The sequence below is a fragment of the Tachyglossus aculeatus genome, chromosome 5 (assembly GCF_015852505.1).
Source record: "Tachyglossus aculeatus isolate mTacAcu1 chromosome 5, mTacAcu1.pri, whole genome shotgun sequence".
Lineage (NCBI taxonomy): Eukaryota > Metazoa > Chordata > Mammalia > Monotremata > Tachyglossidae > Tachyglossus > Tachyglossus aculeatus.
In genome coordinates this window covers 34,888,386-35,113,343 of record NC_052070.1, presented here as the reverse complement: position 1 = coordinate 35,113,343, position 224,958 = coordinate 34,888,386, and the positions used below count along the sequence as shown (strand labels likewise).

General features: G+C 45.2%; 3 protein-coding genes across 6 annotated transcripts; all 3 read left to right on the top strand.

The window, feature by feature from the left end:
- The first annotated feature begins 14,424 nt into the window (after positions 1-14,424).
- On the top strand, positions 14,425-26,774 carry PPCS (phosphopantothenoylcysteine synthetase). 3 transcript variants are annotated; one of them, XM_038746183.1, is made up of 5 exons: positions 14,425-15,306; positions 15,457-15,546; positions 15,925-16,408; positions 22,156-22,259; positions 26,215-26,774. In XM_038746183.1, exons 1-5 carry the CDS (start codon positions 14,458-14,460, stop codon positions 26,572-26,574), a joined length of 1,887 nt encoding a protein of 628 aa, XP_038602111.1. In that variant the 5' UTR covers positions 14,425-14,457; the 3' UTR covers positions 26,575-26,774. The 3 variants fall into 3 exon arrangements, with proteins under 3 accessions (XP_038602111.1, XP_038602110.1, XP_038602112.1); XM_038746182.1 differs by lacking the exon at positions 15,457-15,546 and having other exon boundaries at positions 14,425-15,276; positions 15,625-16,408; XM_038746184.1 differs by lacking the exon at positions 14,425-15,306 and having other exon boundaries at positions 15,505-15,546; positions 15,715-16,408.
- A 12,633-nt stretch (positions 26,775-39,407) lies between these two features.
- Positions 39,408-185,141, top strand: CCDC30 (coiled-coil domain containing 30). Its single transcript, XM_038746187.1, has 26 exons — positions 39,408-39,812; positions 40,329-40,422; positions 43,419-43,601; positions 44,565-44,685; positions 50,963-51,150; positions 53,313-53,466; positions 64,055-64,126; positions 79,473-79,588; positions 85,775-85,873; positions 89,190-89,269; positions 89,801-89,993; positions 100,374-100,466; positions 106,525-106,650; positions 108,182-108,310; positions 121,374-121,537; positions 130,152-130,389; positions 143,933-144,109; positions 153,438-153,647; positions 156,306-156,454; positions 159,718-159,880; positions 162,868-162,989; positions 169,456-169,597; positions 173,883-174,019; positions 176,976-177,090; positions 183,615-183,685; positions 184,809-185,141. The coding sequence occupies exons 1-26, from the start codon at positions 39,733-39,735 to the stop codon at positions 185,002-185,004; spliced, it is 3,612 nt and encodes a 1,203-aa protein (XP_038602115.1). The 5' UTR covers positions 39,408-39,732; the 3' UTR covers positions 185,005-185,141.
- Positions 185,142-193,573: 8,432 nt separating this feature from the next.
- PPIH (peptidylprolyl isomerase H) lies at positions 193,574-224,747 on the top strand. 2 transcript variants are annotated; one of them, XM_038746185.1, is made up of 10 exons: positions 193,574-193,655; positions 199,251-199,315; positions 204,358-204,381; positions 207,965-208,009; positions 208,686-208,728; positions 215,707-215,799; positions 217,199-217,286; positions 217,565-217,605; positions 220,184-220,273; positions 224,577-224,747. In XM_038746185.1, the coding sequence occupies exons 1-9, from the start codon at positions 193,590-193,592 to the stop codon at positions 220,250-220,252; spliced, it is 534 nt and encodes a 177-aa protein (XP_038602113.1). In that variant the 5' UTR covers positions 193,574-193,589; the 3' UTR covers positions 220,253-220,273; positions 224,577-224,747. The 2 variants fall into 2 exon arrangements, with proteins under 2 accessions (XP_038602113.1, XP_038602114.1); XM_038746186.1 differs by lacking the exon at positions 204,358-204,381 and having other exon boundaries at positions 193,585-193,655.
- The last annotated feature ends 211 nt before the right edge of the window (positions 224,748-224,958 follow it).

Genomic DNA, 224,958 nt, shown 5'->3' with positions numbered 1-224,958 from the left:
CGCTTGGGAAGTACCAGTTGGCAACCTATAGAGAGAGTCCCTACCCAGCAGTGGGTTCACAGTCTAACAGTGGGATCATCAATCATCATCATCCCCTCCTCCCCTTCCCCACAGCATCTGTATATATGTATATATGTTTGTACGGATTTATTACTCTATTTATTGATTTATTTTACTTGTACATATCTATTCTATTTGCCCCCTCCTCCCCCTCTCCCCCTCCTCCCCCTCTCCATACCTCCTTCCCTTCCCCACAGCACCTGTATGGATGTATATGTTTGTACGGATTTATTACTCTATTTATTTATTTTACTTGTACATATCTATTCTATTTGCCCCCTCCTCCCCCTCACCTTACCTCCTTCTCTTCCCCACAGCACCTGTATAGATGTATATATCATCAATCGTATTTATTGAGCGCTTACTGTTTGCAGAGCACTGTACTAAGCGCTTGGGAAGTACAAGCTGGCAACATCTAGAGACAGTCCCTACCCAACAGCGGGCTCACAGTCTAAAAGGGGGAGACAGAGAACAAAACCAAACATACTAAAATAAAATAAATAGAATAGATAGGTACAAGTAAAATAAATAAATAAATAGAGTAATAAATATGTACAAACATATATACATATATACAGGTGCTGTGGGGAAGGGTACTAAGCGCTTGGGAAGTCCAAGTTGGCAACATGTAGAGACAGTCCCTACCCAACAGTGGGCTCACAGTCTAAAAGGGGGAGACAGAGAACAAAACCATACTAAAATAAAATCAATAGAATAGATACGTACAAGTAAAATAAATAAATGAATAGAGTAATAAATCTGTACAAACATATATACATATATACAGGTGCTGTGGGGAAGGGAAGGAGGTACGATGGGGGGATGGATCAATCAATCGTATTTATTGAGCGCTTACTGTGTGCAGAGCACTGGACTAAGCGCTTGGGAAGTCCAAGTTGGCAACCTACAGAGACAGTCCCTACCCAACAGTGGGTTCACAGTCTAACAGTGGGATCATCAATCATCATCATCCCCTCCTCCCCTTCCCCACAGCACCTGTATATATGTATATATGTTTGTACGGATTTATTACTCTATTTATTGATTTATTTTACTTGTACATATCTATTCTATTTGCCCCCTCCTCCCCCTCTCCCCCTCCTCCCCCTCTCCATACCTCCTTCCCTTCCCCACAGCACCTGCATAGATGTATATATATTTGCACGGATTTATTACTCTATTTACTTATTTATTTTACTTGTACATATCTATTCTATTTGCCCCCTCCTCCCCCCGGCCTTACCTCCTTCCCTTCCCCACAGCACCTGTATAGATGTATATATCATCAATCGTATTTATTGAGCGCTTACTATGTGTAAAGCACCGTACTAAGCGCTTGGGAAGTCCAAGTTGGCAACATGTAGAGACGGTCCCTACCCAACAGTGGGCTCACAGTCTAAAAGGGGGAGACAGAGGACAAAACCAAACATACTAATAAAATAAAATCAATAGAATAGATAGGTACAAGTAAAATAAATAAATAAATAAATAAATAAATAGAGTAATAAATATGTACAAACATATATACATATATACAGGTGCTGTGGGGAAGGGAAGGAGGTAAGATGGGGGGATGGATCAATCAATCAATCGTATTTATTGAGCGCTTACTGTGTGCAGAGCACTGTACTAAGCACTTGGGAAGTACAAGTTGGCAACCTATAGAGACAGTCCCTACCCAACAGTGGGCTCACAGTCTAACAGTGGGATCATCGATCATCATCATCCCCTCCTCCTCTTCCCCACAGCACCTGTATATATGTATATATGTTTGTACGGATTTATTACTCTGTTTATTGATACTTGTACACATCTATTCTATTTGCCCCCTCCTCCCCCTCACCTTACCTCCTTCCCTTCCCCACAGCACTTGTATAGATGTATATATGTTTGTACGGATTTATTACTCTATTCATTTATTTATTTTACTTGTACATCTCTATTCTATTTGCCCCCTCCTTCCCCCCAGCCTTACCTCCTCCCCTTCCCCACAGCACCTGTATATATGTATATATGCTTGTACAGATTTATTGCTCTATTTATTTATTTATTTATTTTACTTGTACATATCTATTCTATTTGCCCCCTCGTCCCCCTCTCCATCCCCCCCGCCTTACCTCATTCCCTTCACCACAGCACCTGTATATATGTATAGATGTTTGTACGGATTTATTACTCTATTTATTTATTTTACTTGTACATTTCTATTCTATTTATTTTATTTTAATATGTTTGGTTTGTTCTCTGTCTCCCCCTTCTAGACTGTGAGCCCACTGTTGGGTAGGGACCGTCTCTAGATGTTGCCAACTTGTACTTCCCAAGCGCTTAGTACAGTGCTCTGCACACAGTAAGCGCTCAATAAATACGATTGATGGATTGATTGATTGATTGTACATATCTATTCTATTTGCCCCCTCCTTCCTCTCCCTCTCCTCCCCCTCTCCAACCCCCCTCGCCTTACCTCCATCCCTTCCCCACAGCACCTGTATATATGTATATATGTTTGTACGGATTTATTACTCTATTTATTGATTTATTTTACTTGTACATTTCTAGTCTATTCATTTTATTTTGTTAATATGTTTTGTTTTGCTGTCTGTCTCCCCCTTCTACACTGTGAGCCCACTGTTGGGTAGGTACTGTCTCTATATGTTGCCAACTTCTACTTCCCAAGCGCTTAGTCCAGTGATCTGCACACAGTAAGCACTCAATAAATACGATTGAATGAATGAATGAATAAAGATATAAAATGACTATGGGCAAGTCACTTAACTTCTCTGTGCCCTAGTTCCCTCATCTGTAAAATGGGGGTTAAGACTGTGAGCCCCCCGTGGGACAAATTGATCACCTTGTAACCCAGTGCTTAGAACAGTGCTTTGCACATAGTAAGCGCTTACTAAATGCCATCATTCATTCATTCAGTCGTATTTATTGAGCGCTTACTGTGTGCAAAGCACTGTACTAAGCACTTGGGAAATACAAGTTGGCAACATCTAGAGACGGTCCCTACCCAACAGTGGGCTCACAGTCTAGAAGGGGGAGACAGAGAACAAAACAAAACACGCAAACAGGTGTCAAAACAGTCAGAACAAATAGAATTATAGCTATATTCACATCATGAACAAAATTGATAGAATAGTAAATATGTACAAGTAAAATAAATACAGTAATAAATCTGTACAAATATATACAAGTGCTGTGGGGAGGGGAAGGGGGTTCAGTCCCAGTCTCCCCACTCCTTGAGAAACTCCAGTGGTTTCCCACTGGAAAAGCAGTGGAGAAGCACAGTAGAGAAGCAGCGTGGCTCAGTGGAAAGAGCCCGGGCTTTGGAGTCAGACGTCACGGGTTCGAATCCCGGCTCCGCCACAAGCCTGCCGTGTGACCTTGGGCAAGTCACTCAACTTCTCCGAGCCTCGGTTCCCTCATCTGTAAAAATGGGGATTAATCAATCAATCGTATTTATCGTATTTATTGAGCGCTTACTATGTGCAGAGCACTGTACTAAGCGCTTGGGAAGTACAAATTGGCAACACATAGAGACAGCCCCTACCCAACAGCGGGCTCACAGTCTAAAAGGGGGAGACAGAGAACAGAACCAAACATACCAACAAAATAAAATAAATAGGATAGAAATGTACAAGTAAAATAGATAAAGACTGTGAGCCCCACGTGGGCCAACTTGATCACACTGTATCCCCCCAGCGCTTAGAACAGTGCTTTGCACATAGTAAGCGCTTAACAAATGCCATCATTATTATTATTATTTCCCACCCACCGCAGAATCAGACAGAAACTCGTCATCAGCGGCCTCAAAGCCGTCAATCCCCTCGCCCCTTCCTTCCTCACCGCTCTCGCACTTCCACCCAACCTGCACACTTTGCTCCACTAAATTCATTTCACCTAAAGTCCCTCGAACTCGTCTCTCTCGCCGCCGACCTCTCGCCCACGTCCTGCCTCTGGCCTGGACTGCCCACCCTCCTCATATCTGGCAATCACTCTGCCCACCTTCAAAGTCCTCCTAAAATCACATTTCCTCCATGAGGCCTTCCCCGACTAAGCCCTCATCGCCTCTTGATGATGATGGTATTTGTTAAGCGATAACTATGTGCCAGGCACTGTTCTAAGCGCTGGGGTAATAATAATAATAATAATAATAATGGCATCATCATCATCATTATTATAAAAAAGGGCTTACAGTCTAGAAGGGGGGAGGCAGACATCAGAACAAGTAAACAGGCCTCAGTAGCATCAATGTAAATAGAATTAGAGATATATACACACCAAAACAAGTAAACAGGCATTAATAGAAATATATAAAATTATAAATATGTGCATTGATACACGAGTGCTGTGGGGTGGGGAGTGGGGGTAGAGCAGAGGGAGCGAGTCAGGGCCATGGGGAGGGGTGGGGAAGCTGAGGAAAGAGGGGCTTCACTTCTCTGGGCCTCGGTTAGCTCATCTATTTATTTTATTTTGTTAGTATGTTTTGTTTTGTTCTCTGTCTCCCCCTTTTAGACTGTGAGCCCACTGTTGGGTAGGGACTGCCTCTATATGTTGCCAACTTGGACTACGCAAGCGCTTAGTACAGTGCTCTGCCCACAGTAAGCGCTTAATAAATACGATTGATTGATTGATTGATTGATCTGTCAAATGGGGATTGAGACTTTGAGCCCGACAGGGGACAGGGACTCCGTCCAACTCGATTTGCTTGTATTCCCATCGCTCAGCACAGTACCTGGCACATAGTGCGTAATAAATTCCATAATAATGATAAGGATTATTATTTTCATTTATCAGCGCTTAGTACAGTGCTCTGCACACGGTAAGCGCTCAATAAATACGATTGATGATGATTTACTATCATTAATGCACTGTACTAAGCTCTGTACAGTAGTACAGTACCTGGCACATAGTGCTTAATAAATTCCATAATAATGATAAAAATTATTATTTTCATTTAATATCATTAGTGCACTGTACTAAGCTCTGTACAATATAAAAATGAACAGACACGTTCCCTTCCCACAATGAGCTGACAGTTTAGAGAAGCGGCGTGGCTCAGTGGAAAGAGCCCGGCCTTTGGAGTCAGAGGTCATGGGTTCAAATCCCGGCCCGGCCAATTGTCAGCTGTGTGACTTTGGGCAAGTCACTTCACTTCTCTGGGCCTCAGTTCCCTCATCTGTAAAATGGGGAGTAAGACTGTGAGCCCCCAGGGGACAACTTGATCACCTTGTAACCTTCCCAGCGCTTAGAACAGTGCTTTGCACATAGTAAGCGCTTAATAAATGCCATCATCATTATTATTATTAGAGACGTTGGGCAAGATAAGACCCCTGACTCAAGGGCATATCAGCAGACGTGGAACTCAACACCTGCTACGACTGCACTTAACGGTGTAAAGTAACAGATTTGAGAAGCAGCGTGGCACAGTGGAAAGAGCCTGGGCTTTGGAGTCAGAGGTCATGGGTTCAAATCCAGGCTCCACTAATTGTCAGCTGTGTGACTTTGGGCAAGTCACTTCACTTCTCTGTGCCTCAGTCACCTCATCTGTAAAATGGGGATTAAGACTGTGAGCCCCCCGTGGGACAGCCTGATCACCTTGTAACCTTCCCAGTACTTAGAACAGGGCTTTGCACATAGTAAGCGCTTAATAAATGCCATTATTATTTGCCGAAAACTATAAGCCTAGTCCTCAGAGTCTATTAATTATTATTATTATTATGGTATTTGTTAAGCACTTACTATGTGCCGAGCTATCACCTAAAGCTTTAAAATGAAAAAGTGGCAACAAAGCACTATTTATTCATTCTACCATACTTATTTAGTGCTTATGGAGACACCACTGACTGTAAACTCATTATGGAGCTTTAGACTCCCCCTTCTAGACTGTGAGCCCACTGTTGGGTAGGGACCGTCTCTATATGTTGCCAACTTGGACTTCCCAAGCGCTTAGTACAGTGCTCTGCACACAGTAAGTGCTCAATCAATATGATTGATTGATTGATTGATTGATTATGGACAGGGAACATGTCCCCTAATTCTGTTGTATTCTCCCAAGTGCTTAGTACAGTGTTCCAGACATCATAAGCGCTCAATAAATACCATTGATTACTCTTGCCCATGTCCTGCTTGTGGCCTTGGAACTCCCTCCCTCCTCAAATCAGACAATTACTCTTTCAGACCCTTCAAAGGCTTATTGCCTTTGAACAGTGCTTTGCACGTAGTAAGCGCTTAACAAATACCATTATTATTATTATTATTGAAGGCACATCACCTCTGAGAGGCCTTCCCTGATTAAGCCCTTCTTTCCTCTTCTCATTCATTCATTCATTCATTCATTCATTCAATCAATCAATCGTATTTATTGAGCACTTACTGTGTGCAGAGCACTGTACTAAGCGCTTGGAAAGTACAATTTAGCAACAGGTAGATACAATCCCTACATTCATTCATTCATTCATTCATTCATTCATTCAATCAATCGTATTTTTTGAACACTTACTGTGTGCAGAGCACTGTACTAAGCGCTTGGAAAGTACAATTTAGCAACAGGTAGAGACAATCCCTACCCAACAACGGGCTCACAGTCTAGAAGGGGGGGAGATAGACAAAAAACAAAACAGGCAGGCATCAATAGCATCAAAATAAATAAATAGTATTATAGATATATGCACACCACAGGTGAGGGAGGAGGGGGCGAGGGGATGGAGGGGATGAGAAGCAGCGTGGCTCAGTGGAAAGAGCCCGGGCTTTGGAGTCAGAGGTCACGGATTCAAATCCCGGCTCCGCCAATTGTCCGCTGTGTGACTTTGGGCAAGTCACTTCGCTTCTCTGGGCCTCAGTTCCCTCATCTATAAAATGAGGATTGAGACTGTGAGCCCACCGTGGGACAACCTGATCACCTTGTAACCTCCCCAGCGCTTAGAACAGTGCTTTGCACATAGTAAGCGCTTAATAAATGCCATTATTATTATTATTGTTATGGAGAGCCCTGAAGCCCAGAGTGAGGAGTTTTTGTTTCATAAGGAAGTTAACAGGCAACCACTGGAGATTTTTGAGGAGGGGAGTGACATACCTAGAGCATTTCTGTACAAAGATAATCCGGGTACCAAAGTGAAGTGTGGACTGAAGTGGGGAGAGACAGGAGCATGAGAAGCAGCGTGGCTCAGTGGAAAGAGCATGGGCTCTGGAGTCAGAGGTCATGGGTTCAAATCCCGGCTCCACCAACTGTCAGCTGTGGGACTTTGGGCAAGTCACTTCACTTTTCTGAGACTCAGTTCCCTCATCTGGAAAATGGGGATGAAGACTGTGAGCTCCCCGTGGGACAACGTGATCACCTTCTAACCTCCCCAGCGCTTAGAACAGTGCTTTGCACATAATAAGCGCTTAATAAATGCCATCGTTATTATTATTATTCCCTTCTGCGCCGCCCTAACTTGCTGCCTTTATTCATCCGCCCTCCAGGCCCCACAGCACTTATACCCATATCTGTAATTTATTTATTCCTATTAATGCCTGTCTCCCCCTCTAGACTGTAATCAAGCACACTTTCCCCTTTCAAAGCCCTACCGAAGGCTCACCTCCTCCATGAGGCCTTCCCAGACTAAGCCCCGCTTTTCCTCTGCTTCCCCTCCCCTCCATATCACCCCAACTCGCTCCCTTTTCTCTCCCCACTTCTCCCCGCCCCACAGCACTTGTGTGTATATGTACCTATCTATAATTCTATTAATTTATATTGATGTCTCTCCTCTTCCCCTCCCTATCCCCCCACCCTACCTCCTTCCTCTCCCCACAGCACCTGTATATATATTTGTACAGATTTATTACTCTATTAATTTTACTTGTACATATTTGCTATTCTATTTATTTTATTTTGTTAATATGTTGACGTCTCTCCTCTCCCCCTCCCCATCCCCCCACCTTACCTCCTTCCCCTCCCCACAGCACCTGTATGTTTGTACATATTTAATACTCTATTAATTTTACTTGTACACATTTACTATTCTATTTATTTTATTTTGTTAATATGCTGATGTCTCTCCTCTCCCCTTCCCCATCCCCCCGCCCTACCTCCTTCCCCTCCCTACAGCACCTGTATATACGTTTATACAGATTTATTACTCTATTTATTTTACTTGTACATACTTACTATTCTATTGATTTTATTTTGTTAATATGTTTTGTTTTGTTGTCCATCTCCCCCTCTTAGACTTTGAGCCCGTTGTTGGGTAGGGACTGTCTTCATCTGTTGCCAACTTGTACTTCCCAAGCGCTTAGTACAGTGCTTTGCACACAGTAAGCGCTCAGTAAATACGATTGAATGAATGAATAAATGAATTGTATAGCTGAGCCCCTCCCCTTCCCCATCCCCCCCCGCCTTACCTCCTTCCCCTCCCCACAGCACCTGTATATACGTTTGTACAGATTTAATACTCTATTTATTTATTTTACTTGTACATATTTATTCTATTTATTTTATTTTGTCAATGTTTGTTTTGTCATCTGCCTCCCACTCCTAGACTGTGAGCCCGTTGTTGGGTAGGGACCGTCTCTAGATGTTGCCAACTTGGACTTCCCAAGCGCTTAGTACAGTGCTCTGTACACAGTAAGCACTCAATAAATACGATTGATTGAATGAATGTCTGTTTACTTGTTTTGATGTGTATATATCTCTAATTCTATTTATTTATATTGATGCTATCGATGCCTGTTTACTTGTTTTGATTTCTGTCTCCTCCCTTCTAGACTGTAAGCCCGGTGTGGGCAGGGAGTCTCTCTTTATTTCTGAATTTTAGTTTCCAAGCGCTTAGTACAGTGCTTTGCACACAGTAAGCACTCGATAAATATGATTGATTGAATGAATGAATGAATGCTCTGTACACAATAAACGCTTAATATGACTGACTTGACTGACTGCCTTACCTCCTTCCCCTCCGCACAGCACCTGTATATATGTATATATGTTTGTACATTTTTAATACTCTATGTATTGTACTTGTACATATTCATTCTATTTATTTTATTTTGTTAATATGTTTTGTTTTGTCATCTGTCTCCCCCTTCTAGACTGTAAGCCCGTTGTTGGGTAGGAACCGTCTCTATATGTTGCCAACTTGTACTTCCCAAGCGCTTAGTACAGTGCTCTGCACACAGTAAGCGCTCAATAAATACAACTGAATGAATGAATCTGTTTACTTGTTTTGATGTGTATATATCTCTAATTCTATTTATTTATATTGATGCTATCGATGCCTGTTGACTTGTTTTGATTTCCGTCTCCTCCCTTCTAGACTGTAAGCCCGGTGTGGGCAGGGAGTCTCTCTTTATTCCTGAATTTTACTTTCCAAGTGCTTAGTACAGTGCTTTGCACACAGTAAGCACTCAATAAATATGATTAATTGAATGAATGAATGCTTTGTACAAAATAAACGTTTAATAAATACAACTGACTTGAATGACTTATCCCCTTCCCCTCCCCACAGAACCTGTATATGTTTGTACATATATAATACTCTGTTTTTTTATTTATCTTACTTGTATATATTTATTCTATTTGGTTAACTTGACTGACATCCCCTTCCCCTCCCCACAGCACCTGTATAGATGTTTGTACATATTTAATACTCTGTTTATTTATTTATCTTACTTGTATGTATTTATTCTATTTATTTTATTTGGTTAATATGTTTTATTTTGTTCCCTGTCTCCCCCTTCTAGACTGTGAGCCCACTGTTGGGTAGGGACCGTGTCTATATGTTGCCAACTTGGACTTCCAAAGCGCTTAGTACAGTGCTCTGCACACAGCAAGTGCTCAATAAATACGATTGAATGAATGAATGTCTGTTTGAATGAATGTTGCCTGTTTACTTGTTTTGATTTCTGTCTCCTCCCTTCTATACTGTAAGCCCGGTGTGGGCAGGGAGTCTCTCTTTATTCCTGAATTTTACTTTCCAAGCGCTTAGTACAGTGCTCTGCACGCAGCAAGCTCTCAATAAATATGATTGATTGAATGAATGCTCTGTACACAATAAACGTTTAATAAATATGACTGACTTGACTGACTTATCTCCTTCCCCTCCCCACAGCACCTGTATATATGTTTGCACATATTTAATACTGCTTATTTATTTATCTTACTTGTATGTATTTATTCTATTTATTTTATTTGGTTAATATGTTTTATTTTGTTCCCTGTCTTCCCTTTCTAGACTGTGAGCCCACTGGTGGGTAGGGACCGTCTCTATATGTTGCCAACTTGGACTTTCCAAGCGCTTAGTACTGTGCTCTGCACACAGTAAGTGCTCAATAAATACAATTGAATGAATGAATCTGTTTACTTGTTTTGATGTGTATATATCTCTAATTCTATATTGATGTTATCGATGCCTGTCTACTTGTTTTGATTTCCGTCTCCTCCCTTCTAGACTGTAAGCCCAGTGTGGGCAGGGAGTCTTTATTTCTGAATTTTCATTTCCAAGCACTTAGTACAGTGCTTTGCACACAGTAAGCACTCAATAAATATGGATTGAATGAATGAATGAATGCTGTGTACACAATAAACGCTTAATATGACTGACTTGACTGACTGCCGCACACAATAAACGTTTAATAATTACGACAGACTTGACTGACTTATCTCCTTCCCCTCCCCACAGCACCTGTATATATGATTGTACATATTTAATACTCTGCTTATTTATTTATCTTACTTGTATGTATTTATTCTATTTATTTTATTTGGTTACTATGTTTTGTTTTGTTGTGTGTCTCCCCCCTCTATTCATTCATTCATTCAATTGTATTTATTGAGCGCTTACTGTGTGCAGAGCACTGTACTAAGCACTTGGGAAGTTCAAGTTGGCAACATATAGAGACAGTTCCTACCCAACAACGGGCTCACAGTCTAGAAGGGGGAGACAGATGACAAAACAAATTAGCAAAATAAAATAGAATATGTACAAATAAAATAAACAGCATTAAATATGTACAAACATATACATATATACAGGTGCTGTGGGGAGGTAAGACAGTCAGTCAAGTCAGTCGTATTTATTAAGCATTTATTGTGTACAGAGCATGCATTCATTCAACCAATCATTTATTGAGTGCTTACTGTGTGCAAAGCACTGTACTAAGCGCTTGGAAAGTGAAATTCAGGAATAAAGAGAGACTCCCTGCCCACACCGGGCTTACAGTCTAGAAGGGAGGAGACAGAAATCAAAACAAGTTAACAGGCATTGATAGCATCAATAGAATTAGAGATGTATACACATCAAACCAAGGAAACAGATTCATTCATTTAATTGTATTTATTGAGCGCTTACTGTGTGCAGAGCACTGTACTAAGCGCTTGGGAAGTACAAGTTGGCAACAAAGACTGTGAGCCCACTGTTGGGTAGGGACCGTCTCTATATGTTGCCAACTTAACCTTCCCAAGCGCTTAGTACAGTGCTCGGTACATAGTAATTGCTCAATAAATACGATTGATTGATTAATTGATTGGTTGACTGATTGACTGCTTCGCAATGCAGTGGCCTCCGCCTTCACAAGAGGCGCGCGCATAATCGACTCTGAGGAGAAAGGCTGTTTGGGCCTGCGCAGTTGGGCGAGAGTGACGCGGCAATTCTCCTCGCGGCTCCTCCGAGGCGCGGTTCGCTCTTTGCGCCTGCGCAGTTGGGCTGGGGTGAGCCGCCGTTTCTCCTCGCGGCTCCATCTCCGCGCCTGCGCAGTTGGGCGATGGTGACCGGAGTCTCTGCGGTTCCACGGCCTGACGTCTGCGCATGCGCAGTCGGACGGTGATGAGCGGGTCTCTCTCCTGGGCCTGATTTCTGCGCCTGCGCAGTTGGGCGCTGGTGAGCCACGGTGTCTTTTCGCGGCCCCGCGGCTCGATCTCTGCGCCTGCGCAGTTGAGGGACGGTGACCCCAGGTCTCTCCTCGCAGTTCCGTTTTTGTTAGTACGTTTGGTTTTGTTCTCCGTCTCCCCCTTTTAGACTGTGAGCCCACTGTTGGGTAGGGACTGTCTCTATGTGTTGCCAACTTGTACTTCCCAAGCGCTTAGTACAGTGCACTGCATCATCATCAATCGTATTTATTGAGTGCTTACTGTGTGCAGAGCACTGTACTGAGCACACAGTAAGCGCTCAATAAATACGATTGATGATGATGTCTCCATATGTTGCCAACTTGGACTTCCCAAGCGCTTAGTACAGTGCTCTGCATACAGTAAGCGCTCAATAAATACGATTGATTCGTTCCCCCCGTCCCGCCATCGACCCACGTCATCCCCCGGGCCTGGAATGCCCTCCCTCTGCCCATCCGCCAAGCTAGCTCTCTTCCTCCCTTCAAGGCCCTGCTGAGAGCTCACCTCCTCCAGGAGGCCTTCCCACACTGAGCCCCTTCCTTCCTCTCCCCCTCGTCCCCCTCTCCATCTCCGCCATCTTACCTCCTTCCCTTCCCCACAGCACCTGTATATATTTATATATGTTTGTACATATTTATTACTATATTTATTTTACTTGTACATATCTATTCTATTTATTTTATTTTGTTAGTATGTTTGGTTTTGTTCTCTGTCTCCCCCTTTTAGACCGTGAGCCCACTGTTGGGTAGGGACTGTCTCTATATATTGCCAACTTGTACTTCCCTAGCGCTTAGTACAGTGCTCTGCACACAGTAAGCGCTCAATAAATATGACTGATTGATTGATCTGACGCCTGCGCAGTCGGGCGATGGTGACTGCGCCTGCGCAGTTGGGCGTTGGTGAACCGTCGGCTCCCGGGGCGGCCTGTGTTCTGCGCCTGCGCAGTGGGGCGTTGGTGACGGCGTCTCTCTCGGCGGCGCCCCCTGATTTCCGCGCCTGCGCAGTCGGGCTTTGGTGACTCCGCGTCACTCGGCGGTCAGGCCGCCTGATTTCCGCGCCTGCGCAGTCGGGCGTTGGTGACTCGGCGTGTCTGTGGGCGGGTCCGCGGCGGCGCGGCCTGATTTCCGCGCCTGCGCAGTCGGGCGACGGTGACCCTACGTGGCTCCGCCGCTTGATTTCCGCGCCTGCGCAGTCGGGCGTTGGTGACCCTGCGTCCCCCGGCGGGGTCCGCCGTGTGATTTCCGCGCCTGCGCAGTCGGGCGACGGTGACCCTACGTGGCTCCGCCGCTTGACTCCCGCGCCTGCGCAGTCGGAAGTTGATGACTCGGCGTGTCTCTGTGGGCGGGTCCGCGGCGGCTTGGCCTGATTTCCGCGCCTGCGCAGTCGAGCGTTGGTGACTCGGCGTATCTGTGGGCGGATCCGCGGCGGCTTGGCCTGATTTCCGCGCCTGCGCAGTCGGGCGATGGCGACCCTGCGAGGCTCCGCCGCCTGATTTCCGCGCCTGCGCAGTCGGGCTTTGGTGACCCTGCGTCTCGGCGGTCAGGCCGCCTGATTTCCGCGCCTGCGCAGTCGGAAGTTGATGACTCGGCGTGTCTCCGTGGGCGGGTCCACGGCGGCGCGGCCTGATTTCCGCGCCTGCGCAGTCGGGCGTCGGTGACCCAGTTTGCCTGTGGGCGGGTCCACGGCGGCGCGGCCTGATTTCCGCGCCTGCGCAGTCGGGCCGCGGAGACCCTGCGTGGCTCCTCCGCCTGATTTCGGCGCCTGCGCAGTCGGGCGTTGGTGACCCTGCGTCCCCCGGCGGGGTCCGCCGTGTGATTCCGCGCCTGCGCAGTCGGACGATGGCGACCCTGCGTGGCTCCGCCGCCTGACTTCCGCGCCTGCGCAGTCGGAAGTTGATGACTCGGCGTGTCTCCGTGGGCGGGTCCACGGCGGCGCGGCCTGATTTCCGCGCCTGCGCAGTCGGGCGTCGGTGACCCAGTTTGCCTGTGGGCGGGTCCACGGCGGCGCGGCCTGCTTTCCGCGCCTGCGCAGTCGGGCGTTGGTGACCCCGCGTCGCTCCACCGCCTGATTTCCTCGCCTGCGCAGTCGGGCTTTGGTGACCCTGCGTCAAGGCGGTCAGGCCGCCTGATTTCCGCGCCTGCGCAGTCGGGCGATGGCGACCCCGCGTCTCTCGGCGGGTCCGCCGTGTGATTCCCGCGCCTGCGCAGTCGGGCGTTGGCGACCCTGCGCGGCTTCGCCGCCTGACTCCCGCGCCTGCGCAGTCGGGCGATGGCGACCCGGCGTGGCTCCGCCTCCTGATTTCCGCGCCTGCGCAGTAGGGCGTTGCTGACCCTGCGTCGCTCAGCCGCCTGATTTCCGCGCCTGCGCAGTCGGGCGCTGGTGACTCGGAGTGCCCGCGGGGCGGGTCCGCGGGGTGGTGCGCCTGCGCAGAGCGTTCGGGGCGTCCGTCCGTCAGTCCGTCCGCCCGTCCGCCCGCCCGAGGCCCGATGGAGTCGGAGCTGCCGGAGCCGGCGGGCCTGTCTCAGTGGTCCGTGGTCATGGCGCGGTTCGCCGAGCGGCAGGCGCGGCAGGGCCGGCGCCTGGTGCTCGTCACGTCCGGGGGGACCAAGGTGCCGCTGGAGGCGCGGCCCGTGCGCTTCCTGGACAACTTCAGCAGCGGGCGGCGCGGAGCCGGCTCGGCCGAGGCCTTCCTGGCGGCCGGCTACGCCGTCCTCTTCCTGCACCGCGCACGGTCCGCCTTCCCCTTCGCCCACCGCTTCCCGCCGCAGGCCTGGCTGCCCGCCCTGCGCCTGGCCGAACCCGGGACCGAGGGCGGGGCCGAACCACCGCCTCAAGCCCAGCCTCAGCCCGAGCCTCGGCCCTCGGCCCAACCCCAGCCGTCGCCTCAGGCCTTGGCCCGTTCTCAGGCCTTGGCCCGTTCTGAAGCCTCACCTCAGGCCTTGTCCAGTCCTCAGGCCTCGCCCCATCCTCACGCCTCGCCTCAGGCCTCGGCCCATCCTCAGGCCGTGCCCCATCCTCAGTACTCGCCCCAGGCCTCGTCTAGCCCTCAGGCCTTGTCCCAATCTCAGGCCTCATCCTATCCTCAGGCCTTGTCCCATCCTCACGCCTCGTCCCATCCTCAGGCCTCGTCCCATCCTCAGGCCTCGCCTCAGGCCCTGTCAAGTCCTCAGGCCTCGTCTAGTCCTCAGGCCTTGTCCCGTCCTCAGGCCTCGCCTCAGGCCTTGTCTAGTTCTCAGGCCTCACCTCAGGCCTCGTCCCATCCTCAGGCCTCGCCTCAGGCCTTGTCCCGTCCTCAGGCCTCATCTCAGGCCTCGCCTCAGGCCTCGTCCCATCCTCAGGCCTCGTCCCATCCTCAGGCCTCGCCTCAGGCCTCGTCCCACCCTCAGGCCTCGCCTCAGTCCATGTCCCACCCTCAGGCCTCGCCTCAGGCCTTGTCCCACCCTCAGGCCTCGCCTCAGGCCTTGTCCCACCCTCAGGCCTCGCCTCAGGCCATGTTCCATCCTCAAGCCTCGCCTCAGGCCTCGTCCCATCCTCAGGCCACGCCTCAGGCCATGTCCCACCCTCAGGCCTCGCCTCAGGCCTTGTCCCACCCTCAGGCCTCGCCTCAGGCCTTGTCCCACCCTCAGGCCTCGCCTCAGGCCTTGTCCCACCCTCAGGCCTTGTCCCATCCTCAAGCCTCGCCTCAGGCCTCATCCCATCCTCAGGCCTCGCCTCAGGCCTCGTCCCACCCTCAGGCCTCGCCTCAGGCCATGTCCCACCCTCAGGCCTCGCCTCAGGCCTTGTCCCACCCTCAGGCCTTGCCTCAGGCCTTGTCCCATCCTCAGGCCTCGCCTCAGGCCATGTTCCATCCTCAAGCCTCGCCTCAGGCCTCGTCCCACCCTCAGGCCTCGCCTCAGGCCTCGTCCCACCCTCAGGCCTCGCCTCAGGCCATGTCCCACCCTCAGGCCTCGCCTCAGGCCTTATCCCACCCTCAGGCCTCACCTCAGGCCTTGTCCCACCCTCAGGCCTTGCCTCAGGCCTTGTCCCATCCTCAGGCTTCGCCTCAGGCCTTGTCTAGTCCTCAGGCCTTGTCCCATCCTCAGGCCTCGCCTCAGGCCTCGTCCCATCCTCAGGCCTCGCCTCAGGCCCCATCCCATCCTCAGGCCTCGCCTCAGGCCATGTCCCATCCTCAGGCCTCGCCTCAGGCCTCGTCCCATCCTCAGGCCTCGCCTCAGGCCATGTCCCATCCTCAGGCCTCGCCTCAGGCCTCGTCCCATCCTCAGGCCTCGCCTCAGACCTCGTCCCGCCCTCAGGCCCGGTCAAGGGCCTCGGGCCCGGGCCCCGTGCTGCGGCTGGAGGCGGAGGCGGCGGCCCTGCCGGGCTTCGCGGCGGCCCTGCGGAGCTACCAGGAGGCGGCGGCCAACGGCACCTTCCTGGCGGTGGAGTTCACCACGCTGGCCGACTACCTCTACCTGCTGCAAGCCGCCGCCCGGGCGCTCAGCCCGCTCGGTGCGTTCCCCCCCGGGATGGACGCCACGGGGGGCCGGAGCCGGGAGGACCCGGCCTCTCGGCCCGGGGCAGCCATTTGGTTGCCGATCGACCTTGGGCCAACCAATCAATCAACCAATCAATCGTATTTATTGAGCGCTTACTGTGTGCAGAGCACTAGACTAAGCGCTTGGGAAGTCCAAGTTGGCAACACGTAGAGGCGGTCCCTACCCAACAGTGGGCTCACAGTCTAAAAGGGGGAGACAGAGAACAAAACCAAACAGCGTGGCTCAGTGGGAAAGAGCCCGGGCTTTGGAGTCAGTGGTCATGGGTTCAAATCCCGGCTCCGCCAACTGTCAGCTGGGTGACTTTGGGCAGGTCGCTTCACTTCTCTGGGCCTCAGGTCCCTCATCTGTAAAATGGGGATTGACTGTGAGCCCTGCATGGGACAACCTGATTACCTTGTATCCCCCAGCGCTTAGAACAGTGCTTTGCACATAGCGCTTAACAAATGCCGTCATTATTATTATTATTATTATTATACTAACAAAAATAGAATAGATATGTACAAGTAAAATAAGTAAATAAATAAATAGAGTAATAAATATGTACAAGCATATATACAGGTGCTGTGGGGAAGGGAAGGAGGTAAGATGGGGGGGATGGAGACGGGGACGACGGGGAGAAGCTGCCTGGCATGGGGGAAACAACATGGGCTTGGGAGCCAGAGGACCTGGGTTCCAATCCCCCACTCTGCCACTTGTCTGCTGGGTGAGCTTGGGCAAGCCACTTCACTTCTCTGTGCCTCAGTGACCTCATCTGTAAAAAGGGGGATTAGGACTGTGAGCCCCACGTGGGACAACCTGATTACCCGGTATCTACTCCAGCGTTTAGAGCAGTGCTTGGCACATAGTAAGCACTTAACAGATACCATTATTATTATCACTTAGCTCTGTGAGCCCACTGTTGGGTAGGGACCGTCTCTGTGTGTTGCCAACTTGTGCTTCCCAAGCACTTAGTACAGTGCTCTGCACACAGTAAGCGCTCAGTAAATGCAATTGATTGATTGATTGGGTCTTAGTTTCTTTATTGGTAAAATTCATTCGTATTTGAATGAGAATTGAGCCCCACGTGGGACAGGGACTGTGTCCATCCCAGCGCTTAGAAACAATGTCTGGCACAATAATAATAATAATGATAGCATTTATTAAGCGCTTACTATGTGCAAAGCACTGTTCTAAGCGCTAGGGAGGTTACAAGGTGATCAGGTTGTCCCACGGGGGGCTCACAGTCTTAATCCCCGTTTTACAGATGAGGTAACCAAGGCCCAGAGAAGTGAAGTGACTGGCCCAAAGTCACACAGCTGACAATTGGCAGAGCCGGCATGTAGTAAGCCCTTAACAAACACCATCATCGTTAGTGTTTAATCACCTACTATGACCTGTATATATGTTTGCATGTATTTATTACTCTATTTTGCTTGTACATATTCTATTTATTTTATTTTGTTAATAGGTTTTGTTTTGTTCTCTGTCTCCCCCTTCTAGACTGTGAGCCCACTGTTGGGTAGGGACCGTCTCTATGTGTTGCCAACTTGGACTTCCCAAGCGCTTAGTACGGTGCTCTGCACACAGTAAGCGCTCAATAAATATGATTGAATGAATGAGCCCAGCACTGTTCTAAGATGGGGGTAGGTACAGGGTAATAAGGTTAGACGCAGTTCTTCTCCCAAACGGGGTTCACAGACTTAATCCCCATTTAACAGATGAGGTCACTGAGGCCCAGAGAATAACAAAAATAATAATCATAGTATTAAGGGCTTACTATGTGCCAGGCACTATTCTGAGCGCTGAGACATGGGCCTCACGGTCTTGTTCCCCATTTTGCAGATGAGGTCAGTGAGGCCCAGAGAATAGCATTAATAATAATTGTGGTGTTTAGTAAGCGCTTACTATGGGCCAAGCACTGTTCTAAACCCTGGGTTTGGTGCAAGGTAATCAGGTTGGACTCAGTCCTTCTCCCACTTGGGGCTCCCAGTCTTAATCCACATTTTACAAATAGGCCGAGAAATCATAATAATAATAATTGTGTTTGTTAAGTGCTTACGATGTGCCGGGCACTGTTCTAAGCGTTGGGGTAGACGCAAGCAAGTCAGATTGGACACAGTCCTTGTCCCACGTGGGGCTCACGGTCTTAAATCCCCGTTTCACAGATGGGGTCACCGAGGTCCAGAGAAGTGAAGTCACATAGCAGACAAGTGGCAGAGCCAGGATTAGAACCCATGACCTGACTCCGAGGCCCCTGCCAAGCTAGAAAGGAAGACCCCCCCCACCCAAGCCTTCAGGCTCCCAGGCCATCTTTTAATAAGTTGTATTTAGTGAGCGCTAACTGGGTGCCCAGCACTGGACTGAGCGCTTGGGAGAATGCATTCTCTGTGCATAGTGAGCTTCCATCAATCATTTAGTGAGCGTTTACTATGTGCACAGCACTGTACTAAGCACTTAAGAGTGCAACAGATACCTTCCCTGCACACAGCGAGCTTCCATCAGTCACATTTAGTGAGTGCTCCCGGGGTGCAGACCACAGGAATAACTGGTTTGGCGTAAGCGCTTACTAAATGCCAAGCACTATACTAAGCACAGGGGAAGATACAAGATAATTAGGTCTCCCAAACTCTGCTTCTTTCACCTCATCTGTAAATGGGGATTAAGACCGTTAGCCTCATGTGGGGTATGGGCTGTGTCCAACCTGATGAGGTTGCCCCTACCACAGCGCTTAGTACAGTGCCTGGCACACAGCGCTTAATAAATACCATATTGACAAAAGAAAAGAGCTGGGGTAAGTGGGGTTAAATGACTTGCCCAGGGTCACGCGGCAAACAAGTGAGAAGCAGCGTGGCTCAGTGGAAAGAGCCCGGGCTTTGGAGTCAGAGGTCATGGGTTCAAGTCCCGGCTCCGCCAGTTGTCAGCTGGGTGGCTTCGGGCAAGTCACTTCACTTCTCCGTGCCTCAGTTCCCTCGTCTGTAAAGTGGGGATGAAGACTGTGAGCACCCCCCCCGTGGGACAACCTGATCACCCTGTAACCTCCCCAGCGCTTAGAACAGTGCTTTGCACATAGTAAGCGCTTAATAAATGCCGTCATTATCATAAGTGGCAGAGCCAGGATTAGAGCCCAGGTCCTCGTCTCCCGGCCCATGCTTTATTACGCTATGCTGCTTCCACTACACTAAGGGTTAGTTTGTTGTGGCTGGGAATGTATCTACCAACTCTGTTGTAGTCTCCCAAGCGCTTAGTACAGTGCTCTGCACACAGTAAGCGCTTATTAATACTATTGAATTAATGAATAAATTTGATGGGGAGCCCACCAGGCTTCCAAGAAGAGCTGCTGACCATCCTTCCCTGGAGCAGACTGTAAAGTCACAGGCAATCAATCAATCGTATTTATTGAGCGCTTACGGTGTGCAGAGCACTGTACTAAGCGCTTGGGAAGTACAAGTTGGCAACATATAGAGACAGTCCCTACCCAACAGTGGGCTCACAGTCTAGAAGGGGGAGACAGAGAACAAAACCAAACATACTAACAAAATAAAATAAATAGAATAGATATGTACAAGTAAAATAAATAAATAGAGTAATAAATGTGTCTGCCAGTTCTCTTGTATCAGTCAATCAGTGGTATACGTGAGGACTCACTATGTGTAGAGCACTGTGCTAAACATTCGGGAGAGCCTAGTGGATAGAGCACGGGGTTGGGAGTCAAGGACCTGGGTGCCAATTCTGGATCTGGCACTTGTCTGCTGTGTGACCTGGGGCAAGTCACTTCACTTCTCTGTGCCTCAGTTCCCTCATCTGTAAAGTGGGGAATGAGATTGTGAGCCCCACGTGGGACAACCTGATCACCTTGTAACCTCCCCAGCGCTTAGAACAGTGCTTTGCACATAGTAGGTGCTTAATAAATGCCCTCATTATCATTATTATTATTATTATTCTGTGGGCCTCAGTTACCACATTTGTAAAATGGGATGAAGACTGAGTCCCTTGTGGGTCATGGGTTGTGCCCAATCTGATTCATTCAATTGTGTTTATTGAGCGCCTACTGTGTGCAGAGCACCGTCAGGGAGTGTAACAATATAAATGCCCTCATTATTATTATTATTATGTGGGCCTCAGTTACCGCATTTGTGAAATGGGATGAAGACTGAGTCCCTTGTGGGCCATGGGTTTTGCCCAATCTGATTCATTCAGTCGTGTTTTTTGAGCGCTTACTGTGTGCAGAGCACCGTAAGGGAGTGTAACAATATAAATGCCCTCATTATTATTATTATTATTATGTGGGCCTCAGTTACCGCATTTGTAAAATGGGATGAAGACTGAGTCCCTTGTGGGTCATGGGTTTTGCCCAATCTGATTCATTCAGTCGTGTTTATTGAGCGCCTGCTGTGTGCAGAGCACTGTAAGGGAGTGTAACAATATAAATGCCCTCATTGTTATTATTATTATTATGTGGGCCTCAGTTACCGCATTTGTAAAATGGGATGAAGGCTGAGTCCCTTGTGGGTCATAGATTTTGTCCAACCTGATTCATTCAATCGTGTTTATTGAGCGCCTACTGTGTGCAGAGCACCGTAAGGGAGTGTAACAATATAAATGCCCTCATTATTATTATTATTATTATTATTATTATTATTATTATTATTATTATTATTATTATGTGGGCCTCAGTTACCACATTTGTAAAATGGGATGAAGACTGAGTCCCTTGTGGGTCATGGGTTTTGCCCAATCTGATTCATTCAATCGTGTTTATTGAGCGCCTACTGTGTGCAGAGCACTGTAAGGGAGTGTAACAATATAAATGCCCTCATTATTATTATTATTATGTGGGCCTCAGTTACCGCATTTGTAAAATGGAATGAAGACTGAGTCCCTTGTGGGTCATGGGTTTTGCCCAATCTGATTCATTCAATCGTGTTTATTGAGCACCTACTGTGTGCAGAGCACCGTAAGGGAGTGTAACAATATAAATGCCCTCATTATTATTATTATTATTGTTATTCTGTGGGCCTCAGTTACCACATTTGTAAAATGGGATGAAGACTGAGTCCCTTGTGGGTCATGGGTTTTGCCCAACCTGATTCAGTCGTGTTTATTGAGCGCCTACTGTGTGCAGAGCACCGTAAGGGAGTGTAACAATATAACAATAAACAGTCACATTCCCTAACCGCAGCGGGCTCACAGTCCAGAGTGGGGGAGACAGACAGCAATACAAATAAATAAAATTACAAATATGTACATCATCATCATCAATCGTATTTATTGAGCACTTACTGTGTGCAGAGCACTGGACTATGAGCTTGGGACATCAGTGCTGTGGGGCTGGGAGGGGGGAACAGCAAAGGGAGGGAGTCAGGATAACACAGAAGGGAGTTGGAGATGAGGAAAGCTCATTCATTCAATCGTATTTATTGAGCGCTTACTCTGCGCAGAGCACTGTACTAAGCGCTTGGGAAGTCCAAGTTGGCAACATATAGAGATGGTCCCTACCCAACAGCGGGCTCACAGTCGTCATTAGTTTGTGTCTACGCCTGTGCTTAGAACAGTGACAGGTAATAAATGTTTAATGCCGTTATTATTATCAATAATAACTAGTGGACGCTGAGTACGGTGTTGTGCACATAGTCAGTGCTGAAGGAATCCCCTTGATGGTGGCGAGCAGCGTCTGCCCTGCTCTGGGCTTGTGTGTGACCCCCCCTGTGCTTCTCTTTGCAGGTTCCTCAGCGATGTTTTATCTGGCAGCGGCCGTGTCCGATTTCTACGTCCCTGCGTCTGAAATGCCGCAACACAAGATCCAGTCCTCGGCAGGGCCTCTACAGGTAAAGGCCTCCCTCCGTGCCACATTCTCATTCCTCATTTGGCTTTTGGTTTTTTTTCGGGTACCATTAGGCCCTCACCAGGAGCCAAGCACTGTGTTTTAAGCGCTGGGATAATAATAATGGCATTTGTTAAGTGCTTACTATGTGCAAAGCACCGTTCTAAGCGCTGGAGGGGTTACAGGGTGATCAGGTTGTTCCACAGGGGCTCACAGTCAATCTCCACTTTAATCAATCAATCAATCAATGTTACCTTTACAGATGAGGTTACTGAGCAATTGTCAGCTGTGTGACTTTGGGCAAGTCACTTAACTTCGCTGTGCCTCAGTTACCTCATCTGTCAAATGGGGATGAATCAATCAATCAATTGTATTTATTGAGCGCTTGCTGTGTGCAGAGCACTGTATTAAGCGCTTGGGAAGTACAAGTTGGCAACATATAGAGACGGTCCCAATGCAACAGTGGGCTCACAGTCTAGAAGGGGGAGACAGAGAACAAAACCGAACATACTAACAAAATAAAATAAATAGAATAGATATGTACAAGTAAAATAAATAGAGTAGTAAATATGTACAAACATATATACAGGTGCTGTGGGGAAGGGAAGAAGGTAAGATGGGATGGAGAGGGGGACGAGGAGGAGAGGAAGGAAGGGGCTCAGTGTGGGAAGGCCTCCTGGAGGAGGTGAGCTCTCAGTAGGGCCTGGGAGGGAGGAAGAGAGCGAGCTTGGCGGATGGGCAGAGGGAGGGCATTCCAGGCCAGGGGGAGGACGTGGGCCGGGGGTCGATGGCGGGACGGGCGAGAGCGAGGTACGGTGAGGAGATTAGCGGCAGAGGAGCGGAGGGTGCGGGCTGGGCTGGAGAAGGAGAGAAGGGAGGGGAGGGAGGAGGGGGCGAGGGGATGGATGGACAGCCTGGAAGCCCAGGGTGAGGAGTTTCTGCCTGATGCGCAGATTGATTGGTAGCCACTGGAGATTTTTGAGGAGGGGAGTAACATGCCCAGAGCGTTTCTGGACAAAGATAATCCGGGCAGCAGCATGAAGTATGGATTGGAGAGGAGAGAGACACGAGGATGGGAGATCAGAGAGAAGGCTGACGCAGTAGTCCAGACGGGATAGGATGAGAGCTTGAACGAGCAGGGTAGCGGTTGGGATGAAGAGGGAAGACTGTGAGCCCCACGTGGGACAACCTGATCACCTTGTACGGAGAAGCAGCGTGGCTCAGTGGAAAGAGCCCAGGCTTTGGAGTCAGAGGTCATGGGTTCACACCCCGGCTCTGCCACTTGTCAGCTGTGTAATTTTGGGCGATTCACTTAACTTCTCGGGGCCTCAGTTCCCTCATCTGTAACATGGGGATGAAGACTGTGAGCCCCCCGAGGGACAACCTGATCACCTTGACCTTGTAACCTCCCTGGTGCTTAGAACAGTGCTTTGCACATAGTAAGCGCTTAATAAATGCCATCATTATTAGAGAAGCAGCATAGCTCAGTGGAAAGAGCGCACGGGCTTTGGAGTCAGAGGTCATGGGTTCAAATCCCACCTCTGCCAATTGTCAGCTGTGTGACTCTGGGCAAGTCACTTAACTTCTCTGTGCCTCAGTTCTCTCATCTGTAAAATGGGGATTAAGACTATGAGCCCCACGTGGGACAGACTGATCACCTTGTATACCCCCAACGCTTAGAACAGTGTTTTGCACATAGTAAGCGCTTAATACCATCGCTATTAACCTCCCCAGCGCTTAGAACAGTGCTCTGCACATAGTAAGCACTTAATAAATGCCATTATATATATATAATATATATGTATATATAAATATAATACATATGTGTATATATAACTGAGGCCCAGAGAAGTGATGTGACTTGCCCAAGGTCACACAGCAGACAAATGAGAAGCAGCATGGCTCAGTGGAAAGAGCACGGGTTTTGGAGTCAGAGGTCATGGGTTCAAACCCTGGCTCTGCCAATTGTCAGCTGTGTGACTTTGGGCATGTCACTTCACTTCTCTGTGCCTCAGTTCCCTCATCTGTAAAATGGGGATTAAGACTGAGCCCCCCGTGGGACAACCTGATCACTTTGTAACCTCCCCAGCGCTTAGAACAGTGCTTTGCACATAGTAAGCGCTTAGTAAATGCCATCATTATTATTATTACCATATAACAGACACACACTCTGCCCAAAAGGACACCCAGCAGGCAAGAGGCAGAGCTGGGATTAATACTCTGTTGTTGTTGTTATTATTATTATTATTATTATTATTATTTTATTATTATTATTGACTCGACTCCCGTAATGCACTCTTTCCTTGGTTCCTCCTTTAGCTTGATCTGAAGATGAGTAAGAAGCAAAATGCCTGGCCTGCAAATCAGTGAAAATGAACTGGTGGGGCTGATAAAATGGGAAACCCATATGTAAACTGCAGAGACTTTATTAGGTGAAGATAAACTTGGGATCCCTACTTAGCATCTGCTGATAGTTTTCTGCCCTTTAGAATATTTTTTTGTTGTACTCTCCCAAGTGCTTTGTTCACAGTAAGTGCTCAATAAGTACTAATGACTGAGTGCCTGTTGGGTTTAGTGATAAGCTTTTCTTTTGAGAAGCAGCAGTGGTTTGGTGGCAAGAGCACAGGCTTGAGAGTCAGAGGAACTGGGTTCTAATCCCGGCTCTGCCTCTTGTCCTCCCTGTGACCTTGGGGAAGTCATTTCACTTCTCTGGGCCTTAGTCTCCTCATTTCTAAAATGAGGATTAAGACTGCAAGCCTTCCTGATGAAACCCTCATTTGCTCTTCTCCCACTCCCTTTTGCATCGCACTTGGATTTTCTCCCTTTACTCACCCCTCCCTAAGTCCCACAGACCTTGTCTCCTCTGTGACCTTGGGGAAGTCATTTCGCTTCTCCGGGCCTCAGTTTCCTCATTTCTAAAACGAGGATTAAGACTGCAAGCCTTCCTGACAAAACCCTCATTTCCTTTTCTCCCACTCTCTTTTGCATCACACTTGGATTTGCTCCCTTTACTCACCCCCCCCCAAGCCCCACAGAACTCATCTCCTCTGTGACCTTGGGGAAGTCATTTCGCTTCTCCGGGTGTCAGTTTCCTCATTTCTAAAACGGGGATTAAGACTGCAAGCCTTCCTGACAAAACCCTCATTTCCATTTCTCCCACTCCCTTTTGCGTCGCACTTGGATTTGCTCCCTTTACTCACCCCTCCCTAAGCCCCACAGAACTTGTCTCCTCTGTGACCTTGGGGAAGTCATTTCGCTTCTCTGGGCCTCAGTTTCCTCATTCTAAAACGAGGATTAAGACTGTGAGCCTTCCTGACAAAACCCTCATTTCCATTTCTCCCACTCCCTTTTGCATCGCACTTGGATTTGCTCCCTTTACTCACCCCTCCCTAAGCCCCACAGAACTTATCTCCTCTGTGACCTTGGGGAAGTCATTTCGCTTCTCTGAGCCTCAGTTTCCTCATTTCTAAAACGAGGATTAAGACTGCGAGCCTTCCTGACGAAACCCTCATTTCCTCTTCTCCCCCTCCCTTTTGCATCGCACTTGGATTTGCTCCCTTTACTCACCCCTCCCTAAGCCCCACAGAACTTATATACATGCTGTAATTTTTTCTTGATAATGATGGCATTTATTAAGCGCCTACTATGTGCAGAGCACTGTTCTAAGCTCTTGATATCAATGTCTGTCTTTCCCTCTAGACTGTAAGCTCGTTCTGGGCAGGGAATGTGTCTACCAACCCTGTTATATGGTACTCTCCCAGGTGCTCTGCAAAGAGCGCTCAAAATATACAGTTAATTGAGCCCCAAGTGGGTCAGGGACCGGGTCCAACCCGATTATCTTGCACCCACCCCACCCCACAAATACCACGATTATTATTTTCTTTATTATCTTGCACCCACCCCACAAATACCACGATTATTATTTTCATTATCATTATTATTATTATTTTGTGCTGCAGATAACAATGAAGATGGTGCCGAAAATGCTCTCCCCTCTGATTAAAGACTGGGCGCCCAGGGCGTTCGTCATCTCCTTCAAGCTGGAGACCGACCCCGCGATCGTCATCGATCGCGCGCGGAAGGCCCTGGAGACGTACAGTCACCAAGTGGTGGTGGCCAATGTCCTGGAATCGCGGCGAACCTCCGTCGTCGTGGTCACCAGAGACTCGGAGACGCCGCTGTCGCTCACGGACGAAGAGCTGGAGGACGGGATCGAAATAGAAGAGAAGATCGTGAGCACTCTGCGGGCTCAGCACACCGCTTTTATGAACGAAAGACACGCACGCCAAGAGCCGGCGTGTGCTCTGTCTGAAACTTAACCGACGGTGACTTGGAAAGGGAGGCGGGAGCCAAAACAGGAGTCCTTTGACGTCTCAAGGACGGAGGATCTGCTGTAAGGGGAAAAGTAATCCTGTATATAGAAAAATGTATAGAACGGGCAAGGCGGTGTGAATTTTTTTGGGGGGGGTGGGTCGTCTTAAAACTGTCCAGGACTTATTAAAAATGTAAATGAAAATGATTGCACCACAGGGCCACTTTATCCATGCAATCTTTGTACCAGTAATATATATATGCCTCAATGTCTACTCCCTGGGAGCAGCTGCTGTTTAACTAGGGAGAAGCAGCATGGCTCAGTGGAAAGAGCCCGGGCTTTGGAGTCAGGTGTCACGGGTTCAAATCCCAGCTCCGCCAACTGTCAGCTGTGTGACTTCGGGCAAGTCACTTCACTTCTCTGGGCCTCAGTTCCCTCATCTGTAAACTGGGGATTAAAACTGTGAGCCCCCCGCCTTGGGACAACCTGATCACCTTGTAACCTCCCCAGTGCTTAGAACAGTGCTTTGCGCATAGTAAGCGCTTAACAAATGCCATGATAAAAAAAATACTGGATTCCCACAGCCTCGCTTATCCTGAGTCTCGGTCGTGGCCCAAGATTTTCAAATCCAGGGCTGAAATGATGATGATGGCATTTGTTAAGCGCTTACTATGTGCAAAGCACTGTGAGTCAGTCGGTGGTATTCTCCCCCTTTTAGACTGTGCGCCCACTGTTGGGTAGGGACTGTCTCTATCTGTTGGCAATTTGTACTTCCCAAGTGCTTAGTACAGTGCTCTGCACATAGTAAGCGCTCAATAAATACGATTGATGATGATGATGATGACCCGTTCTCCCTGCCGCTTAGACTGTGAGCCCCATGTGGGACAGGGACTGCGACATATCTGATGAACTTGTATGATGACGAGGGCGTTTATTAAGCGCTTACTATGTGCAAAGCACTGTTCTAAGCGCTGGGGAGGTTACAAAATGATCAGGTTGTCTCACAGGGGGCTCCCAGTCTTAATCCCCATTTTGCAACTGAGGCCCAGAGAAGTGAAGTGACTTGCCCAAAGTCACCCAGCTGACAGTTGGCGGAGCTGGGATTCGAACCCATGACCTCTGACTCCAAAGCCTGTGTTCTTTCCACTGAGCCACGCCGCTTCTCTAACTTGTATCTACCCCAGCGCCTAGAACAGTACTTGACACATAGTAAGCGGTTGACTCGCACGGTAATAATAGTACTGTTTGAGCGCTTCTGTGCGCAGAGCACTGTACTAAGCACTTAGTGCAAAGTGGGGCCTTTCCAGTCTAATAACTGTTTGAAAACTATCTCATCCCTGCCTCTCTTTCAATGCTATTGATTGTAATCGTGGTGGTCTTTGAGTGCGTACTGTGTGCTAAGCATTGAAGCAAGCAGCGGGCTAGACATGGAATAATCAGGCCAGACACAGCCCATGATGGGCTCACTTCATTCATTCATTCATTCATTCAGTTGTATTTATTGAGCGCTTATTGTGTGCCAAGCACGGTACTAAGTGCTTGTGTGTTTCCATGTGGTGTTTTTATTACCAAAACGCCTAACGTTAATTAGTTATTTACGCATTCAGTCATTCAATCGTACTTATTGAGCGCTTACTGTGTGCAGAGCACTGTACTAAGCGCTTGGGAAGGACAAGTTGGCAACATAGAGACGGTTCCTACCCAACAGTGGGCTCACAGTCTAGAAGGGGGAGACAGAGAACAAAACAAAACATATTAACAAAATAAAATAGAGTAAGAAATACGTACAAACATATATATATATGTTCTCTGTCTCCCCCTTTTAGACTGTGAGCCCGCTGTTGGGTAGGGACTGTCTCTATATGTTGCCAACTTGTACTTCCCAAGCGCTTAGTACAGTGCTCTGCACACAGTAAGCGCTCAATAAATACAATTGATGATGATGATATATATATATATATTTACAACACCCCTGCGAGGTAGGGTACAGGTATTATTACCCCCATTTTACAGTTGGGGAAACTAAGGCACAGGGAGGTTAAGTGCCTTTAACAGGGAACAGGTGTCAGAGCCGGTACTTTTCATTCAAATGAGCGCTTACTGTGCGCAGAGCACTGTACTAAGCGCTTGAGAAGTACAAGTCGGCAATATATAGAGACGGCCCCTACCCAACAGCGGGCTCACAGTCTCGAAGACGGGCTCGGAACCCGGACCCCTGACATTCAGGGGTGTGTGACAGACGAGCAGCGTGGCTCAGTGGAAAGAGTACGGGCTTTGGAATCAGGGGTCATGGGTTCAAATCCCGACCCTGCCAATTGTCAGCTGTGTGACTTTGCACAAGTCACTTCACTTCTCAGCGCTTAGAACAGTGCTTTGCACATAGCGCTTAACAAATGCCAATATCATTTCAGGTCACACAGCAGACAAGCAGCGTGGCTCAGTGGAAAGAGCCCGGGCTTTGGAGTCAGAGGTCATCGGTTCAAACCCCGGCTCCACCATTTGTCAGCTACGTGACTTTGGGCAAGTCACTTCACTTCTCTGTGCCTCAGTTACCTCATCTGTAAAATGGGGATGAAGACTGTGAGCCCCACGTGGGACAACCTGATCACCTTGTAACCTCCCCAGCGCTTAGAACAGTGCTTTGCACATAGTAAGTGCTTAATAAATGCCATCATTATTATTATTATTCAGAACCACGGCTCTTCTATCACTCCGCCCCGCAGGTGCCAGCTTGGGTGAAACATCACAGAACGTATTCTCGTCCTTATTTCCAGAAATCATTTGTTCAGAACGTATTTATTTTACTTGTACATATCCATTCTATTTATTTTATTTTGTTAGTATGTTTGGTTTTATTCTCTGTCTCCCCCTTTTAGACTGTGAGCCCACTGCTGGGTAGGGACCGTCTCTATATGTTACCAACTTGTACTTCCCAAGCGCTTAGTACAGTGCTCTGCACACAGTAAGCGCTCAATAAATACGATTGATGATGATCCATCGCCAACGGTCTCCTGGCCTCAGTTGCCTCATCTGCAAAATGAGGATTAAGACTTGTGGGCCCCCTGTGGAATAGGGGCCGTGTCAACCTCCTTGTCCTGTATCTACCCCAGCACTTAGTACAGTAACTGCCACATAGTAAGCGCTTAACAAGGACTATTAATATATTTAATATTAATACCATATATAATTAATATATACACCCCGTCTGTCTCCCCCTTCTAGACTGTGAGCCCGCTGTTGGGTCGGGACTGTCTCTATATGTTGCCAACTTGGACTTCCCAAGCGCTTAGTACAGTGTTCTGCACACAGTAAGCGCTCAATAAATACGATTGATTAGTACAGTACTCTGCACACAGTAAGCGCTCAATAAATACAATTGAATGAATATGGGGGTGCTGTGTATACAAATATATATATATATATATGCATGTTTGTGTTGAATATGGGGGTGCTGTGTATACAAATATATATATATATATATATATGCATGTTTGTGTTGAATATGGGGGTGCTGTGCATACAAATATATATATGCATGTTTGTGTGCGTACACAGTGTCCCATATATAATTTTTTTCATTATGCCCAAAAAGCATGAATAATTGGTACATGGATGAACACACAAGAGGTGTGTTGGGCTTCTCTCCTTCAACAGTTACAGTACTGAAGATGGGCGAGAGGAAGACACCTAAGATATACCTCCCTCCCGTCCCCTCCATCGTACTACAACGCAGGTAACTTCACAAGGTTGTGGGGGGCCATTCGATGTAATAGCTCCAGTCTCTGTCTTAGGGGAGCTAATGGGAGAGGAGGCGCTTTGCACATAGTAAGCGCTTAATAAATGCCATCATTATTATTATCAGCCTTCTCTCTGATCTCCCATCCTCGTGTCTCTCTCCACTTCAATCCATACTTCACGCTGCTGCCCGGATTATCTTTGTCCAGAAACGCTCTGGGCATGTTACTCCCCTCCTCAAAAATCTCCAGTGGCTACCAATCAATCTGCGCATCAGGCAGAAACTCCTCACCCTGGGCTTCCAGGCTGTCCATCCATCCCCTCGCCCCCTCCTACCTCCCCTCCCTTCTCTCCTTCTCCAGCCCAGCCCGCACCCTCCGCTCCTCTGCCGCTGATCTCCTCACCGTTAGGCCTCATTCTTGCCTGTCCCGCCATTGACCGCCGGCCCACATCATCTCCCGGGCCTGGAATGCCCTCCCTCCGCCCATCCTCCAAGCTCGCTCTCTTCCTCCCTTCAAGGCCCTACTGAGAGCTCACCTCCTCCAGGAGGCCTTCCCAGACTGAGCCCCTTCCTTCCTCTCCCCCTCGTCCCCCTCTCCATCCCCCCATCTTGCCTCCTTCCCTTCCCCACACCACCTGTATATATGTACATATGTTTGTACAGATTTATTACTCTATTATTTTACTTGTACATATCCATTCTATTTATTTTATTTTGTTAGTATGTTTGATTTTGTTCTCTGTCTCCCCCTTTTAGACTGTGAGCCCACTGTTGGGTAGGGACCGTCTCTATATGTTGCCAATTTGTACTTCCCAAGCGCTTAGTACAGTGCTCTGCACATAGTAAGCGCTCAGTAAATACGATTGATGATGATGATACACGCAGAAGGGAAAAACAGATGAATGAAAAGCCAAAGAGGAATGTGCCTTGTGAGCATTCAGTGGATGGTAAAAATGTCACTTTAGGGAACTGGCCCCTTTTCTCCTTAAGAACACAACTTCCCTCATTGTTGGTTTTCTCCCTCTCTAACCAGCTCTTGTTTTATGCCGTCAAGTCGTCTCCGACCCGTAGCGACGCCGTGGTCCCGTCTCTCCCAGAACGCTCCACCTCCACCTGCAGTCGTTCTGGTAAGTCGTTCTTTTAGACTGTGAGCCCACTGTTGGGTAGGGACTGTCTCTATATGTTGCCGATTTGCACTTCCCAAGCGCTTAGTACAGTGCTCTGCACATAGTAAGCGCTCAATAAATACGATTGATGATGATGATGGTAAGGGATATGTAGAGTTTCCTTGGTCAAAATCCAGAAGTTTCCCACTGCCTCCTTCCACGCAGTCTGCCCACAACATCCTACTGAGAGCAGATCCAGGTCGAAGAAGGGTGCGTTGCCCATCCCACTGCCCGTTTGGGAAGGGGGGCATCGCAATCCGTGGCGAAATCAATCAATCAATCGTATTTATTGAGCGCTTACTGTGTGCAGAGCACTGTAATAAGCGCTTGGGAAGTACAAGTTGGCAACATATAGAGACAGTCCCTACCCAACAATGGGCTCACAGTCTAAAAGGGGGAGACAGACAACAAAACCAAACATACTAACAAAATAAAATAAATAGAATAGATAAGTACAAGTAAAATAATAGAGTAATAAATATCATCATCATCATCATCAATCGTATTTATTGAGCGCTTACTATGTGCAGAGCACTGTGCTAAGCGCTTGGGAAGTACAAGTTGGCAACATCTAGAGACAGTCCCTACCCAACAGTGGGCTCACAGTCTAAAAGGGGGAGACAGAGAACAAAACCAAACATACTAACAAAATAAAATAAATAGAATACATATGTACAAGTAAAATAATAGAGTAATAAATATCATCATCATCATCAATCGTATTTATTGAGCGCTTACTATGTGCAGAGCACTGTACTAAGCACTTGGGAAGTACAAGTTGGCAACATATAGAGACAGTCCCTACCCAACAGTCTAAAAGGGGTAGACAGAGAACAAAACCAAACATACTAACAAAATAAAATAAATAGAATGGATATGTATAACTAAAATAATAGAGTAATAAATATGTACAAACATATATACATATATACAGGTGCTGTGGGGAAGGGAAGGAGGTAAGATGGGGGGATGGAGAGGGGGACGAGGGGGAGAGGAAGGAAGGGGCTCAGCCTGGGAAGGCCTCCTGGAGGAGGCGAAAGGGGTGGGATGAGGTGCCACCGTCCTTTAAGCGAGCTCCTTGATGCGGATGCAAGCCGGGGCAAACGTGCTTAAAGTCAATCAATGCTATTTACTGAGCAATTACCGTGCACAACACTGTGCTAAGCGCTTGGGAGAGTACAATATAACACGGACCTTGCCCCTGCCCCCATTCTGGAAATCAGTTTGGATTCAGCGAGCTGCAAAAATGGGAATATTGGGATGGGTTTGGGCAGGTCCCTGAATCTTACCAGTCTCTGAAGCTTAGATTCATTGTCAGTCGTGTTTTTTGAGCGCTTACTGTGTCCAGAGCACTGTACTAAGCGCTTGGAAAGTACAATTCGGCAACAAATAGAGTCCATCGCTACCCAACAACGGGCTCATAGTCTAAAAGGGGGAACGTTTGCCATGAGACAGGACAATTTCAATGCTCTTCCCCTTGCAGGGAGTGATGAGGGGGGTGAGGGCAGTGCCATGGGTGTACAAACTTGGATGGAGAGCTCGGCTGGCAAGACCCTGAGGGGCATAAAAGGCACAGAGTAAGTCTTCCCCTTTCACGGGGTGGTGAACGCTTTCTCAGTCCTAATCGAACCTGATTTATTTCTATGCCTGGATTTGCCTGGAGGGATTTTTTTAAACACTGTCAAACACTGCTCTAAGCACTGGTTCATTCATTCATTCAGTCGTATTTATTGAGCGCTTACTGTGTGCAGAGCACTGGACTAAGCGCCTGGGAAGTCCGAGTTGGCAACATCTAGAGACGGTCCCTACCCAACAGCGGGCTCACAGTCTAGAAGGGGGAGACGGACAACAAATCATATTAACAAAATAAAATAAAGAGAATAAATATGTACAGGTAAAATAAATAAATAGTAGTAAATGTGTACAAACATATACATATATACTCTATTTTATTTGTACATATTCTATTTATTTTATTTTGTTAATGTTTTGTTTTGTTCTCTGTCTCCCCCTTCTAATCAATCAATCAATCAATCAATCGTATTTATTGAGCGCTTACTATGTGCAGAGCACTGTACTAAGCGCTTGGGAAGTACAAATTGGCATCACATAGAGACAGTCCCTACCCGATAGTGGGCTCACAGTCTAAAAGGGGGAGACAGAGAACAGAACCAAACATACCAACAAAATAAAATAAGTAGGATAGAAATGTACAAGTAAAATAAATAAATAAATAAATAAACAGAGTAATAAATATGTACAACCATATATACATATATACAGGTGCTGTGGGGAAGGGAAGGAGGTAAGACGGGGATGGAGAGGGGGACGAGGGGGAGAGGAAAGAAGGGGCTCAGTCTGGGAAGGCCTCCTGGAGGAGGTGAGCTCTCAGCAGGGCCTTGAAGGGAGGAAGAGAGCTAGCTTGGCGGATGGGCAGAGGGATTGGGGGCATTCCGGGCCCGGGGGATGACGTGGGCCGGGGGTCGATGGCGGGACGGGCGAGAGCGAGGTACGGTGAGGAGATTAGTGGTGGAGGAGCGGAGGGTGCGGGCTGGGCAGTAGAAGGAGAGAAGGGAGGTGAGGTAGGAGGGGGCGAGGTGATGGACAGCCTTGAAGCCCAGGGTGAGGAGTTTCTGCTTGATGCGCAGATTGATCGGTAGCCATTGGAGGTTTTTGAGGAGGGGAGTAATATGTCCAGACCGTTTCTGGACAAAGATAATCCGGGCAGCAGCATGAAGTATGGATTGAAGTGGAGAGAGACACGAGGATGGGAGATCAGAGAGAAGGCTGGTGCAGTAGTCCAGACGGGATAGGATGAGAGCTTGAATTAGCAGGGTAGCGGTTTGGATGGAGAGGAAAGGGCGGATCTTGGCAATGTTGCGGAGCTGAGACCGGCAGGTTTTGGTGACGGCTTGGATGTGAGGGGTGAATGAGAGAGCGGAGTCGAGGATGACACCAAGGTTGCGGGCTTGTGAGACGGGAAGGATGGTAGTGCCGTCAACAGAGATGGGAAAGTCAGGGAGAGGACAAGGTTTGGGAGGGAAGACAAGGAGCTCAGTCTTCGACATGTTGAGCTTTAGGTGGCGGGCGGACATCCAGATGGAGATGTCCTGAAGGCAGGAGGAGATGCGAGCCTGGAGGGAGGGGGGAGAGAGCAGGGGGCAGAGATGGAGATCTGGGTGTCATCAGCGTAGAGGTGATAGTTGAAGCCGTGGGAGCGAATGAGGTCACCAAGGGAGTGAGTGTAGATTGAGAACAGAAGGGGACCAAGCACTGAACCTTGGGGAACTCCCACAGTAAGAGGATGGGAGGGGGAGGAGGAGCCTGCAAAAGAGACTGAGAAAGAATGACCGGAGAGATAAGAGGAGAATCAGGAGAGGACGGAGTCTGTGAAGCCAAGGTCAGATAACGTGTTGAGGAGAAGGGGGTGGTCCACAGTGTCAAAGGCAGCTGAGAGGTCGAGGAGGATTAGGACAGAGTATGAGCCGTTGGATTTGGCAAGCAGGAGGTCATTGGTGACCTTTGAGAGGGCAGTTTCCGTGGAATGAAGGGGACGGAAGCCAGACTGGAGGGGGTCGAGGAGAGAGTTGTTGTTGAGGAATTCTAGGCAGCGCGTGTAGACAACTCGTTCAAGGAGTTTGGAAAGGAATGGTAGGAGGGATATGGGACGATAACTAGAAGGTGAGGTGGGGTCAAGAGAGGGTTTTTTTAGGATGGGAGAGACATGGGCATGTTTGAAGGCAGAGGGGAAGGAACCAGTGGAGAGTGAGCGGTTGAAGATGGAAGTTAAGGAGGGGAGAAGGGATCCCACTGTTGGGTAGGGACCTTCTCTCTCACTCTCTACATACTCTATTTTATTTGTACATTTCTAGTCTATTTTATTTTGTTAGTGTTTTGTTTTGTTCTCTGTCTCCCCCTTCTAGACTGTGATCCCACTGTTGGGTAGGGACCATCTCTCTCTATATATACTCTATTTTATTTGTACATTTCTAATCTATTTATTTTACTTTGTTAATATGTTTTGTTTTGTTCTCTGTATCCCCCTTCTAGGCTGTGATCCCACTGTTGGGTAGGGACCGTCTCTAAATACATATATGTGTGTATATATATATATATATATATATATATATATATGTATGTATGTATGTATGTGTGTGTGTACACAGGTGCTGTGGGGAGGGGAAGGAGGTAAGACGATGGGGAGGGGGAGGAGGGGCTCAGTCTGGGAAGAGATCCCATCTGGTTCATTCATTCATTCAATTGTATTTATTGAGCGCTTACTGTGTGCAGAGCACTGTACTAAGCGCTTGGGATGAGATCCAAGGTGAGTTGGACACAGTCTCTGTTCCACGTACAGCTCACGGGCTAAATTGGAGTAAGATTTAATAGTAATAATAATAATAATGGCATTTATTAAGTGCTTACAATGGGCAAAGCACAGTTCTAAGCACTGGGGAGGCTACAAGGTGATCAGTTTGTCCCACGGGGGGCTCAGAGTCTTCATCCCCATTTTACAGATGAGGTAACTGAGGTGCAGAGAAGTTAAGTGACTTGCCCAAACTCACACAGCCGCCTTACCTCCTTCCCCTCCTCAAAGCACATGTATACATGTTTGTACGTATTTATTACTCTATTTTATTTGTACATATTTATTCTATTTATTTTATTTTGTTAATATGTTTTGTTTTGTTCTCTGTCTCCCCCTTCTAGACTGTGAGCCCGCTGTTGGGTAGGGACCGTCTCTATATGTTGCCAATTTGTACTTCCCAAGCGCTTAGTACAGTGCTCTGCACACAGTAAGTGCTCAATAAATGCGATTGAATGAATGAATGAATGAAATTGGCAGAGCTGGGCTTTGAACCCATGACCTCTGACCCCCAAGCCCGGGCTCTTTCCACTGAGCCACGCTGATTTGATGGCTTAATGGCAAGAGCATGGGCTTCGGAGTCAGAGGACACGGGTTCTAATCCTGGATCCTCCCCTCGTCTGATGTGTGACCTTGGACAAGTCCCTTCTCTGTGTCTTGGTTACCACATCTGTAAAATGGGGCTTAAGACTGCGAGCCCCATTTGGGACAGGGACTGTCCAACCAAATTACCTTGTATGAGCCCCAGCGCTTAGAACAGTGCTTGACACACCGTAAGTGCTTAACAAATACCACAATGATGATTATTACCCCCAGTTTACAGATGAGGTGGTCTTGTCTTGTGCTCTCGAGTCATTAATACAGTGCCAAGCGCTTAGTACAGTGCTCTGCACACAGTAAGCGCTCTGCACACAGTAAGCGCTCAATAAATACGATTGAATGAATGAATGAATCTCCGACCCATAGCGACTCCGTGAACACATCTCTCCTAGAACGCCCCACCTCCATCCGCGATCGTTCTGGTAGTGGATCCAGAGAATTTTGTTGGTAAAAAATACTGCCATTATTATTATTATTATTATTAATCCCCATTTTACACATGAGGTAACTAAGGCCGGAGAAGTGAAGTGAGTTACCCAAGGTCACACGGCGGATATGTGGGGGGATTAGAACCCAGGTCCTTTTGACTGCCCAGGCCTGGGGGCTCTGTAGTAGGCGAAGGCCCGAAGCTTCGACGGCCCGAAGGCCCGAAGCCCTGAAGTGGGCCCGAAGCGGGTTGTTAATCAATCAATCAATCAATCAATTGTATTTATTGAGTGCTTACTGTGTGCAGAGCACTGTACTAAGCGCTTGGGAAGTACAAGTTGGCAACATATAGAGACAGTCCCTACCCAACAGTGGGCTCACAGTCTAGAAAGGGGAGACAGAGAACAAAACCAAACATTAACAAAATGAAATAAATAGAGTAGATATGTACAAGTATAATAAATAAATAGAGTAATAAATATGCACAAACATATATACATATATACAGGTGCTGTGGGGAAGGGAAGGAGGTAGGACGGGGGGGGGGATGGAGATCACCTTGTAACCTCCCCAGCGCTTAGAACAGTGCTTTGCACATAGTAAGCGCTTAATGTCTCTATGTGTTGCCAACTTGTACTTCCCAAGCGCTTAGTACAGTGCCCTGCACACAGTAAGCGCCCAATAAATACGATTGATGATGATGATGAATAGATGTCATTATTATTATTATTCTTAATCCCCATTTTACACATGAGGTAACTGAAGCCGGAGAAGTGAAGTGAGTTAACCAAGGTCACGCGGCGGCTATGTGGGAGGATTAGAACCCAGGTCCTTTTGACTGCCCAGGCCTGGGCGCTCCGCAGTAGGCGAAGGCCCGAAGCTTCGAAGATCCGAAGGCCCGAAGCGGCCCGAAGTTCCGAAGGCCCGAAGCCCCGAAGCGGGCCCGAAGCTCCGAAGGCCCGAAGTTCCGAAGGCCCGAAGTCCTGAAGCTCCGAAGGCCCGAAGTTCCGAAGGCCCGAAGCTCCGAAGGCACGAAGTTCCGAAGTCCCGAAGCGGGCCCGAAGGGGGCCCGAAGGGAGCCCGAAGGGGGCCCGAAGCGGGTCGTTTCTCTGGCCGTGTCCGGGAGGGGGCGCCGTGGGGCCCGGCCGCCCCCCTCGCGGCCCTCTCCAGTTGTCGGCCGCCGGGCTCCCCCCCCCCGCGGGCCCAACGCAGTGGTCCGCGCCGTTGCCATGGCTCCCCGCCGGCAGCGCCCCCCTCCCCCACGCTGGGGCCGTTGCCATGGTTCCCGCCGGAAGCCCTCCCCCGGCCGGGCGGTTGCTATGACTCCCGCGAGGCGTCGGCGCCAGCCTGCGGACCGGAGGGCCGGAGGGCGCCATCCCGTCCCGTCCCGTCCCATCCCATCCCATCCCATCCCAGCCGCCGCCATCCTCGTCCTCTTTGGGCGGGTGGTCCCGCTCCCAGGACTGCCCCGGCTACGCGGCCCCGCCCCCGCCGGCCCCGCTCCTGCCGCCCCCTCATCACCCTCCGCCTCACCCACGGGGCCCAGAAGCCCCACGCCCCTGCCCTCCCTTCGCCGCCCTCTCCTGCCTGCCTCCCTCTCTCCCTCCCTGCCTTCCTAATTGCCTTCCTTCCTGCCTGCCTGCCTTCTTTCCTCCCTCCCTCCCTACCTGCCTCCCTCCTTTCCTTCTCTTCCTCCTTTTTTCTCTTCTTCCCTCCCTTCCTAACTACCTGCTTTCCTGCCTGCCTGCCTGCCTGCCTTCCTTCTTTCCTTCTCTTCCTCCTTCCCTCCCTTCCTGCCTGCCTTCCTCCCTCCCCTCCTTCTTTCCTTCTCTTCCTCCTTCCTTCCCCCTTCCTTCCTGCCTTCCTCCTTCCCTCCCTTCCTGCCATCCTTCCAGCCTGCCTTCCTTCCTCCCTCCCTTCCTGCCTTCCTCCCTCCCTTCCTGCCTTCCTTCTTTCCTTCTCTTCCTCCTTTCCTTCTCCTCCTCCTTCCTTCCCTCCTTCCTTTCTCCCTTCCTGCCTGCCTTCCTTCCTCCATCCCTTTCTCCCTCCCTACCTGCCTGTCTTCTTTCCTTCCTCCCTCCCTTCCTGCCTTCCTTCTTTCCTTCTCTTCCTCCTTTCCTTCTCCTCCTCCTTCCTTCCCTCCTTCCCTCCTTCTTTTCTCCCTTCCTGCCTGCCTTCCTTCCTCCATCCCTTTCTCCCTCCCTACCTGCCTGTCTTCTTTCCTTCCTCCCCCCTTCCTGCCTTCCTCCCTCCCTTCCTGCTTTCCTTCTTTCCTTCTCTTCCTCCTTTCCTTCTCCTCCTCCCTCCTTCCCTCCTTCCGTCCTTCCGTCCTTCCCTCCTTCCTTCCTTCCTTCCTTCCTTCCTTCCTTCCTTCCTTTCTCCCTTCCTGCCTGCCTTCCTTCCTCCATCCCTTTCTCCCTCCCTACCTGCCTGTCTTCTTTCCTCCTCTTCCTCCTTCCTTCTTTCCTGCCTTCCTTCCTTTCTCCCTTCCTTCCCTCCTACCTTCCTGCCAGCCTTCTTTCCCTTCCTCCCTTTCTTCCCTCCCTGTCCCCTTCCCCGGACTTCCAGCCGTCCCCCTTCAGTCCCCTAAAGCTACACATGAGGAGCCGTGAACCTCGGCCCTCAGGGACTTCAACCTCTGCAGGCCCCTGTGGCAGCTGAATCGCAAAAATTGCACCATCAAATCAATCACTCGGTGGTGCTTACTGAGCGCTTACTGTGTGCCCAGCACCTTACTAAGCGCCGGGGAGAAGGAGAGCTTTCCCTTCCCAGGACTCGGCTGGTCTGAGCCACAGCTTTTTGCCCTTCCCCTCGTCTCTTCTTCTTCCCCCTCATCCTCCCTTCAGCAATTTTATTTCTGTCCCGGCCAGTATGGTTGGTACTTCCAGAGGGCTCTGCGGCCACTCGAGCGGTCAACCCTTACAGCTGGGAGGTAGCCCCCGGCTTCAGAGGTAGGTGGGCTTTCACTCTCCCCCTTTGCAGGTAAAGAAGCCGAGAAAAGGACTTACCTGCACGGGGAGATGTGGAAATACTCCTAAAATCAACCAGTCGATGGTATTTGAGCGCTTGCGCTGTACTAATCGCCTGGGAGAGTACAGTATACAGAGAATCCATGGACAGGTTCACTGTCCAGAACGTGCTGAAGCCATTGAGCAACAGTTCTACTGGAGTAGACATAGAGCTTTCCGCTTTTCCATCACTCATCCATCTAGTGGGGATAAAGTTTTCTGGAAAGAAGAGGCCTTCTCACCACCCGGAGTGTCAGGAATAATCCCGGCCATTCCCTTCTTTCTTCCAGCCCACGATTCTCCATCCACCGCATGCGCTTTTGAACAATCCTTCCACCTCCTCACAGATTTTCCGCACGCCTCAGCCTCCGTCCATCCTTTTCTCCCCTCGTTTCTATCCCTACCCTTCCTCTGCCCCCCTGCAATGCTTCAGGTAGCTAAAGATTTCACATTTGCCAGTCCCGGAATTAACCGGAAGATTTCTTTTACTCTACATTATGACCGGACCGCCGCGGTGAATAACCCAGCCACTGGAATGGAGAAAGCCACGTTGGTAAATACAGACAAATGTTATTAAATTGCCAGATGGGGTTTTAAAATGAAGCCCAAATTGCATTTTCCTGTTACCGCGTCAGGTGTGTTTAGGGTGAAGTTCATTCTGTTTTTCCACCGTTAGCACTCACTGGGCATTCAAGTGTGCGTTTTTAAGAGGATAAAGATTTTGTAAGAGTATAATGGTGACTAGTTTGTGAAAACTCAGTAGATACTGAACGACGGCAAGGTAGGCCAGATTTCCTCATCGAATAATCCGGCCTAGATTAGTGTTTAAAAAGAGGATGCAAGAGTTTAATATCATCATCATCATCATCAATCATATTTATTGAGCGCTTAGTATGTGCAGAGCACTGTACTAAGCGCTTGGGAAGTACAAATTGGCAACATCTAGAGACAGTCCCTACCCAACATTGGGCTCACAGTCTAAAAGGGGGAGACAGAGAACAAAACCAAACATACTAACAAAATAAAATAAATAGAATAGATATGTACAAGTAAAATAAATAAATAAATAGAGTAATAAATCTGTACAAACATATATACATATATCCAGGTGCTGTGGGGAAGGGAAGGAGGTAAGATGGGGGGAATGGAGAGGGGGACGAGGGGGAGAGGAAGGAAGGGGCTCAGTCTGGGAAGGCCTCCTGGAGGAGGTGAGCTCTCATCAGGGCCTTGAGAATCTGGAATCTGTTCATTGAATCTGATAGAGAAGCAGCACGGCTTAGTGGTTAGAGCCCAGGCTTGGGAGTCAGAAGCCCCCAGGGTTCGAATCCCGGCTCCACCACTTGTCTGCTGTGTGACTTTGTGCAAGTCCCTTCACTTCTCTGTGCCTCAGTTACCTCACCTGTAAAATGGGGATGATGACCATGAGGCCCCTGTGGGACATGGACTGTGTCCAACCTCATTAGCTTTGTTCTGATGACTTGACACCTGTCCACATGTTTTGTTGTCTGTCTCCCCCTTCTAATAATAATAATGATGGCATTTTTTAAGCGCTTACTATGTGCAAAGCACTGTTCTAAGCGCTGGGGAGGTTACAAGGTGATCAGGTTGACCCACGGGGGGCTCACAGTTTTAAATCCCCATTTTACAGATGAGGTAACTGAGGCCCAGAGAAGGGAAGTGACTTGCCCAAAGTCACCAAGGTGACAGTTGGCGGAGCCGGGATTTGAACCCATGACCTCTGACTCCAAAGCCCAGGCTCTTTCCACTGAGCCACGCTGCTTCTCCACTAGACTGTGAGCCCGTTGTTGGGTAGGGACCGTCTCTAGATGTTGCCAACTTGTACTTCCCAAGCGCTTAGTACAGTGCTCTGCACACAGTAAGCACTCAATAAATACGATTGATTGATTGTACTTCCCAAGCGCTTAGTACAGTGCTCTGCACACAGTAAGCGCTCAATAAATACGGTTGAATGAATGAATGATCTACCCCAGCGTTCAGAGGAGTGTCCGGCTCATAGTAAGTGCTTGACAAATACCATAAAAATACATATTAAAATGATAGAGAGCATCAGTAACTCCCTCCTAAATGGGCTCGACTCGAGTCCTAAGTCATGTTGACTGAAACCTTTGTCCTCTGGCATTAAAAAATCAAATCTTATTTCTTTAATAATCGAATCGCTTTGGAATTTTTCTAATCTGTTTGCCGCACTTATCAATTAAGGAAATATGAGATACAAATCATCTAGCTGTGAGCCCACTGCTGGGTAGGGACCGTCTCTATGTGTTGCCAACTTGTACTTCCCAAGCGCTTAGTACAGTGCTCTGCACACAGTAAGCGCTCAATAAATACGATTGAATGAATGAATGAATCTAGCCTTTCTAGCTTGTCAGAATGAAATGAATTATTGAAAAGTACCACGAGCCGAACTGCTATTTAGACTTTCTACCTCTGGAACAGGGGGAGGATTGAAGTGAATTTTCTCCCTTTTTCTCTGTTGCTGTTTTGTACAGGACCAGCTATAATTTCTGTGATACTCCCTGAGGAAAAAATGGGGTGCTCTAACAGCCTGTTGTTGGGTAGGGACCGTCTCTATATGTTGCCGACTTGTAATAATAGTAATAATGATGGCATTTATTAAGCACTTACTATGTGCAAAGCACTGTTCTAAGCGCTGGGGAGATTACAGGGTGATCAGGTTGTCCCACGGGGGGCTCACAGTCTTCATCCCCATTTTACAGATGAGGTCACTGAGGCCCAGAGAAGTTGAGTGACTTGCCCAAAGTCACCCAGCTGACAGTTGGCAGAGGCGGGATTTGAACCCATGACCTCTGACTCCAAAGCCCGGGCTCTTTCCACTGAGCCACGCTGCTTGGAGGTAAAAGGAAATGCAAGATGGCAGATGAGGGATGAGAGGTCTAGATGATCGAGGTAGATTTGGGAGTCATCCACATAAATAATAATAATAAATAATAATGATAGCATTTATTAAGCGCGTACTATATGCAAAGCACTGTTCTAAGCGCTGGGGAGGTTACAGGGTGATCACGTTGCCCCACGGGGGGCTCACAGTCTTAATCCCCATTTTGCAGATGAGGTACCTGAGGCGCAGAGAAGTGAAGTGACTTGCCCAAAGTCACACAGCTGACAAGTGGCGGAGCCGGGATTTGAACCCATGACCTCTGACTCCAAAGCCCGGGCTCTTTCCACTGAGCCACGCACATGAAAGTAGTAGTCGAAGCCGTGGAAGTGAATGAGCTGATATTTTCTTATTAGACACCTGTGTCGTGTGGAAGAGGGGGGATGTTCCCTTTGAAGTTATTATAACTGATTAGCACGAGAAAAAAGGCATATTAGTACATTAGGAAATGGTGTTTATTAATGAGGTGTGACTTATACAGTAAGCAATATTTAGGAAAATTATAAAACACTCGTGGAAGGTCTTAATTTAGTGTTACAGCCATAAAGCAATTTTTGTAATTCTGAATCCCTTGAGATTGTCCTAGGATTCCTGCTTATTTCTGTTATTGATTGATTTCATCTTTTATTCAGGAAAAAGTTCAGTTGGAGGATGTACTTCACCATCTCAGGAAAGAAGGAATTGACCCGCATGCTACGGCAGAAGAACAACTTTGTTACGTCTGGTGCTTATTCCAGCACAGTGAAGGCAGGTTAAGATCTGCTTCCCAAGATTTAGAAGATCTTAAAGTAAAACAAGCAGAAGAGATGAAAGAAGTAAGAGCACAGAAATCTCCCTAAGGCATCTTTCATTTCCCTTTTATCTTTTCAATTGCCTTAATTCAGTGGTCTTCATAAAAATGGAGGATTCCAAAGACATATGAAGCACTTAGGCTTTTCAGGTACTCTCATCTTTTCAGTCACTAAATCTCACCATGGTGAATTTCAGTTGAGTTATTTCAGCTGAGGGTGTCCCACATCTACCATGAAGCAACGGAAAATGATTCCTTTTTAAAGTGATTAAAGGTTTCCAGAGGTTTCGCATTGATGGATTCCAGAAAATATTTTTTTAAAGACTTTTTTCCAATGAGTTCGAACACTGCAAGGCCAAGGTAACGACAAGCAGTCAGTCAGTCGTATTTATTGAGCGCTTACTGGGTGCAAAGCAGTGTTCTAAGCTCTTGGGAGACTACAACATAACAGAGTTGGTAAATACGTTCCCTGCCCACAAGGAGCTTAAAGTTTAGAGTGGGAGGCAAGCATTAAAATCAATTATGGATCTGTGGTAAGTACTGGGGTAGATACAAGATAATCAATCAAGTTGATCACCTTGTACTTTTGTTTGCTCTGTAGTATAGCCACAGAATTACACTGTCTTAACCATCATCATCATCATCATCAATCGTATTTATTGAGCGCTTACTATGTGCAGAGCACCGTACTAAGCGCTTGGGAAGTACAGATTGGCAACATATAGAGACAGTCCCTACCCAACAGTGGGCTCACAGTCTAAAAGGGGAAGACAGAGAACAAAACCAAACATACTAACAAATAAAATAAATAGAATAGATATGTACAAGTAAATTAAATAAATAAATAAAGTAATAAATATGTACAAACATATATACATATATACAGGTGAAACAGGTTAACCGAAACCTATTGGGGTGGCCAATTTCTTTTTGTACCAGAAATGTTCCAAAAGCCTGCTTGAGGAGAGAAATTTTCTTTTATTTGTAGGTAGAAAACTATGTGACGCATATTCGTAACCTAACGGAAGAACGAGAAGCTCTCACAACTGATTTTGGAAAGGAAAACGCGCAGCTCAAACTTGAAGTTCAAGGACTGCAGCTCCAACGAGGTAGTTTCCATCTTTTCCTCAGTGATTTTCCGCCAATCAGTGGTATTTATTATATTATTATTATTATTTATTATTGTAATCAATCTTTTCAGCCAATCAGTGGTATTTATTGAGTGCTTACTGTGTGCTGAGCACAGTACTAAGCGCTTGGGAGAGTACGGTATAGCAGAGTTGGTAGACACATTCCCTGCCCACAAGGAGCTTGCAGTTTAGAGGGGGAGACCGACATCAATGCAAATAAATAAATTACGGATATGTACGTAAGTGCTGAGGGGTGGAGGGAAGGGTGAATAAAACATGCACATCCAATTTTATGCTCTTAACACAAAATACTGAGTATAAATACACCGACACGTAGAGGTTATCTAAAGTTTCCTTAATGAAAACCGCTAATGGTTACTGAGATTAGTCTGCAATCCCCTGTGGAATTCTTAACGACAAAAACTTCCTCGTTTAATTATGCATTAATGACAGGGGAACAGTCTGGCTAAATTAATCAATCATATTTAGTGAGCGCTTACTGTGTGCAGAGCACTGTACTAAGCGCTTGGGAAGTCCAAGTTGGCAACATATAGAGACAGTCCCTACCCAACAGTCTAGAAGAAATTAAATTTCTAAGTTTAAAATTGGCTAAAGTCGACTTGGTTCCCATTTCCCAACTGAAGGTTTTATTATTAATATAGTTTGCCGCATTTGAAGTAGAAGCAATGCATTCTACCCATCTGACCTTAGTTTATAATTTAGAAATGTCGATTTAGAACAAGGGGAGGTGTCCAAGTGGAAAGCACCGCGTTCTTTCCATTGACTGAACACAGAATGCCGAGTGGAAACATGGAATCGATTCGCCCTCGGGCTTCGGCTAAGGTTAAAGAGTCGTTGATTTCATTAGTAAGGTCGCAGTGGGCAGGACCTATTTTTGGAATTATTTTTTCAAGTGGAAAATTCCTTTGGTTACCTGAATTTCAGTGGGGCAAATCTAGCCCTCGTTTCTAAACCCGTTTCTGCAGGGAGTGCGCCATGAAAATGGGCCAAGTCAGTCAATCGGTGGTATTTGTTGGGTGATTTCTTTATTCAGAGTATTGTCCTAAATGGTTCTAATCAGAGAATCAATCAATCAGTCGTATTTATTGAGTGCTTACTGTGTGCAGAGCACTGTACTAAGCGCTGGGGAAGTACAAGTTGGCAAGCAGCGTGGCTCAGTGGGAAGAGCCCAGGCTTTGGAGTCAGGGGTCATGGGTTTGAATCCTGGCACTGCCACTTCATAATAATAATGGCATTTATTAAGCACTTACTATGTGCAAAGCACTGTTCTAAGCGCTGGGGAGGTTACAATCAATCAATCGTATTTATTGAGCGCTTACTGTGTGCAGAGCACTGTACTAAGCGCTTGGGAAGTACAAGTTGGCAACATATAGAGACAGTCCCTACCCAACAGTGGGCTTACAGTCTAGAAGGGGGAGACAGAGAACAAAACCAAACATATTAACAAAATAAATACAATAGATAAGTACAAGCAAAATCAATAAATAAATGAGATTGTCCCACATGGGGCTCACAGTCTCAATCCCCGTTTTACAGATGAGGGAACTGAGGCACAGAGAAGTGAAGTGACATGCCCAAAGTCACACAGCTGACAATTGGCAGAGCCAGGGTTTGAACCCATGACCTCTGACTCCAAAACCCGTGCTCTTTCCACTGAGCCACGCTGCTTATTGTACTCCCCCAAGCGCTTCGACTGACTAAAATGGAGATAACATACCGCTCTGTAGACCGTGAACCCCATGTGGGATAGCAAATCAATCAATCAATCAATCAATCGTATTTATTGAGCGCTTACTGTGTGCAGAGCACTGGACTAAGAGCTTGGGAAGTACAAGTTGGCAACATATTCATTCGTTCAGTCGTACTTATTGAGCGCTTACTGTGTGCAGAGCACTGTACTAAGCGCTTGGGAAGTCCAAGCTGGCAACATCTAGAGACGGTCCCTACCCAACAGTGGGCTCACAGTCTAGAAGGGGGAGGCAGAGAACAAAACAAAACATATTAACAAAATAAAATAAATAGAATAAATATATACAAATAAAATAGAGTAATATTTGAAGACTATTTGAATAATATTTGTAATATTCTTATTATTACGCAGTGGGCCCACAGTCTAGACGGGGGAGGCAGAGAACAAAACGAAACGTATTAACAAAATAAAATAAATAGAATAAATATGTACAAATAAAATGAATAAATAAATAGCTAGAGTAATCAATAGCTAGAGTAATAAATAAATAAATAGAGTAAACTTAGCTGTGTGACTTTGGGCAAGTCATTTGGACAAGTCATTCCCTCATCTGTAAAATGGGGATGAAGACTGTGAGCCTGCCTTGGGACAACCTGATCTTCTTGTAACCTCCCCAGCGCTTAGAGCAGTGTTTTGCACATAGTAAGCGCTTAATAAATGCCATCATTATTATTATTATTATTAGTACCCTGGCATCAGTTTATCTGCCAGTTTATGATGGTATTCTCCTGCTGCCTTGGGAAGCTGTAAACTCTTTATGGGCAGGGGATGTGTCTTCTAATTCTGTTATATTTTACTCTCCCAAGCACATAGTAAGCAGCCCTCAGTGAATACCATCGATGATGACGCAGCCTCCTTGGGCCAAATTGGGGTGTCCAGAGGGTGAGGGGAAGCAGGGAGAGACCCCAGTAGTCATTTTTGGGTAACGAGGGAGCGGGCGCCGGCTCCGGCCCCCTGAGGTAAGCGTTGTGATGGGAGGGGGTCATACTAATGATGATACCTGGTAATAATAATGATGGTTATGGTATTTGTTGATAATGATGGTATTTGTTAATGATAATGATGATGGTTATGGTATTTGTTAATAATGATGGTATTTGTTAATAATAACAAATATGTTGCCAATTTGTACTTCCCAAGCGCTTAGTACAGTGCTCTGCACATAGTAAGCGCTCAATAAATGCGATTGATGATGATGATGATGATAGGCATCAGAATGAACAGGGGGTACAATAGCAGGGCCAAAGATGCAGAGTTACAAAGCTCAAAACACAGAGTTTTTCACCAATATCGGGGCCACGGTTGCAAAGTCACAAAGCTCCAACCCCAGGTAACCAAAATAGAATGATAAAACTTGGCTTTTTGTCATTCTCCTCTTGGTTTTAGTGAAAGAGGAACTAGATCCTCTGTAGGCTGGAAGGCCCTCATGAACAGGGCCCGCATCTACCAACTCTATCTCAAGTTTTTCGCATTTTTAGTTATTTTTTATCTATTTTATGGTATTTAAGCGCTTGCTGTGTGTCAAGTACCGTTCTAAGTGTTGGAGCACATACAACATAATCACGCCAGATACAGTCCCTATCCCACATGGAGCACATACAACATAGTCAGATACAGTCCCTGTCCCACATGGGGCTCACTGTCCAAGTAGGATGGAGAACGGCTATTGAGTCCCCATTTTGCAGCTGAGGAAACTGAGGCACAGAGGAGTGAAGTGACTCGCCTTCACACAGCAGAAAAGTGGAGGGGTCAGGATTAGAATCCAGGTCCCCTGGCTCTCAGGCCCGGGCTCTTTCCATTACGCCACGCTGCTTCCCACAGTGTGCAGCTTAGTACAGTGCTCTGCCACAGAAGGGCTCAATAAACCCAATAATTGATTGATTGATCGATCCAATTATGTCATTAAGAAATGGGAAGATTTGGTGGCCCTTTCTTTAAAAGCAAGATTTGGTATTGCCCAATGCTGACCTTATCATCGACTCCTCAACTGTTCGGACATTGTGTAAATGATCAATTTGTCATATAATTTTGGTTTCTTTTCCATAACCTTGCTTTCTTTTATTTAACCTTCTATCGAGAAGCAGCAGGGCCTAGTGGAAGGAGCCCTGCCTGGCCTAGGAGTCGAGGACCTGGGTTTTAATTCTGGCTCTGTCTGCCGAGTTACCTTGAACCGATCACTTAACTTCTCTGGGCCTCAGTCCTCCTCATCTGAAAAATGGGGATTCAGCACTTGTTCTCTGTCCTACTTGGGTAGGGATCCCTTCTTCCAATTCTGTTGTATCATGCTTTCCCAAGCACTTAAGCAGCTTTCCCAAGCAGAGAAGCAGCGTGGCTCAGTGGGAAGAGCACGGACTTTGGAGTCAGAGGTCATGGGTTCGAATCCTGGCCCTGCCACTTGTTAGCTGTGTGACTTTGGGCAAGTCACTTAACTTCTCTGGGCCTCAGCTGCCTTACCTGTAAAATGGAGATGAAGACTGTGAGCCCCCTGTGGGACCTGATCGCCTTGTATACCCCCAGCGCTTAGAACAGTGCCTTGCACATAGGAAGCGCTTAATAAATGCCATTTAAAAAAAAAACAACTTAATACAGGGGTGTGCATTCAGTAGGTGCTCAATAAATACCACCGATAGACTGAAATGGTAATGGCACAACTCCTGTTTCCCCACTCAGACTTTGGTTAAAAAGGCCTTAGAGTGTTTCTCGTATCTCGGGAATCCTGTAATTTGGGGATTGCCACAGCTTTGTCCCCCGTATTCCTCTCCTTTTACCTCTTAATTTGATCTTTTCCTCTCTACTCCTACTGCAGAATTTCTCCAGGTTTTGGTCATCTCACTTGACTACCACCACCTTCTTGTCATTTTCCCATTCCTAGCCTCTGGGCCATCCAGTCAGTTCAGAATTATTTTTATCATCTGTTTTCACCCGATCCATAAACCTTGTCATCGATCTCTGGCTTTAGCTTCAGGCCAGAGGTTCATTCCATTGAAAAGAAACCTCAAGATTTTGCTCAGAGTGCTAAATCCCATTTAATTTTCCATACATTTTCGTATGTTCACGAACCACTAATTCTTCATCACCACCATCATCAGTGGCATTTACTGAGCGCTCACTATGTGCAGGGCACTGAACTAAGTCTGGGGGAGACTACAGTGCAACAGAATTGGCAGGCACAGTCCCTTCCCACAACGTGGTTACAGTCCAAGAGAATGGTATAAAATAAAACTAGTTAGAGTTCCTGGTGGATATTTTCAAACTCAGTATTAATGGCATTGCCTTTAGGACATATAGAGCACATTTTTAGCCCAATTTAGTCATCTCATTGGTTAAGAAAGATAGGAAACCAGCCGGAGATCGCTGTTTATCAGTAGGAAGAAGAACAATATCCGGGCCATGCCCGATTGCATAGCAGTGTTTCAGTAATAATGGATCTGTTAAAAAAAAAAAAATGCCAGACCTTTTCCCAAGCTGCTAAACTACTATCATCTAGTTGCATAATTTTGAGTCCATCTGCATAATGGCTCACAAATTCTATATTTGTGAAATGAGGTAAAATTTATTAGTGCCCTGATTACAGCATGTAAAATAATCAACGGTGTTGATCGAGTGCTTTCAGACTGCTTTTAGCTTTTAGACTGTGAGCCCACTGTTGGGTAGGGACTGTCTCTATATCTTGCCAATTTGTACTTCCCAAGCGCTTAGTACAGTGCTCTGCACATAGTAAGCGCTCAATAAATACGATTGATGATGGTGATGATGAGTGCTTACTCTCCAGACTGTGATCTCATTGTGGGCAGGAATGTGTCAGTTTCTTGTTATATTGTACTCTCCCAAGCGCTTTATTCAGTGCTTTGCTCACAGTAATAATAATAATAATAATGGCATTTGTTAAGCGCTTACTATGTGCAAAGCACTGTTCTAAGCGCTGGGGGGATACAAGGTGATCAGGTTGCCCCAGGTGGGGCTCACAGTCTTCATCCCCATTTTACAGATGAGGTAACTGAGGCATAGAGAAGTTAAGTGGCTTGCCCAAGGTCATCAATCGTATTTATTGAGCGCTTACTATGTGCAGAGCACTGTACTAAGCGCTTGGAAGCGCTTGCAAGGTCACACAGTAAGCGCTCAATAATACTACTACTAATAATAATGCTATTGATTAAGCGCTTACTATGTGCAAAGCACTGTTCCATGCGCTGGAGCACTGTTCTGAGCACTTGAATGAATGAACCTCTACAGAATGCCCGCTCTTTCAGTTCAAATTTTACAAATATTTGCATTTTTAATCTAGCAGAGTGAGAGAAAAAGATTGGGAGGGGAGCGATAGTTTTGTTTTGATTTCTCACCTTTTACTGTGATTTTCTAATGAAGGATCTCACGTACTAACAAGCCCGGTAACAGGCGTCGATCAAGTTATTCTGAAATGTTCGTAGGCCCTTATTTATGTGGCGGTTTGGTCCGGGTCTCTGTTTCTGCTGTTTCCCCCTGCAGAAGCCCAGCGAAAGGAGGTTGAGGAAATGTTGGATCAAGAGGGTTTACCTGAAATAGCTCATAGCAGCCACAGCGAGCAGATCGCGTATTTACTGGTAGAAAGAACTACACTCTTGGAGAAATTGGCAGATCCGAAGTTGGAATCCTCCAGTTACGAGGGCAGTGGCTTCCCGGAAGTTCATCATCAGGTATTTAAAGCTTTCCCCCATTTTCGTTTTTTTTTAATGGTATTTGTTCAGCGCTCGCTTTGTTCCAGGTACTGTACTAAGCGCTGGGGTAGATCCAAACAAATCAGGTTGGGCCCAATCCATGTCCCACTGTTGAGTAGGGACCGTCTCTATATGTTGCCACCTTGTACTTCCCAAGCGCTTAGTCCAGTGCTCTGCACACAGCAAGCGCTCAATAAATACGATTGAATGAATGAATGAATCCTCATTTTCAGATGAGGTAACTTAGGCACAGAAAAGTTAAGTGACTTGCCCAGGGTCACACAAGCAGACAAGTGGAGTACCAGTTATTTCCGTCTTAGCTTTTTGTTGTCTTCACACATTACTGCCCATCTTACACACTTCACTTCTCCCAAACTAATAATAATAATAATGACGATGATGGCATCTGTTAAGTGCTTACTATGTGCAAAGCACTGTTCTAAGCGCCGGGGGAGGATGCAGGGTGATCAGGTTGTCCCAGGTGGGGCTCACAGTCTTCACCCCCATTTTACAGATGAGGGAACTGAGGCTCTGAGAAGTTAAGTGACTTGCCCAAGGTCACACAGCTGACATGTGGCAGAGCTGGGATTCGAACCCATGACCTCTGACTCCAAAGCCCGGGCTCTTCCCACTGAGCCACGCTGCTTCATGCTAGCCTTCTAATTCTTACCTAATAATAATTGTGGTGTTTTGTTAAGCACGTGCTAAGTGCTAAATACTGTACTAAGGCAAGCTAATCAGGTGTGACCCAAGTCCCTGTCCCACGTGGGGCTCACAGTCTAAGTAGGAGGGAGGACTGATACCGAATCCACTCCTCCCTCACCTCCCTTCTGTCCTTCTCCAGCCCATCCCGCACCCTCCACTCCTCTGCCGCCGCTCACCTCCTCACCGGGCCCTGTTCTCGCCCGTCCCGCCATCGACCCCCGGCCCACGTCCTCCCCCGGGCCTGGAATGCCCCCAATCCCTCTGCCCCTCCACCAAGCTAGCTCTCTTCCTCCCTTCGAGGCCCTACTGAGAGCTCACCTCCTCCAGGAGGCCTTCCCACACTGAGCCTCTTCCTTCCTCTCCCCCTCCTCCCCCTCTCCATCCCCCCATCTTACCTCCTTCCCTTCCCCACAGCACCTGTATATATGGATATATGTTTGTACATATTTATTACTCTATTTATTTTACTTGTACATATCTATTCTATTTATTTTGTTTTGTTAGTACGTTTGGTTTTGTTCTCTGTCTCCCCCTTTTAGACTGTGAGCCCACTGTTGGGTAGGGACTGTCTCTATATGTTGCCAACTTGTACTTCCCAAGCGCTTAGTCCAGTGCTCTGCACACAGTAAGCGCTCAATAAATACGATTGATTGATTAAAGGAGTAAAGTGATTTGCCCAAGGTCACAGCAGACAAGTGGCAGAGCCGGGATTAGAACCCATGGCCTTCTGACACCCAGGCTTGTGCTCTATCCACTTTGCCATGCTGCGTCTCATATGCTCGCCCACACTATTTATGTACATATCTTTAAATTATATGTTATAAATTATTCATTTATGGTAATGTCTGTCTCCCCTTCTAGACTGTAAGCTTGCTGTGGACAGGGAATGTGTCTGCCAAGTCTGTTGTATTTTCCCAAACATTTAGTTCACTGCTCTTCACATAGTAAGCGCTTGATAAATAATAATGATAATGGCATTTATTAAGCGCTTACTATGTGCAAAGCACTGTTCTAAGCGCTGGGGAGGTTACAAGGTGATCAGGTTGTCATCATCATCATCATCAATTGTATTTATTGAGCGCTTACTATGTGCAGAGCACTGTACTAAGCGTTTGGGAAGTACAAATTGGCAACATATAGAGACAGTCCCTACCCAACAGTGGGCTCACAGTCTAAAAGGTTGTTCTGCGGGGGGCTCACAGTCTTAATCCCCATTTTAAAGATGAGGGAACTGAGGCACAGAGAAGTGAAGTGACTTGCCCAAAGTCACCCAGCTGACAATTGGCAGAGCCGGGGTTTGAACCCATGACTTCTGACTCCAAAGTTCGGGCTCTTTCCAGTGGGATAACTGGGATAAATCCCATTGATAAATCCCATTGATTATGATAAAAGTACAGTGAAATTTGGTTCTATTATTTGTTGTATTTGCGTTTTAGTGCCATCATGAAGAACTGGAAAAAGAGAAAGCTGTACGAAAATGCGTGGAGCGGGATGTGGAAGAAGCAGCTAGCAGATTGCGGATGGCTCATCAGGAGATTCGCAGATTGACTGACGAACTCGATTCAAAAAGAAAGGAGCAAACGAAACTGGGTAAATTTTGTTCTTAGATCCAAATGTCCTGGGCCAACTTCTGCCTACTGGCATGATATTTTCCTGTTTGAAAAATGAAAATTTTGACGAGTTTTAAAGTTATATCTCATAGTGCTTCAGTTGACAGTGCAGAACGTAATTCAGAAGAGCACCTTGAAGAGATACAAGGTTACACGTACTAACGGCAAACTAGGGGCCGATGTACCCCCCTGGAAGATTGTACGGGGATGCGTTCACACAAACACAGCAGAGCCGTGAAAAATGGCAAAGCACCCAGAGCCAAGAAAAGCAGGAAAGAGGTGTGCTACTGATTTGCCTGGACCGGTTCTTCTGTAGCTTATGGGACACTGATGAAATGCCACCGGTTTCAGTGATTCCATAGTAATTCCATAGTAATGGTAGTAGCGGTAGCATGGAATAGTGAATAGATCACGGGCCTGGGTCGGCCCCAATATCACGGCGTCGCTCAAATCTGCGCTTTCCTCTCCGTCCAAACTGCTGCCACATTAATATGATCTCTCATCCTCTCCTGCCTGGATTACTGCATCAGTCTCTTTGCTGATCTCCCAGCCTCCTGTCTCCCCCCTCAGTCAATCAATCAATCGTATGTATTGAGCGCTTACTATGTGCAGAGCACTGTACTAAGCGCTTGGGAAGTACAAATTGGCAACATATAGAGACAGTCCCTGCCCACAGCGGGCTCACGGTCTAGAAGCGGGGATATGAAAGGAGAGGGCATTGGCGGAGAGATAAATGAGATGGAGGTACAGCGCTGTGCACACGGTAAGCGCTCGATTAAATTCCCCTGGGATTTGAGGGCCCAGGTGCCCCACTCCTTAATCAGAGGACCTGGGTTCTAATCCGGGCTCTGCCACGTGCCCGCTGTGGGACCTTGGGCAAGTGTCCTTGTTTCTCTGGGCCTCGGTTCCCTCCCGTCAAATGGGAATACCCGTTCCCCTTCCTAGTTAGACTGTGTCCAACCTGACGATCTCGTATCTACCCCAACGTCCGGAACAGTGTCTGGCACAGAGTAAGCACTCACCAAATACCATCCCCTCCCCACAGCACCTGTATATATATATATATTTTGCCAACAAAATATATATATTTATGTTTCCAACTTGTACTTCCCAAGCGCTTAGCACAGTGCTGTGCACACAGTAAACGCTCAATAAATACGATTGATGATGATGATATATTTGTACAGATTTATTACCCTATTTATTTTACTTGTACATATTTACTATTTATTTTGCTAATGATGTGCATCTAGCTTTGTTTGTTCGGACGATTTTGACACCTGTCCACGTTTTGTTTTGTTGTCTGTCTCCCCCTTCTAGACTGTGAGCCCGTTCATTCATTCATTCATTCAGTCAGTCATATTTATTGAGCGCTTACTGTGTGCAGAGCACTGTACTAAGCGCTTGGGAAGTACAAGTTGGCAACATATAGAGACGGTCCCTACCCAACGGTGGGCTCACAGTCTAGAAGGAGGAGACAGACAACAAAACAAAACATATTAACAAAGTAAAACAAATAGAATAAACATGTACAAGTAAAATAAATAAATAAATAGAGTAATAAATGCATACAAACATATATACAGGTGCTGTGGGGAGGGAAAGGAGGTAAGGTGGGGGGGATGAGGGAGGAGAGGAAGGAGGGGGCTCAGTCTGGGAAGGCCTCCTGGAGGAGGTGAGCTCAGTAGGCCCGTTGTTGGGTAGGGACCGTCTCTATCTGTTGCCGACTTGTACTTCCCAAGGGCTTAGTCCAGTGCTGTACACACAGTAAGCGCTCAATAAATACGATTGAATGAATGCCCTGATCATTTTTCTACAGAAACATTCAGGGCATGTCAGTCCGCTCCTCAGGGAATTCCAGTGGCTGCCCGTCCACCTCCGTATCAAACAAAAATTCCTCACCGTTTGCTTTAAATCAATCGATCAATCAATCAATCGTGTTTATTGATCAATCAATCAATCGTATTTAAAGCACTCCTACCTCACCTCACTTCTCTTCCTTCTACTACCCAGCCCTCACGCTTAGCTCCTCTAGTGCCAATCTTCTTACTGGGCCTCCGTCTCGCCGCTGACCCCTCGCCCACATCCTGCCTCTAGCCTGGATCGCCCTTCCTCCTCTAATCTGACAGACAATTACTCTCCCCCCGCTTCAATGCCTTACTGAAGGCACATTCATTCATTCAATCGTATTTATTGAGCACTCACTGTGTGCAGAGCACTGTACTAAGCGCTTGGGAAGTCCAAGTTGGCAACATGTAGAGACAGTCCCTACCCAACAGTGGGCTCACCGTCTAGAAGGGGGAGACGGAGAACAAAACCAAACATACTAGCAAAATAAAATAAATAGAATGGATATGTACAAGTAAAATAAATAACTAAATAGAGTAATAAATATGTACAAACATATATACATATATACGGCACATGCTCTATCCAGGGGAATTGTGGAAATGGTATGTCCAATGTCCTATGTTTCTACTGATCCCTGTTTCTCTGATTGCCCTCTCCACTAATTGTAGAGTAGTTGTTTGACAATCCAGTTGTCATTCTTTCTCCTCACATGTCCCCTCCAGCTAATTGTAGAGTAGTTGCTTGACAATCCAGTTGTCATTCCTTCTCCTCACATGCCCCACCGAACAAAGGTTTGCCACAATGAGCATTGCTTCAAAGTGGCGACATGACTATGTCAGGTTCCTCGTAGATCCGAACAGTTAAATTCACTCATTCATCCATTCAATCGTATTTATTGAGCGCTTACTGTGGGCAGAGCACTGTCCTAAGCGCTTGGGAAGCCCAAGTTGGCAACATCTAGAGACGGTCCCCACCCAACAGTGGGCTCACAGTCTAGAAGGGGGAGACAGAGAACAAAACAAAACATATTAACAAAATAAAATAAATAGAATAAATATGTACAAATAGAGTAATAGAGTAAATCAATCGGTGGTATTCATTGAGTGCTTACTGTGTGCAAGACTGTGAGCCCACTATTGGGTAGGGACTGCATATGTTGCCAAATTGTACTTCCCAAGCGCTTAGTACAGTGCTCTGCACACAGTAAGCACTCAACAAATACTATTGATGATGCAGGACGCATAGATCCAGTCTTGCAAGAGGTAGCAACTTCTCTGTGATGAACCGAAATGGGGTAATCCCAAAAAGAGGGAACAGAAAAAGTGTTTCAAGGAAACAAAAACGGCAAAGTGGCGCAGAGGTGGACTTTAACGAGGCAGCAATACGATATACGATACTCAAGTGGGGAAGACTGTGTTGGAAGAAAGACGCTGGGAAAAGTGTGACTCCAAGAAGGAGCAAGGAGACATTTGGGAGGCTTGCGCACGCGGTAACTGATTTCTTTCTTCTTCAAATGCCATCGAGTAGTTTCCTTCCTCTCCCCCTCGCCCCCCTCTCCATCCCCCCATCTCACCTCCTTCCCTTCCCCACAGCACCTGTATATATGTATATATGTTTGTACATATTTATTACTCTATTTTACTTGTACATATCCATTCTATTTATTTTATTTTGTTAGTATGTTTGGTTTTATTCTCTGTCTCCCCCTTTTAGACTGTGAGCCCACTGCTGGGTAGGGACCGTCTCTATATGTTACCAACTTGGACTTCCCAAGCACTTAGTACAGTGCTCTGCACACAGTAAGCGCTCAATAAATACTATTGATGATGATCCATAGCAACTCTACGGACTCACCGCCTTCAAAACGTCCCATCTTCTGTCATCAAATCGTTCTAGTACGTTTTCCAAAGAGTTTTCCTGATAAAAACGCGGAAGTGGTTTACTCTTGCTTTCTTCCGTGCAGTAAAAGCTCGAGTCTCTGCTGTTGTCCGGGATCGACGTTTTGATCACTTGACTCTTTGACTCTTTCCCAGGCCGCTGCTGCCCAGCACAGACCAACTGACTTTGATGCTTTGGCTTAGACCTTTCCATTATGGGTAACCCTATAATAATAATAATAATAATGGCATTTATTAAGTGCTTACTATGTGCAAAGCATCGTTCTAAGCACTGAGGAGATTACAAGGTGATCAGTTTGGCCCACGGGGGGCTCACAGTCTTAATCCCCATTTTCCAGATGAGATAACTGAAGCACAGAGAAGTGAAGTGACTTGCCCACAGTCACCCAGCTGACAATTGGCGGAGCCGGGATTTGAACCCATGACCTCTGACTCCAAAGCCCGGGCCCTTTCCACTGAGCCACGCTGCTTCTTATAAGGCAGAGCTGGTAGCTTCATCAGCGTCCACAAACTCTCCTGCCAAGATAAGACGTGTGTTGCCAACTTGTACTTCCCAAGCGCTTAGTACAGTGCTCTGCACACAGTAAGCGCTCAATAAATACGATTGATTGATTGATTCATAGGAGAGAACTGATTTCCTAGGGAGATTTTTACCACTTTAATGAATGAGCTTGCTTACCCGCCATCCTCCATTAGAGAGGGGAGCCATTCTCCGGGGAAATCTTTGCTGATGCTCAAGTCCCAGCTGCTGGCTTTCTTCTTTCCTCTGGTGCAACTGGGAATAAGCTGCACGGAAAGTCAGAAGCTATCAGCCGGGAGATTCAGAGTGCAGCTAAGCAATCAGATATTCCCATGGTAGGGTGCTTAATTAATTGGGAGCAAAATGAACAGGTGGAGACGGTCCCTTCCCAACAACGGGCTCACAGTCTAGAAGGGGGAGACCGACGACAAAACAATAACATCAAAATAGATAGAGTTATAGATATGTGCACATAATTAAGAAAATTAATCATCATCAATCGTATTTATTGAGCGCTTACTGTGTGCAGAGCGCTTACTGTGTGTAGAATAATAAATATGTACAAATATACACTAGTGCCGTGGGGCGGACCATTCTAATTTGTTTTGTTGTCTGTCTCCCCCTTCTAGACTGTGGGCCCATTGTTGGGTGGGGACTGTCTCTGTTGTCGACTTGTACTTCCCAAGCGCTTAGTACAGTGCTCTGCACACAGTAAGCGCTCAGTAAAGGCGATTGAATCAATAAAGGTGATTGAATGAATGAATCCTCCATTAGAGAGGCGAGCCATTCTCGGGGGGGAATCTTTGCTGATGCTCAAGTCCCAGCTGCTGGCTTTCTTCTTTCCTCTGGTGCAATTGGGAATAAGCTGCACGGAAAGTCAAAAGCTATCGGCCGGGAGATTCAGAGTGCAGCTAAGCAATCAGATATTCCCATGGTAGGGTGCTTAATTAATTGGGAGCAAAATGAACAGGTGGAGACGGTCCCGTCCCAACAGCGGGCTCACAGTCTAGAAGGGGGAGACCGACGACAAAACAATAACATCAAAATAGATAGAGTTATAGATATGTGCACATAAGAAAATTAATCATCCTCAATCGTATTTATTGAGCGCGTACTGTGTGTAGAATAATAAATATGTACAAATATACACTAGTGCCGTGGGGCGGACCATTCTAATTTGTTTTGTTGTCTGTCTCCCCCTTCTAGACTGTGGGCCCACTGTTGGGTGGGGACTGTCTCTGTTGTCGACTTGTACTTCCCAAGCGCTTAGTACAGTGCTCTGCACACAGTAAGCGCTCAATAAAGGCGATTGAATGAATAAAGGTGATTGAATGAATGAATCCTCCATTAGAGAGGCGAGCCACTCTCGGGGGGGAATCTTTGCTGATGCTCAAGTCCCAGCTGCTGGCTTTCTTCTTTCCTCTGGTGTAATTGGGAATAAGCTGCACGGAAAGTCAAAAGCTATCGGCCGGGAGATTCAGAGTGCAGCTAAGCAATCAGATATTCCCATGGTAGGGTGCTTAATTAATTGGGAGCAAAATGAACAGGTGGAGACGGTCCCTTCCCAACAACGGGCTCACAGTCTAGAAGGGGGAGACCGACGACAAAACAATAACGTCAAAATAGATAGAGTTATAGATATGTGCACATAAGAAAATTAATCATCCTCAATCGTATTTATTGAGCGCGTACTGTGTGTAGAATAATAAATATGTACAAATATACACTAGTGCCGTGGGGCGGACCATTCTAATTTGTTTTGTTGTCTGTCTCCCCCTTCTAGACTGTGGGCCCACTGTTGGGTGGGGACTGTCTCTGTTGTCGACTTGTACTTCCCAAGCGCTTAGTACAGTGCTCTGCACACAGTAAGCGCTCAATAAAGGCGATTGAATGAATAAAGGTGATTGAATGAATGAATCCTCCATTAGAGAGGCGAGCCACTCTCGGGGGGGAATCTTTGCTGATGCTCAAGTCCCAGCTGCTGGCTTTCTTCTTTCCTCTGGTGTAATTGGGAATAAGCTGCACGGAAAGTCAAAAGCTATCGGCCGGGAGATTCAGAGTGCAGCTAAGCAATCAGATATTCCCATGGTAGGGTGCTTAATTAATTGGGAGCAAAATGAACAGGTGAAGACGGTCCCTTCCCAACAACGGGCTCACAGTCTAGAAGGGGGAGACCGACGACAAAACAATAACATCAAAATAGATAGAGTTATAGATATGTGCACATAAGAAAATTAATCATCCTCAATCGTATTTATTGAGCGCGTACTGTGTGTAGAATAATAAATATGTACAAATATACACTAGTGCCGTGGGGCGGACCATTCTAATTTGTTTTGTTGTCTGTCTCCCCCTTCTAGACTGTGGGCCCACTGTTGGGTGGGGACTGTCTCTGTTGTCGACTTGTACTTCCCAAGCGCTTAGTACAGTGCTCTGCACACCGTAAGCACTCAATAAAGGCGATTGAATGAATAAAGGTGATTGAATGAATGAATCCTCCATTAGAGAGGCGAGCCATTCTCGGGGGGGAATCTTTGCTGATGCTCAAGTCCCAGCTGCTGGCTTTCTTCTTTCCTCTGGTGCAATTGGGAATAAGCTGCACGGAAAGTCAAAAGCTATCGGCCGGGAGATTCAGAGTGCAGCTAAGCAATCAGATATTCCCTTGATTGTGTGCTTAATTAATTGGGAGCAACATTTGATGAGATTTCACACTAGAGGAATGCCATTCTCCTGGGTGAAGGCCGGTAATTCCCAGCCTTGCGTGCTGTAGCAGAGGAGAGGGAGCTGTTTAGAAAGTGCACACAGCGAAAATCAATTAGGGGAGGAGTCTCTCAGACAGTAATAATAATAATAATAAGGGCATTTATTAAGCGCTGACTATGTGCAAAGCACTGTTCTAAGCGCTGGGGAGGTTACAAAGTCAACAGGTTGTCCCATGGAGGGCTCACAGTCTTCAACCCCATTTTGCAGATGAGGGAACTGAGGCCCAGAGAAGTGAAGTTGACTTGCCCAAAGTCACCCAGCTGACAGGTGGCGGAGCCGGGATTTGAACCCGTGACCTCTGACTCCGAGGCCCCGGGCTCTTTCCACTGAGCCGCGCTGCTTCTCTGTGCTTCTCTAGAGTGGGAGCTTGTTGTGGGCAGGGAATGTGTTTGTATGTGCATTGTGGTATTTTAAAGCATTTCTTGCATTAGATTCAGAAAGTAGTTAATTACTTTTCTGCATGAAAATTTTCATGCATAGAATTTCATAAATTTCATAAATTTTCATTCCATAGAATGGAATTACAATGTAATAATGATGTGAGTTGAGCACTGTTCTGAGCACCTGGATAAATACAAGGTAATCAGATTGGACAGAGGTCGCTGGGTCATTTGGAGGAAGAACAGGTATTTAATCTCCATTGTACAGATGAGGAAACTGAGGCACAGGCCAGAGTTATGATTAGAACCCAGGTCTTCTGAGCGCTGAGACAGATTCAAAAGGACCGTCTCTATATGTTGCCAACTTGTACTTCCCAAGCGCTTAGTACAGCGCTCTGCACACAGTAAGCACTCAATAAATACAATCAATCAATCATATTGAGCGCTTACTATGTGCAGAGCACTGTACTAAGCGCTTGGGAAGTACAAGCTGGCAACATATAGAGACAGTCAATCAATCAATCAATCAATCGTATTTATTGAGCGCTTACTGTGTGCAGAGCACTGTACTAAGCGCTTGGGAAGTACAAGTTGGCAACATATAGAGGCGGTCCCTACCCAACAGTGGGCTCACATTCATTCCAGTCTACAATGGAATGAATGAATGAATGTTTGCTTACCGTTGTATGGTAGTTTCCTAAGCGTTTAGTACAGTACACAGTAAGCACTTACCAGATCATCAATCGTATTTATTGAGTGCTTACTGTGTGCAGAGCACTGTACTAAGTGCTTGGGAAGTACAAGTTGGCAACATATAGAGGCAGTCCCTACCCAACAGTGGGCTTGTGGCTCAGTGGAAAGAGCCTGGGCTTTGGAGTCAGAGGTCAGGGGTTCAAATCCCGGCTCCGCCAGCTGTCAGCTGTGTGACTTTGGGCAAGTCACTTCACTTCTCTGGGCCTTGGTTACCTCATCTGTAAAATGGGGATTAATACTGTGAGCCACCGTGGGACAACCTGATGACCTTGTAACTTCCCCAGCGCTTAGAACGGTGCTTTGCACATAGTAAGCGCTTAATAAATATTATTATTATTATTATTAAAAGGGGGAGACAGAGAACAAAACCAAACATACTAACAAAATAAAATAAATAGAATAGATATGTACAAGTAAAATAAATAAATAAATAGAGTAATAAATATGTACAAACATATATACAGGTGCATGTATAGGCATGTACAGGTACATATATATACATGTATACAGGTATCTGTATACATATAGACAGATATGACTAAATGGATGAATTTGAAAGTCTGGCCAGCTGGAAGGTTAAGAATACTATTTTTCTAGCAGTGACATTTGCCCTCCAAAACCAGCACCAATTAGTCCTTCCATCGGTGGTATTTCTTGAACACAGAGCACTGAACTAAGCGATTGGGAGAGTACAATAAAACAGAGCCGGTAGACAATTGAAGCTCTGGCTCCGATTAATAACGAGAGCATTTGACAAGCTCTTTCCTTTCCTGTATTTCGGACGTTCATTTATTCATTCAGTCGTATTTATTGAGCACTTACTGTGTGCAGAGCACTGGACTAAGCGCTTGGGAAGTCCAAGTTGGCAGCATATAGAGACGGTCCCTACCCGACAGCGGGCTCACAGTCTAGAAGCGGGACATCTCTGTTGAGTTGGTGAGGGTTTTTTTTAATGGCATTTATTAAGCGCTTACTATGTGCAAAGCACTGTTCTAAGCGCCGGTGAGATTACAGGGTGATCAGGTTGTCCCCGTGGGGCTCACAGTCAATCCCCATTTTACAGATGAGGTAACTGAGGCACGGAGAAGTGAAGTGACTTGCCCAAGCTCACGCAGCTGACAATTAGTGGAGGCGGGACACGAACCCAGGACCTCGGACTCCAAAGCCCGGGCTCATTCCACTGAGCCGCGCCGCTTCTCTGTTCAGCCTGATTCGTCCGGGCTTCCACGCAGGGTGGGAATTTCGCTTTGGGGTGAATTGGGAAAGCTCGTCGTGTGCAGGGAACGCGCCCCTAACTCCGAGAAGCAGCATCGCCTCGTGGATCGAGCACGGGCCTGAGAGTCGGAAGGAGCTGAGTTCCAATCCCAGCTTGAATGCCCTCCCTCTGCCCATCCGCCAAGCTAGCTCTCTTCCTCCCTTCAAGGCCCTACTGAGAGCTCACCTCCTCCAGGAGGCCTTCCCACACTGAGCCCCTTCCTTCCTCTCCCCCTCGTCCCCCTCTCCACCCCCCCCATCTTACCTCCTTCCCTTCCCCACAGCACCTGTACATATGTATATATGTTTGTACATATTTATTACTCTATTTTACTTGTACATATCTATTCTATTTATTTTATTTTGTTAGTACGTTTGGTTTTGTTCTCTGTCTCCCCCTTTTAGACTGTGAGCCCACTGTTGGGTAGGGACTGTCTCTAGATGTTGCCAATTTGTACTTCCCAAGCGCTTAGTACAGTGCTCTGCACATAGTAAGCGCTCAATAAATGCGATTGATGATGATGATGATGCCTGCGACCTTGGGCAACTCACTTTACTTCTCTGCGCCTCAGTGACCTCATCTGTAAAATGGGGATGAAGACGGTGAGCCCCCCCGTGGGACAACCTGATCACCTTGTAACCTCCCCGGCTCTCAGAACAGTGCCTGGCACATAGTAAGCGCTTAATAAATACCTGGGGCTCTGGGGGCCTTGTCTGAGACGGGCCGGCTTCGGGCCCCCAGGGCCCGAATAATGACCTAATAATAATGATGATGATGATGATGATGATATGTTGCCAACTTGTACTTCCCAAGCGCTTAGTACAGTGCTCTGCACACAGGAAGCGCTCAATAAATACAATTGATTAATGATTAATGATTAATATATTTATTATGATAATTTTGTGGCATGCAATGTTTGCCGAATCTTATTCTCTCCTTTTTAATGCTAGGACTTATCTATAGTAACGCTAGTCACCTTCAGTATTTAAATATTATGATTTAGCATCTTTTTGGCATTTCACCTCAGATAATTAATGTATCTTCAGAGCATTTTAATTTCAGCGCAGAAAAGAATAAGACTGATAGCAAGAGATACGATTTGGTCGTTCAGTAAATACTTCGGGTACTTTATTTTCTCTTCCTTGTAGAGCTTGCTTTGGAGTCGGCCCAGCAGGAGATTCAGAAATTGGAAGAAAACATGAGTAAATTTAAAGATAGTGGTAAGTTGTTCCAGCTAATTAAAGGATTTTATTGCGACGAATTTAAATTCCAACCTAAATGGGTATGTTTGTTCTGATATTCATGTGACCCTTTCATTTAGGTCATCAGATCCCAACTGCCTTTGAGTTCCCTACCTAAATTCTAGGAAAGGAAAGAGTAATTATCCGGAGATGATTAGCGAGCCCGTGACTGGATTAACAACGTAAAGACAATCTCAGGATATTGCAAATAGACTCACCTTCAGAAAGCCTGTCAATCGATCAGTGGCTAGGTCTCCTGGGCCCAAATTTAATCTGTTATTAAATTTGTTATTAAACAAATATTTATTAAAATGTTCATTTATGGTAACATTTTAATATTTTAATATTAATTAATATTAATTTTAATCTGTTATTAAATCACATTTCCACAGACTCTGCATTCGTCTAATGCTTTAATGATAATGAACACGCCGTTTTGTTTTAAAATTCAGTACATAACTCAGCTTGATAAGACTAGTGTTAAGCTGAGTCCCAAGAGAGGTTGGTCAGTGTGTGACCCACAGGCATCAAGTTTATTGATGGTCTTTTGATTTTCAGTTATAAAATTTTTAAATAGTTTTTAAAATGTTTATTAGCTTTACCATGGCATTTCCTCCAGCACAGTGCCTCAACTTCTTTTCTGCAAGGGAATTGATCCTATCTGAGGAGACGGGCAACATATTCTTTTTTCCTTTGTTTTATACTTTAGTTCTCCTCAACCTTTTTCTTACAACAGGGATTTTCTTTTAAAAGACTATAAAGCGTCGCTCACGTACTCAACTGAGCTACAACTAGGGTATATATGTTTATATTTATATATGTCCTGTATATATGTATATATGTTTGTACATATTTATTACTCTATTTATTTATTTATTTAATATTTATTTATTATCACTTATTTATTTATTTAATATTTATTATTTACTTACTCACTCATTTATTTATTTATTTATTTGTTTTCCTTGTACATATCTATTCGATTTATTTTATTTTGTTAGTATGTTTGGTTTTGTTCCCTGTCTCCCCCTTTTAGACTGTGAGCCCACTGTTGGGTAGGGACTGTCTCTCTATGTTGCCAACTTGTACTTCCCAAGCGCTTAGTACAGTGCTCTGCACACAGTAAGCGCTCAATAAATACGATTGATTGATTGATTGATAGGGTAAGCTCCTTTCCATGCTGCCATGGATGACCAAGGAATCCTGTCTCATTCTTGTTGCCGTGTGTTCCTTGGAGCATGTTTTCATTCCAGTTGTATTAATTAAGCGCTTACTGCGTGCAGAGCACTGTACTAAGCACTTGGGAGAGTACAATGCCACAATAAATAGACAAATTCCCTGCCCACAATGAGCTTACACTTGTAGGGCACAAATTGCATTTGAAAAATATGCTTGAATTACTAACGGAAGAGTTGTATTTTCCAGAAAATTACAGTCCTCTCTTCCTCTAAAAACTCCCTAAAAAATCGTATTTGCTAACAATAATAATAATAATGATGGTATTTGTAAGCGCTTACTCTGTGCCAAGCACCTTCTAAGCGCTGGGGGAGATACAAGGTAATCAGGTTGTCCCACATGGGGCTCACAGCCTCAATTCCCATTTTGCAGATGAGGTAACTGAGGCACAGAGAAGTGAAGCGACTTGCCCAAGGTCACACAGCGGACAAGTGGCAGAGCCTGAATCAGAACCCAAGTCCTTCTCACTCCCAGGCCTGTGCTCTATCCACTCGGCAACAAGAAGCAACGCGGCTTAGTGGAAAGAGCACTGGCTTGGGAGTCAGAGGTCGTGGGTTCTAATCCCGGCTCCGCCACTTGTCAGCTGGGTGACTTTGGGCAAGCCGCTTCACTTCTCTGTGCCTCAGTTGCGTCATCTGTAAAATGGGGATTAAGTCTGTGAGCTCCGTGTGGGACAACCCGATTACCTCGTGTTTACCCCAGTGGTTAGAACAGTGCTTGGCACATAGTAAGCGCTTAACAAATACTATCATTAGAGAAGCAGCGTGGCTTAGTGGAAAGAGCTCGGGCTTGGGAGTCAGAAGTTGTGCGTTCTAATCCCGGCTCCGCCACTTGTCAGCTGTGTGACTTTGGGCAAGTCACTTCACTTGTACCGACAGCGTGGCTCAGTGGAAAGAGCCCGGGCTTTGGAGTCAGAGGTCATGGGTTCGAGTCCCGGCTCCACCACACGTCTGCTGTGTGACCCTGGGCAAGTCACTTAACTTCTCTGAGCCTCAGTTACCTCATCTGTAAAATGGGGATTGACTGTGAGCCCCACGTGGGACAACCTGATCATGTTATATCCCCCCAGCGCTTAGAACAGTGCTTTGTACATAGTAAGCGCTTAACAAATGCCATCATTATGAGAAGCAGCGTGGCTCAGTGGAAAAGAGCCCGGGCTTTGGAGTCAGAGGTCATGGGTTCGAATCTCGGCTCCGCCACATGTCTACTGTGTGACCTTGGGCAAGTCACTTAACTTCTCTGAGCCTCAGTTACCTCATCTGTAAAATGGGGATTAAGACTGTGAGCCCCACGTGGGACAACCTGATCACCTTGTATCCCCCCAAGCGCTTAGAACAGTGCTCTGCACATAGTAAGTGCTTAACAAATGCCATTATTATTATTATTATTATTATTATTATTATTATTATTATTCTCTGGGCCTCAGTTACCTCACCTGTAAAATGAGGATTAAGACTGTGAGCCCCATGTGGGACAAGCTGATTACCTTGTATCTCCCCCAGCGCTTAGAACAGTGCTCCACACATAGTAAGTGCTTAACAAATGCCACTATTATTATTATTCTCTGTGCCTCAGTTTCCTCATCTGTAAAATGAGGATTAAGACTGTGAGCCCCATGTGGGACAACTTGATTACTTTGTATCTACCCCAGCACTTAGAACAGTGCTTGGCACATAGTAAATTCTTAACAAATGCCATTATTATTGTCATTCTCTGTGCCTCAGTTACCTCATCTGTAAAATGAGGATTGACTGTGAGCCCCATGTGAGACAACCTGATCACCTTGTATCTCCCCCAGTGCTTAGAACAGTGCTTCACACATAGTAAGTGCTTAACAAATGCCATTATTATTGTTATTCTCTGTGCCTCAGTGACCTCATCTGTAAAATGAGGATTAAGACTGTGAGCCCCATGTGGGACAACCTGATTATCTTGTATCTACCCCAGCGCTTAGAACAGTGCTTGGCACATAGTAAGTGCTTAACAAATACCGTCATCATCGTCATCATTCTCAGTTAAGCCCTTACTATGTTCCGGGCACTGTTCTAAGCGGGACCGTCTCTATATGTTGCCAGTTTGTACTTCCCAAGCGCTTAGTACAGTGCTCTGCAAACAGTAAGAGCTCAATAAATACGATTGAATGAACATGAGTTAATCAGGTTGGATCCAGTCCGGGTCCCACAGGGGGATCACAGTCTTAATCCCCATTTTACAGATGAGGGAACTGAGGCAAAGAGAATTGAAGTGATTTGCCCAAGGTCACACAGCAGACAAGTGGCAGAGTCGGGATTAGAACCCAGGTCTTCGGACTCCCAGGCCTGAGCTCTAACCACTAGGCCAAGCTGCTTCCCTCTTGTTAATATGTTTGGTTTTGTTGTCTGTCTCCCCCTTCTAAACTGGGAGCCCGCTATTGGGTAGGGACCGTCTCTAGATGTTGCCACCTTGCTCTTCCCAAGCGCTTAGTACAGTGCTCTGCACACAGTAAGCGCTCAAGAAATACGACTGAATGAATGAATGAATGGCATTGGCGGAATTAGAACCCACGACCTCAAGCCCAGGCTCTTCTAGACTGTGAGCCCGCTGTTGGGTAGGGACCATCTCTAGATGCTGCCACCTTGTACTTCCCAAGCGCTTAGTACAGTGCTTTGCACACAGTAAGCGCTCAATAAATACGATTGAGTGAATGAATGAATGAATGGCAGTGGCGGAATTAGAACCCACGACCTCTGACTCTCGAGCCCAGGCTCTTCTAGACTGTGAGCCCGCTGTTGGGTAGGGACCGTCTCTAGATGTTGCTGCCTTGTACTTCCCAAGCGCTTCGTACAGTGCTCTGCACACAGTAAGCGCTCAGTACCATTACTATTATAATTATTAATAATATTACTATTAATTTTAAATAATATTTATTTATTATTACTCTATTTATTTTATTTGTACATATTCATTCTGTTTATTTTAGTTTGTTAATCTGTCTTGTTTTGTTCTCTGTCTCCCCCTTCTAGACTGTGAGCCCGCTGTTGGGTAGGGACCGGCTCTAGATGTTGCCAACTTGGACTTCCCAAGCGCCTAGTCCAGTGCTCTGCACACAGTAAGCGCTCAATAAATACGATTGATTGGATGAATGAATGAATAAATGCGATTGAATGAATGAATTGTACTGGTCATTCATCAGTATCAGATGAGAATCCTCTTGGGGTAGGGAACTGTTGGGGTTACGAATGAAGAACCACACACAGTTCTTGCCATTCGTTCGTGATTTTAAATACAGTAACACAGCAGCATGGCTTCATGGACAGAGCCCGGGCCTGGGAATCAGACGGTCATGGGTTCTAATTCCGGCTCTGCCACCTGTCTGCTGTGTGACCTTGGGCAAGTCACTTAACTTCTCTGGACCACAGTTCCCTTATCTGTAAAATGGGAATTAAAACTGTGAGCCCCATGTGGGGCGGGGACCGTGTCCAACCTGATTCACTTGTTTCTACCCTAGTGGATAAAACAGTGCTTAAAACAGTGCTTGGCACATTCATTCATTCATTCATTCATTCATTCATTCAATCGTATTTATTGAGCGCTTACCGTGTGCAGAGCACTGTACTAAGCGCTTGGGAAGTCCAAGTTGGCAACTTATAGAGACAATCCCTACCCAACAGCGGGCTCACAGTCTGAAAGGGGGAGACAGAGAACAAAACCAAACATACTAACAGAATAAAATAAATAGAATAGATATGTACAAGTAAAATAAATAAATAGAGTAATAAATATGTACAAACATATATACAAATATACAGGCGCTGTGGGGAAGGGAAGGAGGTAAAATGATGGCGATGGAGGGGGGGATGAGGGGGAGAGGAAGGAAGGGGCTCAGTTTGGGAATTCATTCATTCATTCATTCATTCATTCATTCAATCATATTTATTGAGCACTTACTGTGTGCAGAGCACTGGACTAAGCGCTTGGGAAGTCCAAGTTGACAACATATAGAGACGGTCCCTACCCAACGGTGGGCTCACAGTCTAAAAGGGGGAGACAGAGAACAAAACCAAACATACTAACAAAATAAAATAAATAGAATAGATATGTACAAGTAAAATAAATAAATAAATAGAGTAATAAACATGTACAAGCATATACACATATATACAGGTGCTGTGGGGAAGGGGAGGAGGTAAGGCTGGGGGGGAGGAGGGGGGAAGAGGGGGAGAGGAAGGAAGGGGCTCAATCTGGGAAGGAATGAGTTCATTCATTCATTCAATCGTATTTATTGAGCGCTTACCATGTGCAGAGCACTGTACTAAGCGCTTGGGAAGTCCAAGTTGGCAACATCTAGAGACGGTCCCTACCCAACGGTGGGCTCACAGTCTAGAAGGGGGAGACAGAGAACAAAGCATATTAACAAAATAAAATAAATAGAATAAACTTGTACAAATAAAATGAATAAATAAATAAAAAGCAAGCGCCTAACAAATACCATAATTATTATTATTAGTGGTTAATTGCAGGTACAAAGCATATTAACAAAATAAAATAAATAGAATAAACATGTACAAATAAAATGAGTAAATAAATAGAAAATAAGCAAGTGCTTAACAAATACCCTAATTATTATTATTAGTGGTTAACTGCAGGTACGAAGCATATTAACAAACTAAAATAAATAGAATAAACATGTACAAGTAAAGTGGATAAATAAATAGAAAATAAGCCAGCGCTTAACAAATACCCTAATTATTATTATTAGTGGTTAATTGCAGGTACAAAGCATATTAACAAACTAAAATAAATAGAATAAACATGTACACATAAAATGAATAAATAAATAGAAAATAAGCAAGCGCCTAACAAATACCATAATTATTATTATTAGTGGTTAATTCCCCCTCTCCATCCCCCCCATCTTACCTCCTTCCCTTCCTCACAGCACCTGTATATATGTATATATGTTTGTACATATTTATTACTCTATTTATTTTATTTGTACATATCTATTCTATTTATTTCATTTTGTTAGTATGTTTGGTTTTGTTCTCTGTCTCCCCCTTTTAGACTGTGAGCCCACTGTTGGGTAGGGACTGTCTCTAGATGTTGCCAATTTGTACTTCCCAAGCGCTTAGTACAGTGCTCTGCACATAGTAAGCGCTCAATAAATACGATTGATTGATTGATTGATTAATTGTAGGTCCGTAAATCAGTTTGATACACACAGAGATTTCGGTTCATGATCCATTCTCCCAACAGGGAACGCGTTAGAGTCTGGAAAACTTGAAAGTGGGGCTGGGCACGTGGATGCTGCTTAAGCAGCGTGGCCCAGTGGTAAGAGCCCGGCCTTTGGAGTCAGAGGTCGTGGGTTCAAATCCCGGCTCCACCAATCGTCAGCTGGGTGACTTTGGGCAAGTCACTTCACTTCCCTGGGCCTCAGTGACCTCATCTGGAAAATGGGGACGAAGACTGTGAGCCCCCCGGGGGACAAACTTATGACCTTGTCACCTCCCCAGCGCTTAGAACAGTGCTTTGCATATAGTAAGCGCTTAATAAACGCCATTATTATTATTATTATTTTATTCTAGAGTATTTTCCAACCTGTAGCAATGCAGGCTTGGGCAGAGTTTGCATATAGTTCTTATTGCAGTTCATTCATCACCACCACCCCAAACAAGTGCTGGGTTTTAAAGGCACCCAAACAGCTCTGATTATTTGGGGGACGGTTCTCCTGTATTGTCGGGTTTGCATTCTTGCAAAACCCCGTGTTAAGGAAAGTTCATCATTCCTGAGTCCGACGCTGAAGATGTGACTATTTACTACTCTATTTATTTTATTAATGATGTTCACATAGCTAAAATTCTATTTATTCCGTCAGTTTTGACACCCGTCTCCGTGTTTTGTTTTGTTGTCTGTCTGTTTTGTCGTCTGTTTTGTTGTCCGTCTCCCCCTTCTATTCATTCAATCGTATTTATTGAGTGCTTACTGTGCGCAGAGCACTGTACTGAGTGCTTGGGAAGTACTAGTCGGCAACACATAGAGACTGTGAGCCCCCCGTGGGACAAACGTATGACCTTGTCACCTCCCCAGCGCTTAGAACAGTGCTTTGCATATAGTAAGCGCTTAATAAACGCCATTATTATTATTATTATTTTATTCTAGAGTATTTTCCAACCTGTAGCAATGCAGGCTTGGGCAGAGTTTGCATATCGTTCTTATTGCAGTTCATTCATCACCACCACCCCAAACAAGTGCTGGGTTTTAAAGGCACCCAAACAGCTCTGATTATTTGGGGGACGGTTCTCCTGTATTGTCGGGTTTGCATTCTTGCAAAACCCCGCGTCAAGGAAAGTTCATCATCCCTGAGTCCGACACTGAACATGTGACTATTTACTACTCTATTTATTTTATTAATGATGTTCACATAGCTAAAATTCTATTTATTCCGACAGTTTTGACACCCATCTCCGTGTTTTGTTTTGTTGTCTGTCTGTTTTGTTGTCTGTTTTGTTGTCCGTCTCCCCCTTCTATTCATTCAGTCGTATTTATTGAGTGCCTACTGTGCGCAGAGCACTGTACTGAGTGCTTGGGAAGTACTAGTCGGCAACACATAGAGACAGTGAGCCCCCCGTGGGACAAACGTATGACCTTGTCACCTCCCCAGCGCTTAGAACAGTGCTTTGCACATAGTAAGAGCATAATAAATGCTATTATTATTATTATTATTATTTTATTCTAGAGTATTTTCCAACCTGTAGCAATGCAGGCTTGGGCAGAGTTTGCATATAGTTCTTATTGCAGTTCATTCATCACCACCACCCCAAACAAGTGCTGGGTTTTAAAGGCACCCAAACAGCTCTGATTATTTGGGGGACGGTTCTCCTGTATTGTCGGGTTTGCATTCTTGCAAAACCCCGCGTTAAGGAAAGTTCATCATTCCTGAGTCCGACGCTGAACATGTGACTATTTACTACTATATTTATTTTATTAATGATGTGCACATAGCTAAAATTCTATTTATTCCGACAGTTTTGACACCCGTCTCCGTGTTTTGTTTTGTTGTCTGTCTGTTTTGTCGTCTGTTTTGTTGTCCGTCTCCCCCTTCTATTCATTCAGTCGTATTTATTGAGTGCCTACTGTGCGCAGAGCACTGTACTGAGCGCTTGGGAAGTACTAGTCGGCAACACATAGAGACTGTGAGCCCCGCGTGGGACAAACGTATGACCTTGTCACCTCCCCAGCGCTTAGAACAGTGCTTTGCATATAGTAAGCGCTTAATAAACGCCATTATTATTATTATTATTTTATTCTAGAGTATTTTCCAAACTGTAGCAATGCAGGCTTGGGCAGAGTTTGCATATAGTTCTTATTGCAGTTCATTCATCACCACCACCCCAAACAAGTGCTGGGTTTTAAAGGCACCCAAACAGCTCTGATTATTTGGGGGACGGTTCTCCTGTATTGTCGGGTTTGCATTCTTGCAAAACCCCGCGTCAAGGAAAGTTCATCATCCCTGAGTCCGACACTGAACATGTGACTATTTACTACTCTATTTTATTAATGATGTTCACATAGCTAAAATTCTATTTATTCCGACAGTTTTGACACCCATCTCCGTGTTTTGTTGTCTGTTGTCTGTCTGTTTTGTCGTCCGTCTCCCCCTTCTATTCATTCAATCGTATTTATTGAGCACTTACTGTGCGCAGAGCACTGTACTGAGCGCTTGGGAAGTACAGGTTGGCAACATATAGAGACGGTCCCTACCCAACAACAGGCCACGGTCTAGAAGGGGGAGACAGACAACAAAACAAAACATGTGGACAGGTGTCAAGTCGTCAGAACAAACAGAATTAAAGCTAGATGCACGTCATTAACAAAATGAATAGAATAGTAGATATGTACGGGTAAATGAAATAGAGTAATAAATCTGTACAAACATGGAACAGTGCTTTGCACATAGTAAGCGCTTAACAAATACCATCATTATTATATACAATCATATACAGGCGCTTTGGGAAGGAGGTAGGGCCGGGGGATTCATTCATTCATTCAATCGTATTTATTGAGCGCTTACTGTGTGCAGAGCACTGTACTAAGCGCTTGGGAAGGACAAGTTGGCAACAGCGGGCTCACAGTCTACATCGCCCGCCTCCGCAGCCGAGCATCAGAAACTGTCTGTCATGTCAGCGGACCCTCGAACGGGAACACGTCTTGGGTAGGGACCGTCTCTATATGTTGCCGACTTGGATTTCCCAAGCGCTTAGTACAGTGCTCTGCACACAGTAAGTGCTCAATAAATACGATTGAATGAACACACACCAACCATTCCTTCCCATGACGCAGTGTGATATCAATAAGCTCGTTGCAGCCACAGAATGTGTCTGTTTATTGTTGTATCATATTCATTGACTCATTCAATCGTATTTATTGAGCGCTTACTGTGTGCAGAGCTCTGGACTAAGAGCCTGGGCTTTGGAGTCAGAGGTCATGGGTTCAGATCCTGGCTCCGCCAATTGTCAGCAGTGTGACTTTGGGCAAGGCACTTCACTTCTCTGGGCCTCAGTTCCCCCATCTGTAAAATGGGGATGAAGACTGTGAGCCCCCCGTGGGACAACCTGATCACTTTGTAACCTCCCCAGCGCTTAGAACAGTGCTTTGCACGTAGTAAGCGCTTAATAAATGCCATTATTATTATTATTACTACTACTACTAAGCGCTTGGGAAGTACAAGTTGGCAACATACTCTCCCAAGCACTTAGTACAGTGCTCTGTACCTGGTAAGTGCCTAATATGATTGACTGACCGACTGACAGTATTCATTCCTTCATTCAATCGTACTTATTGAGTGCCTACTGTGTGCAGAGCACTGTACTAAGCGCTTGGGAAGTACAATAATAATAATAATAATGGCATTTGTTAAGCGCTTACTAGGTGCAAAGCACTGTTCTAAGCGCTGGGGAGGTGACAAGGCGATCAGGTTGTCCCACAGGGGGGCTCACGGTCTTCATCCCCATTTTCCAGATGAGGGAACTGAGGCCCAGAGAAGTGAAGTGACTTGCCCAAAGTCACACAGCTGGTCAGTGTCGGGATTAGAACCCACCACCTCTGACTCCCAAGCCCGGGCTCTTTCCACTGAGCCACGCTGCTTTCCTAGTAAGCGGGTGCTTATTACCGTGCTTTGCACGTAGTAAGCGTTTAACAAATGCCGTCATTACTATTATTATCATCACTATTAATAAATGCTATCATTAGGATAGAGAAGCAGCGTGGCTCAGCGGAAAGAGCCCAGGCTTGCGAGTCAGAGGTCACGGGTTCAAATCCCGGCTCCGCCAACTGTCAGGTGCGTGACTTTGGGCAAGTCACTTCACTTCTCTGGGCCTCAGTTACCTTTCATTCATTCATTCAATCGTACTTATTGGGCGCCTACTGTGTGCAGAGCACTGGACTAAGCCCTTGGGAAGTACAATAATAATAATAATAATAATGGCATTTGTTAAGCGCTTACTATGTGCAAAGCACTGTTCTAAGCGCTGGGGAGGTGACAGCGCGATCAGGTTGTCCCACGGGGGGCTCACAGCCTTCATCCCCATTTTACAGATGAGGGAACTGAGGCCCACAGAAGTGAAGTGACTTGCCCAAAGTCACACAGCTGGTCAGTGTCGGGATTAGAACCCACGACCTCTGACTCCCAAGCCCGGGCTCTTTCCACTGAGCCACGCTGCTTCTCTACAAGTCCAAGTCGGCAACATCTAGAGACGGTCCCTACCCACCAGCGGGCCCACAGTCTAGAAGGGGGAGACGGACGACAAAACAAAACATATTAACAAAATAAAATAAATAGAATAGTAAAACAAATAGAATAGTAAATATGTACAAGTAGACAACTAGACTCGCGTTGTGAGACAAATCTGCTCTGGGTGACTTTTGTTTTCTAGTTTCTGTCTGAATATTATTTTCATTCATTTGCCTCTGCTTCTGTAATAAAAAAATGCTGAAAATGAGGCTTTTCTTATTTATGCTTTTCTTGGTCTCCCTGTGATAACGAAGTTGGAGATGGACCTTATTGTTTCATCTCTATCACCCACTGCTGGACAATGGAGCAATTTGCAAATGATAATACTAATGATATTGATATTAACAATTAATAATAACATTATAATAACTATCATACTATTATAACGTTGACATTAATTATTAATTTTAATTATAATGTTATGATTATAATAATATAATAATTAGTATAATAATTATCATACTATTATAACGTTGACATGAATTATTAATTTTAATTATGATTATAATGTTGTTATTACGATAATATAATAATTAGTATAATGTTATTATTAATTATTAATCATTATTATTTACATTTAGATGTAATAATGTAAATGATGTAAATTATTATTTACATTAATTAATTACTATGTAATGATTATTGATTATGATTATTATTAATTATTGTATTGTTATGGCACTGACATTAATAGTTGTTATATAAATATATAGTGATGATAGCATTGATATTAATATAATGATAATGTAATTATTAATAATAATGATGGCATTTGTCAAGCGCTTACTATGAACCAAGCACCGTTCTAAGCACTGAGGAGGATACAGATCAATCAGTCGTATTTATTGAGCGCTTACTGTGTGCAGAGCACTGTACTAAGTGCTCGGGAAGTCCAAGTTGGCAACATATAGAGACGGTCCCTACCCAACGGCGGGCTCACAGTCTAGATAAGGTGATCTAAAGTGATCAGGTTGTCCCACGGGGGGGTCTCACAGTCTTAATCCCCATTTTACAGATGAGGGAACTGAGGCCCAGAGAAGTTAAGCGGCGTGCCCAAAATCACACAGCTGACGATTTTTTTTTTAATAATGGTATTTGTTAAGCGCTTACTATGTGCGATGCACTGTTCTAAGCACTGGAGGGGTGTACAAGGTGATCAGGTTGTCCCACGCGGGGCTCACAAGTCTTCATCCCCATTTTACAGATGAGGGAACTGAAATGACTTTCAGAGAAAGTGAAGTGACTTTTACAAAGTCACACAGCTGACATGGCGGTGCCGGGATTTGAACCCGTGACCTCTGACTCCCAAGCCCGGGCTCTTTCCACTGAGAGCACTGTTCTAAGCGCTGGGGAGGTCACAAGGTGATCAGGTTGTCCCACGGGGGGCTCACAGTCTTCATCCCCATTTTACCCACGAGGTAACTGAGGCCCAGAGGATAATAATAATGATGGTATTTGTTAAGTTCTTACCATGTGCCAAGCACTGTTCTAAGCACTGGGGGGATACAAGGTGATCAGGTTGTCCCATGGGGGGCTCACAGTCTTCATCCCCATTTTCCAGATGAGGGAACTGAGGCCCAGAGAAGTGAGGTGACTTGCCCAAAGTCACCCAGCTGACAAGTGGTGGAGCTGGGATTAGAACCCGTGACCTCTGACTTCAAAGCCCGGGCTCTTTTCCACTGAGCCATGCTGCTTCTCGCAAATATCGTGCAGGTTCCTCGGGAGCAGTGATTAGTTGTTGTTTTTTAAAAAGTGCTTATCATGTTCCAGGCACTGTGCTAAGCACTGCGATGGGTACAGGCTAATCAGGTTGGACAGAGTCCCTGTCCTCACATAGGGCTCAAAGCCTTAATAATAATAATAATAATAATAATAATAATAATAATAATAGCATTTGTTAAGCGCTTACTATGTGCAAAGCAGTGTTCTAAACACTGGGGAGGTTAACAAGGTGATCAGGTTGTCCCACGGGGGTTCACAGTCTTCACCCCCATTTCACAGGTGAGGGAAGTGAGGCCCAGAGAAGTGAAGTGACTTGTCCAAAGTCACACAGCTGACAAGTGGCGGAACTGGGATTTGAACCCGTGACCTCTGACTCCAAAGCCCGGGCTCTTTTCCACTGAGCCACGCTGCTTCTCGCCAATATCGTACAGGTTCCTAGGGAGCAGTGATTAGTTGTTGTTTTTGTAAAAAGTGCTTATCATGTTCCATGCACTGTGCTAAGCACTGCGATGGGTACAGGCTAATCAGGTTGGACAGAGTCCCTGTCCTCACATAGGGCTCAAAACCTCAATAATAATAATGATAGCATTTATTAAGCGCTTACTATGTACAAAGCATTGTTCTAAGCACAAGGTGATCAGGTTGTCCCACGGGGGGCTCACAGTCTTCACCCCCATTTTCCAGATGAGGGAACTGAGGCCCAGAGAAGTGAAGTGACTTCTTCACAGCTGACAAGTGGTGGAGCCAGGATTTGAACCCATGACCTCTGACTCCAAAGCCCGGGCTCTTTCCACTGAGCCACGCTGCTTCTCCGATTGCTTCTCAATCTCCATTTTGCGGATGAGGGAGCCAAAGTGAAGTGACTTGCTCAAGGTCACACAGCACGAAAGTGGCGGAGCTGGGATGAAAACCCGGGGCCGCTGACCCCCGGGCCCCTGCTCTATCCACTAGGCTACCCTGCTTCGAAAAAGCATAGTCAGTCGGCCAGCTGGGAGAAGGTGCTGGACTCAATGACCTCCTCCTTAGTGGAAACTTGTACTTCCCAAGCGCTTAGTACAGTGCTCTGCACACAGTAAGCGCTCAATAAATACGATTGATTGATTGATTGGAAAGGGCCCGGGCTTGGGAGTCAGAGGTTATGAGTTCTAATCCCAGCTCCGCTACTCGTCAGCTGTGTGACTTTGGGCTAGTCATTTCACTTCTCTGTGCCTCAGTTCCCTCATCTGTAAAATGGGGATTTAGGCTGCGAGCGCCACGTGGGACAACCCCTTGTGTGTACCCCAGCGCTTAGAGCAGTGATAGTAAGCGCTTAACAAATACCAAAATTGTCATTATTATTATTCCTGGGAAATACCAACATTATTCTTATTATTCCTGGGGACTGAATGGGGCCCAGGGTAGCCTTGGGAATACAGTTCTGGATCAGAGAGGTTTCCCAGGTGGGCTAGCAATCCTGGAAGTTGTCTGAACCCAACAGGAATGGACAAAGGGTCGGACCTCTTAGGGTTGGTCTGGAATTCATTCATTCAATCGTATTAAATTGAGCGCTTACTGTGTGCAGAGTACTGTACTAAGCGCTTGGGAAGTCCAAGTTGGCAACATATAGAGACAGTCCCTACCCAACAGTGGGCTCACAGTCTAGAAGAATCATCATCATCATCATCAATCGTATTTATTGAGCGCTTACTGTGTGCAGAGCACTGGACTAAGCGCTTGGGAAGTCCAAGTTGGCAACATATAGAGACGGTCCCTACCCAACAGCGGGCTCACAGTCTAAAAGGGGGAGACAGAGAACAAAACCAAACATACTAACAAAATAAAATAAATAGAATATATATGTACAAGTAAAATAAATAAATAGAGTAATAAATATGTACAAACATATATACATACATACAGATAGAAGAATGGAATGGAATAGAAGCCCACCCTCAACACCGCCCCAAAATGATCCAGTTTATTATTATTATTATTATGGTATTTGTTAAGCACTTACTATGTGCCAAGCACTGTTCTAAGCACTGGGGTAGTTACAAGGTCATCAGGTTGTCCCACGTGGGGTTCACAGTTTTAATCCCCGTTTTACAATACCCAGTTTTCGTACATATCTATGTGTGTATATAATAATAATAATGGCATTTATTAAGCGCTTACTATGTGCAAAGCACTGTTCTAAGCGCCGGCGAGGTCACAGGGTGATCAGGTTGTCCCACGGGGGGCTCACAGTCTTCATCCCCATTTTACAGATGAGGGAACTGAGGCCCAGAGAAGTGAAGTGACTTGCCCGAAGTCACACAGCTGACAATTGGCGGAGCCGGGATTTGAACCCACGACCTCGGACTCCAAAGCCCGGGCTCTTTCCACGGAGCCACGGTGGGTCCGGCTTGCCCTTCAAAGCCCCCAAATGACTTCCCAAGTTATTTTGTTCTAGGCCGCAGAGTTTCATTTCACTGACCATTCTGGCCAAGCTCAACAAAAGAACAAAGAACAGAAATCATTTAGTTGGATTTTTTTTTTGGCAGGGGGAGGCTAGCATCAACGAAGTGAGTTCTTAGACATTATTTAGTAAATATTTCCTTATCTTTGTCCTTGTTTTAGATTCCGTTGATCTGCAGAAGGCCAAGGAACGTAATCAAAGACTGGACCAGGAGATTCTAGCTTTACAGAGTCGCGTCCAAACCCTTGACTCAGAACGAAAGGAGTTCGTGGAACTCGTAAGATTTTTTATCAAGTACTTTCGCAAATTATAAAATGCTGAAGTCAGTGATGTATCTACAGCATCGCATGATTGATTGATTGATTGATCTGTGCCTCTAGTTTAGGACGGTGGTTATTCGCCGTCGTCGGGATCAGGGTTCCTTCGGCTAGTCAGGCGTTGGGGCAACTGACTTGTTTACTTGTTGACTTGTTACAGTTTACTTGTAAACTGTAAAATATTTCAGGAAAACTTGTTTAATCCATATAGCTCTGTTTCGGTTCACGCCACTAAACAGAAAATTGAATCATTCTAAACCATAATGAGCCCACTGTTGGGTAGGGACTGTCTCTATATGTTGCCAACTTGTACTTCCCAAGTGCTTAGTACAGTGCTCTGCACACAGGAAGCGCTCAATAAATACGACTGAATGAATTGAATGAATGAATGGACTGTGAGCCCACTGTTGGGTAGGGACTGTCTCTATATGTTGCCAATTTGTACTTCCCAAGCGCTTAGTACAGTGCTCTGCACATAGTAAGCGCTCAATAAATACGATTGATGATGATGATGATGATACAGGAAACTTTGGCAATGAAATACAATTGGGAATTGATGTACGTAAATCAAACCATCATCATTTATTGAGGGCCTACTAAATGCTTAAAGGGAGTTCAACAGTTGCCTGGTACGTGCTCCCTGCCCTTAAGGGGAGTCCACTCTAAAGGGGAAATATACAAGAATTATTAATTATTTTAGACTGTGAGCCCACTGTTGGATAGGGACTGTCTCTATATGTTGCGAACTTGTACTTCCCAAGCGCTTAGTGCAGTGCTCTGCACACAGTAAGCGCTCAATAAATACGATTGATTGATTGATTAATTGATTGATTTACTAACGGCGAAAGCTGGAGGAAGTATAAGGATCAAGCCGGAAGTAGAAATTTATCAGGATGAAATAGCTGAATAAAGTTTTTCAAATAAATTCATTCATTCATTCATTCAATCATATTTATTGAGCATGTACTGTGTGCAGAGCACTGTACTAAGCGCTTGGGAAGTACAGGTTGGCAACATAGAAGCAGCATGGCTCAGTGGAACGAGCCTGGGCTTTGGAGTCAGAGGTCATGGGTTCAAATCCCGGCTCCGCCACTTGTCAGCTGTGTGACTTTGGGCACGTCGCTTCACTTCTCTGGGCCTCAGTTCCCTCATCTGTAAAATGGGGATTAAAACTGTGAGCCCCCCGTGGGACAACCTGATCACCTTGTAACCTCCCCAGCGCTTAGAACAGTGCTTTGCACATAGTAAGCGCTTAATAAATGCCACTAATAAAAAAATAAAAAAATAATAAACATATAGAGACGGTCCCTACCCAACAGTGGGCTCACAGTCTAGAAGGGGGAGACAGACAACAAAACAAAACATCTTAATAAAATAAAATAAATAAATAGAATATGTACAAGTAAAATAAATAAATAAATGGAGTAATAAATACGTACAAACATATATACAGGTGCTGTGGGGAGGGGAAGGAGGTAAGGCGGGGGGATGGAGAGGGGGAGGAATAAATCTGTAGGTATATCAAGAATTCGCATAGTATGCACAGGACTGTTGAAGATAGAAGTAAAATGCATAAAATACAGTATCAAGGGGAAAATGCCACTTTTCTAGGAAGTGTGGCCTAGTGGAAAAAGCTTAGTCTTGGGAGTTAGAGGACTGGGGTTCTCATTGCGGCTCTGCCACTTGTCTGCTGTGTGACCTTGGACAAGTCACTTCACTTCTCCGTGCCCCAGTTTCCCCATCTGTAACCTAGGGATTAAATACCCGTTCCCTTCCTACTTAGACTGTGAGTGCCACATGAGACAGAGACTTTGTCCAGTCTTCATATACTAAAACTACTCCAGTGCCGGGAGCCCGTTGTTGGGTGGGGACTGTCTCTATTTGTTGCTGAATTGTACTTTCCAAGCGCTTAGTACAGTGCCCTGCACACAGTAAGTGCTCAAGAAATACAACTGAATGACAGTGTTTGGTAATAATAATAATAATAATAATAATGGCATTTATTAAGCACTTACTATGTGCAAAGCACTGTTCTAAGCACTGACATTGTAAGTGTTTAACAAATACTACCATTATTATTGTTATTATCATTGTTATTGTGATTATTCACTATCAGTAAAAACGGGGAAAATCTGCAGTATAGAATGATTGAACACAGTGAAATTAAAGAAAAACTGAATCAATCAATGATCAATCAAATCAACTAATTGATTGATTGCAGAGGAGTCAAGAGGCCTTCCCCGATTATGCCGTCTTTTCTCCTACTCCCTCTCCCTTCTGTACCCTTTAAGCACTCGCTAGCCACCCACCCCTCAGCCCAGAAGCAGCATGGCCTGGTGGATAGAGTACGGCCCAGGGAGACAGCATGCCCTGGGTTCTAATCCTGCCCCCGCCACTTGTCTGCTGTATGACCTTGAGCAAGTCACTTCACTTCTCTGGGCCTCTCGTACCTCATCTGTAAAATGGGATAAAGACCGTGAGCCCCATGGGGGATAGGGACTGTGTCCAACCCAATTTGCTTGTAAGCACCCCAGCTCTTAGTACAGTGCCGGCACGTAGTAAGCACTTAACAAATATCATCATTCATTCATTCATTGTCGTATTTATTGAGCGCTTACTGTGTGCAGAGCACTGGACTAAGCGCTTGGGAAGTCCAAGTTGGCATCATATAGAGACGGTCCCTACCCAACAAGGGGCTCACAGTCTAGAAGGGGGAGACAGACAACAAAACAAAATATGTGGACAGGTGTCAAGTCATCGAATAAGTAGAAATAAAGCTAGATGCACATCATTAAGTAGAATAGTAAATATGTACAGGTAAAATAAATAGAGTAATAAATCTGTACAAACATATATACAGGTGCTGTGGGGAGGGGAAGGAGGTAGGGAAGGGAGGGAGGAGAGGAAAAGGGGGGCTCAGTCTGGGAAGGCCTCCTGGAGGAGGTGAGCTCTCAGTAGGGCTTTGAAGGGAGGATCAGGTTTATTATCAGGATTATGATCAGTAATACCAACATAATGTACTTGGGAGAATACAATATAATGATATAGGAGACACATTCCCTGCCCACAGTGAGTTTACAGTCTAGAGGGGGAAACAGACTTTAATATAAACAAATATAAACAAATGTACATAAGTGCTGTGGGGCTGGTGGAGGGGGAAGATTAAGGGGAGCAGATCAGGGTGACACAGAAGGAAGTAGAAGAAAAAGAAAAGAGGGTTTAGTCAGGGAAGGCCTCTTGAAGGAGATGTGTCTTCAATAAGAGTTTGAAGCGAGGGAGAGTAATTGTCCGTCGGATACGAAGAGGGAGGGCGTTCCAGGCCGGAGGCAGAACGTGGGTGGGAGGTTCATTCATTCATTCAGTCGTATTTATTGAGCGCTTACTGTGTGCAGAGCACTGGACTAAGCGCTTGGGAAGTACAAGTTGGCAACATATACAGACGGTCCCTACCCAACAATGGGCTCTCAGTCTAGAAGGGGGAGACAGACAACGAAGCAAAACATGTGAACAGGTGACGTCATCAGAATAAATAGAAGTAAAGCTAGATGGACATAATAAAAATAAATAAAATAGTAAATATGTACAAGTAAAATAAATAGAGTAATAAATCTGTACAAACATATATACAGGTGCTGTGGGGAGGGGAAGGAGGTAGGACAGGGGGATGGGGAGGGGGAGAGGACTGTCACTTGTCCGCTGTGTGACCTTGGGAAAGTCACTTCACCTCTCTGGGCCTCAGTTACCTCATCTGAGGGACTGTGAGCCCCATGTGGGACAAGGACTGTGTCCACCCTGATTTGCTTGTATCCACCCACTGCTTAGTACAGTGCCTGGCACATAGCAAGCGCTTAACAAATACCGTTATCATTCTGGTCATTATTATTAATAATTATTATATAGAGGGGGAGGGAGTTCACTCACCCGCTTCTGAGCATTCTGGTGATCTCTGTTTATTTGCTCGGTCATCACGGTCAGCTCAGAGATCTGCTGCTGCGGGTCTGGGACTAGATCGGCCCCGTAAGAATAATAGGTTGGCAGCGAGACGGACGAGATCTAGGTGAATTGAGGAAGTTAGCATGAGAGGAGTGAAGTGTGTGATCTGAGCTGTAGTAGAAGAGTTAGCGAGGTGAGGTAGGATGAGGCAAGGTGATGGACTGCTTTAAAGCCCACGGTAAGGAGTTTTTCTTCGATGCGGTGGTGGATGGGCGATCACTGGAGTTTCTTGAGGAGTGGGGAAACATGGCCTGAACGTTTGGGTAGAAAAATGACCCAGGCAGCAGAGAGAGGTATGGACTGGAGGGAGGAGAGACAGGAGACTGGGTGGTCTGCAAGGAGGCTGGTCCAGTAATTAAGGCGGGATACGATAAGTGCTTGGATTAACGTGGCAGCAGTTTGGATGGAGAGGAAAGGGCCGATTTTAGCGATGCTCTGAAGGCCAAACCGACAGGGCTAGCGATGGATTGAATATGTGGGTTGAATGAGCGAGAGGAGTCTTGTCCTGTCAGGAGCCTTACAAGTCAACTTGTACTTCCCAAGCACTTAGTACAGTGCTCTGCACACGATTGAATGTATATATGTTTGTACATATTTATTACTCTATTTATTTATTTATTTTACTTGTACATATCTGTTCTATTTATTTTATTTTGTTAGTATGTTTGGTTTTGTTCTCTGTCTTCCCCTTTTAGACTGTGAGCCCACGGTTGGGTAGGGACTGTCTCTATATGTTGCCAATTTGTACTTCCCAAGCACTTAGTACAGTGCTCTGCACATAGTAAGCGCTCAATAAATACGATTGATGATGATGATGATGATTGAATGAATGAATGAATGAGTCAAGGAGAATGCCAAGGTTACAGGCTTGTGAGACAGGAAGGATGGTGACGGGATGGGAAAATCAGGGGAAGGAGACGGGGTTTGGGTGGGAAGATCAGGAGTTCTGTTTCAGTCACGTTAAGTTTGAGGTGACGGCGGGACCTCCAAGTAGAGAATGCCTTGAAGGCAGAGGAAATGCGAGGCTGCAGGGAGGAAGAGGGATCATCAGGGCCGGAGATGTAGATTTGGGAATCATCCACATAAAGGTGGTAGTTGAAGTCGTGGGAGTGAATGAGTTCTCCAAGGGAGTGGGGGTAGGTGGAGATTAGAAGGGGACCCAGAACTTGAAGGACTCCCACAATTAGGGGGTGGGAGGCAGAGGAGGAGCCCGCTAAAGAGACTGAGAATGAGCGGCCAGAGAGATAGGAGGAGAACCAGGACCTGAGTTGTACTTCCCAAGTGCTTAGTACAGTGCTCTGCACACAGTAAGCGCTCAATAAATACGCTTGAATGAGTGAACCAGGAGAGGACAGAGGCAGTGAAGACCGAGGTTGGATAATGTTCCCAGAAGAGGGTGGTCGACCACGTCAACGGCAGCTTCGAGGTCGAGGAAGGCTAAGGTGGACTAGAGGCCATTGGATTTGGCAAGAAGGAGATCATTGGTGATCTTTAAGAGGGTGGAGAGAAAACACACGTGAGAATTAGATGTAGCCCCCGATACTGCTTAGAAAGCAGAAAACCTCACTGCCCGTGGTTTTCCGCCAAAAGTCATCTAATCCCACCACCTACACAACACAAGGGTTAGAAGGACATGGTGGATAATCAATCAATCAATCGTATTTATTGAGCCCTTACTATGTGCAGTAGAGAGGCAGATTCAAGGGAGTGAACCCATTCTTTGGGAACGTGATAGACAGAAACGTGACTCCAAAGTGCAGTGTGTAGTTTTCTGCGCTGGACGTGGCTTCTGAAAGCGGTAGAACCTTTGGGTTTTCATGTCAGGCAGCCATGTCGTTGATAAGATGCTCTTATTTGGTACTTGGATGCCTCCAAGGTGGTTTGTTTTCATCGTGTAGTTTAATGAGTGAGAGTAAATATTTAGCACACTAAATTCAGAATATCGTTTTCGCTGTTTTCAGTGGGAACTGGATGACTCGGTACCGTTTTGAAATACTTCTAGTTCTAGTTTTAATTTGTTCCTACTTTTAGATTCTGTGCCTGTTTGGCCGTAGTTTGAATTCATCTGTCATGTATCCTTGCTTGTTTGTGTCGATTTTGGTTTGATTTTGGAGAACTGAGATATCCACGGGGAAGTCGTTTTTCTATTTCAGGTTACGAAACTTAAAGAAGAAATTTCTAAGTACCAGGAGAATGAGAAAGCTGGACTCCTCTTTCCCAGGCAGAATGCAAGTCCTGAACACACAATGCAGGTATTTTTAACAAGAGAACGTACCATTTTTTGAACAATGGGAGACTTATGGTGCGACAGAGCCGGCAAGGGAAACATCTGTTCTAATGGTGTGTACAATCAACCAGTCGTATTTATTTGAGCGCTTACTATGTGCAGAGCACTGTACTAAGCACTTGGGAGAGTACAATATAACAGAGTTGGTAGATATGTCCCCTGCTCTCCAGGAGCTTACAGTCTAAAGGGGTAGATATTAATATAAAGAAGTAAATTATGGCTATAATAATAATAATAATAATGATAATAATGACATTCATTAAGCGCTTACTATGTGCCAAGCACTTTTCTAAGCGCCGGGGTGGTTACAAGGTGATCATGTTGTCCCACGGGGGCTCACAGTGTTAATCCCCAAGTTAAGTGACTTGCCTGAAGTCACACAGCTGACAATTGGCGGAGCTGGGATTTGAACCCATGACCTCTGACTCCAAAGCCCGGGCTCTTTCCACTGATCCACGCTACTTCTGCTGTGGGGCCGAGGGAGGGATGAATAAAGGGTGAAAATCCAAATACACTCCTAGTGGAATGTGGTCTGCTGGCCAGGAATTTCATTCCACAGCCCCTTCTGAGATTCCGTGATTTAAAACATTCCTACTGTAACCGGCAAGATTAAGATTTGAAATGATGCCACAATTTTAAAAATCACCCCGTAACCAGCAAGTTTAGAATTTGAAGTGATTTTCACAAGTCGAAGAAGAGGTTATAAATAATTTGTTGAGTGCTTACTGAGTGCAGAGCACTGTACTAGGTGCTTGGGAGAATACAATACAACAGCGTAAACGGACACACAAAAGTGATAAGATGATAAATTCCTCTAATTAAAGACTAAGGAACTATCGATCAAGTAGTCTAGAAAAAAATGTATTCTTGATTATGATTCAATAATAATAATAATAATGATGATGGCGTTTGTTAAGCGCTTACTATGTGCAAAGCACTGTTCTAAGCGCTGGGGGAATACAGGGTGATCAGGTTGTCCCACGTGGGGCTCCCAGTCTTCATCCCCATTTTACGGATGAGGGAACTGAGGCCCAGAGAAGTGAAGTGACTTGCCCAAGGTCACACAGCTGACAATTGGCAACAGCCTGGGCTAGTAAGAAAAGCACGGGCCCGAGAGTCAGAGGACCTGAGTTCTAATTCCAGCTCCACCATGTACCTGCTGTGTGACCTTGGGCAATCACTTAACTTCTCTGGGCCTCTGTTCCCTCATCTACAAAATAGAGATTCAGTACCTGATTCATACTTAGACTGTGAGCTCCAGATAGGACATTCATTCATTCATTCATTCAATTGTATTTATTGAGCACTTACTGTGTGCAAAGCACTGTACTAAGCGCTTGGGAAGTCCAAGTTGGCAACACATAGAGACGGTCCCTACCCAAAAATGGGCTCACAGTCTAGGAGGGGGAGACAGACAACAAAACAAAACATGTGGACAGGTGTCAAGTCATCACAGTAGATAGAAATAAAGCTAGATGCACATCATTAACAGAATAAATAGAATAGTAGATATGTACAAGTAAAATAGAGTAATAAATCTGTACAAACATATATACAGGTGCTGTGGGGAGGGGAAGGAGGTAGGGCGGGGGGATTCTTTCAATCGTATTTATTGAGCGCTTACTGTGTGCAGAGCACTGTACTAAGCGCTTGGGAAGTCCAAGTCGGCAACACATAGAGACGGTCCCTACCCAGCAGCGGGTTCACAGTCTAGAAGGGGGAGACAGACAACAAAACAAGACGTATTAACAAAATAAAATAAGTAGAATAAATATGCACAAATAAAATGAAGGAATAGAGTAATAAATCTGTACAAACATATATACATATAAACAGGTGCTGTGGGGAGGGGAAGGAGGTAGAAGGGGGGGATGGAGAGGGGAAGGACTGTTCTAACTCCTAACCCTGGTGAGACTTAAGAGTACTGAAAAAGAAAGGCACTGACCTTTTTCGTATGAAGGCGACAACCCTATGGCGATATCTGTATGCGTATCTATAAATAATATATTCTAAATGATCTATTTACATTAATGTGTCTCCCCACCAGACTGTAAGCTCACTGTGGGCAACGAACATCTACCAACTCTTCATGTGGTGTAGCAGGGAAGCAGCATGGCGTAGTGGCTAGAGCACGCGCCTGAGAGTCAGAAGGTTATGGGTTCTAATGCCAGCTCTGCCACGTGTCTTCTGTGTGTCCTTGGGCATGTCACTTCACTTCTCTGGGCCTCAGTTACCTCATCTCCTCCGGGGGGGATGGGGAGGAGGAGAGGACAAAGGGGGCTCAGTCTGGGAAGGCCTCGACTTGCCTACTGTGTGACCTTGGACAAGTCCTTACACTTCTCTGGGCCTCAGTTCCCTCATCTGTAAAATGGGGATGAAGACTGGGAGCCCCACGTGGGACAACCTGATCACCTTGCATCTATCTCAGCGCTTAGAACAGTGCTTGGCACATAGTAAGTGCTTAACAAATACCATTATTATTATTACTGGGACTCTGAGGACCTGGGTTCTAATCATTCATCATTCAATCATACTTATGGAGTGCTTTCTAATCCCACCTCTGCCCTCTGCCACTGTCTGCTGTATGACCTTGGGCAAGTCACTGTATTCATTCATTCAATCGTATGATTATCTTGTATCTACTGCAGCGCTTAGTACAGCGCTTGACACGTGATAAGCACGTAACAAATATTATTAATTGTTGTGAAAATAATAATAAACATCATTAAATCCCAGTGAGACAAAGATAATTGCTAACAAATTATAGAAAAAAAAGTATATTGGGAAAAAAATACAGCACACGGAGTTAGATACACACACATAGGAGAAAGGATGGAGTCCGTTTCCAGGAAGTACCTGAGTTTCTAGCAAGAAGGAAAATAAAAAATCGCAGAGCATTCATTCTCCATACTAGATGGCAGATTAGAATACTCTTTCTCGTGACCTTTTATGAGGGAATTTGGCTCTTTGGAAACGAATCAATGAAGTATTTATAAGTTCAGGTGTAACTTCTGGCAGTCAGGCAGGAATCAGACCTGGAGTTTAGAGCTGAAAGATCATCACTGTCAAATGCTATTCCAGATTTTTGAGAGGGATTAGTATTTAGAGAAATATGCTTGTACTTCCCAAGCGCTTAGTACAGTGCTCTGCACACAGTAAGCGCTCAATAAATACGATTGAATGAATGAGTGAATGCTGAGTCCTTGAAAATACAGAGGACTCTGTTCGTATTGATGACAACTTGTGCTGTCATGATATTACCTTATTATTTTTTTTGGTAGGATAAAAAGAACCAAGAAGGAAAGTGCTTTTCATGTGAAGCAGACCCAAATCAACACAGCCATGAAATCCTTCATAAGAGGTGAGCTCCGTGGCACGAATTACCACTGCAGCCGTAATTAAAAACCAACAGAATTCCCATTGCAACCATGTTAAACCATGTTCTCCCCCTTTTGGACTGTGAGCCCACTGTTGGGTAGGGACTGTCTCTATATGTTGCCAATTTGTACTTCCCAAGCGCTTAGTACAGTGCTCTGCACATAGTAAGCGCTCAATAAATACGATTGATGATGATGTTAAAAAAAAATGAACAGGAGCCATTTTCCCCAAAATCTCACGCCGAAAAGGGTTGTTGTAGTAAGTGCTTAATAAATATCACTATTATTGTTATTATTATTAATAATAATAATAATTCTGCTTAAGGACAAGAAGGAGGTGGGGAATTCCCCTCAATTTGGGCCCCTGGGCTGCTACCCCAGAAGCTTTCAGCCAAGGAGGATGTGCTGAAAAGGATAATGGAGGTACCAGTCTGAAAGAAATAGGCTTTTGTGGTTGGGGAAAGTCTTGTTTGTGATAAGGTTCCCCTGTGTGGTTCCCCCATATTTTGTTTTAGGTGTCAGAAGGCAATCGAAGAACGAGAGTGCCGGAACGCCGAGCTCCTTTATAAGCTCCAAAAGCTTCAACGGGAACATGAAGATCTGGTGGAACGGAATGAAGAGTTAGAGTCCGTTCTGGGAGAGACTCAGTGCCAAACCAAAGAGGAGAGAGAATATTTTGAATGTGAAACTGAAAGACTTCAAAGGAAGGTATGTCCGAAAAACTAGAATACACAGATTATTTTGACTTCATCAATGGCCGTTTTCATACCTGCGCAGACGTCTGCACATATATTTCTTTTTTTAAGCGCTTATTATGTGGCAGACACTGTACTAAGACAGGGGTAGATACAAGGTAATCGGGTTGGACACAGTACCTGTCCCACGTGGGGCTCACAGTCTTAATCCCCATTTTACCGATGAGGTAACTGAGGCCCATTCATTCATTCAATCGTATTTATTGAGTGCTTACTATTTGCAGGGCACTGTACTAAGCGCTTGGGAAGTACAAGTCGGCAACATACAGAGATGGTCCCCACCCAACAACGGGCTCACAGTCTAGAAGGGGGAGACAGAAAACAAAATGAAACATGTGGATAGGTGTCAAAATCATCAGAACAGATAGAATTAAAGCTGCATGCACATCATTAACACAATAAATAGAATAGTAAATATGTACAAGTAAAATAAATAGAGTAATAAATCTGTACAAATATATATACAAGTGCTGTGGGGAGCGGAAGGAGGTAGGGCTGGGGGGATGGGGAGGAGGAGAGGAAAAACGTATTTATTACTCTATTTTATTTGTACATGTTTAATCTAATTATTTTATTTTGTTAATATGTTTCGTTTTGTTCTCTGTCTCCCCCTTCTAGACTGTGAGCCCACTGTTGGGTAGGGACCGTCTCTCTATGTTGCCAACTTGTACTTCCCAAGGGCTTGGTACAATGCTCTGCACAAAGTAAGCGCTCAATAAATACGATTGATTGATTGATTGATTGATTGGGTAGGGACTGTCTCTCTATGTTGCCAACTTGTACTTCCCAAGCGCTTAGTACAGAACTCTGCACACAGTAAGCGCTCAATAAATACGACTGAATGAATGAAAAAGGGGGCTCAGTCTGGCCCAGAGAAGTGAAGTGACCTGCCCAAGGCCACACAGCAGACAAGCGGTGGAGCCTGGATTAGAACCCATCACCTTCTGATTCTCGGGCCCGTGCTCTAGCCCCTGGACCCCGCTGCTCCATTCACGCAGGTCCTTTCGTCCGACAAATCTAAAAATATCGACTGCCATTTTAATGGGAAAATAACTGGTGGGCCTGGGATCATCAATCGTATTTATTGAGCACACTTACTGTGTGCAGAGCACTGTACTAAGCGCTTGGGAAGTACAAATTGGCAACATATAGAGACAGTCCCTACCCAACAGTGGGCTCACAGTCTAAAAGACTGGGATGTTGGTTTCAACTTTTGGCTCAGCCGTCGGCCGGGTCGAATAACTTTGAGCGGGCCTCCCGCCCTCTTTGGGCCTCCCACCAAACCTCTGGACAGGTCGTCAGTGTGAATGAAAATGAAACTAAGGAGATCTCAAAATCCGTAGAATTAGTTACGCGACCCCCCGAGCCCGCCATCGACCCCCGGCCCACGTCATCCCCCAGGCCTGGAATGCCCTCCCTCTGCCCCTCCGCCAAGCTAGCTCTCTTCCTCCCTTCAAGGCCCTACTGAGAGCTCACCTCCTCCAGGAGGCCTTCCCAGACTGAGCCCCTTCCTTCCTCTCCCCCTCGTCCCCCTCTCCATCCCCCCATCTTACCTCCTTTCCTTCCCTTCCCCACAGCACCTGTATATATGTATATATGTTTGTACATATTTATTACTCTATTTATTTATTTTACTTGTACATATCTATTCTATTTATTTTCTTTTGTTAGTATGTTTGGTTTTGTTCTCTGTCTCCCCCTTTTAGACTGTGAGCCCACTGTTGGGTAGGGACTGTCTCTAGATGTTGCCAACTTGTACTTCCGAAGCGCTTAGTACAGTGCTCTGCACACAGTAAGCGCTCAGTAAATACGATTGATGATGATGATGATGATGACAGGGATAACATCTCTATCTAAAAATGTCATCAACCTCCACGGGGCCGGAAAGACGAGAAGCGACGTGGCCTACTTGTGGAAAGAGCACAAACCTGGGAGACAGAGAGCCTTCGTTCTGTTCCCTCCTCTGCCACTTGCCTGTTGTGTGACCTTGGACAAGTCACTGGATTTCCCCTTACCTCAGTTTTCTTGCCTGTGAAATGGAGATAATAATAATAATGGTATTTGTTAAGCGCTTACTATGTGCAAAGCGCTGTACCCACCCTCCCTTCTACTTAGCATGGGATCCCCGGATGTTACGGGGACTTTATCTGACCTTTATCTGACCCCATATGTAGCACAGTGCTTGGCACATAGTAAGCGCTGAACAAACACCACAGATGGTACGATGGCTATTTATTATTTAGCGATGTGGGTTTTTTTTTTCTTTTGGAGTCTCTTAGTGGCATCATAGCCTTCAGCATCAGGTGGCTATTACAGAAATCACTCATTGTGAGTAGGGTGTGTGTGTCTATATTATTCATTCAATGATATTTATTGAGCACTTACTGTGTGCAGAGCACTGTACTAAGTGCTTGGAAAGTACAATACAATAATAAAGACATTCCCTGCCCGCAACGGGTTTACAGTCTTGGGGGTGGCGGGAGACAGACATCAGAACAAGTAAACAGGCATCAGTATAAACAGAATTATAGATCTACACATAAGTGCTGTGGGGAGGGGAAGAGGGGAAAGAGCAAAACGAGTGAATCAAGGTGAAGCAGAAGGGAAGGGGAGCCGAGGAGAAGGGGAACCAAATATCCGGGGGGTAGAAAATCAATCAATCAATCAATGTCGTATTTATTGAGTGCTTACTGTGTGCAGAGCACTGTACTAAGCGCTTGGGAAATCCAAGTTGGCAACATATACAGTCCCTACCCAACAGTGGGCTCACAGTCTAAAAGGGGGAGACAGAGAACAAAACCAAACATACTAACAAAATAAAATAAATAAATAGGAAAGAGAGCAGAGGCACGTGGGAGCCCATAAAGTGGGAGTGGGAGTCTATATTATATGGTACTCTCCCAAGCGCTTAGTAGGGTGCTCTGCAAACATGAAACGGTCAATAAATACCATTGATTGATTGACGTCCACCACTCGGCCCGGGCCAAGATTGTTAGGAGTGTGTGCGGAACACTGAAAACATAAAGTTTTGAGCTGTTATGTACTGCCTCCTGAGCAGTTGGTGTCCATGGTAGGCCTCAAAACTCTCCTTCCCCCCTGCCCCTTGTCTGCTGAAAGGATTCATGCTTCTTTAACCACAGTTTACTGATTATTCTCCTCCCCAGCTATCTATTTGCATTCTTTCCCTTCCTTTTGCCGAGTTTTCTTCCTCTGTCTTGTCTCCCTTCCTAAAAATATCCAGCGATCCTCCTTGGCGATCGCTGAATATAAATATATTGTCTTTTTGTAGCACAGATTATCTTATTTATTTTTTACCCCCCCACATTTTTATCTGGCTGGCCGTCACACCAGGGTAACTGTTGTAATGGGCTTGGAGGGAGGGCTTAGCACAGTAATCAAGTTGCCCGAATGAGAAGAGGGGCATTTCGAAGTAGACTTGGGGAAGAAAAAAGTCAAAAAAAGTCCCCTGGGTAGAATAGGGGAAAATCGGTCCTGCCTAATAAACAGTTTACAGATTATTCTCCTCCACAGCTATCTATTTGCATTCTTTCCCTTCCTTTTGCCGAGTTTTCTTCCTCTGTCTTTTCTCCCTTCCTAAAAATATCCAGCGATCCTCCTTGGCGATCGCTGAATATAAATAGATTGTCTTTTTGTAGCACAGGTTGTCTCATTTATTTTTTTTCCCCCCACATTTTTATCTGTCTGGCCGTCACACCAGGGTAACTGTTGTAGTGGGCTTGGAGGGAGGGTTTAGCACAGTAATCAAGATGCCCGAATGAGAAGAGGAGCATTTTGAACTAGACTTGGGGAAGAAAAACGTCAAAAAAAGTCACGTGGGTAGAATAGGGGAAAATCAGTTCCGCCTAATAAACAGTTTACAGATTATTCTCCTCCACAGCTATCTATTTGCATTCTTTCCCTTCCTTTTCCCGAGTTTTCTTCCTCTGTCTTTTCTCCCTTCCTAAAAATATCCAGCGATCCTCCTTGGCGATCGCTGAATATAAATGTATTGTCTTTTTGTAGCACAGGTTGTCTCATTTATTTTTTTTTCCCCCACATTTTTATCTGTATGGCTGTCACACCAGGGTAACTGTTGTAGTGGGCTTGGAGGGAGGGTTTAGCACAGTAATCAAGATGCCCGAATGAGAAGAGGAGCATTTCGAACAAGGCTTGGGGAAGAAAAAAGTCAAAAAAAGTCACCTGGGTAGAGTAGGGGAAAATCGGTCCTGCCTAATAAACAGTTTACAGATTATTCTCCTCCACAGCTATCTATTTGCATTCTTTCCCTTCCTTTTGCCGAGTTTTCTTCCTCTGTCTTTTCTCCCTTCCTAAAAATATCCAGCGATCCTCCTTGGCGATCGCTGAATATAAATATATTGTCTTTTTGTAGCACAGGTTGTCTCATTTATTGTTTTTCCCCCCATATTGTTATCTGTCCGGCCGTCGCACCAGGGTAACTGTTGTAGTGGGCTTGAAGGGAGGGTTTAGCACAGTAATCAAGTTGCCCGAATGAGAAGAGGAGCATTTCGAACTAGGCTTGGGGAGGAAAAAAGTCAAAAAAAGTCACCTGGGTAGAGTAGGGGAAAATCGGTCCCACCTAATAAACAGCTTTTGTCTATGCACTCTCCTACTAAAATACAGGATTAATGAATAGACCCTCCTCTGTCCCCAGAAACTTTCGAGAATCAGCAAGGCCCAGTGATAATATCAGGAAAACTTAACTTTAATATAGCATTCCAAATTGCTAGCGTCTGATTAACTTTCCCGCACACATTCCTAGGCTGCAATTTAGTTCAGCTCAAACCTCCAAATAAAATCCTGAAAAATTCCTCACGTTCTTCTTTTAATGAGGCCTCATGAGGTCCAGAGTTATTCCTTGGCCGTGTATTATATAATATGCCTTAGCTTCTGCTCATTATAATCCAGTTCTCACAGTAGAACGTTCTTATATCGAATTTTCTCCTGGATTTTCAATCACATTTTATTAAAACTAAAAAGGAGAATGAAAGAGAATGGCAGCTTTTATTCATTCATTCATTCACTCAGTGGTATTTATTTAGCGCTTACTGTGTGCAAAGCATTGTACTAAGCCCTTGGGAGAGTATACTATAACAATAAACAGACACATTCCCTGCCCACAAGCCCAAAAAGGCAAGAGCACGGACCTGGGTTCTAATCCCAGCTTTGCCATTTGCTGTGTGACTTGGGACAAGTCACTTGACTTCTCTGTGCCTCAGTCACCTCATCTGTGAAATGGAGATTAAGAGCCCAATGAGGGACAGGGGCTGTGTCCAACCCAATTATCTTGTATCCAACCCAGCACTTAGTACAGTGCTTAGCCCATAGTGAGCGCTTAACAAATACCACAGTTATTATTATTACTTTAAATAGTGTCGGACTTATCATGCTTTATTGTTCTTATACCTATACTGATGATCCTGTACCATTTCTGCCTCTTCAGGTTAGCAGGCCTTCAAAACAGGATAGCTTGTGGCATCCTAACCTCCTGGAAGTCTAAAACCAGGTAGGGGTTGGGGCTCGGTGGAAAGAGCCCGGGCTTTAGAGTCAGAGGTCATGGGTTCAAATCCTGCCTCCGCCACTTGTCAGCTGTGTGACTCTGGGCAAGTCACGTTACATCTCTGGGCCTCAGTTCCCTCATCTGTAAAATGAGGATTGAGACTGTGAGCCTCCCGTGGGACAACCTGGTCACCTTGTAACCTCCCCAGCGCTTAGAACAGTGCTTTGCACATAGTAAGCGCTTAACAAATGCCATCATTATTATTATTATTACTGCAGTGGCTACTACACTTAGGGAAAGTGACTGTTTGACTGAGTGACTGACAATAAATGACTGACTGACTGAATAAATGACTGAATGAGTAAATGCCTGATTAAATGACTGACTGAATGACTGACAATAAATGACTGAGTGACTGACTGACTGAGTGAATAACTGACACAAAATGACTGGTTTTTTTCCTCAGACTGAGCCCCCTCAATCAATCAATCATATTTATTGAGCGCTTACTGTGTGCAGAGCACTGTACTAAGCGCTTGGGAAGTACAAGTTGGCAACATATAGTGGGTTCCCTCCTTCCTCTCCCCCTCCCCATCCCCTCTGCCCTACCTCCTTCCCCTCCCCACAGCACCTGTATGTATGTTTGCACTGATCTATTATTCTATTTATTTTACTTGATGTATTTACTATTCTATTTATTTTAGTTTGTTAATATGTTTTGTTTTGTTGTCCGTCTCCCCCTTCTAGACCGTGAGCCCGCTGTTGGGTAGGGACCGTCTCTAGGTGTTGCCAACTTGGACTTCCCAAGCGCTTAGTACAGTGCTCTGCACACAGTAAGCGCTCAATAAATTTGATTGAATGAATGAAAGAATGAAAGGTCCCAAGGGATGGAACCTGAGAGGGTGGAAGGAGAAGAGGTGAGGGAGAGTCAATCAGTCCATCAATCGTGTTGAGCGCTAACTGTATGAAGAGCACTGTACGAAGAGTACAACGTAACAGCCGCATTCCCTGCCCACAACGAGCTTACAGTCTAGAAGGGGAGGCGGACATTAAAAGATTACGCGGATAGGGACAGAAGTGCTGTAAATAGGGAGTCAGAGGGTGGTAAATAAAGCCCCATAGCAGCGTGGCTCAGTGGAAAGAGCCCGGGCTTTGGAGTTAGGGGTCATGTGTTCGAATCCCGGCCCTGCCAACTGTCAGCTGTGTGACTTTGGGCAATAATAATAATAATAATGATGGCATTTGTTAAGCACTTACTATGTGCAAAGCACTGTTCTAAGCACTGGGGGGATATAACATGATCAGGTTGTCCCACGTGGGGCTCACAGTCAGTCCCTATTTACAGATGAGGGAACTGAGGCTCAGAGAAGTTAAGTGACTTGCCCAAAGTCACACAGCAGACATGTGGCGGAGCCGGGATTCGAACCCATGACCTCTGACTCCAAAGCCCGGGCTCTTTCCATTGAGGCATGCTGGGCAAGTCACTTCACTTCTCTGGGCCTCAGTTCCCTCATCTGTAAAATGGGGACTAAGACTGTGAGCCCCCCGTGGGACAACCTGATCTCCTTGTAATCTCCCCAGCGCTTAGTACAGTGCTTTGCACATAGCGCTTAATAAATGCCATCATTATTATTATTATTATTCTTATAGCACCTATGTACAGAGAGCCCGTTTTTGGGTAGGGACCTTCTCTATATGTTGCCAATTTGTACTTCCCAAGCGCTTAGTCCAGTGCTCTGCACACAGTAAGCGCTCAATAAATATGATTGAATGAATGAATGAATAAAGGAAGAAAATCAGGGAAATGCAAAGGGAAGTGGGAGAAAAGGAATAGTCAAGGAAGGCCTCTTGGAGGAGGTGGGCCTTCAATGAGGGAGAGTCATTGTCTGGATTTGAAGAGGGAGGGTGGTCCTGGCCAAGAAAAGGGAGGAACAGCTTTAGAAGGTGGGACTCGTATCTTCCAACCGCGTCGTACTTCTCTCAGGTACTTAGTACAGTGCTCGGCACATGGTAGGCGCTCAATAAATACCACTGATTGATTGATTGGTGTCAGTGACACAGAAAGTTTTTGCCTTCTGTCACCATCCTCAGGGGTATTTATCGAGTGCTGCGTGCAGAGTGCTGTACTAAATGCTTGGGAGAATACAATACAGTAGAGCTGGTGGACACCGTGGCCGAGGACTTGTGAAGCCCCCCCGCACCCCCGCTTCCAAATAATAATAATAATAATAATAATAATAATAATAATAATAATAATAATAATAATAATGGCATTTGTTAAGAATGCCATTATACAGAAGCAGCGGGACTCAGTGGAAAGAGCACGGGTTTTGGAGTCAGAGGTCATGGGTTCAAACCCCGGCTCCGCCAATTGTCAGCTGTGTGACTTTGGGCAAGTCACTTAACTTCTCTGGGCCTCAGTTACCTCATCTGTAAAATGGGGATTGAGACTGTGAGACCCACATGGGACAACCTGATCACCTTGTAACCTCCCCAGCGCTTAGAACAGTGCTTTGCACATAGTAAGCGCTTAATAAATGCCATCATTATTATTATTATTATTATTAAGCGCTTACTATGTGCAAAGCACTGTTCTAAGCGCTGAGCACTGTTCTAAGGGCTGAAAAGCTCGCGAATCCCACCTTAGGAGTTAGTGGGTCGGGATGGAATCCCAGGAATCATGACCATACTTTCTGTTGTGAGCTTCGGGCTGTGTGACCTTGGGCAAGTCACTTCAGTTCTCTGCACCTCAGTTGCCTCATCTGTAAAATGGGGATTAAGAGTGGGAGCCCCATAGGGGGGACAGGGTCCTGACTAACTTGTATAATAATAATTATCATTATATTCAATCAGTCAATCAATCGTATTTATTGAGCGCTTACTGTGTGCAGAGCACTGGACTAAGTGCTTGGGAAGTACAAGTTGGCAACATATAGAGACGGTCCCTACCCATAGGTGGGCTCACAGTCTAGAAGGGGGAGACAGAACAAAACCAAACACATTAACAATCCAAAATAAATACAGTAGATAAGGACAAGCAAAATAAATAAATAGAGTAATAAATATTATATTATACATTGTACATTCACGTGTATATATGTATACAGTGGGCTGTATATTTATATGTGTACACCTGTATGCACCTGTATATGTATACAGCCCAACAGTGGGCTCACAGTCTAGAAGGGGGAGACAGAGAACAAAACCAAACATATTAACAAAATAAAATAAATACAATAGATAAGTACAAGTAAAATAAATAGAGTAATAAATATTATATTATCCATTCACCTGTATATATGTATATCACCTGTATATATGTGTATATGTTTGTACGTATTTATTACTCTATGTATTTATTTTATTTTTACATATTTATTCTATTTATTTTATTTTGTTAATATGCTTTGTTTTGTTCTCTGTCTCCCCCTTCTAGACTGTGAGCCCACCGTTGGGTAGGGACCGTCTCGATATGTTGCCAACTTGGACTTCCCAAGCGCTTAGTATAGTGCTCTGCACACAGTAAGCACTCAATAAATATGATTGAATGAATGAATTATATTAATATAGTATAATTAATATTAATGTAATTAATATTAATATAATATAATATATTATATATAATTATATTATTATAGTATAGGAGAAGCAGCGTGGCTCAGTGGAAAGAGCCCAGGCTTTGGAGTCAGAGGTCTTGGGTTCAAATCTCAGCTCCGCCACTTGTCAGCTGTGTGACTTTGGGCAAGTCACTTCACTTCTCTGTGCCCAGTTACCTCATCTGTAAAATGGGAATTAAGACTGTGGGCCCCCAATGGGACAACCTGATCACCTTGTAACCTCCCCAGGGCTTAGAACAGTGCTTTGCACAGAGTAAGCGCTTAACAAATGCCATCATTATTATTATTATAATGATGGTATTTGTTAAGCGCTTACTATGAGCAAAGAACTGTTCTAAGCGCTGGGGAAGATACAAGGTAATCAGGTTGTCCCACAGGGAGCTCACAGTCTTAATCCCCATTTTACAGATGAGGGAACTGAGGTGCAGAGAAGTTAAGTGACTTGCCCAAAGTCACACACTGACAAGTGGCGGAGCCGGCATTTGAACCCATGACCTCTGACTCCAAAGCCTGGGCTCTTTCCACTGAGCAGCACTTAGAGCAGTGCTCAGAACACAGAAAGTACTCAACAAACACTATTATTATTATTATTATCATTTTTCAGCTCTAGATGGAACGAGTGTCTTTGGGAGAATATATCTTGGGATCTCCCTCCACCCATCCTCCAAACTAGCTCTCTTCCTCCCTTCAAAGCCCTACTGAGAGCTCACCTCCTCCAGGAGGCCTTCCCACACTGAGCCCCCTTTTTCCTCTCCCCCTCCCCATTCCCCCCGCCCTACCTCCTTCCCCTCCCCACAGCACCTGTATATATGTTTGTACAGATTTATTACTCTATTTATTTTACTTGTCCATATTGACTATTCCATTTATTTTGTGAATGATGTGCATATAGCTTTAATTCTATTTGTTCTGACGATTATGACACCTGTCCACGCGTTTTGTTTCGTTGCCTGCCTCCCCCTTCTAGACTGTGAGCCCGCTGTTGGGTAGGGACCGTCTCTATATGTTGCCGACTTGTACTTCCCGAGCACTTAGTCCAGTGCTCCGCACACAGTAAGCGCTCAATAAATACGATTGAATGAATGAATGAACCTGGCACCATTTTTTCCAGAATTGAAATAATTTTAACACCTGCTGAATTCCTAATTCAAATGGCAACTATCTGCATATTAATTTGTGATTTTTTGGGGGGGTGAAGGTCTCCAGTTTAGAGGCTGAGTTATCCAAAGTCCAAAAAGGCACATCAGAGAGCAGCCAAGAAACCGTTAAAAAAGTACAAGATTTCCAAGAGGTAAGAAGCATAAAAATCAGTTTCTATTTGATGTTCTCGTAAATGCACACCTGCGCTATTCCATTGTCTTTCAATTGTCTATCATAAATAACTTATTTATTCATATTAATGTCTGTCTCCTCTAACTTGTGATGGGCAGTCAATCATATTTACTGAACGCTTACTGTGTGCAGAGCACTGTACTAAGCGCTTGGGAGAGTATAATATAGCAATAAACAGACACATTCCCTGTCCACAACGAGCTTACTATCTAGAGGGAGAGAATGTGCCTGCTACTTCTTTTGAATTGTACTCTCCCAAGCGCTTAGTACAGTGCTCGGCACATAGTATGTATATATATTTGTACATATTTATTACTCTATTTATTTATTTTACTTGTACATATCTATTCTATTTATTTTATTTTGTTAGTATGTTTGGTTTTGTTCTCTGCCTCCCCCTTTTAGACTGTGAGCCCACTGTTGGGTAGGGACCGTCTCTATATGTTGCCAATTTGTACTTCCCAAGCGCTTAGTACAGTGCTGTGCACACAGTAAGCGCTCAATAAATACGATTGGTGATGATGATAGTAAGTGCTCAATAAAGACCATTGGTTGATTGATTTTCGGAAGAACAAAATATAAGAAGGGAGAAGCAGCGTGGCTCAGTGGAAAAGAGCATGGGCTTTGGAGTCAGAGGTCATGGGTTCAAATCCCGGCTCCGCCACTTGTCACCTGTGTGACTTTGGGCAAGTCACTTCACTTCTCTGGGCCTCAGTTACCTCATCTGTAAAATGGGGATTAAGATTGTGAGCCCCATGTGGGACAACCTGATCACCTTGTGTCCCCCCAGCGCTTAGAACAGTGCTTTGCACATAGTAAGTGCTTAATAAATGCCATTATTATTATTATCATTGTTATTATTATTATTAATATTATTATTATTATTATTATTATCATAAGAACACAACGAGTGCAGGGGAAGGAAGGGAGCAGAACCTAGGGTTTACAAGAAGAGTTAAGAGTCAAATCACGTATCCACTTGCACAACTAGGCAGTTAATGTCTCTGTTTTCACACTTACATATTGGGGTGATGCGACTTCAACGGGCTCATTCTCTGGATTTATTGGTGGTATAATAATAATAATGATGGTATTCGTTAAGCGCTTACTATGTGCCAAGCACTGTCATAGGCCTCTCCAGAGGTGGATACCAGCAACTGGTCATTAAAACGCTGGCACCCATCAAGCCCAGCACTTAGAACAGTGCTTTGGACATAGTAAGCGCTTAACAAATGCCAACATTATTATTATTATTATTATTATTATTATTATTATCTTGAATAATCCTTTTATTTATTTATTATTTCTTTTTATTTTGTTTATTTTTATTATTTATTTATTTATTATTGTCTTGAATAATCCTTTCCAGAATCCTTTCCTTTTCTCAGGGGGCTGTTCCTTCTTTTTGCGAACAGAGCCCTGAGGAAGAACAGCAGGCAACTGCATCCTAAGCGCTTAAACAAATACCATCATCATCATCATCATCCTCTTTCCAGCTTCATCTCCCAGGCTGCCCTGATCTTGGGGGCCGAGAGAGAAGGGGGAAATAATAATAATAACAATAATAACCGTGAGCGTAGTTACCACTATTAAGCATTATTCACAATAATAACAGTAACTGTGACTAGGAATTACTATTATTATTGTTAGAGAAGCAGCGTGGCTCAGTGGAAAGAGCATGGGCTTTGGAGTCAGAGGTCATGGGTTCGAATCCCCACTCCGCCACATGTCTGCTGTGTGACTTTGGGCAAGTCACTTAACTTCTCTGGGCCTCAGTTACCTCATTTGTAAAATGGGGATTAAGACTGCGAGCCCCACGTGGGACAACCTGATCAGCCTGTATCCTCCCCAGCGCTTAGAACAGTGCTTTGCACATAGTAAGTGCTTAATAAATGCCTATTATTATTATTATTATTATTATTATTATTATTATTATGGTCTTTACCAAGTGCTCACTATGTGCCAGGCACTGTACTGAGTGCTGGGGGGGAATACAAGTAAATTGAGTCTGACACCGTCCCTGTTCCATATAGGTCTCCAAGCCTTAAACTCCATTTTACAGATGAGGTACAGACTGAGCCCCCTTTTCCCTCTCCTCCCCACCATCCCTCTTGCCCTACCTCCTTCCCCTCCCCACAGCATCTGTATATAATAATAATAATAATAATGGCATTTATTAAGCGCTTACTATGTGCAAAGCACTGTTCTAAGCACTGGGGAGATAACACTTCACTTCACTTCTTCACTTCTCTGGGCCTCAGTTCCCTCATCTGGAAAATGGGGGTTAAGACTGTGAGCCCCCCATGGGACAACTTGATTACCTTGTATCTACCCCAGCGCTTAGAACAGTGCTTTGCACATAGTAAGCGCTTAATAAATGCCATCATTAATTAATTAATTAATAACAAGGTGATCAGGTTGTCCTACGTGGGGCTCACAGTCTTAATCCCCATTTTACAGATGAGGGAACTGAGGCCCAGAGAAGTGAAGTGACTTGCCAAAAGTCACACAGCTGACAGTTGGCGGAGCCAGGATTTGAACCCATGGCCTCGGACTCCGAAGCCCAGGCTCTTTCCCCTGAGCCACGCTGTATATGTTTGTACAGATTTATTACTCTATTTATTTACTTGAACATATTTACTATTCGATTTATTTTCGCTGCTGCTGAGAAGCGGCGTGGCTCAGTGGAAAGAGCCTGGGCTTTGGAGTCAGAGGTCATGGGTTCGAATCCCAGCTCTGCCACACGTCTGCCTTGTGACCTTGGGCAAGTCACTTAGCTTGTTGGAGCCTCAGTTCCCTCATTTGTAAAATGGGGATGAAGATTGTGAGCCCCACGTGGGACAACCTGATCACCTTGTATCCCCCCAGCGCTTAGAACAGTACTTTGCACATAGTAAGCGCTTAACAAATGTCATTATTATTATTATTATTATTATTTTGTTAATGATGTGCATCTAGCTTTATTTCTGTTTATTCCGATGACACCTGTCCACATGTTTTGTTTCGTTGTCTGTCTCCCCCTCCTAGACTGTGAGCCCGCTGTTGGGTAGGGACCGTCTCTATCTGTTGCCAGCTTGGACTTCCCAAGCGCTTAATACAGTGCTCTGCACACAGTAAGCGCTAAATAAATAGGATTGAATGAATGAATGAATGAATGAATGAAAAGGTAACTGAGGCTAGAGAAGCGGAGTGACCCGCCCAAGGTCACACAGCAGACAAGTGGCAGAGCCGGGATTAGAACCCAGGTCCTTCTAACTCCCAGGCCCGAGCTCTATCCACTAGGCCGCACTGCTTCTCTAGTTCTGGGAACGAAGAAGCGGCTAAATTGTCGGAGGCACCCCCTTTTTTCCTTTATTAATAATAATAAGTAGTTAAGCATTTACTATGTGCCAAGCACTGTTCTAAGCAGTTCTGGGAACGAAGAAGCGGCTAAATTGTCGGAGGCATCCCCTTTCTTCCTCTATTAATAATAATAATAAGTAGTTAAGCACTTCCTATGTGCCAAGCACTGTTCTAAGCACTGCGGTAGATACAAGCTAATCAGGTTGTCCCACTTGGGGCTCACAGTCTCCATCCCCGTTTTACAGATGGGGCAACTGAGGCCCGGCAAAGTGAAGCGACTTGCCCGAGGTCACCCAGCTGACACGTGGCAGAGCCGGGATTCGAACCCACGACCTCCGACTCCCAAGGCCGGGCTCTGTCCACTGAGCCACGCTGCTTCTCGCCTTTAGGCGTCCACTCCCCAGGGACGCTGCTACTAGGGGCCCGATCATTTCCAGAAATACACCCCAAAATGGCCAGTGGCCTGGCTGTCGTTTGCCCCGAGTGACCACTTACCCTCTGGAATCTGCCGCCGGTGGTGGTTAGCGACTTTCCTGAAAGGAGCCTCTGTTTTCAGAAAGCGATTTCTGTCCGATGTAAGAAAAAACATTGATTGATTGATTGATTGATTGCAGTCAGTCAGCAGCTGCTTGGTCTTTTCTTTTATTCTTGGCTACTGAAGAGGAAAATGAAGAGTGAGTCCTGCCAGGAATTTCCTGTTTTTGTGGTGTTACCTTACTGGGATAAAGAGAGTTTTTCCCAAATAGCATGATATGGGGGGGATTTTGGTAGGTTCCCTACACCCCCAAAACACAGTCTTACTTAAAAACCAAGCAAAGAATGAAAGAGTTGGGAAAATATGGTCTCAGGTGCTTGTGCTTTCAGCTATTAATCCCCCTCGTTCCCCTCTCCCCATCTTACCTCCTTCCCTTCCCCACAGCACCTGTATATATGGATATATGTTTGTACATATTTATTACTCTATTGATTTTACTTGTACATATCTATTCTATTTATTTTATTTAGTTAGTATGTTTGGTTTTGTTCTCTGTCTCCCCCTTTTAGACTGTGAGCCCACTGTTGGGTAGGGACCGTCTCTGTGTGTTGCCAACTTGTACTTCCCAAGTGCTTAGTACAGTGCTCTGCACACAGTAAGCGCTCAATAAATACGATTGATTGATTGATTGTGCAAACAGCAGAATGGGCTTCTGAAGCAATTTGTAGGATCTCCGTTTCTGGAGATTTCTAAAAATACGGTAGCTCGGGCATTGGCCAGGATTTTTTTTTTTTAAAGGTATTTGTTATGCGCTAAATTTGGGCCAGCGGCTGTTCGAAGCACTGGGGTAGATACAGGATCATCAGGTTGGACGCAGCCCACATCCCACATGGGGCTCACAGTCGCAGTCCCCATTTTCCAGGTGAGGTAACTGAGGCACGGAGAAGTTAAGTTCATTCATTCAGGCATTCCATCGTATTTATTGAGCGCTTACTGGGTGCAGAGCACTGGACTAAGCAGCGTGGCTCAGTGGAAAAGAGCCCGGGCTTTGGAGTCAGAGGTCATGGGTCCAAATCCCGGCTCCGCCAATTGTCAGCCGTGTGACTTTGGGCAAGTCACTTCACTTCTCTGGGCCTCAGTTCCCTCATCCCTCAGGAGCGGAAAGGACCCATGAGCTGCTGTAGCTCTGGAATAAATTCCAGATGTCATAAATTAAGCGCTTAGTACAGTGCTCTGCACACAGTAAGTGCCCAGTAAATACCACTGACTATGTTGAATCCCCTGCAAGTGCTGTGCTAAGCCCTTGGGAGAGTACAATACAAGATAATGGCTTAATTCAATCATATTTATTGAGCGCTTACTGTGTGCAGAGCACTGTACTAAGCGCTTAATTTATGACATCTGGAATTTATTATATATGTAATATATTTATTATATCTGTAATTTATTTATATTAATGCCAGTCAAGACTACAAGCTCTTTGTGGGCGGGGAATGTATCTGTTTATTATTGTATCGTATTCATTCATTCGTATTTATTGAGCGCTTACTGTGTGCAGAGCGCTGTACTAAGCGCTTGGAAAGTACAATTCGGCGACAGAATTGTACTCTCCCCAGTATTTGTACTCTCCCAAGTACTTAGTACAGTGCTCTGCACACCGTGAGCGCTCAATAAGTACTACTGACTGACTGGCTGTCGTATACGAGACACGTGGAAAGGCCTAGCTTGCTTGTGGACTGACGTTAGCGTTGCCCGATGATGATGATGATGATGATGATGATGATGGCATTTATTAAGTGCTTACTATGTGCAAAGCACTGTTCTAAGCGCCAGGGAGGTTACAAGGTGATCAGGTTGTCCCACGGGGGGCTCACAGTCTTCACCCCCATTTTACAGATGAGGGAACTGAGGCACAGAGAAGTGAAGTCACTGGCCCAAAGTCACACAGCTGACAAGTGGCGGAGTCGGGATTTGAACCCATGACCTCTGACTCCAAAGCCCGGGCTCTTTTCCACTGAGCCACGCTGCTTCTCTAACGCAGCTGTCCGGAGGCTGGGGGATGCCACCTCTCATCCCTCGCGGCCCCGGCAAACTCCGACGTCTATCCCTGGAGTCGTGCGTTTGCTGAAAGGTTTTTCGGTTCGAGTTTGCGGTCCGTACCTAGAATTTACAGCCCGAACTGTTGTTGGTTTTTTTACAGATATTGAAAATTAATCAAGAAAAAATGGAAATTCTTGAAAGCAAGTTATCGGAAGAGAGAGAATGGCGCCAGCAGCTGATATCTGACCTTGATACGGCACAGAAGGGTTTGAAGGCCAAAAATGAGGTAAAGAAACGCGTATGTCACACCTTCATTTAATAATAATAATAATAATTGGCATTTGTTAAGCACTTACTATGTGCAAAGCACTCTTCTAAGCGCTGGATAATGATGGCATTTATTAAGCACTTACTGTGTGCACAGGGTGTCCCACGTGGGGCTCACAGTCTTAATCCCCATTTTACAGATGAGGTAACTGAGGCCCAGAGAAGTTAAGTGACTTACTGTGTGCAGAGCACTGTACTAAGCGCTTAATTTATGACATCTGGAATTTATTATACATGTAATATATTTATTATATCTGTAATTTATTTATATTAATGCCGGTCAAGACTACAGGCTCATTGTGGGCGGGGAATGTGACTTGCCCAAGATCACACAGCAGACCTGTGGTGGAGTCGGGATTTGAACCCATGACCTCTGACTCCAAAGCCCGGGCTCTTTCCACTGAGCCACGCTGCTTCTCTAGGGAATTTAGGGAATTTACCTTCTCAGTTTTCTCCAATTAAGGGTCCAACTCTAAACTCTATTTTGGTATTAATAATGGGCTACATCCTGGCCGGTAAAGAAATTACTTCTTGGGTCTAATAAATCTCTTCTGAAGATGTGCATATGAAGCCACCGGGATCCCATTTAAGAATATGAAACCTCCGTGCCCTGAGAAATTAATTTTCCTTTAATAGCGTTTAACCTGCCCCGGGTCCCAATCGGCAATTTGAAAGTATTCTTTGGAGGCTTCTTGTTTCTTTTCCAACTTGTCAGTTCTGAAAACTCTAAATACTGGCACAGGTAACTGATTTATTTTATGTTTTCAGCCCCGACTCAAAAGAAAAGAGTTGGCAAAATAGAATAGGTTTCGATGTAAAATCCGACTTAGTCAAATCCTTGATAAGAATAAATTCAGCAATCGTATTTATCAATATCCGACTTGTCCTACAGAGAAGGAGCGTGGCTCAATGGAAAGAGCCCGGGCTTTGGAGTCAGAGGTCGTGGGTTCAAATCCTGGCTCCGCCAATTGTCAGCTGTGTGACTTTGGGCAAGTCGCTTCACTTCTCTGTGCCTCAGTTACCTCATCTGTACAATGGGGATTAAGACTGTGAACCCCACGTGGGACAACCTGATCAGCCTGTATCCCCCCCAGTGCTTAGAACAGTGCTTTGCATATAGTAAGCACTTAATCGATCAATCAATCATATTTATTGAGCGCTTACTGTGTGCAGAGCACTGTACTAAGCGCTTGGGAAGTCCAAGTTGGCAACATATAGAGACAGTCCCTACCCAACAGTGGGCTCACCATCATTATTATTATTATTATTATTAGAAGACTATTATTATAGTCTTCTAGACTGTGAGCCCACTGTTGGGTAGGGACCGTCTCTATATGTTGCCAACTTGCAGTTCCCAAGCGCTTAGTACAGTGCTCTGCGCACAGTAAGCGCTCAATAAATATGATTGAATGAATGAATGAATGAATTATTATTATTACAGGGAAAGTAATCTCATTCGCCTCTCCTAAATACCTCCGTTTCTTAATCAGGAATTACAAAACTCAGAGTCAGAGCTCACGTGTCTTTATAATGAAATCCAAAGGGCAGCGGAAGACGGAGATTTTCTTAATGCAACACATGCAGTACTACAAAGAGAGAATTCTTTATTAAAAATAAAGGTGAGACTGAATGAACCGGTACCGGAACATTCTGATTTGACCCGGATTTTCGTAGCTTCATCTTTATCGAGGATAGAATAAATCTTTTTTTTTTTGGTAATTACAGAAGGAGGTATTCGTTGGAAATCAGCATGTTGAACTGCTGAAGTTAGGGAGACACTGGTGAAATTGAGCACTCAAGGAGATCCGGGAAAACTGACAACCATTTATCTGGGAGGGGATAATAATAATAATGTTGGCATTTATTAAGCGCTTACTATGTGCCAAGCACTGTTCTAAGCGCTGGGGTAGATACAAGGTAATCAGGTTGTCCCACGTGGGGCTCACAGTCTTCATCCCCATTTTACAGAGGAGGGAACTGAGGCCCAGAGAAGTGAAGCGACTTGCCCAAAGTCACACAGCTGACAAGTGGCGGAGTCGGGATTGGAACCCGTGACCTCTGACTCCAAAGCCCAGGCTCTTTCCACTGAGCCACGCTGCTTCCCAATTCAGGGATTCAGTCAGCTGGTTAAATGTAGGAGAAAATATTCACCTCTGCGCTAACAGATATTGAATCCCCAGGGGAATGACTGAGGAATTTGGGAAAAGTCACTCCGAAGTCTCTTATTTTTTTCTTGCCGGTGGCAATCCCAACCGACTCCTGACTGTTAGGAGGCAGGGAAATATCCTTCTTTTTTAGGAGAAGCAGTATGGCCTAATGGATAGAGAACGGGCCTTCATCACAAGGTCAAGGTTTCTTATCCCAGCTCCTCCACTTTTCTGCCGTGTGGCCTTGGGCCATTTCATTTCATTTCTTTTTTATTACATTTCATTTCATTTCTCTGTGCCTCAGTTGCCTCACGGGGAATCAGACCGTGAGCCCTACACAAAGACGGGGACTGTGTCCAACCCAATTTCCTTATACCCACTGCAGCGCTTAGTACGGTGCTTGGCACATAGTAAGCACTTAACAAATACCAGTATTATTATTATTATTATTAAGGACCTCATCCTTCTCCAGCTCTCGGATGATCAGGTTATCATTACTGTAGGAAGTAGTGCCTCTGATTTTGATTTTTTAATGTAGTGTCCAGTATTTGTGTTGGTTATGCTTGAATTGAGAAGCAGAGTGGCTCAGTGGAAATAGCCCGGACTTTGGAGTCAGAGGTCAAGGATTCAAATCCCGGCTCCGCCAGTTGTCAGCTGTGTGACTTTGGGCGAGTCACTTCAATCAGTCAATCAATCAGTCGTATTTATTGAGTGCTTACTGTGTGCAGAGAACTGTACTAAGCGCTTGGGAAGTACAAGTTGGCAACATATACTTATGTATATATGTATATATGTATATACATATATGTATATACACATACATATATACATATATATACATATATGCATATACATATATATGTATATATACTTGTGTAATATGTATGTATATATGTATATACATATATATGTATATATGTATATATACTTGTGTATATATGTATACTTATGTTGGCAACATATCTCCCCCTTGCCCCCCTCTCCCCCTCGCCCCCTCCATCCCCCCCTTCTTACCTCCTTCCCTTCTCCGCAGCACCTGTATATATGTATATATGTTTGTACATATTTATTACTCTATTTATTTATTTATTTTACTTGAACATATCTTTTCTATTTATTTTATTTTGTTAGTATGTTTGGTTTTGTTCTCTGTCTTCCCCTTTTAGACTGTGAGCCCACTGTTGGGTAGGGACTATGTCTATATGTTGCCAATTTGTACTTCCCAAGCGCTTAGTACAGTACTCTGCACATAGTAAGCGCTCAATAAATACGATTGATGATGATGATGATGAACATATAGAGACAGTCCCTACCCAACAGTGGGCTCACAGTCTAAAAGTGGGCTCACAGTCTTCACTTGTCTGTGCCTCAGTCGCCTCATCTGTGAAAGGGGGATGAAGACTGTGAGCTCCCCGTGGGGCAACCTGATCACCTTGTAACCTCCCCAGTGCTTAGAACAGAGCTCTGCACATAGTAAGCGCTTAATAAATTCCATTATAATATGTATAATTATATACATATTATATATGTAACATAATATAATATAACATAATATACTGTACTATACTATATTATACTATACTATACTATAATATAACATAATTTAATATAATATAATCTGAAATATTATATTATACTATTATAATACTATATAATAGTATGTATAATGTATGACATATAGATATTATATAATATATTATATTATATACATATATAATACATATGTATAATTTTATACGTATAATATGTATTCTATTATACATGTTATACATTATAATACTATGTATAATATTTTATAATATAATAATAATGACATTTATTATTTTTACTATAAGAAAACTATAACATAGGAATTAGATAAACACTTCAGAGTCTAGGCCTCAGATGGGATACTTCTAGACTTTAGAAGGATGCAGAAGTCACTGGCCAAATCCTTTAGAACTTTTAAAACAAAAACAAACAAAACCCAAACCAAAATCAATCCAAGAGGGCAGAAATTCTGGCACCAAATGTAAAAGTCATTCATTCATTCATTCAATCATATTTATTGAGCGCTTAATAAATGCCATTATAATATGTATAATATTATATTATACATTATAATAATATGTATAATACATATTATACATTATAATGTTATACATTATAACAGTCTTTTAGACTGTGAGCCCACTGTTGGGTAGGGACCGTCTCTATGTGTTGCCAACTTGTACTTCCCAAGTGCTTAGTACAGTGCTCTGCACACAGGAAGCGTTCAATAAATGCGATTGATTGATTGATTGATTGATAATATATTATATTATAATATAATAATGGCATTTATTATTATTATTATTATAAGAAAACTATAACATAGGAATTAGATAAACACTTCAGAGTCTAGGCCTCGGATGGGATACTTCTAGACTTTAGAAGGATGCAGAAGTCACTGGCCAAATCCTTTAGAACTTTTCAAACAAAAACAAACAACAAAACCCGAACCAAAACCAATCCAAGAGGGCAGAAATTCTGGCACCAAATGTAAAAGTCAGATTTGATGGTTCTCAGTGGCAGAGGAGAATTTTCGAGGGGAAGGTGGGAGGGAAGGGAGATGATCCGCGGCTGAAATCGTGGCTCCGAGGCAGCCGCGGTCCTCTCCGTCCTCCCCTGCCAACCGCCGCTCTCTTCTTCTTAGGGACACAGGGTGCTAGGCTTCCCTACCTGCATCTCTCCCCCTCGTCCCCCTCTCCATCCCCCTCATCTTAATCAATCAATCAATCAATCGATCGTATTTATTGAGCGCTTACTGTGTGCAGAGCACTGGACTAAGCGCTTGGGAAGTCCAAGTTGGCAACATCTAGAGACAGTCCCTACCCAACAGTGGGCTCACAGTCTAAAAAGGGGGAGACAGAGAACAAAACCAAAACATACTAACAAAATAAAATAAGTAGAATAGATATGTACAAGTGAAATAAATAAATAGAGTAATAAATCTGTACAAACATATATCCATCTATACAGGTGCTGTGGGGAAGGGAAGGAGGTAAGATGGGGGGGATGGAGAGGGGGACGAGGGGGAGAGGAAGACAGGGGCTCATCTTACCTCCTTCCCTTCCCCACAGCACCTGTATATATGTATATATGTTTGTACATATTTATTACTCCATTTATTTATTTATTTATTTATTTTACTGGCACATATCTATTCTATTGATTTTATTTTGTTAGTATGTTTGGTTTTGTTGTCTGTCTCCCCCTTCTAGACTGAGAGCCCACTGTTGGGTAGGGACCGTCTCTCTATGTTGCCAACTTGGACTTCCCAAGCGCTTAGTCCAGTGCTTCTCACACAGTAAGCGCTCAATAAATACGATTGATGATGATGATGATGATGCATCTAGATCTGGCTTCAGATCAGGCCACATCTGGTCCGTAGGCCTTTGTTTCTCCCCGCCGACCCCGGTCTGGGAAGTAGCGCTTTGAACAGTGCTTTGCACATAGCGCTTAACAAGTACCAAAATTATTATTATTATTACGAGTCCGTCTTAATTGGCGGTTTTCTTGCAAGCAAGACTGATCAAATATACTCAAGAATCTGTGTTTTCCTGTGAGCCCAGTTAAGGAAATGCGCGAGTCTTTGGACAATTCTTGGCACCGAGCTCCATTCCACCACTTACTCATTCGGGCTGTTCTCAATCGATCGATGGTATTTATCGAGCGCTTACTATGTGCAGGGCCCTTGGGAGAGTCCGATACAATAATAATAATAGTAATAATGGCATTTATTAAGCGCTTACTATGTGCAAAGCACTGTTCTGAGCGCTGGGGAGGTTACAAGGTGATCAGGTTGTCCCACGGGGGGCTCACAGTCTTCATCCCCATTTGACAGATGAGGGAACTGAGGCCCAGAGAAGTGAAGTGAGTTGCCCAAAGTCACCCAGCTGACAATTGGTGGAGCGGGGATTCGAACCCATGACCTCTGACTCCAAAGCCCGGGCTCTTTCCACTGAGCCACGCTGCTACAACAGACTTAGCTGTCGAGTTCCCTGCCCGTAACGAGCTGACAGTCTAGAGAGAGACACAGATGTTAATATGAATAAATAGTACATAATATATAATTTGTAATTTGGAGAAGCAGCGGGGCTCAGTGGAAAGAGCGCGGGCTTTGGAGTCAGAGGTCATGGGTTCAAATCCCGGCTCCGCCAACTCTCAGCTGTGTGACTTTGGGCACATCACTTCACTTCTCTGCACCTCAGTGACCTCATCTGGAAAATGGGGATGAAGACTGTGAGCCCCCCCGTGGGACAACCTGATCACCTCGTAACCTCCCCAGCGCTTAGAACAGTGCTTTGCACATAGTAAGCGCTTAATAAATGCTATCATTATTATTATTATTAAGGATACGTGCATCAATCAATCAATCATATTTATTGAGCGCTTACTGTGTGCAGAACACTGTACTAAGCACTTGGGAAGTACAAGTTGGCAACATACAGAGACAGTCCCTACCCAACAGTGGGCTCACAGTCTAAAAGTACATAAGTGCTGTGGGGTCTTTAGAAACTTGAGGATGATTCATTCATTCATTCAGTCATATTTATTGAGCGCTTACTGTGTGCAGAGCACTGTACTAAGCGCTTGGGAAGTACATGATGGCATCTCTCATTGAGAGCCTTAGTCCCGAGGCTTCAAGGCTGAGAACCAGTGTAGGGAAATCGATTAGCCCACTATCGGGTAGGGACTGTCTCTATGTGATGCCAATTTGTACTTCCCAAGCGCTTAGTACAGTGCTCTGCACATAGTAAGCGCTCAATAAATATGATTGATTGATTGATTGATTGATTACATTTTTGTGTAGTATTATTTGCACACCCTAATGTGCTAGTCGGTTCTTCCTGAGGCCAGGGGTGCAACAACAGTAGCAACTGTGGTATTTTAAATCGCTTACTATATGCCTGGCACTGTACTAAGCGCTGGAGTAGAGACAGAGTAATCGGGTTGCACAGTCCCTGCCCCAAATAGGGCTCACGGTCTTAATCCCCATTTTGCGGATGAAGTCACTGAGGCCCGGAGAAGTGAAGTGACTTGCCCAAGGCCACACAGCAGACCAGTGGTGGAGCCGGGATTAGAACCCAGGTCCTTCTGCTCTGCAGTATTCCAGACCTCAGCGTCGTGGTGTTGGTGCACCCTTGGTAGACGTTGCAGACTATATTCCGCTTAGCCTGCCGTTTTTCAGGATTTCTGCTGGACCTCTCCACCTCGCAATAATGATAATAATTGTGGTTTATGTTAAGCGCTTTTTTATAGCATTTATTAAGCGCTTACTATGTGCAAAGCACTGTTCTAAATGCTGGGGAGGCTACAAGGTGATCAGGTTGTCCCACAGGGGGGCTCACAGCCTTCATCCCCATTTTCCAGATGAGGTCACTGAGGCGCAGAGAAGTGAAGTGACTTGCCCAAAGTCACACAGCTAAGTGGCAGAGCCGGGATTTGAACTCATGACCTCTGACTCCAAAGCCCGGGCTCTTTCCACTGAGCCACGCTGCTTCCCTAAGCACTGGGGAGGTTACAGGGTGATCAGGTTGTCCCATGGCGGGGCTTACAGCCTTCATCCCCATTTTCCAGATGAGGTCACTGAGGCGCAGAGAATCAATCAATCACTCAATCGTGTTTATTGAGCACTTACTGTGTGCAGAGCACTGTACTAAGCGCTTGGGAAGTACAAGTTGGCAACATATAGAGACAGTTCCTACCCAACAGTGGGCTCACAGTCAAAAAATTGTTAACTTTTTAAAAGTTAAGAGAAGTGAAGTGACTTGCCCAAAGTCACACAGCTGACAAGCGGCGGAGCCGGGATTTGAACCCATGACCTCCGGCTCCAAAGCCCGGGCTCTTTCCACTGAGCCACGCTGCTTCTCCATATAGTAAGCATATAGCGCTTACTATATGTCAGGCACTGTACTAAGCCCTGGGGTAGATAGTAATAATAGAAATGATAATTGTGGTATTTGTTAAACACTTACTATGTGCTAAGCACTGTTCTAAGCGCTGGGGAGGTTACAAGGTGATCAGGTTGTCCCACGGGGGGCTCACGGTCTTAATCTGATTGTAAGCTTGTGTGGGCAGGGAATATGCCTTCTAACTCTTCTGTCTGTTGGACTCTCCCAAGTGCTTAGTACAGTGCTCTGCAGAAAGTAAGCGCTCAATAAATACCATCAGTTGAATGAATGAATGATTGGTCAGCTCTCTGGAAGATACTTTGATAAGTATTATTCTATTTATTTATTTGTTTTACTTGTCCATATCTATTCTATTTATTTTATTTTGTTAGTATGTTTGGTTTTGTTCTGTGTCTCCCCCTTCTAGACTGTGAGCCCACTGTTGGGTAGGGACCGTCCCTATATGTTGCCAACTTGGACTTCCCAAGCGCTTAGTACAGCGCTCTGCACACAGTAAGCGCTCAATAAATGCGATTGATTGATGGGTTGATTAATCCTCATTTTACAGGTGAGGTAACTGAGGCACAGAGAAGTGACTTGCCCAAGGTCACCCAGCAGACAAGTGGCAGAAGCAGGATTAGAACCCACGCCCTCCCAAGCCCGTGCGCTTGCCACTAAGCCGCGCAGCTTCCCACAGCATGAAATCCAATGGAAGCCATAGGAGCGGGAGAGGATTATGTTGCCAACTTGGACTTCCCAAGCGCTTAGTACAGTGCTCTGCACACAGTAAGCGCTCAATAAATACGATTGATTGATTAATTGATTGATTGATTGAGAGGATGGCAGAGGCAGAGAGGGATTTAATTTTTCCTTAGCCTCGTGACCCAATCATCACGTTGGAGCTGGTTCTGCTTCGGGAATCTAACGGAAGCAGTATGGTCCGGAATCCCGGCTCCGCCGCTTAGCTGCGTGACCTTGGGCAAGTCACTTGAGCGCTTAGTACAGCGCTCTGCACACAGTAAGCGCTCAATAAATACGATTGATTGATTCACTTCTCTGTGCCTCAGTTCCCTCATCTGGAAAATGGGGATGGAGACTGTGAGCCCCCCATGGGGCAACTTGATCACCTTGTATCCCCCTCCAGCGCTTAGGAATTTTCGACTGTGAGCCCACTGTTGGGTAGGGACCGTCTCTATATGTTGCCAACTTGTACTTCCCAAGCGCTTAGTACAGTGCTCTGGACACAGTAAGCGCTCAATAAATACGATTGGTTGATTCACTTCTCTGTGCCTCAGTTCCCTCATCTGGAAAATGGGGATGGAGACTGTGAGCCCCACGTGGGACAACCTGATCACCTTGTATCCCCCTCCAGTGCTTAGGAATTTTAGACTGTGAGCCCATTTTTGGGTAGGGACTGTCTCTATATGTTGCCAATTTGTACTTCCCAAGCGCTTAGTACAGTGCTCTGCACACAGTAAGCGCTCAATAAATACGATTGATTGATTCACTTCTCTGTGCCTCAGTTCCCTCATCTGGAAAATGGGGATGGAGACTGTGAGCCCCCCATGGGGCAGCTTGATCACCTTGTATCCCCCTCCAGCGCTTAGGAATTTTCGACTGTGAGCCCACTGTTGGGTAGGGACCGTCTCTATATGTTGCCAACTTGTACTTCCCAAGCGCTTAGTACAGTGCTCTGGACACAGTAAGCGCTCAATAAATACGATTGGTTGATTCACTTCTCTGTGCCTCAGTTCCCTCATCTGGAAAATGGGGATGGAGACTGTGAGCCCCACGTGGGACAACCTGATCACCTTGTATCCCCCTCCAGCGCTTAGGAATTTTAGACTGTGAGCCCATTTTTGGGTAGGGACTGTCTCTATATGTTGCCAATTTGTACTTCCCAAGCGCTTAGTACAGTGCTCTGCACACAGTAAGCGCTCAATAAATACGATTGATTGATTCACTTCTCTGTGCCTCAGTTCCCTCATCTGGAAAATGGGGATGGAGACTGTGAGCCCCCCATGGGGCAGCTTGATCACCTTGTATCCCCCTCCAGCGCTTAGGAATTTTCGACTGTGAGCCCACTGTTGGGTAGGGACCGTCTCTATATGTTGCCAACTTGTACTTCCCAAGCGCTTAGTACAGCGCTCTGCACACAGTAAGTGCTCAATAAATACGATTGATTGATTCACTTCTCTGTGCCTCAGTTCCCTCATCTGGAAAATGGGGATGGAGACTGTGAGCCTCCCATGGGGCAACTTGATCACCTTGTATCCCCCTCCAGCGCTTAGGAATTTTAGACTGTGAGCCCATTGTTGGGTAGGGACTGTCTCTATATGTTGCACTTAGTACAGTGCTCTGCACACAGTAAGCACTCAATAAATATGATTGATTGATTGATTGGTTAGGACAGTGCTTCGCACATAGTAAGCGCTTAGCAAATACCATCGTTATTATAGAGTACAAGCCTACGAGTCTCAGGACCTGGATTCTAATCCCAGCCCCTCCACCTGTCTGCTCTGTGACCTTCGCTTCTCTGGGCCTCAGTTATCCCATCTGCAAAATATTGATTAAGGCTGTGAGTCCCATGGAGTACATAGACCTATTATTATTATTATTATTATTCTGTTCCTCAGTTACCTCATCTGTAAAATGGGGATTAAAACCGTGAGCCCCCCGTGGGACAATCTGATCACCTTGTAACCTCCCCAGCGCTTAGTACAGCGCTCTGCACACAGTAAGCGCTCAATAAATACGATTGATTGATTCACCTCTCTGTGCCTCAGTTCCCTCATCTGGAAAATGGGGGTGGAGACCGTGAGCCCCCCATGGGACAACCTGATCACCTTGTATCCCCCTCCAGCGCTTAGGGCAGTGCTTCGCACATAGTAAGCGCTTAACAAATACCATCGTTATTATTATTATAGAGAACGAGCCTACGAGTCTCAGGACCTGGATTCTAATCCCAACCTGTCTGATCTGTGACCTTCACTTCTCTGGGCCTCAGTTATCCCATCTGCAAAATATTGATTAATACTGTGAGTCCCATGGAGTACATAGACCTATTATTATTATTATTATTATTCTGTTCCTCAGTTACCTCATCTGTAAAATGGGGATTAAAACCGTGAGCCCCCCATGGGACAATCTGATCACCTTGTAACCTCCCCAGCGCTTAGAACAGTGCTTCGCACATAGTAAGCGCTTAATAAATGCTATTATTATTATCATTATTATTATTAACATTTCTGTGCCTCAGTTCCCTCATCTGTAAAATGGGGATTAAAACCGTGAGCCCCCCGTGGGGCAATCTGATCACCTTGTAACCTCCCCAGCGCTTAGAACAGTGCTTTGCACATAGTAAGCGCTTAGTAAATGCTATCTATTATTATTATCGTTATTATTATTAACTTTTCTGTGCCTCAGTTCCCTCATCTGTAAAATGGGGATTAAAACCGTGAGCCCCCCCGTGGGACAATCTGATCACCTTGTAACCTCCCCAGCGCTTAGAACAGTGCTTCGCACATAGTAAGCGCTTAATAAATGCTATCTATTATTATTATCATTATTATTATTAACTTTTCTGTGCCTCAGTTCCCTCATCTGTAAAATGGGGATTAAAACTGTGAGCCCCCCGTGGGACAATCTGATCACCTTGTAACCTCCCCAGCGCTTAGAACAGTGCTTTGCACATAGTAAGCACTTAATAAATGCTATCTATTATTATTATCATTATTATTATTAACTTTTCTGTGCCTCAGTTCCCTCATCTGTAAAATGGGGATTAAAACCGTGAGCCCCCCGTGGGGACAATCTGATCAGCTTGTAACCTCCCCAGCGCTTAGAACAGTACTTCGCACATAGTAAGCGCTTAATAAATGCTATCTATTATTATTATCATTATTATTATTAACTTTTCTGTGCCTCAGTTCCCTCATCTGTAAAATGGGGATTAAAACTGTGAGCCCCCCGTGGGACAATCTGATCACCTTGTAACCTCCCCAGCGCTTAGAACAGAGCTTTGCACATAGTAAGCACTTAATAAATGCTATCTATTATTATTATCATTATTATTATTAACTTTTCTGTGCCTCAGTTCCCTCATCTGTAAAATGGGGATTAAAACCGTGAGCCCCCCGTGGGGACAATCTGATCAGCTTGTAACCTCCCCAGCGCTTAGAACAGTGCTTCGCACATAGTAAGCGCTTAATAAATGCTATCTATTATTATTATCATTATTATTATTAACTTTTCTGTGCCTCAGTTCCCTCATCTGTAAAATGGGGATTAAAACCGCGAGCCCCCCGTGGGACAACCTGATCACCTTGTAACCTCCCCAGCGCTTAGAACAGTGCTTTGCACATAGTAAGCGCTTAATAAATGCTATCTATTATTATTATCGTTATTATTATTAACTTTTCTGTGCCTCAGTTCCCTCATCTGTAAAATGGGGATTAAAACCGTGAGCCCCCCGTGGGGCAATCTGATCACCTTGTAACCTCCCCAGCGCTTAGAACAGTGCTTCGCACATAGTAAGCGCTTAATAAATGCTATCTATTATTATTATCATTATTATTATTAACTTTTCTGTGCCTCAGTTACCTCATCTGTAAAATGGGGATTAAAACCATGAGCCCCCCGTGGGGACAGTCTGATCACCTTGTAACCTCCCCAGCGCTTAGAACAGTGCTTTGCACATAGTAAGCGCTTAATAAATGCTATCTATTATTATTATCGTTATTATTATTAACTTTTCTGTGCCTCAGTTCCCTCATCTGTAAAATGGGGATTAAAACCGTGAGCCCCCCGTGGGACAATCTGATCACCTTGTAACCTCCCCAGCGCTTAGAACAGTGCTTTGCACATAGTAAGCGCTTAGTAAATGCTATCTATTATTATTATTATTATAGACCATGTCCAGCCTCATTAGCTTGTATCTACCGCAGCGCCTAGTATGGCCTGGCATGTAATAAGCGCTCACCAAATACCGTAAAAAAAAAATAAAAGAAAAAAACCTGCTTGTTAGTCTTTGGAAAAACGTGCTCTACAGAGCAGCCAGCCTTTCATAAAATAGCCACACTTTCAAGAAACATCACCCGGCTATATGGACGGGCATATCCGTTGGATATGAGAAACAGCGTGGCTCAGTGGAAAGAGCCCGGGCTTTGGAGTCAGAGGTCCTGGGTTCGAATCCCGGCTCCGCCACATGTCTGCTGTGTGACCTTGGGCAAGTCACTTCACTCCTCGGAGCCTCAGCTCCCTCATCTGTAAAATGGGGATTAAGACTGTGAGCCCCACGTGGGACAACCTGATCACCTTGTATCCCTCCCCAGCGCTTAGAACAGTGCTTTGTGTATAGTAAGCGCTTAATAAATGCCATCATTATTATTATTATTATTATATGAGAAACAGCGTGGCTCAGTGGAAAGAGCCCGGGCTTTGGAGTCAGAGGTCCTGGGTTCGAATCCTGGCTCCGCCACATGTCTGCTGTGTGACCTTGGGCAAGACACTTCACTTCTCTGAGCCTCAGTTCCCTCATCTGTAAAACGGGGATTGAGAACTGTGAGCCCCCCGAGGGACAACCTGATCACCTTGTAAGCTCCCCAGCGCTTAGAACAGTGCTTTGCACATAGTAAGCGCTTAATAAATGCCATCATTATTAGTATTATTATATGAGAAACAGCGTGGCTCAGTGGAAAGAGCCTGGGCTTTGGAGTCAGAGGTCCTGGGTTCGAATCCCGGCTCCGCCACATGTCTGCTGTGTGACCTTGGGCAAGTCACTTCACTTCTCTGAGCCTCAGTTCCCTCATCTGTAAAACGGGGATGATGACTGTGAGCCCCACGTGGGACAACCTGATCACCTTGTATCCCCCCCCCCCCAGCGCGTAGAACAGTGCTTTGCACATAGTAAGCGCTTAACAAATGCCATTATTATTATTATTATTATATATTGTCAACATCAGGAGATGATGTTCTGTACTGAGAAGCAGCGTGACCTAGTAGAAAGAGCACGGACTCCCCCAGCTGCCTGCTGTGTGACCTTGGGCAACTCACTTAACGTCTCTGTCTCTCCATTACCTCATCTGTTAAATGGGGAGTAAGGCTGCAAGCCCCATGTGGGATAAGGACTGTGCCCAACCTGATTACATATTTTGTACGTATTTGTACATATTTGTTACTTTTGTACATATTTGTTACTCTATTTATTTTACTTGTACATATCTATTCTATTTATTTTATTTTGTTAGTATGTTTGGTTTTGTTCTCTGTCTCCCCTTTCTAGACTGTGAGCCCACTGTTGGGTAGGGACTGTCTCTGTATGTTCCCAAGCGCTTAGTACAGTGCTCTGCACACAGTAAGCGCTCAATAAATACGATTGATGATGATGATGATTATCTTGCCAGTGCTTAGTAGAGTGCCTGGCACATAGTAAGCACTTAACAAATACCAAATAAATCAACAAAAATGTAGGCTGGGGTGTCAGTCTCAATCAGAAGACACCGGAGTTTAAGAGAAGCGTTGTGTGGGACTGGAAAGACGTGCGAATTTTCTCTTTTCTGGGTTTATCGTATAACTTGGCGAAATAGAAACTTCTGACCTTTATACTTCTGACTTTCCAGGTGTCGGAGCTTTCTCGAGATTATGAACAGTTAAGTCCGTTAATTGTGGGGGGAAAAGCTGCAGATGTGTGTTTAATTTCCATCGAAAGCCCACTTAAAGAGCCTGTGACTAAAGCACAGATATTGGAAGAACAAAGCCCGGGCGCAGAGAGAAGGCAGTTCTGGTAAATTCAGTCAATCTCCCACCGTAGTTGATATTTTGTTCGTTGGAGTTTAACGATGGCTGTCTTTTTTAATAATAATAATAATGATGGTATTTGTTAAGTGCTTACTATGTGCAAAGCACTGTTCTAAGCGCTGGGGAAGATACAGGGTTATCAGGTTGTCCCACGGGGGGCTCACAGTTTTAGTCCCCATTTTACAGATGAGGAAACTGAGGCCCAGAGAAGTGAAGTGACTTGCCCAAAGTCACACGGCTGACGAGTGGCAGAGCTGGGATACGAACCCATGACCTCTGACTCCAAAGCCCATGATCTTTCCACTAAGCCACAGCTGCTTCTCTAAACTGTTGTGAATGGAGCGATGTGCGATGTGGAATGATAGAGAAGCAGCTTGGCCTTACTGTGCTAAGCATTTGGGAGAGTATAATATATATATTATAATATATAATATTATTATATATAATATATAATATAATATAATACAAATAATATATAATCATATAATTATAATATATATTATATATAATAATATTATTATATATTATATTATTATGATATATTATAATATTATATTATTGTATATAATAATATATAATATATTATATAATATATATTATATATAATTTAATAATATACCATATATAATAATATATTATATATATAGTACGTATTATATATACACACACATATATAATGTAGTATATATAGTATATATGTGTATATATAATATATATGTACATATAGTACATATATATATATCATATTTATCGTATTTACTAAGCGCTTGGGAAGTACAAATTGGCAACATATAGAGACGGTCCCTACCCAACATTGGGCTCACAGTCTAAAAATATATATATATATATATATATATATATATATATATATACACATATGTTGCCAACTTTTACTTCCCAAGTGCTTAGTACAGTGCTCTGCACACAGTAAGTGCTCAGTAAATACGATTGATTGATTGACTGGTATAATACAACAGTGTGTGAAGACTCAAGGGCCCGAAAGAGAGGCATGTTGAGAATAAAAACCAAATTTTGCTCTTTAAAAAGAAGCAAAAATCATGTTCATTGATATTGAACTTTCTTAGTCCAGTGCTCTGCACACAGTAAGTGCTCAATAAATACGATTGAACGGATGGAGAGAAGCAGCGTGGCTCAGTGGAAAGAGCCCGGGCTTGGGAGTCAGAGGTCGAGGGTTCCAATCCCGGCTCCGCCAATTGTCAGCTGTGTGACTTTGGGCAAATCGCTTAACTTCTCTGGGCCTCAGTGACCTCATCTGGAAAATAGGGATTAAGACTTTGAGTCCCACGTGGGCCAACCTGATCACCTTGTATCCTCCCCAGCGCTTAGAACAGTGCTTTGCACATAGTAAGCGCTTAACAAATGCCGTCATTATTATTATAGATCTCATAATAATTTATAATTGTGGTATTAAGCACTTTGCATGGTATTTGTTAAGCACTTACTATGTGTCAAACACCACCTGTGAGTCAGAGGAAGGTGGTTCTAACTCTGGCTGCGTCACGTCCGCCGGGTGACTTCGGGCAAGTTGCTTACTTCTCATCATCATCATCAATTGTATTTATTGAGCGCTTACTATGTGCAGAGCACTGTACTAAGCGCTTGGGAAGTACAAATTGGCAACATATAGAGACAGTCCCTATCCAACAGTGGGCTCACAGTCTAAAAGGGGGAGAAAGAGAACAAAACCAAACATACTAACAAAATAAAATAAATACTTCTCTGGGCTTCAGTTCCCTTATCTGCGAAATCAGTCATTCAATCGTCTTTATTGAGCGCTTACTGTGTGCAGAGCACTGTACTAAGCGCTTGGGGAGTACAAGTTGGCAACGTATAGAGACGGTCCCTACCCAACAGCGGGCTCACAGTCTAGAAGGGGGAGACGGACAAGACAAAACCTGTGGATGGGTGTCAAGTCGTCAGAACAAAGAAAAATCAGAAAAATCATGATTCATTACCTGTTGTCCCACCTACTTAGACCGTGCCCTTCATGTGGGACCTGATTATCCATCTCCCCCAGTGCTTAGTACAGTGCTTGGCACAAAGTAAGTGGTAAGAGAGAAGCAGCATGGCTCAATCAATCAATCAATCAATCGTATTTATTGAGCGCTTACTGTGTGTAAAGCACTGTACTAAGCGCTTGGGAGCTACAAGTTGGCAACATATAGAGACGGTCCCTACCCAACAGCGGGCTCACAGTCTAGAAGGGGGAGACAGAGAACAAAACCAAACATACTAACAAAATAAAATAAATAGAATAGATATGGACAAGTAAAATAAATAAATAAATAGAGTAATAGTTGAAAAAGCCCGGGCTTTGGAGTCGGTGGTAATGGGTTCGAATCCCAGCTCCGCCACTTGTCAGCTGTGTGACTTTGGGCAAGTCACTTCTCTGGGCCTCAGTTACCTCATCTGTAAAATGGGGATGAAGACTGTGAGCCCCACGTGGGACAACCTGGTCACCTTGTAACCTCCCCAGCGCTTGGAGCAGTGCTTTGCTCATAGTAAGCGCTTAATAAATGCCATTATTATTATTATTATGGGGTAATAGAGGAGCTGGGTGGCCTAGAGAGAGAGAGAGCACGGGCCTGGGTGTCAAAAGAACATTTCCAAGTGCTTAGTACAATGCTCTGCACACAGTTAGCACGCAATAAATATGACTGCTAAACCCAGCTCTGCCAGTTGGTTGCTGTATGACCTTGGGCAAGTCACTTCACTTCTCTGTGCCTCAGTTTCCTCCCTCCTACTTAGACTGTGATCCCCACGCAGGTCAGGGACATCACCCAACCTAATTAACCTGAGCTAAAAGTGGTGTTTGACACATAGTAAGTGCTTAACTACTACCATAAAAAAGTGCTTAATACTGCAATTACATGGCTCAGTGGAAAGAGCCCGAGCTTGGGAGTCAGAGGTCATGGGTTCTAATCCCGGCTCCGCCACATGTGTGCTGTGTGACCTTGGGCAAGTCACTTAACTTCTCTGAACCTCAGTTACCTCATCCTTAAAATGGGGATTAAGACTGTGAGCCCCACGTGGGGTGACCTTCCCAAGCGCTTAGTACAGTGCTCTGCACACACTAAACACTCAGTAAATACGATTGAATGAATGAATGACCTGATCACCTTGTATTCCCCCCAGCGCTTAGAACAGTGCTTTGCACATAGCCCATTTTATAGATGAGGTAACTGAGGCCCGGAGAAGTGAAGTGACTTGTCCAAGGCCACCTGGCAGACAAGTGGCAGCGTGGCTCAGTGGAATTATGTTACTATATTCTAGACTGTAAGCCCGCTGTTGGGTAGGGACCGTCTCTATATGTTGCCAATTTGTACTTCCCAAGCGCTTAGTACAGTGCTCTGCACACAGTAAGCGCTCAATAAATACAATTGAATGAATGAATGAATGAAAGAGCCTTAACAAATACCAAGGTTATTATGATGATTATTCCCTGCCTAAAGAAATATCCAAAAGAAATGAAACAGATGAACAGTCGGATGGGGGGTTTTTATGTATTCTGTGGTTGGAAGAAATGGATCATCATCATCATCAATCGTATTTATTGAGCGCTTACTGTGTGCAGAGCACTGTACTAAGCGCTTGGGAAGTACAAATTGGCAACATATAGAGACAGTCCCTACCCAACAGTGGGCTCACAGTCTAAAAGGGGGAGACAGAGAACAAAACCAAACATACTAATAAAATAAAATAAATAGATTAGATATGTACAAATAAAATAAATAAATAAATAAATAGAGTAATAAATATGTACAAACATATATACATATATACAGATATATGTACAGATATGTACAGGTATGATATATGTATACAGATATACATATATACAAATGGATCTCAGGCTTTGCCAGGAACAGTTTGGACTCCCTCCCCAATTCCCTGCTGTCATGAAATAGCCGAAGCCTCTCCGAATAGCAGCATCTCCATCTCTAAAGTATGATTTAATTGTTACCTAAGAGGAGTGTGAGTGTTGGTTTTGTGGGATACGTCCGAATGGTGGACAAGTGTTCAGCTAACATTTTTTTATGGTGTTTGGTAAGCGCTTTCTATGTGCTAGACACTGTACTGAGCGCTGGGGTAGATCCAGGCTAATAGATTGGACACAGTCCTTGTCCCACGTGGGGCTCATAGCCATAATCCCCATTTTCTGGTGAGGTAATAATATTCCCCCTTCTAGACTGTGAGCCCATTACCTTTTCATTTCGGTTCCTGTTGTGGTCCTCAGGTTTCGAAGGCATGTTTTAAACCCCTCTATTCTTTTGGGGGCCATCGTGATTTTTTTTTCAATTTTATTTCCCCGTGGGATTTAGGGCACACTTCCCGGGGGTGGACAGTTTACATTCGGCAGGGTCCCAGTTCCAGTCCCATTGGGTCCTCACTGTCCAAATCGAAAGAAATTTGATTTAATTCCCGCCTCTTGGGGACAGAATGTTGGATCGGGAATGTTGGGTAGGGACCGTCTCTATATGTTGCCAACTTGGACTTCCCAAGCACTTAGTACAGTGCTCTGCACACAGTAAGCGCTCAATAAATACGATTGATTCATTCATTCATCAATCGTATTTATTGAACGCTTACTATACGGAGCGCTTGGAAAGTGCAATTCGGCAACAGGTAGACACGACCCCTACCCAACAACAGCCTCACAGTCTAGAACGGGGGGAGACAGACACCAAAACAAAACAAGTAGACAGGCATCAATAGCATCTGAATAAATAAATAGAATTATCTAAACATAATAATAGTATTTGTTCAATCAATCAATCAATCGTATTTATTGAGCACTTACTGTGTGCAGAGCACTGTACTAAGCGCTTGGGAAGTACAAGTTGGCAACATAAAGACAGTCCCTACCCAACAGTGGGCTCAAATGCTTACTACACATCAAGCACTGGACTAGCTACAAGGTTGAACACAGTCCCAGGGCTCACAGTCAATCAATCAATCAATCGTATTTATTGAGCGCTTACTGTGTGCAGAGCACTGTACTAAGCGCTTGGGAAGTCCAAGTTGGCAACATATCAAGACGGTCCCTACCCAACGGTGGGCTCACAGTCTAGAAGGGGGAGACAGACAACAAAACAAAACATATTAACAAAATAAAATAAATAGATATGTACAGCAGGAGGGAGAAGAGGTACTTAATCCCCATTTTACTGATGAGGAAACTGAGTCAACGGGCAATTAGGCCCTTTGGGCAATCTCTAGACTTGTCAAAGGGCAGATCTCTAGCCTGTGAGCCCGTTGTTGGATAGGGACTGTCTCTATATGTTGCCGACTTGTACTTCCCAAGCGCTCAGTACAGTGCTCTGCACACAGTAAGCGCTCAATAAGATTGAATTAAGTAAATTGCCTAGAGTCACACAGCAGGCAAGTGGCAGATCCGGGATTAGAACCCAGGTCCTCTGACTCTCAGACCTGTGGTCTTTCCAGTAGGCCCCGTAACTCTCAGTAATAATAATAATAATAATAATAATGGCATTTGTTAAGCGCTTACTATGTGCACAGCACCTGTATATATGTATATATGTTTGTACATATTTATTACTCTGTTTATTTATTTTACTTGTACATATCTATTCTATTTATTTTATTTTGTTAATATGTTTGGTTTCGTTCCCTGTCTCCCCCTTCTAGACAGTGAGCCCACTGTTGGGTAGGGACTGTCTCTGTATGTTGCCAACTTGGACTTCCCAAGCGCTTATTACAGTGCTCTGCACACAGTAAGCGCTCAATAAATACAATTGATTGATTGATTGATTCTAAGCGCTGCGAAAACAGAGCGGTGATGGCTACGGCAGTGGATTTGGTGCCGCACAAAGCCTCTCGAACTACTAGACTCCACTCGGGAGCAGGTTGTTCTGTATCCTTGGGGATTACACATGTGTATACACGTGTGTAGAGAAGCAGCGTGGTTCAGTGGAAAGAGCCCGGGCTTTGGAGTCAGAGGTCATGGGTTCGAGTTCCGACTCCGCCTTGGGCGAGTCACTTAACTTCTCTGTGCCTCTGTTACCTCATCTGTAAAATGGGGATTAAGACTGTGAGCCCCACGTGGGACAACCTGATCACCCTGTATCCTCCCCAGCGCTTAGAACAGGGCTTTGCACATAGTAAGCGCTTAACAAATACCAATTATTATTATTATTATTATTAACTAGACAGGCAACAACAACAGTTCAAATTCAGTCGCCCAAGAAGCTCCCAAATGACTCCGTGACTACATTCGATCGTATTTATTGAGGGCTTCCTGTGTGCAGAGCACTGGACTGAGCATTTGGGAGAGTACGATACAACAATAAACGGATACATTCCCTGCTCAAAACGAGCTTCTAGTCTAGAGGACTATTTAGGTAAGATTAAAAACTAAAAATTAAATCTCCTTCTTGTCCAGATTCCAAAACTTTCCACCTTTTTTTCCCCCCGAACATCCTTCTTACCTCCTTCCCTTCCCCACAGCACCTGTATATATGTATATATATTTGTACATATTTATTACTCTATTGATTTATTTTACTAGTACATATCTATTCTATTTTATTTTGTTAGTATGTTTGGTTTTGTTCTCTGTCTTCCCCTTTTAGACTGTGAGCCCACTTTTGGGTAGGGACTGTCTCTATATGTTGCCAATTTGTACTTCCCAAGTGCTTAGTACAGTGCTCTGCACATAGTAAGCGCTCAATAAATACGATTGATGATGATGATGATCCTAAGCACATAAAGGCAGACAGGGGAATGTAACGCAGGAATAACTAATGCTCGTTGAAATATTTGAAAAGGGCTATGAGCGTAAGACCAATTATTAACGAAATTAACTTGCGGTAGCACAGCCCCTCCCGCCCTCTCCATTCCCAGATTCTTTGCTTCGATTCCAGAAAAAAATTCAGAAATATCCAACCATTTTGCCGCCCTCCATCCCATCTTCCAAATGGCATGAAGTGGAGGGCTTTGTGTCACTCTGGGACTGTTGGAAGAGTGTAGTAATCTCCCTCCAAGTGCAGATGTATGACAAATTCTTTTCCACAGTCATAGTGGAAAAGACGGGTGCGATTTCGTCGAAATTCATTGTAGGAGGGGCGACTGAATTTCAACTGTTGTCGTTGCCTGTCTACTCGTTTTGTTTTGTTGTCTGTCTCCCCCTTCCAGACTGTGAGCCCGTTGTTGGGTAGGGATTGCCGATTTGTACTTTCCAAGCGCTTAGCACAGTGCTCAGTGCTCCATAAATCTGATTTGTTTTCTTATTGAAGCTAAACATCATAATAATAATTTTAAAAAGTGTGGCATTCGTTACGCACTTACTGCGTGCCAAGCACTGGGGCAGATTCATTCAGTCGTGTTTATTGAGCGCTTACTGTGTGCAGAGCACTGTACTAAGCGCTTGGGAAGTACAAGCTCAATCAGCTCATTTGCAGTTCCTGTCCCATTTGGATCTCACAGTCTGCGAGAGGGAGAACAATTAATCAATCAATCAATCGTATTTATTGAGCGCTTACTGTGTGCAGAGCACTGGACTAAGCCCTTGGGAAGTCCAAGTTGGCAACATATAGAGACGGTCCCTACCCAATAGTGGGCTCACAGTCTAGATGGGGAAACTGAGGCCAGTGCAGTTAAGCAACACACAGTCCAGTGGATGGAGCACGGCCTGGGAGTCATTCATTCATTCAATCATATTTTTCGAGCGCTTACCCTGTGCAGAGCACTGTACTAAACGCTTTGAAAGTCCAAGTCGGCAACATATAGAGACGGTCCCTACCCCACAACGGGCTCACAGTCTAGAAGGGGGATACCGACAACAAAACAGAAGGACTTGTCCGCTGTGTGACCTTGGGTGAGTCAGTTGGCTTCTCAGTGCTCCAGTTTCCTCATCTGCGAAATGGGGATTAAGACTGTGAGTCCCACGTGGGACAGGGACCGTGTCCAAACTGATTACTTTCTATCTCCCCCAGTGCTTAGTACAGCACCCGGAACATAGTAAGGGCTTAACAAATACCATGAAAAAGAGAAATCAGTAGTCAGCAGAGCGACAGAACTGGATTTAAAACCAAAGTCTCCCAATTTCCAGGTCTGGTACTCTGAGCCCCCTCCGTCTTACCTCCTTCCCTTCCCCACAGCATCTATATAGATGTATCTATGTTTGTTTGTATTTATCACTCTATTTATTTATTCTACTTGTACACATCTAGTCTATTTATTCTATTTTGTTAATATGTTCTGTTTGGTTCTCCGTCTCCCCCTTCCAGACTGTGAGCCCACCGTTGGGTCGGGACCGTCTCTATATGCTGCCAACTCGGACTTCCCAAGCGCTTAGTACAGTGCTGTGCCCACAGTAAGCGCTCCATAAATCCGATTGATTGATTGATTGATTGATTGATTGATTTCCACTAGGCCAAGTTGCTTGCTGGTGTATCCTGTTGGCAGCCTCTTATTGATTTGCACGTTCTTTTCCTCTCAGCCTCTGACAACCTGTACTTCCCAAGCGCTCTGCACACAGTAAGCGCTCAATAAATACGATTGATGATGATGATGACGAATAGTCTGACTCTGATGGCTTGTGCTTCCTCCGCATTCAGTTCTGAAGTAGCAGGGAGTCCCGAGCGTGTGGCGGCGATGGAAGACCATCGTCGTAGCCAGAAAGAGAGGCAGAGGGAAGAACGTCTCCGAGTGAGCCGGGACGTGCGCATCGAAGGACCGCCGGGGTGTAGCAAATCTGAGGAAGTAGTAAGTCTTAGCGAAGAGAAGAGCCATTTGATTAACACGTTCCTCCGATTCCGCAGCTCTGGCGATAGTACAGATGACAGTAGCAAGCAGGTAGGTCGCACGAGCAGAAAAATGTAACTTTCCCAGCCCCGAGTCCTGTAACAAACCAAGCCAATCAATCAATCAATCAATCAATCGTATTTATTGAGCGCTTACTATGTGCAGAGCACTGGACTAAGCGCTTGGGAAGTACAAATTGGCATCACATAGAGACAGTCCCTACCCAACAGTGGGCTCACAGTCTAAAAGGGGGAGACAGAGAACAGAACCAAACATACCAGCAAAATAAAATAAGTAGGATAGAAATGTACAGGTAAAATAAATAAATAAATAGAGTAATAAATATGTACAACCATATATACATATATACAGGTGCTGTGGGGAAGGGAAGGAGGTAAGACGGGGGGATGGAGAGGGGGACGAGGGGGAGAGGAAAGAAGGGGCTCAGTCATTATCACGGTGGAATGATAGAATAATACTAATAATAATGGCATTTAGTAAGCGCTTACTATGGGCAAAGCCCTGTTCTAAGCGCTGGGGAGGTTACAAGGTGATCAGGTTGCCCCACAGGGGGCTCACGTCATCAATCATCAATCGTATTTATTGAGCACTTACTATGTGCAGAGCACTGCACTAAGCGCTTGGGAAGTACAAATTGGCAACGTACAGAGACAGTCCCTACCCAACAGTGGGCTCGCGGTCTAAAAGGGGGAGACAGAGAACAAAACCAAACGTACTAACAAAATAAAAGAAAATAAAAATATATGCATATATCTTATCCCCATTGGACAGATGAGGAAACTGAGGCCCGGAGACGTTCAGCGCCTTGCCCTGGGTTACAAAGGCAGGCCGACAACACCTCCCATCCTCCCTTTCCCCCCGCCGCCCCAGTGCGCTAGGCCGCACCGTCTCCCTGTTATTGGAACCGAGGCCGGGAGCGGAGGCGTCAGGGCATCTTCTTCCTCGAACTGAAGACGGGAGGGGGCGGCCATACAGTACTCACAGTCTTTTTAGACTGTGAGCCCACTGTTGGGTAGGGACCGCCTCTATATGTTGCCAACTTGGACTTCCCAAGCGCTTAGTACAGTGCTCTGCACACCGTAAGCGCTCAGTAAATACGATTGATGATGATTAATCCCCATTTTACGGTTGAGGGAACTGAGGCCCAGAGAAGTGAAGTGACTGGCCCAAAGTCACACAGCTGACAATTGGCGGAGCCGGGATTTGAACCCGTGAACTCTGACTCCAAAGCCTGGGCTCTTTCCACTGAGACAGAACCTAGGGAGATTTATAATAATAATAATAATAATAATAATAATAATAATAATAACGACAGTGGTATTTAAGCGCTTACTGTATGTCAAGCGCTGTTCTAAATAATCTGGGGGTAAATAAGTAAAGTATAAGGATTGTGCATAAATCCTCACTGTGTGCAGGGTATGTGTCTGCCGACTCTTTTTTATTGTACACTCCCAAGCGCTTAGTAACGTGCTCTGCAAATGCTGCTTCCCTGTTGTATTATACTCTTCCAAGCGCTTAGTACAGTGCTCCAGATTGTGCTCTTGTTGGGTGGGGACCGTCTCTATATGGTGCCAACTTGGACTTCCCAAGCGCTTAGTACAGTGCTCTGCACACAGTAAGCGCTCAATAAATACGATTGATTGATGGATTAGTACAGTGCTGTGCACACAGTAAGCGCTCAATAAATACGATTGAATGAATGAATGAATGAATGAATCCGGGAATGTGTCCGGTGATTGTTGTATTGTACTTTCCCAAGCACTTAGGACAGCCTTCGCACACAGTAAATGCTCGATAAATGTGATTGAATGAAGATTAAGCGCTTGATACAAATTAGTAATAATAATAATAATAGCATTTATTAAGCGCTTACTATGTGCAAAGCACTGTTCTAAGCGCTGGGGAGGTCACAAGGTGATCAGGTTGTCCCACGGGGGGCTCACAGTCTTAATCCCCATTTTACAGTTGAGGGAACTGAGGCCCAGAGAAGTGAGGTGACTGGCCCAAAGTCACACAGCTGACAACTGGCGGAGCTGGGATTTGAACCCATGAACTCTGACTCCAAAGCCCGGGCTCTTTCCACTGAGACAGAACCTAGGGAGATTTATAATAATAATAATAATAATAATAATAATAATAATGATAATAATAATAATGGCGATGGTATTTAAGTGCTTACTTTATGTCAAGCGCTGTTCTAAGTGCTGGGGGTAAATAAGTAAAGTATAAGGATTGGGCATAAATCCTCACTGTGGGCAGGGTATGTGTCTGCCGACGCTTTTGTATTGTACGCTCCCAAGCGCTTAGTAACGTGCTCTGCAAATGCTGCTTCCCTGTTGTATTATACTCTTCCAAGCGCTTAGTACAGTGCTCCAGATTGTGCTCTTGTTGGGTGGGGACCGTCTCTATATGGTGCCAACTTGGACTTCCCAAGCGCTTAGTACAGTGCTCTGCACACAGTAAGTGCTCAATAAATACGATTGATTGATGGATTAGTACAGTGCTGTGCACACAGTAAGCGCTCAATAAATACGATTGAATGAATGAATGAATCCGGGAATGTGTCCGTTGATTGTTGTATTGTACTTTCCCAAGCACTTAGGACAGCCTTCGCACACAGTAAATGCTCGATAAATGCGATTGAATGAAGATTAAGCGCTTGATACAAATTAGTAATAATAATAATAATAGCAACAAATAAAAACAAATAGCAACAAATAACAATTTGTTGCCAATTTGTACTTCCCAAGCGCTTAGTACAGTGCTCTGCACATACTAAGCGCTCAATAAATATGATTGATGATGATAATAGCATTTATTAAGCGCTTACTATGTGCAAAGCACTGTTCTAAGCGCTGGGGAGGTTACAAGGTGATGAGGTTGTCCCACGGGGGGCTCACAGTCTTCATCCCCATTTGACAGATGAGGGAACTGAGGCACAGAGAAGTGAAGTGACTTGCCCAAAGTCACCCAGCTGACAATTGGCGGAGCCGGGATTTGAACCCATGCCCTCTGACTCCAAAGCCCGGGCTCTTTCCAGTGAGCCACGCTGCTTCTCATCTAATCAGGTTGGACACAGTCCCTGTCCCACGTGGGGCTCACAGTCTTAATCCCCATTTTACAGATGAGGAAACTGAAGCACAGAGAAGTAAGGTGACTTACCCAAGGTCACCCAGCAGACAAATGGTGGAGCAGGATTAGAACCCAGGTCCTTCTGACTCCCAGCCCCGCGCGCTCTAGCCACGGGGCCACACTGCTTCCCCCGTCCTGCAGTCGACTCTGAGGCAGGTGAGGGACACGCGGCTGGGACAGATGGTTTTCCCATCTGCGCGCGGGGCTGGGAGAGGTTATGGGTTCAAATCCCACCTAATCCTTCCCCGAAGATCTCCAAGGTTGGAGATTCCACAGTCTCCCTGTTGGAATTCCTTGCCATAATAGTCAAGAAATTTGCTGAATATAAGCACCGTCAACAAATGTTTCTGAGGGTCCCCATTGTGGGACTAAAGATGCTAAGAATTAATCATGACAGAAACTGCAGGGAATAAGAAAGGAAGATAATTAGTAGAGATTAAAAGACCCCAGGGAGGGTTGATTCGGAAAGCGGGATGTAAAAAAAAAAAAAGACTTAGGAGTACCTGTGCTGGAATTAATACCATCAATTGCTCTGGGGAGACCTGAAGTATTCATTCATTCAATCGTATTTATTGAGCGCTTCCGGTACATAAAGCACAGTACTGAGCGCTTCGGAGAATACAATACAGCACCAAACAGACACATTCCCTGTCCTCAACGAGTTCGCTGTCTAGAAGGGGAAACAGGTGTTAATGTACGTAAATAAATAAATAGATCGTGGCTCCGTGGAAAGAGCCCGGGCTTTGGAGTCAGAGGCCATGGGTTCAAATCCCGGCTCCGCCACTTGTCAGCTGGGTGACTTTGGGCAAGTCACTTCACTTCTCTGGGCCTCAGTTGCCTCATCTGTAAAATGGGGATGAAGACTGTGAGCCCCATGTGGGACAACCTGATCACCTGGTAACCTCCCCAGTGCTTAGCATATAGTAAGCACTTAATAAATGTCATTATTATGATTATTATTATTATTACATAAGTGCCGTGGGGCTGGGAGGGAGATGAATAAAGAGAGCAAGTCAGGGTGACGCAGAAGGGAGTGGGAGAAGAGGAGGGGAGGGTTTAGTCAGGGAAGGCCTCTTGGAGGAGATGTGCTTTCAGTAAGGGTTTGAAGGCAGGGAGAGCAGTTATCTGTCTGATGGGAGGAGGGAAGGCATTCCAGGCCAGAGGCGGGATGTGGGCGACAGATCCGCGGCGAGATAGCCGAGATCAAATGGAGACTCATTACATATCATCATCATCATCAATCGTATTTACTGAGCGCTTACTATGTGCAGAGCACCGTACTAAGCGCTTGGGAAGTACAAATTGGCAACATATCTTTCTTTTCTCGGTCGGACACTTGGTCCTTCGCTTAGCATCCCCCTAGCTCTGTTTTCATCGTGACTCTCCGGGAGAGGCACATTAGAGTTCCTCGTTCTCCTCACCGTACCTCGTTCTCGCCCGTCCCGCCATCGACCCCCGGCCCACGTCCTCCCCCGGGCCCGGAATGCCCTCCCTCTGCCCATCCGCCAAGCTCGCTCTCTTCCTCCCTTCAAGGCCCTACTGAGAGCTCACCTCCTCCAGGAGGCCTTCCCACACTGAGCCCCTTCCTTCCTCTCCCCCTCGTCCCCCTCTCCATCCCCCCATCTTACCTCCTTCCCTTCCCCACAGCACCTGTATATGTTTGTACATATTTATTACTCTATTATTTTACTTGTACATATCCATTCTATTTATTTTATTTTGTTAGTATGTTTGGTTTTGTTCTCTGTCTCCCCGTTTTAGACTGTGAGCCCACTGTTGGGTAGGGACTGTCTCTATATGTTGCCAACTTGGACTTCCCAAGTGCTTAGTACAGTACATATCTATTCTATTTATTTTATTTTGTTAGTATGTTTGGTTTTGTTCTCTGTCTCCCCCTTCTAGACTGTGATCCCACTGTTGGGTAGGGACTGTCTCTATATGTTGCCAACTTGGACTTCCCAAGCGCTTAGTACAGTGCTCTGCACACAGTAAGCGCTCAATAAAGACGATTGATGATGATGATGATTAGAGTTCCCTGCAAAGTTGCAAAGCAGCCAGGCAGGATACCTCAGACCAAGCTGCTCTCAAAGGATCATTGTGGCCCACATCAATGCATTCATTCATTCAATGGTATTTATTGAACGCTTACTGTGTGCAGAGCACTGTACTAAGCGCTTGGGAAGTACAAGTTGGCAAAATATAGAGACAGGCGGTCCCTACTCAACAATGGGCTCACAGTCTGGAAGGTAATAATAACTGGGGTATTTGCTGAGCACTCAGCGTGGCTCAGTGGAAAGAGCAGGGGCTTTGGAGTCAGAGGTCATGGGTTCAAACCCTGGCTCTGCCAATTGTCAGCTGTGTGACTTTGGGCAAGTCACGTAACTTCTCTGGGCCTCAGTTGCCTCATCTGTAAAATGGGGATTGAGTGTGAGCCCCCCGTGGAGCAACCTGATCAACTTGTAACCTCCCCAGTGCTTAAAACAGTGCTTTGCACATAGTAAGCGCTTAATAAATTCCATTATTATTATTATTATTATTATTAAATGCCAGGCCCTGTACAAAGTTGCTGGGATGGATACAAGCAAATCAGGTTGGACACAGTTCCTGACCCACATCGGGCTCGCAGTCTTAGTCCCCATTTTATAGATGAGGGAACTGAGGCCCAGAGAATTCAAGCAACTTGCCCTAGGTCGCACAGCAGCAGACAAGTGGCAGAGCCGGGATTAGAACCCAGGTCCTCCTTACTCCCAGGTCTGTGTTCTAGCCATTAAGCCACACAGCTCCTCAAGGTCCCATTTTTTTTTTTTCTGAATGGGGCTGTGGACTTAAAGAAAATTAAGCCTATTTAAAGAAATGATAGGGCCCAATCCCAAACTTTAAGTAATCCTTGACATGCTTACCATTCAGTTAGTCAAGGGAATTCTTATCGTAGCTGGTTTAGGGAATTAATGGAAAAACAGATCTCACCTTTCATATTTATGGGTAGCACCTTTTTCTAAAGCGTTTGAAAACATTTCAGTAATCAAGTCCTTCGGGGAGAGGAGCAGCCAGAGTAAATTTCATTGCTATTTTTCAGTTGGAGCAATTGGAAGTGGTTGATTGTGATCATCATCATCAATCATATTTATTGAGCGCTTACTATGTGCAGAGCACTGTACTAAGCGCTTGGGAAGTACAAATTGGCAACATATAGAGACAGTCGCTACCCAACAGTGGGCTCACAGCCTAAAAGGGGGAGACAGAGAACAAAACCAAACATACTAACAAAATAAAATAAATAGAATAGATATGTACAAGTAAAATAAATAAGTAAATAGAGTAATAAATATGTACAAACATATATACATATATACAGGTGCTGTGGGGAAGGGAAGGAGGTAAGATGGGGGGGATGGAGAGGGGGACGAGGGACTTAAGGTCATAAACCAACAGCATACCATGGTCATTAGACATAATGAGAAAAAGGGAAGTGAGAAGAGCCACTTTAATGAGAACATTTAATGGGAAACTTGATAAACTCCTAGAGAGTAGGTTATAAGCAGGGAATATTTGTGCACTGCGTTAAACGTTCCCATTCCCGCAGTTCAGAGTTTTGCGGCATGCAAAATATTGCTGTCTTAGCGATAGGAAGTTTCATTTGATCACAGCAAGGGAAATTCTTTTACCCTGCCAAAGAAATTCCCGTTTCTGCGGTTGCTGTTTTTTTAATGATATTTGTTAAGAGCTGACACTGTTATGTGCCAGACGCTGTACTAAGTTATGGGGTAGATAGTCCATCTATCAATCAATCGTATTTATTGAGCACTTACTGTGTGCAGAGCACTGTACTAAGTGCTTGGGAAGTATAAGTTGGCAACATATAGAGACGGTCCCTACCCAACAGTGGGCTCACAGTCTAAAAGGGGAGTAATGATGGCATTTGTTAAGCACTTACTATGTGCAAAGCACTGTTCTAAGCGCTGGGGGGATGCAAGGTAATCAGGTTGTCCCACGTGGGGCTCACAGTCTTAATCCCCATTTTACAGGTGAGGTAACTGAGGCCCAGAGAAGTGAAGTGACTTGCCCAAAGTCACCCACCTGACAATTGGCGGAGCCGGGATTTGAACCCATGACCTCTGACTCCAAAGCCCGAGCTCTTTCCACTGAGCCACGCAATCAGTCAATCAATCATATTTATTGAGCGCTTACTGTGTGCAGAGCACTGTACTAAGCGCTTGGGAAGTACAAGTTGGCAACATATAGAGACAGTCCCTACCCAACAGTGGGCTCACAGTCTAAAAGAACCTCACTTTTCTGGGCCTCAGTTCCCTCATCTGTCAAATGGGGATGAAGACCGTGAGCCCCCCGTGGGACAACCTGATCACCTTGTATCCTCCCCGGCGCTTAGAATAGTGCTTGGCACATAGTAAGTGCTTAACAAATGCCATCATTATTACGCAGTGGCAGCATGGTTAGGTGGGTGAGTAATAATAATAATTATGGTACTTAAGTGCTTCCTACATGCCTCACACTGTTCTAAGGGCAGGGATGGGTACAAGTTAAGTTGGACACAGTCACTGTCTCACGTGGGGCTCACGCTCTTAATCCCCATTTTACAGATGAGGGAACTGAGGCCCAGAGAAGTGACGTGACTTGCCCAAGGTGTCGGGGGCGGGGGGGGCAGGCTACAGCTCTGTGAATGTGCCAATCATGTGCCAAGCAGCATGGCTCAGTGGAAAGAGCCCGGGCTTTGGAGTCAGAGGTCATGGGTTCGAATTCCGGCTCTGCCACATGTCTGCTGTGTGACCTTGGGCAAGTCACTTCACTTCTCTGAGCCTCAGTTCCCTCATTTGTAAAATGGGGATTAAGACTGTGAGCTCCACGTGGGACAACTTGATCACCCTGTATCCCCCCCCAGCGCTTAGAACAGTGCTGTGCACATAGTAAGCGCTTAACAAATGCCATCATTAATTAATCAGATCAGCCTGGCATGGTCACTGTTAAACTGTGAGCCCACTGTTGGGTAGGGACTGTCTCTATATGTTGCCAACTTGTACTTCCCAAGCGCTTAGTAGAGTGCTCTGCACACAGTAAGCACTCAATAAATACGATTGATTGATTGATTAAATGCCTCTTCGTATTCTTATAATAATAATAATAATGGCATTTATTAAGCGCTTACTATGTGCAAAGCACTGTTCTAAGCGCTGTATACCTTCCTTATACCTTCCCCAAAGCTGAGGACAGTAGATTGCGGCACAGCCTAGGAGAAACAGCCTGGCCTAGTGGAAGTCCATGGGAGCCAGAGGACCTGGGTTCTAATCCCCGCACTGCCGATTGCTTGCTGCGTGATCTTGGGCAAGTCACTTCACTTCTCTGTGCCTCTGTTCTCCCTTTCTCCCTCCTGTTTAGACTGTGAGCCCACTGTTGGGAAAGGACCGTCTCTATATGCTGCCAGCTTGTACTTCCCAAGCGCTTAGTACAGTGCTCTGCACACAGGAAGCGCTCAATAAATACGACTGAATGAATGAATGAATGAATATGGGACAGGGACCGTGACTTGTATCTACCCCAGCCCTTAGAACAGTGCTTAGAACAGTTTGACACATAGTAAATGCTTAACAAGTACCATAACATACACATTTACAACATACATATACAACGTACATATTGTACGTATTTACTCTTGTACATATTTACTATTCTATTTATTTTGTTAATGAAAATAATAATAATAATGATGGCATTTATTAAGTGCTTACTATGTGCAAAGAACTGTTCTAAGCGCTGGGGGAGATACAAGGCAATCAGGTTGTCCCACGGGAGGCTCACAGTCGTAATCCCCATTTGACAGATGACGGAACTGAGGCCCAGAGAAGTGAAGTGACTGGCCCAAAGTCACACAGCTGACAAGTGGCGGAGCCGGGATTAGAACCCATGACCTCTGACTCCAAAGCCCGGGCTCTTTCCACTGAGCCATGCTGCTGCTTTTCATTCTCGCTGAGACTGTGAGCCCACTGTTGGGTAGGGACTGTCTCTATATGTTGCCAGTTTGTACTTCCCAAGCGCTTAGTACAGTGCTCTGCACATAGTAAGCGCTCAATAAATACAATTGATGATCATCGCAGAAATTCACTTTTCCCCCGGTTCTTCTTCCTCTCCGTAGGGACCGTCGTAGCCGTGGTCCCTCCGGCCCAGCGCCCAATCAATCACTCAATCAATCAGTCGTATTTATTGAGCGCTTGCTGTGTTCAGAGCACTGTACTAAGCGCTTGGGAAGTCCAAGTTGGCAACATATAGAGACAGTCCCTAACCAACAGTGGTCTCGAGAGCGAGGGGCAAGTTTCGTGGGGCTTCTGGGTGAGCATTCATTCATTCATTCATTCAATCGTATTTATTGAGCGCTTACTGTGTGCAGAGCACTGTACTAAGCGCTTGGGAAGTCCAACTTGGCAACATCTAGAGACGGTCCCTACCCAACAGCGGGCTCGCAGTCTAGAAGGGGGAGACAGAGGACAAAACCAAACATACTAACAAAATCAATAGAATAGATATGTACAAGTAAAATAAATGGAGTAATAAATCTGTACAAACATATATACATATATACAGGTGCTGTGGGGAAGGGAAGGAGGTAAGATGGGAGGGATGGAGAGGGGGACGAGGGGGAGAGGAAGGAAGGGGCTCAGTCTGGGAAGGCCTCCTGGAGGAGGCCATCATCAAATGCCATCATCATTATTATTATTAATGAAAGCTATGAAAGACAGACAACCAAACCAAACATATGAACAAAATAAAATAAATAGAATAAATATGTACAAATAAAATCGATCGATAAAGAGAGTGATAAATACATCACACCTGTCCCAGTGAGGCTTCCTTTCAGAGCAGGGGTTTTGCATCGTGGCACTCGGAGCCGAATGATCGCCACGTCTGCTCTTCGAATCCCCAACCCTGTCCTGAAGCCTCCTCGAGCAGCGGCGCGGCTCGGTGGGAAGCGCACAGGCCTCGGAGCCAGAAGATGGCTCTTTGGTAAGCGCCTACTATGTGCCAAGCACTGTCCTAAGCGCTGGGGGGGATACAAGGTGATCAGGTTGTCCCACGTGAGACTCACCATCTTCCTCCCCAGAATCAGCGTGGCTCAGTGTAAAGGGCCCGGGCTTTGGAGTCAGAGGTCATGGGTTTGAATCCCGACTCCACCACATGTCTGCTGTGTGACCTTGGGCAAGTCACTCGACTTCTCTGAGCCTCAGTTCCCTCGTCTGTAAAATGGGGATTAAGACTGTGAGCCCCACGTGGGACAACTTGATCACCTTGTATCCCCTCCCCAGCGCTTAGAACAGTGCTCTGCGCATAGTAAGCGCTAAACAAATGCCATTATTATTATTGCAGATGAGGTAATGGAGGCTCAGAGAAGTGATGTGACTTGCCCAAGGTCACACAGCAGACAAGGGGCAGAGCTGGGATTCAAACCCATGACCTCTGACTCCCGAGCCCGGGCTCTTCCCACTGAGGCACGCTGCTGGGTTTTCCTCCCGGATTCCCCCGCTCGCCTCGACTTTGAGCAAGTTGCTTCACTTCTCCGGGAATCAGTTACCTGTTCTTTGTTTTATTTTCATGGTACTTGCAAACCCGCTTACTATGTGCCAGGGACTGTACTAAGCGCTGTTCTCCCTCTTACCTAGACTGGGAGCCCCACGTGAGACCTGATTATCTTGTATCTACTCCAGGGCTTATTACAGTGCTTGACACATAGTGTGTACACAGCTGTAATTGATTTATTTATTTAGTCCTATTATTTAGTCACATCGTCGTCTCCCCCTCTAGACTGTAAGCTCGCTGTAGGCCGGGAATGTTTCCGTTTGTTGTTACGTTGTACCCTCCCAAGCATTTAGCACAGTGCTTTGCCCACAGTCAGTGCTCAAGGAGAAGCAGCGTGGCTCAGTGGAAATCAATCAATCAGTCAATCGTATTTATTGAGCGCTGACTGTGTGCAGAGCACTGGACTAAGCGCTTGGGAAGTCCAAGTTGGCAACATCTAGAGACAATCCCTACCCAACAGCGGGCTCACAGTCTAAAAGGGGGAGACAGAGGACAAAACCAAACATACTAACAAAATAAAATAAGTAGAATAGATATGTACAAGTAAAATAAATAAATAAATAAAGAGTAATAAATATGTACAAACGTATATACATTTATACAGAAAGAGCCCGGGCTTTGGAGTCAGAGGTCATGGGTTCCAATCCCGGCTCCGCCACCTGTCAGCTGCGTGACTTTGGGCGAGTCACTTCACTTCTCTAGGCCTCAGTTCCCTCATCTGTGAAATGGGGGTGAAGACTGTGAGCCCCCCGTGGGACAACCTGATCGCCTTGTAACCTCCCCGGCACTTAGAACAGCGCTTTGCACATAGTAAGCGCTTAGTAAATGCCATTAAAAACTAAATAAATAAATAGGATTGAATGAATGAAAAGCACTTAACAAATGCCGTAATTATTATTATTACTATTATTTGGATTGTGACTAGACTGTCTAGTCACAATGTGTGTTGCCGACTTGTACTTCCCAAACGCTTAGTACAGTGCTCTGCACACAGTTAGCGCTCAATCAATCAATCAATCAATCGTATTTATTGAGCACTTACTATGTGCAGAGCACTGTACTAAGCGCTTAATAAATACGATTGATTGATTGATTGACTATTATATCAGGAAGAGGCAGTCATTCACCAGAGAAGTGAGGAGAGGTTAAAATCACCTGGACACCAGTTCGTCACCGCAAAACCTGAGTGAGAACTTTGTCAATGATGATGATGATGATGATGATGATGATGATATTATTTGTTAAGCGCTTACTATGTGCCAGGCTCTTTTCTAAGCGCTGGGGTAGATACAGGCAAATCAGGTTGGACACAGTCCCTGTCCCACATGGGGCTCACAGTCCTAATCCACATTTTAGAGACGAGGAAACCGAGGCCCAGAGAAGTTAAGCGACTTGCCCAAGGTCGCACACACGGCAGACAAGGGGCGGAGCCGGGATTAGAACCCATGTCCCCTGATTTTTCCACGAAGCCATGCCGCTCTTGTAATTCCGAGTGGGCATACCCTAGCCCAGGTGGGCGAGTCACAAATTATCTGGGAGGCCTTCCCAGACTGAGCCCCTTCCTTCCTCTCCCCCTCGCCCCCCTCTCCATCCCCCCATCTTACCTCCTTCCCTTCCCCACAGCACCTGTATATATGTTTGTACATATTTATTATTCTATTTATTTATTTATTTTACTTGTACATATCTATTCTATTTATTTTATTTTGTTAGTATGTTTGGTTTTGTTCTCTGTCTCCCCCTTTTAGACTGTGAGCCCACTGTTGGGTAGGGACTGTCTCTATATGTTGCCAACTTGGACTTCCCAAGTGCTTAGTACAGTGCTCTGCACACAGTAAGCGCTCAATAAATACTATTGATGATGATGATGATGATGTTTATATGTTTGTACATAGTTATTATTCTATTTATTTATTTATTTATTTTACTTGTACATATCTATTCTATTTATTTTATTTTGTTAGTATGTTTGGTTTTGTTCTCTGTCTCCCCCTTTTAGACTGTGAGCCCTCTGTTGGGTAGGGACTGTCTCTAGATGTTGCCAGCTTGTACTTCCCAAGCGCTTAGTACAGTGCTCTGCACACAGTAAGCGCTCAATAAATACGATTGATGATGATGATGATGATGATGTTTATATGTTTGTACATAGTTATTATTCTATTTATTTATTTATTTTACTTGTGCATATCTATTCTATTTATTTTATTTTGTTAGTATGTTTGGTTTTGTTCTCTGTCTCCCCCTTTTAGACTGTGAGCCCACTGTTGGGTCCCTAGATGTTGCCAACTTGTACTTCCCAAGTGCTTAGTCCAGTGCTCTGCACACAGTAAGCGCTCAATAAATACGATTGATTGATTGATTGATGCAACCTGGACTTCCCAAGCGCTTAGTACAGGGCTGTGCACACAGTAAGTGCTCAATAAATGTGATTGATTGATTGATTGATTGATGTAGCTATTCTCGGCGGTCACGATCACTGCCGTCCCGCTGACGGCGGGTGTGGAGTAGGACTCGGCCTCAGAGCCCACACGGTATTTATGCTGACCCTTTCGGACTCGACTGCCGAACAAGTCGCAAGCCGACTTTCTCCTAGTCGATTCTCCGTTAAGACGCTGGAGTCGTTTTCAATATTTATTAGTCTATTTATTTTACTTGTACATATCTATTCTATTTATTTTATTTTGCTAATATGTTTGGTTTTGTTCTCTGTCTCCCCCTTCTAGACTGTGGGTAGGGACTGTCTCTATATGTTGCCAACTGGTACTTCCCAAGCGCTTCGTACAGTGCCCTGCACACAGTAAGCGCCCAATAAATACGATTGATTGATTGATTGATTGATTGATTTTCTTTTGTGCTGTAGCATCCGTCCGGCAAGGCCTCACCACAGCAGCAACGAGAAGAACTGCAGCGCCTTCGACAGGATTTCTTTCGGATCCAGAACCTGTGTAGCTCGGCCGAGAAAGAGCTCCGATACGAACGGGGCAAGAATTCAGATTTAAAGCAGCATAACTCCCTGCTTCAACAAGAAAACGCTAAGGTAGCTAGGCTGTGCAATCTGGTCTGAATTTCACGATCCCTCCCCTTGATTTTATTTTTTTCCCCCTTCTCCATTCCTTTTCACTTTCCCCTTATCAATCAGTGGTATTTAATAATAATAATAATAATAATGATGATGGCATTTATTAAGCGCTTACTATGTGCAAAGCACTGTTCTAAGCGCTGGGGAGGTTACGAGGTGATCAGGTTGTCCCTCGGGGGGCTCACAGTCTTCATCCCCATTTTACAGGTGAGGGAACTGAGGCCCAGAGAAGTGAAGTCACTTGCCCAAAGTCACACACAAGCTGACAATTGGCGGACAGTAAGCGCTCAATAAATACAATTGATTGATTGATTGATTTGATATTCATCCCGCCCCCAACCCCACAGCACTTATGTATGTATCTTTAAATTACATATTATAAATTACTCATTTATTTATACTAATGTCTGCCTCCCCCTCCAGATTCTAAGCTCATTATGGGCAGGGAATGTTTATTTTTTTTTCTTATGGCATTTATTAAGCACTTACTATGTGCAAAGCACTGTTCTAAGCGCTGGGGAGGTTACGAGGTGATCAGGTTGTCCCTCGCGGGGCTCACGGTCTTCATCCCCATTTTACAGATGAGGGAACTGAGGCCCAGAGAAGTGAAGTGACTTGCCCAAAGTCACACAGCTGACAATTGGTGGACAGTAAGCGCTCAATAAATACAATTGATTGATTGATTGATTTGATATTCATCCTGCCCCCAACCCCACAGCACTTATGTATGTATCTTTAAATTACATATTATAAATTACTCATTTATTTATACTAATGTCTGCCTCCCCCTCCAGATTCTAAGCTCATTATGGGCAGGGAACGTTTATTTTTTTTTATGGCATTTATTAAGCACTTACTATGTGCAAAGCACTGTTCTAAGCGCTGGGGAGGTTACAAGGTGATCAGGTTGTCCCTCGGGGGGCTCACAGTCTTCATCCCCATTTTACAGGTGAGGGAACTGAGGCCCAGAGAAGTGAAGTGACTTGCCCAAAGTCACACACAAGCTGACAATTGGCGGAGCCGCCGGGATTCGAACCCATGAACTCTGACTCCAAAGCCCGGGCTCTTTCCAATGGGCCATGCTGCTTCCCCAGAAGTATTTATGGGGAAGTATTTATTTATTTATTGAGCACTTAGTATGTGCAGAGCACTCCAATAAGCACTTGGGAGGACAACAGAATTAGCATTCATTCATTCAATCATATTTATTGAGCGCTTACTAGCAGAAGCAGCGTAGCTCAGTGGAAAAGAGCCCGGGCTTTGGAGTCAGAGGTCATGGGTACAAATCCCGGCTCCGTCAATTGTCAGCTGTGTGACTTTGGTCAAGTCACGTAACTTCTCTGGGCCTCAGTTACTTCATCTGTAAAATGGGGATTAAGACTGTGAGCCCCCCGTGGGACAACCGGATCACCTTGTAACCTCCCCAGCGCTTAGAACAGTGCTTTGCACATAATAAGCGCTTAATAAATGCCATAAAAAAAGAAACGTTCCCTGCCCAAAATGAGCTTAGAATCTAGAGGGGGAGGCAGACATTAGTATAAATAAATGACTAATTTATGATATGTAATTTAAAGATACGTATATAAGTGCTGTGGGGTTGGGGGCGGGATGAATATCCAATCAATCAATCAATCATATTTATTGAGTGCTTACTGTGTGCAGAGCACTGTACTAAGTGCTTGGGAAGAACAGGTTGGCAACATAGAGAGACGGTCCCTACCCAACAATGGGCTCACAGTCTAGTAGAGAAGCAGCGTGGCTCAGTGGAAAGAGCCCGGGCTTTGGAGTCAGAGGACATGGGTTCAAATCCAGGCTCCGCCAACTGTCGGCTCTGTGACTTTGGGCAAGTCACTTCACTTCTCTGTGCCTCAGTTCCCTCATCTGTAATCCAGCTGTTAGACATGTTCCCTGCTCACAACTAGGTTAAAGTCTAGAAGAACCCCATGTTTACGCCAGCAATCAATCAATCAATCGTATTTATTGAGCGCTTACTGTGTGCAGAGCACTGTACTAAGCGCTTGGGAAGTCCAAGTTGGCAACATATAGAGACAGTCCCTACCCAACAGTGGGCTCACAGTCTAAAAGGGGGAGACAGAGAACAAAACCAAACATACTAACAAAATAAAATAAATAGAATAGATATGTACAAGTAAAATAGAGTAATATGTACAAACATATATACATATATACAGGTGCTGTGGGGAAGGGAAGGAGGTAAGATGAGGGGGATGGAGAGGGGGACGAGGGGGATATAGAATTCTGATATGTTGCCAACTTGTACTTCCCAAGTGCTTAGTACAGTGCTCTGCACACAGTAAGAGCTCAATAAATACGACTGAATGAATGAATGAAGGGGCTCAGTGTCCAGGGGTCACGGATCCCATGGCGGAGGTGACCCAAAAGGGAGAAAGAGCTGGGGAAAAGAATTGGGAAAGGCCCCTGCTGCATGTTTTAATAGTAAATCCCACCCCCTGAAGCAGTTCATCAGAAAAGAGGGAGGGTGAGTGGAGAGAGTGAGGTCCACCATAAACGTTTCCTGAGCCACCCACGGCCTCCATGCTGTAGGGAAGACAAAAAATAATCCCGAAACCTCTGAATAGAGCACAGAGAGGGACAGGAAAAAAGGAAGTCTTCTCTGATGAAGCCCTCCTTTCCCCGTCTACTTCTCCCTTCTGCCCCGAGAACTGAGGCAAAGATGCAGGGTGGCTTAGTGGTTAGAGCACGGGCCCGAGAGTCAGAAGGACCCAGGTTCTAATCCCGGCTCTGCCGCGTGTCTGCTGTGTGACCTTGGGCAAGTCGCTTCACTTCTCTGGGCCTCAGTTACATCATCTGTAAAATGGGGTTGAAGACTGTGAGCCCCGCACGGGACAACCCCAGCGCTTAGAACAGTGCTTGTCACTTAGTCAGTGCTTAACAAATACCATCATTATTATTATTATTATTATCACTCCTGTCAAGCCATCAGTATTTCTTGAGCGCTTACTGTGTGCAGAACACTGTACTAAGCACTTGGAAGAGTGAGTAATACAGCTGAGTTGTTAGACATGCTCCCTGCTCACAACTAGGTTAAAGTCTAGAAGAACCCCATGTTTACACCAGCACTTTGAACAGTGTTTGGCACAAAGTAAGTGCTTACCAAATACCATAATCATTATTATTATTCTCTTTTCTTCAGTTCCCTCATCTGTAAAATGGGGATTAAGACTGTGAGCCCCACGTGGGACAACCTGATTACCCCATATTGATGCGAGCACTTTGAACAGTGTTTGGCACAGAGTAAGTGCTTACCAAATACCATAATCATTATTATTATTCTCTTTTCTTCAGTTCCCTCATCTGTAAAATGGGGATTAAGACTGTGAGCCCCACGTGGGACAACCTGATTACCCCATATTTATGCCAGCACTTAGAACAGTGTTTGGCACAGAGTAAGTGCTTAACAAATACCATAATCATTATTAATATTCTCTTTTCTTCAGTTCCCTCATCTGTAAAATGGGCTTTAAGACTGTGAGCCCCACGTGTGACAACCTGATTACCCCGTATTTACGCCAGCGCTTGAAACAGTGCTTGTCACTTAGCAAGCGTTTAACAAATACCATCATCATTATTATTATTATCACTCCTATCAAGCCATCAGTATTTATTGAGCGCTTAATGTGTGCCAAACACTGTACTAAGCACTTGGAAGAGTAATACAGCTGAGTTGTTAGACATGTTCCCTGCTCACAACTAGGTTAAAGTCTAGAAGAACCCCATATTTATGCCAGCACTTTGAACAGTGTTTGGCATATAGTAAGTGCTTAACAAATACCATAATCATTATTATTATTCTTTTTTCTTCAGTTCCCTCATCTGTAAAATGGGGATTAAGACTGTGAGCCCCATGTGGGACAACCTGATTACCCCATATTTACGTGAGCCCTTTGAACAGTGTTTGGCACAAAGTGCTTACCAAATACCATAATCATTATTATTATTCTCTTTTCTTCAGTTCCCTCATCTGTAAAATGGGGATTAAGACTGTGAGCCCCACGTGGGACAACCTGATTACCCCATATTGATGCAAGCACTTTGAACAGTGTTTGGCACAGAGTAAGTGCTTACCAAATACCACAGTAATTATTATTATTCTCTTTTCTTCAGTTCCCTCATCTGTAAAATGGGAATTAAGACTGTGAGCCCCACGTGGGACACCCTGATTACCCCATATTTATGCCAGCACTTAGAACAGTGTTTGGCACAGAGTAAGTGCTTAACAAATACCATAATCATTATTAATATTCTCTTTTCTTCAGTTCCCTCATCTGTAAAATGGGCTTTAAGACTGTGAGCCCCACGTGTGACAACCTGATTACCCCGTATTTACGCCAGCGCTTAAAACAGTGCTTGTCACTTAGCAAGCGTTTAACAAATACCATCATCATTATTATTATTATCACTCCTATCAAGCCATCAGTATTTATTGAGTGCTTAATGTGTGCCAAACACTGTACTAAGCACTTGGAAGAGTAATACAGCTGAGTTGTTAGACATGTTCCCTGCTCACAACTAGGTTAAAGTCTAGAAGAACCCCATATTTATGCCAGCACTTTGAACAGTGTTTGGCATATAGTAAGTGCTTAACAAATACCATAATCATTATTATTATTCTTTTTTCTTCAGTTCCCTCATCTGTAAAATGGGGATTAAGACTGTGAGCCCCATGTGGGACAACCTGATTACCCCATATTTACGTGAGCCCTTTGAACAGTGTTTGGCACAAAGTGCTTACCAAATACCATAATCATTATTATTATTCTGTTTTCTTCAGTTCCCTCATCTGTAAAATGGGGATTAAGACTGTGAGCCCCATGTGGGACAACCTGATTACCCCATATTTACGCCAGCACTTTGAACAGTGTTTGGTACATAGTAAGTGCTTAACAAATACCACAGTAATTATTATTATTCTCTTTTCTTCAGTTCCCTCATCTGTAAAATGGGAATTAAGACTGTGAGCCCCACGTGGGACACCCTGATTACCCCGTATTTATGCCAGTATTTAGATCAGTGTTTGGCACATAGCAAGTGCTTGAAAACTTACCATTATTATTATTATTATTCTCTGTGCCTCAGTTACCCAATCTTTAAAATGGGGATTGGGACAGTGAGCCCTATGTGGGACAGGGACTGTGTCCAACCTGATTTGCTTGTTTCCGCCCCAGTGCTTAATACAGTGCCTGGCACAAAGCGCTTAACGAATACCATGATGATGATTATTATTATTATTATCATCATCGTCATCTCTGCACTTGGATCTGTGACTTTTTGGCATTTGATATTCACCCCGTCAACTGCACAGCACTTATGTACACATCTGTAAATTATATATTAAATTATTTACCTTGACATCCATCTCACCGTCTAGACCGTTAGCTTGTTGTGGGCAGGGAACGTGCTTAATAATAATAATAATGATGGCATTTATTAAGCGCTTACTATGTTCAAAGCACTGTGCTAAGTGCTGGGAAGGTTACAAGGTGATCAGGTTGTCCCACGGGGGGCTCACAGTCTTAATCCCCATTTTACAGATGAGGGAACTGAGACCCAGAGAAGTGAAGTGACCTGCCCGAAGTCACCGAGCTGACAGTTGGAGGAGGCGGGATTTGAACCCATGACCTCTGACTCCAAAGCCCGAGCTCTTTCCACTGAGCCACGCTGCTGCCTACCAACCTGTTGTACTCTCCCAAGCTCTCAGTGTTCTGCGCTTAGTAAATACACGGTAAATACCGTTGTCCAAGCGTTGCTGAGTTTGAAGGTGATAAGAGTATTTGCCTGATTAGGTTCTACCCAGGGATCACCAAAAGATGTAATAACAGCAGTAAGAATGACATTTATTAAGCATATATTTATAATATAAATATATTATAAAATAATATAATACAATAACATAATATAATATAAATATAATATAATATAATATAAATATATTATAACATAAATGCATAATAACAGCATTTATTAAGTGCTTGCTAGGTCCCAAGAATTGAGCTGAAAACTAGGATAGATGTAAGAAAATCAGATTGGACACAGTCCCTGTCCCACGTGAGGGTTACAGTCTGAGAGAAAGAATGGATATCTTGTTCCATCTTACTGCAGGGGGAAACTGAGACATAGAAAAGTTAAGTGGTTCAAATCCCGGCTCCGCCACTTGTCTGCTGTGTGACTTCGGGCAAGTCACTACACTTCTCTGGGCCTCACTTCCCTCATCTGGAAAATGGGGGTGAAGACTGTGAGCCCCCCGTGGGCCAACCTGATCACCCTGTATCTCCCCCAGCGCTTAGAACGGTACTTGGCATGTAGTAATGACACGCAAATTCGTGAAGCGTTCCGTATATTTATATGTATCTATGTTTGTACATATTTATTACTCTATTTATTTTATTTGTACATAGTTATTCTATTTATTTTATTTTGTTAATATGTTTTGCTTTGTTGTCTGTCTCCCCCTTCTAGACTGCGAGCCCGCTTCTGGGTAGGGACCGTCTCTATATGTTGCCAACTTGGACTTCCCAAGCGCTTTGTCCAGTGCTCTGCACACAGTAGGCGCTCAATAAATACGATTGAATGAATGAATGAATTAATTAATTTGCCCAAGCATGGACGTCCTAGCTCTCTCCCAAGAAGTGGTCTTCTACCTGCTCCTTAATTCCACCCCGGGACCTGCGTCCCTGCCCTTTCCCCTCAGCTCTACCCCCTAAAATCTCTTAGTCCTCCCGTCCCTCTTGCCTTCACCTCCATCTTTAATCTCGCGCTCTCCAACAGCTCTTTCCCCTCAGCCTTCAACCCCCGTGTCTCCCCCATTTTAAAAAGGTCCTCTCTCCATCCCGCGGTCCTCTTCCAGCTATCACCTGTCTCCCTGCTCACATTCCTGACTTCTCTGAGCCTCAGTGACCTCATCTGTAAAATGGGGATTAAGATTGTGAGCCCCAGTGACCTCATCTGTAAAATGGGGATTAAGATTGTGAGCCCCACATGGGGCAACTTGATCACCTTATATCCCCCCCAGCGCTTAGAACAGTGCTCTGCACATAGTAAGCGCTTAACAAATGCCATCATCATTATTATTGTTATTATTCCTAACCAAACTCTTGGGGTGCGTTGTATACATGCACATAGTAAGCGCTTAACAAATGCCATCATCATTATTATTATTATTATTCCTGGTGTATACATCCACTGTCTTAATTTCCTCCCCACAGAGTATCTCACCTACCTTCTCCAGACTGCTTTTTCAGCCTCTTAATGCCACTGAAATGACTCTCTCCAAGGTCACAATGCTCTCCTTGTAGCTAAGCGTAATAAGAATAATAGTCGTGGTATTTATTAAGCAGTATTTGAGAAGCATTGTGTCCTAATAATCAATCGTATTTATTGAGCGCTTACTGTGTGCAGAGCACTGTACTAAGCGCTTGGGAAGTACAAGTTGGCAACATATTTGGTCCCTACCCAACAGTGGGCTCACAGTCTAAAAGATAATAATAATGATGCTAATAATAATGATGGTATTTGTTAAGCGCTTACTATGTGCCTAGCACGCCTGAGGGATACACCTTGTACCTACCCCAGCGCTTAGAACAGTGCTTTGCACATAGTAAGCGCTTAACAAATACCAACATTATTATGCAAGATAATCTGGTTGTCCCACGTGGGGCTCACAGTCTTCATCCCCATTTGACAGATGAGGGAACTGAGGCCCAGAGCAGTGAAGTGGCTTGCCCAAGGTCACCCAGCTGACAAGTGGCGGAGCCGGGATTCGAACCCGTGACCTCTAACTCCCAAGCCCAGGCTCTTTCCACTGAGCCACGCTGCTTCTCTAGTGGAAAGAGTTCTAATCCTGCCTCCATCACTTTTCTTCTGGGTGAACTTGGGCAAGTCATTGGGTAGGGACCGTCTCTGTATGCTGCCAACTTGTACTTCCCAAGCGCTTAGTACAGTGCTCTGCGCACAGTAAGCGCTCAGTAAATACGATTGATTGATTGACTTCTCCGTGCCTCGGTTACCTCATCTGTACAATGGGGATTAAGATGTGGAGCCCCATGTGGGAGATGGACTGGAGCCAACCTTGTATCTACCCAAGCACTTAGTACAGTGTGCGGCACAGAGTAAGCGCTTCACAGATACCGCACAAAAAAAAGTGGCCGAGTCGGAACTAGAACTCACGGTTTTCTGACCCCCCAGGCCATTGCTCTTTCCACTAGTCCATAATCAATCAATCAATCAATCAGTGATATCTATTGAGCACTCACTGTGTGCAGAGCGCTGCACTACTACTACTAATAATGGTATTTATTAAGCGCTTACTATGTGCCAAGCACTGTTCTAAGCTCTGGGGGAGATACAGGGTAATCAGGTCGTCCCACGTGGGGCTCACTATCTTAATCCCCATTTTACAGATGAGGTAACTGAGGCCCAGAGAAGTGAAGTGACGGAGTGAAGCTGACAAGTGACGGAGGCGGGATTAGAACCCGTGACCTCTGACTCCCAAGCCCGGGCTCTTTCCACTGAGCCACGCTGCTTCTCATGATGCTTGGGAGAGGACAGTTGAACAGGGGTGGTAGTCACATAGAACAGTGCTTTGCACATAGTAAGCGCTTAACAAATACCGTCATTATTATTCCCTGCCCACAAGGAGCTTACAGTCTAGAGGGGAAGACAGACGTGAAAATAAATGAATTAATTTAAAGAAATGAGCATAAGTACCCTATGTAACTATCAAGGGCTTAAAGGGTACAGGTCCAGGAGCATAAGATTACAGAGGCGTACGCTTATGACGACTCACGTTGCCAACTTGTCCTTCCCAAGCGCTTAGTACAGTGCCCTGCACACAGTAAGCGCTCCTTGTGAGAAGCAGCGTGGCTCAGTGGAAAGAGCCCGGGCTTTGGAGTCAGAGGTCATGGGTTCAAATCCCGGCTCCGCCAATCGTCAGCTGGGTGACTTTGGCCAAGTCACTTCACTTCTCTGGGCCTCAGTTCCCTCATCTGGAAAATGGGGAGGAAGGCTGGGAGCCCCCCGTGGGACAACCTGATCACCTTGTAACCTCCCCAGGGCTTGGAACAGTGCCTTGCACATAGTAAGCGCTTAATAAATGCCATTATTAATAAATACGACTGATTGATTGACTGGTTTTACCCCGTCCCAATGGGAGGGTGAGGGTCCATACTGCTGAAGTTCCCTTAATCGGGCAGGGCGTGACTTTCCCAGTCAATTTATAGATGAACTTTGTTCTTTTTCGTAACTTTAGGTCAAAGCAGAATTGAAGCAGGCCCAGCTGGAGTTATCAGAAAGTGCAAAGATGTATTCTTCCCTCACAGGCGAGTGGGAGCACTGTCGGGAAAAGGTGCGGGAGCTGGAACTCGAGGTTCGGAAGCAAAGCGAGAAAAGTGAATCCCAGAACGACCTGGGAGAGCATCTTTCTCAAGAGAAAGCTAGACTTGCCGACGCGGAGCAAAAGGTAAAGACGCCTCTAGGTGCTCTTAGTACAGCGCCTGGCGCGTAGTGAGCGCTTAACAAATACTGCCTCAGCTATTCCAGATGGGCCGAAGGCCGGCTTGACCCGTGGGGCCCGGCGTCCTGTGAGAAAAAAGAGATCGTCTGGTGGTTGCGATCGTGCCTGATATATATACTGTATATATACTGTATATATCTTTGTACATATTTATTAGTCTATTTATTTATTCATTTATTTATTTATTTATTTATTTATTTATTTATTTTGCTTGTACATATCTATTCTTTTTATTTTATTTCGTTAATATGTTTGGTTTGGCCTGATATTTATATATACTGTATATAGGTATATATGTTTGTACATATTTATTACTCTATTTATTTATTTATTTATTTTACTTGTACATATCTATTCTTTTTATTTTATTTCGTTAATATGTTTGGGTTTGCCTGATATTTATATGTACTGTATATAGGTATATATGTTTGTACATATTTATTACTCTATTTATTTTGCTTGTACATATCTATTCTATTTATTTTATTTTGTTAATATGTTTTGTTTGGCCTGATATTTATATCTACTGTATATATGTATATATGTTTGTACATATTTATTACTCTATTTATTTATTTATTTTACTAGTACATATCTATTCTATTTATTTTATTTCGTTAATATGTTTGGTTTTGCCTGATATTTATATCTACTGTATATATGTATATATGTTTGTACATATTTATTACTCTATTTATTTATTTATTTTACTTGTACATATCTATTCTATTTATTTTATTTCGTTAATATGTTTTGTTTGGCCTGATATTTATATATACTGCATATAGGTATATATGTTTGTACATATTTATTACTCTATTTATTTATTTATTCATTTATTCATTTTACTTGTATATATCTATTCTATTTATTTTATTTCGTTAATATGTTTTGTTTTGCCTGATATTTATATATGCTGTATATATGTTTGTACATATTTATTACTCTATTTATTTATTTATTTTACTTGTTCATATCTATTCTATTTATTTTATTTTGTTAATATGTTTTGTTTGGCCTGATATTTATATATACTGTATATAGGTATATATGTTTGTACATATTTATTACTCTATTTATTTATTTATTTTACTAGTACATATCTATTTTATTTATTTTATTTTGTTAATATGTTTGGTTTGGCCTGATATTTATATATGCTGTATATAGGTATATATGTTTGTACATATTTATTACTCTATCTATTTATTTATTTATTTTACTTGTACCTATCTATTCTATTTATTTTATTTCGTTAATATGTTTGGTTTTGCCTGATATTTATATATGCTGTATATAGGTATATATGTTTGTACATATTTATTACTCTATTTATTTATTTATTTATTTTGCTTGTACATATCTAGTCTATCTATTTTATTTCGTTAATATGTTTGGTTTTGCCTGATATTGATATATGCTGTATATATGTATATATGTTTGTACATATTTATTACTCCATTTATTTATTTATTTTACTTGTACATATCTAGTCTATTTATTTTATTTCGTTAATATGTTTTGCCTGGTATTTATATATACTGTATATATGTATATATGTTTGTGCATATTTATTACTCTATTTATTTATTTTACTTGTACATATCTATTCTATTTATTTTATTTCGTTAATATGTTTTGTTTTGCCTGATATTTATATATACTGTATATGTGATGTTTGTACATATTTATTACTCTATTTATTTATTTATTTATTTTACTTGTACATATCTATTCTATTTATTTTACTTTGTTAATATGTTTTGTTTTGCCCGATATTTATATATGCTGTATATATGTATACGTTTGTACATATTTATTACTCTATTTATTTATTTATTTATTTTACTTGTACATATCTATTCTATTTATTTTATTTCATTAATATGTTTTGTTTTGCCTGATATTTATATATACTGTATATGTGTATATATGTTTGTACATATTTATTACTCTATTTATTTATTTATTTTACTTGTACATATCTATTCTATTTATTTTATTTTGTTAATATGTTTTGTTCTCTGCCTCCCCCTTCTAGACTGTGAGCCCACTGTTGGGTCGGGACCGTCTCTATATGTTGCTAACTTGTACTTCCCAGGCGCTTAGTACAGTGCTCTGCACACAGTAAGCGCTCAATAAATACGATTGATGGATTGATATTTGCACATAGCCGTTAACTTAGGGAGGTGTCAACTGAGGGAACACTTATACCTTTGAAATGAAACTTTAAAAAAATATATTTTAGGCCTAAGATAAAGAAAATCGTACTACTCCGGATGTTGAGTCAAAAGTGCATCATTGTAGCGTTAGAATTACTTTCCCAGGATCTGCCTGGCTTTATTTTATTTTACTTGTACATATCTATTCTATTTATTTTATTTTGTTAATATGTTTGGTTTTGCCTGATATTTATATATACTGTATATATGTATATATGTTTGTACATGTTTATTACTCTATTTATTTATTTATTTATTTTACTTGTACATATCTATTCTATTTATTTTATTTCGTTAATATGTTTCGTTTTGCCTGATATTTATATATGCTGTATATGTATATGCTTACCGTTTCATTCGCAATGATTTTTTTTCACTCCAGGGTTTGGAGCTGCAGCAGAACCTGCAAGATTCTCTGCAAAAGCTCAGCCGTGTCGAAGCGGAAAAGAATCAACTAGTGGAAAAAATGAACGAGGCAAAAGAAAACGAAGAAAAATTCAAGCAGCGCTATGAGGAAGAACAACAACAAAGGTACTGAGGAGCGGTTTTCATTTTCCGGGGGAAAGAAAGCCACCGAATTCTAGGAAATCAAATTCCCTAGCGTTTCGAACTCGGGAAGTATTAGTGACATCAGCTGTGGGTGCCCACTGTTGGGTAGGGACCGTCTCTATATGTTGCCAACTTATACTTCCCAAGCGCTTAGTACAGTGCTCTGCACACAGTAAGCGCTCAATAAATACGATTGATGATGATGATGGGTGTATGGGGCAAATCTGGGAAGATACCGATACTTCCAACCCACGGAACGGGACAAGCAGAAATGGATTGACTTTGGAGGGAGCGAGAACTGACATGGATGGGTATCTTATTTGCCTTTCCTCCTTCTTGGCTCCTATGCCTTACTACTAGTCATTCATTCATTCAGTTGTATTTATTGAGCGCTTACTGTGTGCAGGGCACTGTACTAAGCGCTTGGGACGTCCAAGTTGGCAACATCTAGAGATGGTCCCTACCCAACAGCGGGCTCACAGTCTAGAAGGGGGACTACTACGACTAATAATAATAATGGTGGTATTTGTTAAACGCTTTCTCTGTGCCAAGCACTGTTCTAAGCGCTGGGGGGGGGGGATACAAGGTGATCAAGGTTGTCCCACGTGGGGCTCACAGTCTTAATCCCCATTTTACAGATGAGGGAACTGAGGCCCAGAGAAGTGAAGTGACTTGCCCACGGCCGCCCAGCTGACAAGTGGCAGAGCCGGGATTCGAACCCATGACCTCCGACTCCCAAGCCCGGGCTCTTTCCACTGAGCCACACTACTACTATTACTACTACTCCTTCTGGCCCAGTGGGTAGAGCCTGGGCCTTGGAGTCAATCAATCAATCAATCAATCAATCGTATTTATTGAGCGCTTACTGTGTGCAGAGCACTGTACTAAGCGCATGGGAAGTACAAGTTGGCAACATATAGAGACAGGCCCTACCCAACAGTGGGCTCACAGTCTAAAAGCGGGGGCTGACAGTCTTAAAGGGGGGCTCACAGTCTAAAAGAGTCTAAAGGACCTGAGTTCTAATCCAGGCTCTGCCACATATCTGCCCTTTGACCTTGGGCAAGTCACGTCACTTCTCTGCACCTCCCTTACCTCTAAAAAGGGGATTAAGATTGTGAGCCCCATCTAAAACAGGGACTGTGTCCAACCTGATTACCTTATATCTAGCCCAATGCTTAGAAAAGTACCTGGCATATAGTAAGTGCTTAACAAGTACCATAATTATTACTACAATATAATAATAATGATAATCGTGTATGTGTTAAGTGCTTATTTACTATATGCGGAGGTGGATACAAAATAATTAGGTCCCTTAGAGAGCTCAAACTCTTAGCAGGAGGGAGAGCAGGTATTGAATCCTTCATTAATTCATTCAGTCAATCGTATTTATTGAGCACTTACTGTGTGCAGAGCACTGTACCAAGCATTTGGAAAGTACAATTTGATGATGATGACATTTATTAAGTGCTTATTATGTGCAAAGCACTGTTCTAAGCGCTGGGGAGGTTACAAGGTGATCAGGTTGTCCCACGGGGGGCTCACAGTCTTAATCCCCATTTGTCAGATGAGGGAACTGAGGCACAGAGAAGTGAAGTGACTTGCCCAAAGTCACACAGCGGACAAGTGGCGGAGCGGGGATTTGAACCCATGACCTCTGACACCAAAGCCCGGGCTCTTTTCCACTGAGCCACACTGCTTCTATTTGGCAGCAGATAGAGACAATCCCTACCAACAACGGGCTCACGGTCTAGAACGGGGATCCTGTTGAACAGGTTTTGAACCCTCTGGACTGTAAGCTCATCATGGGCAGGGAACGTGCCTGTTAATTCTGTTGCATTGTACTCTTCCAATTGCTCAGTACAATGTTCTGCACATAGTAAGTGCTCAGTAAATACCAGTAATTGACCGACTGATTGACTCTGCATTTGGGAGATGAGGGAACTGAGACGCGGAGAAGTTAAATACCATTAATTGATTGACTGATTGAAATCTGCATCTGGGAGATGAGGGAACGGAGACGCAGAGAAGTTAAGTGACTTGACCAAAGTAACACAGCAGGCAGAACAGGGATTTGAACTCAGATCCTCTGACTCTCAGCAGTTAGGGTGCACCCTGATTCTTATATAAACAAAAAATGATGGCATTTGTTAAGCGCTTACCATGTGCAAAGCACTGTTCTAAGCGCCGGGGAGGATACAAGGCGATCAGGTTGTCCCACATGGGGCTCACAGTCTTAATCCCCATTTGACAGGTGAGGGAACTGAGGCCCAGAGAAGTGAAGTGACTTGCCCAAAGTCACACAGCTGACAATTGGCAGAGCTGGATTTGAACCCGTGACCTCTGATTCCCAAGCCCGGGCTCTTTTCATTGAGTCACGCTGCTTCTCTCCCTCCTTACCTCAAGTGTAGCAGTGTGGAGAAGGGAGTGGCTACATACCCATAGCACCTGTATATATGTATATATGTTTGCACAGATTTATTACTTTATTTTACTTGTACATATTTATTCTATTTATTTTATTTGGTTTATATGTTTTGTTTTGTTGTCTGTCTCCCCCTTCTAGACTGTGAGCCCGCTGTCGGGTAGGGACCGTCTCTAGATGTTGCCAACTTGTACTTCCCAAGCGCTTAGTACAGTGCCCTGCACACAGTAAGCGCTCAATAAATATGATTGAATATGATTGAATGAATACCCCTTTGAGGGTGGGGCAGATGGGGATTTTAGAGCATTGCCAGACTTGTGTGGGTCTCCCTCCCTGGGTTACATATAGTCCCTCTACCAGAAAAGGGGAAGGAGCCAGGCAGAAAAATGGGCTAGTTTTAGTAGGAAATTCATCATCAATCGTATTTATTGAGCGCTTACTATGTGCAGAGCACTGTACTAAGCACTTGAAGGGAACATGGGTTTGGAGGGAAATATATTTACTAAGGGAAATTTGCTGGGGTTGTACAGAAACAGGAAATATAGTGTTGGGAGGAGCCACGGTGATACTGAGTGTGGTTTCAGAGCAAGAGATGGGAAGGAAAGAGGTGAGTTGGAGATGGAGGCCTGAGAGGAAATTTCAGTAGCTTCTACCAAGATTTCAGTGTGGAAGGGAATGGTGGGTGTTTTCAATCAATCAGTGGTATTTATTGAGCGCTTACTATGTGCAGAGCACTCTACTGAGCGCTTGGGAGAGCTCAATAGAACAGAGTTTTGAAGTGGGATAGATGTAGAATCATTTTATTGCTTTAATCTGCTCTTAGGAAATTCCTTGATCAGACTGTACAGACACTTCAGCAACAAATACAAATCTTACGTGACAGAGAGACTCTCTTGGAACAGACTGTCGCTAACCAGCACTTGCAAATCAAAGAACATCAGGCCCTACTTCAAGAGTTAGAAGATGAAAAGAAAATATCTGATGAGGTAAGACTACGAAATCATTCTCGTTTTTGTCATTCTTTAAGAGCTGAAGTGGGTTTTGGGTTTTTTTTTTGTTTGTTTTTTTAATGTATTTGTTAGGCATTTCCAATGTGCCAAGCCCTGTATTACGATCTTTGGTGGATATTAGCTGATCAGGTCGGACACGGTCCCTGTCCCACATGGGGCTCACAATCTTAACCCCCATTTTGCAGATGAGGTAACTGAAGCACAGAGAAGGTAAGTTGGTTATGGTCAGGGATCACGTCTGCTAATTTTGTTGTACTGTACTCTCCCAAGTGCTTAGTACGGTGCTCTCTACATAGTAAGTGCTCGATAAGTACCATTGATTGATTGATCGATTACAGAGAATGGTTACCAGGCGGGTCAGGGCGATCCCCTGAGGATGGATTAAAAGATTCAGATTCCTCAATCTGGGAAAACAAAGACTAAGAGGATCCCAGATTGAAGGGTCCAAAATCAGGGAGTGAGGGTGGGTTGGGTGAACACAGAATAGTTGGTCAACATATCCCACAATAGCAAGGCCCTGGGATGATAATAATAATAATAATAATGGCATTTGTTAAGCGCTTACTTTGTGCGAAGCACTGTTCTAAGCCCTGGGTGGGGATACAAGGTGATCAGGTTGTCCCACGTGGGGCTCACAGTCTTAAGCCCCATTTTACAGATGAGGGAACTGAGGCACAGAGAAGTGAAGTGACTTTCACAAAGTCCCACAGCTGACAAGTGGCGGAGCCGGGATTTGAACCCATGACCCCCTGACCCCAAAGCCCGGGCTCGTTCCACTGAGCCTGATTGAGGCCGAAGGTGGTAAACGCAAAACCAACCGAAAGAAATTCTTCTTCCTCAACAGGGGTGAACATTTGAAATTTGGTACCATCGACAGACCAGAATATCGTTAGATTCCGGGTGGGAGTTAGATAGATTTGTAGGCGAGGGGTACGTAACGAATCGCTAGACGGAAAGTTTGTGACAAAGAGGAAAAGGTTAGGGCTGTTAGGTGGTAACTCTCTAATCATTGGGTGGTTGGCCGGGAAAGTTACCATCATAAAGTTCCTCCTAGTATCCCTTGCCCACCGTCACCGTCATTCATTCATTCATTCATTCAATCGTATTTATTGAGCGCTTACTGTGTGCAGAGCACTGTACTAAACACTTGGGAAGTCCAAGTTGGCAACAGATAGAGACGGTCCCTACCCACCAGCGGGCTCATGGGCTAGAAGGGGGAGACAGAGAACCAAACAAAACATATTAACAGAATAAAATAAATAGAATAAATATGTACAAGTAAAATAAATAGAGTAATAAATACGTACAAACATATATACAGGTGCTGTGGGGAAGGGAGGGAGCCAACAGTGGGCTCACAGTCTAGAAGGGGGAGACAGAGAACCAAACAAAACATATTAACAGAATAAAATAAATGGAATAAATATGTACAAGTAAAATAAATAAATAGAGTAATAAATCTGTACAAACGTATATACATATATAGAGAGATGCTGTGGGGAAGGGAAGGAGCCAACAGTGGGCTCACAGTCTAGAAGGGGGAAACAGAGAACAAAACAAAACATATTAACAGAATAAAATAAATAGAATAAATATGTACAAGTAAAATAAATAGAGTAATAAATCCGTACAAACATATATACAGGTGCTGTGGGGAAGGGAAGGAGCCAACAGTGGGCTCACAGTCTAGAAGGGGGAGACAGACAACAAAACAAAACATATTAACAGAATAAAATAAATAGAATAAATATGTACAAGTAAAATAGAGTGATAAATCCATACAAACATATATACATATATGCAGGTGCTGTGGGGAAGGGAAGGAGCCAACAGCGGGCTCACAGTCTAGAAGGGGGAGACAGAGAACCAAACAAAACATAGTAACAGAATAAAATAAACAGAATAAATATGTACAAGTAAAATAAATAAATAAATAGAGTGATAAATACGTACAAACATGTATACATATATACAGGTGCTGTGGGGAAGGGAAGGAGCCAACAGTGGGCTCACATCATCATCATCATCAATCGTATTTATTGAGTGCTTACTATGTGCAGAGCACTGTACTAAGCGCTTGGGAAGTACAAATTGGCAACATATAGAGACAGTCCCTACCCAACAGTGGGCTCACAGTCTAAAAGGGGGAGACAGAGAACAAAACCAAACATACTAACAAAATAAAATAAATAGAATAGATATGTACAAGTAAAATAAATAAATAAATAAATGGAGTAATAAATATGTACAAATTTACACAATCTAGAAGGGGGAGACAGAGAACAAAACATAACATATTAACAGAATAAAATAAATAGAATAAATATGTACAAGTAAAATAAATAGAGTAATAAATACGTACAAACATATATACATATATACAGCTGCTGTGGGGAAGGGAAGGAGCCAACAGTGGGCTCACAGTCTGGAAGGGGGAGACAGAGAACAAAACAAAACATATTAACAGAATAAAATAAATAGAATAAATATGTACAAGTAAAATAAATAGAGTTATAAATACGAACATATATGCATATATACAGGTGCTGTGGGGAAGGGGAGGAGCCAACATCATCATCATCATCAATCGTATTTATTGAGCGCTTACTGTGTGCAGAGCACTGTACTAAGCGCTTGGGAAGTACAAGTTGGCAACATATAGAGACGGTCCCTACCCAACAGCGGGCTCACAGTCTAGAAGGGGGAGACAGACAACAAAACAAAACATTAACAGAATAAAATAAATAGAATAAATATGTACAAGTAAAATAAATCAATAGAGTAATAAATACAAACATATATACATATATACAGGTGCTGTGGGGAAGGGAAGGAGGTAAGGCCGGGGGGAGGCGGAACCAACGGCCTAGCCCAGGAATGGCAAAGAGTTTGTTCTTATGTTCCAACAGATTAAGGTGTCAGTTTTCCTGATGGTTTGAAGTTGCAAAATCCTTGCCTTTCAGCATCTTCATTGTCAAAGGAACTGTCAGAAACTGTCGGAACAGCTGTCTGCGTTACACCGAGAGCAGGAAACCCAGCGTGAAAAATATAGTGAATTCTTGAATCAATTTGATGCCGACGTGAGGTATTTGGAAAGGCAGCCAGAATCCCTTTGGGGACACCCGGGGCAGTCTCCCCTCTCTCCGGCCCATCTCCTCCCTTTCCCCCACCAAAAGCAGTGAATTCGGACCAGTGTATGTACTCCCTTAATGGGAATAATGATGGTATTTGGTTTGTTTTTTTTTTAATGGCGTTTATTAAGCGCTTACTATGTGCAAAGCACTGTTCTAAGCACTGGGGAGGTTACAAGGCTGTCCCAGGGCGAGCTCACACTCTTCATCCCCATTTTCCAGTTGAGGTAACTGCGGCCCAGAGAAGTGAAGTGACTTCATCATCATCATCAATCGTATTTATTGAGCGGTTACTATGTGCAGAGCACTGTACTAAGCGCTTGGGAAATACAAATTGGCAACATATAGAGACAGTCCCTACCCAACAGTGGGCTCACCGTCTGAAAGGGACTTGCCCAAAGTCACCCAGCTGACAACTGGCAGAGCCGGGATTTGAACCCATGACCTCTGCCTCCAAAGCCCGGGCTCTTTTCCGCTGAGCCATGCTGCTTCCCTTAAACGTTGTTAAACGCCTACTATGTGCTGTTTTATTTTATTTTATTTTGCTAGTATGTTTGGTTTTGTTCTCTGTCTCCCCCTTTTAGACTGTGAGCCCACTGTTGGGTAGGGACTGTCTCTGTATGTTGCCAGCTTGTACTCCCCAAGCGCTTAGTACAGTGCTCTGCACACAGTAAGCGCTCAATAAATACGATTGATGATGACAGTGATGATGCTGTTCTAAGCGCTGAAAAAGCTGTCAAAATTGCCCAGCCCCACCCGACTCCTGTGTGTTCTACCTCCTCCTTCCTTCCTTCATTCATTCAATCGTATTTATTGAGTGCTTACTGTGTGCAGAATCATCATCAATCGTATTTATTGAGCGCTTACTGTGTGCAGAGCACTGTACTAAGCGCTTGGGAAGTACAAATTGGCGACACATAGAGACGGTCCCGACCCAACGGCGGGCTCACAGTCTAGAAGGGGGAGACAGACAGCAAAACAAGACAAATTAACAAAATAAAATGAATCAATACGTACAAATAAAATAAATAGAATAATAAATAGAAATAGAAACATATATACAGGTGCTGTGGGGAGGGGAAGGAGGTAAGGTGGAGGGGATGGGGGTCAACCACTGGCATATAGTGGAGGAGCAGCGTGGCTCAGTGGAAAGAGCCCGGGCTTTGGAGTCAGAGGTCATGGGTTCAAATCCCCGCTCCGCCACTTGTCAGCTGGGTGACTTTGGGCAAGTCACTTCACTTCTCTGGGCCTCAGTTCCCTCATCTGGAAAATGGGGATTAAGCTGTGAGCCCCACATGGGACAACCTGATCACCTTGTAAACTCCCCAGCGCTTAGAACAGTGCTTTGCACATAGTAAGCGCTTAATAAATGCCATTATTATTATATAGTGGGCACGTGGGCTAGTGGAAAAGGCTCAAGCCTTGGACTCGGAGAACCTGGGCTCTAACCCTGGCTGGGCCACTTTCCTGCTGGGTAACCTTGGGCAAGTCACTGTGCCTCTCTGTGCCCCCATTCCCTCGTCTGGAAAATGAGGATCCGATACCCATTTTCCCACCTACTTAGGCTGCCCACAAGGCCGTCTTTTCGGGACTATTTTTAAAATCGTATATATGTATTGAGAGACAGAGAAAGGGAACCCACTTCTAACTGTTCCCCTCCCTGTAGTCCCGTTACCCAAGCTGGAGAAGGTATCTTTCACCTGTATATACGTATATATGTTTGTACATATTTATTACTCTATTTATTTTACTTGTACATATCTATTCTATTTATTTTACTTTGTTAGTATGTTTGGTTTTGTCCTCCGTCTCCCCCTTTAAGACTGTGAGCCCACTGTTGGGTAGGGACCGTCTCTATATGTCGCCAACTTGTACTTCCCAACCGCTTAGTCCAGTGCTCTGCACACAGTAAGCGCTCAATACGATTGATTGATTTAAGAAAAAATCAACAAAAAGAACCACATTTCCCCGGTATGCCTTGATATTCATGACCCATGACATTAGAGAAGCAGCGCGGCTCAGTGGAAAGAGCCCGGGCTTTGGAGTCAGAGGTCATGGGTTCAAATCCCGGCTCCGCCACTTGTCAGCTGGGTGACTTGGGCAAGTCACTTCACTTCTCTGGGCCTCAGTTCCCTCATCTGTCAAATGGGGATTAAGCCTGTGAGCCCCACGCGGGACAACCTGATCACCTTGTAAACTCCCCAGCGCTTAGAACAGTGCTTTGCACATAGTAAGCGCTTAATAAATGCCATTATTATTATTATTATTATTATTATTATTATTATCTCAAGGATTTTTCATCATCATTCCCTCTTTATGTCAGTGTCAGTGTGTTCCCAAGTGCTGACCTGCCCTATGACATTTTAAGTAAAAATAATAATAATAATTATGGTAATTGTTAAACGCTTACTATGTGCCAACCCCTGTTCTAAGTGTGGGGGGGACAGTAAGCGCTCAATAAATACGATTGATTGATTGATTGATTGATTGAAGAAAAAATCAACAAAAGGAACCACATTTCCCCAGTATGCCTTGATATTCATGACCCAAGACATTATCTCAAGGATTTTTCATCGTCATTCCCTCTTTATGTCAGTGTGTTCCCAAGTGCCGACCTGCCCTATGACATTTTAAGTGAAAATAATAATAATAATGATTATGGTAATTGTTAAACGCTTACTATGTGCCAATCCCTGTTCTAAGTGCTGGGGGGATACAAGGTGATCAGGTTGTCCCACATGGGGCTCACAGTCTTCATCCCCATTTGACAGATGAGGGAACTGAGGCCCAGAGAAGTTAAGTGGCCTGCCCAAGGTCACACAGCTGACAAGTGGCGGAGCTGGGATTCGAACCCGTGACCTCTGACTCCCAAGTTCGGGCTCTTTCCACTGAGCCATTCTGCTTCTCTAATAATTATTATGGTACTTGTTAAATGCTTATTGTGTGCCAACCACCGTTCTAAGCGCTGGGGTAGCTAGAAGGTAATCAGGTTGTCCCACGTGGGCTCGCAGTTTTAATCCCCATTTTACAGATGAGGTCACCGAGGCACAGAGAAGTTGTGACTTGCCCAGATAAGTGGCAGATCCGGGATTAGAACCCAGATCCTCTGACTCCCAAGCCCGTGCTTTTGACACAAGGCTGAAGGGCAGGTCAGAATTTGGGTATGTGTGTGTGTGTGTGTACACACACACACACACACACACACACACACACACACACACACACACTTGAGGAAAATCCCCATATGTCCTATAACACACAGACTCACAGACACACACATACACACATATGAAACATTTGAGTAAAATTCCCTATGTGTCCTATAATACACACACATGTACACACACACACCACTTGAGGAAAATCCCCTATGTGTCCTACAATATGCACACACACACACACACACACACACACACACACACACACACACCCCACTTGAGGACAATCTCCTATATGTCCTATAACACAGACACACACACACACACATATGAGACATTTGAGTAAAATTCCCTATGATGTGTCCTATAATATACACACACACACACACACACACACACACACACACACACACACACACACACACACACACACCACTTGAGGAAAATCCCCTATATGTCCTATAACACACACACACACACACACATGTGAAACATTTGAGTGAATTTCCCTGTGTCCTATAATACGCACGCACACACACACACACACACACACACCCACCCCACTTGAGGAAAATCCCCTACCATGTCCTATAACACATACGCACATATGAAACATTTGAGTACAATTCCCTGTGTGTCCTATAATACACGCACACATGTACACACACACACATACACACACCCCACTTGAGGAAAATCCCCTATATGATCTATAACACACAGACACACACACATACACACATATGAAACATTTGAGTAAAATTCCCTGTGTGTCCTATAATACACACACACGTGTGTACACCGCACACACACACACACACACACACACACACACCACTTGAGGAAAGTCCCCTATATGTCCTATAACACCCCCCCCACACACACACACACGAAATACTGGAGTAAAATTTCCTATGTGTCCTATAATACACACACATGTACACACACACACACACCACTTGAGGAAAATCCCCTCTATGTCCTATAACACACACACACGCACACACACGAAACAGTTAAGTGAAATTCCCTGTGTGTCCTATAATACGCACACACTTCTACAAACACACACACACACACACACGCATACACAAAACATTTGAGGAACATCCCATATCTACATTTTCCCTTTTAACTTTTCTGGGTATGTGGCATTCAGGAAGAAGTAGTCACAGTATTTATTAAACACTTCTAGACTGTGAGCCCACTGTTGGGTAGGGACCGTTTCTCTATGTTGCCAACTTGGACTTCCCAAGCGCTTAGTACAGTGCTCTGCACACAGTAAGCGCTCAAAAGACGATTGATTGATTGTGTGTGGAGCACTTGACTAAGCACCGGGAAACTATCCGCAGGTGGGAATTAGACACGGTTTCTATCCCTCGGGGTGGGGGCTCCCGAACTAAAAGTCGAGAGTAGGAGAGGGGACAGGTGATAGACGCCCAAGGAGAGATTTGACAGCACACTAAGCGAACATGAAGACAATAAAAAGAAGAGAAAGGGCGGCAGGGCCAGAGGAGCAATCATTCATTCATCCAGTTCATTCATTCATTCAGTCATTCAATCGTATTTATTGAGCGCTTACTGTGTGCAGAGCACTGGACTGAGCGCTAGAGAAGCAGCGCGGCTCAGTGGAAAGAGCCCGGGCTTTGGAGTCAGAGGTCACGGGTTCGAATCCTGACCACCAATTGTCAGCTGGGTGACTTTGGGCAAGGCACTTCACTTCTCTGGGCCTCAGTTCCCTCATCTGGAAAATGGGGATGAAGACTGTGAGCCCCCCCGTGGGACAACCTGATCACCTTGTAACCTCCCCAGCGCTTTGAACAGCGCTTTGCACAGGGTAAGCGCTTAATAAATGCCATCATTATTATTATTATTATTGGGAAGTCCAAGTTGGCAACATCTAGAGACGGTCCCTGCCCAACAGCGGGCTCACGGTCTAGAAGGGGGAGACGGACAACAGAACCAAACATATTAACAAAATAAAATAAATAGAATAAATATGTACAAATAAAATAGAGTGATAAATAGAGTAATAGTTGTGTTTATTTGTAATTCAGTTGTATTTATGGAGCGCTTACTGTGTGCAGAACACTGTACTAAGTGCTGGGAAAGTAAGGAGCGGACTTCCTGCTCCTCGTGGCTCAGAGCCCACAGTCCCGGTTCCTGTCACCGGCCTCCCACCAGGAAAGGAAGGCCTTAGGTCACCGTAGATGATAATAATAATAACAACATATTATTATTATGTAGATAATAATAATAATGGCATTTATTACACTCTTACTATGTGCAAAGCACTGTTCTAAGCGCCGGGGAGGTTACAAGGTGATCAGGTTGTCCCACGGGGGGCTCACAGTCTTCATCCCCATTTTACAGCTGAGGGAACTGAGGCCCAGAGAAGTGAAGTGACTTGCCCCAAGTCACACAGCTGACAATTGGCGGAGCCGGGATTTGAACCCACGACCTCTGACTCCAAAGCCCGGGCTCTTTCCACTGAGCCATGCTGCTTCTTCTATTCATTCAGTCAGTCATTCAATCGTATTTATTGAGTGCGTACTGTGTGCAGAGCACTGTACTGAGCGCTTGGGAAGTAGAAGTTGGCAACATATAGAGACGGTCCCTACCCAACAGTGGGCTCACCTTGGACAAGCCACTTCACTCATTTGTGCCTCAGTTACCTCATCTGTAGAATGGGGATTAAGACTGTGAGCCCCATATGGGACAGGGACTATGTCCAACCTGTTATCTTGTATCTACCTCAGTGCTTAGAACAGTGCTTGGCACATAGTACGCACTTAACAAGTACTATAATTATTATTACTAGCATTATTATTATTATTATATTCTATATTATACATTATTATTATACATCATTATTACATAGAGGGACCGTCTCTCTATGTTGCCAACTTGGACTTCCCAAGCGCTTAGTCCAGTGCTCTGCACACAGTAAGCGCTCAATAAATACGATTGATTGATTGATTGCTCAGCACACAGTAAACCCTCATTAAATACCATTAATTGATTGAGTGATTGTGATCTTCACAATTAAAACCAGACCTACGGTCACTTTCGACTAGAGTCTGACCTTCCTGGGAGTCCTGCCTCCTGCTACGCGTTTCCTAAGCCCGGGCCAGACTTTTCCAGAGTTTTTCCTTGATTTCCGCGCCCCCCTCCCACCCCGGTATCATTTGACTAGACTGAAACAGTTGTGTTGTATTGTGTGTGTCTGTGTGTGGCGGCGGGGGTGGGTCTATTGTCACAGAAAATATAACGAAAAGCAACTCCACCTAAAAGCCAAGGTGCGCAGAGCCAAGGAGAATTTCGCCCATGAAGTGAGACGAAGAGACGACACGATCAAGCGGCTTGAACACGAAATCGAGATAATGCGGAAACAGCTGGAAAAGGTGAGAATCAATCAATGGTGAGAATCAATCAATCAATCAATCGTATTTATTGAGCGCTTACTGTGTGCAGAGCACTGTACTAAGCGCTGCCCGGATCATTTTTCTACAAACATGTTCATTCCCCGCCTCCCCAGTCCTCAAGAACGTCCAGCGGTTGCCCAGCCACCAAACAGAAACCCTTCACCGTGAATTTTCAAGCACACCGTCATCATCATCATCATCATCAATCGTATTTATTGAGCGCTTACTGTGTGCAGAGCACTGTACTAAGCGCTTGGGAAGTACAAGTTGGCAACATATAGAGACGGTCCCTACCCAACAGTGGGCTCACAGTCTAAAAGGGGGAGACAGAGAACAAAACCAAACATACTAACAAAATAAAATAAATAGAATAGATGTGTTCAATCGTATTAATTGAGCGCTTACTGTGTGCAGAGCACTGTACTAAGCGCTTGGGAAGTACCACTTTATTGCACCGATCTCCCGCTACAGGCCGGCCCACATTCATGGCTCCTCTTTACCCTCTTAGTCGTGGTGCCTCAATCTCATCTGTCCTGCCGCTAACCCCTTTCCCACATCCTCCAGGGTACCTCATTTTGGAAGCATTCATTCAATCGTATTTATTGAGCGCTTACTGTGTGCAGAGCACTGCACTAAGCGCTTGGGAAGTACAAGTTGGGAACATATTCATTCATTCAATCGTATTTATTGAGCGCTTACAGTGTGCAGAGCACTGCACTAAGCTCTTGGGAAGTACAAGTTGGCAACATATTCATTTATTCATTCATTCAATTGTATTTATTGAGCGCTTACTGTGTGCAGAGCACTGTACTAAGCACTTGGGAAGTACAAGTTGGCAACATATTCATTCATTCATTCATTCAATCCCACTGTTGGGTAGGGACTGTCTCTATATGTTGCCAATTTGTACTTCCCAAGCGCTTAGTACAGTGCTCTGCACATAGTAAGCGCTCAATAAATATGATTGATGATTATGATGATGATTCAATTGTATTGATTGAGTGCTTACTGTGTGCAGACCACTGCACTAAGCTCTTGGGAAGTACAAGTTGGCAACATATTCATTCATTCATTCAATCGTATTTATTGAGCGCTTACTGTGTGCAGAGCACTGCACTAAGCGCTTGGGAAGTACAAGTTGGCAACATATTCATTCATTCAATTGTATCTATTGAGTGCTTACTGTGTGCAGAGCACTGCACTAAGCGCTTGGGAAGTACAGGTTGGCAACATATTCATTCATTCATTCAATCGTATTTATTGAGCGCTTACTGTGTGCAGAGCACTGCACTAAGCGCTTGGGAAGTACAAGTTGGCAACATATTCATTCATTCAATCGTATTTATTGAGCGCTTACTGTGTGCAGAGCACTGCACTAAGCGCTTGGAAAGTACAAGTTGGCAACATATAGAGACGGTCCCTACCCAACAACGGGCTCAGGGTCTATAAGGGGGAGAGAGACAACAAAACAAAACAAATTAACAAAATAAAATAAATAGAATAGTAAATATGTACAAGTAAAATAGAGTAATTAATCTGTACTAACATATGTACAGGTGCTGCGGGGAAGGGAAGGAGGTAAGACGGAGGGATGGAGAGGAGGATGAGGGGGAGAGGAAGGAAGGGGCTCAGTCTGGGAAGGCCTCCTGGAGGAGGGGAGCTCTCAGTAGGGCCTTGAAGGGAGGAAGAGAGCGAGCTTGGCGGAGGGGCAGAGGGATTGGGGGCATTCCAGGCCCGGGGGAGGACGTGGGCCAGGGGTCGATGGCGGGACGGGCGAGAGCGAGGTACGGTGAGGAGATTAGCGGTGGAGGAGCGGAGGGTGCGGGCTGGGCTGGAGAAGGACAGAAGGCAGGTGAGGTAGGAGGGGGCGAGGGGATGGATGGACAGCCTGGAAGCCCAGGGTGAGGAGTTTCTGCCCGATGTGCAGATTGATTGGTAGCCACTGGAGATTTTTGAGGAGGGGAGTAACATGCCCAGGGCATTTCTGCACAGTGATGATCCGGGCAGCGGCGTGAAGTATAGATTGAAGTGGGGAGAGACAGGAGGATGGGAGATCAGAGAGGAGGCTGATGCAGTAATCAGCATGGCCTAGTGGCTAGAGCTCGGGTCTGGGTGTCAGAAGGGCCTGAATTCTAATCCTGGCTCTGCCACTTGTCTGCTTGGTGACCTTGGGCCAGTCACTTCCCTTCTCTGGGTCTCAGTTACCTCATCTGGAAACTAGGGATTGCGTCTGTGACCCCATGTGGGACAAGGTGGTGTGTCAACCTCCCCCTTCTAGACTGTGAGCCCACTGTTGGGTAGGGACCGTCTCTATATGTTGCCAACTTGTACTTCCCAAGTGCTTAGTACAGTGCTCTGCACACAGTAAGCGCTCAATAAATACGATTGAATGAATGAATGAACCCCATTTGCTTGAACCCAGCACTTATTACAGTGCCTGGCGCCCAAGTAAGAGAAGCAGCGTGGCTCAGTGGAACGAGCCCGGGCTTTGGAGTCAGAGGTCATGGGTTCAAATCCCAGCTCCGCCAATTGTCAGCTGTGTGACTTTGGGCAAGTCACTTAACTTCTCTGGGCCTCAGTTACCTCATCTGTAAAATGGGGATGAAGACTGTGAGCCCCCCGTGGGACAACCTGATCACCTTGTAACCTCCCCAGTGCTTAGAACAGTGCTTTGCACATAGTAAGCGCTTAATAAATGCCATCATTAGTAAGCGCTTAACAGATACCACAGTTACTATCCTCTCTCTGTCCTGGAATACCCTCTCCCTACCTTCAAAGCCATTATGGTTGTACGATAAGCCACGATAAAGTGCGATAAGGCCACGAGAAGCAGTGTGGCTCAGTGGAAAGAGCCCAGGCTTTGGAGTCAGAGGTCATGGGTTCAAATCCCAGCTCCGTCAACTGTCAGCTGTATGACTTTGGGCAAGTCACTTCACTTCTCTGGGCCTCAGTTCCCTCATCTGTAAAATGGAGATTAAGGCTGTGAGCCCTCGGTGGGACAACCTGATCACCTTGTAACCTCCCCAGAGCTTAGAACAGTGCTTTGCACATAATAAGCACTTAACAAATACCATCATCATTATTATTATGATTTTAGACTGTGAGCCCACTATTGGGTAGGGACTGTCTCTATATGTTGCCAAATTGTACTTCCCAAGCGCTTAGTACAGTGCTCTGCACACAGTAAGCGCTCAATAAATACGATTGATGATGATGATGATGATATTATCATTGTATCTCCTCCAAGAGAACTTCCCCAAATCAGCCGTCTTTTTTCCTGACTCCCTCTCGCTTCTGTGCCATCTAGGCACTTGGATCTGTACCCCCGAAACACCTGATATTCAGTCTCACAGCACATATGTGCACGTCTATAATTTATTTATTAATTAATTTAATTTTCACGGTATTTGTTCGTTGCTATTATGTGCCGGGCACTGTACTAAATATTATTTTACATCGTGGTACACGTTAAGGGCTTATTATACGCCTGGCACTGTTCTAAGTGCTGGGGTAGATACAAGTAAATCAGTTCGGACACAGTCCCTGGCCCACATGGGGCTCACACTCTTATCCCCATTTTGCATATGAGGTAGTTGAGGCACAGCGAGGTGACTTGCCCGAGGTCACACATCAGGCGTGTGACGGAGCCGGGATTCGAACCCAGGTCCTTTCGGCTACCAGGCCCGGGCTCTATCCACTAGGCCACACTGCTTTTCTTCTTCTATTTATATTAAGGTCTGCCTCCGGCTTCCAGATGGCAAACTTGTTGTGGGCAGGGAACATTTCAACAAACTCGGATTGTAGTCTCCCAAGGGCAAGGTACAATAAATACCGCTGGCGGATTGACCGATTCGTCGGGCGAATCGGTATAAATTAATATTTTGAGAGTACGCAGGTCGGATGAGTGTGGCTTCGGATGGAGAGGGTGACGTTGTTCCCTGTGATGAAAAAGTAAGGAAAGAGGGAAGGTGAGAAGTTCCAGATGCATCGAGCTCTTGGGAAAGGTCTGTTGTTATGGAACGCGCATCTGTTTCACTCCCAGAAATCCCGTTAGCTTCCTAGAAAGGAAAATATTGCTACTCTTGTCTGGTTCCATGGATTCTGATTTTTTTTCCCTTTGCCGTCAAAGGGCTGGGGCTGCGCAACCCGTTGAGAGACGGCCCAAGTGGGACCTCAAGATCTCAAGGAACCGTGGCTTGCGAGCGTCCCTCGGCCCTTTTAGGTGGTGAAATGTTGGCTAACCCAGGGGCTTTCTCCTCCCCAGGGAGAGGAATTTCACTCCCAAATCATCGCCAAGAATGAGACCCTACTCCGGGAAAACTGGAAACTCTCAGAAGAGCTCAGCGTTCAGGAAGAAGTCGCAAAAGACAGCAAATTGATAATAACGTCTATCCAAAACAGGTGAGGGTAACTTTCATCTCTGAGTAGAAGAAAGATGTCTGAATTGCCTGCTTTTGTAATATTTGCTGTCAGGCTTCACTTAGAGAAGCGGCGTGGCTCAGTGGAAACAGCTCGGGCTTTGGAGTCGGAGGTCATGGGTTAAAATCCTGGCTCCGCCAGTTGCCAGCTGTGTGACTTCGGGCAAGTCACTTCACTTCTCTGGGCCTCAGTTCCCTCATCTGTAAAATAGGGATTAAGACCGTGAGCCCCCCGTGGGACAACCTGATCGCCTTGTAACCTCCCCAGCGCTTAGAACAGTGCTTTGCACGTAGTAAGCGCTTAATAAAGGCCATCATTATCATTACCTTCTAGACTGTGAGCTTGTTGTTGGATAGGGACCGTTCTCTATCTGTTGCCAACTTGTACTTCCCAAGCGCTTAGTACAGAGCTCTGCACACAGTAAGCGCTCAATAAATACGATTGAATGAATGAATCTTCGTGAGTTATTTCTCATTGACCCTCTCAGGGCGCATACAGCGTTTCCTAACACTGACTTAGCTTTTACGGCGTTTTAATGTTATGACTTTCCCTAGCTAATCGGGAAAGGTAAGAAGCCAGTTCTCCAGTCAGTCGATCGTAATCAGTCAGTCTCTGCCCACAGGAAGCGCTCAGTAAATACAATTGAATGAATGAACTTATTGAGCGCTTACTGCAGGCAGAGCATTCATTCATTCATTCAGTTGTATTTATTGAGCGCTTACTGTGTGCAGAGCACTGGACTCAGCGCTTGTCCCCCTTGTCCCCCTCTCCATCCCCCCCATCTTACCTCCTTCCCTTCCCCACAGCAACTGTATATATGTAGATATGTTTGTATATATTTTTTGCTCTATTTATTTATTTATTTATTTATTTTATTTGTACATATCTATTATATTTATTTTATTTTGTTAGTATGTTTGGTTTTGTTCTCTGTCTCCCCCTTTTAGACCGTGAGCCCACTGTTGGGTAGGGACTGTCTCTATATGTTGCCAATTTGTACTTCCCAAGCGCTTAGTACAGTGCTCTGCACATAGTAAGCGCTCAATAAATACGATTGATGATGATGATGATGATGATGTTCAGCTTGGCCCCCCGGCCGAGGGGCAGAGCTCCTGCATGAGACGCCCATCACTCTGAGTGTTAGCGTCCTGCCAGTGGCTCCGCCAATTGCTTGCTGTAGGACCTTGGGCAAGTCACTTCACTTCTCTGTGCCGCAGTTTTCTCCGCCGTAAAATGGGGATTCAATTCCTGTTCTCCCTTCTACTTAGAATGTGAGCCCCATGTGGGACAGGAACTGTGGCCGACCCGATTAGCTTTTATCTTCCCCAGCGCTAAGAACAGCGCTTGACGCGCAGTAAGCGTTTAACAAACACCGTAATCATAAACATAATAGTGATCGTAATATTAATAATATCAATCAATTAATATTGATAATAATATTATTAATATAATATTATTGATATAATAATAATTATATAATTTAATTTAATGTAATAATATTAATTGATTAATATCAATTAATATTGATCGTTATTTGTTAATGATGTGCATCTTTGTTAATGATGTGCATCTAGTTTTACTTCTATTTATTCTGATGACTTGACACCTGTCCACATGTTTTGTGTTGTTGTCCGTCTCCCCCTTCTAGACTGTGAGCCCGTTGGTGGGTAGGGACCGTCTCTATAGGTTGCCAACTTGTACTTCCCAAGCGCTTAGTCCAGTGCTCTGCACACAGTAAGCGCTCAATAAATACGATTGAATGAATGAATGAATGAATGAATGAATAATGGAAAGGCACTCCCTTTGCCCTTGGGGAGATGAACCTGAGACTGGACAAGGCCGGTTACGTCAGGAGGATCCCAAAGATCGCCAGTGTCATGGTAACAGATGTCATATATAGCCTAATCAGACTGCGAGCCCCGTGTGGAACAGGGACTGCGTTCAATCTGATCGACCGGAACCTACCCCGGCGCTTAGAACAGTGCTTGACACGTAGTATGCGCTTAACATCACCATCAATCGTATTTATTGAGCGCTTACTATGTGCAGAGCACTGTACTAAGCGCTTGGGAAGTACAAATTGGCAACATCTAGAGACAGTCCCTACCCAACAGTGGGCTCACAGTCTAAAAGGGGGAGACAGAGAACAAAACCAAACATACTAACAAAATAAAATAAATAGGATAGATATGTACAAGCAAAATAAATAAATAAATAGAGTAATAAATATGTACAAACATATATACATATATACAGGTGCTGTGGGGAAGGGGCTCAGTGTGGGAAGGCCTCCTGGAGGAGGTGAGCTCTCAGCAGGGCCTTGAAGGGAGGAAGAGAGCTAGCTTGGCAGAGAAGCAGCATGGCTCAGAGAAGCAGCGTGGCTCAGTGGGAAGAGTACGGGATTTGGTGTCAGAGGTCATGGGTTCAAATCCCAGCTCTGCCAGTTGTCAGCTGTGTGACTTTGGGCAAGTCACTTCACTTCTCTGGGCCTCAGTTCCCTCATCTGTAAAATGAGGATTAAGACTGTGAGCCCCCCGTGGGACAACCTGATCACCTTGTAATCTCCCCAGTGCTTAGAACAGTGCTTTGCACATAGTAAGTGCTTAATAAATGCCATTATTATTATTATTATTATTATGGGCAGAGGGAGGGCATTCCGGGCCCGGGGGAGGACGTGGGCCGGGAGTCGATGGCGGGACAGGCGAGAACGAGGCCTAACGGTGAGGAGATTAGCGGCGGCCGAGGAGCGGAGGGTGCGGGCTGCGCTGGAGAAGGAGAGAAGGGAGGGGAGTTAGGAGGGGGCGAGGGGATGGACAGCCTTGAAGCCCAGGGTTAACAAATACCAATCAAGTAGCAGTCAAGTAACGGGAGGAGGTAGGGCTCAAAAGACCGTGTCTGTAACAGCTTTAACTGCGGCCTTGGTTTGTACTGCCACTAGAGTCTTGTTCCTGGACGAAGAGAACAAGCGACTGCACGACGTCACCCTCCGGCTCAGCCAGCAGGTCAGCCTCCTGGAACGCGTTTTAAGGAACATCCATTCTTCCAGCGTGGAGGTAAGAAAGGCAGTGACCCTGCACGCCTCTCCAGCCTTGAGCCCGCCGTCTTCTCTTCATTCCTTGCAACGGTCCTGCCTCCGGCGGGATCATCCCCACGCCCCACCTCACCGTAAGGGAACACTGGGGTCTGGTGACCGCCGAGGTCCAAACTCCTACTGAGCGAAAAATGCCTTCGTCTTCGCCCCTGGAGAAAGGCTCTGGATTCCTCTCTGGTGACCGTCACCTCAGCAGAAGCCTACTTAGGGACTTAAGATGGTGTCAGTTGAGGTAGCCAAGCACACCTGTTCCCCCTTCCAACATTTAGCCGTCCGTCAGTCAGTCAGTGGTATTTATGGAGCACATACTGAGTGCTACCAAACACTTGGGAGAGTACAACACAGAAGTTAGCTTTAGGGTTTGGACACCCTGCAGGTGTTGGCTTAGATGACTTCAGTGAGGAATGAGCCTCTTTTAGACTGTAAGCCCACTGTTGGGTAGGGACCGTCTCTATATGTTGCCAACTTGTACTTCCCAAGCGCTTAGTACAGTGCTCTGCACACAGTAAGCGCTCAATAAATACGATTGATGATGATGATAATGATGATGAGCCACTTTTACGCATTTCCGAGGCCTACCCTCTTGCCTAGCCTGTTTTGGGCTCCACGCTGGGATCCGTGATTCAGTTTACAAAGCCCGTGCACCTGGGTCTGCGGCCTTTGGATATTTGATATTCTCCCCGCCCCAAGCCTCACAGCACTTAGGTACCTGTCTTTAAATTATATATTATAAATGATTTGTTCGTATTATCAGCTGTCTCCTCCTCTAGACTGTCAGGTCGTTATGGGCAGGGGACGTGTCTGCTAAAGCTATTCTATTGTACTCTCCCAACCGCTTAGTACAGTGCTCTGTGGATACTAAATGCTCGATAAAGGCCACTGATTGATCGATTGATTGATTGAAAGGGGACGATGATGCTGACTTCTGGAGCGTAACCGGTTTGGAGCGATTCTACCGTTAGAAGAATAATCCAAAAAGCCAGTTTGCCCTGAGTATTCTGTCAACAGGTTCAAGACTAAGATAAAGGTCTATGACGCAGTCACCTTGTCACGCTTTCTAAATGACTGTGAGATTTTGTGATCCTCCAAGGTTGGTCAGATATGGCTTATAGAGGAGTTTCCTCAGCATTACATTCTGGCCACATCAGTAAGCGCTTAACAAATTACCATCGTTATTCTATTATTATTATCAGTGTTACAAGGCAGGATGGGGACAGATCCCCCCCTGGCCTCAGTGAAGAAGATTTTCTGCGTTGACATCCACCTCCCTGCATCCCCCCTTCACCGGTCATTTGTAAGTCTTGGGAAGCCACGGGAGCTTAGCTGCTTCTGTTTGCCCAGCTGAATTGAGGTGACCTCAAGCAAGGCAACCTCAGGCCGAGTGGATGAAAGAAACGCTGTCGGGGCAGGGAAAAAAAACAATTTCTCACAGTCTGACATAGCTCGGGATCAGTGGAAAGTAAAAACTGTAGGAAGACCAGCTTGGGAGTAGTAACAAGGGTAATAACATTTATGGGGGGCCAACTTGTGAGCCCGCTGTTGGATAGGGACCGTCTCTATATGTTGCCAACATGTACTTCCCAAGCGCTTAGCCCAGTGCTCTGCACACAGGAAGCGCTCAGTAAATACGACTGAATGAATGAACTGGATGCAGTGCGCTGTGCTGAGCCCTGGGTGAGCTGCTGGATTTCAGACAAAGCACCCGGCCGTGGGCTAGAGCGCTCAGGGTTGCCACCGCGGCCCAGAACTGAGCAGAAAGCTGCCCTCGGAATGGCCATTCCCTCATTCATTTATTCAGTAGCATTTATTGAGCGCTTACTGTGCACAGAGCACTGTACACGTGGCCACTCGGTGACAGAGACTGAAGAGGTCTCTCATATGGGCAGCGTGGCTTGGAGAAGCAGCGTGGCCATGAGAAGCAGCGTGGCTCAGTGGAAAGAGCCCGGGCTTTGGAGTCAGAGGCCATGGGTTCAAATCCCGGCTCCGCCAGCTGTCAGCTGGTTGACTTCGGGCAAGTCACCTCACTTCTCTGGGCCTCAGTTACCTCATCTGTAGAATGGGGATTAAAACTGTGAGCCCCCCCAACGGTGGGACAACCTGATGACCTTGCAACCTCTCCAGCGCTTCGAACAGTGCTTTGCACATAGTAAGCGCTTAACAAATACCATCATTATTATTATTATTAACAGCTCCCGTTTCCAAGCGGAAGGAAAGGACTACCCTCCTTCGCGAACCTCTTCATCCCCAGTTCTACCAGTTCTCCCCCAGTTCCACGCACACCATGCCTTTCTACCTCCAGGCCCCAGTCAGCTGTGGATGGAGAGTCCGGGAAAGGCCTTAAAACAGCCATTTGTCACTTTGCTTCTCGGCCGGTGGCTACCCCAGCCATCTAGGGCAGGTGGTTTTCTCGTCTTTGGAAAAAGAACTCCTTGAATAGGCTTCCCCCTGTTCCGACATTCAACCCTCACAGAAGTTATGTTAAGCCAAACTCTCCCGCTGCGATTCAGGTCTGCTTCTTCTTGGGCTGTCTTGGGAGGACCGAGAGAATAGGCGGTCAAGGCCGTCCTCAGAAAAATCCCTTCGGAGTCTTGGAAACAATATAATTCAGCATCTCTTGGTCTCGTCTTCTTCAACTCAACAACCTCAGTTCCCCGAATATTCTTTTCCATCCCCTGAAATCATTTTGGGTGTTGCGGGAGAAAGGGAGTCTTGATCCCTGAGGGCTGGGCTGGAGTGTAGCACCGCGGGGTCGGAGTGGGTAAGAGACGATGGCTAGAGCGCTCAGGGTTGCCACCGCGGCCCAGAACTGAGCAGAAAGCTGCCCTCGGAATGGCCATTCCCTCATTCATTTGTTCAGTCGCGTTTATTGAGCGCTTACTGTGCACAGAGCACTGTACTAAACGCTTGGGAGAGTTCGGTACAACGATAAACAGACACATTCCCTGCCCACAACGAGCCGCATCTGACTCCGACGGAACAGTCGTCGTCCCCCCAGCCCCGCCACTGCCATCCACAATGACACGGCCCCCTCGGGAACCGTCCCGTTCTTCCGAGCAGTTTGGCCCCCTGAGGAGAATTCCATTTTCAACTTGTACTTCCCAAGCGCTTAGTACAGTGCTCTGCACACAGTAAGCGCTCAATAAATACAATTGATGATGATGATTTTCGTCCTCGATGTTCTTGTGAGGTAGGAATTGGGCCGCGATCGGTCCCGTCTTACACGTGAGTACAGTCAAGCTCCTGGAGGAAAAGTGGCTCGCTGAAGTCCACGAAGGAAATGGTTGGCGGGGCTGCGCCGATCCCACTCTGATCCCCCGTAGCAAGTCCTGGATCTTCCTGAGGAAGGGAATAAAGAAAGTAGTTTAAGGTCTCCCAGGGACAGAGCGCCATCAGGGGCATCAGCCTCAGCTCTTTGAGCTTTTGGATGGTGGAAAACAATCAATGGTATTCATTCATTCATTCATTCATTCATTCATTCAATCATATTTATTGAGCGCTTTGGCGTTTATTGAGCGCTTACTGTGTGCAGAGCATTGTGCTAAGCCCTTGGGAGAATATGATAGAAGAGGAAGTAGCGTGGCTTAGTGGGTAGGACACGGGCTTGTGAATAAGAAGGACCTCCCCCACACCCCCTCTCCATCCCCCCCACCTTTCCTCCTTCCCCTCCCCACAGTACCTGTATATATGTATATATGTTTGTACAGATTTATTACTCTATTTTTTATTTGTACATATTTATTCTATTTATTTTATTTGGTTTATATGTTTTGTTTTGTTGTCTGTCTCCCCCTTCTCGACTCCGAGCCTGTTGTTGGGAAGGGGCCATCTCTAGATAAATAATAAATAAATAAATAATGATGGCATTTATTAAGCGCTTCCTATGTGACTTGCCCAAAGTCCCACAGTTGACAATTGGCCGAGCGGGGATTTGAACCCATGACCTCTGACTCCAACGCCCGGGCTCATTTCCACTGAGCCACGCTACTTCTCCGACTTGATGTTGCTGACTTGTACTTCCCAAGCATTTAGTACAGTGCACTGCGCACAGTAAGTGCTCAATAAATACGATTAAACAAATGAATGAAAAAACTAACGGAAGTGGACGAAAGGAGGCTACATGGGGTTTCCCCACTGCCCTGTTCCTGAGGCAATCTGGAGCGCAAGCCATTACCCCTCCAGGGAGGGAGAGAACTGTCTCGGGTTAGGGGTGCAGCTGCTTTAATCCATCAATCAATCGTATTTATTGAGCGCTTACTGTGTGCAGAGCACTGTACTAAGCGCTTGGGAAGTCTAAGTTGGCAACATATAGAGACAGTCCCTACCCAACAGTGGGCTCACAGTCTAAAAGGGGGAGACAGAGAACAAAACCAAACATACTAACAAAATAAAATAAATAGAATGGATATGTACAAGTAAAATAAATAAATAAATAAATAAAAAATAAATAAATAAATAAATAAATAAATAGAGTAATAAATATGTACAATCATATCTACATATATACAGGTGCTGTGGGGAAGGGAAGGAGGTAAGATGGGGGGGATGGAGAGGGGGACGAGGGGAAGAGGAAGGAAGGGGCTCAGTCTGGGAAGGCCTCCAGGCTTTAGGATCCCTGACCTTAAGGAGGACCTCTGTTAACATTTCTCCCCCCGCAAGAGGGGCCACTGTGAGCCCACTGTTGGGTAGGGACCGTCTCTATATGTTGCCAACTTGTACTTCCCAAGCGCTTAGTACAGTGCTCTGCACACAGTAAGCGCTCAATAAATATGGTGGATTGATTGCTTGATTGACTCCGAATTCAGACCCATCATCATCATCAATCGATGATGATTGATGATTGACCCACCGCCAACTTGCTCCCCTGGGGGTCCTAGAAACATTCATTCATTCATTCAATCGTATTTATTGAGTGCTTACTGTGTGCAGAGCACTGGACTAAGTGCTTGGGAAGTACAAATTGGCAACCTATAGAGACGGTCCCTACCCAACAGCGGGTTCACGGTCTAGAAGGGGGAGACAGAGAACAAAACAAAACATATTAACAAAATAAAATAAATAGAATAAATACGTGCAAGTAAAATAGAGTAATAAATATGTATAAACATAGATACATAAATATAGGTGCTGTGGGGAGGGGAAGGAGGTAAGGTGGGGGGATGGGGGGAGCTTATTGAGCGCTTAGTGTGTGCAGAGCCCTGTACTAAGAGCTTGGGAAGTACAAGTCAGCAACATCTAGAGACAGTCCCTACCCAACAACGGGCTCACAGTCTAGAAGGGGGAGACAGACAACAAAACAAAACATAGTAACAAAATAAAATAAATAGAATAAATATGTGCAAGTAAAATAGAGTAATAAATAGGTACAAACATAGATACATATATATAGGTGCTGTGGGGAGGGGAAGGAGGTAAGGTGGGGGGGTGGGGGGGAGCTTATTGAGCGGTTAGTGTGTGCAGAGCCCTGTACTAAGTGCTTGGGAAGTACAAGTCGGCAACACATAGAGACGGTCCCTACCCAACAACGGGCTCACAGTCTAGAAGGGGGAGACAGACAACAAAACCAAACATATTAACAAAATAAAATAAATAGAATAAATATGTGCAAGTAAAATAGAGTAATAAATCTGTACAAACATATATACATATATATAGGTGCTGTGGGGAGGGGAAGGAGGTAAGGCGGGGGGATGTGGGGGAGCTTATTGAACGCTTAGTGTGTGCAGAGCCCTGTACTAAGTGCTTGAGAAGTACAAGACGGCAACATCTAGAGATGGTCCCGAACCAACAGCGGGCTCACAGTCTAGAAGGGGGAGACAGACAACAAAACAAAACATATTAACAAAATAAAATAAATAGAATAAATATGTGCAAGTAAAATAGAGTAATAAATCTGTACAAACATATATACATATATATAGGTGCTGTGGGGAGGGGAAGGAGGTAAGTTGAGGGGTGGGGGGAAGCTTATTGAGCGCTTAGTGTGTGCAGAGCCCTGTTCTAAGTGCTTGAGAAGTCCAAGTTGGCTACATAGAGAGACGGTCCCTACCCAACAGCGGGCTCACAGGCTAGAACGGGGAGACAGACAACAAAACCAAACATGGAGACAGGTGTCCGGTCATCAGAATGAAACATCCATACATTCATTCATTCATTCAGTCGTATTTATTGCGTGCTTACTGTGTGCAGAGCACTGTACTAAGCGCTTGGGAAGAACAAACGGGCAACATCTAGAGACGGTCCCTACCCAACAGCGGGCTCACAGTCTAGAAGAGGGAGACAGACAGCAAAACAAAACATGGAGACAGGTGTCCAGTCGTCAGAACGAAACATCCATCCAAGTCCTCGGGTCCGCCCCCGCCCCCTCCACTCCGAGAAATTGTCCCAGGCCGGAGTTTCCCAGCGATGGGCGAAACCGGAGGACGGGGACAGGAGCCCCAAGCGAAGCGCTCTTCATCTTGCTGATCTCACTGCATTCTGTCTTCCCAGGAGATAACTCTGAGTGTGTCCTCTGGCTGCCAGCTGTTCAGTAAGAATTTGCCTCTTCCTCCAGTTTCCAGGTTAGTAGAGTGGCGAGGGAGCCCAAGCTGACAGGGTGGAAAAATGGTGGCGTCCATATCAGGGTCCTGGCAGGCAGGATTCTTGGATTTCCACAATCTCCCGCCCTTCGGGTGCGGAACCGACGCCGGGTCCCGACACGCGGCGGAGAGAATCAGCGGACGCGAGTCTTGAGCTTGGCTTCCTGCGGAACTGACGACCCCAGAGAACTCCAGCTGATCTCCAAAATTTTCCAGAGCTAAAACGTGGAAAATGTCCTTCGTTTTCCGACCGTCCGGATTTGTCCAACGCCGCGTTGCGGTCGGCGGCGGATCTCGTAGCCTTAAGCCCTTTAGGCAAACCGCCAGGCCGTCTGCATTCCCAAGGAAGGACAAGAGTGCTCGTTGCGGGCAGGGAGCGTGTCTACCGACTGTGTTATATTGTCCCAAGCGCTTAGGACGGTGTTCTGCACATAGTAAGCGCTCGATAAATACGATTGATTGGTCTGTTTTGCTCACTGGGGCTCTTCTGTATAAAAGAGCTGTTGACTTTTCAGCCTCTGTTGCTCTAATTTGATTTTATGGTATTGATGAAGCGCTTACTATGTGTCAAGCGCAGTTCTGAGCAAGGGGAGAGACAAGGTCGGGCACAGTCCCCGTCCCACATGGGGCTCGCGGTCCGAGAAGGAGGGAGGAACAGGTATCGAAGTCCCATTTTGCCGTTGAGGAAATTGAGGCACAGAGAGGTCACGGGATCGGCCCAAGGTCACACCGCGGGCAAGTGGCGCAATCAATCAATCAGTCGTATTTATTGAGCGCTTACTGTGTGCAGAGCACTGTACTAAGCGCTTGGGAAGTACAAGTTAGAAGGGGGAGTCAGGATAAGAAGCCACCTTTAATCCCAGGCCTAAGCTTTATCCATTGGACCACACTGCTTCTCATGGTCGATCCGCTTCTCATTCTGGGCCTGTCCCCAGTGAGGACCGGAGTATCATCCAAGAAGGACTCTCGAGAGGAGAGTCCAGTGCTTTGCACATAGTCAGCGCTTAATAAATGCCATTAAAAAAAAAAAAAAGGAAAGTTTGAACCGTGCTGGTCTAGAGAAAAATGCTCTCTCGCTAAGAACGTCTTTCCTGTTCTCTTGCAGTTTTTCAGCACCAGGTTTGATAGAACCCATTAAGGGCCTTAAAGCGATTGAAGAACCCAGGTCGGAAGGACCGACGGGAAGCTCGAAGACTTCTCTGTCCGCCTTGGAATCCCCACATTCCGAGGCGGCTTACCTGAACGTGGCTTCCCCGGAAGGCCGGCCGATAATCCGGGAGAAGGGAAAAGGAGTGGCGTAGCTCCTTCGCCGCTCACGTCCGACAGCGGCTCGTACGGAGCCTTCGGCCCCGGGCTCAAGACGGAGATGATCACAGGACTCCTCCGGGCCCCACGGGGATTTTTAGAAACAGATCAGTTCATTAAATAATTCCGCTAAGTGAGTTGCATTTTCCTTGTGACATTTTCCATGTGAAAAATGTTGCCAACTTGTACTTCCCAAGCGCTGAGTCCAGTGCTCTGCACACGGTAAGCACTCGATAAATACGATTGATTGATTGATACTCGACCTCTTCAGGCATCTTACCAACCGGTCTGTCGGCCTTTGATTCATTCTTTCATTCATTCAGTCGTATTTATTGAGCGCTTACTGTGTGCAGAGCACTGGACTCAGCGCTTGGGAAGTACGAGTTGGCAACGTCGAGAGATGGTGAATGCCGTTAAAAGTCACCTCCGTATTCATCATCATCATCATCAATCGTATTTATTGAGCGCTTACTATGTGCAGAGCACTGTACTAAGCGCTTGGGAAGTACAAATTGGCAACACATAGAGACAGTCCCTACCCAACAGTGGGCTCACAGTCTAAAAGGGGGAGACAGAGAACAAAACCAAACATACCAACAAAATAAAATAAATAGGATAGATATGTACAAGTAAAATAAATAAATAAATAGAGCAATAAATATGTACAACCATATATACATATTCACGCTTCCTCTTAATAGAGCCGGCCACCGGGGTCGAAGATGATCAGTCAATCAATCAGTCGGATTTATTGGGCGCTTACTATGTGTAGAGCACTGTACTAAGCGCTTGGACCTTTTAGATCTTTTAGACTGTGAGCTCACTGTTGGGTAGGGACTGTCTCTATATGTTGCCAACTTGTACTTCCCAAGTGCTTAGTATAGTGCTCTGCACACAGTAAGCGCTCAATAAATACGATTGATTGATTGATTGGATAGTAAAGTACAACAGAGTTAGTAGACATGTGCCCTGCCCATAACGAGCTCACGATCTAGAGGGGGAGACAGACTTTAATAGGAATAATAATTTATAATATATAATTCAAAGCCATGTACATAAGTTCAACGAGCTCACGATCTAGACGGGGAGACAGGCTTTAATAGGAATAACTATTTATAATATATAATTCAAAGCTATGTACATAAGTTCAACGAGCTCACGATCTAGAGGGGGAGACAGGCTTTAATATGAATAATAATTTATAATATATAATTCAAAGCTACGTACATAAGTTCAATGAGCTCACGATCTAGAGGGGGAGGCAGACTTTAATAGGAATAATAATTTATAATATATAATTCAAAGCTACGTACATAAGTTCAACGAGCTCGCGATCTAGAGGGGGAGACAGACTTTAATATGAATAATAATTTATAATATATAATTCAAAGCCATGTACATAAGTTCAAAGAGCTCACAATCTAGACGGGGAGACAGACTTTAATATGAATAATAATTTATAATATATAATTCAAAGCTATGTACATAAGTTCAATGAGCTCACGATCTAGAGGGGGAGGCAGACTTTAATAGGAATAACTATTTATGATATATAATTCAAAGCTATGTACATAAGTTCAACGAGCTCACGATCTAGAGGGGGAGACAGACTTTAATAGGAATAACTATTTATAATATATAATTCAAAGCCATGTATATAAGTTCAAAGAGCTCACGATCTAGACGGGGAGACAGACTTTAATATGAATAATAATTTATAATATATAAATCAAAGCTATGTACATAAGTTCAACGAGCTCATGATCTAGAGGGGGAGACAGGCTTTAATATGAATAACTATAATATATAATTCAAAGCTATGTACATAAGTTCAACGAGCTCGCGATCTAGAGGGGGAGACGGACTTTAATAGGAATAATAATTTATAATATATAATTCAAAGCTACATACATAAGTTCAACGAGCTCGCGATCTAGAGGGGGAGACAGACTTTAATATGAATAATAATTTATAATATATAATTCAAAGCTATGTACATAAGTTCAATGAGCTCACGATCTAGAGGGGGAGGCAGACTTTAATAGGAATAACTATTTATGATATATAATTCAAAGCTATGTACATAAGTTCAACGAGCTCACGATCTAGAGGGGGAGATGGACTTTAATATGAATAATAATGTATAATATATAATTCAAAAATATGCACAAAAGTGCTGTGAGGATGGGGGTGGGGAGGATATCAAGTGAGGTCTCTGTACCTCGTCATCATTGTCTTATTTATCAAGCTTCCACTGTGTGCAAAGCATTGAACCCAACATTTGCAACCCATCACCAGACTGTGAGCCTGTTGTTGGGTAGGGACCGTCTCTATATGTTGCCAACTTGTGCTTCCCAAGCACTTAGTACAGTGCTCTGCACACAGTAAGTGCTCAATAAATACGATTGATTGATTGATTGAGGAAAAAAATGACCCAATCCACAAAAAGGCGACATCAAAATAAAATCGAAGGTCAGCGGTGAGACAAATAGTAAATGAATGACTGTGAGCCCACCGTTGGGTAGGGACCGTCTCTATATGTTGCCAACTTGTACTTCCCAAGCGCTTAGTACAGTGCTCTGCACACAGTAAGCGCTCAATAAATACAATTGAATGAAAGAAAAGGAGAGACCTTTCGATCTAACGGAGGAAACAACTGAGCAAAAAAATAACCCAATCGACAAAAAGCCGACATCCAAATAAAATCGAAGGTCAGCGGTGAAGCAAATAGTAAATGAATGACTGTGAGCCCGCTGTTGGGTAGGGACCGTCTCTAGATGTTGCCAACTTGTACTTCCCAAGCGCTTAGTACAGTGCTCTGCACACAGTAAGTGCTCAGTAAATACAATTGAATGAAGGAATGAAAGAAAAGGAGAGATCTTTCAATCTAACGGAGATAACTGAGCAAAAAAATGACCCAATCGACAAAAAGCTGACATCCAAATAAAATCAAAGGTCAGCGGTGAAACAAATAGTAAATGAATGACTGTGAGCCCGCTGTTGGGTAGGGACCGTCTCTATATGTTGCCAACTTGTACTTCCCAAGCGCTTAGTACAGTGCTCTGCACACAGTAAGCACTCAATAAATACGATTGAATGAATGGCGAAACGTGAGGGCTGAGATGGCAGAGGAAGAAGGTGAGGAAAATGAAGGTAGAGGGACGAGTGATGCGCTGCTTTTCCGGAGAAACCGAGTCTGGAAACTCCATTCTCATATTCCCCCATCCGTGGCCCGGACGCTGAAGTGGGAATACGCCTCTCTGCCTTTTTCTTTCCGGGACCTCCCTAATAACCCACGATTTTTCATCTCATCTCTCCAAAACGCCCCAAAAGACTAGTCACCGTGAGAATCACAGGACATCTTGAAGGCTGAAAGGAGAGGCATGCAGGAGGAGGAAGGGGAATCACTCACTTACTGAGTTGTGCCACGGAGGACATCAATCAAAGGTATTTCTTAAGTAGGTATTTATTGAGTACTTCCTATGTGCAGAACACTTTACTAAGCGCTTGGGAGAGTTACAATACAAAAGATTTAGCAGACGCTTTCCCCGCTCGTAAGGAGCTTACAGTCTGGAGAGGGACTCTAAAAATAAATACGATCAATAAATTATTAATTAATTAATTAATTGATAAATGGATTAATAAATAAATTAATAAATAAATACGATTCATTCAGTTGTATTTATTGAGCGCTTACTGTGTGCAGAGCACTTTACTAAGTGCTTGGGAGAGTTACAATACCACAGATTTAGCAGACGCTTTCCCCGCTCGTAAGGAGCTTACAGTCTGGAGAGGGACTCTAAAAAGAAATGTGATTAATAAATTAATAATAAATTAATAAATTGATTGATTGATAAAATTGATCAATAAATAAATTAGTAAATGATTCATTTGATTGTATTTATTGAGCGCTTACTGTGTGCAGAGCACTTTACTAAGCGCTTGGGAGAGTCACAATACAACAGATTTAGCAGACGCTTTCCCTGCTCGTAAGGAGCTTACAGTCGGGAGAGGGACTCTAAAAATAAATGTGATTAATAAATTAATTAATTGATTGATTGATTGATAAATTGATCAATCAATAAATTAATAAATAAATGTGATTCATTCAATTGTATTGATTGAGCGCTTACTGTGTGCAGAGCACTTTACTAAGCGCTTGGGAGAGTTACAACAGATTTAGCAGACGCTTTCCCCGCTCGTAAGGAGCTTACAGTCTGGAGAGGGACTCTAAAAAGAAATGTGTTTAATAAATTAATGATAAATTAATTAATAAATTGATTGATTGATAAATTGATCAATAAATAAATTAATTAATTAATGTGATTCATTCAATTGTATTTATTGAGCACTTACTGTGTGCAGAGCACTTTACTAAGTGCTTGGGAGAGTTACAATACAACAGATTTAGCAGACGCTTTCCCCGCTCGTAAGGAGCTTACAGTCTGGAGAGGGACTCTAAAAATAAATGTGATTAATAAATTAATTAATAAAGTGATTGATAAATTGATCAATAAATAAATTAATACACAAATACAATTCATTCAGTTGTATTTATTGAGTGCTTACTGTGTGCAGAGCACTTTACTAAGCGCTTGGGAGAGTTACAATACAACAGATTTAGCAGACGCTTTCCCCGCTCGTAAGGAGCTTACAGTCTGGGGAGGGACTCTAAAAAGAAATGTGATTAATAAATTAATAATAAATTAATTAATAAATTGATTGATTGATACATTGATCAATAAATAAATTAATAAATAAATATGATTCATTCGATTGTATTGATTGAGCGCTTACTGTGTGCAGAGCACTTTACTAAGCGCTTGGGAGAGTTACAACAGATTTAGCAGACGCTTTCCCCGCTCGTAAGGAGCTTACAGTCTGGAGAGGGACTCTAAAAAGAAATGTGTTTAATAAATTAATGATAAATTAATTAATAAATTGATTGATTGATAAATTGATCAATAAATAAATTAATTAATAAATGTGATTCATTCAATTGTATTTATTGAGCGCTTACTGTGTGCAGAGCACTTTACTAAGTGCTTGGGAGAGTTACAATACAACAGATTTAGCAGACACTTTCCCCGCTCGTAAGGAGCTTACAGTCTGGAGAGGGACTCTAAAAATAAATGTGATTAATAAATTAATTAATAAATTGATTGATAAATTGATCAATAAATAAATTAATAAATAAATATGATTCATTCGATTGTATTGATTGAGCGCTTACTGTGTGCAGAGCACTTTACTAAGCGCTTGGGAGAGTTACAACAGATTTAGCAGACGCTTTCCCCGCTCGTAAGGAGCTTACAGTCTGGAGAGGGACTCTAAAAAGAAATGTGTTTAATAAATTAATGATAAATTAATTAATAAATTGATTGATTGATAAATTGATCAATAAATAAATTAATTAATAAATGTGATTCATTCAATTGTATTTATTGAGCGCTTACTGTGTGCAGAGCACTTTACTAAGTGCTTGGGAGAGTTACAATACAACAGATTTAGCAGACACTTTCCCCGCTCGTAAGGAGCTTACAGTCTGGAGAGGGACTCTAAAAATAAATGTGATTAATAAATTAATTAATAAATTGATTGATAAATTGATCAATAAATAAATTAATACATAAATACAATTCATTCAGTTGTATTTATTGAGTGCTTACTGTGTGCAGAGCACTTTACTAAGCGCTTGGGAGAGTTACAATACAACAGATTTAGCAGACGCTTTCCCCGCTCGTAAGGAGCTTACAGTCTGGAGAGGGACTCTAAAAATAAATGTGATTAATAAATTAATAATAAATTAATTAATGCATTGATTGATTGATAAATTTGATCAATAAATAAATTAATAAATAAATATGATTCATTCAGTTGTATTGATTGAGGGCTTACTGTGTGCAGAGCACTTTACTAAGCGCTTGGGAGAGTTACAATACGACAGATTTAGCAGGCGCTTTCCCCGCTCGTAAGGAGCTTACAGTCTGGGGAGGGACTCTAAAAATAAATGTGATTAATAAATTAATAATAAATTAATACATTGATTGATTGATAAATTGATCAATAAATAAATTCATAAATAAATATGATTCATTCGATTGTATTTATTGAGCGCTTACTGTGTGCAGAGCACTTTACTAAGCGCTTGGGAGAGTTACAATACAACAGATTTTGCAGACGCTTTCCCCGCTCGTAAGGAGCTTACAGTCTGGAGAGGGAGATGCGTTTATTCATTCAATCGTATTTATTGAGCGCTTACTGTGTGCAGAGCACTGTACTAAGCGCTTGGGAGAGTTACAATACAACAGATTTAGCAGACGCTTTCCCCGCTCGTAAGGAGCTTACAGTCTGGAGAGGGAGATGCGTTCATTCATTCAATCGTATTTATCGAGCGCTTACTGTGTGCAGAGCACTGTACTAAGAGCTTGGGAATCAATCAATCGTATTTATTGAGCGCTTACTGTGTGCAGAGCACTGTACTAAGCGCTTGGGAAGTCCAAGTCGGCAACACATAGAGACTGTCCCTACCCAACAGCGGGCTCACAGTCTAGAAGAGGGAGACAGAGAACAAAACCAAACATAGTAACAAAATAAAATAAATAGAATAGATATGTACAAGTAAAATAAGTAAATAAATAGAGTAATAAATATGTACAAACATATATACATATATACAGGTGGTATACATATATACAGGTGATATACCTGTATACCTTGGGAAGTCCAAGTTGGCAACATCTAGAGACGGGCCCCTACCCAACAGCGGGCTCACAATCTAGAAGGGGGAGACAGACAACAAAACAAAACATATTAACAAAATAAAATAAATAGAACTCATTCATTCAGTCGTATTTATTGAGCGCTTACTGTGTGCAGAGCACTGGACTAAGCGCTTGGGAAGTCCAAGTTGGCAACATCTAGAGACGGTCCCTACCCAACAGCGGGCTCACAGTCTAGAAGGGGGAGACAGACAACAAAACAAAACATAGTAACAAAATAAAATAAATAGAACTCATTCATTCAATCGTATTTATTGAGCGCTTACTGTGTGCAGAGCACTGTACTAAGCGCTTGGGAAGTCCAAGTTGGCAACATCTAGAGACGGTCCCTACCCAACAGTGGGCTCACAGGCTAGAGGATGATCAGAACCCAAACGGGAAAGCAGCATGGCATAAATGGATCGAGCACTGGCCTGGGACTCAGAAGGTCATGGGTTCTAAGCCCGGGTCCACCTGCCGTGTGGCCTTGGGCAAGTCATTTCACTTCTCTGTGCCTCAGTTCCCTCATCTGTAAAGTGGGGATTAAGAAGACTATGATCCCCACAGGGACTGTGTCCAACCCCCTTTGCTTGTATCCACCCCAGTGCTTAGTACAGCTTCCCACTCAGTGGAAAGAGCCCAGGCTTTGGAGTCTGAGGTCATGGGTTCAAATCCCGGCTCTGCCAATTGCCTGTATATAATAATGATGGCATTTATTAAGCGCTTACTATATGCAAAGCACTGTTCTAAGCGCTGAGGAGAGTACAAGGTGATCAGGTTGTCCCACCTGATCAATGCCTAATAAATACCATCATCATCATCCTTATTATTCTCTGGGCCTCAGTTCCCTCATCTGTCAAATGGAGATGAAGACTGTGAGCCCCACGAGGGACAACCTCATCACCTTGTACCCTCCCCAGCGCTTAGAACAGTGCTTTGCTCGTAGTAAGCTTTTAATAGATGAATAGTAAGCGCTTAATAAATGCCATCATCATCATCATCATTATTATTATTCTCTGGGCCTCAGTTCCCTCATCTGTCAAATGGGGATGAAGACTGTGAGCCCCAAATAGGACAACCTGATCACCTTGTAACCTCCCCAGCGCTTAGAACAGTGCTTGGCACATAGTGAGCGCTTAATAAATGCTATTCTTATTATTCTTCTTATTATTATCAGTGCCTCAGTTCCCTCATCTGTAAAATGGGGATGAAGACTGTGAGCCCCAAATGGGAAACCTGATCACCTTGTAACCTCCCCAGCGCTTAGAGCAGTGCTTGGCACATAGTAAGCGCTTAATAAATGCCATCATTGTTATTATCTTGTCTCTACACCGCTTAGTCCAGTGCTGTGCCCACAGGAAGCGCACAATAAATACGATTGAATGAATGAATGATTGAATGAATGAATGAATTTTTAGACTGTAAGCCCACTGTTGGGTAGGGACTGTCTCTAGATGTTGCCAATTTGTACTTCCCCAGCGCTTAGTACAGTGCCCTGCGCATAGTAAGCGCTCAATAAATACGATTGATGATGATATGAATGAATGAATGAATGAATGAATAATGATTGAATGCCTGGGCGAGGGCAGAGGGGGCGGAGCGTCAAGATGGCGGCGCTGCAGCCCGCGCGCATGCGCTGCAGCCCGGGCGCATGCCCTTCAGTCCGCGCGCATGCGCCGCCCCCGAGCCCGCCCGCATGCCCTGCGGCCCGCGCGCATGCGCCGCCCCCGAGCCCGCCCGCCCCCCAGCGGCGGCCCCCGGGACGGCACCACACCGGAAGCGCCGGAGCCCCGACCTCCTTCCGCTTCCGGGTCGGAGCCATGGCGGCGGCCAATTCAAGCCCCGTGAACCCCACGGTGTTCTTCGATGTCAGCATCGGCGGACAGGTGCCTTCGGACCCCACGGGACAACACAGGACGGAAGGGGCCGACCATCCTGCGGGGCGGCGGGGGGGGGGGCGGACCGCACCACTCTATAGATTGCCCGGGGGGGCGGGCGAAACCATTCGGGTTGGGGGCGGGGGGGGGCGGACCGCACCACCCCGCCTGCCCAGAGATGGACCGGCGGGGCGGGCGAAACCATTCCGGCCGGGGGCGGGGGGGGGGGCGGACCGCACCATCCTGGCTGTTTAGAGATGGCGGGGGGGGGGAGCGGGCGAAACCATTCCGGCCGGGAGCGGGGGGGGCGGACCGCACCACCGCGCCTGCCCAGAGATGAACGGGGGAGGCGGGCGAAGCCATTCGGGTTGGGGGCGGGGGGGGGGCCGGACCGCACCACCCTGCCTGCCTAATAATGATGAGGATCATAATCATCATCAATCGTATTTATTGAGCGCTTACTATGTGCAGAGCACTATATTAAGCGCTTAATAATAATAATATTATGATAATGATAATCAATCGTATTTATTGAGCGCTTACTATGTGCAGAGCACTGTACTAAGCGCTTAGTAATAATAATATAATGATGATAATAATAATCATCATCAATCGTTTTTATTGAGCGCTTACTATGTGCAGAGCACTGTACTAAGCGATTAATAATAATAATACAATGATGATAATAATAATCATCCTCAATTGTATTTATTGAGCGCTTACAATGTGCAGAACACTGTACTAAGAGCTTAATAATAATAATATAATAATCATCAATCGTATTTATTGAGCGCTTACTATGTGCAGAGAACTGTACTAAGCGCTCAATAATAATAATATAATGATAATAATAATAATCATCAATCGTATTTACTGAGCGCTTACTATGTGCAGAGCACTGTACTACGCTTAATAATAATAATATAATGATAATAATCAGTCGTGTTTATTGAGCGCTTACTATGTGCAGAGCACTGTACTAAGCGCTTAATAATAATAATAGTATAACGATGATAATAATAGTAATCATCAATCGTATTTATTGAGGGCTTACTATGTGCAGAGCACTGGACTAAGCGCTTAGTAATAATAATATAATGATGAGAATAATAATCAATCGTATTTATTGAGCGCTTACTATGTGCAGAGCACTGTACTAAGCGCTTAATGATAATAATATAATGATGATAATGATAATCATCATCAATCGTATTTATTGAGCGCTTACTATGTGCAGAGCACTGTACTAAGCGCTTAATAATAATAATAATATAATGATGGTAATAATAATCAATCGTATTTATTGAGCGTTTACTATGTGCAGAGCACTGTACTAAGCGCTTAATAATAATAATAATATAATGATGGTAATAATCATCAATCGTATTTATTGAGCGTTTACTATGTGCAGAGCACTGTACTAAGCGCTTAATAATAATAATAATATAATGATGGTAATAATCATCAATCGTATTTATTGAGTGCTTACTATGTGCAGAGCACTGGACTAAGCGCTTAATAATAATAATAATATAATGATGGTAATAATCATCAATCGTATTTATTGAGTGCTTACTATGTGCAGAGCACTGGACTAAGCGCTTAATAATAATAATGTAATGATAATAATAATCGTATTTATTGAGCGCTTACTATGTGCAGAGCACTGTACTAAGCGCTTAATAATAATAATAATAATATAATGATGATGATGGCATTTGTTAATCAATCAATCGTATTTATTGAGCGCTTACTATGTGCAGAGCACTGTACTAAGCGCTTGGGAAGTACAAATTGGCATCACATAGAGACAGTCCCTACCCAACCGTGGGCTCACAGTCTAAAAGGGGGAGACAGAGAACAAAACCAAACATACCAACAAAATAAAATAAATAGGATAGATATGTACAAGTAAAATAAATAGTGTAATAAATATGTACAACCATATATACAGGTGCTGTGGGGAAGGGAAGGAGGTAAGATGGGGGGGATGGCGAGGGGGAGAGGAAGGAAGGGGCTCAGTCTGGGAAGGCCTCCTGGAGGAGGTGAGCTCTCAGCAGGGCCTGGTGATCTGCGGTATTTGTTAAGCGCTTACCATGTGCAAAGCACTGTTCTAAGCGCTGGGGAGGTTACAAGGTTGTCCCACGCGGGGCTCACAGTCTTAACCCCCGGCGTTTATTAAGCGCTTACTCTGTGCAAAGCACTGTTCCAAGCGCTGGGGAGGTTACAAGGTGATCAGGTTGTCCCACGTGGGGCTCACAGTCTTCATCCCCATTTTCCAGATGAGGGAACTGAGGCCCAGAGAAGTGAAGTGGCTTGCCCGAAGTCACCCAGCTGACAAGTGGCGGGGTCGGGATTTGAACCCAGGACCTCGGACTCCAAAGCCCGGGCTTTTTCCACTGAGCCACGCTGCTTCTCGTTGCCTAGAGATGGTGGGGGGGGGTGGGGCGGGCGAAACCATTGGGGCCGGTAACGGGGGGGGCGGACCGCACCACGCCGCCTTTCCACAGATGGATGGGGGGGGGGGGGTGGGAGGAACCATTGGGGCCGGGAGCGGGGGGGGGGCCGGACCGCACCACCCCGCCGGAGGGAGGGAGGGGGGCGGGAAGGATGGACCGGGCGAAACCATTGGGGCCGTGGGAGGGGGGGAATCGGGCGAAACCATTAGGGCCGGGAAAGCGGGGGGAAAGCGCAGCTAGTACGAAGCAAACCAAGGGCTGGGGGGTGGGGGGACTTCATTCATTCATTCAATCGTATTTATTGAGCGCTTCCTGTGTGCAGAGCACTGCACTAAGCGCTTGGGAAGGACAAGTTGGCAACATAGAGATGGTCCCTATTCATTCATTCATTCAATCATCTTTATTGAGCGCTTACTGTGTGCAGAGCACTGGACTAAGCGCTTGGGAAGTCCAAGTTGGCAACATAGAGACGGTCCCTATTCATTCATTCATTCAATCGTCTTTATTGAGCGCTTACTGTGTGCAGGGCACTGTACTAAGCGCTTGGGAAGTACAAGTTGGCAACATAGAGATGGTCCCTACTCATTCACTCATTCATTCAATCGTCTTTATTGAGCGCTTACTGTGTGTAGAGCACTGTACTAAGCGCTTGGGAAGGACAAGTTGGAAACATAGAGACGGTCCCTATTCATTCATTCATTCAATCGTATTTATTGAGCGCTTCCTGTGTGCAGAGCACTGGACCAAGTGCTTGGGAAGTCCAAGTTGGCAACATAGAGATGGTCCCTACTCATTCATTCATTCATTCAATCATCTTTATTGAGCGCTTACTGTGTGCAGAGCACTGGACTAAGCGCTTGGGAAGTACAAGTTGGCAACATAGAGACGGTCCCTATTCATTCATTCATTCAATCGTATTTATTGAGCGCTTACTGTGTGCAGAGCACTGTACCAAGTGCCTGGGAAGTCCAAGTTGGCAACATAGAGATGGTCCCTATTCATTCATTCATTCAATCGTATTTATTGAGCGCTTCCTGTGTGCAGAGCACTGGACTAAGCGCTTGGGAAGTCCAAGTTGGCAACATAGAGATGGTCCCTATTCGTTCATTCATTCATTCAATCATCTTTATTGAGCGCTTACTGTGTGCAGAGCACTGGACTAAGCGCTTGGGAAGTACAAGTTGGCAACATAGAGACGGTCCCTATTCATTCATTCATTCAATCGTCTTTATTGAGCGCTTACTGTGTGCAGAGCACTGTACCAAGTGCTTGGGAAGTCCAAGTTGGCAACATAGAGATGGTCCCTATTCATTCATTCATTCAATCGTATTTATTGAGCGCTTCCTGTGTGCAGAGCACTGGACTAAGCGCTTGGGAAGTCCAAGTTGGCAACATAGAGATGGTCCCTATTCGTTCATTCATTCATTCAATCATCTTTATTGAGCGCTTACTGTGTGCAGAGCACTGGACTAAGCGCTTGGGAAGTACAAGTTGGCAACATAGAGACGGTCCCTATTCATTCATTCATTCAATCGTATTTATTGAGCGCTTACTGTGTGCAGAGCACTGTACCAAGTGCTTGGGAAGTCCAAGTTGGCAACATAGAGATGGTCCCTATTCATTCATTCATTCAATCGTATTTATTGAGCGCTTCCTGTGTGCAGAGCACTGGACTAAGCGCTTGGGAAGTCCAAGTTGGCAACATAGAGATGGTCCCTATTCGTTCATTCATTCATTCGATCATATTTATTGAGCGCTTACTGTGTGCAGAGCACTGGACTAAGCGCTTGGGAAGTCCAAGTTGGCAACATAGAGACGGTCCCTATTCACTCATTCATTCAATCATATTTATTGAGCGCTTACTGTGTGCAGAGCACTGTACCAAGTGCTTGGGAAGTCCAAGTTGGCAACATAGAGATGGTCCCTATTCATTCATTCATTCAATCGTATTTATTGAGCGCTTCCTGTGTGCAGAGCACTGGACTAAGCGCTTGGGAAGTCCAAGTTGGCAACATAGAGATGGTCCCTATTCGTTCATTCATTCATTCGATCATATTTATTGAGCGCTTACTGTGTGCAGAGCACTGGACTAAGCGCTTGGGAAGTCCAAGTTGGCAACATAGAGACGGTCCCTATTCATTCATTCATTCAATCGTATTTATTGAGCGCTTACTGTGTGCAGAGCACTGTACCAAGTGCTTGGGAAGTCCAAGTTGGCAACATATAGAGATGGTCCCTATTCGTTCATTCATTCATTCGATCGTATTTATTGAGCGCTTACTGTGTGCAGAGCACTGGACTAAGCGCTTGGGAATTACAAGTCTCTCTATGTTGCCAACTTGTCCTTCCCAAGCGCTTCATCCAGTGCTCTGCACACAGTAAGCGCTCAGTAAATACGATTGATTGATTACTGGTGTGCAGAGCACTGTTAGAGAAGGAGCGTGGCTCAGGGGAAAGAGAATGGGCTTTAGTGTCAGAGGTCATGGGTTCAAATCCCGGCTCCGCCAACTGTCAGCTGGGTGATTTCACGTCTCTGTGCCTCAGTACCTCGTCTGTATGACTTTGGGCAAGTCACTTGACTTCTTTGGGCCTCAGTTCCCTCATCTGTAAAATGGGGATGAAGAGTGTGAGCCCACCGTGGGGCAACCCGATCACCTTGTAGCGTCCCCAGCACTGAGAAGCAGCATGGCTCAGTGGAAAGAGCCCGGGCTTTGGAGTCGGAAGTCATGGGTTCAAATCCTGGCTCCTCCCCTTGTCAGCTGTGTGAATTTGGGCAAGTCACTTCACTTCTCTATGCCTCAGTTCCCTCATCTGTAAAAGGGGGATTAAGACTGTGAGCCCCTCTGGGCCAACCTGATCACCTTGTAACCTCCCCAGCGCTTAGAACAGTGCTTTGCACATAGTAAGCGCTTAATAAATGCCATCATTATTATTATTAGAACAGTGCTTTGCACATAGTAAGCGCTTAATAAATGCCATCATCATTATTATTATTGTTATTATTACTAAGCATACGATTGAATGAAGTGCAGAGGCGGGATTAGAACCCGCGTCCTCGGGCTCCCAACTCCGGTCTGTGGCCAGGCAGCGTGGGGGTGTGGTGGGGGGCCACGGGGCTGACGGGTGACCCCCTTTCCCGTTGCAGGAAGTGGGCCGCATGAAGATCGAGCTGTTTGCCGACGTTGTGCCCAAAACAGCCGAAAACTTCAGGTAATTGCATCCCGGCCTTAGTCAATCAATCAATCAATCGTATTTATTGAGCGCTTACCATGTGCAGAGCACTGTACTAAGCGCTTGGGAAGTCCAAGTCGGCAACATCTAGAGACAGTCCCTACCCAACAGTGGGCTCACAGTCTAGAAGGGGGAGACAGGCAACAAAACCAAAATTCAATCAATCAATCAATTGTATTTATTGAGTGCTTACTGTGTGCAGAGCACTGTACTAAGCGCTTGGGAAGTCCACGTTGGCAACATCTGGAGACGGTCCCTACCCAACAGTGGGCTCACAGTCTAGAAGGGGGAGACAGGGAACAAAACCAAAGTCCTCTCCCTCTTCCCCTCCCGTCCATCTGGAGATTTCCCTCGTTTTCGGCCCCTAGGGAATCATCACGGCATCTGGGAGCAGGGAATGTCACCGTTTTTTATTAGTAGTAGTAGGAATTCATTCATTCATTCAATCGTATTCATTCAATCGTATTTATTGAGCGCTTACTGTGTGCAGAGCACTGGACTAAGCGCTTGGAAGTCCAAGTCGGCAGCATATAGAGACGGTCCCTACCCAACAGTGGGCTCACAGTCTAGAAGGGAGAGACAGACAACAAAACAAAACGTATTAACAAAATAAAATAAATAGAATAAACATGCACAAATAAAATAAATAGGGGAGACAGACATTAATATAAATAAATGCTATTTTTACATTTATTGGTTTTTTAATAGCATTTATTAAGCGCTTACTATGTGCAAAGCACTGTTCTAAGCACCGGGGAGGTTACAAGGTGATCAGGTTGTCCCACGGGGGGCTCACAGCCTTCATCCCCATTTTCCAGATGAGGTCACTGAGGCCCAGAGAAGTGAAGTGACTTGCCCCAGGTCACACAGCTGCCAATTGGTGGAGCCGGGATTTGAACCCACAACCTCTGACTCCAAAGCCCGGGCTCTTTCTTTACTGGAGAAGCAGCATGGCTTAGTGGAAAAGGGCATGGGCTTTGGAGTCAGAGGTCATGGGTTCAAATGCCGGCTCCGCCAATCGCCAGCTGTGTGACTTTGGGCACATCACTTCACTTCTCTGGGCCTCAGTTACCTCATCTGTAAAATGGGGATTAGGACTGTGAGCCCCCCGTGGGCCAACCCGATCACCTTGTAACCTCCCCAGCGCTTTGAACAGTGCTTTGCACATAGTAAGCGCTTAATAAATGCCATCATCACCATTTCCACTGTGCCACGCTGCTTCTCTAGTAGTAGGAGGAGTTCATTCATTCATTCAATCGTATTTATTCACTCATTCATTCATTCAATCGTATTTATTGAGCGCTTACTGTGTGCAGAGCACTGTACTAAGCGCTTGGGAAGTCCAAGTCGGCAACATCTAGAGACGGTCCCGACCCAACAGTCTAGAAGGGGGACACCCCGGGACACCGAGACGGGGAAGGCGCTTGCACGGATCTCACGGTGACGTCAAGCAAGAGTGGCAGGACTCCCACCCACCGCTGTCCAGTTCACTCCCCCCAGGCTCCCCATTTGGAGAAGCGGCGTAGCTCAGTGGAAAGAGCCTGGGCTTTGGAGTCAGAGGTCGTGGGTTCGAGTCCCGGCTCCGCCACTTGTCAGCTGGGTGACTTGGGGCAAGTCACTTCACTTCTCTGGGCCTCAGTTCCCTCATCTGGAAAATGGGGATGAAGACTCCCCCCCACCCGCTGTCCAGTTCACACCCCCAGGCTCCCCATTTGGAGAAGCAGCGTGGCTCAGTGAAAAGAGCCCGGGCTTTGGAGTCAGAGGTCATGGGTTCGAGTCCCGGCTCCGCCACTTGTCAGCTGGGTGACTTGGGGCAAGTCACTTCACTTCTCTGGGCCTCAGTTCCCTCATCTGTCAAATGGGAATGAAGACTCCCCCCCGCCCCCCCCCCCCCGCTGTCCAGTTCACACCCCCAGGCTCCCCATTTGGAGAAGTAGCATAGCTCAGTGGAAAGAGCCCGGACTTTGGAGTCAGAGGTCGTGGGTTCGAGTCCCGGCTCCGCCGCTTGTCAGCTGGGTGACTTGGAGCAAGTCACTTCACTTCTCTGGGCCTCAGTTCCCTCATCTGTCAAATGGGGATGAAGACTCCCCCCCCCGCCCGCTGTCCAGTTCACGCCCCCAGGCTCCCCAGTTGGAGAAGCAGCGTAGCTCAGTGGAAAGAGCCCAGGCTTTGGAGTCAGAGGTCATGGGTTCGAGTCCCGGCTCCGCCACTTGTCACCTGGGTGACTTGGGGCAAGTCACTTCACTTCTCTGGGCCTCAGTTCCCTCATCTGTCAAATGGGGATGAAGACTCCCCCCCCACTGTCCAGTTCACTCCCCCAGGCTCCCCAGTTGGAGCAGCAGGGTAGCTCAGAGAAGCAGTGTAGCTCAGTGGAAAGAGCCCGGGCTTTGGAGTCAGAGGTCGTGGGTTCGAATCCCGGCTCCGCCACTTGTCAGCTGGGTGACTTGGGGCAAGTCACTTCACTTCTCTGGGCCTCAGTTCCCTCATCTGTCAAATGGGGATGAAGACTCCCCCCACCGCTGTCCAGTTCACACCCCCAGGCTCCCCAGTTGGAGAAGCAGCGTAGCTCAGTGGAAAGAGCCCGGGCTTTGGAGTCAGAGGTGGTGGGTTCGAGTCCCGGCTCCGCCACTTGTCAGCTGGGTGACTTGGGGCAAGTCACTTCACTTCTCTGGGCCTCAGTTCCCTCATCTGTCAAATGGGAATGAAGACTCCCCCCCGCCCCCCCCCCGCTGTCCAGTTCACACCCCCAGGCTCCCCATTTGGAGAAGTAGCGTAGCTCAGTGGAAAGAGCCCGGACTTTGGAGTCAGAGGTCCTGGGTTCGAGTTCCGGCTCCGCCACTTGTCAGCTGGGTGACTTGGGGCAAGTCACTTCACTTCTCTGGGCCTCAGTTCCCTCATCTGTCAAATGGGGATGAAGACTCCCCCCCTCACCGCTGTCCAGTTCACACACCCAGGCTCCCCATTTGGAGAAGCAGCGTAGCTCAGTGGAAAGAGCCCGGGCTTTGGAGTCAGAGGTCATGGGTTCGAGTCCTGGCTCTGCCACTTGTCAGCTGGGTGACTTGGGGCAAGTCACTTCACTTCTCTGGGCCTCAGTTCCCTCATCTGGAAAATGGGGATGAAGACTCCCCCCCCACCCCGCTGTCCAGTTCACACCCCCAGGCTCCCCAGTTGGAGAAGCAGCGTAGCTCAGTGGAAAGAGCCCGGGCTTTGGAGTGAGAGGTCGTGGGTTCGAGTCCCGGCTCCGCCACTTGTCAGCTGGGTGACTTGGGGCAAGTCACTTCACTTCTCTGGGCCTCAGTTCCCTCATCTGTCAAATGGGGATGAAGACTCCCCCCCCCCCACTGTCCAGTTCACTCCCCCAGGCTCCCCAGTTGGAGCAGCAGGGTAGCTCAGAGAAGCAGCGTAGCTCAGTGGAAAGAGCCCGGGCTTTGGAGTCAGAGGTCGTGGGTTCGAATCCCGGCTCCGCCACTTGTCAGCTGGGTGACTTGGGGCAAGTCACTTCACCTCTCTGGGCCTCAGTTCCCTCATCTGTCAAATGGGAATGAAGACTCCCGCCCCCACTGTCCAGTTCACACCCCCAGGCTCCCCAGTTGGAGAAGCAGCGTAGCTCAGTGGAAAGAGCCCGGGCTTTGGAGTCAGAGGTCATGGGTTCGAGTCCCGGCTCCGCCACTTGTCAGCTGGGTGACTTGGGGCAAGTCACTTCACTTCTCTGGGCCTCAGTTCCCTCATCTGTCAAATGGGGATGAAGACTCCCCCCCCACTGTCCAGTTCGCTCCCCAGTTGGAGCAGCAGGGTAGCTCAGAGAAGCAGCGTAGCTCAGTGGAAAGAGCCTGGGCTTTGGAGTCAGAGGTCGTGGGTTCGAATCCCGGCTCCGCCACTTGTCAGCTGGGTGACTTTGGGCAAGTCACTTCACTTCTCTGGGCCTCAGTGACCTCATCTGTCAAATGGGGATGAAGACTCCCCCCCACCGCTGTCCAGTTCACACCCCCAGGCTCCCCAGTTGGAGAAGCAGCGTAGCTCAGTGGAAAGAGCCCGGGCTTTGGAGTCAGAGGTCGTGGGTTCGAGTCCCGGCTCCGCCACTTGTCAGCTGGGTGACTTGGGGCAAGTCACTTCACTTTTCTGGGCCTCAGTGACCTCGTCTGTCGGATGGGGATGAAGACTCCCCCCCGCCCGCTGTCCAGTTCACACGCCCAGGCTCCCCAGTTGGAGAAGCAGCGTAGCTCAGAGAAGCAACGTGGCTCAGTGGAAAGAGCCTGGGCTTTGGAGTCAGAGGTCATGGGTTCGAGTCCCTGCTCCGCCACTTGTCAGCTGGGTGACTTGGGGCAAGTCACTTCACTTCTCTGGGCCTCAGTTCCCTCATCTGTCAAATGGGGATGAAGACTCCCCCCCGCCCGCTGTCCAGTTCACACCCCCAGGCTCCCCAGTTGGAGAAGCAGCGTAGCTCAGAGAAGCAGCATAGCTCAGTGGAAAGAGCCCGGGCTTTGGAGTCAGAGGTCATGGGTTCGAGTTCCGGCTCCGCCACTTGTCAGCTGGGTGACTTGGGGCAAGTCACTTCACTTTATTACTCTATTTATTTATTTTACTTGTACATTTCTATCCTACGTATTTTATTTTGTTGGTATGTTTGGTTCTGTTCTCTGTCTCCCCCTTTTAGACTGTGAGCCCACTGTTGGGTCCCTAGATGTTGCCAACTTGTACTTCCCAAGCGCTTAGTGCAGTGCTCTGCACATAGTAAGCGCTCAATAAATACGATTGATTGATTGATTCTCTGTGCCTCCGTTCCCTCGTCTGTCAAATGGGGATGAAGACTGTGAGACCCCTGTGGGACAACCTTGTAACCTCCCCAGCGCTTAGAGCAGTGCTTTGCACATAGTAAGCGCTTAATAAACGCCATTATTATTATTATTGGCATCGGTTGGAATATCATCCTGTCCTTCCTCCCATCTGCTTAGCCTTTCCCATGCCCCCTCATGCCAACCAGCCACCCTCCGGCCTCTGACAGACTCTCATTTTCTTTTCAGGCAGTTCTGCACCGGGGAATTCAGGTCAGTGTGCCGGAACGATTTTCCCCTTTCCACGGTCCTTGAGCCCTCAAGGAACACCGCGCCGTAGCTGGACCGTTGCCTGCTGTACTGTCCTCTCCCGAGCGCTTAGTCCAGTGCGCTGCCCACAGTGAGCGCTCAATAAATGCGATTGACTTGCTGACTGGCCCTCTGGGAGCGGCCGGCACGGTCAAGCATTTCCGACGACGGGCCGCCGTCCCGTGACCCCTTTCCCTTTCCAACCCCAGAATCTCCAGCCAACTGGAGGCGGTGGGAACGCCTCTCGGAAAAGGTCCCCATCACGTCTAAACCGGTAGTGATTTCCTACGAGCGATACTTCACGGCGTACTTCATACTTCATACATACATACTTCATACATACTTCACGGCACACCGCCTAAAGCACCGCCAAAAAAAAGGGGGGGAGAGTCGAATGCGTTTGCCGACTTGTTTGTTGTTGATCACTGCTGGGCTCGTTTAAGTTAAAGGCATCGATTCCTGTTCATTCCTTCATTCAGTCATTCAATCGTATTTATTGAGCGCTTACTATGTGCAGAGCACTGGACTAAGCGCTTGGGAAGTCCAAGTTGGCAACATAGAGACAGTCCCTAGTCATTCATTCATTCAATCGCATTTATTGAGTGCTTACTGTGTGCAGAGCACTGGACTAAGCACTTGGGAAGTACAAGTTGGCAACATGGAGACGGTCCCTATTCATTCAATCGTATTTATTGAGCGCTTACTATGTGCAGAGCACTGGACTAAGCGCTTGGGAAGTCCAAGTTGGCAACATAGAGACGGTCCCTATTCATTCATTCATTCAATCGTATCTATTGAGCGCTTACTGTGTGCAGAGCACTGGACTAAGCGCTTGGGAAGTCCAAGTTGGCAACATAGAGACGGTCCCTATTCATTCATTCATTCGATTGTATTTATTGAGCGCTTACTGTGTGCAGAGCACTGGACTAAGTGCTTGGGAAGTCCAAGTTGGCAACATAGAGATGGTCCCTATTCATTCATTCAATTGTATTTATTGAGCACTTACTGTGTGCAGAGCACTGTACCAAGCGCTTGGGAAGTCCAAGTTGGCAACATAGAGACGGTCCCTATTCATTCATTCCTTCAATTGTATTTATTGAGCGCTTACTGTCTGCAGAGCACTGGACTAAGCACTTGGGAAGTACAAGTTGGCAACATAGAGACGGTTCCTATTCATTCACTCATTCGATCGTATTTACTGAGCGCTTACTGTGTGCAGAGCACTGGACTAAGCGCTTGGGAAGTACAAGTTGGCAACATAGAGACGGTCCCTATTCATTCATTCAGTCGTCTTTATTGAGCGCTTACTGTGTGCAGAGCACTGTACTAAGCGCTTGGGAAGTCCAAGTTGGCAACATAGAGACGGTCCCTATTCATTCATTCATTCAATCGTGTTTATTGAGCGCTTACTGTGTGCAGAGCACTGTGCAAAGCGCTTGGGAAGTCCAAGTTGGCAACATAGAGACGGTCCCTATTCATTCAATCAATCAATCGTATTTATTGAGCGCTTACTGTGTGCAGAGCACTGGACTAAGCGCTTGGGAAGTCCAAGTTGGCAACATAGAGACGGCCCCTATTCATTCATTCATTCAATCATCTTTATTGAGCGCTTGTTGTGTGCAGAGCACTGTACTAAGCGCTTGGGAAGTCCAAGTTGGCAATATATAGAGACGGTCCATACCCAACAGCAGGCTCACAGTCTAGAAGGGGGAGGCAGACAACAAAACAAAACATATTAACAAAATAAAATAGAATAGTAAATGTGTACAAGTTCAATATAGGTATCTTTATAGGTATACCTGTATATATGTATATATGGTTGTACATATTTATTACTCTATTTATTTATTTATTTATTTTGCTTGTACACTTCTATCCTACTTATTTTATTTTGTTGGTATGTTTGGTTCTGTTCTCTGTCTCCCCCTTTTAGACTGTGAGCCCACTGTTGGGTAGGGACTGTCTCTATGTGATGCCAATTTGTACTTCCCAAGCGCTTAGTACAGTGCTCTGCACATAGTAAGCGCTCAATAAATACGATTGATTGATTGATTTTCAAGTTTGCTTTGTCTGCGAATGTTGCTTTCATTTTCCGTTCTAGGTATTTGGGCCGTTCTCTCCTCCCTTTTAAGTGGGACCCACCTTTCATAGCGGTCGAAACTTGCTACCCATTCTCCCAAATCCGGAAAGCATCGTGTGCCTTCTGGGGAATCATTTGCTTGGGAAATGTATATATGTCTGTACATATTTATTACTCTATTTATTTATTTATCTTGTACATATCTATTCTATTTATTTCATTTTGTTAGTATGTTTGGTTTTGTTCTTTGTCTCCCCCCTTCTAAACTGTGAGCCCGCCGTTGGGTAGGGACCGTCTCTATTATGTTGCCAACTTGGACTTCCCAAGCGCTTAGTCCAGTGCTCTGCCCACAGTAAGCGCTCAATAAATACAAAAAAAATTAAATAATTATAGAAAATTTTACCATTCCCCAAACTCCCATGGAGTGACTGAAACTTACTTATTTTATTTGTACATATTTATTCTAATTATTTTATTTTGTTATTATGTTTTGTTTTATTGTCTGTCTCCCCCTTCTAGACTGTGAGCCCGCCGTTGGGTAGGGACCGTCTCTGTTATGTTGCCAACTTGGACTTCCCAAGCGCTTAGTCCAGTGCTCTGCCCACAGTAAGCGCTCAATAAATACAAAAAAATATATATATATATAGAAAATTTTACCATTCCCCAAACTCCCATGGAATGACTGAAACTTATTTATTTTATTTGTACATATTGTAATTACTTTATTTTGTTATTATGTTTGGTTTTGTTCTCTGTCTCCCCGCTTCTAGACTGTGAGCCTGCTGTTGGGTAGGGACTGTCTCTAGATGTTGCCGACGTGTACTTCCCAAGCGCTTAGTACAGTGCTCTGCCCACAGTAAGCGCTCAATAAATACAAAAAAAATAAATAAATAAGTATAGAAAATTTTACCATTCCCCAAACTCCCATGGAGTGACTGAAGCTTATTTATTTTATTTGTACGTATTCTAATTATTTTATTTTGTTATTATGTTTTGTTTTGTTGTCTGTCTCCCCCTTCTAGACTGTGAGCCCACTGTTGGGTAGGGACCGTCTCTATTATGTTGCCAACTTGGACTTCCCAAGCACTTAGTCCAGTGCTCTGCCCACAGTAAGTGCTCAATAAATACAAAAAAAAAAAAATAAGTATAGAAAATTTTCCCATTCCCCAAACTCCCATGGAGTGACTGAAACTTTTTTATTTTATTTGTACATATTTATTCTAATTATTTTATTTTATTAGTATGTTTTGTTTTGTTGTCTGTCTCCCCCTTCTAGACTGTGAGCCCGCTGTTGGATAGGGACTGTCTCTATTATGTTGCCAACTTGGACTTCCCAAGTTCTTAGTGCAGTGCTCTGCACACAGTAAGCGCTCAATAAATACGATTGACCGATTGATTGATTTGAATAGCGATGGAAACAGACCGAGTTTCGGGTCTTCGAGTCCCTTTCTTTCCCTTTTGTCACAGGAAAGATGGGGTCCCCATCGGATACAAGGGGAGCACTTTCCACAGGTAATATCCCTGGCTGCCGTCGCTCCCGTCCCACCTCCCCGCCTTTCGCCCCATCCCCGATGAAACCCTCTTTCCCCCAGCTCGCTCTCCCTCCCGCCTCACCTTTGGAGAGTTGACATTCACGCCCCAGCACTTCCCCGTATATCTTTCAATTCCGTATAATAAATGACTTAATCACGTTAACGGCCCAATTCCATATAACAAACGGCTTAATCACGTTAACGGTGTCGGTACCCGTATATCTTTAAATTCCGTATAATAAATGACTAAATCACGTTAACGGCCCAATTCCGTATAACAAACGGCTTAATCACGTTAACGGTGTCGGTACCCGTATATCTTTAAATTCCGTAGAATAAATGACTTAATCACGTTAACGGCCCAATTCCATATAACAAACGGCTTAATCACATGAACGGTGTCGGTACCCGTATATCTTTAAATTCCGTATGATAAATGGCTTAATCACATTAACGGCCCAATTCCGTAGAATAAACAACTTAATCACATTAACGGCCATCTCTCTCGACTATAAGCTCGTTAGGCACAGGGAACGTGTCTGCTAAATCTGTCGTGTTGGACTCTCCCGAGCGCTTAGTACAGCGCTCAGCTGAGCCCCCGGGGCACACTGCCGCTCACTATCTCTCTCTCATCATCGTTCTTTCTCGCATTTCAGGGTTATAAAGGATTTCATGATCCAGGGCGGTGACTTTGTCAACGTAGGTGCAACGTTTGCCTTCTTCTCCCCTCCTCGCCCGGCGGGTGCCGGATACCGGTCCCCGAGGCCCGACTTCGACCCTCACCTGTCGTTGAGCACCCGGAGGTGGCTATTTGTGGTTAAAATTGACGTGGCTCTGTCGGCTTGGTGTGAACAATAATAATAATAATAATTATGGTACTTGTTAAGCGGCTACTACTACTACTACTAATAATGTTGGCATTTGTTAAGCGCTTACTATGTGCAAAGCACTGTTCTTAGCGCTGGGGTAGGTACAAGGTAATCAGGTTGTCCCACGAGGGGCTCCCAGTCTTCATCCCCGTTTTCCAGATGAGGGAACTGAGGCCCAGAGAAGTGAAGTGACTTGCCCAACGTCACACAGCTGACAAGTGGCGGGGCCGGGATTTGAACCCGCGACCTCTGACTCCAAAGCCCGGGCTCTTTCCACTGAGCCTTGCTGCTTCCCCGCTATGTGCACTATGTGCACAGCACTGTTCTAAGCGCCGGGGAAGATCCAAAGTTACCCCATCCCACATAGGGCTCACACTCTTAATCCCCCATTTTACAGATAATAATAATAGTAATGGCATTTATTAAGCGCTTACTATGTGCAAAGCACTGTTCTGAGCGTGTGACTTGCCCAAGGTCCCACAGCAGACATGTGGCGGAGCTGGGGTTCGAGTAATAATAGTAATGATGGTATTTGTTAGGCACTTACTATGTGTGAAGCACCATTCTAAGAACTGGGGGAGATACAAAGTGATCAGGTTGTCATCATCATCATCATCAATCGTATTTATTGAGCGCTTACTATGTGCAGAGCACTGGACTAAGCGCTTGGGAAGTACAAATTGGCAACATATAGAGACAGTCCCTACCCCACAGTGGGCTCACAGTCTAAAAGGGGGAGACAGAGAACGAAACCAAACACACTAACAAAATAAAATAAATAGAATAGATATGCACAAGCAAAATAAATAAATAAATAAATAAATAAATAAATAAAATGGGGCTCACAGTCTTCATCCCCATTTGACAGATGAGGGAACTGAGGACCAGAGGAGTGAAGCGACTTGCCCACAGTCACACAGCTAACAAGTGGCAGAGCCGGGATTTGAACCCATGACCTTCTAGACTGTGAGCCCGCAGTTGGGTAGGGACCGTCTCTAGATGTTGCCAACTTGTTCTTCCCAAGCGCTCAGTACAGTGCTCTGCACACAGTAAGCGCTCAGTAAATACGATTGAATGAATGAATGTGCGAAGCATCGTTCTAAGCACTGGGGGAGATACAAGGTGATCAGGTTGTCCCACGGGGGACTCACAGTCTTCATCCCCATTTTATAGATGAGGGAACTGAGGCCCAGAGGAGTGAAGTGACTTGCTCACAGTCACACAGCTAACAAGTGGCGGAGCCGGGATTTGAACCCATGGCCTTCTAGACTGTGAGCCCGCTGTTGGGTAGGGACGGTCTCTAGATGTTGCCAACTTGTTCTTCCCAAGCTCTCAGTACAGTGCTCTGCACACAGTAAGTGCTCAATAAATATGATTGAATGAATGAATGTGCGAAGCATCGTTCTAAGCACTGGGGGAGATACAAGGTGATCAGGTTGTTCCATGTGGGGCTCACAGTCTTCATCCCCATTTGACAGATGAGGGAACTGAGGCCCAGAGGAGTGAAGTGACTTGCTCACAGTCACCCAGCAGACAAGTGGCGGAGCCGGGATTTGAACCCATGGCCTTCTAGACTGTGAGCCCGCTGTTGGGTAGGGACGGTCTCTAGATGTTGCCAACTTGTTCTTCCCAAGCGCTCAGTACAGTGCTCTGCACACAGTAAGCGCTCAATAAATATGATTGAATGAATGAATGTGCGAAGCATCGTTCTAAGCACTGGGGGAGATACAAGGTGATCAGGTTGTTCCATGTGGGGCTCACAGTCTTCATCCCCATTTGACAGATGAGGGAACTGAGGCCCAGAGGAGTGAAGTGACTTGCCCAAAGTCACCCAGCAGACAAGTGGCGGAGCCGGGATTTGAACCCACGGCCTTCTAGACTGTGAGCCCGCTGTTGGGTAGGGACCGTCTCTAGATGGTGCCAACTTGTTCTTCCCAAGCGCTTAGTCCAGTGCTCTGCCCACAGTAAGCACTCAATAAATACGACTGAATGAATGTTGGCTCAGAGCTAGTAAGATTATTTGCAGGTTGGTTTTGGTTTACATTTTTAAACACCTAAAAATCCCCCTCAGGCCCCTTCTTTTATACTCACAGTTCCCTAACCCCTTTGGGCCAAGCCAGCTTAGAGAAGCAGTGGGGCTCAGTGGAAAGAGCCCGGGCTTTGGAGTCAGAGGTCATGGGTTCAAATCCCGGCTCCGCCACTTTCATTCATTCGTTCAATCGTATTAACTGAGCGCTTACTGTGTGCAGAGCACTGGACTAAGCGCTTGGGAAGTCCAAGTTGGCAACCTATAGAGACGGTCCCTACCCAACAGTGGGCTCACAATCTAAAAGGGGGAGACACAGAACAAAACAAAACATATTAACAAAATGAAATAAATAGGATATTGACAGCTGTGTGACTTTGGGCAAGTCACTTCTCTGTGCCTCAGTTCCCTCATCTATAAAAATAGGGATAAAGACTGTGAGCCCCCCGTGGGACAACCTGATCACCTTGCAACCTCCCCAGTGCTTAGAACAGTGCTTTGCACATAGTAAGCGGTTAATACATGCTATTATTATTATTATTATTATTATTATTATTATTATTATTATGGGTTCTAATCCCGGCTCCGCCACCTGTCATTCATTTATTCATTCAATCGTATTTATTGAGTGCTTATTGTATGCAGAGCACTGTACTAAGTGCTTGGGAAGTACAAGTTGGCAACATCTAGAGACGGTCCCTACCCAATAGCAGGCTCACAGTCTAGAAGGGGGAGACAGACAACAAAACAAAACATATTAACAATGAAATAAATAGAATGTTGACAGCTGTGTGACTTTGGGCAAGTCACTTCACTTCTCTGTGCCTCAGTTCCCTCATCTATAAAAATGGGGATGAAGACTGTGAGCCCCCCGTGGGACAACGCGATCACCTTGTACCCTCCCCAGCGCTTACAACAGTGCTTTGAACAGAGTAAGCACTTAATAAATGCTATTATTATGGGTTCTAATCCCGGCTCTGCCACCTGTCAGCTGTGTGACTTTGGGCAAGTCACTTCACTTCTCTGTGCCTCAGTTACCTCATCTGTAAAATGGCAATTAAGGCTGTGAGCCCCATGTGGGACAACCTGATTACCTTGTATCCCCCCCAGCGCTTAGAACAGTGCCTGGCACATAGTAAGCACTTAACAAATGCCATCATCATCATTATTATTATTATTCACGCTGATCAAGAAGTAGTAAAATGCCCTGCCTCAGCCTTAGCTTCCGGGAAGGAGCCGTGTCGAGGGACCTCAGGGTGGAAGGGGCGGAAGAGGGGCAAGATCAATCAATCATTCGTATTTATTGAGCGCTTACTGTGTGCAGAGCGCTGTACTAAGCACTTGGGAAGTACAAGTTGGCAACGTATAGAGATGGTCCCTACCCAACATTCATTCATTCATTCAATCATATTTATTGAGCGCTTACTGTGTGCAGAGCACTGGACTAAGCTCTTGGGAAGTACAAGTTGGCAACATATAGAGACGGTCCCTATTCACTCATTCAGTCGTATTTGTTGAGCGCTTACTGTGTGCAGAGCACTGTACTAAGCGCTTGGGAAGTCTAAGTTGGCAACATATAGAGATGGTCCCTACCCAACATTCATTTATTCATTCAATCGTATTTATTGAGCGCTTACTGTGTGCAGAGCACTGTCCTAAGCGCTTGGGAAGTGCAAGTTGGCAACATATAGAGATGGTCCCTACCCAACAGTGGGCTCACAGTCTAGAAGATCAATCAATCAATCATATTTATCGAGCGCTTACTGTGTGCAGAGCACTGTACTAAGCGCTTGGGAAGTCCAAGTTGGCAACATCTAGGGACGGTCCCGACCCAACAGTGGGCTCACAGTCTAGATGGGGGAGACAGAGAGTGGAAACTCTTTCTCGAGTGGTTGCCCGTGAGACCCATGAGCTGCTCCCCAAAGGGCCGAGCAGACAAGGACCACGTCCATTCAGTCAATCGTATTTAATCATAATAATGATGTTGGTATTTGTTAAGCGCTTACTATGTTCATTTAATAATAATAGTGATGGTATTTGTTAAGCGCTTACTATGTGCAAAGCAATCAATCAATCAATTGTATTTATTGAGCACTTACTGCGTGCAGAGCACTGTACTAAGCGCTTGGGAAGTCCAAGTTGGCAACATACAGAGACAGTCCCTACCCAACAGTGGGCTCACACTGTTCTAAGCACTGGGGTAGATGCCAAGGTGATCAGGTTGTCCCACAAGGGGCTCGCAGTCTTCATCCCCATTTTCCAGATGAGGGAACTGAGGCCCAGATGCGTCCTTGGGGGTGATACGTGATTGTCCCCAGGGGTGGGCAGCCCTGGGATCAGCCCCAACGGCCCGGCTCCGTCCCCGAAACCCCGAAATAAATGAATGGCATTTATTAATCCAATCCCGCCGCCGGCTCCGATTCCCAATCCCGCGGACTCGGCGGAGCGAGCGGGGGCTCCCAGCCGACGTGTTGGGAGAAAGCCAGCCGGTCGGAAGGGCCAGGAGGTCCAGCACTCTCCGGGTGTGCCAATCTTTTTTTGCCACAGTTAGTTTGCTTCTTGCGATGTCAAATATGTAAATATTTGTACATATTTATTACTCTATTTTACTTGTACATATCTATTCTATTGATTTTATTTTGTTGATATGTTTTGTTCCCTGTCTCCCCCTTCTAGACTGTGAGCCCATAGTTGGGTAGGGACTGTCTCTATATGTTGTGCTTCTTGTGATGTCTCTGGGGCCCAGCCGGTGCGTACATATTTGTACATAATTATTACTCTATTTATTTTACTTGTACATATCTATTCTATTGATTTTATTTTGTTAATATGTTTGGTTTTGTTCTCTGTCTCCCCCTTCTTGACTGTGAGCCCACTGTTGGGTAGGGACTGTCTCTATATGTTGCGCTTCTTGCGATGTCTCTGGGGTCCAGCCGGTGCGTACATATTTGTACATATTTATTACTCTATTTTACTTGTACATATCTATTCTATTGATTTTATTTTGTTAATATGTTTTGTTGTCTGTCTCCCCCTTCTAGACTGTGAGCCCACTGTTGGGTAGGGACTGTCTCTATATGTTGCGCTTCTTGCGATGTCTCTGGGGCCCAGCCGGTGCGTACATATTTGTACATATTTATTACTTTATTTTACTTGTACATATCTATTCTATTGATTTTATTTTGTTAATATGTTTAATTTTGTTGTCTGTCTCCCCCTTCTAGACTGTGAGCCCGCTGTTGGGTAGGGTCTGTCTCTATATGTTGCGCTTCTTGTGATGTCTCTGGGGCCCAGCAGGTGCATACGTATTTGTACATATTTATTGCTCTATTTATTTTACTTGTACATATCTATTCTATTGATTTTATTTTGTTAATATGTTTGGTTTTGTTCTCTGTCTCCCCCTTCTAGACTGTGAGCCCACTGTTGGTTAGGGACCGTCTCTATATGTTGTGCTTTTGTGCTGTCTCTGGGGCCCAACCAGTCCATACGTATTTGTACATATTTATTACTCTATTTATTTTACTTGTACATATCTATTCTATTGATTTTATTTTGTTAATACGTTTGGTTTTGTTCTCTGTCTCCCCCGTCTAGACTGTGAGCCCGCTGTTGGGTAGGGACTGTCTCTATGTGTTGCACTTCTTGCGATGTCTCTGGGGCCCAGCCAGTCTGTACATATTTATTACTCTATTTATTTTACTTGTACATATCTATTCTATTGATTTTATTTTGTTAATATGTTTGGTTTTGTTGTCTGTCTCCCCCCTCTAGACTGTGAGCCCACTGTTGGGTAGGGACTGTCTCTATATGTTGCGCTTCTTGCGATGCCTCTGGGGCCCAGCCAGTCCGTACATATTTATTACTCTATTTATTTTACTTGTACATATCTATTCTATTGATTTTATTTTGTTAATATGTTTTGTTGTCTGTCTCCCCCTTCTAGACTCTTAGCCCGCTGTTGGGTAGGGTCTGTCTCTATATGTTGCGCTTCTTGCCATGTCTCTGGGGCCCAGCAGGTGCGTACGTATTTGTACATATTTATTGCTCTGTTTATTTTACTTGTACATATCTATTCTATTGATTTTATTTTGTTAATATGTTTGGTTTTGTTGTCTGTCTCCCCCCTCTAGACTGTGAGCCCACTGTTGGGTAGGGACTGTCTCTATATGTTGCGCTTCTTGCGATGCCTCTGGGGCCCAGCCAGTCCGTACATATTTATTACTCTATTTATTTTACTTGTACATATCTATTCTATTGATTTTATTTTGTTAATATGTTTGGTTTTGTTCTCTGTCTCCCCCTTCTTGACTGTGAGCCCGCTGTTGGGTAGGGACTGCCTCTATATGTTGCGCTTCTTGCGATGTCTCTGGGGCCCAGCCAGTCCGTACACATTTGTACATATTTATTACTCTATATATTTTACTTGTACATATCTATTCTGTTGATTTTATTTTGTTAATATGTTTTGTTGTCTGTCTCCCCCGTCTAGACTGTGAGCCCACTGTTGGGTAGGGACTGTCTCTATATGTTGCGCTTCTTGCGATGTCTCTGGGGCCCAGCTGGTGTGTACATATTTGTACATATTTATTACTCTATTTTACCTGTACATATCTATTCTATTTATTTTATTTTGTTAATATGTTTTGTTGTCTGTCTCCCCCTTCTAGACTGTGAGCCTGGTGTTGGGTAGGGACCGTCTCTAGATGTTGCCAACTTGTAAACGCTCAATAAATACGATTGATTGATTGATTGACCCGTCCTTCCCCTCTCTCTGGACAGGGAGATGGCACCGGAGTTGCCAGCATTTACCGAGGGCCGTTTGCAGATGAAAATTTTAAACTCAGGCATTCAGCTCCTGGCCTGCTTTCCATGGTAAGTTAGGCTGGGGCCGGGGGGCAGGGGGGATTTGGATGGGGATGGCTCGCTGCGACATTCATTCATTCAATCATATTTATTGAGCGCTTACTGTGTGCAGAGCACTGGACTAAGCGCTTGGGAGTACAAGTTGGCAACATATATACATATAAACATATTATTATGAATAAGGAACCACCTCCTCTCCCTACTCATTCATTCATTCATTCAATTGTATTTATTGAGCACTTACTGTGTGCACAGCACTGTACTAAGCGCTTGGGAAGTACAAGTTGGCAACATATATACATATAAACATATATTATTATGAGTAAGGAATCGCCTCCTCTCCCTACTCATTCATTCATTCATTCATTCAGTTGTATTTATTGAGCGCTTACTGTGTGCAGAGCACTGTACTAAGTGCTTGGGAAGTACAAGTTGGCAATATATATGCAAATAAACATATTATTATGAATAAGGAACCGCCTCCTCTCCCTACTCATTCATTCATTCATTCAATTGTATTTATTGAGCGCTTACTGTGTGCAGAGCACTGTACTAAGCGCTTGGGAAGTACAAGTTGGCAACATATATACTCCCACTGCCCCCCCCCCCCCCCCGCGGTTCCTTCCCTTCCAGCACAGGACGAGCCTGCTCTGATCTTCTTTATTGTGCCGCGCGGGGTCTCGGTTTTATAACAGTCAGTCAAAGCACTTGGGAGAGTACAATGAGCAGCGTGGCTCAGTGGAAAGAGCCCGGGTTTTGGAGTCAGAGGTCATGGGTTCAAATGCCGGCTCCGCCACTTGTCAGCTGGGTGACTTTGGGCAAGTCACTTCACTTCTCTGGGCCTCAGTTCCCTCATCTGGAAAATGGGGATGAAGACTGTGAGCCCCCCGTGGGACAACCTCATCACCTTGTAACCTCCCCAGCGGTTAGAACAGTGCTTTGCACATAGTAAGCGCTTAATAAATGCCATTATTATTATTAGTATTGTTATTATGAATAAGGAACCGCCTCCTCTCCGTACTCCCACTGCTTTCCTCGTCCCCCTCTCCATCCCCTCCATCTTATCTTCCCTTCCCCACAGCACCTTTATATATGCATGTATGTTTGTGCATATTTATTACTCTATTTATTTATTTATTTTACTTGTACATATCTATTCTGTTTATTTTATTTTGTTAGTATGTTTGGTTTTGTTCTCTGTCTCCCCCTTTTAGACTGTGAGCCCACTGTTGGGTAGGGACCGCCTCTAGATGTTGCCAACTTGGACTTCCCAAGCGCTTAGTCCAGTGCTCCGCACACAGTAAGCGCTCAATGAATACGATTGATTGATTGATTCCCTCCCAGCACAGGACGAGCCTGCTCTGATCTTCTTTCTCCTGTCCCCGCGGGGGTCTCGCTTTCATAACAGGCCAACAGCGGGCCCAGCACCAACGGCTGCCAGTTCTTCATTACCTGCTCCAAGTGCGACTGGCTGGACGGGAAGCACGTGGTTTTTGGTCAGTCACCCCATCCCGTCCCTCCCCGTCACCGCCCCGGTGCCTTCTGGCACGGAAAGTCGGTCGCTGTCGACGCGCCCCTCGCCCCCGCCAAACGCTTCAACGCCGGGCAGTCTCGCCCAAGTTAGGGGGGCCTCCCGTGAGCGGCGGTCGGACCCCCCCGATCGCCGCTGCGGCCCTCCGCTTAATCGCCAGGGGAGGGGAAAAGGGGGCTGCGCGAGGGCGGGAGTGTCGTGGGGCCCGGCGCTGGAAAACCAACCCGTCCTCCCGCTCCACAGGGAAGATCGTCGACGGGCTCCTGGTGATGAGGAAGATCGAGGTGAGTCCCGTTTGGGCCCCTCCGCCTCTGGCGGCCTGGGGCCCTCGCGGGTCTGAATCGGGTCTTAAAATGGGGTTTCCCTGGGGTGTCGGGGAGGTGCGGATTGCCAAGATCCGCCCTTTCCTCTCCATCCCAACCGCTACCCTGCTCGTTCAAGCTCTCATCCTATCCCGTCTGGATTACTGTATCAGCCTCCTCTCCGATCTCCCATCCTCGTGTCTCTCCCCACTTCAATCCATACTTCACGCCGCTGCCCGGATTGTCTTTGTCCAGAAACGCTCTGGGCGTGTTACTCCCCTCCTCAAAAATCTCCAGTGGCTACCAATCAATCTGCGCAATGGGCAGAAACTCCTCACCCTGGGCTTCCAGGCTGTCCATCCATCCCCTCGCCCCCTCCTCCCTCACCTCCCTTCTCTCCTTCTCCAGCCCAGCCCGCACCCTCCGCTCCTCCGCCGCTAATCTCCTCACCGTACCTCGCTCTCGCCCGTCCCGCCGTCGACCCCCGGCCCACGTCATCCCCCGGGCCTGGAATGCCCTCCCTCCCCACACACGGACACAGGGGCTCCCAGTCTTCATCCCCATTTTGCAGATGAGGTAACTGAGACACAGAGAAGCGAAGTGACTTGCCCAGAGTCACCCAGCTGACAAGCGGTGGAGCAGGGATTTGAACCCGTGACCTCTGACTCCAAAGCCCGGGCTCTTTCCACTGAGCCACGCTGCTTCTCTTCTTGAGCTCTTCCTGTGGGCAGAGCACTGCGCTGAGCGCCTGGGAGAGTACAATAAAATAATAATCACCATGGTATTCATTAAGCGCTTACTATGTGCCAGGCACCGTACTAAGCGCTGATGTGGAAACAAGCAAATTGGGTTGGACACAGCCCCTGCCTCATGCATGGGGCTTGCACTCCGAATCCTCATTTTACAGTTGAGGTAACTGAGGCCTAGAGAAGCTGAGCGACTTGCCCAAGGGCGTTCGGCAGACGAGTGGCGGGTCTGGGATTAGAACCCAGGTCCTTCAGACATCCAGGCCTGGACTCTACTGAGAAGCAGAGTGGAAAGAGCCCGGGCTTTGGAGTCAGAGGTCACGGGTTCCAATCCCGGCTCTGCCAATTGTCAGCTGGGTGGCTTTGGGCAAGTCACTTCACTTCTCTGGGCCTCAGTGACCTCATCTGGAAAATGGGGATGGAGACTGTGAGCCCCCCGTGGGACAACCTGATCACCTTGTAAACTCCCCAGCGCTTAGAACAGTGCTTTGCACATAGTAAGCGCTTAATAAATGCCATCATTATTATTATTATTATCATCATTATTACTAGGCCGCGCTGCTTCTCATATGACATATGGCATATGACATAGGGCTTCTCATAAGCCCTACTGAGAGCTCACCTCCTCCAGGAGGCCTTCCCACACTGAGCCCCGTTTGTCCTCTCCTCCTCCCCATCCCCCCCCGCCCTACCTCCTTCCCCTCCCCACAGCACCTGTATATGTGTTTGTGCACATTTATTACTCTATTGATTTTACTTGTACATACTTACTATTCTATTTATTGTGTTAATGATGTGCATCTAGTTTTATTTCTATTTATCCAGTCCACCTGACTTGACACCTGTTTTGTTGTCCGTCTCCCCCTTCTAGACTGTGAGCCCACTGTTGGGTAGGGACTGTCTCTATATGTTGCCAACTTGGACTTCCCAAGCGCTTAGTCCAGTGCTCTGCACACAGTAAGCGCTCAATGAATACGATTGATTGATTGATTGATTTCCTCTCCCCCTCCCCATCCCTCCCGCCCTACCTCCTTCCCCTCCCCACAGCACCTGTATCTATGTTCGTGCACATTTATTACTCTATTGATTTTACTTGTACATACTTACTATTCTATTTATTGTGTTAATGATGTGCATCTAGTTTTATTTCTGTTTATCCAGATGACGTGACACCTGTCCACCTGACTTGACACCCGTTTTGTTGTCCGTCTCCCCCTTCTAGACTGTGAGCCCACTGTTGGGTAGGGACTGTCTCTATATGTTGCCAACTTGGACTTCCCAAGCGCTTAGTCCAGTGCTCTGCACACAGTAAGCGCTCAGTGAATGCGATTGATTGATTGATTTCCTCTCCCCCTCCCCATCCCTCCCGCCCTACCCCCTTCCCCTCCCCACAGCACCTGTATCTATGTTTGTGCACATTTATTACTCTATTGATTTTACTTGTACATACTTACTATTCTATTTATTGTGTTAATGATGTGCGTCTAGTTTTATTTCTGTTTATCCAGATGACGTGACACCCGTCCACCTGACTTGACACCTGTTTTGCTGTCCGTCTCCCCCTTCTAGACTGTGAGCCCATTGTCGGGTAGGGACCGTCTCTATATGTTGCCAACTTGTACTTCCCAAGCGCTCAGTCCGGTGCTCTGCACACAGTAAGCGCTCAATAAATACGACTGAATGAACAAGGGAGCCCGACGGGAAGGCCCCCGGCGAGGCCACCGTTCTCCCCAGCCCCTGAAATCGTGCTCGGGCCCCGGCGCAGGCTCAGACCTTGCCCTCGCTGACCGCCCTGGCTTCCTTCCCTTCTGCAGAACGTACCCACGGGACCCAACAACAAGCCCAAGCTGCCGGTGGTGATCTCCCAGTGTGGGGAGATGTAGCGGACGCCACGGCCGACTCGGGTAAACGGCTCCACGCGGACTTGCCTGTGTTCTTTCCCCTCTCCCTCCCATCCCCAGGCCGCCCGGCCTGCATCCGTCCGGTCCTTGGAAGTGCTTTTCATCATCATCATCATCATCAGTCGTATTTATTGAGCGCTTACTGTGTGCAGAGCACTGGACTAAGCGCTTGGGAAGTCCAAGTGGGTCTCCGAGGTGGTTGCTCTGACTTCTTTCTTTCTCCCTGGGTGGCTCTGGGGTGGGTTTCTAAGCCGACTCCGTCCTTCTGCCTAGCGGGGGAGAGAAATCAGGCCCAAGAGAGGGTCTGGCTGTTGGCTGAAATAATAATAATAATAATAATAATGACGGCATTTATTAAGCACTTACTATGTGCAAAGCACTGTTCTAAGCGCTGGGGAGATTACAAGGTGATCAGGCTGTCCCACGTGGGGCTCACAGTCTTCATCCCCATTTTACAGATGAGGTCACTGAGGCCCAGAGATGTGAAGTGACTTGCCCAAGGTCACACAGCTGACAGTTGGTGGAGCCGGGATTCGAACCCATAACCTCTGACTCCAAAGCCCGGGCTCTTTCCACTGAAAGCGTAGGAGTGCGGGCCGGCTCCCTCACCGTCCACACCTGGAGACTGACCGCTCACCGGAGGGGCTGTGCTACTCATCACGGGGGCCGCGCCGATCACCGCCAGGGCCGCAGGGCTTCGGGTGGACAGCGGCCAGGCCACGGCCGCCCACACTCTGCCCCGTGGCCTTGGATGAGAAGCGGCGTGGCTCAGTGGAAAGAGCCCAGGCTTTGGAGTCAGAGGTCATGGGTTCAAATCCCGGCTCCGCCACTTGTCAGCTGGGTGACTTTGGGCCAGTCACTTCACTTCTCTGGGCCTCAGTTCCCTCATCTGTCAAATGGGGATGAAGACTGTGAGCCCCCCGTGGGACAACCCGATCACCTTGTAACCTCCCCAGCGCTTAGAACAGTGCTTTGCACATAGTAAGCGCTTAATAAATGCCATTATTATTATTATCTTTATTATTATTATGAACACCGAAGGCCCGTCAATGCCACTTCTGCTCCTTGGCGCTCAGGCCTGTGAGGGGTAGCCCTGCCCACAGATTTCCCCCAGCCAGGTGACTTTGCTCAGAGCCAATCCCCCAAATGTCAATCAATCAATCAATCAATAAATCCATATTTATTGAGTGCTTACTGTGTGCAGAGCACTGTACTAAGCGCTTGGGAAGTGCAAGTTGGCAACATCTAGAGACGGGCCCTACCCAACAGTGGGCTCACAGTCTAGAAGGGGGAGACAGAGAACAAAACCAAACATATTAACAAAATAAAATCAATAGAATAGATATGTACAAGTAAAATAAATAGAGTAATAAATATGTACAAACATATATACATATATACAAATGTCCACGTCCGAATAACTCTGAGACCACCACAGGCGCACGGGCACTTATTTTTCCAGGGCTGCCTTCCGTAACTTTCCACCTCATTTCCACCCTGGTCCCATATAATAATAATGATGGCATTCATTAAGCACCGATTATGTGCAAAGCACTGTTCTAAGCGCTGAGGAGGGTACAAGGTGATGAGGTTGTCCCACGTGGGGCTCACAGTCTTAATCCCCTTTTTATAGATGAGGGAACTGAGGCACAGAGAAGTTAAGTGACTTGCTCAAGGTCATTCATTCATTCAATCGTATTTATTGAGCGCTTACTGTGTGCAGAGCACTGTACTAAGCGCTTGGGAAGTCCAAGTTGGCAACATCTAGAGACGGTCCCTATCCAACAGCGGGCTCACAGTCTAGAAGCTGACACACAGCTGACAATTGGCGGAGCGGGGATTTGATCCCGTGACCCCTGACTCCCAAGCCCAATTTCCATTGAGCCACGCTGCTTCTCTCCATGTTCATTCATTCATTCATTCAATCGTATTTATTGAGCGCTTACTGTGTGCAGAGCACTGGACTAAGCGCTTGGGAAGTACAAGTTGGCAACATATAGGGACGGTCCCTACCCAACAGTGGGCTCACAGTCTGGAAGGGGGAGACAGACAACAAAACAAAACATATTAACAAAATAGAATCAATATGCACAATATGCACATTCATTCATTTATTCAATTGTATTTATTGAGCACTTACTGTGTGCAGAGCACTGTACTAAGCGCTTGGGAAGTCCAAGTTGGCAACATATAGAGATGGTCCCTACCCAACAGCGGGCTCACAGTCTAGAAGGGGGAGACAGACAACAAAACCAAACATATTAACAAAATAAAATAAATAGAATAAATATGCACATTCATTCATTCAATCGTATTTATTGAGCGCTTACTGTGTGCAGAGCACTGGACTAAGCGCTTGGGAAGTCCAAGTTGGCAACATCTAGAGACGGTCCCTACCCAACAGTGGGCTCACAGTCTAGAAGGGGGAGACAGAGAACAAAACAAAACATATTAGCAAAATAAAATAAATAGAATAAATATGCACAATATGCACATTCATTCATTCATTCATTCAATTGTATTTATTGAGCGCTTACTGTGTGCAGAGCACTGTACTAAGCGCTTGGGAAGTCCAAGTTGGCAACACCTAGAGACGGTCCCTACCCAACATTGGGCTTGCAGTCTAGAAGGGGGAGACAGACAACAAAACAAAACATATTAACAAAATAAAATAAATAGAATAAATATGCACAATATGCACATTCATTCAATCGTATTTATTGAGCGCTTACTGTGTGCAGAGCACTGTACTAAGCGCTTGGCAAGTACAAGTTGGCAACATATAGAGGCAGTCACTACCCAACAATTTGCTCTCAGTCTAGAAGGGGGAGACAGACAACAAAACAGAACATATTAACAAAATAAAATAAATAGAATAAATATGCACAATATGCACATTCATTCAGTCATTCAATCGTATTTATTGAGCGCTTACTGTGTGCAGAGCACTGTGCTTGGCAAGTACAAGTTGGCAACATATAGAGGCGGTCACTACCCAACAATTGGCTCTCAGTCTAGAAGGGGGAGACAGACAACAAAACAAAACATATTAACAAAATAAAATAAATAGAATAAATATGCACAATATGCACATTCATTCAGTCATTCAATCGTATTTATTGAGCGCTTAGTATGTGCAGAGCACTGTACTAAGCACTTGGCAAGTACAAGTTGGCAACATATAGAGGCGGTCACTATCCAACAATTGGCTCTCAGTCTGGAAGGGGGAGACAGACAACAAAACAAAACATATTAACAAAATAAAATAAATAGAATAAATATGCACAATATGCACATTCATTCATTCATTCAATCGTATTTATTGAGCGCTTACTGTGTGCAGAGCCTGGACTAAGTGCTTGGCAAGTACAAGTTGGCAACATATAGAGGCGATCACTACCCAACAATTGGCTCTCAGTCTAGAACATATTAACAAAATAAAATAAATAGAATAAATATGCACAATATGCACATTCATTCAGTCATTCAATCGTATTTATTGAGCGCTTACTGTGTGCAGAGCACTGTGCTTGGCAAGTACAAGTTGGCAACATATAGAGGCGGTCACTACCCAACAATTGGCTCTCAGTCTAGAAGGGGGAGACAGACAACAAAACAAAACGTATTAACAAAATAAAATAAATAGAATAAATATGCACAGTATGCACATTCATTCATTCAATCGTATTTATTTAGTGCTTACTGTGTGAAGAGCACTGTACTAAGCGCTTGGGAAGTCCAAGTTGGCAACATATAGAGACGGTCCCTACCCAACAACGGGCTCACAGTCTAGATGGGGGAGACGGACAACAAAATAAAACATATTAACAAAATAAAATCAATAGAATAAATATGCATAATACGCACATATCTCCAGAGCTGGAAAGAGCCGTCCTGGCTTTCATTTTATTCACGAGACGCAGCGTGGCTCGGTGGAAAGAGCCCGGGCTTTGGAGTCAGAGGTCATGGGTTCAAATCCCGGCTCCGCCAACTGTCAGCTGTGTGACTCTGGGCGAGTCAGTTCACTTCTCTGGGCCTCAGTTCCCTCATCTGTAAAATGGGGATGAAGACTGTGAGCCCGCCGTGGGACCATCTGATCGCCTTGTAACCTCCCCAGCGCTTAGAACAGTACTTGGCACATAGTAAGCGCTTAACAAATACCATCATCATTATTATCATTATTATTATTATTATTATTATTATTATTTGTTCCACTGATGAGTGGGGGCTGGGAGCAGTGTCAGAACAGTTCTGCCCTCTGGGGCCTCCCCGGGTCTCACTCATCCTCCCTTCTCTTCTGTTGCAGGGCTCCCCTCACCCACGGGATCCCGGCTGGTTCCTCGGCTCGAACCCGTGTCCTTCCTGCCTCCTCAGGGCCAGGAGACACTGGAGTAACACAGAGTCAAACTCTCTCCATTCCCCTCCCCCCCTTTTATTTTTAAATTTTTTCAAGTGTAAATAAAGTGTGTTTGTGTAGGACCCTTCTCAGATTGGACTTAGGCTGGGAAGCAGGGCTCGTGAGGGATTCATTCATTTGTACTTCCCAAGCGCTTGGTCCAGTGCTCTGCACACAGTAAGCACTCAATAAATACGATTGAATGAATGAATTCAGTCGTATTTATTCATTCATTCATTCAGTCGTATTTATTGAGCGCTTACTGTGTGCGGAGCACTGGACTAAGTGCTTG

What these genes read in the sequence shown, in the direction of transcription:
- PPIH (XM_038746185.1), top strand. Translation starts at nt 193,590, where the DNA reads ATGGCGGCGGCCAATTCAAGCCCCGTGAACCCCACGGTGTTCTTCGAT. An exon ending in AAGGGGAGCACTTTCCACAG is followed by an intron (nt 208,010 to 208,685) that starts GTAATATCCCTG and finishes CTCGCATTTCAG; the next exon opens with GGTTATAAAGGATTTCATGA. An exon ending in CTCCTGGCCTGCTTTCCATG is followed by an intron (nt 215,800 to 217,198) that starts GTAAGTTAGGCT and finishes CTTTCATAACAG; the next exon opens with GCCAACAGCGGGCCCAGCAC.
- PPCS (XM_038746182.1), top strand. Translation starts at nt 14,458, where the DNA reads ATGGCGCGGTTCGCCGAGCGGCAGGCGCGGCAGGGCCGGCGCCTGGTG. An exon ending in CCGGGCGCTCAGCCCGCTCG is followed by an intron (nt 16,409 to 22,155) that starts GTGCGTTCCCCC and finishes TTCTCTTTGCAG; the next exon opens with GTTCCTCAGCGATGTTTTAT. An exon ending in CCTCGGCAGGGCCTCTACAG is followed by an intron (nt 22,260 to 26,214) that starts GTAAAGGCCTCC and finishes TTTGTGCTGCAG; the next exon opens with ATAACAATGAAGATGGTGCC.
- CCDC30 (XM_038746187.1), top strand. Translation starts at nt 39,733, where the DNA reads ATGGTTGGTACTTCCAGAGGGCTCTGCGGCCACTCGAGCGGTCAACCC. An exon ending in CAATTTGATGCCGACGTGAG is followed by an intron (nt 162,990 to 169,455) that starts GTATTTGGAAAG and finishes CTATTGTCACAG; the next exon opens with AAAATATAACGAAAAGCAAC. An exon ending in TCCATTCTTCCAGCGTGGAG is followed by an intron (nt 177,091 to 183,614) that starts GTAAGAAAGGCA and finishes CTGTCTTCCCAG; the next exon opens with GAGATAACTCTGAGTGTGTC.